Consider the following 288,358-nt stretch of genomic DNA (forward strand, 5'->3'; position numbering starts at 1 on the left):
AATTAATAACAGATCATAATTAATTAATCTCTTAATTTTTTTAATCGCATGACAGCACTAGTTATAACATGGTAGAAAGCTAAAAAAAAAAAAATAAATAAAAAAAAAAATATATATATATATATATATATATATATATATATATATATATATATATATATATATATATATATATTGCATAATACCCATAATACTTTAAGGATCTGCCACCTGCTTGTCTCCATGGAGATGTTATTGCCTTCCCTGTAAAGTTTCACACGATGGCTTACATTCATTCAATTAAGGATGTATTTGTTCCTCAAAAAACACCTAGAAAACATGTATACTTACTGTGAGTGAGCTGGTCCACTTCTCCACAGATCTAACCTAGCTTCAGTGAGGCAAATCAGTTGATGCTATACTGCTGAAGATGATTGGCAAAGCAATAACATAACTGATACTGCTATTATTTTTTATTTACTTTTTTTTTTTTTTTTTTTTTTAACAGTGTATGGCTGAACTTAATCCATTTTGGTAAACTTTGGGACAACACATCAGAATTGGGACCACACTCGGACTCAGTTATTTACAGTCAGAGGAATACTTTTACTCCTACTTGAATAATATATTTGACAATGTAACAGTACTCTTACTTGAGTAAACATTTTGGTTACTCTTCCCACTGTGAGTCAGTCTAGAAGTGACAAAAGTTTTATGTTGACAATTTGAAATGATTTGAACGACTTGCACCATTCCAGATATATTGCAATTTAACTCATTTTCTAACCTTCATTATTTAATGCTTTAATTACTTCAAATTATAAATCAGATGTTACATTTGATAGTTAGTCCAGACATGTCAAACTCAGGCCGGGGGAAAAATTTGGCCCATGATATAATTATATTTGGCCCGCGATCATATCAAATATGTATTAGAGCTGCCCACCGGCTACAGATAGACTGCAGAGACATTATTTATTTTAAATTGTGTTATTATTTTATATTACATTTGTTCTAGATTCAATGTTTAAGCAAAACTATTATTAAACATTTATTTTAATAAGAAAAGGTTTAACATTACATATCTCGAAAGAAGCGAAAAGATGCAGATGTTGTTGAAATTTTTCAGTAAATATTTAGTTTGGCCCACGACTTAGTCCCAGTTTTAATTTTGGCCCTCTGTGAGTTTGACACCCCTGAGTTAGTCTTCACATTACACTTACTTAAGGAGTAGGTTTCCCAAATACTTTTTTTACTCTAACTTTACTAATTTCTTAGACCACTACTGTGCACTCCTACTTGAGTAATATTATTTTATAGTAACGTTAATTTTTTGGCTACTCACTCATCTCTAACCATACCTAAACCAGAACTGGAACAAGTCCAAACCAGATCTACATCATTACTAAACCAGGACCAAACCAGGACTAAACCATTCTATCAGGACCTGCTTCTCCACCTCTGAGTACTATACTGTGATGCATGGATACCCCAGTGCTCCCAGACTGCATCAGTAACCTGACACCAGCCTCCACAAGTAGCTCCTGCATCCGCCAAGGACATTTCACCGTGTGTACAAACACGTAGTACTACGCCACAACACTCAAAATGGCCGGACAGCACTCTCGCACAGATATTCTAGCGGGTTCGAGGAGCTCTTGATTCACTGTACGGGAGTGTCCAGTTGCAGCCACATTGCAGGCCGCCTGTCTGACTGCTCTGGGCCGGGGGAGGGGGGAGGGACTATTTTGTGTGGACACTTGCCCCTGTGTGCATCTGTTAGCTTGGACCATCTGACAGTATAAAACAGCTGTGGTCTTTAGCAAACACTTACAGACACACACATTGGGTTAATATGCTTCTTGGGGTTAATACACTGACTTACATTAAAGCGATAATATGTATCTTTTTTCCTTTTTTCATTATGGATGTTGTTTTGATGTTTTAATATATTGCATTGAGTCATTACTGTGAGAGGACTTGCATTTCTGTAAACTAAGGTGACCAGACATCCCTATTTACCCATGACAGTCCCAGTTCTGAGCCCTGTGTCCCCTGTCCCAGCAGATTTATCCAAAACCATTGATTTGTCTCAGTTTTATATAAGAAATGTCCAAGGTGTCCCTATTTTGGACCAATTTCATATCTGTATGACAGTAAAAAGAGGCATGCATTGACATTTGTTGAGGTAAAATATAGAAAAGCTGCTTAAAAATGACCAAAACACAAACGTTAGTCGTGAATGGGCAGAGTGCAGAACAATTCTCCTTAATTACGCACTTGTTTCACAACTTTATTATTACCAACCACCCCAGAACGAGAGTGTCCCAGTTTTTGGTTTCGAAATTCTTAGCACCCTACTGTAAACCTGGCTTGTAGTTGGCCTGCTTGTTGCCATGGAAATGTCGTTCCTTTGGCTATAATGTTCTACCCTTATTCATCAGCCGGTTTCACTTTGTGGAAACCATCTGACCTCACAGCATTAGAATTTGTTTGCTCAACAGTAGGTGGGTATTTTTTTATTTAACCAATTGCTGCTATTTGGTCGTGACATATGTAATGCGCCAAATCCCGTAGGAAAAAGGGCAATATTGTCTTTCCCCTTGATACATTTCACAAAATATTATCTTTGTTCTGGCTTTAAATCCTCGATCTTGGGAATCATTGCCAACACAAAATATATGGCTTTGTCTACATCCATCTCGACCGCTTTGTTTACTGTTGTGCTGTACCACAAAAAGGACCCAGACAGATGCTTGAGTTTGACAACAGGGAGTCACAGCTCTTCGCTGATTGGCCAGTGCGCGGTCTACAACTTCCAGGGTTCTTGCACACCTCTAGTGTATTCCGATTCCTGACCAACTCATTTTATGAAATTGAGCAGAGGCACAAGGAAGCACCAGCCTGGCTAATAATGTTCCAGAGTACGGCATAAATCTATCCCCATGGGGAGTGCTCCAAAGTATGGTTCTTTGTATATCCATGTAATCACGCACCACTTCCATGAATGTGATATTAAAGCAGACGCCTTATGCAAAGCTTTTGTAGAACTTTTAACCATGTTACTGTTTTCCCTCACAATTTATTCACCTGAAGCTGTATTTGGAGCGATCCGTGCATGTTTGAGCTTTCTTTAACTGGTTATTTTCAAGACGCCATTGCTCTGCCATTGCACCCACTGCTCTGCCCTTCATTCTGATTCATAATTAACAGGAACTCAAACCTTAACCTATTTTAATCTGGACTGTAAATCATGTTGTTGATCTAATAATTACTTCACATCACACGGACCTGATTTTTGTCCCATAATATGAGTATGTATACAGTCCACACAATGCAATAAGTATCTCCTCAAACCCACACTCTAAACACAAACTTCTAATGTTGAGCGGCCAAACACGTGCGATTGAGAGACTTCCATCTGTGGACTGCTGTTGACTGCAGCCTGCTGCATGTTGGCACAGATAAATACACTGATGAGCCATAACAGAACGACCACTGACAGGTGAAGAGCGTGATGCAGAGTTTGTCATAGCACCTGTCAGCAAATGAGGAATAAGAAAATCATTATTGTGTCCTTGAAGTGTGAGCAGGAAAAATGGACAAGAAACACAAAGTCACAGTATTTACACCAAAAATGGGCATGGATCTTTTGCACGTTCCCTGGGGGTGTGATGCTAACTGTAGGCTCTGCTTTGTCTGAGGCTTTGATAGACAATTTAAGCTTTATTTGAACACAATCTGACTAAAGAACTCACTTAGTTGGAGCTTCAGTACAACAGGTGAACTGATTTGTGCCAAGTCCGTCTCAAATAACACCACAGTCAACCACACAGTTTTTCAGTTAGTCACTCTCGCCTTTTTGCTCTGTTCATTCTGAAAACGTCTTGTTAAAATCCATTTTATTTTATTTTTTTCTTTAGTTTTCAGACAATTAACAAATTTGGTTGTGTTTGCTAATTGTCACTATGGTTACTGCTGAACAATCCAGCATAGACATACATGTGGAGTATATGCAAAGTATCTGGAAAGCTTATAGCTGCTAGAAAAAATAAGACAAGTAGTAGTAGTAGTAGTAGTAGTAGTAGTAGTAGTAGTAGTAGTAGTAGTAGGGGTGGTGGTGGTATTGGGAGTAGTAAAAGTGGTAGTAGTAGTATAAGAAGAAGCAGTAACAGTAATTGCAGTAGTAGTAGTAGTACAAGCAGCAGCAGCAATAGTAGAAGTTGTTGCAGTATTGTTATTAAAGTAGTATTAGTCAGAGGTTGGACCAAGTCATTGTCTCAAGTAAGTCTCAAGTCTTTAACCTCAAGTCAGGTCCGAGTCAAGTCCCAAGTCAAACACAGACAAGTCCAAGTCGAGTCTCAAGTCACTGACCCATAAGTCCAAGTCAAGTCCAAGTCGTCTGCTTTGAGCTTCAAGTCATTTCATTTCACGTCTTTAAACCAAAGTACCAAATATGGATAGATTTTTGCAATTTATAAGAATTTTAAGCTAAACTGTTCTTATAAAATCATAGAATATTTGTATATGGGTATGTCTTGACAAGATCATAGTGTGACCATAATGAATCAGAATAGAAAGAATTCAGATTTAAAAGTGCTTCTCGAGTCTTCTCAAGTCACAGGTCTCAAGTCCGAATCAATATTTTGTAGTCAATAGTCAATATTTTTAGGATTTAAGTCTTGACTTGATAAAATGGACTAAGACTTGGGACTTGACTTGAACTTGAACGTCAGTGACTTGGGACATGACTCGGACTTGAGGCCTGTGACTTGAGAAGATATGAGAAGCACTTTTAAATCTGAATTCTTTCTATTCTGACCATAACGACTCATACTAAGATCTTGTCAGGACATTTAAAAAGGAAAAAATATCTAAATCAATTTCTACAACTCATATACACATATTCTATGATTTTTTTCAGTACAATTTATTTAAAAATTAAAATAAATTGCAAAAATCTAAGCTATACTTTGGTTTAAAGACTTGAAATAACTTGAAGCTCAAAGCAAATGACTTGGACTTGACTGGACTTATGGGCCAGTGACTCAAGACTCGACTTGGACTTGCCTGTATTTGACTTGGGACTTGACTCTAACTTACTTGAGACTTGCAAAACAAAGACTTGGTCCCACCTCTGAGCATTAGTGGTAGTAGTACTGAAAGTAGTAGCAGTAGTAGTTGTAACTGGAACTTTGAGTAATATTGTTCATGCATACTTTTACTTTAGTATACATTTGGCAGCTACTTACTTGTACTTGAGTATCATTCTAGCCATGCAACTTTACTTTAATTACAACATGAATTCTCAGTACTTTTTATACCACAATATTGTACCACAAATTGTGAAGGGGTCGTTTGGCCAAGGGGACATGACGACTAGACTGACGACTGTACAAGCAGGACTCTAGCAGACCACAGGCAGCTACTGAACAACTGCGCCCTACATGTGTGAAGAAATTTATTCACAACAAACACTTCTGTCAAATACTTCAAATACTTTGTTTATTACCTTTAAGTAACAGATTGTGAATGTTAAAATAGCCTTTTTCTGGGCGGTAACAAATTCAAATTTAAGAAAGTTCTCCAGTTTTGTTCATGCTTTTGTAGTTGCAGTAGTAGTTATAGAAGTAGAAGTACTAGTAGTCATTGTAATTTTTCTTGTGGAAGTATTTTCAACCCCAAACTTTCTCATAGCAGTAGTAGCAGTAATAGTAGTAGTAATAGTAATAGTAATAGTAATAGTAATAGTAATAGTAATAGTTGTAGTAGTAATAGTTGTTTTATAAGTAATTGTGACCTTGGCAAAACCCCATCTAATAGCAGTAGCAGTAGTAATAATAGTAGTAGTAGTATTCATTGTAGTAGTAGATCTCCTTGCACTAGAAGTAATTTGTTACAGAAATAGTAGCGACCTTGACAGAACTCTTTCTCATAGTAGTGGTAGTAGCATAATAATAGTACTAGTAGTAGCAGTAGTAGTAGTAGTAATAGTAATAACAGTAGTAGCAGTAACAGTTGTAGTAACAGTAGTAATAGTAATAGTAGTAGTAGTTGTAGTAGTAGTAGTAGTAGTAATACTAGTAACAGTAACAGTTGTAATAGTAGTAGTAGTAGTAGTAGTAGTAGTAATAGTAATAACAGTAGTAGCAGTAACAGTTGTAGTAACAGTAGTAATAGTAATAGTAGTAGTAGTTGTAGTAGTAGTAGTAGTAATACTAGTAACAGTAACAGTTGTAATAGTAGTAGTAAGTAGTAGTAGTAGTAGTAGTAGTAGTAGTAGTAACAGTAGTAGTAGTAGTAGTAGTAGTAGTAGTAGTAGTAACAGTAGTAGTAGTAGTAGTAGTAGTAGTAGTAGTAGTAGTAACAGTAGTAGTAGTAGTAGTAGTAGTAGTAACAGTAGTAGTAACAGTAGTAGTAGTAGTAGTAGTAGTAGTAGTAGTAGTAGTAGTAACAGTGGTAGTAGTACTAGTAACAGTATCAGTTGTAGTAATAGTAGTAGTAGTAGTAGTAGTAGTAACAGTATCAGTTGTAGTAATAGTAGTAGTAGTTGTCGTAGTAGTAGTAGTAGTAGTAGTAGTAGTAGTAATAGTAGCAGTTGTAGTAGTAGTAATAATAGTAGTAGTAGTAGTAGTAGTAGTAGTAGTAGTAGTAGTAGTAGTAGTAGTAGTAGTAGTAATAGTAGCAGTTGTAGTAATTGTCATAGTAGTAATAGTAATAGAAATAGTTGTGACGTTGGTAGAATTGAATAGCAGTAGCAGGTGTAGTACTAATTGTAGCGTTAGATGTGCACTAATACTACAGAGTTGTTTTGGAAGTAGCAGCGACCTTGACAGAATTCTTTCTAGGAGTAGTAGTAGTAGTAGTAGTAATAGGCCTTGCAGTATTAGGAATAGTAATAGGCCTAGTAGTACTGCAGATGTGCTAGTAGTAGTAGGCAGAATTCTTTCTCATAATAGAAGTATCCTGGTCGATTTTAGTAAAGCAGGACGTTTTCTCCTGCCACTTTATCTTCAGAAACACATTCCAGGAACCATAGAAATAATACAAATGCCACAGACACTGAGGCCTCGCTGAGAAATACCAAGCAGAATTTTTGAGGCAAAGGTCAGAGGTCACCAAAGGCTAGATAAACTGTGGCGTGTGCTTACTGTACTTCCCCTGCCAGATATTCACACATGCATTCATCATTTTAACAGAGCCAAGTGGTCAAATATCAGAATATGTAGGTCTATATCAGAATTTACAATATTATTTTACAATTTACAATCTTAATATTTATCAGTTTTATAGAAATTGAACCATATCTAGTAGCAGTAGCAGTAGTAGTAGCAATAGTAGTAGTATTAATTTTAATAAATGTGCAAGAACTAAAACTGCAACCTTGACAAAAGGCTATCTTGCAGTAGAAGTACCAGTTGTTCTAATAATAGTAGTAGGCCTAGTAGTAACTTTAGAAGTGCTAGTATTAGTAGTAGTTTTATAAAGGAATAAAATTATGTAATGGAAATAATTTTGGACAAATAATTTTCAAATGAATGTGTGTGAAACTAATTCAATGCATGTAACAGACAAAGAAATGTATTTGTATACATTTTTATTTATTCATTTTTATGTCTATTTTAATTAAACTTTCATTTTTTTTGTGTTGCACTTGCAGTATCTTAAATTAGCTGAACCATACGAGAAAACGTTTTATTTACATCCAGCTTTTCCACACTAGAAGTAGCTGGTAGGCAAAAAGTCAGTCAGGCCACTCGTTTGTGTTGACAGTTGTGTTGCGTATGTCTGTCATGAGATAACTCCTCTTATTTTGAAGTAGGTTTTGCATTTAATTGTTTTGACATGACTTCATCATCTTACTCTAAGTCACTGAATGTTGAGGATCAAAAACATTACTTTGAAAAGTTAAAACTTGCCAATAACTGTTGACAATGTTGATGCTGACTTGTTGATACAGACTACCAAAATGGCTGACGTGACATTATTGTGTTTTCTTGTATTTACTTTTCCACTGACAATATTAGGATGACCAGATGTCCCTATTTACCCAGGACAGTCCCAGTTTTGAACCCCGTCTCAACTGTCCCAGAGGATTTATCCAAAACCACTGATTTGTCCCAGTTTTATATGAGAAATGTCTCTGGTGTTCCTATTTTTAACCAATCTGACAGCTGCCAACAGTAAAGCGAGGCATACATTCTCATGTGTTTAGGTAAAATCTAGAAAAGCTGCTTTAAAATGGTCAAAAGACAAAGAAAATGTGACTATACTCACTCATGGGGTCAGCTCTATGTTCCCTCAGCCATAATTATGTTACTGTATTTTCCGCATTATTAGGTGCTCTGGATCATAAGCCGCACTGTCATTGAGTGGTCTATTTTTGACCATTCAACGATTTTCTTTTTTCACAAATAAACTGCACCAGACTTTAAACAAAACATAATAGTTAGATGGGTCAGTGGGACTTTGTTTGGCACGTTCACGGTGACTCTGGGCTTTGTTCAGTTATGGCGTGTAGGGAGGGTGCTGTCTGGGACCGCTGGATTGTTAGCGTGTTTGCAGTGATTCAGTTGTTCAGTTGTGGCTAGAAGTGGCACATTGTGCTTGCTCTTTTGGGTCCGTTCCTCCGTTCCGTTCCTCGTCCGCGTGGAGTGATGAGTGTGGCTGCGGGTGTTTTTCGCTCTGCAGTCGCTGTCTGCTCCGTGCGTGTTTGTGTGCACTGAGGGTGGTGCGGCTTTGTAGTTTACTGAAGTCGTGCTGCGACACCCGAGTGGATTCATGCATAGGGCGCTCTGGATTGCGGAGTGCGCAGACGATTTTTGATGGGGTTGGAGGGTTAAGAGCGCGCCCAATAGCCTGGAAAATACGGTATATAAGAAATGTCCCTGGTGTAGCTATTTTTATCCACTTTGACACCTGCCAACAGTAAAGAGAGGCATACAATGTCATTTGTTTTGATAAAATATAGAAAAGCTGCTTTAAAATGACCAAAAGACAAAGAAAATGTGACTATACTGACTCATGGGGTCATATGTTACCTTATTTATATAATCATCTTATATTATAATCTTAATATAAGATTTTTCTCAAAATTTAACTCTAAGTCAAGTCATTTTTATTTTTATATTGCATTTAAATTGATGATTCAGAGTCATTTCAACCTAGGATCCTTTGCACCATGACCTCTACATTTCATCTGTGGTCAACTGCTGCTGGAGAATAGTTTGGGTGTAATTGACGACCAATAAATAAATTCTGATGCAAATTGATGATAAAGGATTGTGTGGGAACATAGGGCCTAACTTTGGAAGGAAGAAATAAAAAACTTAGAAAGGATGGAACATGGGGCTGAGGGAACATAGGCCAAGTGCATTTTCCTTAATTACACACTCGTTTCACAATTTTATTATTTCCAATCACCACAAACTAGAGGACTCCCAGTTTTTGATTTTGAAATTCTGGTCACACTATTCCGGTATCTTAAATTAGCTGAACCATTCACTGTTCCGCTGACAGCACACAAACAATATATCCATACTATCAGCCTCTCCATAGCTCGCACTCTCCCATATGTTTACATGTTGAATCTGGCTAGCACGTCTGTTAGCTCGGGTGGCATGGCGCGCTGCAAGCTAACACCCCGTACACAGTGCTAGCGGGTCAATTTGCACCTCAGCACCGTGACTGACGTGTGGCAGCGAAGGAACACCCCGGCCTCCTACTGTGACGCAAGTTACACCGTGTACAAGTACTGCACCAGATCACCTGTGTCACCATGGAGATCGATACAATGGAGATGTGTTGTCTACGCTGGATTAAGTAAAATATATTTCCAGTGAGTAAAAGATATGGTTCAGCTTCCAGTAATATGCAACTTTTTCCAACTGAATTGTTAATCGCTATGGCAACAGTTTCTCATCATTCTGAATTCTGCGAAGTGGCATGGCAGTGGTCCAGTGGGTTAAGGGTTTAGCCATAAATCACAGGGTAACAGGTTCCGACCCCGCTTGAGCATGTTGTGCATATATATCGAACGGCGAGGTGACAGGGAGGTCATCTGTGTAAAAACCTGCAGGTGTCGGCAATTTGAAGCCTAAATGATTATAGTGACAGGGAACATAGGATTTTAAGTATATAAAGTATTTACAATAATTAATGCCTAAAAAGTACTATAATTAATGCCAAAAAAGTACTGCAATTTGAAGCCTAAATGATTATAGTGACAGAGAGCATAGGATTTTAAGTATATAAAGTATTTACAATAATTAATGCCTAAAAAGTACTATAATTAAGGCCAAAAAAGTACTGCAATTTGAAGCCTAATTGATTATAATGATGTAGAACATAAGATTTTACAGTATACAAAGTGTTTACAGTAATGAATGCCTAAAAAGTACTACAATTAATGCCTAAAAAATACTACAATTTGAAGCCTAAATGATTATAGTGACACAGAACATAGGATTTTACAGTATACAAATTATTTACAGTAATTAATGCCTGTAAAAAGTACTACAAAAACATACTAGGTTATGTTTACTTTTTGTATTGCATTTCAATTAACTGTTCACTGAAACTGCTATTACTACTACTAGTACTACTACTGAACTAAAGATACTACTACTACTACTACTACTTCTACTAAACTAATGATGCTACTACTACTGCTGAACTAATGATACTACTACTACTACTACTTCTGAACTAATGATAATACTACATCTACTGAACTAATGATACTACTTTTACTGAACTAATGATTGATACTACCACTACTATTACTACTACTACTGCTTCTACTACTTCTGCTCATACTGAACTAATGATACTACTACTTCTTCTAAACTTATAATACTACTACTTCTACTGAACTAATGATAATACCGCATTGATTTTATGTCTATTTCTTGACACAACTTTCTCTCCAAGTACCACCATCATACAGTGTTTTGCCCAAGGATACAACAATAGGCAATTAATAGAATACCAGAATTACTACTACTACTATTACTACTAATGCTAATACTACTACTAGTAGTACTATTACTACTTTTACCTCCCAAGCACGTGATGACTACTCCACCTTCAAGTATGACCCTAGTACATCTACACTTTCTCCAATTTCTAATGCTACTACTCCTGTTCCTACTACTAGTTTACTACTACTACTACTATTACTACTGCTTGTACTATTACTACTTTATAAGTATGATGACTTCTTCACATCCAACTATCACCCTAGCATATTAACAATTTCTCCATGCATTTCTACCTCTACTTGTACTACTACTTCTATTATCTGCTAGTATGACCACCCACACAGCACCTCTATATTTTTCTGACCCACCCTTTGCATTTCACAACCCATTCAGAAATCACTAATAGGCAAATTCTGTAATATCGCACATTCCTTTGTCAGTTTGGGCATGCCGGAGAAATATGTAGCCTTTAGCCACGTCAAATTTTGGATGACATAGCAGGTTAGCTGTGCCGAGGTTAACTCGCGGAAATATGATTGAAACACTAAATGCAACGTAAGCCCTATGGTATTTGTGCCTCCCTTTGAAATGATATTGACAGGTCCCATTTAAACATGACTGAATGACTACAAACTGCAGCACTAAACCTCTATGCCAGGGTTTTTTTGTGAGCTTTTTTTTATTAGCAGATGTTAGAAAACGTGTAGAGGCATCGTCATGGCTATAGGCTATTGAAGACTATCACTATCCTTTCCACAGTATCCTCACTGAACTGTGTACCTGCAAAGATAAATCCCTCAAACTGTAAAACACACACCTTCAGAGGGTCCTTTGATGGGTGGGTACTGTAATTTATTTGTGCAATCCTTTTAAACCAGATGCCCTTTCATGATAACCTTGTCATTGTGCGCATAAGGTTTCCTCCATTACCGTATTTCTACCGCTTTTCTGACCCCCAAGACCCAACGTAAGACCCTAAACTTAACCCTAACAGTGGCGAGGTCATCCTATAATTGCAAGGTTGGGGGGGTTGCATCACAGCTCCAACCTTTCTCCAGCCATTCTTGAGCAAGACACTTCACCGCTGTTTTTGCTGGTCGGCAAGCCTGGTCAAAAAGTGTAGAAATTAGAATTAAAGGGTCCCTAGTACGCTATTTTCTGATGTATAACTTGAAAACTACCACTGCATGACATCACAAGGTGGTAAAGAGTATTTTGAGCTTCGGAGATGTACACAGACTAATAATGCAAGATTACTCAAACATGTATAAATGAAACAAAACACAACTCCAGGTATGTTTTTGATGAGGTAAAAACATTAAAACAAGACTTAAAGCTCACAAGAGTCAATTCTGCTTAATATAAGAACTTTAATGAATTAATAAAATAATAAATAAGTACATAAATTAACAGATTATAGCTCTATATATTTTATTTTTTGATATATACTGGTGGCATCATCTTCATATTTGCAAGTGTAAACTATTACATTTTCTACACTGTAAAAATGTCTATGAAAATTACAGGGAATAAGTGTGAAAGGTCAACAGTAATAAACCATAACATGTAAAATAGTTTATTAGTTGAAACATTAAATTACCTTAAAAAAAAAAACTGACCAAAACTATTTTTTTTACATTTGTAATATGTGGAAATTGTGGTGAAAAACTGAAATGCTAACAGTAATAGACCGACAACAGGCAAAATAGTATATTACTGTAGTATAAACATAAAATTATCTTAACTCAAGAAACTGCTGACAACTTTATTTTTTTTACTACCCCCCGTTTTTTAAAATGTGGAATTTGTGGTGGATAATTGTGAGAAGTTGCCATAGTAACAGACTTCCTGACAGTCCTGATTTAGACAGTCCTGTTTTTTGTTAATATTTTAAATACACTGGACTAAAAACGTGAAAAACAGAATTAAATGGTTTGCAGTTTTCCAAAATTATTCCTCACCTTTTTTTTTACACATTCTGACCATTGTAATTCTTCACAGTGATGAGTTTATAAGCACTTTTAACAACTTTCAGAGACCAAAGAGGAGTTTTGATGTGATGAAAAAGCTAACAACATGCTAATGCACACTTCCTGATTAATGGAGAATGGCTGACAGCATGTAGAAAACTCATTTTCAGTCGTTTATTTATTTTGAGCTTGATTGTTCAATTCCTTTTCACACATGACAATTTCCTGTACACTTACAATAATGAAAACAAAACAAAACAAAAAAATTCAAATGTTTTTACTCCCAGTCCCAGTGCGCGGTTTGTTACGTAATTGTTTTCACATAATTACAACACTTTTGTACTTAGCATTTGTACAAGTACTAATAAATCAAATATATTTACTAATAATATTGATTTTAAAGTATATCTAATGGGACAAGGTACAGGGGCTTATAATATTTTAATTGCATAAATAAATATTGATTGCTTTCTTCATAACTATGGTCTGGTGAGGTCCTATTAGTGAAGACTATTATAGATACAAACTGGCCACATTATCAAGGAGCAAATGACACTAAATAAGTCCTCACTCAGAAATCCATGTCATTAGCAGTGCTTCACCTTTAAGTGTTATTGAAAGTGTGGACAGACGCTCGGACCCAATCAATACAACCTCAAACCCATTCGATCCACTAATCAATGCTCCCAACTTGACAGTATCCTCCCCTGACCTCCGGGGGCACTGCAGGTCAGTCCCATCTCCACTCAATCAATAGAGCACAATGACTAAACCAAAGGGGAAAGGCAAAGGGCTGTGTTAAGTGATGGATTAGGGGCTTTGATGGTAGAGGTAGCTTTTGTTTACTAGATGACGGATTTTGTCCAGTATTCAACGCAGCAAACAGTGAGAACAAGCTCCCATGGACTGTGATTAGTCAGATTCATTAGGCAGGCTATTGAGGTGGTCACGTGTTAAAATGAGGGCTTTTGTGTACAAACAATAGTGGAAAACCTGGATTTGATAATTGCTAAGAAACATTTATTTATAATGGAATATTGTTGGCTATGACCGAGTGGTACAATGTTAAAGGGGCAGAATTTTAGACATAGGACCTCATTTCCTAGTGAGCCAGAGTGTTGGAGACGTGTGGAGATACTTTTTTAAATATCCCATCCAGTTCTTGTATTTGCATAGGTCGCTGGGGCTAGGCTAGTGCATGTCAATGGTCATAGTTATGTATGTGATAGTCATGTAAATGTCTGTGTTGACAAAATAATTTCAGAAATAAAACCAACCTTGCATTTGAAGGATTTATGTCTGATCAGCAGCGAGTTGTACGTCTTGATAGAAAGTTTGGCAGAGGCGGACTGATATATGAGAAAATAGTCCCTCACCATGTGACAATGCAGTAGATTTACTCCGGGTGCTTTGTGGAGTGGGTAAGACAAACAAATACAAACATTGCATTTTTTATTGCACATTTCATTCTTAAGTTCATCTCGCAGAAATGACAACACTCATTGACAGACATGTTCACTCTCTGCTTTTGTTTGCTGTTGTGCCGGCAATTACTTGGACACCACCGAGCGTTCCGGCGCATTACATATGTCATGACCAAATAGCAGCAATTGGTTAAATTTTTAAAAAGTACTCGTCTACCATAGAGCGAACGAATCCTAATGCTGCGAGGTCAGACAGTTTACACCAAGTGAAAACCTCAGGCTACAACTCACTGCTGCTCAGACATAAATCCTTCAAGGCTGTTTTACTTCTAAAATTATTCTATCAACACAGACATTTACATCGACAATCTGGCATAATAATAGATTTGCTTCGGGTGCTTTGTGGAGTGAGTAAGACTGTGTCCCTTTAAAGAGATGAGTACTATGCATAGTCGATTTTTTAGATTTTTAAATTTCTACCATATTATAGTGTTCTTTCCTCATCAAAAACATGGTTGGCGAGGTTTTATATGTCATCCATGCATGTTTTGAGTAATCTAGTGATCCCCCTGGGCCCTATTCGCAGTGCAGTTCTATCCAAAGCTCAACCAACAGAGGGGGGGGGACTCAGAGCATCAAAAACTAAAGCAAATATAGCATTTTCAAAACAATAAAAGGTAACATGGTGATCTAAAAACATTAAGTGATAAAATTTGACCCATTCTTCGACGCTGCTGAACTAAACTGTCACGGGTTGGGAACCGGGCAGGCTTTGTCGGGACTACTTTTGCTGTACGACTTTACCTATTGTGCATATTTTGGGTTGAAAACTGGAGTAACTGGAAGAAACCCAACTCACCCAGAAAAACTTGTAGTAATAATAGTAATTGTAAAAGAAGTAATGCTATTCTAACACTTTTTTTATGGGGAAATTGATCCCCTGTACTTGATCCATTCCATAAAACTTCTCCAGATCTTGAACTAGGATCTGAGGAGTACCTTGCTGGAGGAGAAGCCAATATTAAACATATTTTAGGTTGATTAAATTGGTAATGTTTTTTTTCCCCTGTATAGATTAGATATTTCAAAAGTATAAATACCTTGGGGTCATTCTGGGTCTTTGGTTGTCCAGGTATGCAGGTGAGGAGGGATGCTGCTTTGGCAATGGGCCTGTAAGACAGCTGCCTTCGAGGGAAATCTTTTCTTGTACAAACATGTGGCTAGTGTATAGGCGGAGATTTTTTGTCATTAATTTTTTTGTTTAATTTATTTTTTGTGCACTACCAGGACCCGGGGGAGGGGCTTGGGACACCTCTAAAATGCCAGCAGCTGTCGATAAGTCACACCATTACACAAAGACAGCAGCCCTTTAAATTAATCCCTTTTAAATGAGCCAGTGTGTGCATCAATATGGCGTTTAGGCAGAATAATTTATTGAAAGCTAAATGAGAAGTGATATTAAAAGGTCAAGCCATGTTATTTTGAATGGAGTATAGCAAAATAGTGAAATTATCATTAAGCAAATGCATAAAAAATTTGCTTATAGCCATCATTACCCCACAATTTGGGGGAAGTACCTTGCTCGAGGACTCAACAACATTTTACTGCTTGTAATGGGGATCCGACCTCCAACAATTGTGTTTATGAGCGAACGTTTCTGCTTGGAGATGATATTTCTTTCTCTGGAATGTTCAGCAATCTGGCATTTAACTTGTCAATAACAAATGTTTTATTGCTAAAACATAAATCTTGTAAGCATGTATTCCTAAAGCAAGCACCGTCTTCTCTCCACAGATCTATCTTTTAACTTGCCCTGGTGGGGTCCCCTGCTTGTTTTCATAGAAGTAAATCATTTTCATGTGTCAAAATCAGGTAATGCAATAACATCTATAGGGAGACAAGCAGGTAGCAAGCCCTCCAGATGTAAAGTTCCCTAGTGGCCCTTTAAACGTATATAGTATCAGTGAAGTATTCCCAAAGCTTACGTGTAAAGAAGCCCTTATTCCCCACATGCAGCGTGTGAGCGGCCACGGAGCTCCTATTTGATGGGGAAATTGGATGTGGACTTGAGAGGGACAGTAATGCGGTTAAAGGCGTCATGAAAAGCCCGAGCTAACAGGATTTGTGCAGAGAGGAGCTGCACCGTGAGGCATGTCATTAAGATCAGTCTGTCCTGGGCTGTCCTGGGCTGTCTGCATGTGTCTGCCTCCACAGGGCTTCTTAGGGCTGTAGGGTCTGTGTGGGCTTAAGCATGGACCGCATGTGTCGAGTCAAGGTAAAGAGAAACTAAACTCAAATCTAAGAGTTTTTAACCAACTGAATTTGAGTGTATGAGCTAACCACTCTGTTCTTTTTAGTAACAGATGACAGTGGCTTAATGGTTTTGTTAGTGAAATTCAGTTACTGTGCTGTACTGAGAGCTCTCACTGCCAGCTAAGTACTTGTTATCTTAACCTGCATCATCTGAAGTATAATACTCCCTACAAAGGAAGCACAGCCAGACTGGACTGTACTAGTCTGGAATGGACAGCACTAATGTCTTGAGTATTCCTGTCTCCAGGTGCTAGGTCCTGTACTGATGGTAAATAAACTTCTAATGCATTAAAACTCCAGCCTCATGCCCCTTCTCTTCAACTCTTGGGCTACTACACTTTATTCTACAACAGGGTTGAGCAAATATAGCCTCATTCATCAGCCAGTTTCACTTCGTGGAAACCGTCTGACCTTGTAGCATTAGAATCCATTTGCTCAACCGTACGTGGGTACTTTTTTTATTTAATCAGTCGCTGCTATTTGGCTGTGATGTATGTAATGCACCGCTAATGGGACTAACTGGTATAATGACCTATATTGACCACTTTGCCCTAACAAAGACCATCTTGCTGGTTGAAACGGGTTGGCGTTCCTTCATGAAATAAAGGACTTTTAATACATTCAGTCAGAGTGCCTCAGGTTTGTACCTTGCTCACTTTTACATTTTCCAGTAAGGGTAACTTTCTGTTTAAAGTGGTATATTAAGCTTTTCCCAAATCCCGTAGAAAGAAGGGCAATAACGTCTTTCCCCTTGACAAAATTCACCAAACATTCTTTGTTCCGGCTTTAAATCCTCAATCTCGGGAATTTTTGCCAACACAGAATGTATGGCTCTTTGCTGATTGGCTGGTGCCCGAACTCGCACTTCCGGGGTTCTTGCAAACCCACCACATCTTTTGCAATTGTGTCATTGTATTGATATATTGTGATCCAGTCAGCTTCAAACAATAGTGCATTTGAACTGTGTTGTGCTGCTGATGCTGTGCGCAGAGTGTACTGAACCAGTGTGAACGGAGAAACTCTCTCTCTGGTTGCAGAAGGTGCACTACATACACTTACAATATAACAATGTACAGTATACAGCGTACAGTATAGAGACTCATAGTGTAGGGTGTAAGAGTGTACAGTGGTAAGAGTTGTATGTCTTGTACAAGGCCAGCTCCTGGGCCGTGCTATGTAAGGAATGGTGAAGGCCTCGCAGCTCCGTCTCCACTGAGTCGCGCTCATTGTGTGGCAGCCCGGGTGAACAAAGACATTTCCACTGGAGGAACTCAGGGTTCCTGTCGATAAGCAGGAGAGTTTGTGCTGTGTACAGTGCACTGCACCAGGCTGCACTTTCCACACAACAAGTGCTGCTGTATAAATAGTCCCTCTGACAAACATCAAAGGGAGGGAGCAAATTCCAGACCATGATCAAGATTCTCAGCTCAATGTGCCTGTGTGTTTACAAGTGTAGGACTGGAGGGGAAGACCTGGGAGCCCAATCAAGACTTTATATACCATTTATTTATTTACATTTAGTTAACAAGCAAAGACCCAGATTTGGAGAGAGTCCTGGCTCCACAGAAGATGAGATTATGCAAACTCCAGAAAGGCCATACGGGAATCAAACCCAGGACTTTCTTGGTGAGAGGCTGAAGAGCTCACTGCTACACCATCACGTCACCTATATATCTGACCTTCCTCACAATCAATCACAACTTCCTGCCTTTGCCTCTTAAGCCACTGAAACATTATATGCAGTAATTTCAACCACAAGGTCACCCCGTTCCACCCTGTCTTCATCACAGCAGCAGAACCATCAGCCACCTCAGCCTCTCCATCTAGTCTTCTTCATCAACATCAGTGTTTAAGGGCCTGCATGGGGAAACATATTGTCCCAAACCAATCTACTGTTTCCTCCCTCTCTAACACCACGTTTGTCACTCTAAGCTCCAACATTTTTTTCCTTCGTGGTTCTATGTCCAAACCCGTGCAAAATGTGAAGGCTCTTGCAAAAGAAAACATTCTTTTGATGTTTCACAATTTGAAGTCACACATCACTTGTGTCTCACCTCTTCCACTGAATCCCACACCTCTGTACACCATCGCCCCTGTTTGTGGCTCTGCACATTCCTGTAACATTTCCACGTCATGGTGGAACAATTGTGGCTGAACCTCCTCCACACTGCCCTCACACCAGATCATACAGGTCCTTCAGCAAACTTCACTCACAAAATAGTCCATGCTCTGAAAAAGTTGAAAATGCTTGTATTTAGAATAGTATAATCACTTGAGGTTTTTGTTTTGTTTAGTTTTTTTGTGAGCTTGTCTGATTTTTTATTTATTTATTTTTTTACACTTGTGTCAACTCATTTCTTATCATATATCACCTGTATAATTCCATGGAAATAGAAAGAGATGAAACCAGACATCAGAACATTTTTCACTGACATAGGTATGATTCATCCCATGCTGTGGAAGATTACAACCAAAGGAACAACATCTCCATGGAAACAAGGCCAAATAAGAATCAGGTTTGTGGAGATGCAAGCCCGCTCACAGTGTTTTTCCAAGTTTTTCTGTGTAATAAAAACAACCAAAATGAATAAACATGCTTTTTCTTCTATTTTTCTCTAGAAACATCTCTCTGTGGAGAAAGAAATATGCGCTTTTAAAGTCTCCAAAAATGTACTCCTTGCATTGACAATTTTGAAACAATGAAACTAAACTAAACTAATCAGAAAAGTGTTTGAACTATTCACTAAATCTTGACTCATAAAAACTACTGAAAACAAGATCGATTTCTATGAATCCAAGCCATAACATGACAGATCTTCAGTTTTGACTTAGATAAAGTGCTCCTTGTTGTGGCAATGAGGTGAAATCTAATTTAGGCTGAAATGAGTCCTTTCCTTTTTAGTCACATGATTTTGGCATTTTTCTCTAAAATACATTTCAAACGGAACACTGAAAAGAATCTGATAATTCCCAAGTACAGTTGAAAGTATTGAAAATCAGATACTAATCGATTCTAAAACTTGTATTGAAACTAGATACTGACTTGAGCAAGTGTCGATACTAAAAAACGTTTCACAGGACAAAAATGAACCTTTCCTGAATAGCTTTAGAATGATCTTGAGTTGTATCAAAACACCTGGACCACTGAGAGGTTACACAGATATAAAACCACATGGGAATATAAAAGCTGAAAATAACAATTCTATTGTCTAAAGAAAGAGCTTATCTTTTTATCGTCATTGTGGTATCTGAATTGGTATAGAGTGGCGTGTCTAGTCCTGGTCTAGCAGCGAAATTGAGCTAGAAATTTTAGTGCCGTGACAACACAACATAGTCTAAATAATTACAGAATTTGTGGGAAAATGATGTCATGATTTCAATTCTTTTCAGTGTCATTGTCCTTGCATGTGGTTCCCTGCCTTTCCTGTGTATTTTTGTTATTATTAGCCACTAATCACCAGAAACGTGTGGTCCATCTGAGCATTTCATTCATTATCTGGCCCACTTTCCCACGCCAGGATCTGGGAATTTCCAAACTCCTCAGACAGTTTTAAAAGTACATTAACTTCACAGGAAAGACATGGAGGCTGACTGAAAATTAGATCTGATGTTTCTAATGCGATTTGGTAAAAAGGCTGAGGAGACACTTCTGCTACTTTGATATGCTGAATTGAAAAATGCATTTGTTTTTGTTGTTTTGAACTTCCTGATGTTATTCATGTGTCCTGGCCAAGGAAAGCTCAGCAGGACCATTGCAGCTGACACTTAATATGTGCTTTCTATGCAGCACTGTTGGACTTCAGCATTGCAAACATAGTGGCAGAGTGGTTAGCCTTTATAGTAACTGGTATTATCTTCCCAGCATCCAAATCATTCACATTCAAGGCTAAATTAAAGGATTTTCTTCATGTTATTTCATTATCTGGAATGTTCAGTAATATTCAAACATTCACATTAATTTCAGTTACCCTATAGATTTTTTTTGTGAATAAATAAATAAATATCACCATGGAGTATGGGTATAATGATATCCAAATCTCACAATATTGTCACGGTATGAACCTCACTCTACGATATTTATTGCGATATTGTGGCAAAGCTCACGATATGGTGGGGAAGCTAACAATTTGTGATGTAACAATATCCAAATCTCTCAGTATGATATTTTCACGATATACATCTCACGGTACGATATTTATTGCGATATTTTGTGGAGGCTAACATAACTGTTAATATGCTATTTTTTCTTCTTAAAATGCCTTGACAAAACTTAACTCAAAGAACTAAGACTAAAAAGTGTTTAGAACTGTTATTTCTTCTTGTAGTCTGCACTGAAATGGAGCAAAGGATCATGGTCTATGTAGTTCCCTCTGTCTTTTTTTTAGCTATTGCTGCACCATAACTTTTAATTTAAGCAAAGAGACTTGTAATTCGATATATTGTGATGGTCCATGATATTATTGTGAGAACTTTGACAATACGATATCACGATATTTCGGTTATTGTTACATCCCTACCATGGAGACAACCATATACCAGAAAAAGTTACGTACTGCATCTTTAAAGACCCCCTATAATGCCATTTTTATACTCTATTGTTTCCTCATCACAAACAGACCTGGAGTTGTGTCTTGTTAATTAATCCGCCAATTGCAGCTTTGACAAATACTACCCTTTTCTCTTAACCAATCACTTCTCAAGATATTCATATAAATGCAATCTCTCTCCTTATTCCGTACTACATCTACAGCCCTGCGCTCACTGATCCTCACCGCAGCAGCAAAACTATCACCCCACCTCAGCCTCTCACTCCTCCTCCTCACCACCACCACACTTTTCAGGGCCAATGTGTATTCTCCTCTGCTATCTACTATCTACAGTCAATGGATCTCAATGTGATATTTCCTCGAACAGAATCCACAAGAGCAGACAGTGTCGGGCCCGTGTAACAGCGGTGTGAAGAGGAATGAACAGGAGCCGCCTGTGACACCGAAGCCAGCGCTGTCACCTGATAAGAGCTGGAGAGGAGGAGGAGGAGGAGGAGGAGGAGAGAGGGGAGGGGAGGGAGAGAAGGGAGGAAGGGAGGAGGGAAAGGAGGAGGAGGGGAGGAAGGAGAGACGAAAGAAAGTAGGAGGAGGAGACAGAAGATGGAGAGAGGAGGAAAAGAGGAGGAAAAGGAGGAGGATAACGAGAGGGGGAGGGAAAGAGAGGGGGAGGAGGAGAAGGGAGGAGACATTAGATGGAGAGAGGGAAGGAAGGGAGGAGGAGGGCGAGGACAAGGAGAGGGGAGAGAAGAGAGAGGAAAGGGAGGGAGAGGTGGTCTGGCTTGCCCCAAAAACATGGCAATATAAAGAAGTTTCAAGAAACTCAATTCTATTTTTAATTTAACTTGATTTATTTTTTATGTTTTTATTTTATTATTTTATTATTTATTTATTTATTTATTTTTTGACATATTTAAAGGTGCACTGTGTAATTTCATGGAGAGTCTGCTACCTGTTTGACAGCATAAAGATCTGTGAAGAGGTGAGCCGCAGAATAAATAAAAAATGTAAATAAATGTAAGATAGATCAGTTTAATGCCACACTGTGTAATTTTATAGATAGTCCTTCTTGTTTGGCTTCTATTGAGCACTGTCACCTCATGATTTCAGATTGTGTTTAAGCCAGATGCCTTTCCTGTTGCAACTTCTTACATGTAAAATAGCCTAAACCATGGCAGGACGCTATAATATGGTGTCTTGCCCATGGACACAACAACAACAAATGCTTGGATGAGCTTCAAACCACTTAGCTCCCCATTAGTGAGTGAACTTTTAACCGGCTCCACCACAATCACGCCTTAATGACCTGTTTTTAGTACTTTGATTATTAAGTCCTTTTATAGAAACATACAATTGAATATTGACAGTGTGTAGCTAAGTGTGTCTTCTTCTTCTCCTTCACAGCCTCTTCTGACCCGCGAGCATTGATTTTCTACCAACACACAGTCAATGCTGAGACGTTCTACAGCAGAGGGGGTCAGGGGGTGTATACTGAACCAGGAACCAGAAAAAGACAAGACCGAGCAGAACCAGAGCTAAATTTAAACCCATGGCCCTGGACTACACTGGTGTGATCAATGAGGAATGCTGGAAGAACTGTGTAATGTAAAATATGTACGCAATTCTCTTATCACTACAATAATGCATGCTTTTGTTTTCATGGTTAATGCGAAAAACACAATATCAAGACTTTAAAGGGCCCATATTCCAACATTTTTTGATTTGCTAGTATCTTATGATGTTGTTTCTTCATCACAAACATATTTGGAGTTGTGTTTTGTTGCGGGCTGGGTGTTTTTAAATTCCATATACTTTCACTCATTTGGATGATTTCAGACCTGGATTGCCCATTTTTACTGAACTAAAGGTAAACATCGCTGTTAACTTGAAAACTAACGCTTCATAACATCACAAAGTATCGAGCATTTTGAGTCTTGGAGATGCAGACTAATAAACCAGGATAAACACAACTCCAGATATGTTTTTGATGAGGTAACAACATTATAACATGGCTTAAAGATCACATTTTGTGTAATATAGGACCTTTAAATGTAAACTAATAAAGGTGTGAAGATATATTGTTGATTCTAGCAATGTCAAAGACAATATATTATGCAAAACTCACTTTTATAACCTTTAAACCCATGTGATAATGCCGTTCCCACGTTATTAGTTTCCACAAAGTTGTATTTTCATTGATTCATGCATGTTTGATTTATCTGGTATTGTCCTGTGTTCGATTCTTGAGCGTTAACAAAATTGCTGTTTTCACCTACCCCCTCTCTCTGCCCACTGCTTTGTACTTTTACTATTATTAAAATATTTCAGGCTCCAGGTCATAAATGTAGGATTCATAAGTGTCTTGAGGCCATGCAGCATATTCTCTGCTCTGATTTCAGTGTGTGCTTACAGTGACCCCAACTGGTCAACTCGAGCTCCTACATCAAATTTAGTATTGCATTTTGGAATTACTGCTATTACTATAATGGTTTTGTGCTTTGTAGCTCTGTTATATTGTTATCCCTTTTATGTGTTGTATGTTATGTCATTTTGAGAACTTGTTTTTAAACACTATGGCAACAATTCATATCTGATTCCAAAATCCATAGATTCTATAAACCACACCACTTACACTGCATTAATGTTGTTACTATTGGTAATAATTCAAACAACAGTGAACTATGGCTACAACTTTATTAGACGGCAGCTCAGTTAAGGTAAAAGCAAAACCACAACATATATTGGATACAGTTAAAATTTATTTCTGCAAGTTTACAAAAGTATTTTAAAGGTCCTATATTATACAAAATTGACTCTTGTGAGCTTTAAGACATGTTATAACATTGTTATCTCATCGAAAACATACATGGAGTTGTGTTTTGTTTTATTCACACACATTGAGTAATCCTGGTTTATTAAAAATATATATAAATAGTCACATTTTTATATAGCACTTTTCCACCTTCAAGGCACTCAAAGCGCTTTACAACAAGGAACCACTCACCCATTCACACACCAGTATACGCAGACACTAGGGGTGGGGTGGGTTGAGTGTCTCTGACCACTCAACCGATGATGTTTTATGTCGAGAGCGGGCTTCAAACCGCCAACCTTTGGATCAGTAGATCAGTAGACAAATGCTCTTACCAACTGAGCTCCTACCGCCTCGTCTGTCTGTATCACCAAAGCTCAAAATGCTCTGTTCCACCTTGTGATGCCATGTAGTTGTAGTTTTCAAGTAAACAGATACCTTTTGCTTAGCCTGGTTCGTCAGCCGGTGTCACTTTGTAGAAACTATCTGATCTCACAGCATTAGAATTTGTTCGTTCGACAGTAGGCACGTGTTTTTTTTTTTAATTTAACCAATTGCTGCTATTTGGTCATGACGTATGTAATGCACTGCTATTGGGGCGAACTGATATATTAAGCTTTTCCCAAATCCCATAGGAAGAAGGACAATAGCATCTTTCCCCTGATTTAAAGATCGGCTTTAAATCCTCGATCTTGGGAATCGTTGCCAACACAGAATGTATGGCTCTTCGCTGATTGGCCGGTGCCCAAACTCGCACTTCCAGGGTTTTTGCGCACTGTCTAGTTTATTCTGATTCCAGACCTAGTTGCTGGAGAGAAGTGAAATGAGCAGAAGCACTAGGTAGAGCCAACCTTACTACCATTTGCCTTTTGTTTAGAGGAAATTGGAAATTCCAGGACTTAAATTATCCAAATGATTCTAGTGAAGGTGTATGAAGTTGTAAAAAACAGTGGAGCACTTTCTTTATTGCCACACAACATCAAGAGGTGGGATAGTGTGTTTTCTGTTTGAGAGAAGAACTCTCCCTAAATAAGCAGGGTTTGTGTGTTAACATGTGTGAATGAAACAAAACTCAACTCTATGTATGAGTCCTTTAAAGAATCAAATTGCACTATCTATAAGTATATATTATAAGTTTTTTGAGGAACCCTTGCTCCTCGTCCCACCACAGCCCCATAACTCACCAGCTTGCTCAATCATTACCTAAACACCACCAACTGCCTGCCCTACTTAATGTATCTTTGGACATTCCTGGCTTTTATTCCCGCGTACAAAGCCCGCTATTGGGAACGCATCTATAAATCAACAAGTGGGACAAAATAACTGACCCTAACGTACCACCATGACCCCAGTGTCCAGCAGGCACTAGCTTTTGTGGAGCTGACCATTCAAATGAAGCATGCGGAGAGGTTAAAGATTACCCGTAACGGCAAGAGAAGTTTAAAGAAGAATTGGGTGTAAAAACTGTGGAGAATCTTTTGTTTTTTTAATGGGAATATTTAGAAGGTAATTGGGATGTATTGGGGGTAGAGTTAGTGTGGTTAGATGGTTATATGGTGAACGAAGAGACAAATATCGAAGTCTGGAAGCTGGTAAAAGTTCAGAGTTGAAATATATATTTAAAAAAAATAATAATAAAAATACTTCAGATCCTTACGTCACAATTTTTAATTTAAGTTTTAATTGGGCTTAGAATACTTAAAACTTTAGATTTCAGGATTTTAGTTCCACAGAAAGCACTTGGATCAGGTGCTAGTCTGGCACCCTCTGCTGACAACAATGGGGAGTGAAGCATTTTTAAATGACAAATTAGCAGCATGGCTATTACCAACATGATATTTTATGGATAAGTTTAATTTCAGTATTTTTTTATGCAATACAGTAACCTATAGCAACCATTCAACAAGGCCCTAAGCTTGTCCTATTAATAAAAGTACACAATAACACTTTTATTTTGTTAAAGGAGCATTGTGGAAGGTCCGTTAAATGCTTTTCTCCATGGAGATGTTATTGCTTTGTCTGGAATGTTTCATAATATGGTATTAAACCTTTCTATCTTTAGACAAGTTACAGGTCAGATCTGTGAAGAGGCAACCCCGCTCACAGTCAGAAAGCCTGTTTTTCTAGGTATTTTTGAACTATAAACACACGTCTAATTAAATAAATGTAAGGTAAAGCTGTTTAATGTCATACTGTGTAACATTCCAAGCAGAGCAATGCCATATCCATAGAAACATGGATCTGCAAACAAAAAGTTACATATTGCACTATTAAATGATCACTTCTTCACAAACTGCCATGTAAAAAACAAGTATTTACCATTAGAAAAACATGAAAACCATATGGTAGGTTTCAGAATGATAAAAAGTTGGACCGTTGCCATAGCGATTAACAACAACGCACATAATATTACATCTTTTAAATGGGAAAAAGTCACCTAAATGTTGCATAAAAACAGTAAGCTGAACCCCATTGCCTTGTGTGCGCTATATCTAAGTGATTTTAGCCCTTCTTTGGACATTCCTCTCGCATTATAAAGAAGCAGCAGGTGTGTGGTGGAGGACGGGGGGGAGGGGCCACGGTCAGAATAGGAGGAGGGGGAGGATGGGGTGAGTGGGGGTGAACGGGGTGTCTGGTGACAGGGTTGTCTCTCGCGCTCTTTCCTCTGTCCCGCGGCATTAGTTAATCATGTGGTCAGGATCTCATTAGAGGTCACAGCCCACTGCACCAGTCTCCACTAACTGCCTGCATTTGGGACTGAGAGATGGATTGGTGATATTATAGTACTGAAATTTCACATACGCTTAAAATGTTGACCCTATTTTATTTATATTATGTCTAATTTTTCTATTAAATTGTTAGACTTAGGGGTCATTCCACGCTAAATCTCCAAATGCCTCTGCCCGACCATCTTAGATTCCAGTACGAAAAGTCCCAAATTTTAGCTCCCAACTCTTATAGTTTTGTCATTTAAAAATATTTTGTAGAATTGTAGAGTAGAATTTTCGAGCTAATTCAAGCCCCCAGAAATCTGAGATAAATCAACAGCACATGTGTAAAAGTCCATATTCTACAAGTACATTTGCCAAATTTTAACCTTTGAACATTTGAAGGACCGACTTTAAATAGTTTCTTAGATACAGCAATTTGAAAGTGGCTCCTCGGAAAACTCTGCTCAAAACAGGTCAGGGGGGAGTAGACAATTTTTTTTTTTTTAATGACAAAACTATAAGGAATTGGGAGCTAAAATTTGACACTTTTGCTATTGGAAAGTGTGTGAACTTCCTAGAATTTTTTTCAGTCAAATCTGAAATGGTCGAGCAGGGGCATTTGGAGATTTGACGTGGAATGACCCTTAGACAAACTTTATTGACCCACAAGAGAAATTATTTGGGCACAGTAGCTCACACATCACAATAAATATAATAAAAAAGAGTAACACATATAAATGGTAATAATAAATTCTAAATAAATAGCAAAAAAGACAGCAAGAAACAGGTGTCAAATAAGACATAATTATATAAATGCATATGTACAAGTCAAAATAAAATAATACACTTGTAGGAAGTATTTGTTACACAAGATGAGTTATTGTACAGTTGTAGGGAGTATTATAGTCTGAATGTAGTCCTGTATCTCTCACTGTTTGCGCAGAGCTGTAGGAGCCTGTTGGGGAATGAACTCCTCTGTCCCTCTATAGTCTGGTGCAGTGGGTGAGTTGTTGTACATTTGTAGGGAGTATTATCTGTCCCTCTATAGTCTGGTGCAATGGATGAGCTGTTGCACAGTTGTAGGGAGTATTATCTGTCCCTCTGTAGTCTGGTGCAGTGGGTGAGCAGGAGTGTCCATGATGGAGATGTATCTGTATATCTTGAATACACTGAATTAAAACGAAATGTTTTTTAATCAATTTAAAGACAAATTAAATAGAAATAGGTTATTATGTGTTTTATCATGAGCCTTTACAATATATCAAACTATAAACTTTACTGTCGGTAAATTCCATTGCTTTGGTGGAGCTCTAAAAAGGATGAAGGAAATACAAAGACCATAATTCTTTGCAACATTGTAGCACAGACAAAGGAAATGTTTGAAAATTACAATTATTTTTGCTGTTGAGGATAGAAGTAAAATTACAATTAATACAATGAGCCCTCCCACAATATCACAGTATTGTACTAGACCAAGGGTGGGCTAACTTTTTGACTCGTGGGCCACAAAAGGTTCTAAAAATTTGATGGAAGGGCTGGACCAGAAGAAAGATGGATGGAGTTTTTTTGTAATCCACCTTATAAGAGAAAAAAATAACATGGGATATGTAGGAAACATATCCCATGTCATTGAAATATCCCATAATTGAAAATCATTACAAAGCATGACAACAAAATATCTGTCTTTCAAGTCCCACAGTATTTACAATTTATTAGAATGACTTTTAAAACACTAAAAATTATTATTATCATTATTATTCAAGTTTGGCAGGCCGGATTAAAAAGATGGGACGCCGGGCCGTAGTTTGCCCACCCCTGTATTAATTAGAACATATCATTTATTTGATTCCATAAAAGTACATATACATTTTTACAGTAGTTTTTAAAACGCTTTGAATTCCATTTAATATCTGTTTAATGTGCTAAAATCATGGTAAGAGTGAATGTCTGGAATAAAAATGCTTTTTAGTTTTAAAAAAGTAAGAATTCCCATAGAATGCAACATGCTGTAACGACATATATTAGCCACTAGGAGGCACTAGCACTCTATATTATGGCGATACTGTTTATTCACAGAAAGTCAGCGAATGGTGCAAGTAAAAGAAAGTTTAAAAAAGATAAATAAAAAAGAGAGAGAGAGAAGCATCGAATATGAAAATTTAAAAAAATAAAATAAGGTAATAATAATAAAATAAATAAAAATACGTAATGGTCCACAGTGAAAGGCTTCAGCATCAGTCTCAAATCACCAAGACCTCTACTCCATCACGGAAATAAGTTCAAGATCGACCAACTTGATACTGTAAATAAAAATGAAATCAAAATGTCCTACCAAATCCGAAGCAGAGGGGAGCTTTTAACCTGTCGAGCCGCCGTAAATCTCGCGTCTCTCCCACTCCGCTCCAAACCCAGGGCCATGTGAAGGACCGCCATGTGAAACCCGAGGAGGCCAATAAAGGGCTTTTAACCCCGCGCACTCTTCTCATGACTCTGAGATCTGTCTGATGAAGAAATCCAACCCAAATGATCCACAGTAGAGTAATTAAATGTCAGACACTAAGTGGTTCTCAAGATGTGGTGCAGGGACCTCCGATGGTACACGGGTTTAAGTGACACTATATTTTTAGTTGACAGTTTATCTATTATTCATTATTTTTAAAGCTACACTAGGCTATTTACATTTTCTGCTGCTCTTCTTCATGGAAACTGTTCTGCTTTGCCGGGAATGTTCCACACTTTGGCATTAACTCTCGTCTCTCCACAGTTCTGACATGTAACTTGACCTCGTGGTGTCACTTGTGTAATTGTTTCCATGGAGATAGATAGCCTACTGTGTGGTTTAATGCAATACTATAGAACATTTTAGTACGTCATAAGTATTTCTAGCAGGTGGTGGACCCTCAGCCAAAATTAAAGTTACTAACTAGAGCATCTTTCAATGTCCCATAAACCTTTTGTTGAAAATCTGCTGGATTCCATTAAGATGCCATGATACCAATAAGCATGTCAACACCAGCAGGTAGAGTTACAGGTCAGGACTGTGGAGAAGCAAGCTCGCTAGCAGAAACAATGCATATTTTACGAATAAATGCCAGATGGATAAATTTGAGGCTACTGTGGAACATTTCAGGCATTGCATAACATTTTTGAACCACTAGAAAAGTTACACAATGCACCTTTAAATTAAACATGTTCAGTGCCGTCGCACCATACACTCACATTACGTAGAGTGTGTAGGGAACCACATGCTTGCAGGGGCACCACCAAAAGATCAGACTCATGAGTCTTCACAAAACTATCCATCCAAAGTGCATGGAGAGAAGTGAGAAATCTCTCTTTCTCTTTCTCCTCCCTTACTTTCTCTCTTTATCACTTTCTCTCTCACTCAGTGTCCAGACCTCCCTGCACGCCAGCAGGTAGTCTTCACGGAGAAATTTTCACCTTCAAATTATTATTTAAAATTCCTTGATTGAGTAAATTCTATTGTGCAATTATTTGTAGGCAATTTATGTAGATTATTTACAAAAGAAATGTGCACATTATTACTTACAAGGGTATACTGTGTACTTTTTCTGTGTTCACAATGTTCAGTTCAATTTTCCATCTGCAGTTATTGCACAAATCTTTGTTTATAATAATGGTAGTGGTATTTTTTATTTATTAATCTTTTTTTAATAATGTGTTATTTTAACTTTCATGTTTGATGTATTTGTTTTGAAAATAAAGCAAATCACACTGATAAATTCTGAATTCTTGGTTAATCCGGGCAGAGTGGGGTGGGGTGGCAAGGTGTGGCACCACAAAGTATTTGTCCTCAGGGCACCCAAATGGCTGCAACGGCCCTGAACATGATTTAGACACGATATTGATTTTATCTGGTTCTGCCATTTAAAAACAATTACTCACAGACATACCAAAAATACTTCTTAATTTGAACTCTCTCTAGCCCTGCCAATCCATTTGATCAGACTGGAGTATTTTTCTGCAGGTACAGTGTGAGATGGCGCATTAGATATATTTTTTTCTAAAGGTTTTTAATTGGTTTTGGAGAAGAGCTGTATTACTCCCACATCACACCGTGTTCCCGAGCAAAACAGCGCAGAGACGGAGCTCGCTCACTCGCAATAAATAACCTCTCCAGTGCGCCACAGGAAGCAGCGCGCGCCCAGCAAAACGTCCCAGACACGTGCACGCTCCCGGGACACGTGCACGCTCACATTTACCGTTCACAGTAAAGTAATAGAGTGTTTGAAAGTGTGTTTGAGAGGCTCTGCGGTCAGAGGAAGGGCTACTATGATGGGGATGGTAAAATGTTTTGGTTCAAGATTGCTGGCGTGTGCAAAAATGAGAGAGCATAATATCGTACTGATGGTGAAGGATGATTCCTGCAAAAAAAAAAAAAAAAAAAAAAAAAAAAAATTACTACAAAGGATTTACTTAAGTACTTTTTTCTTTTACAATCAATGCTCAAGATTACTATTAGAATTTTAAATACTACTGCTACTACTACTATTACACTGATACTTTCTCTTCTTTCTCTCTTTTATACTACTACTGGTACTACTGTTTTAACAACTACTACTACTACTTCTGCTGCTACTACTGCTGCTGCTGCTGCTGCCGCTGCTGCTACTACTACTACTACTATTAGTACTACTAGTACTACATTGTCGCTATACTTCTGATGTAACTTTGCAGTCCTATATTTTCTCCTGCTACTACCACTTTAAACTACTACTGGTACTACTGTTATAACAGCTACTACTACTATTACTTCTGCTGCTACTGCTGCTACTACTACTACAACTACTACTACTAAAACATCTACTACTATCCTGTTACTATACTTCTGCCATAACTTTGTAGTCCTATATATTTTCTCCTGGTACTACCACTTCATACTACTACTGATACTACTGTTTTAACAACAACTACTACTACTACTTTTGCTGCTGCTACTGCTGCTGCTATTACTGCTACTATTACTACTACTACTACTACTACTACTACTACTACTACTACTACTACTACTACTACTATTACTACTACTACTACTACCATTTGAGCAAAAAAAAAGCTGTTCAGATTGTAGCCTGTTTTAATCATTGTGTAATTTTTAAGCATGAAAGCTGTAATAAAACAAATGTTTTATGTACAGTTCCGTTTTGATTACTCAAAATATTTGTTGGTAATACCTGTAAAATAATACTCTTCTAGGGCCTGTACTGGTGGTGACGAGGAGGAGACAGAGAAGCTGAGGAGACTGATGGTTCTGCTGCTGATATGGAGCTGGAACAAGATGGAAAAGTCAAAATAGTGAAGAAGGAGAGGAGAGAGAGTGCATTTATGTATTGACTTGAGATGTGATTGGGCATTGAGGAGCAAAGGGGGTCAGGTGTGATTGTCTGACAACAGTTTGGTGCTGCAGAGTGTTCATTCTTAAAGGTCTTATATCACCCAAAATCAACTCTTGTGAGCTTTTAGTCTTGTTATAATGTTGTGACCTCATCAAAAACAGACCTGGAGTTGTGTTTTGTTTCGTTCACACATTTCAGTAATCATTTTGTAAGGTTCAAACATTTGTGAAGCCATAGTTGATGCTTTGAGCACCTTGTTTCACCTTTAAAATGCCTCAAAGTGATCCAAGCATTCCAAGTGCAGTTAAAAACTCTTAACTAAGTATTCACATAATTGGTACATACAAAACATCCAAAAAGTTTGGCTCCACCTGTACCTGCACTCGCCTTAAATAAGGAGCCATAGATACAAAATAATATAAAAAAAATAAACATTACTTAAGTAAAGTTACGATTAACATTACAAATAATTTATTGAAAAAAATATAAATATATCAAATTATTTTTACGCAAATAATCAACAAATAATCATGTTAACTATAAATAATTACCAAAACACCAAAAAGTAAACAAACAAAATAAGAATAATTATCTCAGTAATAAAAACATTTTCGAAACTGGGTTTAGGCTCCAACACATTTATTATTAGTCTGTCTACATCTCCAAAGGTCAAAATGCTCTGTTCCACCTTGTGATGTCATGTAGTGGTAGTTCTCAAGCTAACAGTTACCTTTTACCTTAAATTCAGTAGAGATTGGCAAGTCCAGGTCTGATATGGTCCAAGTGATTCTAGCGAAGGTGTATGGAGTTTAAAAACACAGTGGAGCACTTCCTGCATTAACTCATGACATCACAAGGTGGAACAGAGGGCACAGGATTTGTGAGTTTAACATGTGTGAACGAAACAAAACACAACTCCAGATTTCTGACAAGGAAACAACATTATAACATAGATCAGAAAATAACATAATATGGGCCCTTTAAAGCTTCACTGCGACAAACAAAATCAGTGGGGCAGGTTTTTCTCTCCATAGACCTGACTTGTAACGTTGTATAATATGGATTTAACTTTTCTATGTTATGGAAACAAGCAGGGGGCGTGGCAGCTATCAGAAACATTACACTGAGGCACTTTAAATGACAAAAATGCAAGAAAATGCCGACAATTAAAAAAAAAATAAAAATACTGCTTCTATGACAATATTTGGTTGTCACAGAAGTAATACACAATAATATTTTCCACAGCAGTATGTTTAGTTTTATCATCTCAAATGTTGTAATATTCCAATAACAATGATGTACCAAAACACTGCGCTGTGTTTACGTCATCACAACAGTATTCCCACAGCCATCGCCATGGTTTTGCCCCAAGTGTAACCCTGGGCGACCACAAAATCAGCAAGCTCTCCAACTTCTGCTTCCACTCTCACTTCTACAAACGTGCCCCATCCGAGAGCCTGTGGGGTCAGCCTGCACTTGACCCGGGACAAGCGCGCGGTCAAGGTCAAACACTTCCTCCAAAATCGGACCATCATTTGATTTCTGCGGTTGGATTGAAATGTGATGTAAGACGTTATATCTGATGAGAGTAATTGGATTTCTTCTGGATTTTTTTTTAGACCTGTGCAGATTTTCACAAGAAAAAATATGGGAAAAAAGGTACTAATAAAAAAGATAAAAAAAATAAAATAAAAAAAAAACTAAATAAAAAAAGACCAAAATGATGCTATTTTCTGATTTGTTATAATGTTGTTTACCTGGAGTTGTGTTTTCTTGCATTCTCACATTTAACACACAAATCCTGCATATTTAGGTTGGCTTCTTTCAAAGAGAAAACACTCTGTTCCACTTTGTGATGTCATGTGGTAAAACAGAAAGTGCTCCACTGTGTTTTTAAACTCCATCCACTTTCACTAGAACCATTTGGATCATTTTAGCCCTGGAATTGCCAATCATTACTGAATAAAAGGTAAAAGGTAATAGCTGTTATGATGAAAACTTGGAGATGTAGACTGTTTAATAATCCAGGATTACTCAAACATGCGTGAGTGAAACAAAACACAACTTCAGGTCTGTTTTTGAGGTGGTAACAACATTATAACTAGGTAAAAAAGCTCACATGAGTCAGTTTTGCATAATATAGAATATTAAAAGAGCTGAAAGAGTAAAATTCATTATACTATGTCTTAAATAATACAACAAAATTCCCTTTATGTTACTTGGTGTTTTTCATAATCAGATTTCTCACATATACCAGAAATCAGATCTCATTATTGGGTTATCTGATCACTCAAGTTGTCTGATTTTTACTGATAATGCAAATGTACCCAACACCGAACGCCCCTTTATTTATTCAGAATATAATGCACCTTTATTATTGCTGATTCTGAGTGTGACTTCATTGATGGTATCTTGGAGGGCATCAGGGCTATAGGTCATTGGTCTTCCTCTTATTGACAGGTCCATCTACCCCTGGGCACAGTGGACTTCTCTTTTCTTTGTGCCAGATGTTTCCGGAGCAAAACACTTTGTCCAAAACATTTTCAGAAAAATACCCACAGATTATGAAATTAGGCATTTATTTCTCAAAACAACTTTTCAACACTGAACTCTTCAACTTTACATCACTTGAAAATATCAAAACAACAGGGATGCACAGACTAATTGTGTTGTAATTATTCATAATATCACAAATTAATAGCTATTTGGTGCTTGCTTTTTTAATTAAATTAATATGTAAAATTATATGAAGGAGATTCTGGTTTGGGGAATTTGTCCGACAAACTGCACAATTGTTGCCTTAGTGTGTAAAGTCTTTGAGCAGATTATTTCATGGTAATTATTTTTGGTCATATCTCTTGCCCAAGGACACGACAACAGAACTGGTCTAAACTGGGATGGAACTACCAACCTCCTTGTTATGAGACACTCTGCCACCTGTTTCAGTATAATTTACTATTTTAAGTTTTGTAATGAAGGAAAAAACAAGCAAACAAACAAAAAAACATCCAACTAGTTTAGGCTTTTTAGTCGTCTTTAAAGATCCGTTGTGTAACCTTTTAGTGAGGGCTTTCCACCTGCTTGTCTTCATGGAGAGGTTATTGCTTTGTCTGGAATGTTCCACAATATGGAATAAAACATTGCCTACTTATTTCCATAGCAACAAGTAAGTGATGAAACAAAACCAAGTTACAGGTCAGATCTCTGAAGAGGTGCCACTGCTCATAGTAACAATGGATGTTTTTTTTAATATATATATATTTCTAGCACATCTGTAATTTAAAGAGCACTGTGTAATTTTTCGGGTGGTGGTCTGTAACCTTCTTGTTTCTATGGATACGTCATTGCTCTATACTTAGAATGTTCCGCATCAAACAGCTCTACCTCACATGTATTCGATTACAGGTGGTTTTATAGCTCAAAATACCTAGAAAAACAGGCTGTGAGAGGTCGTCTCTCCACAGATCAGTTTGGTCTCCATGAAGAGAGAAAGGTTTAATGCCACACTGTGAAACATTCCAGACAAAGCAATAACATCTCCTTGCAGATAAGCATCTGACGGAAGCCCTACCAGAAAAGTTACACAATGTACCTTTAAAGGTCCCGTATTATGCTGTGTTTATGCTGTTATGATGCTGTTTTCTCATCAAAAACATATCTGTAGTTGTGTTTTGTTTCATTCACACATGTTTAACACACAAACCCTGCATATTTACACTCTGTTCCACCTTGTGATATCACGTGGTAGGCCTAAGACAGGAAGTGCTCCACTGTATTCTCTCCAACTCAATACACCTTTACTAGAATCATTTGGATGATTTCAGACCAGAATTGCCAATCTAAAAAGTAGCTGTTAACTTGAAAACTAGCACTACATGCAGAGGCGGTGCTACCATTAGGCAAAAGTAGGTGGCTGCTTAGGGCCCCCAAACCTGGAGGGGCCCCCAACCAATTGCCCTCAGTGCCACTAATGGCCAAGGCCTCAGAGCAATTTGATTTTCTCTCAATATGACATTAATGAGAGTAGTTTACTTTTAAACAATAATCATAAGAAAAATAATAATAATCATATGTAATGGATGTAAACAAAATAGGAATTGTGCTAGCAAAAAAATAAAACTACTTTAAGTTCTGGTTATCTAGTAAGTGACCCAACTAATAAGACAAGTTTCCAATCCACCATAATTCAAATTAATGTGGTGAGAGAGATGTTCATGTCTCAAGAACAATGGGGAAAAACAGAGAATAAATATATTAAAAAACAAAACAAAGCAGAAAAACGGTGCATTATAGTGAGAGCCCCAAACTGAAGTTCACTTAGGGCCCCCAAATTGCTAACTCTGCCACTGACTACTTGACATCACAAGGTGGAACACAGCGTTTTGAGCTTTGGAGATGTAGACAGACTAATAATAAAGGATTACCCAAACATGTCTGAATGAAAAAAAACACAACTCCAGGTATGTTTTGATGAGTAACAACATTATATCATGTTTTAGAGTCAATTTCGGGTAATATATGACGACAACATGAACATTTCCTTGGAGACAAACAGCTAGCAGACTCCCCACTAGAAAGAAAAAGTTACACAGCACACCTTTAATTCAATAAAAAATATGCCCACCCTTCTTTTGGAGAGGAACCACCAGCCATGTTCAGTACTTCCCCACACAAAAGCCAAGACCCTGAACTCAAACTCCCGGCTGTAATCACTGATTATGCACCGTCACTACAAGTATACGGGTTAAGAGCTCATTTTGCGCCAAATTGCTCCTCCGCTCCCCTGTCACTGAAAGGAAAAGCCAGAGGAGCGTTTTTGTAACCCGTGGTGCTCGGCTCTCGGCTCTGTGCCAATGTAAAGACTGTGGCCCATTAGCGCGTAATGTCAAACGCGTGATGGTGATGGGCTGTTGCTGAACGTAATCACCTCAATTGGGTTTGGAGAGGTGAGAAATGAGCGCACAGTCATTTGGGGGTGATTATCTTGGCAGGTGTGGCTCTGGGTCGCACTCTGGAAAGGCTTATTTTATTCAGTGGGACAGTGTAAAATGTGTTTTTAAGATCGGAGCACTGGGGTCATGGAAGGTAAAATGGGGAACCGGACAGAGGAAAAACAGTGGACAGAGAACAGGTAATACAACTCTGTGAGACCTCCTCCAAAATGTGCACAGGCAAAAGTTCTGTTTGCTAAAATACATGTTCTGAAATCCTGTTCCTATTCTCTCCATTAAAGGCTCTGTTATTTTTCCAAATCATAATTACATAACTTTCTGGAAGTGGCACACCAGTTACATGGAAATAGAAAGGTAAAAATTATAGATAAAAAGAACAATATTGCCATGGAAGAGGCTGTCCTCCAAATAAGACTCATCTTTGTGTTTTTTTTGGGGGTTTTTTTCAGTGCAACAACAGCAACCAAAATGAAAAAAAAAAATAAAAGACATGCTTTTATTTTGGTCTATTACTTTATTTTATATATACTATATATATATATATATATATATATATATATATATATATATTATATATATATATATATATATATGTATGTATATATATATATATATATATATATATATATATATATATATATATATATATATATATATATATATATATATATATATATATATTTTTTTTTTTTTTTTTTTTTTTTTTGGCTAAAATGTTACAGACGTAAGTAAAATAAGTACAATCATAAATAAAATGTTGGCAATCATCTTAAGGGGACAATCCGGAATTTTGGACATAGGACGTCATTTCCTAGTGAGCCAGAGTGTTGGAGACGTGTGGAGACACAAATGCAAGGTTGGTTTTACTTTTGAGCAGGAATAAGTTGTAGCCTGATTCATCAGCTGGTTTTACTTTGTGGAATCAGTCTGACCTTGCAGCATTAGGATTTGTTCGCTCGATGGTAGGTGGGTACTTTTTTTATTTAACCAGTCGCCTCTATTTGGTTGTGACATATGTAATGCGACGAAACGCTCAGTGGTGTCCAAGTAATTGCCGGCACAACAGCAAACAAAGCAAAGAGTGAACGATCATTGTCATTTCTGTGAGATGAACTTGCAAATTAAAGGTTCAGTAAAAAATGAGAAGTTCGTATTTGACAAAGTCCAAAGGAGGATAGGGTATGCATTCTGCTAACGCAACTTGGGTTGGTTCAGCTCTTCGAAAGCCAGTGCGCGGTCTACAACTTCCAGTGTTCTTGCAAACCGACTAGTATATCCCAATTCCTGACCTAGTCTCTGGAGAGAAATGAGATTGAGCGGAGGCACTAGGTGGCGCCAGCCTGGCTAAGTGTACTTCCTGATAGAAAGCTTGGCAGTGGCGGACTGATATCACCTTGCTCCTGTCTTACCGGCAAAGTAAAATTCCACTGTTACTGAGAAAATAGTCACTCAACATGCGACAATTCATGCGATGCAAGGTTAATTTAATTTCAAACATTATTCTATCAACATAGACATTTACATCGACAGTCTGGCATGGTAATAGATTTGCTTCGGGTGTTTTGTGGAGTGGGTATGTTTTTAGGGGCAGGCTAACTATGACCATTGACATGCACTAGCCTAGCACCAGTGACCTCTGCAAATACAAGGACTGGATGGAATATTTAAAAAAGTGTCTCCACATGCCTCCAACACTCTGGCTCACTAGAAAATTAGGTCCAAAATTCTGGACTGTCCCTTTAAAGGGCCCATATTATGCTATTTTCTGATCTATGTTAAATAGGAAATGAGGTCCTATGTCCAAACTTCTGGACTGTCCCTTTAAAGAGGTACATCATCTCTCAAAATGACTAATGTGTCCTGAATTGAAGGCAGGGTTTGTGTAGCATGTCTATTTCAAATTTCATAAACATGACCTAATTATGATGGTGGTTAAAGTGTTTTTGTTGTGATCTGTTGTTTTGTTTCTCAAGATGATTCAATCAGAAAGCAGAAATGTATGTTTCCTCAAAGTACTTGACTAAAAATTAAATGTAGTTTCTCTGTACCTCTGCATCATTCATAAAAAAGAATACGCTTTGTACTCCTTTTAACAGTAAATATATCCAGCGTGTGCTTTGTTTTGCTCTAGTTGATGTGTGTTTTGTGTGTACACAGGAGCAGCTGGATGGACCTGTTATAGAGCAGTTCTGTCCATGTACCAGAGTGCACCATTACACAGTGTGGATACAACCAAACCATGGCACTTACATGTGTCACCACACAGTCCACATTAACACAGCGGGTGGAACATGCTAAATGTGGGTATAAGCAAACGGCAACACTCAGCAATTTCTGTTTTGTATACTCACAAAATTAAACAAGATGACATGTGTTTTCAGACGGAATTATTTGTTGATTATAACAATTATTTGAACAGTAATGGTAACTTGTCACGTTTTTATACAGTGCTTTTCCATCTTCAAGGCACTCGAAGCACTTTACAACAAGGAACCAGTCATACCTTCATACACCAGAGTACACAGACACTGGGGGCGAGGTGGGTTAAGTGTTTTGCCCAAGGACACAATGACAGCATTTATCTGTGGGAGCTGGAATCGCACCGCCAACCTGTGCATCAGTGGATTTGACCGCTCAACCACTGATGTTTATTAGGAATGTAACGATATCCAAGTCTCTTGGTACGATATTATCAAGATATGCATGTCACAATACGATATTTATTGCTATATTTTGAAGAGGCTGATATAATTGTAAATGGGAGACTTTCTTGCTTTTAAAATACCTTGACAAGATTTTGGTGTGAATTATCTCCATCATAATCCCAATAATTCAAATAAAAACATATATCTTCATTTGTCGGCACTGAAATGAATCATGTGATATGTAGTTCCCTATGTTTATAAGCTGTTGCTACTACAAAACAAAACATTTAAGCTAAGGAACTTGTAATTTCATATATTGTGACAGTCCACAATATTATTGTGAGACTTTTGACGATATGATATCACTATATTTTGGTTATTGTTACATCCCTAATGTTTATGTTAAGACCACCAACCATCAACCCAGTGGATAAATGCTCTACCAACTGAGCTACTGCCGAACATTAAGAACAATAAAGGTGTACTATGCAACTTTTTCTGTAACTTTGCGTAGGATTCACCACCTGCTTGTCTCCATGGTGATGATATTGCTTTGTCTGGAAAGTTCAAACTTTTTGCAATAAACTTTATTTATTGACAGGTCTTTTTAATGCCTTTTTACTGTATTCTTATTGTGGGTGGGGACACCTCTCCACAGATCTGACATGTACCTTGTCATGTCACTTTCACATCTTCATGGAGATAGAAAAGTTTAATGCTAAACTGTGGAACATTCTAGAAAAAGCAATAACATCTGCAAGAAGACTAGTCTGCAATATATTTTGATATTGTATTTGAACCCTTTTAATTGGTTTAAGATCTACATTTATTTATTAGTCATAGAAAAAGTAATTACTAGAAAGCAATGTTAAAAAAAAAAAAAAAAGTTACTGACAACATTTTAAAAGTCAGTGTGTTTATCTTAACATTTTCTCAAGTACAAATCATTTTCTGGAGATGCAACAGACTAATATTACGCTACATTTGACTTTTCTCATAATTTCTTGACATTTCACTGATTATAACAAATGTTGCAGATATTAAATGTAACTTTTGTTTGCTGCCATAATTGAAGGATTTATTAGCGTACGCTGCTATGAAAGGTTAGCAGACTAAAATACAGTTGCCTTCGCCATCCGCCCCCCACATTACACCATGTTCCCGGTTAATTAAGCCTTCAATTCTTCTTAAATTGATCGAATTAGGCTATATTTTAGGAAAGATAGGGCTATTTGTTGATATTAACTGCCCGGGTGCCCTGTAGTGGTCAAGTAATTGTTCCAATTCAAAAGCCCTATTTGAGCTGTGGATATGAAACAAGAAGGCAGCATTTTGGTTTCCTCTCTGGGGTCTTGTAATTTCCGCTTTTCTACTCAGTACACATTCAATAACGCACAAAAAGACATGTACAAGTTTGTTAGGAAATATGAAATCAAATGAAAAATGAAAATTACAGTTAGGAATGGGTCTTTCGTTTTGCTGTGTGTTTAAAAATTCTGTTCAAATTGGGAATCGTTGCATTGAGCACAAAGCCGTAGATTTCTGCTGATCTAAAAGGTAGTGGTTCGATCCCTGCAACTGGTAGTGCTCACTGCTGTAATGTTCATGAGCAAGACAATTTACCCCTTCACTTTGCAAGGACAGAAAATATAAACAGAGATACAATAGCTACAACAGCTACAACAATATAGGTTCAGAATACTTTTCAGTGAACAGCAATAGTAGTTTTCAAGTAAATATCTTCCTTGGTTAATTAGGCAAACTTACAATTTCATAATCCAAATCTCAATTGGATTAAAAAAATACTGATGTTTTTTTTTCCCGTAGTTTTTTTTTTTTTTTTTTTTGTGTGTGATGTGAAGACGTGAACATTTTAATCTTAAAGGGATAGTTTGGAATTTTGGACACAGAGCCTCATTTCCTAGTGAGCCAGAGTGTTGGAGACGTGTGGAGACACTTTATTAAACATTCCATCCAGTCCTTGTATTTGCAGAGGTCGCTGGTGCTAGGCTAGTGCATGTCAATGGCCATAGTTATCCTGCCACTAAAAATGGTCTTACCCACTCCACAAAACACCCGAGGCAAAACAATTATAACAACAGACTGTCGATGTAAATGTCTGTGTTCATAGAATAATTTTAAAAGTAAAACCAACCTTGAATTCAAAGGATTTATGTCTGAACAGCAGCGAGTTGTACGTTCTGATACAAAACTTGGCAGCTGCGGACTGATATATGAGAAAATAGTCTCTCAACATGCGCCGATTCATGCGATGCAAGGTTACTTTTATTTCAAACATTATTCTATTGACAGACATTTACATCGACAGTTTGGTGTTATAATTGTTTTGCCTCAGGTGTTTTGTGGAGTGGGTAAGACTGTTTTTAGTGGCAGGATAACTATGGCCATTGACATGCACTAGTCTAGCACCAGTGACCTCTGCAAATACAAGGACTGGATGGAATATTTTAAAAAAGTGTCTCCACACGTCTCCAACACTCTGGCTCACTAGGAAATGAGGTCCTATGTCCAAAATTCCAAATGGTCCCTTTAAAGGGCCCATATTATGCTATTTTCTGATCTACATTATGATGCTTTTTCATCAAAAACAATCTTGGAATTGTGTTTTGTTTCATTCACACATGTCTAATACAAAACCCTGCATATTTAGACTGAGTTCTTCTCTCAAACAGAAAACACTTGTGATGCCATGTGGTAATACAGAAAGTGCTGATTTTTAAAAATGTTTTATTTCAACTCCATACATCTTAACTAGAATAATTTTGAACTTCAGCCCTCAATATGCCAATCTCTGCTGAACTAAAGATAAAAAGTAGCTGATAAATCTAAGACATCAGAAGGTGGAACAGAGCATTTTCAGCAAAACAATTCAAAACAGACAAAAAATTAATGGTAACTCAAACATACAGTGTGTGAATGAAGCAAAACATAACTCCAAGTATGATTTTGTGAAGGTAACAGCATTCTAACATGTCTTAAACTCACAACCAGATTTGTATAATATAAAATCTTTTAAATGTAGGAACTTTGAGAAAGACTGTTTTGATGACATGGAGCAGCAGCTTTACGCCGAGTTCCTCCTTTTATTTGTCATGGTCAGAAAATTCACATCACCTCACCTTCTTTATATTTGCTTGTGAATGAAATATTTTGAGATGTTGTTTTGTATGTTATCTTTTTTTCTTGTTCTGGAATTGCCGAGTGAACAGTTTCTCCTTCCCACAGCAGCCTTCACTCCAAGGTCATCATCAAACGCTGATCTAAAGACACCTGGATTCATATCTCTCTAATGAGAACAAGATTATAGTGACAGCACAAACCTGGCAACATGTTATCACTAGGGATTATAAATTACATAATAAATCATTGAATTTACGATTCTTTAATTTGTGTGTGTGTGTGTGTGTTTTGCCTTGAATGTTCCACAGTATGATACTAAACTTACACTAAACATTTGATGCCACCAGGGCGTTACAGGTCAAATCTGTGGAGAGGCGACCTTTCTCACTGTAAGAATGCATGTTTTAAGATATTTCTCAGCAATAGAAACACACACCTTACATTGAAACATTCCAGGCAGAGCAAGGACATCTCATTGGAGGCAGAATCACACCAGAAAAGTTACATAATGCACCTTTGAACGTTCTGTCCAGTTGCAATACAATTACAACATTTAATTTTCAGCTCTTGAGGAATATTTTTATTGCTCCATAAAATTAAAATGGATCATAGTAGGCCTATAAAACAAGAGATGCTGCTCATATGATTTCATTATATGCAGGTTATAAGCTAATAAAGATAATCAGTAATTCAAAAGGACGCCTGCCTAATTAAAAAAAGTCCCTCCAAAGAAGTAGCCTGGCTAGTTTGTTGAGATTACGCGCTGTAACGCTGCCAAACTGTAAACAGTGAAATGTCCATGGCCTAAATTAGACCCTGATCGATTAGTTCTGGACATGGAGGTGTGGTTTGGAGGCTGACGTCTTTGGACATGTCTCTTTTTATCAAGTGTACTTAAATACCACAAAACCGGAACTAGGCTACATCAAAATACATCATTTATCAGCATTTCACTGAGCGCAAATGCAGGCCTGAAGTCAGATCATCTCCTATTTTTATTTATTTATTGATTATTTTTGACCATATTCCGCCACAATGCACCATGAATATCTAATTGTTACACGATCAATCTACCCAAGAGAAAGAAGACTACATAATAACTAGTGGGTGGGATTTTCTGTGCTTAACATAATGCAATATTTCTAATTTTACTTGTACACACTCACAAACTACTCATAAACTTATCTTTCAAATAGGCTAATGAACTCACTTTTCTCGTAAAACTCACAAACAAACAAACCAAAATCCCCAAATACTTCAAATATATTACTTCGTATTTCAAATTATAATATATTACCGATGTCCTATCAAGCCATTTGCTGACAGAATCTGCAATTAAAATGAATTGCACCCAGCTCCTTTTGGCACCGAGAAAATTATGTGTAGAGATAAGAATTTGTACAGAGAGCACATACTGTATTTCCCACTCCCTCTTGAAAATCCCCTTGCGCAACCCATTGCACTTTTTTAATGTCTTATTTTGAAAGGTCGTGCCAGATTCACGCTGGCGCACTCACTCCGCCTTGTCGTGATCTCAGTAAACGCAGCTGCCCGTGCGCTTCGGGACTCACAGCGACACTCCGCCGCTCTGCAGTCCCCGTGCCCGTGAACTTGTCCTCCTGCTCGGCCTTCCCTGTCCCAGGTTTGCCCACGGGACCACCACTTACGTAACCGCCCCCCCTCTCCAAAGCCCCTGCGTAAACTTTACCAACTGGACTTTTACGCGCGAGTGGAGGTGAGTAAATACAGTTTTATTCAACTTCTTCTGGTCCGTGTTTGACGTGTGTGTGACTGAAGTCTTGCTTGGTAGATTATCAGTTTGTTGCAGCAGGTTGTTTAACATAAAAGCTGCAGCCAGTTGCGATGACATAAGGCCTGGTGTTTTTAATACGCCATGTTTATTTATGTTTGTGCTTCTTTCAAGTATGGCATCTCACCTAACGCTAACAGGAAATTAGAATATTAAACCCGATCATAACTTTGCTTTGGTGAATGCAGGAGTAGTTACGCGTTATTAAATTACACAAGCCTCTCCAAATGACCATACTTAGTACATTTAGATTTAATTATGAGTTAGTTTATGTTAGACTGCTTGTCATTAGTGCTGAGATTGTAAACCAACGTGGGCTACTTCAAAAATCACACATCACTATGTAAACATGTGGCTTCCATTTGGCCATCTGGACTGCCAATAAGACTTTGATTTCCATTTAATGTAATATTTAGAGTTTTGAAAATCACGCAATAATCGATACTAAAAATAGCATTGAAACTTGTCATTTTATATTTACAAGTATCGATATTAAAAAAAAATAATAATCACATTCATTTTACAGAAGTGAACCTTTCCAGAATAGATTCATACAATGATTTTGAGCACCTGCCTGGAAGTACTAGTATTTAATGTTGATAATCACATTATATTGTCCAAATAAAGAGTGCTTTTTATTATCATGGTATGAAAGGAATAGTCAAGAATTATTTTGCATGTTCTTTTTGTTTTTAAATTAGATTTTACTGTTTTTAGAAGACTGGGTGTTAATTGAGCTGGACTTTTTGTTTTATTCTTACCCTATGACTTTTTTATAGTGCTGTATTTACTTGTTGGTACCACATTTCTAAACAAAACTTAATACAGGAGTTGGCATGGTCCATCTTACAGTCTTGCATGAGCTTTTAATCTTAGCCCATAAATGACTAATAAAATACTTGATATTCAGTCTTCGCATTCTTCACAGCAATAGTAATTTTCAGTTTCATTTCTTCTTGTGAGTTCTGGGAGTCTGCAGTGCTCCCTTTTTGGCTACCTGTAGTGCTCAAACTTTTGATAAATGCCATGCCATTTCCAAGTATCATCCTTCACTTATTACACGCAGCATTAAAGGTGCATTGGGTAACTTTTCTGGCGGAAGGACCAACAGCTGTTTGTCTCCTTGGTGAATTTGTTATTGATTTGTCTGAATGTTCTGCAGTCTGGGATTCAGCTTTTCTATCTCCACGGAGACAAGCACATGAGAAAAGATAGAGTCCAGGATATAGGTCCACATTCAAGTAAGATACAGACTTTTCTTTTTACATTTTCAGTGTAAAAATAAATTTAATACCATACTGTGAAACATACCTGGCAACCTTCACCCAGGCAAAGTGATAACATGCAGGGTGTAACAATAAACTATTTGGACCAGATGTTATTTGGTCAAGCTACTGAAATGTTCAACGAGCCTACGTTCTTTGAAGCTGCAAATTGTATCTAGAGCACATTTGGTTACATAACAAACAAGAATGCTATGCAGATGAAAATTGTTTAGCCAACTTTTTATATATCAATGTGAACAGAATTAACCATTTTTTTCTATACTCATAAAGTATTTCAGTATTGAGTCAAAGTAAATCAAATTATTACAGTAAAATAAAGATAATTACAGTTTTAAAATACAATAGTCTGCTTCAGCCTGTTAATAATGAACAATAAAAACTAGTAGTATTTGTCGTTGGATAGTAAGTTGAGTGAAATAATCATTGATATTTTGCAGACCACTTTATTTCTCTGATCCAACCATATCAGAAATAAATAAATAGCACAATACTTAGTTAGTATCTAGGCCTATTAAGTATCTATGAGTAATGGATTTAAGTGTACTACAGAGCAAATAGTACAAAACAAATGGACATCAATTTAAATGTCAAAAGAGAACCAATTTCTAATTTTCAGGAAAAATATTCTGTTTTTAGAAGCGTTCAGTCATCATATTTCAACCTTTATTTGGTTAAAAATGTGTGTAAAAAGTCTCAGTGTACAATACAGATAATTGCTTGAAAAATATTTGCTGAGTAGTCGACTAATAAAACAGTCAATAGTTGCAGCCCTGTACGTATTGTTTATCAGTATAATAGGGATGGACTGAAATGGATTTTTTCATGGCTGATGTAGATTAAACCAATGGTTGAAAAGTTCTGCTGATATCTGTGGACCAATATATGGTGCAGATTTTGGTTATATTCCACAAATTATGTTTTTTAAATGTGCCACAAACTCACCCACAGCCCTTTTTTTTTTTTAAACCACAGACTTATAAAAGAACTGTGTAATCACGTTTTATGCAGTGATCTCTTGGTACTCAAGTTTGCAAATAAAGTTCGTTGTGTATTCTTTAGGCAGCGGCTCGGCCAAAATAAAATATCCATCTGTTTTGGAGATTTAATGTGATTTAATCTCAATAGCTGATGCGATTAAGTAAGTAAGTGCAAATATTGGACCTATATATTGCTTAAACTGTAATAATAATAAGATTAAGATAAGAAAATTACCACAGTTTTAACACATTTTCTGATTAATTTCCATAATATTGTTTGAAAATTGTAGAAAAAGAGATTAAGATATTCACTTTTGTCAGTATCACAAGAGAACCATTTGTCCAGATGTCTCTATGAAAACAGCAGTAGTAGTTGTAGTAGTAGTCGTAGTAGTAGTAGTGGTCTCATATCCTGTGCTGGAGCAGACGGAGGATGCTGATGTGAGGAGGAGGTTTCCACTCCCGTCCTTGAGGTTTTGAGTTCTCCAACATGTGGCTGATATCCAGAGACTCCAGGCGCGCCAGCCTTTATTTGGCTCTGACCTTGTAAATGGAACGGGGAGGAAGGATGTTTACGCACTGCTATGTTCTAATCAAATGCATGTGAATGACTCTGGGTACACTTTCAACTTATTCATACTACTACCAGAAGTACTGCATTGTTGAGTTGTTTGCAATGTCTGATTTTAAGTTCAAATTGTTTTCATTTAGTCATTTACCTAATTAACCAAATGATAACTGATTAACATTTTAGCCAAATTGAGGTGTGGAATATGCAGAACGGAGATTTTTGAGATTTTTTTACTTAAAGGTGCAATGTGTAACTTTTCGGCTGAGGGTCCATCACCTTCATGTTGCTGTGGAAATACCATTGCTCTGCTTCATATGTAGGACATTAAACAGATCTACCTTACATTTATTCAATTATAAGTGGTTTAATAGCCCAAAAATACCTATAAAAACAGGTATTCTGACTGTGAGCGGGGTTGCCTTTCCACAGATCTGACCTGTAATAGAAGTAGAAAGGTTTGATGTCATACTGTCAAACATTTCAGACAATAACAAGCAATATGATCTCCAGAAAAGTTACTCATTCATTCTGCTGCAAGGGGAATTGGATAGATCACATGTTATGGTTGCAATATCAAATTATTAGTTCAGATTTATTCAATTTGTCATACATTTATCCACATTTTAGCCAAATTGAGGTGAGAAATGTGCAGAGAATCGCTGGTGTTTTGTTTTTGTGTTAACAGTGCTGCCTTTCTGACAAAACCTGCTTTCCCAACACGTGTATAAGAGTCTGTGTAATAGTTCAGATAACAGTTATTATTAGGTTAACTAAAACTATGAACAAATTGATTTTATCTGGGATGTGTTAGAATATTTTGTACTTTATGCACAAACCTACAAATCCGTCTCCATAGTGCTTCTAGTTCCTTTTTAACTCACCAGTCTGATTAGCTTTGATATATTGTCCAGTGATTGTGTAATGATTTATCCAAACAATCTAAAACTTTTGTGCAATAAGGTAGTTTTGATGATATTCTATTAAAGATTCACTATGTAACGTGCTTGTCTCCATGAAAATGTTGCTCTGCCTGGAATTTCCCACAGTATGACACTGAACTTAACTATGTTACAATTATTGAACAGGCGTGTTTTTATAGCTTAAAAACACATGTAGACTCGCTACTACACAGATCTGACCTGTAACTTGGTTGATGGCAAAGCAATCACATCGCCATGGAGACAAGCAGATGATGTACTCTCCACCAGAAAAGTTACGTAATGTACCTTTAAAGATTCAGTATTACACACAATTGACTCTTGTGAGATTTTAGTCATTTTGAAATGTTGTTACCTCCTCCTAAAACAGACCTGGAGTTGTGTTTGAATAATCCTCTACTATTAGTTAATCTATATCTCCAAATCCCAAAATGCTCTGTTCCACCTTGTGATGTCATGAAGCGGAAGTTCAAGTTAGGTTAAAAGGTTTTAACTTATGCTCAGTAGAGATTCAAAATTCCAATTCTGAAATCATCCAAATGATTCTAGTGAAGGTGTAAGGAGTTTAAACACACAATGGAGCACTTCCTGTATGACCTCATGACATCACAAGGTGGAACAGAGCATTTTGAGAAGAACTCAGCCTAAGGGCCTGTTTACACAAGAACGCTTGTGGCAAAACGGCAAAATCTTTTATCAAAAGTGCCTTTCATTTAGATGGTGACTGCGTTTTTCGGGCTTAAAAACGCAAAAATCTGAAACCACCCTCCAGAGTGGAAATTTTAATACGCTCTGCCGTAGTGTTTCCATCGTCACTGCCCAAGACGCAAAACTCTGGTCAGATCTGCTCACATCACGTACATGTTTACATCACCACCTTGCTGCCTGACATGCATACCAAATCGAAATCTACACTTTTTTGCGTTACTGTATGCATGCAGATTTCCTCCCAAAAATGCTTGTCTAAATGCGGAATAAAAAGTGAAGACGCAACTCCACTTTTGCGTCTTCTGTTCAGACCGTCATCATATAAATGTAGCCTCAATATGCAGAGTTTGCGTGTTAAACATGTGAATGAAACAACACACAACTCCAAGTCGGCTATGTTTTTGATGAGGAAAAAACATTATAACATAGATCAGAAAATAGTGTAATATGGGTCCATTTTTGTAACTTGGAACTTCTCACAGCAAGTGGCCGAGTACATATAAGCCTGACAATAAAAGACAAAAGACACATCTGGTCCTGTACCTGTATCTTTGGTCTACAGATATCTCATTTACTCTCGTTTTAGTGCAGGCTAGGTCACAGAACTCCAAAGAATACACGCTGTAATTTAACAAGATGCTGCGCTTTGATGGCGTCATTTTAATGCTATTTGTTCAGGTCGAGGGCTAATGAAAAACAGTACAGTGTGCAGGTTCAGTGAGGTGTGCAAAGCTTTTAAAACTTCTGAGTTGGCTTTTTATGTTACAAAAAGTCAGTAATGGACCAAGGGAAATAGATGACTTTGTTAACCTTGTTATTTAAAATGCATGAAGAGTTATGTATACTTACTGTATATCTAATGACTTTGTGCTCTATAGGTCCATACTAAATTGTGCTTCTCTGTCTATCTTTTGGTACTTATTATTATTACTTATTGTGTAGCCAAATCTGAACACCCCACAATACTAAAATGTAAAACTCAACTTCAATACTAAGGAATAGACTTGATACTCTGATACACTGATTCTGATGCTACGATGATAATAAATAACACTCTTTGTCATTTTCAACATTGGTAGTACTTTCCTTTGCATTACCAAGTGGCCATATATCTGTGTAATCCCTCATTTGTCCAGGTAGGTTCAACAGTGGTCCATGGGCATATACGTTTTTTGTTCTGATGCAGCACAAGATCATTCTAAAGCTAATCGGGAAAGATTCCAACGTGTGAAGTTAAAGGGACAGTCTGGAATTTTGGACAGAGGACCTCATTTCCTAGTATGGAGACACTTTTTAAAATATTCCGTCCAGTCCTTGTATTTGCAGAGGTCGCTGGTGCTAGACTAGTGCATGTCAATGGCCATAGTTAACCTGCCACTAAAAACAGTCTTACCAACTCCACAAAGCACCCAAAGCAAATCTATTATTACATGAGACTGTTGATGTAAATGTCTGTGTTGATAGAATAATGTTTGAACTAACCTTGCATTGCATGAATCCTCGAATGTTGAGGAACTATTTTCTCATATATCAGTCCGCCACTGCCAAGCTTTCTATCAGGAAGTACAACTCGCTGCTGCTGCTCAGACATAAATCCTTCAAATGCAACGTTGGTTTTACTTCTAAAATTATTCTATCGATACAGACATTCACATCGACAGTCTGGAGTTATAATAGAGTTGCTTCAGGTGCTTTGTGGAGTTGGTAAGACTGTTTTTAGTGGAAGGCTAACTATGGCCATTGACATGCACTAGCCTAGCACCAGTGACCTCTGCAAATACAAGGACTGGATGGAAAATTTAAAAAAGTGTCTCCACATGTCTCCAACACTCTGGCTCAGGAAATGAGGCCCTATGTCCAACATTGCGGACTGTCCCTTTAACAGTTATCTATTTACTTTTTGTTCAGCAAAGATGGGTAATTAGAGGGCTGAAATCTTCCAAATGATTCTAGTGAAAGTGTATGGACTTTGAAAACACAGTGGAGGACTTCTTGTATTACCACATGACATGAGTGTTTTCTATTTGAGATAAGAACCCAGCCTAAAACATGTGTGAATGAAACAAAACACAGCTCTGGGTATGTTTATGATAAGGAAACAACATTAAAACATAGATCAGGCCTTTAAAAATGGTTGCTAAGCTATAAAAGATTTATTACGTCCCATTCAACAAGATTCCCCTTTCGAACATTATGTATTAGAAATGCCTGTTGTAAATCTCTGTTTACAAGTCTGGTTTTGCAATCTGAGTAGCTGGGGTCCACGTGTTACAGTCCTCCTCACATCAGCTCTTCATCCGTCGCTGGAGAAGGACGGAGGACAGAGGAGAGGCCTGGTGAACTAATTAAAACTCTCCTTACTCTTTGATTCTTTCTCTTTTCATTAGGCAGCGTCAGGTAAGATGGATGCCCTCCCAGCGGCTGCTCTCTCCCAAGTTCAGAGCCAGGAATCAATTTGTCAAACCACAAACTATTACACAGTCCACAAAGTCTGAGAGTTAGGTTTGCAGCGGGAGGGCCTCTGCTCAACTATTTGGACTGAAACTTACCCAAACTGCGCTCAGCTGTACTACATACTACACTCTGTACCACTTAGAATAGCTGCACTTTTAATAGCCGTACAAAACATTACAAAATACTTTTATTTATTATTAACAAATCTTTTCTTAGAATTGATTCAGGCCTAGTAGCTACTTTATCATGAGGGTAATATTTAAATAGTTACTAAGCCAGTCTACCATAACAACTTTTACTTCTACTTCTTTTAACACTTCTACTTTTCCTACGACTACTACCAAAACTACAGCTACTACATGTTTACTTCTATCTTACTTCTTAAATCCCCTGTACTATTAATTTGTATGTAATGTTCACATCCTGCTGCTGGTATTTGTACTACTAGTATTACTACTGCCCCTACTGCTATTTTTAATACTTCTGCTCTAAAAAGACTAATACACGTTTGCTACTGCTACTATTCCTACTACCTACTACTACCTATTATTATTAATGGTGCTATTACTACTACTATTACTACTACTACTTTGTGAGACTGTCCTCAAAGGAGTATTTTCTTGTGGTTATATAAAAACGTGTTTTTACTTTCAGCCTCTGAGTTCAGCCATAAAATGTTGAATGAATGACTGATGAGGTACACGGTGTAATATTAAAGGTGCATTGTGTAACTTTTCCAGTCCGTCAAATGCTTTTATCCGTGGAGATGTTATTGCCTGGTATTGTCTGGAATGTATCTTCATTAAGGGTGTGCAAAAATATCAAAATATCGATATATCTTATCGCTTCATGTGCTGATACAGTATCGATGTCATGGGCTATTGTATCGATATATATCGCCAAGAGTTTTTTTTGGTGTATTTTACTAAAATATTTTGTCACAGAACCACAGTTTTGTTGCTTGTTCAGAGGAAGGAAACTCGTTTATGCGACGCATTTGACATTTTCACTGTTTTAATGAGTAAAATGGGCGTGTTTCATATGAACTTTACACAAGAAATTATTTAACAAAGACTTTTAGTATCACAGCCATGATTTAGTCTTTGTTTTTTATTGAACTGTATCAAATCAATTTGAAATATATCATATCGAATCGTACCGAACTGAAAGCTCACTGTATCGAGATATGTACCGTATCGTGGCCCGTGTATGGAGGTATGTATCGTATCGGCAACTTCTGAATGATACCCAGCCTTAATCTTCAAGGAGACCAAGCCAGACCAAGTTACAGGTCAGATCTATGGAGAGGTGACCCCGCTCACAGTCAGAATGTCTGTTTTTCTAGGTGTTTTTGAGCCATAAAACCACTTGTAATTGAATAAATGTAAGGTAGAGCTGTCATACTGTGGAACATTCCAGGCAAAGCAATAACATCTCCATAGAAACAAGCAAAAAGTGATATAGTGCACCTTTTAAAATACATGAAAAATATAACTCATTCATTCATTTTAAATGGTTTGCAGTGGCCTAAAGTTATCCGTTACTTCTATTGTTATTTTTGCCATCGAGGTAATGCCAACAACAACTAGGATGCTAACTGTGCACTATTTTTCAGACAGTAAAACATACAGACAATAAACATCAGACTTATTTTGACATCAAGAGCAAAGTACAATATATATCTTACCGATAAGACAAATTTTGCTCAAATACATGGGAAAAAATGTAGTACAGGGACATTAACTCATAATTTTGCCTTTTTATGTTTGCCCGGAGACCAGTGATAAAACATAATTACATGTGTTTTGTTAATATATGAGCCTGTTCAACTGCTGCAATATATTTTCTACCGCTTAAGTGTCCACTGTTTTGATATCTCTCCAGAATTTCCTGTAGAATTATGATTTTAGTCTGCAGAGAGCTGTAATTGTATGGCCTGATATTATTTTGCACATGCTGAGTGTTTTCCCTGTTGACTTAGCATTAATTTCATTGACAGTAAGTGGTCACTGGATCACTATGGGGCCATATACTTTACAGTGTCTTAAAGTTAATGAGGCCATTTCTTTTTTTCCTTTCGAGCTTGAGGTTGGCTTAAAAATGTCTCCCGCTGTGCTGTGTTTTGCATATTACTTTGAAGTTTAGATCTGATGCCCCTCCAGATGCAGTTTTTCTTTTTTAATAAACGTATTTTTAACAAGCTCTTTAATTCGATGTATTCCAATAAAACCACATTTTAATATTTTAACCTATTTGATTTTTAAAAATATAGTTATACATACAGATCTGTTATATTCATGAGTCTTTTGTCTCCACTGAGGTTATGTTTACACTGAAACCAATCAGCATATCACCGTATCGGAAACGATCTGCGTCCAGACACGTTGTTTCTGCGTCCGCAAGTCTTCCCTTTCCACACAGCTTTGAGCATATTTGTTTACCTTTTATAGAAATGGAACTTAAAACTGCATAGTTAATTTGCATAAACTTAGTGCTCCAAAAAAAGCTTGCTCCTTGTGCGCTGATGCGGTTCAGCTTCTATCGGACTTAAGGCCAATTTACGGTCCAACGTCAAATCGTCTGCGTCACGATGCAGAGAGTCTGTGTTGGCGTGTACCCCCTATGCAGAGCCTCTGTGTCGACCGATGTGCACCTCTGAAATTTTCTAACTATGTGTCGAAATGACGCAGACAGCAGGAGAAGCGACGCAGACAATAAGGGCTGTGATTGGTCCTCCCTACGACAGCGACAAGGCGACAGCGGCAGTGCATATTGAGTCAACGCAGAACTATACGTCACCCTTTATAAAGGACACAACTCAGTGGACAGTGTGACAAAAAGGATTAGTGTGGACAAACACTGCATCCACAACAAAAAAGACTCCGAATATGTACTAGTGTGGATTGGGCCTGAGATATTATTGCTTTGTGTCAAATGTTCATATAGCATTAAACTTATCTCTTATGTATTTATTCAATTTCAGGTCTTTCTGATAGTAGAAATACAGTGAAAAATACCATGAATAGAGTCACTTCTCCACTGATCTGACCTGTAACTTGGCCTGGTGGTGCTCTTTACTTCTCCAAAGATAGTAAAAGATGCACTCTGTAACTTCTAACAAACCAAGTTTGTTTTCAGTACTGAAGAGTAATCAAGGCACAACAGTACTATTTCCATGGAGACAAACAGATAATACACAGTGCACCTTTAAGTAATTTAATGACATACTACAGAACATTCTGAACGAAATAATAACATCTGCATTAAGACGAGCAACTGATGGACCCTCTACCAGAAATTTATGTTGTGCAGCTTTAATAGTTCATTTACAGTCTCCACATGTTTTTGTTTTGAGTATGTGCATTTATCTTAAAAAAAAGTAGTAGTAGTAGCAGCAGCAACATCAGTAGTAGTATTAGTATTAGCAGCAGTCCTATGAATATTTGTCCTGACATATGGCTCCACTCACAATACTCCTGGGCAAATGACTCCAAATGACAGAAATTTGCCCATGTTATTATTAAATGAAGGCTCAATTTTCCCAATAGCTTTCCCAGCTCGGGGAATTATTCTCAAGTCACAGTTTTATTTGATCTAATAAAACCATTTGTTCGTTTTGGCATTTTTTCACAATTTGCATCAAAATGAATGATCTCCAACTGTACTTGTGGCAGAGTTTAATTACTTACTGCCTTGGTTTCTGAATACTCCTTCGGATTACTGGGGCTTTGCTGGCTGCCAGGTTTCTTGCAGTTCTAATTTTCAATAGAGAAATTATAAGGGTACAGGCTGTGTTGGGTTAGAGAAAGAAAATTGACTTCAGAGCTTTTAACCATGTTTTAGTTGTTTCCCCTCAGCATTTGCTCACCCAAAAGTTGTATTTGGAGTAATTTGTGCATGTTTGAGTGATATTTAATTGCTTATTTTCAACATGCCATATTGCAGATCAACCTCAGTTTTACACCCACTGCTCCGTACTTTCTTTGTTCTCCAATTTTATTCTCTTAATCTGTGATAAGCGAAGGACTTGGCAGAGTTGTGTGGTCATATTGGTACAAATGAAAAAAAAAATTTGCTGCTTGCTAGTGTGATCTCCATTTTTGTAGCCTGATTCATCTGACCTCACAGCATTAGAATTTGTTCACTTGACAGTAGGCGGATACTTTTTTATTTAACCAATCGCTGCTATTTGGGGCTAACGGGGCTAACTGGTTTATTAAGCTTTTCCCAAGTTCCACAGGAAGAAGGGCAATAACGTCTTTCCCTTTGATAAAATTCACAGAACATTCTCTTTGTGCCGGCTTTAAATCCTCGATTTCGGAAATCGTTGCCAACACAGAATGTATTCCTCTTCGCCGATTGGTTGGTGCCTGAACTCGCACTTCCGGGGTTCTTGCAAACCGTCTAGTGTATTCCGATTCCTGACCTTATCGCTGGAGAGGAATTAAATTGAGTGGAGGCACTAGGTGGCGCCAGCCTTGCTACAATTTTTGTGGAAATCAGTGGACTTGTTTCCTTTTTTTCACTCGTTTTAGATGTGTATTAAGATTTAAAATGTCCAAATTCTAACATAATTATCCACGGGCGTCATAAATTATCACTATATAGCAGACACAAGCATTATAGGTCTTCTTTAATATTAAATGTGCACTTTGTAACATTTCTGGCACCTGCTTATCTCCATGGAAATGTCACTGCCTTATCTACAGTTATCTTAGATCAGGTCAAGTTATCATTGTTATGTAATTTTGTCCAGTATCAATACTGAAGGTGCCCTATAAATGTACCTTTTCTGGTGCTGGGTTCAGTCACCTTCTTGCCTCCATGGAGAAGTTATCGCTTTGTCTAGAATGTTTCACAGTATGGCATTAAACTTATCTCTATGAAGACAAGCAAATGACACCACTAAGCCAAGTTACAGGTCAGCACTGTGGAAAAGCAACCTCGCTCACGGTAAGGAGAAATGTTGTACTGTGGAACATTAATAATTGCGTCATTTCTCACTTTGAAAGCATGAATTAGCATAAGAACCGTATCGTAATTAAACACAATTTTATGAGTCATTGGTATGAGTAATAACTGGAACAGATTTTCTATTCATCATTACCAATATTTAATAAAAGAGAGATTATGCAAAATCAATTTTAAAACTTTCTATCATGTTATAATCACCAACAACAAACATGCCTGAAGAGGTTTTAGATGTCATCCATGCATGTTTTTGTAATTTAGAGATAGCGCTGATAGAGGTCTGCGAGGGACAGAATTTTCGGTCCTGCTCCCGCCTGCATCTGCAATATATTTTGTCCTGCTCCCACCTGCAAATCCTGCATTTTCTTAAGATCTATCAAACACAGAGGAGCGGAAAGAAATTGTCCAAAATGTGTGCGAGATTAGGCCACGTCTGCAAATTTAGGCTGCTTAACATGTTTTTATTAATGCCAAATAAAACATTGGCACAAATGATGTATGACAGGCATACATTAACCATTTGCTTATTTTACTTTACTTTCATATTCAGTTTGCGGGACTGCAGTTTATCATCCCACCCGCCCGCTACCACACTGTGCAGTCCCGCTCTTGCCCGCGCCCGCAATGAGCTTTCAAAAATTGTCCCGCGCCGCACTGTTTTGCGTCGGGTCCTGTAAGGCTCTAATCTCTGAGCCCTATTCGAACCCTTTTTCCGGTTAGCTGTGTACAGTAGTTTCATTGATTGTGTTCTGATGGTGCTCTGAAGGGGGGGTGACTTAGCATTTAGAGCAAATGGAGAAGAGACTCAGAGCAACTTATGAAACATGTTATGAAACATTGTTTTTGGCATTTTCAAAACAGTAAAAGATAACACGGTGATCCAAATATGTGTCATCAGTTAACAGAAGTAAAACTGTAAACAACCTGTCTTTAAGTTTGGCACATGCATTTACAGCATTCTTCAAGCATAAGTCTATCCACAGGTTGGGGCTGGTTTAAGTACCAGTAAATCAAAGTAACACAATAAACAGGTTATGTAGCGAAGCATTACTGTGAAAGGAGTTAATTTATGCAATAGTCTTGACAAAGATATAAAAGAATCAAGTACAATAATGGCATTTTAAAAATGCAGTGCAAGGTGTATGTATGAAAAAGGAAACTAAGTTGTTGTGCATAATAGTGAAGATTTCTGTTTGCGGTTAATGTGATTGAATGTGACTGAACTGAAATGTACTGATTTAAAATGTTTTAAAGTGACTCTCAGTGTTGATGTATTGTCTGGAAAAGGGGGAATAACATAAGATTTCTCTTCTTTCTGCTCCTTATCATTAATTTCTTGTATGTTTGATGTTGTGATGCTGTTAGGGCCTGATCTTGGCCCCGATCTCAGCACTAGCGCAAGTGTGGGACATGGAGCTCTAAACAAAAGGTGTGCCATGCCTGAATATCAGGTGAAGTGGAGCAGACTGAGGGTGTGGTGTGGCACATTCAGTAAATTGCCAGAATCATAAAAATAAATATTAAACGAGTTCATTGAAAAACAACATGTAACATGCTCAAGAAATATATTAGGATGATAATTGCTTAACATTCATAACATGTTCGTGGTCTGTGCGGGAGCCGTCCGGATGCCCTCCCACAGCGGAGCACAGCCCCTCACGCACTCCCTGTATCGGCTCAGCTCTGCTCTATAGTTTGGTTTGATCTGGATCTGTACAAAAGCTGCTCATTCACATGAGGCCATTTACAGCTCTGTCCTAAAGTGTGTTTTCTTACCCTGTCTGTGTCCTAATGGATTTCCTCACATTCTCGCAGCCGGACTCTGACAGGCATCAGTGCGCGCATTCACTGACTTGGGGCTGGGGCTGTGACAGTGGAACAGATGCACATATCATATCTGTGCGCAAAGCGGTGACATCAGAAACATTTATATGACAATAAACGTAATCCATAAAGTGCGAGACATCCACCTGTGTGGGATTAAATACAGTGGACACCCGTGAGACAAGAATGTGAGTGGTCAGTGGCAGCAGCAGTGGACACTCTGACTTCAGGTGAGTCCGTGGGAGCAGACTGCAGGACAGGCGGGAGTGGGTGTGAGAAAGTAGCGGGTCTGCTGTGGGATTGGAGTACATGAGATAGACACTGGTCTGCTGCGTAATGGGAGGAAAACAAACAGAGAAAACTATAGGTTGATGTGTGCATGCACAGGCTTACAGCGGTGCGCGTGCATGAGAGGGGCACATGTGCTCGCAGAGTTTTCGGAACACAAACCCAGTCAGTTCTGTCGTGGACCATACAAAATTCTATATTCCTGGCGCCTCTACTGGTGCATACTTGCATCGTGGGGCTCCAGAGCTGTTTTATTGTCACATATATAACTTTTCCCTACACTCTGCTGTAGTGCCTGTAATGAGGCAAAGATTGCAGACTTTACCCACACGGGCAGTACTTTTAAATGCCACAGCGGTCACAGATTGGTCCAGATGCCGTCACCACATATGTACTTGTACCGTTCCACTCCAGCCTCCAGCAGCGAAGTACAGCTCGTCCTGAGCACACCCCCTCCTTAATACTTGCGCTTAGTGCTAAGATTGGGAGCAAGATCAGGCCCTTAATGTCTTTTTATACTTTATGAATGAAATAAATAAATAATAAACAAATAAACAATAAATAAATAAATACCACTTATGATCTTCTGTTTTCTGTTTCAGATGGAGCGTCTTGCAAGCTGCCCATAGACCACTCCTGCCCACTGCCCCAAAAGCCCCCTCTTCCTCCACTCCCTTTGACTGCCCCCTGAACAGGACTGTGGCTCCAAGCAACATAATCTGCTTCTCTGTGAGGCTTTTATAATGTGAGCCTTGTTACCTGGACCTGCGGGGGTGGAATACTGCTGTTTTTTCTATTTCGTATTGTGGGTAATTACCAACACAGTAAATGCCCAGTTTTAATTTGACTGTGTTGAAATCAGGGAGATAGAGTAAAGTCTAAATGTGCTCAAGTTGGAGTTCTTTTTGTTTTTCTAATGATCAAGTAAGAGCTAAAAAGTATAGCAAGTAAAAACTATACTTTCTTATAATACTAATTGTATTTTTTGTGGCAAGTTTAGATTTGCAATTCATGTTTTAATAATAGAAGTATTTTGTTCAAAGTTCTCATTTTAAACTCATCTAGAAGAATTTACAAAAAAATTTAATCTGAACTGGAAATTTAATGCAAGAATTTTACACAGACTTATAATAATATTTGTGGAAATTGGAAAAAATTATGGAATTACAAAAACTGCAGCTTTTGCCGTTTGCTATTAGGCAACAAGGAATCAATACATAAGCAAATTCAGATAGAGTTGTCAGAATTGTACTTCAAATTGCACTTCAAACTCAAATAGTATGTTACAGAAAATCTATTTTTAGAAGCAAAGTTTGTTTAGAAAATGTTTGCACTTTTTCTGACCCATAATGTCGTAGTCTTAGCTGGTTATTAAGATATTTGTAATGGCCACCTCCTCTCAGGACAAGGAGAAACCCCTGTTACAGCTCCAGGAGGTGGACTCTAGCAGGGCAGTGAATCGAGTCCTCTCCCCCCTCATGGGCTCCTCGTCCCCGGCCCTGTCCATCGAAGCCGCTCCCCCCATCTGCATCCCCTCCCCCTACACCGAACTGGCCCCCGACTACACCTCCTTACCCTTCTACAGTCCCACCATCTTCAGCTACAACAGCACGGGTCTGTCGGAGTGCTCCACGGTGCACCAGAGCCTGAGCCCCTCCCTGTTCTGGTCTGGGCACGGACACGTGGGGTCCCCCTTGCCCCTGCACCGCTCCCAGGCTCGCCCCACCCACACCCAGACCACTCCGAGTCCCTGGGTGGAGATACAGCCCAGGGACAGCGTCTTAATGACAAGGTATAGTTTTTGTATAGTCTTTCTTTGAATCTAATCTGATAATCAAAAATATGTGTTAGTTAAAGATCCTATATTATGCAAAATTTACTATTTTGATCTTTAAGCCATGTTATAATGTTGTTACCTCCTCAAAAAACATACCTGGAGTTGTGTATTGTTTCATTTACATGTTTGATTAACTCCAAATCTCTAAATGCTCTGCAGTAGTTTTCAATTTAGTGGCAAACTTTTATGTTTTATTCAGAAGACATTGGCAATTCCAGGGTAGAGGTGAACAGAGTTTAGAAACACAGTGGAGCTCTTCATCACATCATAAAGTGGAACAAAGGGGAAGAGAAGATCTATGAAGTATGCAGGATTTATGTGTTCAACATTTGTGACTAAGGGCCTGTTTACGAGAGAGCGCTTGTGGGTAAAAATTACAAAATATTTTTTCAGAAGTGCCTTTTGTTTAGATGGTGATGACTTTTTGTTGCTTAAAAACGCAAAAATCTGAAACCAGTTGAATATGCTCCGCCGTAGCGTTTCGTCTGCGCTGCCCAAGATGCCAAACTCTGGTCAGTTCTGCTCACGTTGTGTACGTGTTTACGTCACATACATACAGTATACAGAAACAAACATAATTTTCATGCATCGGACCTTGAAGCTGCTCTGGCATCTCGAATAATCTTACAGGAGGCATCCCTACAAATGTACATGTATTAGTGAACAGAGAAGGGTCTGCAATTGCCTCTGTCAAATTCTGGATGCACCAGTTTGTCGCAGGCGAGGCAGATGCCTATGGACGAGACCTGGAAGAACTTTGTAGAAGGAGTAGCTGATGAAAATGAGTGGCGTGAAAACTTCTGTATGTCCACACACTTTTGCATCACCGTATGCACATAGATTTCCTCTCGAAAACGCTTGTCTAAACGTGGAATAAAAAGTGAAGACGTGACACCACATTTGCGTCTTCTGTTCAAACCGTCATCATATAAACGTAGCCTAAACCAAAATAAAACTCCAGGTATGTTTGTGATGAGGAAACCACGTTATAACATAGGCCCTAAAATAGTGTAATATAAAGGATTTTTAGAGTAACAGTTGTATTTGGAAGACAAAGTACAATGGATTTTACTTTTTACTGTTATTCTTCCAATCTCATTTTCTCTTTCATTTTTGTCTTTGGTACATTAGTTTTCCCTTTTTGAATAATATTCCTTGTCAAAACCTGCACAGCTGTGAACCATCAGAAAGAAATCAGATTACTCACAGATGTGTTTCAATAAACTCCAGAGATCAGATCATAATCAGATTTTGGGTGTGTTTGTAAACATAGCTTTGGCTGATCTAAATGAATCTGAGCTACTAACAAAAAAAAAGAAAAAAAGAATAATATTTGGTGAATCGGATTTTTTTTTTTCTTCATAATGGCATATGGGAGCTATTATTTTGTCCCCATAGAAAAGATATTCATGATTTTTACTGAATTTGATCATTTATCAAAGGATAGATAAACGGATCTTTCCAAAAATTGCAAAAATGACAGCTGTTGAGGGGTGTTCCCATGTGCAGTGGTCAGTATCTGTCAAAAGGGGTTCAAGGATGGAATAATGATGTAGAAACAGGTAAAGAAACATGAGTAGAAAACCAAACAGCGATGAGTAAAAAAAGAATCATATCTCAATTTCCCATTTAATTCAGTTTCATGATTCATCCAGTATCTATTTATCTGCCATAAGGGAGAAAGTAAAGCCATCTGCTGCTTCTGAGAGTTCACACTTCACTGTGATTGGTTAAGTCCAACTGTCACTCACTCAGAGCTTGACCAATGGGAAAAGTGGGCAGAGAAAATATCTGTGTAGGAGCCATGGATCTATAATAATAACTGGATAAGGCACTCCCCCTCTTTCCTGCCTTTCCGAGACCGACTAGTGGCTGATTCTTTGGTACTGCAGCTCCCCGGAGCTTGGGCCCAGAAAGAATTCTCCCATAGAAGCACAATGCATTTTTTGGGAATTCAAACTGTCCCCATATTCGGCCGACAACTTTCACAAACATCCAATTTGTAGGGATTCTGTTCTATTTTCACAACATAAGTTTTTAAAATGTTTAAATCTTCAAACCGACTAAATGTTACCTTTGTAAAACTTAGATTAGCCCCGCTTTGAGCCACTCCAGCAGCTCTCACTCTGATTGGTCCAAACGCTCCACGAGACGCACTAAACAGAAAAGCACTGAGTCACAATATGACGATCTAATCAAAAAACTGGATCAAATTACAATTGATCATATTTGTCCATGACTAAGAACCAATAGAGAACCTGCTAAGGAAATTGCTGATCCGTACGCAATGATGTTGGGGATGCTTATTGTGTTTGAGCCTGTTGTATGTATATAATATGAAAAGGGGTTGCACATTTTTTCAGTTTTCAAAGTTGCAATTGCTATTAGAAAGAAAAAAGAAAATGACACAGTGAGAAAATACTGACATATGATAAACTAATACAAGAATCCCATGCATTTCAGAACATGTTTGTAGAGGAATTTCAACCTAGAGAGACTCAGACAGACACAAAGAGAAAGTATTAGCAGTTTTATTGAAGGAGTTAGCTTTGGCAGAATAAGGAGGTGGCAGATTAGATGATGTTTAGGAGATATGTTCCCCCTGAGACCTGGAGGTGGTAGAGGTGAAGCTGAGGACATTGAATGGGAAGGTGAGAGGATGAGGAGACTGAGGTGGTGCTGAGAAGTGGCACAAACCAAAAGCGATCGTGCACCTGCATTTTGTGATTGTAATTCTTGATGTCGTAACTTTTCAGTTCGTATACTAATGGATAAAATACACATTAAAAAACACATTTTATTTACAACTGGGCTCATTCGAGAGTTTACGATTATATATTTTATCCTCAACTACAGCCAAATATGCATAGATTTCCCAAATGTGCACAGATTCCTATCCTATGCTGAAAGCTTTCTTACTGCATAGACATCATTGCAGCCTTTGGAATGTGATAATTTGGCCAACTCAAACTGCGATTTCATTTTGAGTGCAATGTATTACTCAATCCTATTAAACAAATGGCCATACTTCTATGATAAGTGCATATTATATTGTGTTTTAATATTGTTGTTTATCTCTAAAGCAAAAGAAGACGTTCCCAGGAGAGTGATGAGGGCGTGGTCTCTTCTGGCGTAAAATCAGACCTGCACTACTGCGCTGTGTGCCACGACTACGCTTCAGGATACCACTACGGAGTCTGGTCCTGTGAGGGCTGCAAAGCTTTCTTCAAGAGGAGCATTCAAGGTTAAATCCAAATCCAGTTTATTTATATTGTACATTGTACAAACAAGCAGTTTCCAAGGCGTTGCACAGAGATCATAAAATGAAGACAAATTGCTAAATTTGGTCATAGCAGTCCTAAAACAATAAAACCGGTGAAATCAAATAAAAGCAAAACCACAAAAATCATAAAATAGCAGTAAATAAGCAAAATAAATAAAAGACATAGAGGACCACACAGCTCACGCGGTGTTAAAAGCCTGAGAAAAGTGGGTCTTAAGAGAGAACATTCAAGGTTAGACACATAGACCAAAAAATAACCATAAATCATAACCTTAACCTTTAACTCTTCTGTCCTCCTGAAGTTACAACTTCAGTATCCCTTCCGTCTAGACATCAAAAACATGTTTGAAGTATAATATATCCAGGGATGAGTAATAGATTTAGTAATTACTTAACTATCTTCACCACAAATATTTAAAGGGCTGCACCATTTTTTCCAAGTAGTAATACAGAGTAGTACAGATAAGTAAATAGATAAAAATTAGGTATTAGGGTCAAAATGAGACCTCTGGGTGTTATTTTGGTCTTTCTATCCTCCATGAACCAGGAAGTTAGACCGGTGCACTGTTAGCATGCTAGTTCAGTTCCTTAGAAAGTTGAGAAAAGAGCTTATAAAAGTCATTGCGGTGAATGATTAGGACACAAGGAATGTCTTTTCCTAGTACTTCATTTGTTTTTGAGACAGTAAAAATCAGGTGTTGTGCCTTTAATGTAGCCAGGCTGGCACCACCTAGTGCCTCCACTCAGTTTCATTGTCTCCAGTGACTTGGTCAGGAATCAGAATACACTAGACGGTTTGCAAGAACCCTGGAAGTTGTAGACCCCTCACTGGCCAGTCAGTGGAGAGCTGTGATGCCGTGATGTCAAACTCAAGCGCCTGTCTGGGTCCCTTTTGTTCTTACAGTACAACAGTAAACAAAGCTGTCCAGATGGATGTAGACAAAGACATACATTCTGTGTTGGCAACGATTCCCGAGATCAAGGATTTAAAGCCGGAACAAAGAGAATGTTTGGTGAATTTTATCAAGGGGAAAGACGTTAGGTCAGGCGATTTCCACGAAGTGAAACCGGCTGATGAATCAGGCTATCTTTTAATGCATTTCAAGGAAAAATGCAAAAAAAGTGGTAAATACAATAAATAACCACCCCATCTCCTCCTCCTCTACAGCATACCCTTTACCCTCCTCAGCCTCTCCATCTCCTCTTCTCTCACCACTTTTTTCTCTTAAAAATCCATGCTGTTACTCCTGTTTGAATTATACGTTAGATATTTGATTTCATAACTAACTTTTCACATCCCTGTCTTTTGTCACAGGCCATAATGACTACATCTGTCCAGCCACCAATCAGTGCACTATCGACAAGAACCGCCGTAAGAGCTGCCAGGCCTGTCGTCTGCGCAAGTGCTACGAAGTCGGCATGACTAAGTGTGGTATTTAAAGACTTATTTCCTTACATTGTTGCTCATGTGGTAGCACTTTCTTGTCATTGCTTATTGCTGAATGCTGGGATGCAATGTGGTAATTTCAGTTCGTTTTTGTTACATCATAGACAAAACTATTTTTTATATATATTAAATTGTCGGTATAGTTACAATACAGTTGCCAGTTTTTGTTTTTGGTCCACTTTTCCCCCCAGTTTTTTGGATCACTATGCACAGTAATCACATTCATAATACTACTTACTTCTACTATTTCTTTTGTTTTTAAATAAGATGTCAATATCACAACAACTGGAGTTACAAGCCCTTTTCAAACAGCATACCCGGGTGCTGTTCCCAACTCTTCTCCTCCTCTGTGCAGTAGATGCATGTCAATAAAACTGTACTTCTGCATTTTGTATTTGAAGCCAAAAGGAGCGAGTATGTACCTCATGGGGCATCAGTGTGGTACCTTAAAGGGCCTATATTACACTATTTTCTGATCTATGTTGTAATGTTGTTTCCTCATCAAAAACATACCTGGAGTTGTTTTGTTTCATTCACACATGTTCAACAAACTTCATGACATCACAAGGTGCAACAAAGCATTTTGATCTTTGGAGATATAGACAGACAAATAATAAAGTGCTATGCAAAAGTGTGAAACAAAACACAACTCCAAGTATGTTTTTGAGGAGGTAACAACATTCTAATATGGCTCAAAGCTCACACAAGTCAATTAGTGTGACAATGAGATTAATGAGACAAAAGCAAGTGGACACAGAGCCCTCCTCTGACACCAGACGCTCTTGCTCTGGACAAACCACCGACTGACCCGCACTCAACACTAGAAGTATCACCTCCTTGTGGGAAAAGTAGGCCCGACTGTGTACAGACAACCAGGCACTCCACATCCGAGCAGGCTGGAGTCTGTCTGTATGTGCATGTTTGTGCAAGATTTGAGTCAGAAAATTTTTCTTTTGAAGTCAGAAAACCCTCAATTAAAAAGTGTGTAATTTTATAAAACTCAAAACATAGCTTATAGTTCCCAGTATTTTTTTTTTGCTATTTTCACAGGTAGTTTTTAATCACAAATCAATACAACAGAAAGATTTTCAATGATTTTTAAAGTAGTTTATCATGTTCATATTGACTTAGTTCTTCTTTTCCTCTTCCACAGGTATGCGTAAAGAGCGCGGCTCCCTTCGCTCTCCCCAGGTGTCGCGGCGTTTGACCCGCTTGTCCTCTCAGGGCCGGAGTACAGGATCCAAGCTATTACCTGTGCCCTCTGTAGTACCACACACAGAGCCACGCCCCCCTGCCCTCACCCCGGAGCAGCTGATTGGTCGGATCATGGAGGCGGAGCCACCAGAGATCTACCTCATGAAGGACATGAAGAGACCCCTGACCGAAGCCAACGTCATGATGTCACTCACCAACCTGGCAGACAAGGAGCTGGTTCATATGATCACATGGGCCAAGAAGATCCCAGGTACAAGGTCTTGGTTACGGCCAGTTTATCTGAATTTACTTTTTACTACAGTTGGTTTCTTTGTAGAAGAAACTTTGTAACTCTTTTGGGGAGTCATTGTGTAAGAGAAGATTGTCTTGCTTGCACACGTCTCTTATCAAATGGTTTAAGATACAGCTCCAGGGTCCAGAGAGCTGAAGAGAAACGAGGGATGGTCGTGCATGGTTTTGGTGAAAATTTCCTTCTTAAAGTTCCAATACCGGGGCAACAGTGAAGTGGGTGCTTCTCACAGTTTCATAGGTCAAAATAGGGACTCTACAATGTCATATCAGGCAGTGCAATGACAAATCTGTACAACCTTGGAGGTAACAGACCCCCAACCAAAAAGTTACATAATGCACCTTTAAGCTTGAATACAGACTACTCTATTTGGGAAGTAAGTACAAATTAAGGCTGTGCAATATGACAAAAAATGAATCAGACTTAATCAGTCTTTTAAACTATGCAGTTTAACTTAAAAATAGCCAAATTTCTTCCTCTTAAACTTACTTAAACTCTTCTTCAAACCACATCCTTAAACTGACAGAGGATTGGCAGGAATTTTCTCAATAAAAAAAAAACCTAGCTGATCATTAACGATTATACGTGACTGACTCTTGATCAAAATGTGATTAATTGTCCTGCCCTAGTACAAATTAACTGGCAATATATCCTCATTGTAAGACTTAACGAAACAAGAGTATCTAATTTAAGTACAAACTATAATCAAAACAAACAAATGTGTATCTTATAGATGTTGTAACAAGTTGCAAAGTGTCTTAGCCTAAACATTACATCAGATGCCCTTCTTGTTGCACTACTATCCATTTAGACTTGGAACAACACTCCTCTACACCCTCTACAGCTGCAGCTTTTTACTCTTACTTATATTTTTGATTACATTTTGGGGGCGCTCGCCACACCATACATAAGAGTAGCCAGTTCTGAATCAGTGTTATTATTGTAGATATTGTAAATAGATTTTGCAATTTGTGTTTAAATGTTATTACTCAAAGTTCCCACCCTACATAAGAGTTTTTGATTCCATTTAGATCAGCATATAATATACATCACACTGAACAACTATTTTTTTATGTTCCTATAATAAAAAAAAGAAATTGGCCACAGATCATTTAACTTCAAAGCTCCAAATGAATGGACCCTCCTCAATCCAATCAATTGCATCGATCCACCATTTTAAGGCGTCAGTCTTCAGATACTTACAAACATCCTGCTCCTGTTTTCGATAAAAATACATTTTTGTTGTATGTACTTTCTGTTGTACATAGAGTTGCTTTTTGTTTCACTAATTTACAAATATAGGTGTGGTGATGGTGAAATCAGAGAGGTGTATATCTTAGGATCATGTATTGTATAGTATGTATGCTGTTTGTGTGTTGTATGAATGTTGTCTTTGTACTGTGTTTGTCTTTTGGTCTGTTTTGTGTTTAGGACCCCCTCACAAACGAGATGTTACATCGCAAGGGCCTTCCCTTATAAATAAATATAAATAAAATTAAATAATACTGCTTGGATGACTGACTGGTACTGAAATTTCAAACTTGATTTCGATACTAAGGAATACAATCAGTACTCACTACTGATTCCAATACCACAATGATAATTAAGACTTTTTCTTTAGCTAATAGAATGTAACTTTCAACATTAAATCATAGTATTTTCTTTTATATTTCCATGTGGTCTTATATCTGTCTAATCTCTCAATCATCCAGGTAGTTCCATAGTGGTCCATGGGCGTATAGTCGTCTATGTGCTCTTATATTAAAGTTGTGAAAAGGACTTATAAACTCATTGCAGTTGAATGATTTCGTATGACATGTTTTTATGCTTTTCTCATTATTACTTGGTTTGGTGGGATAGTACCTGTGGTTACTGTAATATTTATAGTCAAGTGACAGTTGGTGGAAAAAATGTTGAGAAGAAAAGTACAAAAATACAGAATTTGTGGTAAGTTCTAAAAAGGAATATCTAGTGTGTACCTAGTAGCTGACACCCCGAATTTGGGCCCCCAAAAATTCTGAGGGGGTCCCCAGGGGTTCTTAGAAAAGAGGGTCAAACTAGATTGTGTGAATTTTAATGAAAGAATGGTATTTTACTTGCTTCTGTCAAGTATTTCATCTCTCATTATTTTTCTATAGCATCTATATTAACAAGGAATTGTTAAGAAGTTGTTGTTTCTTGTTCATGTCAGGGTTGCCAATATGATTAAAGGAAAGGTTCATTTTTGTCCTGTAAACGTGACTTTTTAGTATCAATACCTGCTCAAATCTAGCAGGGATATAACAATAACCAAAATATCGTGATATCGTATTGTCAAAAGTCTCACAATAATATCGTGGGCTGTCACAATATATCGAATTACAAGTTCCTTTGCATAAATGCATTGCTTTACAGTAGCAACATCTTATAAACATAGGGAACTACATATCCCATGATTCATTTCAACACACACAACATGAAGATATATGTTTTTTACTTGAATTCTTGGGATTATGACAGAAATAATTCACACCAAAATCTTGTCAAGGTATTTTAAAAGCAAAAAAGTGTCCTACCTACAATTATATCAGCCTCTCCAAAATATCGCATTAAATATGTGAGATGCATATCGGGATAATATCGTGCTAAGAGATTTGGATATCGTTACATCCATAGTATTTAGTTTCGATAAGTATTTGATTTTCGATACTTTTAACAACCCTAGTACTGACACCAATCAACTATGTAGAATCCAAACATGTTTACATTGATTTTCAGAACCCAAAGCTGATTCTATTTAAAAGTGTTGTGGTGAATTCTCATCCTAATATATCTGATATTAATAATCTGCATTGACTGTATTACCACTGTACCAGACATTTTGGCTCTGAATACATCTTTTTCCATATCCTGCGTCATAAATAAACCTTTTAATCATTTAGCTCGACCTGGTAGAAAATAGGGGAAATGAGCTTTGCAGAGTCAACGGGGTTCACAAATTTGCTACAGTCTCTTACGGTACATTGTGCTCTAATGGATAGTGATGAATGTTCGTAAATGAAGCTTTAGATGAATGAAAAGCATGTAGGGTAACATTATTATTGTTCTGTTATTTTCATGAAGCCATTTTAGTTCCTGAAGCCAAGCACACAATAAGCTCTGACATAGCAGTATTTTGTGCGCAACAGTGTTTGTGTGCTCTAAGGAAAATACAGAGGCCAGGATTTTTTTTTTTCTCAATGTTCAATTAGCCTCACCGTATTGTACGAATCCTACTAGATTAAAAAGATGTGTATTTTGAATAGTGCTGTGAATGCTTTCTTAAACCAGTGATTCCTAACCAGGTGTACGGGGACCCCTGGGGGTTTGTGAGTGCCTAGTGGAGGGTTCTTGGAATGGTTTCAGATTTTAAAAGGTGAAATTGAAAATAGTGAAATGGTAAATGGATCACATTTTATTTAGCACTTTTCCACCTTCAAGGCACTGAAAGCGCTTTACAACAAGGAACCTCTCACCCATTCACACACACATTCATACACCGGAGTACGCAGACACTGGGGGTGAGGTGAGTTAAGTGCCTTGCCCAAGGACACAACGACAGCATTTATCTGTGGGAGCTAGAATCACACCAGCCAACCTAAGGGTCAGTGGATTTGATCGCTCAACAAATGATGTTTATGTCGAGAGAAGAATTTGAACCATCAGCCTTCAGATCAGTGGACAAACGCTCTACCAACTGAGCTACTGTCGCCCCAAAAAATTGTGCTTTGGATGTGTTATGGTTTTGGATATACCATAAAGACATATAAGAAAATATCATTTTAAAATATATAATTACACTTTATTTGTGATTGCCATATTAAGATATTATTGTTGGGTTTCAGATGACATTGCAGAATTCTGTAGGCCAATAATATCTGATGCCGGTGGGGCAGTTAAAATGAATATTGTTCAAATGTGTATGTCGTCAGGTTCAACATTTGTGAATTTACCTTTTGGATATTTAATAAAAGAAAGTAAAAGGACAATGCTATTAATAGTGATACTCTGGCTCTTGCCCCCACCTGGGAGTATGACACATTCAAGAGGTTTCCTGTTTGATTGACATTGATGTGTTGTGTCTGGGCTCAGGCTTCGTGGAGCTGAGCCTGGTGGACCAGGTGCACCTGCTGGAGTGCTGCTGGCTCGAGGTGCTGATGCTGGGCCTGATGTGGAGGTCTGTGGACCACCCTGGGAAACTCATCTTCTCCCCCGACCTCAGCCTCAGCAGGTAAACACTTTGCTTAGACAGAGAACTGGTTTGGATTGTCAGTGAAAATTGTTTTTTATTATAAATCTAACCAATTAAAAGGTTAGGGCTGCAACATCTAATTGGATTAATTGTGACTAATTGATTATTACAATTTTGACATTTTAATCAAACCCACGCCATTTACTTGGAAAAAGGTTTTTATCACAAGACAGTGTCAAATCATAATGTTACAAGAGAAGTTTTGTCATTTGGATGCAAAATATTTGTGTATATTCTTTTAAAGAGGTTGGTATTTTATCTTAAATTGGTTTAATTTTTATCATTGACTTCATGTTATTAGCTGATATGTCTTGAAAGTAAACACTAGTCCTAATGGTGTATTTGCCTGTTGCCCCACAGAGAGGAGGGCAGCTGTGTGCAGGGCTTTGTGGAGATCTTTGACATGCTGCTTGCCGCCACGTCCCGAGTGAGAGAGCTCAAACTGCAGAGGGAGGAGTACGTCTGCCTCAAAGCCATGATCCTGCTCAACTCCAGTGAGTCTACAATCAGAGCAAAAGAAACAGTATTCTAACAGCAACTTAGCACTGCAATATCCCCCTGAATATATACACTAAATGTAAGCCTTAATATTATTCCATCCCACTATATTTATTAAGATCGGGGTCAAATTAGGCCAATTGCAGCAATATCTCACAATCAACACAAGCTTTGCCAGACAATTAAATCTACTATTTTGATTTTGACATTGTTTTCACATTGTTGACCTGAGTTATATGACCCAGAATGGTACAAAATCTCCAAAATGGGTTAGTTAGACGGTGAGGACACATGAAGGAACATTAACCTAGTGAGAGTACTTCTGCCTGTACTCCTCACGGTTAATGCGTCCAATGTGCAGCCTCCCGAACCAATGATAGAGAAAGAGGGCAAGAGGAACCGAGGAAAAGGGAGGAGGGAGGGAGGGAGAGAGCGAGAGAGAGGGGCGAGGACTATACACAGTGTTCCCATTAGGCTTTCTTTGGTAACTTATTTGGCCTGGTGCTACTCACATGGAGAAGATGCGCCAAGACACCAATTTAAGCTCTCATGTCTTTCACACATATAAAGAAGTACTCGCAGGGGGTAGGACACAGTAATGAGACTGTAATGAGGTATATTTACTGTTTAGGTTTAGAGGTGGATACTACTCAGTTACTCTAGTGTATTTACTTGGGTAACTTTTGAATAATGTTGTATTTCTCAGAGTAGCTTTCAGACACCAAACTTTTACTCCTACTTGAGTGTAACTGTACTATTATTTGAGTAAAAGCTGTATTTACTCTTCTCAAACACTACAGGTGAATTTGCCGGATTTTGGCAGTGATTTGCTTCTCCCCAAGTTCAAGGAGGCGCGATACAACTTTTTGTCCTTGTGTGCGATTTTGACGCCGCTCCACTCCTCGTGTGCGGTGTCAGTGTGACTCTGAGTGTGGCTTTGTCATATCGTAACCACCAAACCACGGTAACAGCTAATAAAACAAAGTGTCATGGGCACAGGAGTGACAGACACAGAGACGCAAACTACAAACTCCAGATTAAGAGAAAATAATGAGAAGACTTTATCACCCACTTCTCGTAAAGTGCAGCATCTCATCCATATTATCATTAGAAAATGTCCTCCACAAATAATGACATCCAGTCCACAAAACCGCACTATTAATCCAGTTTGAGGCCTTCTTTGAAAGTAAAAAGGTGAGAGTAGCTCTTCATGAGTCTGTTTGCGTTCACACTGTGCACGATCAAGGTGAAGGTGCAGATTAGTGAAAGTGACTCAACTTCCTGTGTACTTTATCGCCAGTCTTTTATGCTTTAAAAATCATGTATCTGAAGTACTGCACCACATTTCACAAATAATAACTACAGTTTTGACTTGTATCTACTAAAAGTGCAGTGCTCTGATGTTTTGAACACTTAAGAGTCTCAAAGCGAGAGGTTTTACTGTAAACAGGAAACAGCTGACATGATTGCGCTCACAACTTTATAGCCTGTGATACGCAACCATATCCCACTGCAGCCTTTGTGATCTGAGATTTTAAGTCTCATAAGATTCTTCTTGTGTCTATTGTGTGCATTTTTTATCATTTTTAAGACAGAAAATTCCTGTAGTGTGTGGCAACCTCAAGTCTACAAGTGATAAAAGCTTTATGTTGACAATATGAAATGATTTGAACATTTGAGTTTCTTTCACTGCTTCTTTAGATATGATTCCTTATTTTTATGGTCCATTCTTTGAAAATACCAGATTTATTATTATTATTATTTGGATTTGGAAGTAGAACTAAACACTAAATCCACTTTTTTCATTACTTACTGTAAAAGTGCATTGTGTAAACTTATATTTAGTCAATTACAGGTGGTTTTACAGCTCCAAAATACGTAGAAAAATAGGCATTCTGACTGAGCAGGGTCGTCTCTCCACAGATCTGACCTGTAACTTAGTCTTGTTTGGTCTGGTCATGAAGATAGAAAGGTTTGATACCACTGTACATACTGTACAACATTCCAGATAAAGGACCCTCAATCAGAAAATGCACATTAACTGTGTATATGATGTTTTAAATAGCACTGTCCACTGTTCCTAGTCATTTTTTGGCAACTTCAGCGCAAATTATGTAGGTGAATTTGCAACTTTCTGATCAAAAATGCCTAATTACTCTCAGATCCCAACCCTCTTCACGCTCTTCTTTAGTCCTTCAGGTACTGCAGCTGTATTTGAAATGTGTCCAGGGGGTGTATGTTAAGGTGTTTAGTCACATTTTAACTTTGTACTCATTAAGTAAAAAATATGATGTAGACAGGAAGCTATTCTTACTCAGCAGTAGCTTCCTCAAATGTTTTCTTTACTATTCTATTCTTGGCAATTCTGTCACAGTCTACATGACCTTTATAATAGTTTCAGAACTATTTTTTGCTTATCTCACTGTGTCATTTGCATTCATACATCAAGAAGGAAGGATTGTCTTGGCAAGGTGGGTTGGTCAAGAGTATTGCAAATCAGATACGAATCGATAAAACTAGGATCGAAACTAGATACTCATTTGAGCAGGAAGAACGTACCCTGATTTTATGCTGAAAATCACATTATGTTGTCTAAATAGAATGTGAGTTTTTTTTTTATTATCATTGTGGCATCAGAATCGGTATTGAGTATCAAGTATCGAAATCAAGTGTGAAATTTTAGTATTGGGACAACAGTAGCCCAAGAGTCCTGCACAGGTCCATTTTTGGAGACCTACACCCACCTGCACCTGCACAGTACAGCACCGCACCCGCCCGTTAACCTGTGATTTATCAAAGTTAAACACGCACCCGCCCGGACTTGTTAACATTCCACCAGTTACCCGCTCGTGTCCGTGATAAATTACACACAAATTAAAAGCATTCTGACTGAAGCATCCATCAGAATATGAACTGAAAAGTTACGACTTCAAGAATTACAATCACGAAATGAAATGAAACAGTTTAGCTTTCTTCAGTACAAATACGAATTCACAGACATGATTCGACTGTCAAAAAAACGTCATTACTTCGCCGACATAATTTATTGAGCAGAAGAAACATTGATCGAGATGCTGGACTTTTGCACTGCACACGCCACAGACTGAACCAGAACTGAACTAGAACTAAACCAGGACTAAACCAAGACTAAGCCAGGACTAAGCAGGACTAAAACAGGACTAAATCAGAACTAAACCATGACTAAACCGGGACTAAACTAGGACTAAATCAGGACTAAATCAGGACTAAACCAGGACTAAACCAGGACTAAACCAGGACTAAACCATGACTAAACCAGGACTAAGCCAGGACTAAGCAGGACTAAAACAGGACTAAATCAGAACTAAACCATGACTAAACCGGGACTAAACTAGGACTAAATCAGGACTAAATCAGGACTAAACCAGGACTAAACCAGGACTAAACCAGGACTGAAGTAGGACTAAAGCAGGACTAAATCAGGACTAAACCAGGACTGAACTATGACTAAATGAGGACTAAACCAGGACTGAACTAGGACTAAAACAGGAGTAAATCAGGACTAAATCAGGACTAAACCAGGTCTAAACCAGGACAGAACTAGGATTAAAGCAGGACTAAACCAGGACAGAACTATAACTAAAACAGGACTAAATCAGGACTAAACCAGGACTAAATCAGGACTGAACTAGGACTAAAGCAGGACTAAACCAGGACAGAACTAGGATTAAAGCAGGACTAAACCAGGACTAAACCAGGACAGAACTATAACTAAAACAGGACTAAATCAGGACTAAACCAGGACTAAATCAGGACTGAACTAGGACTAAAGCAGGACTAAACCAGGACTGAACTAGGACTAAAACAGGACTAAATCAGGACTAAACCAGGACTAAACCAGGTCTAAACCAGGACTAAACCAGAACTGACTGGCTTGATGCGCCGTCACCCGATCGTTCTTTGCGGACTCCCTGCTCCACGGGCTCAGGGTTTTCCTTCTCTTAAGTCCAAGATTAGTCCTGGTTTAGACCTGGTTTAGACTTGGTTTAGTCCTGTTGTGGTCCTGGTTTAGTCCTGATTTAGTCCTGACCAGCCTGTGTGTAATCACTACCCGCCCGTATACCCGCCCGTAAAATTCCAGAATGTTAAAACCCGCCCGTTTCAGAAACTCCCAGCGAGTACCCAACCTGGTGCAGGACTCTGGCCCAAGGACACATTTCCAGTAGCAAGGATTGAACCACCAACCTTGCCTTAATGGTTGAACATCATGGTTGTCCCAATGCCAGGAGCTTTCCTCACCACTAACACACACATAAAATTATTTGTTCTCCGTTAATACCAGATGCGTGCTTACTTTGAGCATACAAGACCAAATGAAACCTTTAAAAACACGAAAATGTGCTGGGAGACAGTTTCTCACTAATAGGTTCTGACACTGGTTTTCTGTGGAGATGAAATTGGTAGCAAAGAGCTGAATGTTCTGCTTGTATTTGTTTTTCCACTAAATTTGACATGTGCTTGAAATACTAATAGAGCTGTACAGGCTGGCCAAAGCTGCACTTGTTTTGAACTGTAAAAAGTGGGACTCATGATTTGTGTGAACCTGGTTTAATTATTGATTCTTTATTTTTTTTCGTTCTGCACTGCACTTTTATTAACCTTGACTATAAATGACTAAAGATGTAACAATAACCAAAATTTTGTGATATCGCTTTGTCAGAACTCTCATAATAATATTGTGGTCCGTCATAATATATCGAATTGCAAGTTTTTTCTCATAAACGTATTAAAAAGAGAGGGAACTGCATAGGCCATGATTATTTACATAGTTTAATACATAATAAAATAACTGTTATTTCTTTATATATGGCAGCAATGATTAACACTGAAGATTGGTCAAGGTATTTAAAAAGGAAAAAATTACATGTACAATTCTGTTAATCTCTCTAAAATATCATAATAATTATGGTACTGTGAGATTTGGATATCATTACATCCCTATAAATGCCACTGTATTGACAGCAAAAAAATGATGAGAAAATTTTAAGATAGGGTTGAATCATTTGAAATTATAAATAATTTTGACAAGTATTACTATTGCGAATGAATTTGCGACTTTGAGAATAGATGTCTAAATTATAATTTCTTTCTCTCTGTCTTCTCATTTCTCTCTCCCTCTTTTTATCTCTCCATCTATCTGCCTAAATATGGAACCATTTAACTTTAACATTTTAAACAGATTAGTGGCATTAATATTTGACAAGACTGAATAGAAGTCTAATTAACAGTCTAGTCTCTTTCTTTCTCTCTTTCTCTCTGTCTAAATATGGAACTACTTAACGTTTTAAACACACCTACTAACATTAACATTTGACAAGACTGAAATATGAACTCTTTCTCTTTTTTCTCTCTTTCTATTTATCCATATATCTATCTCTATCTATCTCTCTATCATCTCTCCACAAGATGACCGTTTGTAGATGTTTTAAATACAAAGTTAGCAGAGCTCTTTCTCTCTCTCCCTCACTATCTATCTATCTATCTATTCCTAACCATCTCTCTCTGTTTTTCTCTCTCCGTCTGTGCATCTCTCTCTCCTCTTCTCCCTTCCTCTTGCTCTATATCTACCCATCTCTCTCTCTCTCTCTCTTTGCCTAAATATGGGATTACTTAACGTTTTAAATACAACTAGTAGCATTAACATTTGACAAGACTGAAAAAAAAAACACTCTCTTCCTATCTCTTTCTCTCTCTCTTTCTGTATCTGTCTATCTGCCTCAATATGGAACTATCCGACATTTTAAACACATCTAGTCGCATCAACACTAGACTAAAAAATTACCGTAACTTCCAGATCCATGTCTGTCCGTCCACAGTTTGTAAGTTTTAACTACAGCCTTAGAAGATCTCTTTCTTTTTTTCTCTCTGTTTATCTGCCTATATATGGAACTATCTTTAACATTTTAAACATACCTAGTATTAACATTTGACAGGACTGAAAAATTAACTGCCAAAAATCTGATCTTTCTTCCTCTCTATTGCTTTCTTTCTATCTATCTGTTTTTATCTATCTATTTATGTATCTATCCATCTCAAGTCCAATTTGTAGATGTTTTATTTAACTACACTTCACTACAGATCTCTCTTTTTATCACTATCTACTTTTTTTTCAGATCTTTCTTCCTCTCTCTTGCTTTATTTCGATCTCTCTCTCTCTCTCTCTGTGTCTCTCTCTCTCTCTCTCTCTATCTATCAATCTGTTTATTCATCACTCTCCATCTCTCTACAAGTCCACACTTTGTAGATGTTTTAACTACAGTTTTAGGAGATCTCTCTCTTTCTCTCTATCTCTCCATCACGGACCCTGTTAACCTGCCTCTCCCTGTGCGTCCTGTGTGTGTGCAGACATGTGCCTGAGCTCGTCGGACGGCGGCGAGGAGGTGCAGTCTCGCTCTAAACTCCTGTGTCTGCTGGACGCGGTCACAGACGCTCTGGTGTGGGCCATCGCGAAGACCGGCCTGAGCTTCAGACAGCAGTACACGCGCCTGGCCCACCTGCTCATGCTGCTGTCCCACATACGGCACGCCAGGTAAACACGGGTCTTTTATCGTACTTTAAACGTCCGTGGTGTAACTATTTTGGTGGAGGGTCCGTCACCTGCTTGTTTCTATTACACAGTATGACATTAAGCAGCTCTATCTTATTTTATTCAATTACAGTTGGTTTTATTGCTCAAAAAATTCTGACTGTGAGCTGGGTCGCCTCTCCACAGATCTGGCCTGTAACTTGGTGTGGTTTGGTCTCCATGAACATCGAAAGGTTTAATACCATGCTGGCCACGTTTACATGATGTTTTTTAATTCCTATTTAATTATTCCAGATTCATTAATTCTGCATTAAATTATTCTCCTATGAGTTTACATGGAAATAATAATTCCGAATTAAGGTTTACATGAAAAACACGTTAAATTGTCTTTATTTAATTCTGCTCAGCATCTGGGGGGTGGGGAAGGGTTCAGATTGGACAGACACACGAACGTATTTATGTCCAGTGAAAGAAAACACACAATCAGCTGGCTACCGGCCAATCTCTACTGACCTAAAAGTAAAAAGCAGCTGTTAACTACTAATAAAGGATTAGTCAAACATGTGTGAATGAAACAAAACACAACTCCAGGTATGTTTTTGCTGACGTAAAAACGTTCTAACATGGCTAAATGCTCTCAAGAGTCAGTGTTGTGTAACCTTTTAGCAATAAAAACAGCTGTAATTGAATAAATGTGAGATCAATATGTTTAAAGCAATATCATATGTTTAAGTGAACAATCCAGGCAAAACAATAACATCTCTTTAGAAAATAAATGTTGCATCGTGCACCTTTTAAAACACTATTTGAAAACCATGCGTGAAATAATATTAAGCTCATAATGAATTAATTTGAAACACTGTAAACTGGTAATTAGTGCTCTGAGTGCTTATAATTGCAGCCAGATTAGTGTTGTAGTGCCTTCCAACCACAACAGACACACATGTTGTAGCAGGAGGAGATACTGTGCCTTTTAACGTGGTTTGAACCCGGCATCTTCTGGTTGATGGTTGAGAAACTAAACCAGCTGCACCACTGGACACCTCACTATTGCTATTGCTGTTACTGCACATTGTAAACAACTCCAGGAGCATTAACATTTCATTAGTCTTCTAGCATAACCACACTCATTTGTCAAGGGTTTTGGGAAAATATAAAAATGTCAGTAAGACGCCTGGGTCTGTGTTTTTTGGCTGTAAAAATCTTTCAGACACCTACAGACGCAGCAGAGTCTGGAGAGTTCAAAAACAAAATTTGCCAAAACATTACTAATACAATTGTGCTATGAGGCTGACCATTTGAGAAAAGGCTGAAATAGGAGCTGATAAACTAATAAAAGAATTCAAGATTGCCGAGGTCTAGCCACAGGTGCAACAATTATTTTCTATAAAAGCACAAGCTATTTTGATATTCTGTGCAGAGGACATTTTGTGTTTAAAAAAACTGCAACCTTTGTGATTACATTTTGATTCAAATGCAGCCCTAGTTATACATTTACAATTTTAAGTATCACCTCTTAATATATTGTCAATTATATAATATTTTTTCCTTGCAGAGCCTGTACAAACAACAATTGCTTTCATCACCATAGTAACAGACCTAAGACGTCTTATAAACATTTAATTTAGAATATATTGTCCAGTTCCTGATTTAGAAGGAATTGGCTGGTCAGGACAATTTTTTACTCGGTGAATGAGGTTTTTACTTAGAAATTACTTTATTTGATGATTATTTATTTATTTATGTTTTGCTCTAAAGTGGTTTGAACAGAAATATTCACAAAAGGGAAAACGCTAGTAAAATGAAATAATGAAAGGTCCACTTCAAAAATTAAATAAATGTAGATGAATTAAAATTTGCAACCTGTAGTGTAACTTTTCTAGTGGAGCGTTCATCAAATGCTTTATTTCTTTGTCTTGAATGTTTCACATTATTGTATTTAACCTTTTCTATCTGCATGAAGACCAAACCAGATCAAGTTGCAGGTCAGATCTGTGGAGAGGCGACTCCGCTCTCAGTCAGAATGCTTGTTTTTGTGGGTATTTTTGAGCCGTAAAACCACCTGTAATTGAATAAATGAAACGTAGTGCTGTTTAATCATTTCAGTTCAGTTCATCTTTATTCCTGACTTATGGTCCAATTTTAAAACAGTCAAGGACAGTGACATTACGAAAGAACAAACATTTATCGTATTGCACTGAATTTCATATTTGTGAGTGACATTATTATTTCGTGGTCCAATTATTTCAGCCTGCAAATAAAACTGTGCATTAAAATTCTTAGTGCAGCTTGCAAAGTGTTCACTCGTGCAGTAACAGTAACATCTCCATCGCACTCGTCCATTGTGGTCTCCTCAAAAACATTTGCAAAGCATCACTGTAAGCCTCCTGCAGTCTTTGCAAACTGGCTTTTTTGTATTAATCCAGAGGTGGGCTGTTTACAACGGTGTACAATATGATTTAAATAACAACTTAACATCATTTTAATGTCTATAATATGGGACATTTTAAGCAGAGCAGTGATACAGTATATCTGTAGAAACAAGCAGATTACGGACCCCAACCAAAAAGTTACATAATGCACCTTTAAAATAAGTACTTAGACTTATTTAGACAAACTTTATTGATCCACAAGGGAAATTATTTGCACACAGTAGCTCACACATGTAACATGGATGTAACAATAACCAAAATATCGTGATATCGTATCAATAATAATATGTGGGGCATCAAAATATTTCGAATTACGAGTTCCTTTGCTTAAATGCGATTTTTTTATAGTAGTAATAGCTTATAAACATCGGGAACTACATATCCCATGATTCATTTCAGTACAGACAACATGAAGTAATATGTTTTTGCTTGAATTCTTGAGATTATGACAGAAATAATTCACACCAAAAGCTTGTCAGGGTATTTTAAAAGCAAGAAAGCATCTACAATTATATCAGCCTCTCCAAAATATTGCAATAAATATTGTAACCGTGAGATGCATATCGTGATAAAATTGTTCAGAGAGATTTGGATATCATTACATCTCTAATAAATGGTAATAATATGACCTGCTGTATCTTGATTTATTTCTCTTTTATGTATTTCCAATCTTCAGCAACAAAGGCATGGACCACCTCCACTGCATGAAGATGAAGAACATGGTGCCTCTGTACGACCTGCTCCTGGAGATGCTGGACGCCCACATCATGCACAGTTCTCGCCTGCCCCGTCACCCCGCACAGCTGGACCCCCGGGACCCCACGGTGACTCAGGAGACACCACTCAGCCCCCTCAGCGGTCCGTCTAACACATGGACTCCCAGTGGGGACTACAGTCAGCCATCAGAAATTTTCAAAGCGCCTCAGTGATTTCAGAAAAGTGAATATTCTGGGAGGGAATTTCAACGACTGTGAGCTTAGTGGTCAAACGTAGTGTTTTTATGTCGTAACTTCAGACAAACCAAACCTGTGTCGTTGCCTTAGCACCACAAGGCCTAAGCAGTAGTTGTACTTATTATTCATTTCATATTGTTGTAACTATTTCTTCTTTCACTTCAGAAAAATATACTTTATAAACAAACATGGCAGCTCAGAGAAACCCAGCAACTGTTAAATGCCTTTTTACAGCTAGTTTCATTTGCTATGCCTTGCTCAAGGGCACAACACACTAAAATCTCTCAATTTAAACATTTAAATTAGCTCATCAAATTGGCTCTAAATTCGTAAAATACATACATACATTGAACAAAAACTGACTCTTTAATGAACAAAAATTAAAAATCCAATGCAAAGAAGGTTAGAGTTGTGCACCAGCAGCTAATTACCAGCTGAATTTAGTAGTACCATTTCATTTTTTGTAACCAATTCGATTTTTTAACAAAAAAACTAAGCTTTTGTACATTACCTTGACCAGTAGAGGGTGCTAATGATCACCACCTGCCAAAGTGTCCTCTTCAGCCTTTTGTGTATATGTTCTGATGACAAAGTTGCACTCATAATTTGCTTGAACAAAAATATTTTTGTATGAAAGTATTCGCTATCTTGCTGTGCAGTTTTGACAATCAGGATGGCTTGCTCTCAACTTTGTAGATATACAGTACCTGTAACACATCACATCTGAATCTCACGCACCATAACACTTTTATAGCCTTCTCAGTTCTCTGTTAGGCCTGCAGTGCTGTGCAAAAGTCAGATTAATTCAATATGTTGCACTTACTTAGATTTAGTTTATTACATTTTTCTGGCAAAGGGAGAAATGAACTGAAGAGAAGTGAAGAAGCAGCCTGGATGAGCTGTGAAACGTATTCGACCAAATAAACTTTTGTCCAGATGACAAATTGAATTTCTCTTTTTCCTGGATGACTGAGGGATTTTACACATTACATTTTTTTATATTTTTCCCCATTATTCCCTACCATTCGTCAGATATGGACAAGGATACTCATTTATTTAGACTTAAAACATACTTTGTTTTACCAGTTTGCACTAAATGGCATCTTAAAGAGGGGATATTATGTATATATTTACTTTTTGGAGCTTTCTACCATGTTATATCTTTTTTTCCTCATCAAAAATGTGCCTGAAGTGGTTTCATCCATGCATTTTCAAATTATTTTGCTATCTCCCCTGGGCCTTATTCGAACTCAACTACAAAATTCTCCAAAGCTCAGCCCAAAAGCGCAGCAATTTTCCATAAATTAAAAAACAAGCATGATCTAAAATGCATGACAACTGAACAAACATGATCCGATGTGCAGTACTTTCAATAGTAAAATGCACAGATTGTAATGTGACGGCACTGTGAAGGGGGAGTGACTCAGCATGAGGAGCAAAGGAAGGCGAGACATGTTCAAAACAATAAAAATCAACTTGGTGACCTAAATATGTTACGCATTAGCAGTTAATACCCCCAGAGCAGTGTAATATTTCCCTTATTTTCAGTTTATATCTTTGATTTTGGTCTCTATTTTGTTGTGTTAATGTTTTTTCTCACAGACACTTGTTTTCCAAAGCCCATAAGCTGCTTTTGCACAGTACTGTACGCCACCCACTTATCCAGCTATTTGTACCGATCTCTGTAAATACTGTAACTGTACTGGTTTTATAACATGTGCCATCTGATTTCAATGGAAGAAATGCCTTACATCACGTCATCACAGTGCCTCAAAATACAGTTATATGAACCATGCGACTTTCTTGTTTTCTTTTTCTTATGTTTGTCAAATAATCACAAAAACACACCATCTCAAATTCAGCGTTTACTAGCAAAACATTGAGTGCAAACATCCATTATAAATACAAATTATATTAAACACATTCTTTAAACATCTACAGTGTTGTGGAAATGTAATCCAGATATAAAAAGGGACATAATATTAATTTTAAATACATTTAAATTAACCAGTGTTCCAAGTATAAAAAAAAAAAACATACTCTTTGTCAACGCATACAAAATATATGCACAATTGTGGAACGGTTTACAAAACTTTGACGACGTAGAAAATTTAAAACTAAAATTTTATCTTTTGTTTGTTTTACTCGATTACAAACGTGGAAATGCACAAAACATGTTAAACTGTATTTTATCTTAAGCCAACAGTTAAAGATGCACTCTGTAACTTTTCAGACAGAAGATCCACCATCTGCTTGTCTCCATGGAGATGTAGCATAAGTGGAATGTTCCAAAGTATGGCATTAAACTTAATCTAGCCCCATAGACACAAAATGACACCACCAGACCAGTGCGTTTTTTCAAGGTATTTTTGAGAATTAAAATACCTGTGATTGTAAATGCAAGAAAAAATCCAACTTTGAAACATTCCAGGCAGATGACAACTAATGACATCAAAAAGTTACACAATGAACCTTTAGCAGCTGTTGCCAACCCTGCACTCTCAGTCCAATTTGAACAAACTATTTCTCTTGCCTCACGTTTCAAGGTATTTTACATTTACATGATGATTTGTTTCTGAGTAAAGTCCAGAGTTATGTGGGTGGGGGCCCGTTGGTGTAGTGGAGCATGGGGTAGAAGGAGCGGGCGAAGTTGTTAGTCCCCGTGCAGCTCTGCTCCGGGGGGGTCATGGGGATCAGGCAGGGCATCAGGAGCAACAGGAGCAGGAGCAGCTGCAGGGGGAAGGCCGCACGGAGGAGCCGGTAGAAGAAGGACCGCGGGGCTGACTCTCTCCTCTCTCTGGGAAAAACAAAACGAAAAGTGAGTTTTCTATCAAATATTTGGAAAGATTACAGTTTTGGGAAGAAAAGTATATTGAGTTCACCTTGAATTGGGAGATTTTTTCTTGGATGCTCTTTGGTCTTGTTCGTCAGGTTCATTTTCCTGCAATAAAATAAATAAAGGTTACATTATTTCAACTGGACATAAAGTTTCAGCGTTTGGCACTCCTCAAAGTAGCTTGTGTAAGGCAAGGCGAGTTTATTTGTAGAGCACAATTTGTACACAAAGTAATTCAAAGTGCTTTACAGAATAACAAACACTTTAAAATCACAATAAAAACAAATCAAAACATAAATAATCATCCATCCATTTTCTTCCGCTTATCCAGGGCCGGGTCGCAGCAGTAAGCAGGGACTCCCAGACTTCCTCTCCCCAGACAATAAATAATAATAATAAATAAATAATCATCATAAAATTAAAATGAGAGAGAGGCATTAAATTAGAGAGAAGAGTGCAGGATGAAAAATAAAACCTTTCAGTCATGTGCACAGCTAAACAGAACTGTTTTGAGCCTGGATTTAAGCAGCATCAAAGTAGAGGCCTGTCTCACATCCTCAGGAAGATTGTTCCAGGTTTTAGCTGCATGAATCTGAAACACTGATTCCCCGTGTTTAGTCCTGACTCTGGGCATCAGAAGGAGGCCGGTCCCTGAGCTCCTCAGAGTGCGAGATGGTTCATATGGCACTAACATTTCACAAATGTACTTTGGTGCTCAGCCATGGAGAGACATGTACACAAGAAGAAGCTTTAAAGTCTATTCTCTGAGTCACAGGGGGCAGTGCAGAGACCTGAGCACAGGACGCATGTGCTCGTACTTCCTAGTTGGAGTCAGGACCCAAGCTACAGCGTTCTGGATGTACTGCAGCGGTGTAGAAGTAGTAGGAGTGTAATGTCTCCAAATCTCATGATGAGCCTACGATATTTATTGTGATATTTTGTGGAGGCTAACAAAACTGTTCATATACTACTTTTTTCTTTTAAAATGCCTTGACAAAACTTAATCTAAAGAACTAAGACTTAAAAGTGCTTAGAACTGTTATTTCTTCATATAGTTTGCACTGAAATGGGGCAAAGGATCATGGTCTATGTAGTTCTCTCTGTCTTTTTTTTTTAGCTATTGCTGCACCATAACTCTTAGTTTAAGCTAAGAGACTTGAAATCAATATATTGTGATGGTCCACGATATTATTGTGATAACTTTGATGATACGATATCATGATATTTCGGTTATAGTTACATCCCTAAGTAGTAGTTTAATATTAATCTGTATGCGTAGTGTATGTATATAACTTCTTTCTTTCTTATAAATTCTTGGAGACATAATTTATATTATATTTATATGTAACCATATAAAAAAATAAATAAATAAGTACTTCAAAAACTATATTCCACAGTCTTAAATTTGACACAAAACGTCAGCTGAAATGCGAATCAGTGAGGTAGTGAATGCTTGTCTCGCACTGTCTACATGTACTGACTTTAATATGCAGTAGAGAAGTTACAGTGACCTCAATAACTTCTTTTAGTGATGGGAAGTTTTTATGTTTTTTGAGCAAAAGCCTACAATTTTAAGATAATCCTCCCTCCTCCTGCATTAAAACAAAAATCCAAAGATGTATCTGTGTAAAGTAAACAATGTATTTGCTTTACCAGTCTGCTCTGTATTGCGCTCAGGTCTTGGCTCAGCTCCCTCAGCAGGATTTTCATCTTGCTCCCCGTCACGTGCAGCTTCTCCTGGGCTTCGTCGTGGTCGTCCGGCTGCAGCTGGCTCCACAGGGCCTGGAGAGAGGCATGCTGGGACTGTCTGCGCACCAGCTCCTCACGCACGTCCTAAACAAAACAAACAGAATGTAACTGTGAAGAGACGTGAGACAGGGTAGAGATGAGAGGAGAGGGGTGGAGGTGGTGACTTACTGTGAGCATGTTGAGGTGTAGTTTGAGAGCTTTGACCGATGTTTCTGGGTGGTGTATGTCCACTGCGTACCGTCGGCTCTCCGCATGGGCCAGCCACAGCAGCAAGGAGTGGAGAGTTTCATGGAACTCCTGTAATTTTAAGTGAAATCATAAATGCTATGGTTAATAGACCTTTCTTTTTTTACAATGGCCGGAAGTGCCGCGATGTAGGGTAGACGTAACTCCCATTTAATGCTTTTCTATGGCAAAACATCTATGGAAATGTCTTGTGTTTTTTCCACCAGCTTCATAAATCTGCCCCATCAGCAAATCTTCATCCAACAAGGTCGGCAAAGGACATATTCTGTCCATGGAGTATTGATCCAGAACTATCAAGGTAAGAAAGATGAAAATGTGAAGGCGAACAATGACTAGCATTAGTGAACTACTCCTGAGCAAAATTAACGTTATGGTCATGAATAAAATGTAAGTAGTAAGCCATTTGTTAATAAGTAACTTGTTAACTCAGACCGATTCTACAATTAAAATTAAAAATCGATTTCGATGTAGATTTTAGCATAGACAGAGAGGTTTGTGCAGTTTGAATGCTACACATGTTCACAGATCACATTTCTCGCATTTAAACTGCACAAAACTCTCTGTCTAATATCAACATCATGAAATCAATTTTTAATTTTAATTGTAGAATCAGTCTGAGTTCACAAGTTACTTATGTTTTATTCTTGACCATAATGTTACTTTTGCTCAGGAGTAGTTCTCTCAGTAGTCGTTGTTCGCCTTTACGTTTTCGTCTTTCTTACCTTGATAGTTGGATAAATTCTTCATGGACAGAATATGCCGAATATTTGTCGATCTTGTTGGATGAGGATTTGGTGATGGGGCAGATTTATGAAGCTGGTGGAAAATACGTGAGACATTTCCACAGATATTTTGCCATAGAAAAGCATTAAAGTAAGTGACATTTACCATAGATCGTGAAAAAGGTCTATTATTATTAGGCCTTATTATTATTCTGTTTTGATAAGCCTCTCAAAGCTCTACAGTGGTGAGCAACTGTTGTAGCCACAGCTGCCCTGAGGTGGACTGACCAATCTGCACCATCTGCCCCTTCATCCCCCACCAATCACTCACACACACCACATTGATACATGGGCAATATCGGTGATATGTATCTGAGGCTGTAAATTTGGAGTTACAGTGTTCATCACCAACCAAAAGCACGACACGTCAGTCCTACCAGAAGGAATACTATTGTTGTGTCTCTGGGCAAGACTCTCACATTTACCACTCTAGCGGTAACAAATGTCATTAATTGTAACAGAATTTAATCCAATTTAAGTCTAAAAGTAAATCCAATGTAAAAACTAACCTCTAAATGTCTAAAAATCTAAACGTAAACACATGAAAAAAAAAAAATCTCACAAAATCATTTTTCTCTTGTGTGCACGTTCTTGTGGCAATTTTGTCTCCCGAGATCTTGTACCAGCCTTATAACACATATTACCATTTTTTGTTCATAAAAATATACTTTAGATTTCAATTCTTAGCAACACTCAAATATGGCTGATTCTGAAGAAAAATGAAACCCAATGATATGATCACCCAGTTTTTGAGACAACCCTAATCAAATAAGTAGTGCTCATTTTCTCCTTGGATCAAATGAAGCAGAAATCTTAAGAGGACATTTATGCGCCATCATGCAGGATGTGAGGCTGCATTAATACTGGATCCAGACTATTTTGCAAATGAGTTTGGGTCTCACCTGGCAGCGCACTAGTGTTTTCCTGAGAGAGGTGTCCCAGTGCTGGAGGTCAGTGCAGGCTTTGCTCCACTTCTGGTTGACCAAAGCCACTCTCTGTTGAACATCCGGATCTCCGTGTATGTTTAGATTCAACGACAGCATGGTGGACTTGTTTTGGGCGAACATCTTCTGCATCTCCTAAAGAAAAGAAAAGAATAAGATATTAGCTCAAAATCTTAAGTGGAGTCCAACAAAAGCAGAATTCTTTTGAATAAATCATGCTTTTCTGACTAAATTAAATTATTGCAAAAGACTCTACCACAAGTCCATTTTGTTTTAAGAGAATAAAGAAAACAACAACAACAACAAAAGTGATGATATTAAAGATGTAACTTTTCTGGTGAAGGATCCACCACTAGAGGTCTGCGCGGGACAGAATTTTCAGACCTGTTCCCGCCCACGCCCGCAAAGAATTGCAATTTTTCAGTCCCACTCCCAACCGCATCTGCAATATTTTGTCCCACTTCCGCCCCCAAATCCTGCAAGATAGGGACATTTGCTTTCTTAAGCTCTATCAAATACGGAGAAGCTGAAAGGAATTGTCTAAAAGCTATTTTAAAGAATTAATAAAAAGTCTCATTACAATAGTGCTGTAAATTTTTGTAAGTAATATAATACTACAGTACTGATACCAGAGGTGGGACCAAGTTTTTGTTTTGTAAGTCTCAAGTAAGTCTCAAGTCTTTGACCGCAAGTCCGAGTCAAGTCCCAAGTCAAATACAAGCAAGTCCAAGTCAAGTCTAGAGTCACTGGCCCATAAGTCCAAGTCAAGTCCAAGTCATCTGCTTTGAGCTTCAAGTCATTTCAAGTCTTTTAACCAAAGTACCAAATACAGCTAAGATTTTTGCAATTTATATGAATTAAAAAGTCATAGTATAGTTATATATGAGTATTTATATGGGTATATAAGAGTTGTAGAATTCATTTAGTTAATTTTTTCTATTTAAATGTTTTGACAAAATCTTAGTGCCAATCAGAATAGAAATAATTCAGATTTAAAAGTGCTTCTCAAGTCACAGGCCTCAAGTCCGAGACAAGTCCCAAGTCACTTACCTTAAAGTCCAAGTCAAGTCTCAAGTCCTAAAAACAGTGCCTCAAGTCTGAGTTTAGCCCAAGTTCCCACCTCTGGCTGATACTAACTAAACAATTAAATATGCAGGTTTGAAATAAATAAACAACAATAATCTGATATTTGCAATCAAAACTCACTAAAAAGAGCATGTATTTCAGCATTTGTACTCCCACCAGAGTTTCTTATGTAGTGTATGTACCTTCAGCTGTTTGGCCTGGCTGCTCATGTCCTCCACGGTGCTGGGAGGGTCACGCAGTAGAACATGTTCAAGCTGTGGAGCCACTGTGTCCAACCAGGAGCTGATCTGATCCAGACCCCGGGACAGCTGCTCCTCCTCTGGGTCGGCCCGGAGGTCAGACTGGGACTGGGCCTGCAGCAGCTCCCACCGTTCAATCACTCCTGGAGCAAAGAGAGAGCGAGATCGTCATTATAGTATAGGCTGAAAGAAAAACTTAAAGATGCACTGTGTCTGGAATGTTTCACAGATAGGTATTAAATCTTTCTACCTTCATGGACTAAACCAGATATTTCAGTATAGAAGTAACCTTGCTCACAGTCAGAATGCCATTTTTCTACATATTTTTGAGCTGTAAAACCACCTGTAATTTAATAAATGTTAATGTAGAGCTGTTTAATATCATACTGTGGAACATTCCAGTCAGAGCAATGACATATTCATAGATAGAAGCAAGTAACCCCAAACAAAAGTTACACAATGCACCTTTAAAGATTAACTTTCCTGGTGGAGTGTCCGTTACAAGCATGTTTCCAGGTAGATGCTATTGCGTTACCGGGAATATAACTCGGAATGGTATTAAATTAATCTATGTCAGTGGAGACAAGCAGGTGACTTCATCAGGTCAAGTAACTGTTCCAACCAGAGGCAAGGTGACCCTGCTACCAATTAGGAAGCGTGTTTTTCAAAGTGTTTTTTTTAGCATGAAAACATCTGTAATTGAATGAATGCAAGCTTGAAACTGTGGAATTTCTCCATTATAACAAGGTGGCAGTCCTCTCACCTGAAAAGTACTCCATAGTAGGGCCGGGTATCATTAAGACGTTGCCGATATGATACATGATTCGATACATAGGCCACAGTATGATATATATCCTGATACAGTGAGCTTTCTGATTCGATACGATATATTTCAAAAAGATTTGATGCGGTTCAAAATAATTTCTAAATGATGGCTGGGATACTGAAAGTCTTTGTTAAACCACTTCTTGTACAAAGTTCATATGAAACTCACCCATTTTATTCATTAAAACAGTGAAAATGTCAAAAGTGTTGCATAAATAAGTTTCCTTCCTCTGAACAAGCGACAAAACTGTAGCTCTGTAACAAAACAATTTAGTAAAATATACCAAAAAATACTTGGTGATGCTTGGTAATAATTGGTGATATATTGTTACAGCAGCCCACAATATCAATACTGTATCAGCACATTAAACGATACAATATATCAATATTTCAAGATTTTTGCACACCCCTAGTGCATAGTGCTGCACAATCGATAAATTTGAGGTTATAGGTTGCAGTAGTTGTAGTAGGTAGGTATTTAGTTCAAACTATAAAATGACACTATTCTCATTTGGACTGTTCAAAAATAAACAAATATAAAAGTTAAATCATCCTCAAAATTTTGCCGTCACAGAAAAACAAAAAAGGTCCTATATTTCGCAAAATTTACTCTTTTAAGCCATGTTAGATTGCAATTACCTCAACAAAAACATACCTGGAGTTGTGTTTTGTTTCATATTAACACACACATAACACATATTTGAGTAATCCTGCAGTATCAGCCAGTCTACATCTCCAAAGCTCAAAATGTCCTTGTGATGTTTGTAGTGGTAGTTTGCAAGTTAACAACAATTATTCTCATTGATTTATCTATTGTATGTTTTATTTCAATGTTAAGCACTTTGGTAAGCTTTGGCTGTTTTAAATGTGGTATATAAATAAATTTGATTTGAACAACTACTTTATTCATTTAGTTCAGCAGAGACTGACAATTCCAGTGCTGAAATCATCCAAAAGAAAAACTTCCTGTATTACCATATGACATCACAAGGTGGAACAAGGTGTTTTCTGTCTCAGCCTCAGCAGGATTTGTGTGTTAAACATGTGTTAATGAAACAAAAGAAACCCACAACATTACAACATAGATCAGAAAATGGCCTAATATGGGGCCTTTAAAGATGCATTTATTAATTTCAAACTTTTTTGTCAAGGCACAGGAAATATTAACTATGGTTTTTAGAGTAAATCCAACTTCCAATAAGACTTCCAAGTAAACATACATGCCAAATTCTTCATGATTCACTACTGGAGAACTATACATGCTTAATTATCTCTTCCTCTCACCTGATTGTCTGCCTGAAACGTTAAGTCCAACCAGCCCAAACTCCTCGGGCGTGTCCTCGTCATCCAAGATCAATGAGACCCTCTTAAAGTTCTCAATGCTCCCGCTGCATTGGGACATCAGGTGCAACTGTGAGGAAATGAAAAGTCAATAAAAAGGTAACAAAGTGGACAAAACATTTTTAGGAGGGGTCAGTTAGTCTTACATAGTTGCCTTGCTGCAAAGGTGTGCTGGAGAGAGCGGGCGGAGCTTCACCGTGATCGTTGGATTCAAGATCGAGAAACTCTGAATCGTCCTGCGTTCGCCATCTTGGAGAATCGCAAACTGAGCGACTGGACACTAGAGCAAATACAAAAACAAATTATTTCCAGTACTCAAGGTAAATGTAGTTTTATGGAAGATACAGACATACAAGATAAAAATAGTGGGTGAAATAAAATGGCTTTTTAAGGATATCAAGTGGATGCACTCTATTAAAAGGCATTTTATGTTTTGTATGTCTGTAGATACACAATAGTTTATAAAAAGCTCTGAATAAGAAGCTTCATAATATTAACAATGGAACTTTCAGTGAAGTTCAAGTCACTCAAGCATCAAAGTGTTTTCAAGCTAATTTGGAAATTACATTCATACAGTAGTGCTTAAAAAATCTTGTTTTGATGAATTATTCATGATGGAACTTTTGTCTTTTTTATACAATCTGAATCTTTTCAATGAATTATACTTTTAAGAAACTGCTTAGTGACAAACTTTAACCTCTAATCTCATATATTAAAAAATAAATACAGCAGAAGAGTTTTGCTATAATTTAAAATAGCCTCAAATGAAGTCCCTGGTTCTCACCCAAAACGCAAAATGCTGAAGGTGTAAAGAAAGTATTGTAATATGCTCAACATCATCATATAGCCAACCTAAGCGCTGAACCAAATTTTGTATTAAATTTTTTATAATTTCTTTCATATTTGGTGTGGGATTTGTGCATTTCTGAACCCTCTCTAAGCAGCTGTTGCCTCTGTTAAATTGGCTGTACCCAAGTTTTTTGTTTTTTTTAATCAATTACAGTTCACAAGTTATCAAACATTGTTACGTTAGTTTTCTTTTCCCCCAAACCAATAGACTAGTCATTTTATTTCTGTATACATCTCTAGTTTCGTATTTGTAAGTATCTTTTCTTTTATGCAAAAATAAAATAAACAATTGAGTAGCCAAAGAAAGAAGGGTGTCATTACAAGTTCTCTTTTAGATTTCAGTGTTAATGAAGACGCTCCATGGTTTCCAGCTTTCCTTGTGTTTGTCGTGTTCCAGTCGCAAAAGTGAGTCTATCCAATCTTTCAGTGTAGGTGATTTATCTGTCATTGATTTTCTGTCATTGATTTTTGCTTGGTTCCAACAGTATACTCCACCTGTATTTTTTTGTACAATGCCGTCTAACCTTTTCCCCAAAACCATACACCGGTAATCAAAATTTGACGATATATTGTAAAAGAAGCTCTTAGGGTCAAAAGAGGCCGCTGTGTGCTGTCTGCATCTAATTATTTAAAGAGCTTACTGTTCGAGAATCAGGAAGTGCACACTAGCATGCTTGTAGCTGACAGCAAAACACCACTCTGGCTCATCGGGGTGAATAATTAGGATACTTCCAACTCATAAATAATAACTTTTGACTGCTGCAAACTGTTTACAATGAACCAGATCTGTTTTTCACATTTTTAAGACAGTAAAAATACGGCAAATCACCTTTAAGTCCAAAGCAATGGTATTCTAAAAGCAAAGTGTTTCAAAGACGTAGAGATGGGTCAAGTATGGGAGGTGGAACAATGGGGAAACGAACAAACCTGAAAACTAAATTTCCACGAACTCAAATCTACACTTAAAAAATATTTAAATTACCTGCGCTAAAATACGCCCCTTCATCGTCCAGGTCATCGTCCTCCTCATCCTCATGTGAAGAAGACCCTCCCACGTCTCCGGTGTGGTCCCACTCCAGGGGCAGAGAGTCTACGCTCACAGGAGTCTCTCGGCCCGAGCGTGACAGAGGCGTGGCCAGCAGGTGAGTGGGTGTGACCAAAGGGCTGCTCAGGCTCCGCCCCAACCACGGCCGGCCAATCAGAGCCAAACTGGACTCCAAGGAGAAGCTGGTGATGGGGGATTCGGGTTCCGCTGGGGTCTAAGGCAGAGGAGGACAATGAGTTAGCTGATAAAAAGTCAATTGTAGCATGTATATAGAGCAGAGGTCTGCAACCTTTTTCCTCTGGTGAGCTATTTTACAAAATAAAAATGCCAGAGAGCTACTAGTTTTAGTGGTCACAAGAAATTTAGTAAATAAAAGAGCCACAACGAACCTTAGAGAAGGTACAGCTATATGTCTATAAAACATTTATTAGTGTACAGAATTAGGCAACAAAATTATACATTTACAATGGTAATAGGCCTTTAATTAATAAAATTTTTCTTATTGAGCACAATACGTATAACTGAGAAATCCTTTGGTGAGTTACTTGGAAGGGGATGAAGAGCTACAAGTGGCTCCTGAGTTACAGGTTGGAGACCCCTGATAGAGAGAATTTTAAATATTGTTCAGCTTCAAAATGGCTGTACGCATTTTTTCATGTAATAAAGTAAAATTTTGTTTTGCTCTAGTAAAGATATATTGTAAAAATGGCTTTAAGTGAGGCTGCTGTGTGGCATCTCCATCATCTTTAATTATTATTTATTATTAATCATTCGCCTGTGAGCATGCTAGTAGTTGTTTGCGGTGGCATGAAGGTAAAACTCTGCTCTTACATCTAAAAGTTGTGAAAAGTGCTTATAAACTAATCGCCGTGAATAATTAGGATACTAAGAATGAGTTAAGGAAGTTAGGAGAAACTGGAGCCTTGCAAACTGTTTAAAATGAACTGTTCCTGTCTTTCACATTTTTTATTTTATTTTATTTTATGATCTCATTATCTTTTTTTTTATGGATGTTTTTATTGCTGAGAACATCTTGACAAAGATGCATTCTTAGGCTTGTTTTTGGACATGGATATTACTGTAATAGATGCCAAATAATGATAATGATAAACAAATACTTCTTAGGCATGATCTTTAAAGGTCAATTGTGCAACTTTTCTGGTGGAGGGCCAGTCAGATGCTTTTTCCCGTGATGCTATTGTTTCACAGTATGGTATTAAGCCTTTCTATCTTCATGAACTAAGCTACAGGTTAGATCTGTGGAGAGGCAAGCCTGCACACAGTCAGAATGCCTGTTTTTCTATGGATTTTTGAGCTATAAACCCACCTGTAATTTAATGAATGTAAGGTAGAGCTGTTTGATGTCACACTGTGGAACATTCCACACAGAGCAATGACATCTCCATAGAAATAAGCAGGTGATGGACCCCCAGCCAAAAAACTTGACTTGAAACTGACTAAAGAAACCATGACTGCCAATCTGTGCCTTTACATTACCCACCAACTGCACATAAATACATAAATTCAGTAGCACGGTGGGTAAAGTGTCTTGCCTAAGGACACAATGATAACATGTCTGTGTCTCTCTCTCACCGGGGGTTGGCTGAGTCTGTGATGGAAGCGCACCAGTCTTCCAAACACTTCCTGACAGTATGAGTGCAGCTCCTCCAGCTCGTCCTCGATGATCTCCGCGTCCCCTGGGGCACTGCGCTGGATCAGGCCCTCCCCAAACACGATCAGTCCGTCAATACGCTCCGTGTTCAGCCGGATCTCCTTCTGGAAGCTCTAAAGGGAAAAAAAGAGCAAAGATTGTAGGGATGGGCTGAGCTAAATGAGCTGTAAAAGAAAGGGTAATTACAGCAAGATGTTATGTGTGCAGATAGGCGAAATACTCCAGACTGATATGGGATACTTTAATAGAGAGTTTTTTGAGATTTTAAAAATTAAGTTAGGCAATAAATTCATTCTAGTGAGTTTTGATGAGGATGATGTGTCTTCTGGCTCAAAATGTTAAAACAGCGTGGCAGGAATCTACAAGGGACTGTAGTTATTGTTCATGGATTTCAGAGTAATGAAAAATTAGCACAGTTGTCATAGCAATTATCAAATTAAAACTAAATATTGTATTATCTGAAAGGTCAAAAATGATCAAATTGTTGCCCCTAAATGGAAGCTGAAACCCATGAACAAAATTAAGCACATTTTTATTTTACATAATTTTAAAAAATAGTTTTCAATGGTTTATAATATTTTTTAGATATTTTCTGATAAAACCTTTTCAATTTCACAAATAAATAAAAAAAATGTTATGATGTTAATTGTACAGATTCAGATAGATTTGTACAATTGAAGTCATAACTCTGAGTTGGTTTTCACTTTTCACAGGGCCCGTGCATAAATAAGCGTGTGTGTGTGTGTGTGTGTGTGTGTGTGTGTGTGTGTGTGTGTGTGCGTGCGTGCGTGTGTTGTCTTACATTGAGCTGTCGTATCTTGTGATGCACGTCGCTCTCAGAGAAATGCTCCACGTTGGTGAGCTGCAGGTCCAGTTCAGTGAGCCACACCAGCATGCTCTCTCTGGTGCTCTCGAACTCCTCCCTCTGACTGGTGAAATACTATGGAGCACACAGTTTCACATTAGCATAACATATTTTAAATGTTTTGCTTATTGATTCAGTAGTTCTATGTGTACTTTAACTATTAGAGAATAAACTAATATTTTTTTAATAGGTTTAAAGAAAGCAGCATCTTTAAAGTGAATTTTATGTCTAATCATTTACAAGTTGATATATTTAGGTGTAAAATTGGACTCTTCCTCTATTTAAGGTGTAATATTAAAAGTTCAAGAGTTAGTTTTAGATTTTCAGTGTTTTACTTTTTAAATGTGAAACCTGGCCAGTCAGAACAACACGCTTTGAGAAAACTTTACAAAGATGAGTGGATCTGTAGCCATATCCTGACTCCCTGATTTTAGAGGATGTGATTGACAGGTGGATAAACCAATCAGAAAGACGCAGGGTCTGTTTGCGTCAAAAGCAAACCTCAATCAATCTTTATTTATAGAGTGAAGAAGACTAAAGTGCTTCACATTAAAATCAACACATGGTGGTTTAAAAACAACATAAAGGACTGAGAAACAGCTTGGATTTTTGCAGAATCAACGAAATCAAAGCAGCAAACTATAATTTATCTCAGGTAAAAGAAGTTATATATTTTGTTCTGAATGATATGACAATTTTGGAGGGAGGGGATATGTCTCCACATTTGAGAGACATGTGATACAAATAAGCAGCTGTGGTTGGATCATCTTAAGTTACGATGTCCGGGTCCAGTCCCTTCAGGATTCGAACAGAATATAAACAGGACTGGCAGGTCAGGGAAGTGAATCTGAACATTTTAAAGTTCATTTAAAAAGATGCTGACAGGCATACTAACAGTGAGAGAGCCACTGTGTGATCAGCAGCTTAACTGAGTACACAACGGGGTCATTTCCTATAACTGTAGTGACATTTATTATTATTCATCGTTTTACCTTGAGTCTGCGTAGGATGGCAGCCACTCTCCGGTGCAGTGCGTCCCAGCGCCTGTTCCCCTGCTGGACCATGGCTTTGAGCTGGCTGGCCCGGTCCGTGCGGTTCTCCCGGGCCAGGCGCCGGTACTGGTTGTTGACTATCTCCAGCTGGGTTAACCGCTCATTGACCTGTCTCTGGAAACTCTGCAAAAGGACAAGATAACATAAGGATTTTGGTTGGAATAAAGGTTAATTTATACTCATAATGCCTTCCTTAAAAATAATAATTAATATCTTAAAGGTAGATTTGTGTTCTAGTTTTGGAGAATCTCTAATCCCCATTTCTGCAAATTCTTGGACCATTGGAACCATCCTTATCATTCCTAACTTTCATAACCCATTAAGTTTATTTAAAGGTGTAATGTGTAACTTTTCTGATGGATGGTTTGCCACTTTCTTGTTTCCAAGTTTATAGCTTTTCCTGAAATGTAATCCATCTCCAGGCTAAATTACAGGTCACATCTGAGGAGAGGGAAACCTGCACACAATAAGAATCAATCTATGTTATTAAAATTTTAATGCTAGATTGATAAGTTTAATGCCGTACTGTGGAACATTCCAGGCAAAGCAATATCATATCTATAGAGACAAGCAGCTCACAGACCTCTCACTAGTTTAAAATTCAGAATTATTCCCCTGATTTGGGAAAGTTTGGTTTAAATATTTTCAGGTTCACAGTAAAAAACAAATAAATCACAAAAATAAAAAACCATGGAGCATAAAAATACTTTCTGTTCATCAGAGGCTCGTATATTTTGAGGGTGTGAGTATTTGTGTGATTGGAAACAGGCTGAAATCACACTGTCCACTCCATATGTTTCAAACGGACCTCGAACTTCTTGAGCTCCTCCTTGGCCTCGGTGTACAGGACGTCTCCGGTGTTGGGGTTGGCAGCGGTCCTCTCAGCCATCTTCAGCCAGTCTTCAAAACGCGAGTAGTCATCAAGAAATTTACACCACAGTCTCCAAGTCTCCTCAATTCTACACACACAACATAAGTTTACATTGTAATTTTTTTATTTACTCCAAAAAAAACATCATAAAAAAAGAAAGAATACTGATATCATAAAACCTGAAACACTATTCATTGCACACACCGAGTCTGAACAAATGGAATATGATTCGAAAGGGCACTCTGCTAATTACAACAAACAAAGAGGCTCTCAAATCTAAAATAAAAAGAAAAGATTTTGAATAGAACTCTGGCCCAAATGTCAAACATTTCCATAGAGATTAATTGGCAAAAACAGTATAAACAAAAGACAAAAGAGCAATGGAAAAGCTGCTGGGTCACTGTTAAATACTTAAATCAAATTACATAGTGTTTCAGAATACTTTTGAATGTTTTTAGCATCTTAAAACCTGCACTGGTTTAACATTAGGCTTAATTTAAATTCTGTGAGGTGTAAAGTCACAACACTGATCTCTTTTTGGAATAGTTTGAAAAGCTAAGAATACTATTATGAACAAAATAAGAATACAGTTATGAACTATAAACTGCTATAATGTAGACTCTTTATTCAAATGTAAGATTTATCAAAAAAGATAATCACTGCTCAAACACAAATGGATTGTTGCCAGAAGGCATAATTTTGAGCACTTTTAACCTTTCCAAAGATATATTTATACAGCTATGGCAACAGTGATGTTTTTTCATTACTTTGAAACCTACAAATTAATCCAGATAAATTATTGCATTTTTTAAAGAAGCTAAATTCTTAAACTTTTAGTAACACTTTATTTTAGGGTACACTTATTAACATCTAACTACCTGCTAATCAGCATAGTTGTAGATGGTTAATGTGTCATTAATTAGTATTTATTCAGCCCTTATTAATGTTTAATTCCCCGTAAGCTTATTCTGCTATTAGTTAGATATTTACAAACACTTTCCTATTAATACACTCATTATTACTGCTTATTAGTATGATTCTAGGCCATTTTTGTCCATGAATTATGATTCCAATAAGTTTTTTAAGGACTAGTAGCACAGTAAATGTAGTTTTGACTTATTTGCACTTAATACATTTTGCTTACTCTTGTGTAATGAAACACTCTCTATTAAGTGTTAATAGAGTCCAACTAGCCATGGATTAAGTCATTAAGCTCTAAATATGTTCCCCATTCTAAAGTGATGTTTTGATCGTAGTTAATAAATTATGACTTTGACACAAATTAAAATGAAATATGGTCCCTTTTCTAAAGCGGTCTCTACTTCACACTTAATTCATGTATTGTGACATGCATATTAATAGTTCATGTATGAATAGTTGTACAAAACAATTCATGGACAAAAATGGCCTAGTATCATACTAATAAGCAGTAATAATGAGTGTATTAATAGCAGAATAAGCTTATGGGGAATTAGACATTAATAAGGGCTGAATAAATACTAATTAATAATAAATTAACAATCTACAACTATGCTAAGTAGCAGGTAGTTAGATGTTAATAAGTGAACCCTAAAATAAAGTGTTATCAAACTTTGTACTCTTCTTGGCCTAGCATAGAGAATCATGATGTTTCTTTTTCTGTTTCTGCTCTATTGTATCCAACAAACAAAGGCCTTTATTTGTGGTTGACATGTGTCCTGTACCTGAGCCTGCGGTCCAAGGCCATGGCACAGATGGTCCTCCAGCGCTGGTCCAGGCTGCGGCTGGTCTCCTGCAGAGAGTCAGTGTCTGCCCCTGTCCCGTGTGAGGCATCCTGGTCCTGGAGCAGAACATCACAGAGGGAGAGCACGGACACCACCCCCTCTGTGTGCTGCTCTATGTCCCTCTGCAGCTCCTGTACACGCGCATACACAGACATCAGACCGTGAACATACACAGAATACACAGGGACTATACAGATACAGGCAGCACATGAGCAGGGGGCGTACAGACACACAACCACTCCCAAATTTAAACAATTGTGCATTAATTATTAACATGGCCTCACAGAAACTAGAGTGTAATTAGGGGAGAGTGAAGAACAAATGCTCTTAGGTAAAACAGTACACTATAGTAATTTGCGCTGAAACAAAAAGAAAACAAATGCTGATGTGAAAATATTTGGATAGTCATAGTTGGGTAAGTAGGTAATAAATAATTTTCATGTTAATTCAGAAATTGTAGCTTATATATAGTGGATCAGCTTTGTTCAAACCCTATGCAGGCTAGGGTGAGAGTGAATTCTGACAACATTAGCTTTTTTTTTTTCAGAATAGTGATGTATCACAGTTAAGACACTTTAAGATAGTTAAAATTGGTAAAATTTTCAAAGTTAAAAAGTTTATGTTAGGGTTAGTTTGTATAATGAACAGAGCGGTTTCAATGTGGTTGAAGAGGCCTGTGACCATGAGGTGATACAATAAGATAGATGAGAGAAGATCATTGTGTTCATGAATAGTTTAGAAGTATGGAGCGTTAGATCTTTATGTATAAAACGAAAACAACTGAGACTTGTTTTAATCTTCTTCGCTAAATATTTTGTGTGACCGATAAATTTGAGATTTTTGTCCAGACTGAGGCTAAGGTATTTAACTTCACTGACTATTTCAATTTTCACATTGTGTCAGCTCAAAGTCACAGTTTTTTGTTTTTATACGCACTGAAAAACAAAGAGAAACTGTTTTGTGACACTCTAAGCCATTTTGAGACCTGCTGTAAGGCATGAGTCAGATGTTCACCAGCCTGAGCAGCTTATCGATAAGATGTGTGTGTGTGTATGTATGACTCATGTTTTGTTTTATTGATTTTATATATGTATTCCAATGGAACTATTTTACTGTCTAATTTATTAGTTTTTATTTTTATTGTATTAAATAGTAGCTTTTCTATTTCTGTGTGTGCAGCACTTTGGAAACAGACTTTGTTTATGAAATGTTCTATAGAAATAAAGGGGACTGGATTCATTATTTTCTGTATATTTAGCTCCTAGCAGATTTCCCAGTAAGATCTCCAAGTGTTGTCACAGACCTGGTGCTCGGCCAGCCTCTTGTGGATCTCCTTTTGGTGGAGCACGCTGTAGGTGATGGGTCGGGACAGTTCGGCCTCGATGCGACACAGCCACGAGCGCAGGTTACTCATGTTCTTATCCAGCTGCTGCACCGCCGCCAGGGTCTCCTTCAGCTTCTTCACCCTGCACACATAACCACAGAGTCAGAGAAAATACACACTTTATCCATTTTCAGGTAACATCGCAGAAATCTACAGGCTTTTATTAGAATGCTCATTTTTGTTGTAATATAGCAGCCAAATCACAAATTGAACTGAGCAGGTACAACATTTATGAATTTACATTTTGAGAATAATATGTTATCAGTTGATACTATGCAGTGATAACAAGCTGGGGGGTTCTACATGTATTTTTATGGCTGAATGTTCAGCACTTATCAAGGTGACACAATGTACACGTCAAACACTACCAAAGAAAAATCTAAAAGTCAAGAAAAAAAATACAAAATGGATTTCAACAACACATTTTCAGGATCCTGTGATCAACACGAACATTCATGGTCTTGATATTCAATAAAAAAGTGAGACTGACTAATGCTAGTTGGCTTGTGACTGTAATTTAAAGAGTTTAACAGCACAAATCAGCTTTCCTGTTGTAGTTCAGTCAGTTTTATGGTCAGATTTGGGTAAAACAAAGCTCATATTAAAGTCAAACAGAGATTTAGACAGAGTAATGGCTACATTAGCATTAAATACCCACAGAATGTTAATAATATCAGCTTAAAGTATCAATAGCAACAAAACATCAACAGAACCCAGGCAAACTTCATTGAAACTCACTGCAGTTACAAAGAGTTTGGGTTTTTACAATATGAACAAGATCGCAATCTACACAACAATACTGATGTTAAACTTGTGCATAATTAGTTTAGTTTAACCTGGTTTGAAATCCATAATTTATACTGTAAGATCGATATCAATGGATGTAGCAAAATATTAAAAAATAGTTTCAAAGTGAATTAACAACAAAGTAATCAAATATTGAAATAAATAATATATATATAAAAAAATAAAAATATGCTCTTGCTTGTTCTGAATAAATAAAATAAATAAATAAATAAACAACAGGATAAGAAAAAACCTGCTGAGAAAAACAATTAAGACGAACAGCATAGTCAAACAAAGAAAACAGTAATAGGACCCAGGTATCTCAAACTTCACCGGTCTCCATGGAAACCACCCCCCTCCGCCCAGAAGACCCGCAGAGGTCCACACAGACTGGAGCCATAGCAACGGTGGGGACAATATAAGATCTCCGGTGCAGCTAAAAGCCTGAAGTGTGCCCCTTTCAGGAGTCCTACTTCATTTCCCCATTTGATCTTTACTCTGCTTTAAAGGAGCGTTTGAAAGGGCAGGCTCTCAGTGTAAATAATGTACAGAAAAACACAGATGTTGTTGTATAAAAGTGGTTGGTGGTGGAGCTAAAGACGGCCAGTATAGAAGTGGTTTGTGTGTTTGTTAAAGGAGAGCTAGCTTTTCTTGTCAAGGGTCTGCCACCTGCTTGTCTCCATGGAAATGCTATTGTTACGCCTGGAATGTTCCACAGTATGACATTAAACTCATCTACTCCAGGGAGATAAGTGGGTGCAACTGAGCCAACTTTAGTAGTCAGATCTGTGGAAGTGTTGGTTGATTTTTAGTTTTTTTAGTTTTTTTTTTCTTTGCATTAACTCCTGCTTTATTCATGACACTCTGCTTTAAACAAAATACACTGGACTTTGAGCAGGAGAAGAAAGAGGAAGGCCAGACCTCTTCTGAATTTGAATCCTTTCTGAAGCCTTTAAATCAGTCCTGTGACAGTCCTGCGCACTAATGCTGATTCTTCTCTTTGTCTCAAACTCGAGATGTTCTGAACCAGCTCAAAATGAGAGACACCATGTTTGAGACGAGGTGGCTCCTCATGTGTCCTGAAGATATCCCTGAGAGCTTTCTGTTCCTTATCAAGTCTGTTTTGAAATGAATGTTCAGCTCATTTGACTTTGTCTCCCAGTGACTTAAAGATCCTTTGCCTGGCTCAGGAGTTTTCAGACTCTTTGAGCAGACAGAGGAGTGTCCGTGCCTGCTCGGTAGCCAGGCTGGCACCACCTAGTGTCTCCGCTCAATTTCATTTCTCTCCAGCGACTAGGTCAGGAATCAGAAAACCCCGGAAGTGTGAGTTCAGGCACCAGCAGTGAAGAACCATAAATTCTGTGTTGGCACGATTCCTGAGATCGAGGATTTAAAGCCGGAACAAAGAGAATGTTCAGGGAATTTTATCAAAGGGAAAGACGTTATTGTCCTTCTTTCCTACGGGGTTAGCCCTGTTACATATGTCACGACCAAATAGCAGCAATAGGTTAAATTAAAAAAGTACCTGCCTACAGTCAAGTGAATGAATTCTAATGCTGCGAGGTCAGACGGTTTCCACGAAGTGAATCAGGCTACCTGCTCGAGCCCAGAGATGTAGTATTGGCCGTTCTACTAAAAGTCTTCCAAAGTCAAAACAAAGTGCATAATAATAATTATGGAAATTCATTTTTCACCCTTTATGTTTGTCTTTTATTTTAGTAAATTGTTTGGCAAAAAAGATTACTGTGGCTTTAAGTGGCCACTGAGGACTGAGGCCACAGATTTGTTACCAGAATATTTGAAATCTACTTGTTGTTTGTATTAGTGTATATATTCAATGACATACTATAGCTTTAATGCTGGATGCACAGTCTTTCTGCTCTTATCCTAGCTTGGGACAGCAAAACTACCATCTACTTTTAGCCTATAAACTTGAAACTATTGGCCTCTGTCAGATTAACTGCACCACAGTGAAAGCCTTTTAAATTACAGATTGCTAAAGTAATAGAATGACCTCACCAAGCTTCCCCCAGTCTACTAATACAACTTCATTGTCTTGTATCACTTTATTTATTACCGTGTAACAGTATACAGTGAGTAAATCAGCTTTGAAGCACTCCTCCGCATTACAAATACGATCTCTACAGTCAAACAAATTATATCTCCCCCTGTACCCTGGCCCTGCTCCTGACAGCACCGACAATGGGACAGGGGTTTCACACTGAGGGCCCACAAAGGCACAAAAGACTTCAGGGGTCCGGGCCAAGGTAACAGGAGAGAAAGGGATCAGGCTATGTACAGTGCAGAGTTGTGATAGAGGTGGTGGAGGGTGAGAGTTAACAGTGCAATGGACCACAGGAGGGCACAGGCTAAAGACTGAAATACAACTGACATTTCTTTAACACCGTAATTTTGTGGCTTTTGTTCCACGTGTGCTTTTTCTCACAGGACAAATGGTCACTATATAAGCATGGAATTAAGTTAACATTTATATGCTTAGACTTATCTTTACATACAACTATTAAATTAAGATCAATGTTGAATACAACTTTTAACTGTAACTTTCAAAGGTGGCACCTCACCTACATGATTAAATGGAAATATGAAGTTAGAATCACAGCATATATTCTCCATGGAGACAGATGCTTTTTTTTTTTTTTGCCATATTGTGGACGATTTGAGCCAAAGGAACAACATTTCCATGGAAACAAGCAGGTGGAGGCTGTCCGACAGGCCAAATATAAGGTTTGCAGAGTCTAAAGTCTTTTCTAGAGTCTTTTTTTTGTCTAAAAGGTACATACTGAGACTTGCAGCTTGTGCTTATGTGCACCAAAGCCTAAAAACATTTTATATTGAAAGCTGAATAGCCATTTTACATCTATTAAGTAATCTAAAGCAAATAATGTCAGAAAGAAATATAAAAAGAAATCCTACACCAATGTGCAAATCATTAAATGTGGTAGTGATCATGACTTATGGTGATAATTTGTGTATCATTCGCTCATTGTTTTTTCAAAATAAAACAAAAAATAAGAAAAAAAACAACAGTTTTCTTCATTATTTGTCTCCAAAATGAAAAAAAGATTTTGTATTTAAATGAATAATGGAAAAAATGGATAACGGTCGTTTCCCGTTTCCGTGACTTAAGCTGCAATGCTGGACTTCTGCGTCACATACGGACTGAACCAGGACTGGTCTCAGTCCCAACCTGGTTCTGGTTCTGGTCTTGTTCTTCTTTCAGTCTTGGTCTCAGTCCCGGTCTAATCCTGGTCTGGTCCCAGTTTCAGTCCTAATCACGTGACAGTCTGTACGAACATACTGTCCTGGTTTAGTCCTGGTTTAGTCTTGGTTTAAGACCTGTTTTAGTCCTGCTTGTTTTAGTCCTAGTTCAGTCCTGGTTCAGTCCGTATGTGACTCAAACTGCTGTGACGAAAAAATGAAAAAACAAATCGTTTTGTCATTTTGGTTTTGGAGACAAATAATGAAGAAAATAGTTGTTTTCTTCATTTTATTATTTTTGATTTTATTTTGAAAAACGAACGAACGAATGATACACGGATTGGTGATCATATTTTGATTGTATTTTGTGTGTTGCTTTTGAATGTATGATTAAAAGTGTATACCTTCCTATATACATTTATTTTCTTTCTCTTTCTTTTCTAATTTTCAACTAAGTGATTTGTATTCATTGTGTCCTGTTTTAAATGTATAATCAAACCTTAAACATTTTCTAGTAGACTAATGAAACCTTCTCCAAACATCCCCATTATCCCATATTACGTAACAGAATTGTGGGGTTGCATTTTCGTGAGGGCTCTCTCTGTGGGCTGACCCCGCTTTGACGAGCCCTGTTGTAATGCACACTGACAAATCCCCCTTGTCCTGAACCCTCCTGTCCCCTCCCCATCTCACCCCACTGCCCATCACGTCACCACAGAGAGAGCAAAGAGGAGGAGGAGGAGGAGGGACACTGTGACCATGACGACATATGGTCCTGTCTGAGTCCTCGATATCTGGCGGGGGGGTGGGACTTTCGTAGGACGTCCCATATGTCTAATAGGGGTCTGGGGGCTTAACCTACACTACTGTATATTAAAGCATGTGTGTTTGAACAGCTGTGGGCTAGAGCGAGGTAACAGCAGGAAGATAGGCCTACTTCTGTTTTAATTATCAGGGCTCGTTTGAAGATTTGTGGGTCGTTAATTTATTTAATGTGTTTTGGCTGAGAAAGGGCCCACTGTGCAGGCTTAATACAGCGCTGAAGATATACTGTAGAGACCTCTTTTAGTGTGTGGAAACAATTCAGCTGTGCTATAAAGAATTGTGTCGTGAGCTAAACGCAATAGGTTTTTCAATAAAGAAATTTGCATTAGTTATTCAAGCAACAAATTATGGATGATAAAGAAACTGGCAGCCATTCAAGTCCATGTTTTGCCAGATTAAAACACTATTCCCTTAAAACATTGTAAATAAAGATTAAGGTTAATATCACATAAGGATTTTTGACGAGTTTAGATATTAGATCTTCTGATATGTGTACAAAATTGCAATTGTCTTTTCATCAACAAAGACCTTAGTTGATGCTTTATTTTCGCTTTGTTGATTTTTGAGTGGTTGTGTCCATGAGCAAGACACTTCATGCTTTGAAAAGGGCTTTGTAAGTGAAACAATTTCCCCACTATTGAGCAGGCTTGCAGCTGGTTGGTTCGGTTAGTACGACCCTTGATTTTCAGCGTGCCGGGGAGCGCAGGTGCGTCGTGAAAAATGGTCCTATTTGAGTCAACAGATTCACACTTGGATTTAATTGAATAATTTGGCATTTACAGTGCTCTGAGTCGAAAATAATATGCAAAAAATAAAAAAATTAAATAAAAATTTAAGAACGCAGACACAAAATTTGCTACATTACTGATCAAATTCTAGTTAAAGTGCCTATGACAGGTTTGACTACTCATTGATCTAAAATACAGCTAAGATTGTTATATTTAAATTCATATTTTACTTACTATACTTACTGGTTGGAAATTATAACATCAAACTAAGGAATTCTATAAATGTTATCTAGCAAAAGTACACTGTGCCAAAACTCCTCTATTGTACAAAGAAGTTATTATTTGACAAATAAAAATATAAGAAAACACCTTTATTTGTTGAATTAATGTTTAAGGTGTAAATTGTGACTTTTGGAGAGAATTATGTCTAGTGTGATGTTCTCAATATGTTTTAGAACTCTCTACATCCTGTAATTTTTAACAAATTTTTCAACTTTTCCTAACAAATTGCCTTTTGATTGGTGTAAAACTAGAATTTATATTATATAGGTGGTGTACTGGTATATTTTCAATCAAATCAAAAACATGATCGATGATGTGTGAACAGTATTTTCTAGGTATAGTCTCACCTGTCCTGGATGTGGTGGAAGAGGCCTTGCCAGCGCTGGTTGGCCTCCTGCAGAGAGCCGTGCACTTGGCTGTGCTTGGCTTCATCGCTGGCCCACAGCAGCTGCTCCCCCAGCTGCTTCAGGTGCCTCTTGTTCTCGCTGAACAAATTAATTTCCTCCATGCAGTCCTGTGGGTGGACAGAGACGGTCAGAGAGATCATTGTGCTTCAGATGCACTGGAGAGTGAGCTCTTTCATGGGAATTGAGTGTACAGAAACATTTTTATTTAACGGACCTATACTATGCTATTCTATGATCTATGTTAAAATGTTGCTTCCTCAGTTCTTTTCTCAGACTGAAAACATGCTTTACTGTATTTTTAAACTCCATACACTGTAATCATTTTGATAATTTCAGCCCTGCATTTGCCAATCTTTACTGAACTTAAGGTAAAAGGTAACTGTTAACTTGTAAAATTTTATTGCATGACTTCACAAGGTGGAACAGAGCATTTTGAGCTTTGGAGATGTAGACAGATTGATCATACAGGATTAGTGATACACATGTGAATGAAACAAAACACAACTCCACGTACGTATTTGACAAGGTAAAAACATTATAACATGGCTTAAAACTCACAATTGTATGTAACGTAGGACCTTTAAATCTAATCTAATTTGGCTATAAATTCAGTGTTTGCATAAGTTCACCAATACTGTTTGTTATAAAATTTAGTATGGAGAAATTAATAGTCAGTACGAGCACATTGGTGGGAAATAATATGATGTTCTTTCCTCAACCTTATTAAAATGCAAAAAGGTTTTCATAATTCTAAATGACAGAAATGTTGTGTGCAGATGTTATATAGGTACAGTATGTTCTCACTTATAAAACAGTATATGCATTTTAACACAGTACAAAATGATGTAGACAAACTCATGTATTTACTTATTTTTTTTAAACAATTGCCATGTTTATGATGGAGTTTGTTTGTTTTAATTTCCTTTAAGATGATTGACATTGACACAATTACATCTTTTGAATCAACTGAACACAAGCTTTATTATTTGTTTACTGACATTTGTGTTCTAATACTTGTAACTCTGAGGCCACCTGTTAGATCCTTTTAACAACATTCACCTTTTTAACTGTATCTGTTATCCTCTGTTGTCCGTGTAACAAAAGCCTACCATTAAACATAACAGCTTTCACATCCCAACTCAACAGACCAAAACAGCAATTCAGGGCCGCTCCGACCAACCAATTATTATCTCATTCACAACACGAGCCTGCTCCAAGATGAGACAGGGAGGCCACAAAAGGCTCCCAGTCCCTCTAAAGACAACTGTGTGTGGACAAAGAGTGGGCTGCTATTTAACCCAGGGATACCATCTGTTAAACCTGAATGCCTTTAAGGAAGAGGGTAAAAAAAATATTGGCTAGTATTTCTTTATGACTATTCTATTACTATTAACTTTGCTGATATATTTAATTTACGAAGCAACTTGTACAGCATGTTTAAGGTGCACAATGTAATTTTTCTGGTGGAGAGTTGTCAAAAATATCAAAAATCATATATGAATCTATACTTAAAGCAGAATTGAAACTGGATACTTATTCGAACAAGTATCAATACCAAAAAACTCCCATTCACACGGCAAAAATGAACTTTTCCTGAATAATTTTAGACTAGTATATGCCTGGATGACTGAGGGATTACACAGATATAAAGGCATTAAATGTATCTATTTCCAAGACAAGCAAGAGTTTTTCAAGATTTTTTATGCATGAAGGATTACATCAACAAACAACATCTCCATTAGGGGCATGCAAAAATATTGAAATATCAATATATCGTGGAAATAACAAAATTGGAGCGCTACACTGGATAAAAAAAATTACACATACAGGTGCTCATCAAACCGGAGGGCTGGATTCTCATAAAATAGAAAAATGATGGCAGAGACACTATGATTTGCGGTGAATTTATTAAAAGTCACGCCAACGCGTTTCGACTACTTGGTCTTCATCAGGCCCAATTAGCCCCGATGAAGACCTCTGCCATCATTTTTCTATTTATCAATATATCGTATTGTTTAATGTGATGATACAGTATTAATATCATGGACTTCTGTATCGATATATCGCCAAAAGTATTTTTTGGTGTATTTTACAAAATTATTTTGTAACACTGCTATAGTTTTGTTGCTTGTTTAGAGGAAGGAAACTTATTTATGTGACACATTTGACATTTTCACTGTTTTGATGATTAAAATTGGCGTTTTTCATATGAACTTTGCACAAGAAGTGGTTTAACAAAGACTTTTAGTATCACAATCATGATTTTGCCTTTATTTTTTATTGAACTGTATTGAATAATTTTGAAATATATTGTATCAAATCAAAAGAGCACTGTATTGAGATATGTACCGTATAGTGGCCTGTGTATCAAGATAGGTATTGTTTTGTGGCCTATGTATCGAGATATGTATCATTTTGTGGCCTATGTATTAAGGTATGTATTGTATCTGCAACTTCTTAATGATACCCAGCCCTAATCTCCATAGACACAGAAAGATTACACAGTGAACCTTTAAAAATAAGAAGAAAAACATTATATTACCAGTACATTTTAAAATGGAAACTATAATCTTCTTATGTAAGTGCTTCAACAAATAAACTAAGGGAACATTATTACGTAATATGAAATTGCATTATATTTTTATGGAATAATGCAGTGTACCTTCTTGAGTTTTTCAACCATTTCCTCAAAGCTCAGGTCGGCGCTGTGGCACACTTTGTTCTCCATCTGCGTCAGCCAATCACAGAACTCCTTATTCTTGTCATTGAAGATGGTCCAGGCGTTCAGGCGGTCTGCAATTTCCTGTTTACGTAAGGATACCTGAGAAAGTAAACATACATGCAATAATTCAGTAACATTCAGCATCATTAGGGAATAAGTCACTATGGGTTTAAAAAAATCACTTTGAATTTAAATAAATTTTCTATTTTCAGAGGGGTTTTTTTTCAATGACAGTGGAAAGGAGTTGAAATTTTGTCTCATGCACCCGATACTGTATACACATCTAGTGACAAATTAACAATTATATTTTAGTTAGGGCTGTATAATATACCGCAAACAAAACAGAAGAGCAATTTGAGTTTGTACAATTATCAATTCGCAAAGGCTGCAATGATTGAAACAACAGAATGTCCACTGCCAAAGAATAAAATAGTGGTTTTAAAGAAAATCCTGTTGAATCTGTAGCTTCAACCTCTATAAACATGTCATGAAATACATGGAATTATTAAATATTACTTAATCAGTTAATTTTTCAGTCTCCTGTCATATGTTTACTTTAATCAGAATCCTACTTTTTTCCCTAATTTCGAAGTTTTAAATAACAAACACAAAACAAAAACAAATCATAACCCTCCCACACCCCACCTCAACTCCTACTTTTCAAACATACATCTCAAATATAAAAACAATTGCAATACTTGTCAAAAAAAACAACAACAACAACAAAAAAATATACATACAATTAGATAAAATAACCCAAAACATGCTACACAGGTCTCCAGGAAGAACAGCTGATACCTAATGGAGGTCAATTAAATACAATCAATCAATTAAAATACTGTCCCACTTTAACTATAAGCCTTTATTGTGTGACTTTTTTTCCCTAAATTGTGCATCCTCAATTTTAGAAAAAAAAAAGTCTAATATTTCAATTGTAAAGAGACAAGCGAATAATATCCTGTTTAACATTTACGTTTATGGTAATAGATTTATTACTATGTAGAATGACTGTGAAATGAACTATCACATCATAAATCAGACAAAATGAATTCCCCAGAGATTTTATGTAGTAAAATTAACAAGGTCCATTTTCCTAACGACAACTTAACGCCATGACAACGCCCCATTACACAGGCTGGGAGGGGGCGACCGGCCGATGATCTTTTGGAGGTTAAACTGCTTAGTACCAGCCTTAGGGACTACTCAGCTATAAATTACTTCTGATTGGCATTTAGTTGTATTTCATTAAGCCTTTTATTGTTTTTATGTACTAACGATGTTTTGGGGGCTTTTTTACTTAGTGGACTATTGAGGCTGCTTTGTACGCCGCTGTCACCCTATGAAGACTTTGTGATTCCCTTTAACAATAGAGGCTGTCCCATGCGCCCTAGGACCATCTGCTCGCCGGACCCATTCCAGCACCTACCCCCTCTCCTGCAACCTGTTAGCTATGCAGACTAGACACAAGCACAGAATATAGAAAATCAACAAATCTAGTACACAATAATCAAACTAAACCAGCAATTTCTTATTTTGGCAAGGCTAAAATGTTGTTAGAATTGAATGAAACAAAAAAAAAAAAATCAAAATGGATTGCCAGACAGCAGATTTGGGCCAAAACAGGGGCAGGTGGAGGCAGCTGTATTCAAGTGCGGGTCCAATTAGCGGCAGTACAAATTGTTGTTGGACCCATAATAATACAGCAATGAGGTAACCGATAGAAAAATGTCCCAGAATGCAGTAGCCGTTTATGCTAAAGAACAACAGCGTATTTGTGTAAAGGCCAGAGACTTAAGTGTAGGAATGCGTGTTTACAAAGAGCCCCTCTAATGTAATAATGCTATTACACCATTGATGTTTGTACAGGGAGTTAGTAAGGCTATGAAAGATCTGATTATGCAAAAAGATTGTGATTGATTTGAACGAAAATGTAAAAAAAAATACACACAGTACTCTTTTAGAATACAAAACAGAATAGCTACAAAACGGGACTAAACTTAAACCAATGTACACACATGTGGGACCATGACTATTAAACTATGGTCTATATAATCTGAACTGAATCCACAACTATTACACTAAAAATGTACTGTATATTAATTGTACTGTATTGTATTAATCAAGAAGATACAAATTGTTCTCTTCATAAACATGCTTGTGGCTTTAGTACACGCTCATACCACTAGCCTCTGACTAAAGTGACTTTGGTACAATGCAATCAGTTTATAATAATACAATATAATCTATAAATAAATAAATATGTTATGATACTAGATTGCTGTCAGATGGGTGTATAAGCATGCAGTACTTTATCAATTATGCTGTATTTTTGTAAGAAATAAACACAAAAAATATCTATTGTTGAACCTAATCATTTAGATCAGCGCCATTGCTTACATACACATCAAAATCTGATTATAATCTAATTTCTGGAATTTCAATATTATTTAAATGACATGTAAACTACAAAATCTGAAATGAAAGGAAAGAAATCAGAAAGAAATTTGATGATTTTGCTTTCTACACGTCATTTAAATCATCGTATAACTCCAAAAATGTGATCACAGCCACTGAGAAAATCTATTAACCCGTTATATTTATCCAAGCACACCACAAAATCAGGTTAATAGCAGTAGCATTCTCTTCTTTCCTCAAATTAAAATACACAACAAATCTGAAGAATGATTATTTCCTTTCCAAAACTTGTGTCTTTCACTTGGCCAGTTGTGCTTGGTCTTTGTGCGTCTGCCCACCACTGGTTTCCCTCCATCTGCCCCCACCCCTTCGCCCCCACCCCGCCTGCACTGCTGCACCTGCCCCATCCAACTTCCAACTACAACTCCTCTCTAAACTGAGCAATGTTATTTATTGATTTATTTACTTCTGTCAGCTTTACCTTGGCGCACAGCTCTTCCCATTGGCTGTGCAGTTGCTCTAGCTGCTGTTCCAACAGTGCAGAGTCCCCGAGCGGCAGATAGTGGGACAAGTCCGTCTTCATGGTGCCCACGTCTTGGAGTCCTCCTGTCTTCAGAAGATGCAAGGAGAACTCTGTCTCCTGCATAGTACATTCAAACGCAGTGATAGGACGAGTCAGAAAGCCATACAGAACTACCAACACTTGATACTGCTACTGCGCTACTTTGGTCCACTCCGCTGTCCTGATTAAAGAGCTCTGGATGGGACAGGGCAGGGGGAGGGTATACGGGTAAAAGGGGGAGGGGAGTGAAAGCATGGGGGTATTAAATAAGGGAAAGGGGGGCGAGCTGCTGCTGGGATGGGGGTATAGATAGGAGGGAAAGGCTTCACGTAGAGTTGGAGCGTGGAAACTTTGTCATGTGTTGCAACAAATAGGAAGTATCCTCCTTGTGCACAGTGGAGTATTGTAAAATACTTACTATTTGAATAATGAGTTTTATTCCAGCTGATTATGTATTAAAATATTTAAGGGCTAAATGCAGTCACACTAGTAGATTACATGAAATCATTAATTAAATCAATCCAAATGTACAATTATCAACTATTTATGCTTTCAATACTACTACGTCTACTACTACTACTAATATTACAACCAATATCAATATTACTACTACTACTACTACTACTACTACTACTGCTACTGCTACTGCTACTGCTACTACTGCTACTGCTACTGCTACTACTACTACTAATACTACTACTACTACTCCTGCTGCTGCTACTACTACGACTACTACTACTACGACTACTACTACTACTACTACCACTATTACTACTACCACTACTACTACCGTTGCTGCTGCTGCTGCTGCTACTACTGCTACTACTACTACTACTACTACTACTGCTGCTATTACTACTACTACTACTACTGCTGCTATTACTACTACTACTACTACTACTGCTGCTGCTGCTGCTGCTGCTATTGCTACTGCTACTGCTACTACTACTACTACTACTACTACTACTACAAGTACTACAACTTCAACTAATCTGTTACAAATTACAGCCAATGTTAACTAGTTTGCAATCAAAGTTTGGACAAAGTATTGTATTACAGTACTAATGATTATGTATTAAAATCTTAAAGGGCTACAGTTATACTAGTACAAATAATAGTTACTCCTGCAATAGCAGCTTTCAGTACTGCCACCACAAATTCCACTCCCACCACTTTTACTACTGCTTTCAGAAAAATCAGAAGTCAGAAATCGTGAAGTTCCTTTTTATTTGTCAAATTAGTGAATGCTCATTTGGAAAGGATGAATTTTCTCACTAAAATTGTCACTATTGTAGAATACATTATATTATAAAATGCAGTAATTATTATCCTGTGATTAATATTACAGTTAGTTGACAGAAGTACCTGGATTATCTGCTCTGTGTCCTTGGTTTTGGCTGATGCTGCTTTCTTCAGCTTAAGTCCACACTGGTCCAGTTCAGATCTCACCTCTGTGATCTTCTCCTGACACAGCCTCCACATCTGCCCGGACACAACAAAAATACACAGGCTTACGTAAGACTTAACATCAGTTTCACAGACTGTTTGCAATCCGGTATGTCTACATTTTAATTTAGACATGGTGAAAGTAAACTTCTTGGAGTTAAATAGCTTCCATAGATGCTCCATTAGTTTCAGAAAAACAGACACAGTTAAGGGCATTAAGAGGAATAGAGTTGTCTAGTGTGGTCAAGTGTTTCTGAAGTGTCTTACGTCACCTCTGGCATATTGAGTTACTAGTGTTTTTACGGTCTGGTCTATGCATAAACAAACATTTGCTGAGATATTTCTTTATGCTGCCTGGGAATGTAAAATTACTGGAAAATATTGTTGGACATGTTGGTAGCTTCTAATTATTCATTAATCAGATTTTAAAGTGCATGTAATCACAGCCCCTGAGAAAATCTATTATTCCATTAGGTAGAGGGCACTTCCAGTTCCATCGACTCTGGCTCCAAATGACTTTACATTGAAAAGTTGTCATCTCTCTCTAACTGCTTCAGTGAGCCTCGTCATTTTTTATTTCACTATTTTCAGTAAAGAAATTCCTACTCCTAATATGGACCTCGGGTCCAAATTCGCCTCTATAACTGCGAGCATCGTGAGCTTCATCTGACTGGAGCTGAATGCTTTGAGTGATGTCACACTCCCTTAGTCCACTTCTTGTCTTCTTGTCTAGTCTATGTCTTAAATATGTAGGATCAAGTACAATGATGGCATTTAAAAAAACACATAAAATCCACTGCAATGTGTATGTATGAAAAAGGAAACTAAGTTGTAATGCATAATAGTGAAGATTTCTGTTTGCGATCGATTCATAATTGTGACTGAAATGAAATATTGAATGAAATGTTTTAAAGTAACTATCAGTGTTGAGGTTTTGTCTGGAAAAGGAAAAAGGGGACAGATAACATAAGATTACTCTTCTTTCTGTTCCTTTTCTTTCATTTCTTGTATGCTTGATGTTGTGACACTGTTAATGTCTTTTTATATTTTATGAATAAAATAAACAACTAAAATAAAAAATGAATGTAGATCTTGATCTTATACTTTGCACATTGTAAACTGAAGTATTGATCTGACAAGTTGCCTCAGCAGAATTAAACAATGGGTCGAATACAGGGGACACATTTTTCCTAAGGAGCAATAAAGTGTTCCTTAACCTTACCATAATCCACTGTTTTGCAACAACACTTATTTTTTGTTAAAAGATGCTGTGTCACCAGCTACTAAAACAATATCAAATGGCTCCAACTGTTGTACGGTTCAGGGCTCTCCAAAAAGACCATTTATTACATTTTGTGAATTGGTTAAACTCAAATTGGATTGGCACACCAGGCAGTCCCTCAAGGCTCGATAGTACCAGTGTTTGGCAGCACACTGATTAAAAATCAAGACCTTAGCTTTACAAAGCTTAGTAACAGAAATATTTATTGTTACAACATGAATTTACTCTTAAAGGGTCCATATCACGCTGTTTTCTGATCTATGTTGTAATGTTTCCTCATCAAAACAAACCTGGAGTTGTGTTTTGTTTCATTCACACATGAATTCAATTCCCATGCTCCATAATAATCACTCATAATCTTGCTATTTAAATATATCTGATATTTTAAACAGCTCTCTATATCATGCTTTGTAACATGAAATGAACTGCTTGAGAGTTTGTTGTGTTGATTAGAGGCCTGTGTGGCAGCTCTGTGTTGGATTAGTGTATCGGGGGGTGTGATCTCTGACATGTTGCTCAGAGGGATTTCCCCTCTCTGGCCGTGTCCTGTTGAGCTTAACGGGTTAACACAACTTTGCCTGACCCCTGGAGCACCCAAACACACATGTCAGAAAGCACACAGCTACAGAGTATGCTCATTTCTCTTGTACAATTATTTACAGAAATTTAGTGCATACAGTTTAGATTAATTTCACTGAAACATAGCATAATTAGACTAAAGATGTAACTAAAACTGTCTATTTTCTTGTTAACGGTCCTATATTACGCAAAACTGACCCTTGTGAGCTTTAAGCCATGTTAGAAAAAGGCTGTGTTTTATTTTACTCTTAATTTATGTTATTACTTTTATGTAATTTAAGTATTTCTGATACTTTAAAGGTCCTGTATTATGCAAAACGGACTCTTGTGAGTTTTAAGTCATGATATAATGTTTTTTGGAGTTGTTTTTTTGTTTCATTCGTCATTATTTCGTCTGTTCAGTGATAGTTTTCAAGTTAACAGCAACCTTTTTTTTTTTTTTAAGTAGTGATTTGGCAGTTCCAGAGCTGAAATTATCCATATGATTCTAGTGAAGGTGTTTGAGAGAAGGATTTGTGTGTTGAACATGAGTGAATGAAATAAAACACAATTCCAGGCAAGTTTTGGTTGAGGAAACAACATGATAACATAAATCAGAAAATAACATAATATGAGCCCCTTAATCCTAACTATTGTGTAATTTAGACAAATAAAAATACATTATAACAGCTTTATTTTGTTAAATGAATGCTTAAACTAGCAGAAAAAGTGTTCTTTGCACGTAAATTCTCTGTATAATTTGGAAGGAATTTTGTGTGTCAATGAAATAGGTAGAAGGACTCGGTTTTAAGACTAACTGCATCTTCTTGTATTTCTGTACTTTTCGTCTCATCTCTCAAACTGTCACTTGACTGAAAAGCTATGATAAGTATTTAAGTATTGACCACAGGTACTATCCCACCAAACCAAATCATAATTAGAAAAACATGAAAACCTGTCATATGCACTCAAGTGAATCAAATGCTTTCTACAGTATAAAAATAAAACTGAAGCTCTCGGTTCAGTGTGTGTGATAGTGGTGATAAAGTCATACAAACTTTACAAACACACAAAGTTCCACCTTTTAGAAGTGAGACTAAAACCAGATTAAGACTAAAATAGGACTGAAGAATATGTGAAAAATATCTAAGTGACATTTTTGTGACAAGCATTGCGATTTTATGAAATTTTCTTCAAAGTTCACATTTTAAACCAAGAAGAATTGACAAACTAATACAAGAATCACATTTGTACAGATCTAAACTTTAGGGTTAGCAATTTTTATGCAGAATAAAACTGAATATTTAGTTGTTTGAGGACGAAATTATGATACTTCAAAAATTGCTAGACGAAAATGTGTACAGTATAAGCATCAATAAGCAAGACCAAAATTGGACTTTAAATTCAAACAAAAAATTTGTCTTGAGCAGATGACCAGATAGACTACCTCATGATTTGAGTGTAAAATAGAATTTCAAAGCAGGAGACCAGGCATGAATTGAGAAGTACTAAAATATGCATTTACTAAATTAAAACGATTCCAAACAGACAGATTCCAGAGCTCTGCATACCACCAATAGGCCCAGTGCCACCACAGTTGGAAAAATGGCTGGGATAATGGACAGTTTCTCAGTTGGAGTTTGATCCTCTTGGCAGATGAGCTTTAGCGGGGCACCAGACTGCGTGCATGCTGGATCAGGCTCTGTATATGGGTCATGTCAAAGCTGCTGACGCCCCCACCCTTCAGTTGTGTTGATATGAAAACCAACGCATGCTCTTTTGTTGGTTTGTTGTGTGGATTTTTTTAGAGCCAGAATAATAAAGATGTGCCTATGTACTTTGCAAATGAAAATCAGGGTCAGAAAGAGCAGCTCACTATATTAAGTTCTTGTTGAAAGTTCTTGATAAATTCTATCTCTCAAGTGATGAATGAAATAAAGATGACATTTTTGCCACTGCCACTAAATACGATTAACAAAACTATTACTAAACAATGTTGATCAACACATTTAAAGTCCAAACTCTTTATTCCTCAGCACTAATAATCTGCAACCCACACAAAAGGCCTGGTTAATATGAAATATGGTGTTTTCAATAGAATTTCCTAACTGAAAATAAACCACTGTACCAAATTTGTATTATTTAGTTTATATAATATTTTATACTAATCAATTACAAAAAAACAATATTAACTTTAGACACTTTGCTATAGTCCAAGCTAAATTAAAAGTAATTATCTGAAAGCTCTGAGCTGCTATCATGTGACTGGCTAATACACACTTTACTTTTAACCAACATCTGAAGCATTATAACTACAAAAATAAAGTAGCCCATGTGTGTATTTGTGTATGTTACCTGGACAGTATTCTTAATCTCTGCTTTGTGCCTTTCCAGCTGTGATGTTGCGCGTTCCCATTCCTTCTCTAAAGCCTCTACTTCTGTTTGCAGCTTCATTTGACTCTCAGCATCTGTCATACTTTTACACAAACTTCTCCCACTGTCCACAGTCCTGGTGTAGATGGCAGAGTGAGGCTGGAGTGCCTTTTCTACAGCCTGGAAAATACAAGACAAAATTGCACAATTAAATGCGTTTTCTTTGAATGGAAATCTGTTTATTTCAATTCGTCCATGATCAGCTTTAGTTTTTTATGTTTATGATATTAAGATTAAGATATTTTTTACTTGTTTTAATAAGGGTGAGTTATATTGTAGTGATTATATTGCCTAACCCCACAAAAGTGACCAAAATTAAGTTGTTTTTTTAATTACTATAACTATAACTTCAAGTGGAAAATTTGGGCAATGTAGAAATGTGGATCTAAAAGCTAAAACAAATGAAATATATTGTTTATATATCTAAAATAAGAACTACTGACATGTGAGCAACCATCCACCAGTGAAAGAGATCTGTGACAGCTATGGAAAACAGAGCAAAGCCTAATATCGGGATTAAAGACTTATCTTTGGCTTTAGAAATAATACTTACAGTAAAAGCATGAAAATCAAAAATAATCAACACACACTAACCTCATAATCCTGCATCTCGATTCGTGACACAGATATGTCTTGTCCTGTAGGGGGCAGTAGAGAATCGATTTCTCTTATAACATCGTAAAGATGTTTCAGGCCGCTCTGGTACGCGGAGTATTGGCTCAGCTGGTGTTTGACCGAAGATTGGCGCTGGTTAATCAGATTCAGCATATCAGTCCATTTCTGCCTTATGTAAGAAACCTTGGCAAAGCTTTCCGACCTGAAAAGAAATTTAAAAAATACTTTTGTTCAAGTGTTAAATAAAAATCAAAATCAGACTGCTTGCAAAGTTTAATTTCTAAAGATTCAAAGAGACGTCATTGTGAAGGATACCACCAACTTATTGAACTAAACTAAAACAATGAACTAAACTAAAACAATGACCATATTCAAATAAAAAAACTCTTGAGTTAAAAGGCCTTAGATTTCATAAAACTGACTCTTATGAGCTTTAAGTCACGTGAGAATGTTACTTCCTCAAAAACATACCAGCAGTAGTGTTCTGTTTCATTCACACATATTTGAGTAATCCTCAACCAAGGATTACGCAAGTGTGATTTAAATCTCTCTCTAGACCAAAACCTGTGGCTGTGAGAAGTCATCAAAAAACAGGAAATGAAGGTGTCATTTGCCCCAGTGCTACGGGCAAACCGTAAGTAGTATCCCAAAAAAACAGTTAATTTTGTGAACCTATGTCCAATATCGCAATTTGCTGTTCATCATATTACTGTTCTGAAATTCTATTTTATTTTTTTTTTAAATTTGCCTACACCAAACTTTGCTTGTCTTCACTCCCATACGGGTCCACTTCTAGGCAGCACTGTTGAGTCAGGTCACTTTGGGCATTATTATTGTTGCGATGCCTGTTTTATCAAATTTTTCACAGGACCAATTCCATACCTGGTTTCGGAACTTTTCATTGGCGTTTAGGACCTCAAAATCACAACGGTTTGCACGGAAAAATAATAATAGGGAAGAGGAAATGGGCAAAGAACAATAGCCCTCCCTAGTTTGTTACTGGCTCAATAATCAGACAGGAGTAGTGCAGACAAGAATTTTTTTTGTTGTTTCAGTTACTCCAAAAATCCTACCTCTGTGTTTCTGTTCCATTTTTCATTATTTTTACAGCGTCACACATGAGTCCATGCAGTAACTGATGCCCTACCACGATGTCACCTTGAAGCTTCTACCAACAAGAAATGACAGGAAAATAATAAAAACATGGAAATAGCAGGTTTAACAAAAATGCAGATTAAATATTTTGTTGTATTGAAAGAATCTACATCCTCTTCAGCTCCAAAGGTTTATATTACCTGGTGGACAGTTGCCATGTTTTTAAGATTGTTGTAATTCTGTGGATTTCTCAGCGTTGATTCTTGCTCCAGTTTATCGTGAATTTCTGTTAGGGCCTTGTATTTTTCATCAAACCCCAGAGAATAATGGTGTTGGGAGCTCAGCCACCTGTATCATAAAAAAACAAACAACACGCAATTAAAGATTAACTTTATTCAGATGAAATTAAAGAGACAATTTTAATCCTGGTTCAGTAGTTTTCTTAGACTCTCAATCCACAAGGGAAATTATTCTGACACAGTAGCTCACACATGACAATATTATAATAAAAAAGAGCAAAAATATAATAATAAATTATATAAATATAAATAAGCAAAAATAATGAGACCGTTAAATAAGACATAATTATATAAATGTACATGCAAAAATAAAACATAATATATCGAAATACAGTAATACAAATATATCTCTCAGCTATATACAAGAGGTTGTAAGGAAAAACGATGCAAAAATGAAATAGTGATTAACATGACATAGGATATTGCCTTTGATGCCAGTTTAGTGTAAATTATGTTGCGTTTAGTCTGAGTTTAGTTTTGGTTTATACAGGGAACAATATTCAAATTTATCTGTAATATGCAACAAAACAAAACATCACCAATCAGTATAATGCAAAAGTACTATAACATATTGTGACTGTAATATATTGTGATACTGTGATATTTTGTCCAGTTTTATTTCTGGTTTTTAGATGGTTAAAGGTAGCCAGGCTGGTGCCACCTAGTGCCTCTGCTCAGTTTCATTTCTCTCCAGCGACTAGGTCAGGAATAAAAATACAATCGAGGTTTGTAAGAACTCAAGCGCCTGCCTGGATCCTTTTGTGGAACAGCACAACAGTAAACAAAGCGATCGAGATGGATGTAGACGAAGCCATACATTCTGTGTTGGCAACAATTCTTGAGATCGAGGATTTAAAGCCAGAACAAAGACATTGTTTGGTGAATTTTATCAAGAGGAAAGACGTTATTTCCCTTCTTCCTACGGGATTTGGTGCATTACATACGTCACAACCAAATAGCAGCAATTGGATAAATAAAAAAAGTACCCCCCTACTGTCGAGCAAATGAATCCTAAAGCTGCTGATTTCTGATGTTGTTTCCTCATCACAAACATAAATGGAGTTGTGTTTTGTTCCATTCACACATGTTCAACACACAAACCCTGCATATTTAGGATGAGCTCTTCTGTCAAAGGGAAAACACTCAGTTCCACCTTGTGATGTCAAGTGGTTATACAGGAAGTGCTCCACTGTGTTTTTAAATTTCACTAGAATCATTTGGGTGATTTTAGCCTAGAATGTCCAATCTCTGCTGAATAAAAAGAAACTTGAAATCTACTGTTTCATGACATCACAAGATATAGATATAGACAGATTAATAATAAAGGATTACTCCAACAAATGAAGCAAACACAACTCCAGGTATGTTTTTGAGAAGGCAACAACATTCTAACTTAATAACTTAAAGCTCACAAGAGTTAATTCAGCATAATATAGGACCTTTAAGTATTTATTAGTATAATATATTTTGAGATTTAAACTTTAACATTGTCTTACTTGCACAGCTCTAGGCCACGTGTTTGACTGTCCACATATCTCCCCTGGAGCTGGTGCAGCCTCTGTGCCTCCTGGTTGCTAAGGTTCACGTGGGCACTCATCTCAGTGACGTCAAACATGGACGAAAACAGTTTGGAGAGTTCCTGGAAAACCTGCTGCACATGTTCAAACCAAAAAATATATCATAACAGATTTTTAAGCCATTAAAGTGTCTGGAGTTTGAATTAAACTTGTAAACTTCTATATAAATGGATACCAACCTCTGCAGCATTAACATCCTTTACTTTGTTAACTTGGTCTTCTTTTTCCTTCATATGGTTTTCAAGTCTTTCCAAATGATTAAGGAAAACATTCAGTTGGTCTATATCATCCTTAAGTGAAAATATAAATTAGTATAAATACATATAAAGTACAGAAATAATACATAATGTAAAATAAATAATACCTGGGTATTCTTCTTATACACCTGCAAGGCTTGGCTCAAAATCCAAACATCATGTGACAGCTGACTGGTTTGTGATTGGACAATGTTAGAAGCAATTGGGCCCAGTTTTTCAATCAAAAGCTTGGATGCTGCAAGAACACGCTCCAAGGTGCTTTCCACGCTCTCAGCTTTTTCTTGCAATTTCTGGTGATGGTAAACAAATACACTGCCGGTCAAAAGCTTGAGAACACCCAAATTTTTCCAGTTATTTATTGCAATTAAAGTCATGCAAGTCCAATGAAGAGCTTGAAATGGTACAAATGTAAGTACTGAACATCCAGAGGTAAAAAAAAAAAAGATAAAATATAACAAAACACAAGTCCAAGCTCTGCCAAAACTACCTCAGGAAAAAAAGAACAAGATGGTAAAGCTTGAAAACATGGAGTGTCCAGCACAGTCTCCAGACTTAAGCCCTATCGAGTTTTTTTTTGGATGAACTGGACAGAAGAGTGAAAGCCAAGCAACCTACAAATGCCACACATTTACGGGAACTTCTGCGACAGACTTGGGAAGAACGTTTTGAACAATATTTGATTCCTTTTGTAAAAAGAATGAGCCACGAATGTGTTGAGCTGTTATATCTGCCAAAGGTGGACACTCTCATGAATCAAAGGTTTAGAATAAGTTTTGGTCAACAAAAACTAGAAAAAGCGTGAAGTTCTAAAACTTTAATGTAATGTATATAAGAAAAATATAAAACATATATTAAAAAAGGCATTGTGGCTTAGTGGTTAGAGCTTCAGTACATATGCAGGAAACCCGTCCATTTTAGCAATATGAGCTTGTGTCCTCTTTCTCCCATTCCCTGTTACACCTTATCTATGACTCATATACTAACAAAGTATAGCGTTCATTGGGCAGAGAAAGTAAAAAAAAAAAAATGGAGCTCTTTCTTTGCTGCATCAATCTCCTAAACAACATGTAATGAAATCTGTGTCCTGTTAAGTACAGGTGATCAGAGAAATGAAAGGATATTTGTGGCCATGAGTGCAGCATCCTGTTCTACTCCACAAAAAGACAACCAAAGTATTTCATTATATCCTGAACCTAACGCATACTCTCTAAAAGCTGGCCATGACTAAGTTCAGGAACAGCAGTTAAAATTCTGATCTGAACATTAAATTGAAGAAATATGTTATATGTAAATTAGAGATGTAACAATAACTGAAATATCGTGATATCGTATCGTCAGAACTCTCACAATAATATCATGGTCCATCACAATATATCGCATTGCAAGATTTTTTCATTTAAAAGTATTAAAAAAGAGGGAACTGCATAGGCCATGATCCGTTACTTACTTTACTACATAATAAAAGTAACTGTTATTAAGCACTTTTATATTTCATTTCTTTGGAATATGGCAGTAATTATTCACACTGAAGACTGCTCAAGGTATTTAAAAAGGAAAAAATAGCATATGTACAATTCTGTTAACCTCTCCAAAATATTGTGATAATTATTGTACCATTAGAGGCATATCGTGATAATATCATACTGTGAGATTTGGATATCGTTACATCCCTAATGTAAATAAATTAATGATTAAATTAGTCAAATAAAGCTACCAAGCAAACCTACCTTGAAACACAATATTCCTGAAAATGTTACCAACTGTAAAGCAACAAAAATCATAACAGTAGCTTTAATCAACAGCTTTAAAGGAGCTTTACAAAAAACACTTGACCCCAATACAGTATAATGAAAAAACATCTCTTAGGGTCAAAGTAAGACTGCTGTTGGATCTAAATCTAAAGCTTTTTTCCCCTCCTCACTCTAAGAAGTTAATTTATATCACAGTGAATGCTTAGGATGCAAGGAACATGTTAAGAAATTGAGGAATAAGTTTGGACCACTGCAAAACGAAATTAATAAAATCACCTGTACTTGTGTTGACTGAGGTCGGGCCTGAGTGTCTTGATGGAGGTGTAGCTCTTCCCACTGACTCCAGGCTTGCTGCAGTTGATGCGAGCAGTTTTTGGACTGGTTGGAGAACTCTTGCCATATTGAAAGGCTCTTTTGTGTTTTCTCAGTCTCGTTTTTCAAATTCTGCAGGACTCCTTTCCACCTGTTATACACAAGCAACACCAGTTAATTCAGTATAGGAAAGCAAACAGCTCTTATATTATTAGAAATAGAACTGAAAATATAGATATACATAGACAGACATATAAGTCACATTCATTTATAAGGGCAAAAAGTACTCAAACTGTGGTACATGTGCTCTCTCCGCAAATCTAGTTTGTAGTGTGTAGGCCTGTCATGATAATTATGATACCGACTTACCATGGAACAATATACTGTATTTTGGGGCTCAATATTTATCGTGGGTACTTTTTCTTTGCAAAAATAGGGAGATTTCTGTCATTTTTATGTAATAACGTAAGATTTGAGTAGAATAAATAACTGCCATGGCTAATTATTAGTTCATTCTGACATTTATTGGATGTAGCTCAGGCTTTTTAATTATACTGTCTATTTAAAAATGCATTTATTGGGATTGTCCTCCTTTATGACAGTGGCATGAAGTGTTTTCAGTATTATTGTTTATCACAATATTTCACTGTAACAATATATCGTGCTTTGAAATTTGTTATCGTGACAGGCCAAGGAGTATGTACTGAATTTAATCCACATTTATGCAATTTTTTGGGTTGGTCCTTATAGAAATACTTAAATCATGTCATCCTATATATTTTCCCAATTCATTTTAGAGGCATTGTTTAGATCTGGTGACACTTCAAAAGCCAAATATATAAGTGGTGTTTGGTGGGGAAAAAACACTTTTTAGAAATGATAATTTTTATGTGATGATTACTGACCTCCGATGTTCTCTTTCCATTTCTTCCTTTAAAACATCAGCTGCTACTAGATCACTCTTCACAAGATCCTGGCAAGATTTTTCCAGCTCATTCCATAGGTCTTCGTACTTATTTGTTGTCAATTGGAATTCCTAAAAGCAAAGAATAGTAAAAAAAAAAAAAAAAAAATTGAAATTTCACAAGTACACTTTTGGCGTTTGATTTTAACGCTGACTGAGTACTTGAAAAAGCCCCACACAGCTTTACTCAACCTGTCAATGTTAAGTGTCAAGTGCCAAATATCAGCTTTTTGTCACACTGGGCTTAAAAGCTTTATACCCTCTGCTGGAAATATTGGAGTGGGTGGTGGTGACAAGGGGATCTTTAGAGGGACTTTCTTTAGTTTTTGCTGTACCTGGAGGAGAAGAAGCTTCTTTTCTGTCCCTTGTAAGGAGAAGACTGGAGCGTGGAGCTGTTGTAGGGAGCAGTGTAGTCTCACGGTGTAAAGGGAAATTTCATTCAAGCGTTTTCTGAAATAACTCCACTTGTCTACGGTTTGCTGTATGGAGGGATGTAAAGTTTCCATCTGCAAAACAGAAAACTGTATTTAGTGAATTCACAATATTTGAGTAAGGCTGGGTGATAGGGCAAAAATATTAATCCAATTTCTTATTTTCATCTTAAAATTGTGTATTCTTTGATTATAGTGGCCATGCTGGTTTGTAAAAGCCTGATCAGATCTCAGAAGCTAAGCAGGACTGGGCCTGGTTAGTACTTGGATGGGAGACCACTGGGAAAATCAGGTGCCACAGTGGGGCGCCAGTCACAATAACTGTCGTTGTGTCCTTAGGCAAGGCACTTCACCCACATTGCCTTGTATTAAATTGGTGTGTGTGTGAGTGATGGTGGTGGTCGGAGGGACCGATGGCGCTGATTGGCATGGCAGCCACACTTCTGTCAGTGTGCCCCAGGGCAGCTGTGGCTACAATGGTAGCTTACCATCACCGGGCAAGGAGTGAGTGAACAATACTGAATAATGCTCTGTAAAGCGTCTTTGTGACATGTCTGTGAAAAGTGCTATATAAATAAAAACTTACTTAATAAGGTTCATGAATATAGACTATATAGACACTATATAGTAGAATTTAAAATGTGATTTGTAAACATTTTTTATCATGATTTGATCAAAATGTGTCCTATTCTCATCCTGTATTCAAATAAATAACATTGGAGTATGACTTCTTGATTTGCTTGATTACTAATACAAGTTTGACAAAAGTGCATTGTCTTGTTGGATGTTTCTAATTCTGTATAATCTAAACAGAAAATAGTGGGATATGAGTTAAAATCATATGTAAAATTTGAATAAAACAGTGCTAGAATAATTTATTAAAAATAATTGTACTGATGGATACAATGAGCAATGGGTCTTATATACAAAATATATTATAGTAATTTGTATCTATTTTTCACAAAATCTTAAAATAAAAATGAATAGATGCTTAGTAAAAATTAAAAAAATAAAAATAAAAAAAATACCTGTTGAATAATGTCTTCACAGTTGCACCTCAGCACCTCTACTTGCTCCAAAAACACCGCATCTCCAGTATTATCTTTCATTTCATTTTCTACATTCAAACATGTGTCTTTCAGTTTCTCCACATCTGCTGTAATGTCCTTCACATTTTCCACATGACCCTGAAACAAATTTCAGATTTTAGAACAAAAGAAAAAAACTGTACAAACAACCACCTGTGACTCATTACTTCACCTCCCACTCCAGCGGTATCCTCCGAGCCAAAACCTCACCGCAAAGTTGCCTTAAATGATCTAGTTTCGTCTTCTTTTGGTTAATAAAATTTTGAAGATGCTGCAACTTCCTTTGTTTTTGAGCCTGAATTTGATGCATGTGCTCTGCCCCATTAATCTAAAAAAAAGCAAGCCAAAAAGAAAAGAAATACAAATCACAAGTGGAAAATAGTACGTCAAACACTATACAAAGAGCTGTGGTGGGCATACAAAGAAATAAGTGCATATCAATTGGTGCTTAATGATAGCTAAAATTTAGAACCTACTATTTACATGTAATTTTTCAAGTACTTATAAATAATATGAAAATGGGCTTAAAGGTCAGTACCCATTTTCCCATGTATTTCAGCAAAATTCATCTTGCACCAGTACAGATATACTGTATAAAAAGCTCTTAAAGTCCACTGTGTATCCTCTCCCTCTAATTATAAAGCATTTCATTGTCTGATAATCAGGAAATGTGTGGTTAGCATGCTAGTTGTTGTTATAACTACCAGCAAACCCCCCTCTGGTCAATGAAAGTTATCAAAAGCGCTTATAAACTCATCAAGGTGAATAATTAGGAAGCTTAGAATGCACGAGGTAAGTGAGGAAAAACTCTGAACTGCTGCAAACCATTTAAAAGTTCAGTTTTTCTTTTTTGTTTTTTTTACATTTTTTAAACCAGTAAAAATCAATCAGGCACAGCACCTTTAACTGCACTGTACAATTTCAAGATGAGTCACAGACCTGGATCTCTAGCTCCCCCTTTAGCTCGACCCAGTGAAGTCTGAGGGCACCTAGTTTCTCTGCCAGCATTGTCCTTTCAGAGCGGAGAGTTATGGCTTCATCTCCCAGAAGAGGAGGCCCCGACTGGCACAGAACGTCCAGGAGCAGCTGCCCTTGTTCCAGTCCGCTCTTTAACCCCTGAAAGATAAGGAAGGAGCAACAAAGAGGCTAATCAGTTATATACTACAGTGTTAAATTAAGCTGCATATATCCACTGTTGGAAATGTTTGATATATATTGCTCATCAGAGGTGGGTAATACTCAGTTACATTTACTTGAGTAACTTTTTGAAAAAAAACAAAACAAAATTATACTTTTCAGACTAGTCTTCTGACACCATAGTATACTTCTACTTTACTTGGGTTACTTCTACTTTACTTGAGTATATTTCTGGAAGTTTTGGTCTGTCTGACCTCATTGACTTTAAATAAATCTGAAATCACATTTTAAATACATTTTATGACCAAACCGTTAATCAATAAGTAGTTATTCCAAATGTTTTTTTTTGTTTTTTTTACTAGAGTAATTATTTGAGTCACCATTTTTTACATTATGTAGCTGAAATTTTTTTTATTAGGTGTTTATGTCAAGTTATGGATAAACTTAATAATAGTTATTTCATTGCAACTTAAAACAAAAATATACCTGGCTTTAATTAATGTTAAGATATTGTTTTGAAAATGATTGAATACATTTTATGCGCAAGTTTTATGTGCAACCCTTAAATTTTATCATTTGGTGATTTTACAAGATTAAAAACATGCAATATACCAGTAGGTAACTTCAAAAACAGTCCTATTCATCTGCAGTGCGTATGAATTTTTGTGAGTCTATAAATCTCTCCCTTGTAACAGATACTGTATTAAACTCAAACCAGATAACATTGTTGATGGCAGTGACCTTGAGTTTGTGCAGACAGTTCTTTTCTTTCGCCTCATTAAAATGTGTTTGTTTCTTCTCAAGCCAGTCCTCAAGGGCAGACAGCATGTCATCAGGTGGCCATCTTTTCAGCAGATGCTAATGCACAAGAAATGAACAGTAATTAGAGTAATAAATTGAGAAGGCATTATTTATAGCATTGTTTTAAGTGGTAATAAAAATCAACAATTTGTTTTTAAAATGAGACTTCTGGTGTGATCTGTCTATGTCTATAAAAAGTTGAAGAACCATGAGAAAGACAGCATTATAAAAGTTAATATGACCATCCATAAAAATGTATTTTCAGGCAGAAAAGCGAGTAATACTAGGATACATATACAGTGTGTGTGTTTGTGTAAAAATATGATATAGTGTGGTGTATATGAGACCTGTTGCAGTTGCTCTTGGGTCTTGCAGAGGGCAGAGGTGAGCTGGCTCCACTGGGTCTCCAGGTTGGTGAGTTGCTCTCTCTGTCTGGGGCTGGGGCAGGACCTTCTGCAGACAGACGCTTTCAGGGCAGACATGGAGCCAACCTCAATAGAGAGGTCCTGAGAGAAAATCATAATTTTTTGTTATTAAGTCAGAGTTAGTCAAGTTCCTATCTTACAGTTAAATCTGATATTGTATTACATGGCAAACACATTTGACATTTCTACCAAACTCACTTTTAATAAGAATAATAATTATTTTGTCTTATAGAGCTTGTCTATTCCCTTAATGTCGCTTTACAGTTGGTGCATTATTCATTCACTCCATACTTGGTGGTGGTCAGCTCGTACTGTAGCCAAAGCTGTCATTGGGTAGACTGATGGAATCAAGTCTGTCAATCTGCACCATGCCCCCCCCCAACAACCAACACTCACTCTCACACTGTTTATCACACTAGGGTGAAGTGTCTTGCCTAAGAACAAAATTACAACTCACTACTGCCCTACAGTGGCACCAAGCCTCTCCTATCCATGCACTAACCAAGCCCAAACCTACGTAACTTATCTTGTATCAAACAAGATCAAGCATCGACAAGGTAACATGGGTATTTTTTGTTATGTGCTGATGTTTTATAGCAAGAGGCGCTTACCAACATCGTGATCAAACTGTTGTGAACACACTCTAGTTTGAGGTCAGAGGTCGCAGCGAGGTCTGTAAATGTCTGGACTTGTTCCTTGGCACCATGCAGCCACTTGTTAAGTGATGCCACGTCTGTCTGGAAACTGTAGAATAAAACACAGCTATTCTGTCATGAAGAATATCAAATCTACACTAGAAACCAGTATGACTTCAAAATGATTAATAATTTGGTCTATTGAGTAAATTCAGGAAAGATTATGTAACATTATTAAACACATGACAACCCAAATATATTAAACCTTTGGCAATTCCCTTAATAACAAGACTAGAATCATTACCGGTTATCCAAGACTTTTCAACAGTACATTGTAATTCATCAAAAATAAGTGTTGCCAGATCTGACTGTAAATCAGTTGTCAGGGATTTCTTTGGTTTTATGAAGACATTCCAAGGCCTGTCCCACCTGGCCCAGTGCTCCTGCATGTCTCTGCAGCGATTGATGGCTCCTTCAGTTCGTCTGTAGACGTCTCTCCACTGCAGCTCCAGAGCGCCCCCTTTCTGTCGGACCGAGGCAATCTGCAAGTTTTCACCTTGATCTAGGAACAGGCCCAGTGTGGCTCTGCTCTTATCCAGCTTGGACAACATTTCCTGAAAAGATATAAAAGGGGCAACAATATATTAACCAAAGTCAAAGGAATGATTTAATATGTCAAAAAGTTTATTATTAGACAGAATATGATAAAGAAGTGGAAACTACTACTACGACAATTGGTAATAGTTTTATTTGAGTGAGTCATTTATGAAAAGTCCCTTCAACCATGTTATTATTATATTTTAATTGTAATAAAGACATGAGTTCAGTTATTAATTTTGCAATAATAAAATAGACATTAATCTCTTGAATAAGTATTATAATTTAACATAATTAACCATTGGCGTACAATTACTCCCATGAACTCATACAGTTGGCTCATCCTTCAGTCACCATGCCAGCCATTATGAAAATGATGAGTCAAATTCTAGACATGGTTGTATTTTGCTATTGATCTTATTTCATCCTGCTCTCTTTTGGCTTTAAATGCTACAAATTTGCTCTTTTATTGCAGTGGCACTACTGGTTAAGCGGGAATCCCATTCATTTCAATGGAGAATTAAGAAATAGAACATAGAAAGTAGGCTGATATGTGTAAAATTTTTAATGTTCACGTGCAGCAATGCGTCAACAAGTCAACAATGCAATTCTATGAGAGGTTTTAAAGCAGCTTTGTAGACAGTATATAAATTATCAGCAACTCCATTGCAAAAAATACAACCACAGAATTTACCATGCACCAAGATGTTTAGTCAGTACCATTTAAAACCAAAAGGCCATATTTGCATACATTTGAATTCACGTACCTGGCACTGTTGCATCCACTGTTGTATCATCTCCTCTGCATCGCTCCCATTCAGCTCCTCTCTGCTCAGAAAGTCCTCACTCTCATCCAGAAGCCTTCCCAGCTGACCACAATTATCCTCCCACTGTGTCCACTCCTGCGGCACAACAAAAAAACAGTCTTTTGATACCCGCACTGACCAAAACTAAACCAGAAATATTTACATGTAAGATTCCAATGGCCTTCAGCTATGGCACAATGTTACAAACCTGCAGATTCCACTGAAAAGTTACAAGTTGGTCCAAAGCCTGTTGCTGCAGAGCTCTGGCCCTGACTTGCAGCTGTGCCCACTCATCCTCATGACACTTCAGGGCTTCTTGTTGGAAAAGATGTTGTGTGAAAGTCAACTGGGACACAAGGACCTCCTGGAGCTTCTAAATCAACATAACACACAATATAGAGCAATATAAAAAAATGAGAGGATATATGAATGGTTTTTGAAATTAACTGAAAGGAAAATTCATAAAATTAATTGTTATTATCTTGGTGTTGTGTTGCTCTGACATTTCTCTTTTTAAATTTCTAACAAAAACAATGATTTGTCTTCTATTAAGTGTCATTAAGTGCATTAAGTGTAATTAAGGGCAGTAATTTGCATATTATGTAAATGTTACAGTTTTAATTAATTCATCTTTTTTTTTTTCCAGATTTGCACCTGGCAGAAGATTTTGGCTTCATTTATTTAAAAGAAAAAGAGTCAAAAGCGCTATACAGACAGACTTTAACTTGCTTACTTATCTCAAGAAGATTGTAATATTTGAATATAATTTTACATAATTGTCCAGTTCACAATCATTTTATTCATACTCAATCAATCATTACTCATTTAATATTCAAACTGTGTCAAAAAGTAATTAAATAAATAAATAAAAACTATGATAAATATGAAACCAATACAGAAACTTTTGCCATCATCTTCTCAATTTAGAACAAAACCTGACTGGATAAACAAAAATTTTAAACACATTTTAATTCTAGGCAGTGAAAAAAAGTCTAAATATGAAATTAATAAAGATGAAAAACTTAATTGATACTGCAATAATATTACATTGTCCATATGATCTAAAATGTCAGTTATTTGTAATGACATTAGAAGAATAATAACTACACAGTCCTGTTTTAAAGTCATAGCAGATACCTTGAGTCTCTGGAGGGCGGCTTGAAGTTCAGTTTGGCTGTGAATGGTGAGCTTTTGCCCCTCCGTGGTGCCCTCCTCACCCACTTCCACCAGAGCTCTCATCCCCTGCAGCATCGACTGGGAAGCCTGCCTCAGCTCGGCTCCTGCCCCCGGAGACCGCCTCAGATGTCCGACCAGCACACACTGCCCACAGAAAGAGACAGTCAAGAACACAAGTCTTTTTTTGTTGTTTTTTGTGAAGATATCTCATGTATTTTTACTTTTTGATTAAACTTCTAGCGTGTAATGTATAACCTGTAAAGATAAAAAGTGATGTGTCTCCTTATAGATGCTGAGATGGCATAGGTAAACTAGATAATTTCAAACATTTCACTTGAACAATGTCCAATTCAGTGTATACTTTATATTATGACAGCTGCAATTTTTCACAATAACTATGGGGCTGAGGTATAGCTAGAGAGAACTTCAACACGCTGTAATTTAACCTAGATTAGTGAAGTTTATTAAATATTTTTAGTTTATAGTAAATAGACCAGGAAGGACAAGGCCTTCTCTGTGGTCGGCCCCATGCTCTGGAAAATAATTTTTAGCTTTATGCATTTTAACAGATTTTATTTATTGTTTTTATTCATGATTTACAGTTTTTTTATTGTATTAATTTGTCTGTGCAGCACTTTGGAAACTGTCATGTTTATAAAATGTGTGAAAATAAAATAAATGATAAAAAAAAAAAATGTGTGACTGAATTGGATTGTATTCAAATTGTAGTCACTCACAGCATCATTCTAGTATGACAATTTCCAGTTTTACTTATTTCATATTTTTGACCTTTAAAAACTGCTATGGAAAATTGAAGAATATAGAAATATATTTAGTTAGTTAAACAACAAAGACTATATTAAATCAAATCTAATAATACAACCTGCTTAAAATAAAAGTGTATGTTATGTCAATAGATTACAATTTTTTACCAGCAAATTTGGAGTTTCCTTTGAATTCTTGAAGATGCTATTCTGTTTTAGATCAAGGTAATCCGTAAAGGCAACATGGTTCGACAACACCTGTAAATAAATGTAATAATTAGTACTCTGATAACGCAATTTAGATATAAAAAAGTATTGAAAATCATACTGTCACCTGCTGTTGTTGAGTGAGGCCTGTTTGTGTCTGCATCTGCTCACTGACCATTCTCACACATTGTTGGACGGAGGTGACGCACTGAGAAACCTCTTGTTTATCCACTCTTTCAATTTGATTCAACAATTCATACAAAGTCACAAGTTCTCCTCTTAAACACTGCATCAAAATCAAGAAAGGTCCCATGAATGAAAATAGGGAACGTAAGATTTTATTAGCTTAAAATGGAAGACATACCTCATTCTGTAGCAGCTTTAGCTCAGGATCATTTTTATCTTGAATTGAGTTTGACATAAGTTTACTAAGAGTGTCTAAAGAAAGTAAAACCTGTTTCAAAGCCTTAAATAATTCTCCATGCTCACAAGGACCACTCGAATTCACCTGGAAATACAACAAAAATGTGTGAATAATATTAAAAATGAATTACGCTATGTCAATTTATGATCTTGTACGCACTATTGGTCTGAGCATGAGCACAGCCTGTTGAGTTGATTGAAGGCAGGAAACACTTGACACATTTTCTCCTTCTGAAATCTTAATAAGCAAATAAAATTAACTTTTTAGGTTTCAGTGTTGAAAAAAAAACCAAAAACATTTGCAGTATATTTGTTTTTTTAATTAATGTGATGCTGTTGTTACCTGAAAATCCTGTTTATCAAGGCTGGACAGCATCTGGGAGATCTCGTCAGTCAGCTGAGTCCATGATGATTGTTCTATGCCATTTTCTTCCCGAAGGTTTGACCTACAAACCCCACATGGTCAAGTGAATTTGTGTACTGCAAGAAAACTGATACATGAACTTAAACCTAAAGAAATTTAGATTTTAGTATTACCGGCTCATGTCCTTTGGAGAACTGGCTTCTTTGCATCTTTCATTCAAGGGTATTTCTCTGGCAGCAGTTTGTTTCAGCTGAATGGATGTGTCCTGGGTAACACAAATAACATTATATTTATTCAAAAAGTTTTTGCATTTCCTCCTCATAAAGAATCTCAATTTTGAAATGAAAGAAAGTCAATCCATTTTGTAGTGAAGACATTTTAAAATACATATTTCACACTACTGGTCAAAAGTTTTAGAACACCACACTTTTTACAGTTTTTTACTATAACAAATAAGCGATTAAAGTTGAAAAATAAATCATGGAATCAACATATAGACCAAAATGTATTCTAAACTTTTGACTCATCAAAGTGTCCACCTTTGGCAGATATAACAGCTGAACATCACTCTTCTGTCCCGTTCATCTGTAAACCAAATCAATAGGGTTTAAGTCTGGAGACTGTGTTGGACACTCCATGTTTTTAAACTTACTTATCTTGTTCTTTTTTCCTGAGGTAGTTTTGACAGAGCTTGGACTTGTGTTTTGTTATCTTTTACCTTTTTTTTTACCTCTGGCTGTTCAGTACTTACATTTGTACCATTTCAGCTATTCATTGGACTTGCACGACTTTAATTGCAAAAAATAACTAGAAAAATTAGGGTGTTCTAAAACTTTTGACCGGTAGTCTATATATGCAAATGATAAGAACATTAGCATTATTTTATTGTACTTGCAGCAGCTAATGGCATCCCTGATAATAAATGAACAAATTAACAATTATGTGTGTCTGTTTTATTATGTGTTGATAAACAGTGAAATTAAATAATGCATTTACGGCACACAATCTTTCTGGCCACCACTGTTTATCAACTAATACATTCTTTCATATACCCACAAAATGGTTGAAGCTTCTTGCTCAAGGACACAACCACAGTAGTGTTTTTACTGACCAGCTCTTTAGTGGGACTTGTAGACGAAGATGGACGGCCGTCTTCCTCCTCCTCAAAGACAGCGGCGGCAGCAAAAGGAGTTATGGGTCTCACGGGGACCAGTCTGGTGTCTTCGAGCCCAGATCTGGCCTGAGTCGAAGCGAAGACACGGACTTCCTGTTTCGGAGACCCAGATGTTTCCATGACAACAGATGTTTGATTTCCAACCCTAGGAAGGTCTGCAGATATTGGCGGCTCACACGTTGCATTTTCAAAGTTTAAATCACTCTCCATGTGTTCAGAAGCACTGGTGTCAAGCCAAGGCCTGACGGATAACAGCCAAGACTCGGTGGTGTCCAAACTTGTGTCTTGTTCAAATGGCAAACCATCCACCACCTAAAAATTTTAATAAAATACACATAAAATATAGTTGTTTTAATGGTTTTGATAAGAGTTGGCTCCAGTTAGTCTGTAATTACATGCAGATAAATTCATGAGTTCCAGATCCTATTGAGGACTTTACTTATTTATTTATTTTTTTTTACAATTCAATAGATATAACATTTAGTTTTATATTGTTAATCACTAAAGAAACAGACCTAATTACTCAAGACAATCACTAATATAAACAGCTTATGGCAAATGTTATACTTTTAAGACAGAATTGTAAAAGAAAGTTTAAAAAAGGCCTCAACATTACCTCAAAATTTGCTAGTTGTTTCTCTTCATCCATTGCCGGTCGGTCTGTAGCTCTGATCTCATCTGGATCCTAAAAAAGAGATTGTGTAAATACTCAAATGCACATTCACATTAAACATGTAATATAAAAAACATGCAGAAAGTGAACTGTGATTGAATAGACTGAATAGAGCAGTGTCCTGCGGTGTAACAGATTTCTAGCAGCTGCCTCTGACAGAGTGAGGGCACAGAGGAAAAGCTTACAACATGCTGTAGCATCTGTGGAGATCTGGTACAACATGCAAAGATCATAGGAAATTGTTTTGTAATTGGATGTTGTTCTATCCAGTAACATGCATGATTAATGATGATTATTTTTACCTCTGTCAAGCTGTTTGTTAGTGTGTCAGAGGAGGACAGCCCGTCATCCTCGTCCTCCTCTGAACAAGCTCCCCACTTTTAGTCAATAACAATGAAATAGAAACTGATCAAATACGGCAGCAGGAAATAAAACATCTCTCACATGTTGCTGTTGAAAATATAGTATAATGCAATTTCTATTTTTCCATTTCATATTTGTTAATGTTTAAAAGCAACATAACAATACCAATGTCTGTAATTAACATACTACTACTACATACTATATACACTACTGGTCAAAAGTTTTAAAACACCCTAATTTTTCCAATTATTTATTGCAATTGCAAGTCCAGGTTCTGCCAAAACTACCTCAGGAAAACATAACAAGATGGTAAGCTTGAAAACATGGAGTGTCCAGCACAGTCTCCAGACTTAAGCCCCATCGAGATGGTTTTGAGATGAACTGGACAGAAGAGTGAAGCGACCTACAAGTGCCACACATTTATGGGAACTTCAGCAACAGACTTGGGAAGAACTTTCTGAAGAATATTTCTATTGTAGAAAGAATGCCATGAGTGTGTTCAGTTGTCAAATCTGCCAATGGTAGCTACTTTGATAAGTCAAAAGTTTAAAATATGTTTTAGTCATTGATTCTATGATTTATTTTTCAGCTCAAATTGCTTATTTATTCTATGCTTTCATTTTAGAGTGCAATGACACAATAAACAGTAAACAACTGGAAAAAGTGTGGTGTTATAAAACTTTTGACCGGTAGCGTACATACTATGATTGTGCAACAAATCATACATTTTTCTAGAAGGTTTTAATGCATGTTTCACAATATATTTATTTTGGAGTTCTGGACACAGAGACATTTAATTTCCCAGACAATACACAATAATATTTGACCTGCTTCCTGTCTGCGGAAGTCTTGGGCTTTGGGATGATTTCCTTTTTTCTTTTGTTGTTCTAACAAAAACATAATAACTCAATCAATCGTGGTACTATTTTCTCTTAGAAGTGCTTCTTACACTATTACTTTCTTTAACACATGGTTTACAGGGCCCCAACTCATGAAATCTTAAAACCTAAACAGAGGTCTCATTACAGTAATCAGATATTACACTTTACCTCCAGTGCGTTGGCCTGTTTCTGCGACAGTAGCTCCAGCTCTTGTATTTGCTGTAACAGTGAAGAGGCTTTGGACCAGACCAGCAGTTTGTCCTTGGAGTGCCAGGGCAGGTCCAGCTCCTCTTTAACCCTCTGCATGTCTAGCAACACCTGCTTAGCTGACTGTGCACTGGACACAATGGCCTGGGAATACAATAAAAGCTATGAAACAACAAGGTCACATGGGATACTTCAGTTATATGTTATTAATCAGTGTTTAGTGCTGAAAGGCCTGCTGTGTTTAAATCAGCAATGGGCAGATAATCAGATTTTTGTGATGTGGTAATAGCAAAATAATGGTCACTAACATCTGTGTCTCCATCAACATCATTAGCTGTTCTACTTTTCAATAAGTAAATAAATGAATATACTATTATCTTACCTGTCTGTTGTGAAGATGCTCAATGGAGGTACATTCATTTTCCTCCAAGGATAAGATTGCTTCCATCTTGAACACGTTTCTCTCGATGGTCTTCAATTCCGCCTCCAAATTCTCCACCACCTGAAAGTCCGATATACTGTAACTATTACATAACATACTATTACTTTAATTTGAAGGGACAGTCTGGAATTTTGGACACAGGGCCTCATTTCCTACTGAGCCAGAGTGTTGGACACGTGTGGAGACACTTTTTTAAATAATCCATCCAGTCCTTGTATTTGCAGAGGTCACTGGTGCTAGGCTAGTGCATGTCAATGGCCATAGTTATCCTGCCACTAAAAGCAGTCTTACCCACTCCACAAAACACCCGAAGCAAATCTATTATAACGCCAGACTGTTGATGTGAATGTCTGTGTCAATAGAATCATTTTATAAGTAAAACCAACCTTGCATTTGAAGGATTTATGTCTGAGCAGCAGCAGCGAGTTGTACTTCCTGATAGAAAGCACGGCACCGGCGGACTGATATATGAGAAAATAGTCCCTCAACATGCAACGATTCATGCGATACAAGTTTAGTTTTATTTCAAACATTATTCTATAGACACAGACATTTACATCGACAGTCTGGTGCAATAATAGATTTGCTTTGGGTGTTTTGTGGAGTGGGCAACACTGTTTTTAGTGGCAGGCTAACTATGGCCATTGACGTGCACTCGCCTAGCATCAAGGATCTCTGCAAATACAGGGATTGGATGGAATATATTAAAAAGTGTCTCCACACGTCTCAAACACTCTGGCTCACTAGGAAATGAGGTCTTACGTCCAAAATTCCAGACTGTCCCTTCAAATAAAGAAAACCATCAGTGCACAAATGTTGTCTGTGACTGAAGCTGGTTGGAGAGAGGCAGCCATGTCTCTTTCAATCAGCCCCAGGGCAGCTGTAGTTACAGTAGCTTTCCATCACCGAATGTGGATAATTAACGTAAAAGTGAGTGAGTGAAAAAACTAAATATAACACCAATAATTTACCAGTGCCAACCAACTGAGTTATGGGATTTACACATATAAAACAGTGCAGTAGACAAACATAAAGTGAGCATAAAACAAGTTCTTATAAAACCAGTGAAGTATTTACTGTGGCAGCCTGTAGCAGTGCCCCTAGTGGCTGTAGGATGGGTTGCTGCATGCTGAGCACATGTCTGTCTGTGTCCTCCAGTCTCAGCTCCTGAAAAGTGATGTCGCACACAGCACTGACGTCACACAGGACCGGCCTGAACTCCTGAAGAAGAACTCTGATCCTCTCTGAGTCCTCCAACAGCAGCTAGAAAACATGAAAATCAGTGTTTTGTTAAATGTTCAGTGAATGCTACGAACAGGAAACCTTCCCAATGGAGAAGAATGAATTTCTATACTAATTTCATAATTTTCTTTCAAATATTGTAATTTTTTTTATAACAGGAGAGGTGGGGAGCTTTGGCCAGTCAAATTCCTAATACATACAAGTAGCTGAAAAAAGTAAGATGAAGCCACTAACCTGCAGTGAACTCGCATGGTTTTGGAGACTTTTGGCTGTTGTGAAAGAACACGAAGCACAGAGCCAGGACTCTGCCTCTTCCAACCAGCAGGTGGCTCTGTACAAGATGTTTTCAAACTCCCGCATACAGGCCGGAATCTGAAAAAGGAGATGAAATGTAGATACGCTGCAACAGTTGCTAGGACCCAAACTGTTTATGAAAACTTCCATATTATACTTTATGAACTAGGGAATGATGTTGACAAAACAAATTAACAGCACAGTAATTAGCAACATGATACCAACAGATAAATGCTTCACAGAAAAGGGAACTCAAATACAGAAAAGATCAATAAAAAGTTTACTTAACACAATATTGGAGCATTAAAGTGCCTATGACAGGTTAAACTACCCATTTTACTGAAACACAGTTAAGATCAGTATTTTAAAGATTTTGCTAAAAAACAAAACAAAACAAAAAACACACACTCACACTTTTTCCCCAGTTTTTAATTTTCTAGGTTTAAAATTTTACTTCCTGATTGGAAACTGTGGAATTCTACACTCTTATCTAGCAATCATATTGTATACTGGGCCAAATGAAAATATAAGAAAGTCTTTATTTTGTTTAAATTATGTTTAAACCATCAAAATAGTGTGTTAAATTGTGATGACTGTGATACCAACAATATGTTTAGAAGTCTCTACTTCCACCATCCATCCATCCATTTTCTTCCGCTTATCTGGGGATCGCTTGTATCCATTATCTTGTCCTTTTGGTCATTACCCAAAGCCCATGACCACGGGTGAGGGCAGGAACTTAGATTGACCAGTAAATCGTACTACTCTCCACAAAATTTCTTCACAAATTACCTTTTTTATTTACAACTCCTATTATCCCACCAAATTAAGTACAAATTAGAGAATCATAAAATACTGTTACATGTGCTTTTCAGGTAACGTGTGTGAACAGTAATGCTGACCTTGCTGACGAAGGCTGTGTGCTGCTCCACCATCTGGGCCGTGTCCTGGTAGCACTGCAGAGGCTCGGTCAGCTGGTCCATGAGGTCGTGGGCCTGGTCAGGGAGGTCCTCAGCCAGATCCTGGACCTCACTCTCCAGCAGCATCAGACGGCCGTGCCACAGGTCCAGCTCATCCCACACATGCTGCAAAAGGAAAGATACCAAAGACTGTAGATTTAAGAGAGAGATCTTTAGGCTGCTGTTTAATCTGCATTAGACATGTCCAAAGAGTTAAAAGTTAAGATATTATAAAAGTGGCCAAGACTTTTGCAATACATCGAATCAAGAATAATAAAACACACACAGTCCAATTACCGGTAAATGATCCAAAGCGTAAAAAAATTGCCTTTAAATAAATTTAAATGCCTGCTGCAGTCCAGATCACCCATATAGCTGAACCCACTGTTTCAAATTAAGATTTTTTTAAACATTAGAAATTGTTTTAGCCTCACACAGTACTGACTAACAATGAGAACACCAAATTGCAACATAAAATTTTGTAAACATTTTTCAGTTCTGTTATTTTGTGTTTTTTAATGTATTTTGTTTATTCATTGCTATCTTGGTTTTACAGTCGCTTATATTTTATTTAACTGTTTTAGGACTAGTAGCCTAATATGTTTTTTTAATGTGCTACATACATAGTGGAAATTTGTTTTTGCTCTGCCTGCTTTACTAAACATTGCACAAAAGAAGACATAATATTACATTTTTACAGAATTATATACTGTACAAAAAAAATGCCCCACACCTTCAGAGCATTTTGAGCCTCGGTGACACTTGTACTCCTGTACTTCAGTAGCTCTCTCACTCTCTCCAGTCCTGACCTCAGCTCTTCCACACGACTGGACAATCTCTCGACATGTGCACTCCTCTCCGTCACCTAACAAAAACAAATCAGTCACATTTTAGTCATATGACATTACAGATTCTGGTAGAAGATAATACAAAGTCTTATTTCTCACCTTGTCCTCTGCTCTTTGTAGGGAAAGTTGAACGTCTTGCAAAAGTCTGTATAAGTCGAAAGGAATCTCACTGTAGCAATTGTCCAGTCTGTCCAAGATGTGTTGTAATCTGGTGTTTTGTGAGGACAGTTGCTCCATGTACTCCTTTCAGCAAAAATGTAAGAAAAAAAAACAATTCAAGTCACTTTGTCCGAATGTATATTAAATACTGGTGATACTTTAAGTACACTTTTAAACGGCTCATAAAGAGAAATGTAACAATAACCAAAATGTTGTGATATCGTATCGTCAGAAGTCTCAGAATAATATCGTGAACTGTCACAATATATCAAACCACAAGTTCCTTTGCTTAAATGCATGGTTTTATAGTAGCAACAGCTTATAAACATAGGGAACTACATATCCCATGATTCATTTCAGCGCTGAAAACCTGAAGAAATATGGTTTTTACTTGAATTCTTGGAATTATGACAGAAATAATTCACACCAAAATCTTGTCAAGGTATTTTAAAAGAAAAAAAGTGTCCTATCTATAATTAAATCAGCCTCTCCAAAATATTGCAATAAATATCGTACCGTGAAATGCATATGGTGTTAATATCGTACCTAGAGATTTGGCTATCGTTACATCCCTACTCATAAATATGAACAAAGACTTAATTCATAATGTACAAATAGTTTATCAAGAATCATGCTTACTAACTACCTAATTAATGTCGTAAACCCTTAATTAAGTACTAAGCCTGTTCGGTTTGGTTTCATTCACATGTTTGAGTAACCCTTTATTATTAGTCTGTCTAAGTCTCGAAAACTCAAACTGCTCTGTTCCACCTTCTGATGTCATGAAGCCGTAACTTTTACCTTTGGTCAGTAGGGATTAGACATTCAAGGACTGAAATTATCCCAATGATTCTAGCTTAAAAGAGTAGTGAAGGTGAATTTTAAAAAATGCGCATGGAGCAAATGGAGCACATGTATTACCATAAGACATCACAAGGTGGAACAGAGTGTTTTCAGTTTGACAGATTAATTCAGTCTAAATATGCAGGGTTTGTGTGTTAAATATGTCTGAATGAAACAAAACACAACTCCAGGTGTGTTTGTGTTGAGGAAACAACATAACATAGATAAAAAAATAGTGCAATATGGGCCTTTTGATGTATAGTATAGTATAGTATAATAAAATATTTCTTGTTTCGTCATTAGTGATTGTTTCTTTAATTTATTTACAGATACAATTACTATAAATACAAAGTAGGCTTGTAGTAAACTGCCTTCCGTAGACATATGAAAATAATGTAATATATATGCATACATACATACAACATAAACCAAACATACTTTATAACATTCCATAAACAAGACTTTTTCTATCTTATCTTTAAAACATAAATATGGACCTGACTTTGAAACGAAACCTTACCTGTTGTTGACTTTGACTAGAGGAGCTCTCCAGTGTAGAAGACAGGCATAAAACGTGATTCTCCAATTCTGTTAATTCTTGAATAACTTGCTGTTTCTCCTTCTCCTTTAGCTGCTCTGTTTCTACCACCTTCCGATTCCTCTCTATCAAACTAAAGACAACGCACATTTACACATATCTTTAAAATAAATCATGCAACATATGTATGCATTATCTTACCTCCTGACACTGTCTTTAATGTCTAGCAGTGTTTTGCCGAGGGGCCCAGGACTGACGAGAGCCTGGGAGTGGGAAGGGCTCAGGGCGTGCTCCAGGCGCTGCTCCAGGGATGCTAGGGCCCGCCGCTCCATCTCCAGCCCGGCCTGGTGCAGCTCGGCCTGGGCCAAGAGCGTCAGAGAGCCCCCCTCAGAGACACCATCAGGAGAGCAGAGAGGGAGGTCAGTCTGAAGAGAGGCCACGTGGGTGCTGCACTGCTCAACCTAAACAAAGTCAAATGATGTTATGATGTTATTACCTCCGCCAAGGAGGTTATGTTTTTGCCGGTGTTTGTCTGTTTGTTTGTTTGTTTGTTTGTCTGTTAGCAACATAACTCAAAAAGTTATGGACTGATTTTGATGAAATTTTCAGGATTTGTTGGAAATGTGAAAAGGAAGAACTGATTTCATTTTGGGGGTGATCCGGAAGAAATCCTGGATTCTGGATCACTTTGAAATTTTAGTTAACATTGTGGTAAATGGGGCCAAAAATTTTGTTTCTCAATATCTCGGTTAATTATTGACCAAACCCCATGAAATTTGACTCAGGGATGGACAATGGGATCCTCTTTCATATTCCAAAGGCTGATCCGGATCTGATCCAGAAGACTGATTTTATTGAATTTATATAAAAAATGGGGGTAGTCCTTGGCGGAGGTCTGCGCTCTCTGAGTGCTTTTCTAGTTTTGATCTTGTTTATCTATTAAAGGTCCTATATTGTGTTATTTTCTAATCTATGTTATAATGTTGTTTCCTCATCAACATACAAACATATTTAGACCGTTTTCTTCTCTCAAATGGATAAAGGAAGTTCTCTGCTGTGTTTTAAACTCCGTACGCCTTCATTTTAACCATAGAATTGCCAGTCTCTTCTGAACTAATGGTAAATGGTAGCTGTTAACTTGAAAACTACAGCTTCATGACATCACAAGGTGGAACAGAGCATTTTAAGAGTTGGGGATGTAGACATACTAATAATCCAAGATGTGTGAATGAAACAAAACCCAACTCCAGGTATGTTTTTGAGGATTTAACAGCATTCTAGCATGGCTTAAAGCTCAGAGGAGTCAGTTTTGCACAATAATGGACCTTTAAAATATTAAAGTACTCACTAAAGTACAACTAGATATAATCAAAACAATTATAGACTGTAAATTTAGGATTTTATAATTACTACTGCAAACTATAAAACGCCATTGAAGTTATTTTTTCAAAAAACTTAAAATGAAACTTACACTAGCGGTTATATTCTTCCATTCGTCTGCCTTCAGTTCAGTGTGTGCCTGCAGGAGGCCAACCCTACGCCGTAATGTTGTCCACTTGTTCCAGAGGGCGCTCACTTCACCAGCCCTCCCTGTCCCACAGCCGTGCATCGGACATCCAGCTCCCAACTCCTTTATCTGCACAGCAAGCCCCTGAAGATCCTCCAGTAACAGCTACGAACACAGGACATCAACATTCAAGTCAACATGAATAAAAAGATGTGTTGTACTGTACTTGTCAATAAACAGTACAAATGAGAGGCATACCTTGGTCCTTTTTAGTTGGGCAAGACATGTTTCATAAGAGGAAATATGCTCTGTTGCGCACTTTGACAAATTGTCTTCAAGTCCACAGATAATCTCCTGTACCTGTCCATGTTTATCCATGTGCTGTTGGTGCATTTCTGAACACCTACATAAAGAGAGAGTTCATCATTTCATATTTGTTGTATGTCGAGAACAACTGTGACTTTCATATTTTTTTGGGCTGTTTGATAGCAAAAATTAAGGGTGATATGGCCAAAAAGATCCCTATGTTAATCAATCTCTAATTCTTTTTCAAAAACTACATAAAAATGACCTTCAGTGCTGATTTCATGGACAAGACAGATTTAATCAGTGCTATTTAACACAGAAAAGTTGAATTAATTCCTCGAAAGCCTGAACTCTGCTCCAAACCCCACACTTTTACTGACAGAGGATTGGCTAAAACACCCCTTGCATATCATGGCTGAATCTCAGTCTTGATTCAAATTTGATTAATAGCCCAGCCATATTAAGAATATTACTATACTACATACAATATTTCATATCAGTACATACAGACATACAGTAGCAGTCTCTGTATTTTATTATTCTTACAAATAATTCATCCAAGTGTTAAAATCCAGTACCTCTGCAACGCCTCCAGTTGTAGTTGTGCCTGGGCCTCCAGCACCGCCCGCTTCACCACTAACTGACCGAGTATCTCACTGTGCACTGCCTCCATCTTTATACGGGACAGGCATGGCTGCTGGGGTATGACTTTGGTCAGATGGTCCACATGAGCTTTAAACCCATTCTGAAGAGCATCTAGAGCCTGCTGGGTCTGCCTCTGTTCCTCTGTGCAGTCCATAAACCCTCCGGACGATGAGAGAAACGTGGTCTCAGCGTTATGGAGGAAGACTGCAGCCCCCTGTGCAGCCCACTGGTAATCTTTCAGGGATTCACGCGCCTGGGCTAGACTCTCCTGTGGAATAAACAATGTTAGATAAGAAAGTTAAAGATGCTATTTCAGGCATTAGTCAGTATTTTTCTATGTTAGTATTTTTCAAGTTAAATAGGACTTGATTTGAATGATAATATCTAGAAAATACAATTAGACCTTATCAGCATTGTTGTCAACCCAGTGACGCAATTAATAAAGGAGAGTACCACCTCATGACATCAGCAAATGGGATTTTCAGTTCTTGGGTAGAAGTAGGACTATGCCAGATTATTTAAGCATGTCAGCATGAAGCAAGGCAATTCTGTTTTAATGAGGGAACAGCTTTTAATATGGTTAATATTTTAGTTCATGTAGTAAACTTTCAAGCCATAGTAGTATAAAATAGTAGCAGTAGTAGTAGTATTAGTAATACTAGATGAGCAACATCCACTAAACTCAGAGTTTCAGCTGCTTCCCTCTGGTCAGAGACTTTTAGTTCCAAGATCTAGAACAAATCATTTTAAAAGGAGCTTTGTTCTGCTATTATACTTATAAATTAATTGTAATCTAATTATCTATCAATTTTAGTATGGTTGTCTTGGAAAAATCATGTGTTTTTATATATATATTTAATATTTATTGTGTTTTTAGTCAAACGTGATGGATGAATTTAACTAATTGTTTATGGAACAAACCTACTCTGCACTGGAGCACTGTAACTGTTTCTTTTGTAATTGTGTTTTTATGTGTTTATTGCACATAATGTGGATGAATGAAATGTAAAATGTGGGACCTGCCTCTCAAATCTGTAAAACAAATATACCTGTGTTTATGAATAACCTAACCTAACTTAACCTATCCTAAATTCATTAATAATAATTTGTAGTGATTTAACTTATTTATGAGTTAAAATATAAATTCGAGGTGACAGTGGTGCAGTGTGTCATGCATTCACCCACAAACCAAATGGTTCAACTTCTAACTCACCATTTGCACCAGACACTCCTTCATTGCTGCATCCCTCGCTGCATAGAGCTCCTTATGATGCCTCAGGTTCTTCTTCTCTTTTCTTGCGAGATCTTCCCACACCCTCATCGTGGACTCCATATTCCTCCAGCGCACCCAGTACTCCTGAAGCCTCACATCTATGACCTTCTCGTCTGGATCCACTGGTTTCGCCTCCTCTAGTTCTTGTTTCATCTTTTGCATCAGCTCCATTGTCGCTACTAATTCTTTTTCATAGCACAGTCCTAGCTTAAGTTGGTTCTCCAGATTTTTGATATCTTCTATGATGGTATTCTCCCATGTGACTAAGATTTCCACTGTATTCTGAATCATCTGCCGTTCTGCATTCAACTCCGAGGGGTATAACTCTTGAGCTATGGCTTCTAATTGATCAGCAACTTCTTGGCATTGCGTCTTCAATAAAGGCAGTTCAACCAGCAGATGTTGGCTTAGTTTAAAATTTTCACCCAAATTTGTCGCATTATCTTTGGCGTTCAGTATTTGTTCATTTAATTTGCCCTTTGACTGCTCCATTTGCCTCCTCAGTTGCACATATTTGTCTTGCTCAATGGCACAAAGGCTCAAAACACTGCACCTGTCGAGAAGTTGTCCAATAGTATTAAATATTGAAGTACGCTTCGCTTCCTTGCAATGTTGCATCGCCTGTACTTGGCACTGATGTTGGGTTAGCTTGTATTTCAAAGTTCTAATTTCGGAAATAGATTCTAAAGTTAGCGGGAATCTTTGCTGGTTCAGGGCAATGCAAATGTTCTGTAAGCTTGTTTCGATTTTGGACAAATCATTGTCATGTATAGTCCATAGGCTCATAAGCTCCTCCAATTCTGAAATAACTGCTTTTTCTTGAGTTAAAACACCACAAATCTTCGTTCGGATTCCTGCCAGTCTATTCACCAGATAGCAGCCCTCTCCAGGACTCAACCCAACCAAAATCTTCTTACAACTTTCCTCCAATGCATCAACTTCTTTACATTTACCCTCAATTTGTATCACATTTTTTATATGAATCTTGCATTGCTTTTCCAGATTTTCTAAATCAACTTGATGGATATTTTCAACCTGGCTGAAAGAGTCTGTTTCATTATGAATTTCAGCGAGCCATGTATCTATATCTGCCAGCTGATTGAACAATGCTTCCCTTTCTTTTAAGTTGTCTTTCATAGTTCCAATGCATTTACACATGCTGCTAAAAATAGTCTGATACAGCTCTACTAATGATTCACAGACTCGGTCATTTCCTTCCCTAGTTATTGCTTTTATTTCTTGAAATTGAATTTTTTGAATCTGGGCTTGCCTACATAAAATATTAGTTTCAAATTTTTCCATCTCTGCAATCTGAATATGTGCCTCTTCAGGAAATAAAGCCAATTTTTCACCTGTAATAACATGGCATTCCACTTGTTTGGCCCATACAATAAATTCCTGGAGTTGCATGTTAACATTATTGGACAAAATCCCTACACAATTCCCAGTGACAAGTATGTGTTTCATTTTGGTTTCATTGAGGACCATTCCCAAGTTTTCAAGATCCCTCTTCAAAACATCTGTGTCTCTCTGTCCAATATACTGAGCGATATCGTCAAATCGTAAGCTCAAATGTTCATATTGTTGCATGTATTTTTTCAAGTCTGCGGTCCACGTAAGCAAGTACCAAGTATTTTTTAAGTTGGGTAATCTCACAAATGAGTCCAATGAAATGAACAATTCTTCAAGTTTGTTTTTAAGATCTTTGGTTTCTTGTCTGAAGGCAGAAAGTTGAGAGGCAAAGTTTGAAGCATGAGATAGTGCTGTTTTAATATTTAGCTCCAGTAGTGTCCATTCTCTCTGCATGTCAGCTATTTGGGCTCCAAGAACTCCAAATCTTTCACTGAAGCTTAAGTGAACGGCCACTTGCCGGCTTAACTTGGCCAAACCTTCAATGAGGCACTTTTTATAGTCCAGAGTCTTAAATAGGGCGTTGAGTTGTTCTGCTAGAAGTTCACTGCTTCCCAAAGTATCCCTAATAAAAAAATATCATAGATATAATTTTCACATAATTTAAAGAGCCCATATTAGGCTATTTTCTGATCTATGTTACAATGGTGTTTCCTCATCACAAACATACCTGGAGTTGTGTTTTGTTTCATTCACTCATGTTTAATACACAAACCCTGCAAACAGGATTTAGACTGAGTTCTTCTCTCAAACAGAAAACACTCTGTTCCACCTTGTGATGTCATGTGGAATTACAAGAAGTACTCCGCTGTGTTTCTAATCTCTATACACCTTCACTAGAATCATTTGGATCATTTCAAGCACAGGAATTGTCAATCTCTACTGAATTAAAAGTAAAAGGTCTGGTCCCGGTCTCAGCCCTGGTCTCAGTCCCGGTCTGGTCCCGGTCTGAGGCCTGATCACCCAACAGTGTACGCGGGCGCACCTCCGGGCCCGTCCCAACACTCAGTACTGGTTCAGTCCTGGTTAAGTCCTGTTTTTGTCTTGGTTAAGTGTCTTGCCCAAGAACACCACGACAGTCACAACCAATCATGGTTATGTGAGAGCTGGATTTGAACTGGCAACCTTCAGGTCAATGGACTTACCAACATTTCAATAAAAACCAAGGGAAAAAAAAAAAACATTCTAAACTTGAGAAGAGTGCGTGCAGAGACGACACAGACAGCAATTATTATTTTTTTTTTTTAAACCAGTAGACCCGAACTATCATAAAGACTTACAGTGGTAAACTACCACGTCATGACATCACAAGATGGAACAGAGCATTTTGAGCTTTGGAGATGAAGACTCATAATAAAGGGTTACTCAGACATGTGTGAATAAACCAAAACACAACTCCAGTTATGTTTTTTATGACAACATTATAACATGGCTTACAGCTCACGAGTCGACAAAAAAATAAATCAAAATACACTTACAAGTTCATTTTCTCTTTCTGGGTTGTCACAACTTCCAGGAGCGCCTTGGTCATCTTTAGTTGTCGGAGATATTGTTTGACCTGATCTAATTGTGCAGCTTTCACTTGCACTGTGGCAGAAGCATCCACTAGGGCGGCGCTACACAGCCTTTCAAGACCGTTAGGGACATCAGATTCCCCGGTATGTTTTATTGCATCTACTTTCTCCTGGACACAGCATTTGAGCTTCTGCAAGAAAAAAAAATGAAAAACAAAACAATGCAATACAATGAAACACACTTTTAATAATACAATTTCTATATTATTATTAATATATGTGTGAAATGAAACAGTAATGAATAAATGCCAGCTGAAAGTAATATAAGTACAATACCTCTGCCTCCCGTAGTTGTGTACTCATGGCTGTCAGGTTGGACTGTGCAGAGTGATAGTGACAAACAAAAACTCTTTGAACAGTTTGCATCAATTGGATTTCAGCTTCACCGGACAAGGAATTCAGGAACCACTTTAGATCAAGCCGTGGTTCCCTCTGTAAACAAAATCAATGATGAAAGAGTATAAGTATAGATGAAATGTGATATTTCAATACTTACTTACAATTGCACAACAGTTAATTAAGAATAACATTTTCCTTTACTTTCTCCCTTTTATCGTTCTTTTTTGTTTAAAGGTGAACTGTGTAACTGTTTGGATGGGATGGTCCTCCACCTGCTTGTGTCTATGAATATATTATTGTTTGCCTGGAATGTTCCACAGTTTGGCATTAAACTGATCTATTTCTAGACAAGCAGTTAAGGCAAAAAGGCAAAGCTTAAGGACAGATTTGAGGTCACATGTTGCATCTTTAATAATTACTACAGCAATCTATTTATCCAGACGTTTTAAATGGATAAAATACAGTCACTATAGAACTGACTTTTTACAGTACATTGGCCTATTTGGAGATAATTAGCCTATTCAGGAAATCACTTGGATGCTAGTGCTTCCTGTGGAAATGGTGATGCATCATGGGAATACACAAACATCACACCCAGGCCTTATCTGTTAACTGTAGTGACACTTCCTTTAAGAAGAAAGTCCCAGTTTTTCCTTATTGGGTAGCACACCACATTGCTTAGCTCTAATACAGCCTTGTTTTATTTCCTGCCTTAGTCTTGTATAGATTTTATTTTAATAGTTAATTTATTTTTAGATTTTTTTTTTTTACCAAACTGTATATTCCAATAGTCCAATGAGGTTAATTTGGTCTTCCGATAATTTATGTTATAGGTTCTTTTTTAGACCAAGAGTTTGTTTTCATACTTGACAGTTTTGACTGCTCACTAGTATTCCTCAGAATGGTCATGTGATGTTGCGGTGACGTGCCTGGTCAACTGATTTAACAGGTTTTGGCGCTGTCTTCCTACCAGTGGAGGTAGGATGACAGTGCCATCTGCAGTCCGATTTCCTCAGGACAGTATCCCAGGTGTGTGAGAGTAAAAAAGCCCCCTCGTCCCGGTTTAGTCCTCTGGGCACATTTCCGTATTTCGATTGCCTCTTTAATCCAGAGACGGTGTTTGTTTTCTTCTGTCCCAATGATGTTTGCTCCGTCCCAGTCCATAATGTAGTTCTCTCTTTTACAGTGGTCAGAAATGGCCGATTTGAGTTGTTACTGTTCAGCTTTGTGTTTTGTTGCTCGTGTGCACGCCTTTGCTGTTTTCTTCTCGCATTCTGTTCTATGTTCCTTTTTCGTGTACTGAATGCCCTCCTTGTTTCCGCAATGTATGTTTTATTGCAGGACATGCAGGGTAATTCGTATATGACATTACATTTATGCTCCGGTTCTACTTTGTCTTTAGGGTGGACGAGTAAATACGGAAATGCACCCACGGCCTATAAACCAAGACAAGGGGGCTTTTTTACTCCCACACACCTGGGATACTGTCCTGAGGAAGTTGGACTGCAGATGGTGCTGTCGTCCTGCCTCCACCGGTAGGAAAACAGTGCCAAAACCTGTTTAAATCAGCTGACTGGACACGTCATAGCACCATCACATGTAGTGAGCAGTCGAAACTGTCAGAAATGAAAAACAAACTCTTGGTCTGAAAAAAGAACCTAATAACATAACATATCACAAACCCAAATTTTTGACTTTAATATGTAGATAATGCATTTTCTGTTGATATAATCTAGCAACCACAAGGCTACACAAGTCTGAATAATAAAGTAAGTTAAGGGCATCTGATGTACGACTTATCAATATCAATATGAACATAAATGAACATGGAAACTCAAACAACAAAAGAAGATGTGAAAGCTGATACTCACATTTATTATGCAACTGCTTTCCACCAAACTCTGGACACCTTCTAAAACATCCCTCATGGTGAACTTGTGCTTGGACGATTCACCTGCCACCACTTCACCTGTCGCCTCTTCACCTGTCATGCAGCAATCCCCCTGTCCGTTCATCTTCTCCGGTTCCATTTCTAAGGCCATCTGAAAGACACAGGACGTTGGCTGGTTTTAGATTTCAACCCTATCGTCTCCCTTGTGTGTCCATAGATAATAACAAGGCTTCCTGTGCTGTCCCAGCCCAGAGTGAGGTAAGTATGAGTGTCGGAGCAGTTGGAGCAGGAATGTGCATGAAGGGACGAAGCCAGGGGGAAAGGGGAAACCACTGCCTCTGAGCTCCTGTTTAAAGATATAGCTCATCTGTTTAGACGGGCCAGTCCTCTTAACTTGACAGGAATACGCTAAGGGCGGCACATTTGCATATACTGTAAGTGTGAGGAGGGTTACTGTAAATGTTGGCGCCCAGAGCTGACAACAAAGAAGATGACGGATAGGGAAATCTTCAGCTTACTTTGAAACTGAAGCAAGCTACAAACACAAAAGTAGAATGTCTAGCAATAAGAGTAATCATTCTTTTAAAAACTGGTGAGCAAAATTACTCAAATCTGTTTAGAAATTTGGCTCAAGCAACAATATCATTTCAAGACCTTTAGAATTCAAACTGATTTGATTGAAGATTTGCGTGCCCATTTTATGCTATTTTCTGATCTCTGTTGTTGTAATGTTGTTTCCTTATCACAAACATACCAGGAGTTGTGTTTCATTCACACATGCTTAACATTCCAACAAGTCCTGCATATTTGGGCTGAGTTCTTCTGGCAAACAAAAAACACTTGGTTCCACCTTGTGACATCATATGATAATATAGGAAGTGCTCCACTGTGTATTTTTAAGATCCATACACATTCACTAGAATCATATTGATCATTTCAGCCCTGGAATTGCCAATCTGTAATTAAACTAAAGGTAAAAGCTCGCTGTTAACTTGAAAACTACTGCTTCACAAGGTGGAAAAGAACATTGAAGATGTAGACAGACTAATAATAAAGGATTGTTCAAACACATGTGAAGGAAACAAAACAACTCCTTGGCATGCTTCTGATGACGTAACATTAGTCAATTTTGTGTAATACAGACCCTTAATTATAATATAATATGTGCATAAGCCATAAGCCATGTTTTTAACCCTTTTATCATTGTTTACTTTTTCTTCAGTAAGAATAAACTAACTTGTTTCCTATAAAGCCATTTCTTCCTATGAATTTTAGCACAAGTAAACAGCAGCAGAGAGCAGAGAGCACATGGACGAAGCGTGTCAAACTGCTAATGACAGGCTGTCCAGTCGGCATAGCTTCAATTCTTGGCGTGTTTTCCACCGGCACTGTCTGTGAAGATACTATCAAATACAAATATAGTTCACGTAGTAATTGGTTTGACAGTGTAAACGTTTCAATGAAATACCAATGCATGTAAAAAAATGTAAACAGCTAACAAGAGACATGTTACTGTAATTGAGTATAATTTCAAACATGTACTTATAATATAATATAATTGTATAACTGTATAATTGTATCCATGTAATTGTAATTAACTGCATTTAAAGTATAATACAGTAGTACAAATCCCAAATATCCAAACCCACATACAGAACTAACGGAAGATTGGTCAGAGCTCGGAGAAAAATAAAATGTTAAAAATAACTTAATTCTGGTTTAGATTGTTAAATTCATTTTGTTGCAAAACTGACTAGTATTTGGCAGCAGTACTTGTAAATTTAAAGTAAATTTTAGTCACATAACTGTACTTTTACTTAATCTCAATTTTTTTGTACTCTTCTCATCACTGCTAATAAATTGATATGATTATGTAGGCTTTCTTGACAATAGAGACTGACCGATACAGGTTCTTTCATGGCTGTTGCTGTTGCCGATAGCTTAGAATCCAAAGAAAATGATGGCCGATAAGCTCAGTCGATATTTTTAGGCTGATATGTAGGGCTGATTTTGATTATTTTCCACAAATTCTCTCATTTACATTTACTACAAACTCACCCACAGCACTTTTTTTTTAACCACAAACCCATAAGAAAGCAGTGTAGTCACGTTGTGCGCAGTTGTCTCTTCATACTAAAGTATTAATATAAAACTTTAGGCAGCGGGTCGAGCAAACCTGAATATTGGCCTGTGTTGGAGATTCAAGGCTGATAGCATAGTGGATACCGTAAAAAATGCAAATATCGTCCCAATTTTGGCCAACCAATATATCATATAATCGGTGTATCTCTACTTGACAATACTATATATGTGTGAGAATAGTACTGTACATGCTTCAACTGAAATAGTACAAGTATGAAAACCAAAAGGAGTGATGAGTGCTCTATAAAGAAGTTATAAATCACAAGTTACAAATGCCAGACTTTTACAATGAAAACACATCAAAGTGACTGCTCTGCCAGGGTTGATTTGGCACTGAAATGAAAGTTGTAAAATGCCAAAAGACAAGTTAGGGCGATCACACACTGATAGGGCGAGGAGAGACAGTCACTGGAAATGTCAAACAAAACTATGTATAAAAAAAGTATCTTGTCTTGCCTTCAGCGTAAAAAGGGTGTGCTGTAGTAAAGAAATATTAAGATGTTTCTTATAAATTAATAACAGTATTTTACTCAGGGTCGCAAGATTAAGCACAAGCAAATAGAAATTTTAATGGAAGCAATTAGCAATTTTGAAGTGACATTATTTACTCCACAATTCTTCAGGATATGTTTAAAATTTTAACTTTGAATAGAACCATATTTTTGAAACAAATCAGATACATATTTTTCCAAATTGCTATTGTTTTTTGCCTGTTTCTCTTCTCTATTATTTTTTCTTGCAAACAAACGCAATTTTGAGGGCCTAAACATTGATGAGAAGTTCCCAAACTGGACATGGGAATGACTGGTTCTGGTGAAAAATGTGATAAAACGGGCATCTTGATAATGCCCAATGTGACCTGACTCAACAGTGCCACCTAGAAGTGGACCCCTATGGGAGTGAAGACAAAGTTTGGCGTAGGCAAACAGAATTCAGAACAGTCATAGTGAACAATAAGACAAGCCAAATGTTGAATTGGCGCATACCCCTATGATGAACAGAAAGTCGGCCTTATTAGATCAAAAATTTGCCACCGTTTTGACTAGGTGTTTGTAAAACGCTACTAGTCCCTGGTTTTTGGTCCAAATGAGCTCAGATTTGGCATGTCACATCTAGAGACAGGCTCATAAAATTATCCGTTTTCTGGGATACTCCTCACGGTTTGTCCATAGTACGCCAGCAAAAAACAGCTTCATTTTCTGTTTTTTGATGACTTCTCACGGCCATAGGCTTTGGTCTAGAGAGATTACATTCAAATCACAATTGTGTGTTTCTGGCCTGAATGTAATGGACTATGACGTCTAATTCAACTGAACACTGTAGCGCCCCCTACCACAGACATGAATTGTCAACATTATCGGATTTGTATGAAATTTGGGGATTACAGTCTATGACTACAATCAAAAAAAATATTATGGACATTAGGAATTTTTCTCCGTTAGCCAGCAGGGGCACAAAGACTCCCCACAAAAAATATAAAAAAAAAAAATCTTACACACATATGCTTAATCCGATCGTGCTGAAATTTGAATCACAAATTATAATACAATATGAAACTGTCAACATTATATTACAATACACATACTCATTTACTAAACAAGATATTAAAAGAGTCACATTCACAAGACAGGAATGAACCTTTCCTGAATAGCGTTAGAATGATCTTGAGCTGTATCTGAACTGAACTGTATCTGAACAAGTATAAGAGCACATAGACTAGACGAGACAACCTGGACGACTGAGGGATTACACAGATAAAAGGCCATGTTTTAATATATAAAAAAACTGTGACTTAATGTTGAAAATTCACATTGTATTGTTTAAATAAATTGTGTTTTTTACTATAATTGTGGTATCAGAATTAGTATTGAGCATCGAGTCTATTCCTAGTCTTAAAATCGAGTTTGAATTTTAGTATTGTGACAACACTAACTTGTACCTAATTTTTTTCCATGTATTTCAGCATAATATGTTAGTGTAGGTACCTGGTTTGTGTCCTCAGATGACCCAGGAAGCTCCAGTCTGCACACTTCTTTCAGCAGTCTGCCAATGCTATCAAAGTACAGTCTTTCATCTTCGTTTACATGCTCTATACCCACTGTATCTACTGGTATTGTATTCTTTGTAAGGCCTTTGATATCCACTGTACGCAAAACAGTTCCCACTTCAGCATCTTCAGTATTACAAAAATCTGTATTATCTTGTTTGAAAATGTTGTCAATTTCTTCAATACTAGCATTGAATCCAGAATTCAATTTTCCATGTATTTCTCTTTCCTGGACAATGGTGTGGTTTTGTAGGACATCTGCAGGACAAGTGACCAGATTCTGTGTTTGTGGTTTCCGCTTTGGGTCATTTCCAGGAGCAGCTGAAATTGCGTTTTCTTCTGAGCTCAATAGTTCTTTGATTTCAATTTTCTTCTCATTTTGAAGAGGATGCGATTGTTGGGAGTGTGAGGCAGCGTGGTCTTCTTTGTCGACTGAAATGAATTCTTCCAAGCCTGGAGACCGCTGCGAAAAACATGAAAACAGGACTATTAGTAGCCATGATAGTGCTGTGATTGACTGATGTTGGATGGGTCAAGCAATAATATAGCTCTGATAGCTCTGATACTTAAGAATACCTCATAATTATTATCACATAAAAAAAAGTACTACCAGGTCGAAAATCACTAAACTAAGTGTATGCCAGTGTATGCTAACTTTACAGTAACTTCACTTTAAATGTTTGTTTTGCCTGGAATGTTCCACAGTATTACAATAGAGGATTATCACGCTTCCGGGTTTTGTGGGCGGGATTTGTCGATTTTGTGCACTTCCACTTCCCGCGCAACAACAACAATGGCTCAAACGACAGCTAGATGTCACTGCTCTGTTCCTCTCTGTTTTTCAAATAAACAACGAAAATCATATTTAAGCTTTCCCTTTTGCACTTTGGAGCGGGCTGTGATTGAAAGTTGGTCAATGAGACTATGTACGGAAAAGGATATTGTCAGTAAATTTATAAGAGATGTAGTACATGTAAACAACTTCGGTTCATCCATGAGTTCAATCACCAGAGTGACAATCCACCAGAAGTAGGCATGCACAAATGTCACTGAATGCGTAAGTACTACATATCAGCGTGATAATAGCCTATGATCTAGCTCAGATCTGTGGAGAGGCAAATTGCTCACAGTAATTTAAGTGACAAAAGATAGATAAGTTTAAAGGTCCTATATTACGCAAAATTGACTCTTGTGAGCTTTAAGCCATGTTATCATGTTGTTCCCTCATCAAAAACATACCTGGAGATGTATTTTATTTCATTCATAAATGTTTGAGTAATCCTTTATTATTAGTTTGTCTGCATCTCTAAAGCTCAATATGCTCTTTTCCTCATTGTGATGTCATGAAGCAAAAGTTAAATGCTTACCCTTTGCTTAGTGAAGATTGGCAATTCCAGGGTAAAAATTATACAAATGACACACAGTGGAGCACTTCCTGTATTATCACAAGGTGGAACAGAGTGCTTTCTGTTTGAGAGAAAAACTCAGCCTGAATATGCAGGGTTTGTGTGTTAAACATGTGTGAATGAAACAAAACACAACTCAATTTATGTTTTTGATGAGGAAATAACACTTTAACATAACAGCGTAATATGAGCTTTGTAATGTCATACTGTGGAACATTCCAGGCAATGCATTAACATCTCCATCTTCCACAAGAAAAGTTACTTAGTGCACCTTTAAAACAGTAGCAGAAGACACCACCAGAAAAAACCTCTTGTAGCACCAATAGCATTGCTTGAGATCTAATCATGGAGTAAATAGTCCTAAAAAGGTCCATGATGTTCGATAGCATTCATGATGTAAAGTCAGATTTTTTTTGGATAACTTTTTGCATGTAAGTGCTAAAATTGTCTGGCACTGTTCCTGGTTTTAAAAAGTCAAGTATAAACCTTTAAAAAGATTAGCCAGAGCCTTCCACTAAAAGCACACAACTCTTTATTATGCTAACTATGTGGCACAAAGAAGCAAAGGTAAAGCCCTAGTATTATTAAAGGACAGGGGATGTACTGTACTTGTGACATTTAGAAAAAGGAAAACTCCAAAATTTAGAAAACCATGCTGCGAATAAAATTATAAATGTTTTAAAATTGCACAAAGGTCTTGATATTACCGCTAAGTGCTGGCTCAAATGGGTTGTTAAATGTGAGTGATTTATTTTAATTTTTTTTTGTGTTTTTTGGTAACATATGTTTGGATTAGTTTTCATTACAAAAGTTTCAAACTGAGCTCATTTGAGAGTAGCGTTCTAAAATTATTTATCTAGTTAGTTACACATTACATTATTTTTAATTATTAAAGGGTCCAAATAACATTATTTTCTGATCTATGTTAAATGTTGTTTCCTTATCGAAAACAAATCCATAATTTAGAATGACCAATCTCTACTTAAAGGGACAGTTCAGAATTTTGGATATAGGGCCTCATTTCCTAGTGAACCAGAGTGTTGGAGACATGTGGAGACACTTTTTAAAATATTTTATCCAGTCCTTGTATTTGCAGAGGTCACTGGTGCAAGAATAGTGCATGTCAATGGCCATAGTTATCCTGCCACTAAAAACAGTCTTACCCACTCCACAATGCACCCGAAGCAAATCTTTTATTACACCAGTCTGTTGATGTGAATGTTTGTGTCAACAGAATAATTTTTGAAGTAAAACCAACCTTGTATTTGAAGGATTTATGTCTGAGCAGCAGCAGTGAGTTGTACTTCTTGATAGAAAGCTTGACAGCGGCGGACTGATACATGAGAAAATAGTCCCTTAACATGTTGACTATTCATGCGATGTAAGGTTAGTTTTATTTCAAACATTATTCTATCAACACAAACATTTACATTGATAGTCTGGTGTAATAATAGATTTGCTTTGGGTGTTTTGTGGAGTGGGTAAGACTGTTTTTAGTGGCAGAATAACTATGACCTCTGCAAATACAAGGACTGGATGGAATATTTAAAAAGTGTCTCCACATGTCTCCAACACTCTAGCTAACTAGGAAATTATGTCCTATGTTCAAAATTCCAAACTGTCCCTTTAACTAAAGGCAAAAGGTACATCACAAGGTGGAACAGAGCAGTTTGAGCTTTGGAGATGTAGTCATGTCAATAATGCAGAATTAATGATTGATGTGACTGTTTTTGATCAGGTAACAGCATTATTACATGGCTTAAAACTCACAACATTCAATTTTGTGTAATATAGGACCTTTAAGCGATCTCTAGTATGTTTAAATTCATTTCGCATTTTATATCAGATTCTTTTCCTGCTATTTGTTCCTATTATACAAATTTGAAACAAACACAGAGAGTTAAAATGTACAAAACCACACAACACAATAAGAAATCATATGCTATTTTCTTTAATGCATGTACCTGGTTGGAAGTTGGTGGTTCATTTTGCTCTGTTTGGCTGCTTTCCTGCATGTGTCCTGTGCCATTTGTCACTCCTTTTTCTTTCACCAAGTTTCCTGCTCCAACGGACTTAAGAATCGTTTTAAAACTGCAAAAATACAGCGATATGAGTCTTAATATGAAAAGACTATATATTAATGGTATTTTCCTGCACAAAACATTACATTAAAAACAGAACAAATATGAAAACAAGCACATGTTATACAATATTTACAACTATCTACTATCTACAAATATATATGTGCAATGTGCCTATTTAAACATTTAATTAAACAAGTAATACAGTAGTTTTAATTTCACACAGTTCTTTACCTGTCTTCATTTGAAATTGGGTGCTCTTCCCTGTGTTGATCACTCTGCTGTTTCTGCTCCTGACCAGTCCTGTCTTTGATGCTGTCGTCTAGCGCCCTCTTGAGGTGTAGGAGGTTATGGATTTCTTGAGAAAGGCTGTTATTTGGGTCCATGAGTGCAACGTGCTGACAAAGGACTTTCTCGATAGCTGCAAGTTGCTGTAGCATGACCTAGAAAAAAAATCCAGTGGTTACTAAAATATACAAACACATGTTACAAAACTTAAATATGGAAAAGGTTAAATATTTAGATGTTTAATTCATAGTCAAACTTGCACAACAGCACTCATATTAATAGAAATGTCTAGTTTCAAAATTTGTGACAAGCCAAAATGTTTTGTTTTACCTATTTTCAGTGGTGGACACAGAATAAATTCATATATAAATTTATTAGGAAAAGCATCTGACATAAACAAAATTTTTAAGTACAAAACAGATCAATATGTCATGTATACCTTTGAAAGTTAGTCTGAAGTATATGCATTTCAGCTTTAACTACTAGAAAACTTTAACATGACTCTGTATTGACATCAGAGGTGGGACCAAGTCGTTGTTTTGCACGTCTCAAGAAAGTCTCAAGTCTTTGACCTCAAGTCCGAGTCAAGTTCCAAGTCAAATACAGGCAAGTCCAAGTCAAGTCTCGAGTCACTGGCCCATAAGTCCAAGTCAAGTCCAAGTCATCTGCTTTGAGCTTCAAGTCATTTCATGTCTTTAAACCGAAGTACCAAATATAGTGTAGATTTTTGCTATTTATATGATTTTTAAACAAAATTGTACTTAAAAAGTCATGGTATATTTATATATGAGTATTTATATAAGAGTAGTAGAAATGCAAATTTTTCCTTTTTAAAGGTCTTGATAAGATCTTAGTGTGAATCATTACATTCAGAATAGAAAGAATTCAGATTTAAAAGTGCTAAATAACAGTTATTTTGTCATGAAGGATCATGTTCTAGTTCCTTCTGTTTTACTGTATTGTTCTGTATATTGCTGTAGTACATTTTTCATCACAGTACTTCAGTTAGTACTTCCAAAGTAACAAACAGAAGTGGGACAGACATGTTCCAGTTTGTTCCTGTAAAATGAAGTGCCACATTTATCAACTGAAAAGAGAGAAGTATTTTGAAAAAACATATTTTTTAGAAAAAGCATCATGTCTTCTCAAGTCTCAGGGCTCAAATCTAAGTCAAGTCCCAAGTCATTGACCTTCAAGTCCAAGTTGAGTCTAAAGTCTTAGTCCATTTTATAAAGTCAAGTTTCAAGTCTTAAAAATAGTGATTCAAGTCGGACTCGAGTCCAAGTCACAACTTGCAAGTCCCCACCTCTGATTGACATGCATAATAAAATATACGGCAGTATTTATAAGTATCACCTCTCGTTCAGAGTCTGCTGTAATTATGGACATCTTTCCCTGCAGAGATGTCAGTTTGTGGCAGCAGTCCTGGAGCAGTCGGACAAGGCCCTCATCATCACACATTTCTTCCCCGGCAATGGACACATCCTATGGACAAACCAGACACAAATGAGCCCTGAGTCAGCAAACTAAACTAAAACAAAATGTAGAAGAACAGTGGACAACTTTACATCCAGCCGGGCCTTGAGCCGTGACAGGCAGCGCTCCAGTTCAAACCAGGATGAGTCATGAAGAATGTAGTCCTCCCTCATGTTGTTGTTCAGTTTCGGGGCAACCTGTAAACCACTGTTGAACCTAATGGAAAAGACAACATGAAAGCACGTTATTTAACGCTTGAGTACATGATTTTCAATCTGCGGAAGAAACAAGCAGGTATTTAAATCAATTTAAACAGGGGGTGGAGGTAAATAAATGTTTGCTTCTCCCCACTCCTTTTCAGAATTATTCATTTTTGTAGACATATACAGATATCTGTGATTAGTAACATAAAATAATTGCCTTTACATATTGTTGATTACTTCTGGAATATAAGGCAATTTATGATTTGTCAAATATCCGAATAAACGTATTATTATTATTATGTTAACTCATAGCTAGCTCTCACAAATTCTTTGGCACATTGCTTATATTCACATGTAAACATTTTTGACCATTAGAATAGATTTAGGACTGTTTTTTTTCTTCTTCTTCTTCACATAGAAAGGAGAAGCAAGGAGGACCATCCTTGCACATCCAATCAGCTCTTATCCCTAATAGTCATATTGTGATAGTTGCATGGTCTTTAGTACAAGTTTAATTCAGAAAGTTCTGCTTTTACAACAGATTTTCCTTTACCATCCCTCATCCATCATGCTTTATCATCTTAAAAATGTTTATCAAAGCCATTCCTCTCCTCCTTTTTTCTTCCTTTTTATCATTAAGTGTGGTTTATACAAATGAAAAGCAGCTTTTCCAAAAATGGGAAGTACTTTGTAGTGATAGATGAGCACAAACTGTGTTGTAACTAAAGTATTGTGTGTGTTGTACTGTACTGTAGACTTAGATTTAGACAAACTTCTTTGAACCACAAGCGAAATTACTTAGACACAGTAGCTCACACATCACATTATAATATAATAAAGAAAAAAGAGGTTAATAATAATAATACATGATATGATGATTGACAGGACATAGGGTTATCTCTTATATAAGGATGAATTGTTGTACAGTTGTAGGGAGTATTATCTGTTACATAAAGGTGATTTGTTGTGCAGTTGCATAGAGTACAGTATGAATGCAGTCCTGCATCTCTCATTGTTACTTATTAAATAAGTCATCATTAGATTTTGAATACAAATGACATTGCTGAACTGACCGGAGATTATCGTCGGTTTCCTGGACTCCATCTTTCATGTCAACTACACTTCCTCTGACACATGTCATCCTGTCTCCTGCTGAGCTTTCCTGGAAGGCAATTAAACCAGAGACACACCTGACATGGACACACACGGATATCACAAAACTCACATCATTGTACAAAACATGGACACTCCTCTTCGGACAAGTTCAGACACACAACAGAAGATTAGTGCAACCACGCCTGTACCAAACACCAAACAAGCTTAAACTGTATTATGTCATAGCAACAAAAATCAATGCAAAATAAAATACTGTGTGTTTAGATAAGCTGTTTTTCAATTTACAATACAGCCTGTGAATATGTTGTCTTTTAATCTTTGTGAAATGTGTCAAGAAAGGCATTGATGGATAAAATCTTTTAATCATATTATTAATGTTACACTGGTAGAACTTAAGACCATAAAGCAGAAGATTAAGTGACCAACTAACAATAAAAAAAGAATAACTAGAAAAGTACTTTTGTCAAGAAACTTTACTGCCATTAGTGTAGTACAAGTGCTACAACTTCCCATCAATTCAAAACATGCACAATAGGTAAAATCCTCCGGCTAAGATAGTTCCGAATAAGCTTAGTTGCTACTAATATGTTTACAAAAATACATCTATGTATTTAAAGTAAAGAAATAAATAAGTAGAATAATTATTTTTGCCTTAACAGTAACAATAATTTATTATTTAAAGGGCCCATATGCTATATTTTGATGTGTGTTATAATGTTGTTTCCTCTTCAGAAATATACCTAGATTTGTGTTTTGTTTCATTCACACATTTTTTCCCTCAAACGTAAAACACTCTTTTCCACCTTGTGATGTCATGTCGTAATGCAGGAAGTGTTCCACTGTGTTTTTAAACTCCATACATCTTTACTAGAACAATTTGGATAATTTCAGACCTGGAATTGCCAATCTCTACTGACCTAAAGGTAAAAAGTAGCTGCTAACTTGAAAACTATCCCTTAATGACATCACAAGGTGCAACAAAGCATTTGAAACTTTGAAGATAGATTTTGTAGACAGACTAAAAATAAAAGGCAACCCCAAGTTACGTTTTTGAGGAGGTAACAATATTAAAACATGGTTTGCAGCTCACAACAATCAATTTTGTGCAATATAGGACTTTTAAAAAATGTCTAAAAACAACCTGGAAAATACTGTATCACAAAATCAAACTTTTATGCCAATTTTAATACCATAAACATTCAAACAACAACTATACTGGAAGTAATACTTAACCACAGTCTACAAGAACTACAGAACTACACCAGAGTCGAATAAGATTTGAATAAATTGAGACTTCTTACTGCACTTGGGCCTCTCTGGACTCCACCGACTTCAGTTACTTGAGCTTGTGGTTGGTTCACTGCTTTGACACAGGACTGGGAGTGTAGTGATTCATGCAGCTCCCTGGGTCCACCTCGTGTGCTGCTTTCACGCTTGTAATATTGCTCTAGCAGTTTCTCGCTCTCTTCAATCAGCACTGACTTCTGAAATGTGGAGTTTCTTAAGAACAACACGAGCTGAGAGAGATCCTTCACCCTGCAGGCCACAAAACACAACACAAAGCCGGTTCATTTGCTTAGTCAAATGGGACTCACCAAAATCCATGCTACTGGGATGATAAATGTAAATGGTGGATACAATTTTACAATAATTTTTATAACAAATGACCATTGTCTAAAACTAGGTTACACCCTCAGAGACCTAGAGGTGCTGGGATAGGCTATGAAACCACCCACACAATAAAAAGCAATGAATGAATGAAGACACCAGATTAAGTTTCTGTTCACACAATTATTTTTTTTATGTTTTTAATGGGTAAGAATACTTTTAGGTTGCATTCAGATTTGACCTGGTTTGCATCAAGTTTCGTCAGAAGGGTCCTATATTACACAAAATTGACTAATGTGAGCTTTAAGCCGTGTTATAATGTTACCTCAAAAACACAACTGGAGATTTGTTTTGTTTCATTCACACTCAGGCTAAATATGCAGGGTTTGTATGTTAAATATGTGTGAATGCAAACAAAACACAACTCCAGATATGTTTGTGATGAGGAAACAACATTATAACAGATGAGAAAATAGCCTAATATTTGACTAATGTTGACTAATATTCTAGCACTTGTAATTTCTTATTGTAGTTATAGTTATGTGAGTGCAAGTGTGAAGGGAGAAGTGTACGGTCATAATAAAGTGTTACAAATTGTGTCTTGTTTTGTAGCCGTTAGGGCACAGTTAGTCACCATTCTTGACCCCAAACAACTCAAGCTTACAAAAGCAAATATACACTCATAATACTTTCAATAGATGGCTAGTAAACTGTTAACAAAATATACTTCATTCATTCAGTGTCTGCTATTTTATTCCTTTCATTTAGACTTAGACAAACTTTGTTGATCCACAAGGGAAATTACTTTGACACAGTAGCTCAGACATCACAGTATATTATAATAACAAAGAGAGAAAATATAAATGGTAATAATACATCCTAAATAAGCAGGAAAAAAATGCAAGAGACTGGTGTCAAATAAGGCATAGTTATATAAATATATAGGTACAAGTAAAAATAAATAAATGAAATTGGATTGGATCACATAAAAAAAAGTATTGTACCTGTGTTGAACCACTTCCTCCTGCAGAACCCTGGGATCCTGGGTAAGCTCATCAGTGTTCAGCCATTGTTTGAAATGATCCACTTGTGTTTGGAGCCTGAAATACATGTATGTTACTACAATAAGAGTCCACACCGGTAGAAGGACGCATGCACACCTCAAACAAGTTAAACTGGCTCTGCTGTGTCAGTGCGGCTCCTCTCAACTGCATGGGAAAAAGGACGAGCACTACGTAGACCATCATGCTTTGCTTTGTGGACAAGAAGAAGGACAGCATATTGTTCTGCCATCGCACATGTTTGTCACACTATGCAACTTTTCAGGTGGAAGGGTCTGTCACCTGCTTGTGTCCATGGAGATGTTATTTCTTTGCATGGATGGTCCACAGGAGAGCATTAACTTGTCTATCAAGAAAGTAATCATTCATAGGTGTTTGTGGCTCAAAAATAATGACTCTTACTGTGGGTGGAGTCCTCTCTCCACAAACCTGACCTGTAACTTGTCCAGGTTACATTATCTGCTTTTCTCCATGGAAATAGATAAGTTTAATGCCACAGTGTGAAACATTACAAGCAAAGTAATGGCATCTCTGTGGTCAAAAGCAAGGTATGATAAGTATTAAGTATTAAAGGGACAGTCTGGAATTTTGAACATAGGACCTCATTTTCAAGTTAGCCAGAGTGTTGGAGACGTGTGAGACACTTTTCCTAGATATTCCTTAGATATTCCAGTCCTTGTATTTGCAGAGGTCGCTGGTGCTAGGCTAGCGCATGTCAATGGGCATAGTTACCCTGTCACTAAAAACAGTCTTACCCACTCCACAAAGCACCTGAGGCCAGACTGTCGATGTAAATGTTTGTGTTGATAGAATAATGTTTGAAATAAAACTAATCTTGCATCACATGAATCGTCGCATGTTAAGGGACTATTTTCTCATATATCAGTCCGACGCTGCCAAACTTTCTATCACGAAGTACAACTCGCTGCTGCTGCTCAGAGATAAATCCTTAGTGTTGGTTGGTTTTACTTCTAAAACTATTCTATTAACACAAACATTCACATTGACAGTCTGGCGTAATAACAGATTTGCTTCGGGTGTTTTGTGGAGTGGGTAAGACTGTTTTTTGTGGCAGGATAACTATGGCCATTGACATGCGCTAGCCTAGCACCAGCGACCTCTGCAAATAAAAGGATGGATGGAATATTTTAAAAAGTGTCTCCACACGTCTCCAACACTCTGTCTAACTAGGAAATGAGGTCCTATGTCCAAAATTCCAGACTGTCCTTTAAGTAGTAAGTAGTAACTTAATATATGCCTGAATCATTCCATTATTTGTTCATTATGATTTAGATTTGTGCTTTATTAAGAAATATGGTGAGGATAGGATGACAATTTTACGGTTCATTTCATTCATTTATGTATTTATTTTGGCCAAGTAAGCATTTTACATTCTTTTATAATGGAACATAGAGAGAGAAAATGTGCCCAATTGGCTCTCCCCCTCTTTTGCATTCTTATGACATTTTACATTAGACCATGTGAACTCAGGGAGTGAGGGCTTACAAGGTGTTATTAGATAAAAGAGAATTTCAACAATGATGGATCTCCCGATAAAATCCAACACTATTTTTCAGTGACAGCATACAGTAATTGGGTGTGACCTCTTACCTGTCATAGAGCTGTATGTGCCTGTGGGTTTGCTCCTCCACCTCACAGAAGAGCTGGTGCACCTGTGCCAGAGTCTCCTGTAGTTTATCTCCATTCTCAAACACACTCTCCAAACCATCGGGACGTCCCACTGAAAGCAGGACCCGCAGGTCTTCATGGAGAGTCAGGACCTGCTCATCCTGAACCTGCAGCTGCAAATACAGGTCCTGCAGACAATGGCAAAAACACACAACCTTTTTAATTTGCCCTTACTTCTGTAGGTTCTCGAATGATGCAGTGTAGAGCTTAAAGATACGTACATGTATGCATTTTGTGATCATTTATTTAGCCCATAATGGTGATTAACTGATGAACTAATTAATCATAATCACAAAAGTAGTAGTAGTAATAGTAAATAGCAACAAATTAATTACAAAAGTGAGACATAATTTAGGACCTCTTGGTGACCATAGCAATGTTGTTGTTGTGTATTTACTTATTTGCATTAGATTAATAGAGATGTGATTTATACAGTTGTTTGCAACCAGTTTTAAACATCTTGTCCAATTAGTTTTTTGTCTTTTATGCTTAATACTTTATTTCATTTTATAGGGCAATGCATATTATTGAAATCTGTAATTTCAGCGTAAATAGTATAGTTACAGGTTATCGTAAACAAGCTAATTTCCATCTATCGTCCCTAGGTAGATAACACACAGACCATTTTAAAAGTTAAGAATAGAGACAATACAGAACAGTGTATGTGGAATGAAATGCACATTACCTGAAGTTGTGAGAGAACTGTTGGTGGATCAGGACCGCTGAGGTTGAGCAGGGCCTCCTGAACAGTGTGTAAGGAGCACAGACTCTCAGATATTCTGTCACACACATTGGTTTTAGCAGCCTCTGTCTGTCTGAAGACCTCCTCAACTTCAGAAACAAGCTCCTGTAATTCATCCATCTTTGTCCTCATCTGAGCCTGCCCAACCTGTGTCACACACAAATAAAACAACACATGTCACTGAGATATATATGGGATAGTTAATTTCACACATAACTGCAAATGTTTTGAAAACTATTTGTTATTGCTTATGTTTCTGTATTGTACAGGAACATTTAAGTTTGAGAGATGACTGAAATATGAACAGATAAACTAACATGTTTGTTGTTGATTTTATGGGATGGGTCAAGTTTTTTTCTACTTATTTTTTTTTTTTTAAGTGTTCTTTGCCAAGGACATTCTAATTAAAAAAAATAAATAAATGTAAATAAATGTATAGGCTGCAACTTAATAATTGCTATTTGATTTCAACTGCTCTACATTGTGCAGCGCTGTTTTTGTTTATACTCCTTCAATCAAAGCACCATGTAATAGATACTGGACTACAGGCTTCTGCCACTCTTCATCAATAGGTAAAAATTAACTATGACAGCTACGAATATATTCTGAACTTAAATAAATAAAAATAGAAAAGGTTTACCTGCAGTTCCAGTGGGGGCTCTGCTGTCTGAAGCAGGGTCTGAATCTGTGTTGTTATTCGACTGAAACACTTGATACTCTCCTCCTGCTTTCTAACTTCAGTCTACACACAGGGGAGAGAGGGGAGGTGACCATAGCTCAAAGCCAACTTTATATTTCCCATGTGATGTCCAAAGTCACATTTTACAGTGTTATAATACACTACAACATTCTAGTACCTGTAAGACTTGTATGTCCTCCTCAGTCTGGAAAAATGGGGAGTGTGCAAAAGTGGCAAATTTTGTGCTGGTCCAGTGTTCAACCTCCTGCCCCAGTTTGAGAGCACCATCCCACAGACTCAGGGCAAACTGCAGGTTTTCAAAGTATGACTCCACTCTCTCAGAAATCTGCAACAAGTTTACAGTGTCCATGCAGATGTATTACAACCACGAGAACAACTATGTGAACTAAAATGTAGTTTTCAAGTTTTCTATTAGTTTGTAGTATTTATCTGCAGGATTAGGTTATAATAATTTAAAAAAAGAGTTAGTTTCATGTAAAGTATCCTGATTAATTTCTATTTTTAACTTGGTATTCAACTTACATCTATCCAATGGTCCATCAGACTCTGAGCCTCTGACTCAAAGGGGATGTTGCTGGGACATTGTGGGATTTGTTGTAAATGACCATGAAGTTGTTTTGAGACATTTCTCAGCTCTCCAACCTTGTCCCCAAGATTATTCACCTCAGATTTAGTTTCAGTAACCTGTGGTAATATATACAAAAGTGATTCAGAAAAATATATTCAACTATGAAGCTGTCAAAATGTTTCTTCTTTCTCCTAAAAAATTAATAAACTGCAGCCATAGTGTTATACCTTAGTGTGTAGTCTGTGCAGGTTTTCTCTTCCCATGTATGAGGCCTGCTCCTTCACTGTGCTCTCAGCTCTCTGTAAAGTTTCACCAATGTCTGTGCTGGTCTTCTGAAACCTCTTCAGCAGCTCAACCAAGTGACTACACTGTTCCAGTCTAAACAAAAAGCAGAACATTGAATCGTAAAGAACACTGAGAAATTTTGATCTCCTGCAAACATGGGGCTGGTGTTTTATTTACCGTTCTGAAATTGCTTTAGTGGTCACTTGCCAAAGATGCTCTACGTCATGGTTTACACTGATGTCACAACTTTCTGATTGTGAGCTATTTTTAATGTGCTCATACTCAGAGTGGAGACTAGACAAACTATTCTCCAATCTCATCAAGGCCCGAGATCTGTAGACATGCCATGAAGAATAGTTAAACAAGCTTCAATAAAATGCATAAATACATCGAGACTGATTGCCAGCGTACATCAATACAGCACATCAAGTTGTAATGAATGATGTTTATGTTTTGTTAGATAGTATATCAGAACAGAATCACTGAACTTGGTTAAAAACAAATCACTTGAGGGCTGCAACTAGTCAGTTGTCAATTTAGGAATCATATCAGGAATTTCAAGAAAATCACACAAGAAGTTTTCGCAAATCTTTCGCCTGTATAAACTATGGCCCAGGAACCAAATGCAGCCCTCAGATCTATTTTGTTGGCCCTCAAGCCTCCTGCAAATGATAATTTTATGGCAAATTTCAGTAATTCTGCCACTATAACCTCAATAAATTCACAATACGTTATGACAAACACCTAAAATTATTTCTACAAATGCAGCAATACCAACACTACTGCTATCGAATATTGGTACTGATACTGAAAAATTTGCTGTATTGGGTATTGATCCCATGATATTGGTTCAGTCAGTATCCTAACTGGGCCTTTAATTGGATATAGACTATTAGACTAGATTATTAACATGCTGATTTTCGCCTAGAACGTCTTTAATATTTGAACTTTTATTCATACAAAGCCGTTCAGATCTCTTGTGTAATAAGTTAACTGTGATTTGAGGAAATACACACTACACTGGTATTGGTTAAAATTGGGTATCGGCAGATACTTAAAGTCAAAGTATTGATATCGGAACTGAAAAAGATGGATCAGTTAATCCCTTACATGCAAACCATGTAATATATATTTCAGTCTGTGGCCCTTGAAATGTGAAAGGTGAAAAGTCTGGACACCCCCGGTTTAGATTTTGGGTTTGTAATATTATTGAGCCAAATTAAAATAAATGTATTCTTCGTGTACTGCTAATATCTGGAGATGTTGGTAGATAGTTATCAGCCTACCGTTGGTGTAGAGCGGGCAGAGTGACCTCCTGCAGACTCAGTTCCTCTGCTTCTGTTTGCAACTCCATCAGTTTCCCCATAAAGGCCATTTGTCTTTGGTTCCTGTTATCTCCAGGTTTAACTTCACTGCTCCTTTTTCTTATCTTCTTGTCTTTGGTCTCAACAGCATTTTCATTCTCCATTGTTTTGAAATGTTTAATCCTTTCTGAAACATTTGTCTTCAAGTCTAACTGAAATACATTCACTTTAGTAGATGTTGCCTGTGCATCTTCTTGAATTTGCGATCCTTCCTGTGTAACTTCCATATTTGTTGCATGTGTATCGACTTTATTGTCCAAAATCTTGCTGGGTTCAGTCCGAGTCATAGAGGAGATGTTACTAAAAGACTTTGAGACCATCTTCTTGGAGCTTTCTGAGACCAGTTTAGTTTTATCATCTGCAGACTCCATCTTGTCAATGGTGTCAGTGAAACATTTGGCACTGGAACATAAACAGAAGTACTTTGTTGTTTTTTTGTGTTGCTGATATTCAGATAACTACAGATTCAGAAAACTAAAAGAGAAAAACATACACTTAGATCCCCCAAGTAACATGCAGCAAAGTTGATTATAGTAATTTATGGTGGCAAACATGTTAATTGTTGTGTTTTTGAGTAAATTTAGTTTAAAGAGCCCATATTACGCTACTTTAGGATCTATGTTATAATGTCGTTTCCTCATCGCAAACATACCTGGAGTTATAATGCACTTGTTGAACACACAAACCGTACATATTTAAGATGAGTTCTTCTCCCAAAAATAAAACACTCTGTTCCACCCTGTGATGTCATGTGGTAATATAGTAACACTGTGTTTTTAACTCCATACTCCTACACTTGAATCATTTGGATCATTTTAGCTCTAGAATTGCCAGTCTTTACTGAAAAGCAGCTATTAATTTGCCATCACAAGGTGGAACAGAGTATTTTAAACTTTGTAGATGTACACAGACTAATGATAAATGGTTACTCAAACATGTGAATGAAAAATAACACAGCTCTGGGTATGTTTTTGAGGAGGTAACAACATTCCAACATGATGAAAAGTAAATTTTGTATAATAATATAAGGTCTTTACAAAAAATAAATAACAAATATCATTCAATAATTCTGTTTTACAAGCAACAGTAACAACCACTAAAGTAATAATCATTGGGAATCTAACAAACCACTAATGTAATATAAAAGTCGGTTTTAAATGTAATAAATTCCCACAAACGTTATAACTTTTGCCTGCCACAAATTTAAAAACAAAATTCCCACAAACTTAATACTTATTACATTTTTGGAACAGTAAAAATTTGAGCTCACCACAAACTCAATTACTCTCCACAAATGTAGCATAAAGCATTTCTTTTTAACAGGGACAATGCTCATTAATAAACATTTCTGTAAAATAAATACTCTCTTATAATGCAACATTGCAAAAACTAAAATCTAGCCAAATAAAGATTACTTGAATTAAAAAAGTTTAATCATAATTTGAGTAAAATGATCTACCAAAAGAACAAGACTTTTTGTACTTAAAACATGAAAATAGATCTTGCTTTACTTAGATAAGAAAAATACAACTCTCTGCACTTAAAATAAAGAAACTAAATCAAATGTTACTTGAATTAAGAAGCACTTATTCCACTGGTAGATAATTTTACTTGCCAAGTTGAATCTACTCCAATAAACGAAAATGTTATTAATTTAAGTTAATTTTAACTTACCTAGACATTGATTTTTGCAGTGTGACATTATATAAAACACAGAATGTTTGTCATACTGTATATGCAACACAAAGTAATTAAAGTTTTGCTGACTCATTTTAAATGCTTGCCACTGTAAATACAGGTTATTGAATTATTAAACTGAAGATACAGTGTTTTTCTGTTTTGTTCAGTCCCCACGGTGCAACAAATATATCCTTTATTTATTAAATCTTTCAGCAGGTTGGAACTTGAGAATAAAGTTTCATAATGCATGTGGTTTGGCCCAGAGTTCAAACTATTCTTGTAAAGCACTGAGAAACTATTCAACTAACTATTAATAAAACAATGGTATTACGTATCACATCAAACACTAAAAATGCATCACTAATCATCTGTTAGATCAGGGTTTCCTAAACTTTTTTTTTTTCCGGGGACCCATATTTTAAAAGTCACAAACCTTCGTGAACCAAGTCAAAAGACATTATTTGTAAATCACAAAATAAAGGTGGATTTGACCATTACTGAACATTAATGAGAATATTTTATTGTTGACTGAGTGATTGTATCTCTCTGAACAATTAGTATTACTCAAGTTTTAAACAATGAAAAACAGTAATTGAACCAGCAATAAAAGGAACCATAAGTCGCCTATTTGGACATTAAATGTAGCCTATTTCTTTTTCCATTCAGCATTCAATTGAACCAGCAATACTGGAACAAAACAGTCAATAAAATAATTAAAAAATTTAATTAGAAATTATACAAAACATGTCTTAACATTTCAACAATTCTAATGAGATAGGTGGGCCTGTCTGCGTTTTTGTAGTGCGTTCCAGTCTGGGGTGCAGGAGGAGAGCACAACAGCAGATTAGGCGTAACATTGAGTGTGTTTCTGTGCTTTGTCTTCATTTTTGTGAGCACAGAAAATCTCATGTGTCAGAACTGTAGATTGCAGACCTACATGCAGATTGTGACAAGGCGACCTAAAAAAAATCTCTTGTGTGAGGTCTTTGGGAAAGAATGTGTTAAGGTAAGGGTTAGATCAGCATTTCAGATCATCTCCATGTGTGTTGAAAATATGTGTGTTGTATGTGCACACAGTATACAGATTACTAAGAAAACGTATTTATTCTATGTGTCATTTGTCAGTTGCTCATACTATCACTGGTTTTAAAACAATTACATTTTGGTGCACTACTTCATTCAATACGTAAAATTTAAAGGGAAAGTTACCGTCTAGTCTGTACCCAGTATACAATACTTTGTCTTAAAGGCTTGATACCAGAGAGGGTAACTATAATCCAGGTGTGCCTGTATCATATTTAGTTAAACCACTTTTCTTTTGTGAAACGGCTTGACTCATATGGTTTAGATGCTATAAATACATTAATAGACAGGCCATATATTACATTTAAAACCCATAATACAAAATAATATATATGTCTAATATATATGAATAGGATTACCTTTGTACTTCTTGCTGACTTGTGAGCTGATGTTTTGACTGCAGGTTAGTTGTGGTGCCAGTCCCATCTTGGTTTCCCCTGCTCCTCACAGAGTACATCTCCTGGTAAAAGACAAGGCAGCAGTGCGGTAAGTAAAAAGACACAACGTGAGCACATCCAATTACTGCAGATTAAGGGCCTATAGCTGCTGCCACGGCGTGCGAGTGGCATGAAAGCCAATCAAACTGCAGGTATTGTTTAGTAACTTTGATAATAAGGATACATGCAGGAGGCTGGAATTTAAGTGTGCTTCAATTTGGTTGAATTTTAAACTGAACAATTGAAATAACTTCATTTTTAAACCATATTTCACTTGTAGCTTATCTCCAATAGTGAAAAATTTTATCTACTACTTTTCTTGCATCAGTAACTGTAATAGTAAACAGTAAAGAAGACACATTAGGCTAGAACAGGGTGTCCCAGTTCGCAGTTTTGAGTCCTGTGTCCCTTGTCCCAGTAGATTTAACCAAAACTATTGATTTGTTCCAGTTTCACATGTCCCTTGTGTCTTTATTTTTGACCAATTTGAAACCTGCCAACAGTAAAGAGGGGCATAAACTGACAATAGTTTAGCTGAAATACAGAAAATTGTGCATCAAAATTACCAGAACACAAAGAATGAAGATTATCTCGGATTACCGGTATATATACTGACTCACTTTAGGTTTATGCCTACTATATTGTTACAATCTATGAAATCAGTGGATATTTAGAATTGCAGTATTGATTGATTGATTTTAAAAAAGTATGCTGATTTCTGATGAAAACTGTAGATAGCTGCAGTTCAAGGTGGCAAGCAGCAGATTATTTGTTTATATTTTATAGTTTTGCTGTTGAATGTGTATCATCATAAAAGAAGGGAAATAGACTACTAAAACATAAATCAGCAACTTTAGAAACAACTGTGATTGAATCGGAAGGGGAAACAAAGAATAAACTTAAGAAAAGTTTTGTTTAATAGTGAAGGGAACATAAAATACAGTGAAATAACAATACCTCCTTCTGTGGTTCTTCTTCATGCTTTGTGGTCAATCTTTTACAGGGTTCTAGAGACACTTGCATCTTCCTTTCTCTGATCTTTCTCCACAACATGTCTATATAAACTGACATGTCCATACGCACGTCCTGAAAGTGGGACAGTACTTTTGATTAGGTACGGGGTAAGGAGATGATACTAATCAAACACAACAGCAGATATGAGTCTTACCTCCCATTGCTTTTTCACTGAATCGGAGAGTATCTTTAAATCCTCAAGTTGGGGTTCAGAACAGAATGCTCCAAAAGTGTCCACAGCAGACAGAAAGTCCTCCAGGAAATCAGGCTGCAGAGCTTTTAATGCCCTCTGCATAGAATCAACCAAAAAGGTCACAAGGCAGTCACTGTGAGATTCATTTATTATGTAGTCGTAGTACATAGTTGTAGATTTCACAAGCTGTACAAAGCTGTGGTAACTGACATTGTGAAATCTCTAACTTAGCCCAAAGACATTACATCATGTTATGTTTATGTTTTGATAGTACCTCTTTCCTCTTGGCCTCAGCCTCTGTAATGTCTCTGTTGCTGAATAGCTTGATAGCCTGCTGAATCCGAGCCTGGACTCGTACTCTGGTCTTCTCCACTCGACTTTTAGCTTTTTGAGATTCTGTTGGACCTTCATGGAAACTTTCAACTTGGGGTCGTGAAGATTTTTTATAGTGTATATCATTTTTGCAGTCATCAGTAGACAGGTTAGGCTCCTGAAATAAAAAAAATATTATGTAATTTCTTGTCATTTATGTATTACAAGCATATACAATAACTTGTGAACTGAGTTTTGAATAATTACTGTATACATTTCACATGTCATAATGAATAACCAGTAGCATACAGTAAAAAATTGTATCTGAATTTCAAACCTGTGTGTTGGCAACAGGAGTGACTGATTCAATTGAGAATTGTAGAAATTGCGCCACAAATGTCATAATAGACTTCTCATCAGGGTCAGGGACATCAACATCTGAAAAACAGTTATGTAATTAAACTGTAAAGAGGGAAACATACTACACTGTAACATCAAATCTGATTCCACCTTACCATGTGGTTCCAGGAGGCGGGGTATGTGCAGCTCCCTTTCTGACAGCTCAAAAGCCCTCTCCAGGTTCTCTAGGTTGGTTCTGGTCTGGACTTGGGTCAAATCCAACAGCTTTGGTCTGAGAGAGCAGAGGACGGCCAAGAATGCCTCCCCACTCCTCCAGCTCGATGTAAAGTCTGTGATGGTGACAGAGCAACCAGCCCTAGAAAATGTAGAAAATAATACATGTATTATCACTGCAAGTAGAAGGCAGTTAAAAATTCTGACAAGCTATATTAAGATGAGACAATTTCTATTCTATTTAAAGCTGTGAATTGTAATATATTTCTAGAGGTTGATCATAATTAGATAATATAATTGTACAAGCTCACCTATGGCACTGGTTTTGAGCCCATGTGAGCAGGGCTTGTTTAGCTGAGAGTCCAAAGCTCTTGTGTAGTGAAGGCTGAGTACTTAAACAGGATTCAGCTCTGTCCAAAGAGTCCAGGGTGGAAGGAGGAAATATGCTGGACAGATTGATAGCCATCTCCTCTATCTAAAAAGAAATGTAATAGTAAGCAACTTGTTTTGGACTATGGGTTTGGAAGCATAGATGTTGGATAATGACCATCTCTCATTATCTATAATTACAAAGGAATTAATGTAATCATATTAGCAAAAATGCAAATGTAAAAAAAGACAGATGTAATTTTTTTTTATATTATATTTACTATTTAAGAGAAGTACTTACATGAAAATGGAGAATAATGGTCCATATTAGGCCAAGGATAATTGCAGGTTTTCCATCAATAATATCTGGGACATTTATATTTACTAATTTTACCTGTTAAAAAACACAAGAAAACGTCTGAGGTCTGAGGACACTTTCAGACATGATTTTAAAACATACAGAACATACAGATTTGTTCTTGAGAAAGTCCAGCACGGTCTCAATGTCTGCTCTCTGCTTGAAGACTCCATCTATTCTTTGCCTTGTCTGTAAATAGATTTTGTTAGTCTTTAATCCCTCATTCATTACTATTTGAATTTGGATTTGGTAAGCAATAGAAAAGTAAATTACCATGGGCTGGCCTGTAATCACCTCTAGAAGGTCGAGCAGAATGGAGCCATCTCTGAGGTCAACAAACAGGTCTGACACATGTGAGGGCGGACTCCTCTTTTAGACGACATATAATACAAAAATCACATGAGGTTTATTATAGGTTTACAGCAGTCCCAAACAAAGCGGCTGATTACATAAAATTAATTATAAATCTGTATTCAAAAAGTTACATAAGTGAAGAACCAAAAGCTAGAGGCACAATCTACATTCTTTGAAAGGTCCTAGATGACACAAAAAAGGGTCTTGTGAACTTTAAGACATGTTGAATGTCGTTACCTCCACAAATGCATACCTGGAGTTGTATTTTGTTTCGTTCACACATGTTTTAGTAATCCTGTGTAATTTTGGACTGTCTACATCTCAAAAGTTCAGAATTCTCTGTTCCAGCTTGTGATGCCTTGAAGCGTCAGTTTTCAATTTTACAGTTACCTTTCATTGTTTCAGGAGAAATGGACAATTCAAGGACTGAAATTACCTAAAATTATTCTATTCTTGACATTGTTTTCTGTTTGAGAGAAGAACTCAGCCTAAATTTGCAGGGTTTGTGAGTTAAACATGATGAATGAAACAAAAACAACTCCAGGTATTTTTGTGATGAGGAAACAACACAATAACAGATCAGAAAATCGCGTAATACGGGCCCTTTAAAGTATTTGCAACAAGACCTAAAAATACTATTGCTACTACAAATATCTTCTCTATTCACCTAGTACAACCCCTGTCACAGCTCCTTCTGGCCTGTCAAATGCTGAGGACAAATTCTCCAACAAGGACAACAAAATTAGTAAAAAGTTACACTACTACATCACTATTCCTACTACAGAAACCACCGCCTTTTCTTTTACTACTCACTCTGCAACTTTTCATTGATTGTTGATTGTCTAAGTTTGAGTTTTTTTTATGTTTATTAGCTGTATAACTGATGTAATTGGTTATGACGCTGTGTTGGTAGCTCAAATTACACACAGTCTTGCTCTACTTGGGCTCTATTTTTACCCCTAACCCTGGCAGGACATGGGTCTGATGCCTCCTCGGACCAGTGCGACCAGATCCACTGTCCCCTCTGTGACTCAGCATGTGACAGTCTGCAGCAGATCACTTACAGAGGGAACACTACGTCAACAGGAACTTCTTAACTGCTTTTTATGCTACGAAGATGTATTTGCATTATATATATATGACGAGCGGTTGACCTACTTTTGATAGCGCGCATGAGGAGGGGGGTGGTTTGAAATTGTTCTGAATGAAGCCAAGTTGTACAATTGAAGAAATGTGATTCTACTTAACCTTGTTTATATCAGCAATTTGAATTAACCATACCTTCGCAAGCTGAGCGTTCATCCAGTTGGTAAATGTTCTTTTCTGAATTTGTTCTTGCTCCACTGTAAAAAAAAAAAAAAAAAAGACATCTTAAATAACTTTTGAATTACTTTGAATGTAAAAGTGAAAGTTACATTTAATTATTGTCCCAGGAGATATGGAATGCATGGTGCTATTTGTTACTAAAAACATTTACTGGTTCAAATCTATTCATCAAAACTTGTGACGTGACACTTGTTTGTATGATATATTGTCAAAGACACAGGTGTAAAACTCTGATAACTTAACGGTTATAAAGTGTAATATCCTTCTTTTTTATTGCCTTGCTTCCTACATCCTACATGGAGGACTGCCAGTCAAAATAAGACGTGCAGCAAGGCAGGAGAACCCCAGACAGTGACATATTTAGACACAGGACAAAAAAGAAAACCTAGATCGCTATTCATTACTCAAATAAGACATATATAAACAATGAAGTAGCTTTGGAAAAACAGGGACACACTCCACAGGATCTGTTGGTAAAATAAAAGCTATACCAGATATAGTACTAAGATAGACCTTGCTGAAAAGGAGCACATGTTTTGCTTTATAATTAAACTATGGCTGCTTTTATTATCTCAAGCTTTCACTCCTTTTTTAGCCAAACCTATATTGTCCTATGATCCTTTCAGTGCTCCATGATATTTAGTGAATTAACACATTTTTGTTGTCTGTAGTTAAATTCACACCATTTAGCACAAGGGCTTGTCCTGGAATAAAACTGCATTGTAATATAGAAAACGTTACTATTTATGATACATCAGTTTAAAGAAATGCAAGCTCACAATGTTGATGATATAGTTAAATTAATTGTCTTACCATGTAGCAGCATGTGCATGTCATCAATGTCCAGTGATATTCCCTCATCCTCCTCCTCTACTCCACCTGAAGCCATCATCAGTCCCAACAAACTGAGCTCATCTTAACAAGACATGAAAAGAAAAAGACAAGTGTTGCTGATGATTCCACCAACAATTTAATTTAAGTGTGATTAGTCATCCTAAGATATGCCCATCCACACCCCTTTCTTCACCATAATTTTGACAGAAACAAGTTCACACATGCAAAACTTTCCACAAGAGCTGCAAAAGAAATTGTTACCATGGTGTATGAAAACGCTCACTCAGCCACAGTCCAAAAACACAACAAGTACTCTAGAGATTCAAACTAGATAAACTGGTTACTCACAACTTTCACATTCCTGGAGGTTTGTTGACCACTAAAGCATGCTTTATGAAGGGAATCCAAGGCAGTGTGCTGTGCCCACAACCCACAGTCAGTGGGCAAAACAGTGAATGGACCCACACCAGAACAGTACTTGAGGCAGAACTAAACCCGGAGGTGAACAGACATGAAGCAGGTGGAGTCAAGGGGTGGAGTTAAGATTCAAAACACTCCCTCACTTAAAGGAGCGCTATGTAACTTTTCTGGAGGAGAGTTTGCAACCTTGTTTTTCCAATGATGCTTTTTCTTTGCTTGAGATGTTCCTGAGAATGACATTATTTTGTAGTTATTCAGTTACAGTATTTATTGCGCAAAAATACCTTTGAACTGTGAGCGTAAATGCAGGCCTCTCCACAGATCCTTGACTCTGGCTGGTAGTGTCACCTACTTGTTACAGTGTTGACATATTTCATGCCTCACTATCAAACATTATAGCCAAAATTATCACATCTCCATGGAAACAGCCAGGCAGAAAAGTTACATAATGCACCTTTAATGGAACCTCAATTTCTGCAACTTAACCATGATCCATGAACTTAACTTAGGGTGACCAGAATTTCAAAATCAAAAACTGGGTCACCCCGTTTGTGGTGGTTGGCAATAAAAAAAGAGTATGCAATTAAGAAAAACTGTTCTGCACTCAGCCCATTCACGACTAACATGTGAGTCAGTAATCACATTTTCTGTCTTTACTGTTGGCAGGTATTAAATTGGTTAAAAATAGGGACACCGGGGACATTTCTTGTATAAAACTGGAACAAATCAATGGTTTTCGGATAAATCTGCAGGGACAGGGGACATAGGGCTCAAAACTGGGACTGTCCCGGGTAAATAGGGACGTCTGGTCACTCTAACTTAACTCTAAAATCTTGCTTAATGATGATAAAATATACTAATTAGGATGCCTAATTATTTACAGCAAACGTTAAAATAGAAACAAGTGCTTACTAAGTTCACCATTAAAAAAACAAAGTTACGTTTCAAAATCATTCACCAATGAACTTCAGTCTTATCTATTTCAACAGACAAAATACTAATTAGCTAAAAATACAAAATGTTACCAATAATCCTTTAACATCCATGTCCAGTTTACCCACGTTGTCTCCTCAAGATGGAGCTAAGAACCAGCCACAGGTGTTTATGTAACAGTCTGGTTCCATGTGGGGGCGCTGTGCACAAATCCGGCACTACAAATCTACGGAAACTACATCCGAAGAAGCAGCCCGTCCCACGACTTTGAGGTTAGCAGCAGCCGCAGCGATTTGACCTTTCCTCTACAGCAAATCCTCACAAAGTAACTATCTGATCTTTTATTATTTAAGCATCTTACGTTCCTTAGATCCAAATAAGACTGGTGCTCTTTGCTGATTGGTTTAATTGGCTGTGCATTTTGTATTTTCTGTGTGCCCCTGCTAAAATCACGTTAGCCTAGTTAGCATCACAAATGGTAGTTTCTTCTGTCATTCAAAAGGCAGTCTGTAATTTTAGATTAACTCGTTACACCTCACAGTGTTAATTATATAAGTTTTATAATGTATTTCGGAGAGATATTCCGTGGATCGTTTATTTGACAAAATAGATAAATGCTAAATGACTAATAGCGGTGCACCAGCCTGCTTCAGTCTAAATTGGAATTATGTAATATTAAATAATAATTATAATGTCGAAAGGTTTTTCAAATTTATAATGTCTGTGTTACTAGTGAAGGACCATATATTGTAATAACTTAACCATAAAATAAAATAAATTAAAAGTCTAAATTGTGAAGATCAGATTTTCATTTGAGTTGATCAGTAAATATTTATGTCTGTATTGCAGATGGCTGGACGCTGGTTAGGAACTTTGTGGGGAAGGGTTTCCCCCTACTACACAAAGGCTTACCAGGAGGTGTGGGTTGGTGTAGGCATCATGGCATATTTTTACTACAAAATATCCTATGGAGGTAAGTGAAAGTGAAATAGATCTAATAAGAACACAGAAACACATACATGCACACGCTGACTGTACATAACTGACGTACTGTATTCTTTGTTTTCTTTTATAGGAAAGAAAGCTGTGAAGGACAGTAGTAAGTGCCCTTGTGTTGTCTATATTTTTGCTCTGTTATGTTTTTAGATCTTATGCAGTAATACACATGATGGCTGTCCTGTCTTTATAATATTCATATTTTTATCACGTAACTGTGAATGGATGAATCCATTGTGCACCACTGGAGCACTTGTGTTATCTCAGTATGAAGACATATCTGTAATTTGTATAATTTCTCTCTTACAGAACCTGGCCATTAAGCTGTCTGCTGTGTGGACCTACCTCCAATCCCATATTATGATACCCCTGTCATAAACCAGAGACCAGATTTGTGTTAATTTTGTTAATATGGAACCAATAAAGTTGATATTTAAAATGGGTATTGTTCGGGGTGTATTTACTACTTTAAATGTATGCCCATTAGTAGTCAATAGTTGGTTATGGTAAGTAATTGAGTTATCAGTGTATGAGTTTTTCAGATTTGTTCAAACTACAACGGCACAGGTTGTAAAGTGGACCTATTTATAAGGAAAACTAGTTTACATTTTCCAGGTTTACATTTTAACCAGCTGGATTAAATAATTACCCGACTATATTTAGCTTTTGGTGGGTGTGTGGGCTCAGAATATTACTCCACAACCTCTAACACACTTAATAATATAAGATACAACATTGAATCTAACTTCACCAAGCCAACAAACACACACAAATACACAAAACTATATTAAAAGAACCTACAATTAAGTACATCTAGTTGAGTCCAAATAAGGGTTGCACCTGCTTCAGTTTCATCAAATCGTCATAATTTTGATAGACATTTTGGCAGGATTTACAAATTCTAATCTGAGCCTTAGAAGTCGGATCTCTCAAGTGTGTTTCAAAGTAATTGCCTTGACTGTGTCATTCACGTGTACCGCGAGGGTGGGGGGGCAGATGACAGACCGGGTTTGTGTGTTCCCTCCCACTCTCCTACCGCCGCTGCTCGCTGGTGCGCACCGACTCGCTCTGCGTTCGCTCGCTCCCTCTCCGCGCGTTCAAACATGGCGAAACTCTTTGCCATTATACCGCCGCCACCACCCCCCTCATCCACACCGCTCTCTTGTTCATCTCTTCTACCACCCTCACCATCCACGTTGTGCCGCCCGGATGCGTGATGACCCGGGAGGATGGAGAAGTTGTCCGCGAGCCTGTCGGAGATCACTTGGAACCCCTTGGCGCTGCCTCTGGACGCGGTGGTCAGCAAGTTCCGCCTGCCCACTCTGGTCCGCCTGGCACACGGTAAGCCACTCAGACCGTTAGTCAGGTGCTTGTGCAGACAAGAGCAAGCAAGTTTTAGCACACATTAAATTCCCTGACTGCTACATGCCATCTTATTGCGAAGTTATTAGCCTTTAAATTGCACCTATCACTTAGTAGGCTATTTCTATCTACTTTTACTTTTAAAGCTATACTTATGTTCTTACAGTTTTAAGTGTCAAGTAGCGTATGAATCATAATATATGACTTCCGTGCAAAATATTTAAAGCCCATTTTGATTCATGGCATACCAGGGTCTTAATATAGCAATTTTATGTTACACTTATCAACAGTATATTAAGAACACACGCTTGGATTATTTGAAACAAATGCTCTAGGATTCCAGGTGCTCAAGTAATCATTAAAACATAATGCATATAATTTATTCTGAAATCCACATCTATGGTTTCCGTCTAGTTCTAAAATATTGACATAATTTTACAGAATCCGTGGATTTGAGTTAAAAGTTCATTTTTCCTGGAGTCTTTCATTTTAATAATCATGGTTGCGTTATTTTTCTTCATGTTCATCAAACCAAGTCACATTTGGTGCAGTTGTGCGCGATTCCCGTCAGTCACAGCCAAAAGTGTCCGGTGCACCACAAAGTGTCTGTTGTGCTACTCGAGTGCTGCTCCGTTCCTTTTCATATGCAAATGTAGTAATCTGTCGGTGAATGTGGGGAATACTAAAAAGGAGCGAGGGAAAAACTCAGTTCACCAACTTTGGCATTGTGCACAAATGCGCGCCCCCGTGCCATGTCCACCAAATTACGCACCAAGTTTTTTCTCTGTTTGCGCGTGGGCTTTCGAGGCAGAGGTGTTGATTAACTCCACTGCTCAAATCTGTGACGTTTGCGAAGGCCGACCAGGAGCAGGTTAGCTATTGACAAAAAGCTCTATGGACATTAACTACTTCAAACCGCAGCGTTTTATCCGGTGATACTTGGTCCTTTGACGTGCGTGCGTGAGGCCGAGTGCAAAGGGCCTGTTAATAGAAAGAGGAGAGAAATTCCATGACTAAATAGTATCAAATTATTTTCCACGAAACCATAAAAAGGCTAACAGTGTAATACACTGAGCAACAAAAGGCACATTGTGGTCGACTTAACCTCTCTCGCTTAAACAAATTATACTTTTTTCCTTTTTTTTTACACAATACTTGATTAAATTAAACTTATAAAAGTATTTTTGAATATATGTTTTATAACAACTATTTAATGGAGTTATGTATTTAAACAATCATTGTCACTATCTGCAAATCTGTGAGAGACTGTCAAAAGTACTACTGAAAAAAGGTTTCACGCACAATTTGCTTTTGTATGGTTTTTCTCAAATTCTGTCAGAAATTAAATATACAGTCAATAGGGGTCCCTATTTGGATGAGTATTTATCTTGTAGACCTACTTTAAAAGATTATTCAACAACAATACTCCTTGAGCTCTCCTCTCCAGGATACTGTTTACAGATGCAATTGAACTCCAGGTGGACAAACTGTAAATGCCTTCCAATAAAACAGTGAATTATATGGGACCTACATTTATTTCCCCATCACTTCTACACTAAAGTTAAATTGGCTTGCCTTGAACTGTGTGTGGATGTGAGTTGGTTTGCCATTGATGTAGCATTGTGCTCTCAGCATAAATCAATGTGGTGGCCTGGCTCAGCTCTGTGCATGGGGGCAGTGTAATAGTGGGTTGCCAGATCCTACAAAAGTCCAGATGACTACAGGGCTGGTCAAATGTCACACTAATTACAGACACTGAACTGTGAATCTGTGTTAATGTTTCTTAAAGGTACATTGTGTAACATTTGTGGTGAAGGGTCCATTAATTGCTTTTCTCCATGTAGATGTTATTGCTTTGAGTGTGAAGTTTCACAGTATGGTATTAAACCTTTCAATCTTCATGGAGACCAAACCAGGCCAAGTTACAGGTCAGATCTATGGAGAAGCAACCCCACTTACACTCACTCCTGTTTTCTAGGTATTTTTTATAAAACCACCTGTAACTGAATAAATGTAAGGTAAAGCTGTTTAATGTCATACTGTGTAACATTCAAGGCAGAGTAAGGACATTTCCATAGAAACATCTTTAACATTGTTAATCTAAAATACCCAAAATGTAATGTGACACACTCCACTAATTATTGCTAACACTATAACTTGCATTTTCCATGGAATTATAAAAAAGGCATGCATAGCTAAAAGCGTATTTATGACGTTTTAATTACTGATGGAAACAAAACACATCTGTCAGTCCAAATTATGTCATGATAATATGATTAATTAACCTACCAAATAAAAGCCAAATGTGAAGAATGTAGTTATGTACTTACTAGAAAACATGGTTATTATTTTCTTGGTAATGTGTGGGATAACAAAATTAATTTAATAGCCCTTGTTATCCCAGTTACTATGATATTTCCATCTTGGTTTCATATGGGCCATTTTACACATTATTGTGTTCTGATTTGGGTGTATGATCCCACTGTAGAACTGATAAAAGTGCACTTCATAACTTTTTGGATGAGGTTCAGTCACCTGCTTGTTTCTATGGATATATCATTGCTCTGTCTGGAATGTTCCACGGTATGACATTAAACACCTCTACCTTACATTTATTTATTTACAGGTGGTTTTAATGCTCAAAAACATGTCCTTTGTCTGTCAGCGGGGTCGCCTTTCCACAGATCTGTCTTCTAACTTGTACTGATTTGGTCTCCATGAAGATAGAAAAGTTTAATATCGTACTGTCAAACATTGTAAACAAAACAAAGCACTTCCATGGAGAAAAGCAACTGACAGACCCTCCACCAGAAACGTTACACAATGCACTTTTAAAACGGTCTTATATGTTTTTGTAATTTTTCCGTTGTTAATAGAAGTACCACCAGTTGAACTCACTGCACAGCTTGGAAAACCCTGTGTTATAATAATAATTTTGTTGTTGACAGGTGAGTGTGTGGAGGGTTTGGCGGAGGAGGATCTGGTTCTTCTTCACTCCTGTCGACAGTGGACCACAGTGACCGCCCACAGCCTGGAGGAGGGACATTATGTCATCGGACCCAAGATTGACATACCCCTCCAGTACCAGGGTGAGCAACCACTCACATGCTCTACTCTGATTTTGGGATTATTTGGGGGATTATAGTTCCTATGAAAAATTGCCCTCTATGACTTAGAGACTTTCGTCCATTGGAAAACATAGGCTAATCTTTGTTACTGTGTGTTGGAATAAGTTAGCCTACACATGACCTTTTCATGCAGATACAAAGTACATCTAGTTCATTTAAAACACAACATTTTTAGCCAGATGAAATGTAGAAGTAGACAATTTGTCTTAATCCATGAGTGAAATTACTTGGATATTATAGCTCAACATTAGCTGGAGGCAAATAGTTATGAAATAAACAAACTTGAGCAAAGATTCAAAGCAACACTTCTAGTCTCTATTATTAAAGGTCTGCTTTTATAGGAAGATTTGCCACCTTCTTGTCTCAATAGAGATGTTTTTATTGGCAGTGAAGACAATTAACAGGTCAAATCTGTGAAGAGGTGACCCAGCGCACATAAAAATGCTTGTCTGTATTTTTGTAATAATAACAAAGTAGATAAAGCAATACCACCAAATGAATTAGATGTGTATTATAAAGGTGTTTTTTATGTTGCGTACAATTTGTTTGTCCTTTTCTTCTCTCTCAGCCCACATCCATTCAAATCCACTTACACACACACACTTTCTCTCACTCTCTGTGTCTCTCTTTCATTCATTCATCCTCCTCTCCTGTATTACTGCTGACCTTCTGTGGCTCAGCTCATTGACTGCCCCTCTCTTCTTCCTGAATGAGTCTGTCTGTGTGTGTGTGTGTGTGTGTGTGTGTGTGTGTGTGTGTGTGTGTGTGTGTGTGTGTGTGTGTGTGTGTGTGTGTGTGTGTGCGTGTGTGTGTGTGTGTGTGTGTGTGTGTGTGTGTGTTTGTGTGTGTGGATGACCTCACCGGGGCTCAACCCATTGTTCCGAGTGTCCAGGCCGTGTCCTATTATTATGACTGTGAGTGTAACTGGATCTTAATGCGGCTCTTCCTCCTCTGATGGAGCACTGGTGATGTCACTGCCAGGCTCCAAACACAAACACTGGGCCCACGTCACCACGGTCCTTTTAGGTGTTTGTGAGAGGAAGTGTTTAATAACCACGATGGAGTGATGAGGAGGAGGAAGAGAAGGGAAGGTCACGAATGCAAAGTTATAATAGTGTGATGTAATTTCTATTAAAGGGCCCATGTCACACTATTTTTTCATCTGTGTTATGCTGTTTCCTCATCAAAAACACAGAGTTGTGTTTCATATATTTAATGCACAAATCCTACATATTTAGAGTTATGCTCTCAAACAGGAAACAGTCTGTTCCACCTTGTGATGTCATGTGGCTTTGCTTTGTTTTGAAACCCCATACACCTTCACTATCATTTGGAAGATTTCAGTCCTGGAATTGACAATATCTACTGAACAAAAAGTAGATGTTAACATGAAAAGTACTGTTTCATGACATCACAAGGTGCAGTAGAGCATTTGGAGCTTTGGAGATGTAGACAGACTAATAATAATGAATTACTCAAACATGTGTGAATGAAACAAAACACAACTCCAGGTATGTTTTTGAAAAGGTAACAACATTATAACATTGTCTAAAGCTAAAAAAAAAAAAAAAGTAAAAGTAAATTGTATGTATTAAAGATAATTTTGATTAGGCCTGAGTGTTATTACAAAAAATGAGTCTGACTGAAAACTAATAAAAATGTCTTTCATTGGTAATTTCCTAACACATAAACAATGTATAATTGCCATAAAAAAGTCTAATTTTTTCCACCAGAAGTCTGTTCAAAACCATATGCTTTTACTGATGGATGATTGGCTGTAGACCTCTCTATTAAAATACCAAAGGTGATCACTGATAATTCATTTTGACTGAATCATGATTATTTTGTTCAGTTTACATTTAAAATACTGTAGAAAATGTCATCATAACACTATCTGGTGCAATGAAATCTTACTTTAAAGGTCCTATATTACACAAAATTGACTCTTGTCAAGTCATGTTATAATGTTGTTACCCCATCAAAAACAGACCTGGAGTTGTGCTTTATTTCATTCATGTTTGAGTAATTCTGCATTATTAGTCTGTCTACATCTCCAAAGCTCAAAATGCTCTGTTTCACCTTGTGAGGTCATGCAGTTCTCAAGTTAACTGCTACCTTTTTACATTTTTTATCCCTGGCAATTCTAGGGATGAAATTATCCAAATGATTTTAGTGCAGGTGCATGGAGTTTAAAAACACAGGTGGGCATATCCTGTATTATCACATGAAATCACAAGGTTGTTTTTGTTTGAGAAACTCAGAATGCAGCCTAAATATGCAGGATTTGTCTGTTAAACATGTGTAAATACAAAAAAACACAACTACAGATATGTTTGTGATGAGGATACAACATTATAACATAGATCACAAAATATATAGTCCCCTCTCAATATTAAAAGTGCACTATGTAACCTTTGTAATGCGGCGTCTCACTTGTCTCCATGGTAGAAGCAATATCTGTAATGTTCCACTTCATGGCAAAAATGTACACATTATTCAAGTACAGGGGTTGTTATTATTATATACCTTGAAAAACATGCTCGTTACTGTTGACTTATCACCATGGAGACAAGTCTAAAATGTACGTAATGCACCTTTAAAGCGTAATCATGTTCTTTTGTGTTGAATGAGAGTGCAGATGAGCTCATGTCTGTGATGACTTCATACAGGAAGTCTAAATAAACTTATGTGGAGACACAGTAACCGGCTGTAGGTTTTCCCTTAGGACTGACCACAGGATGCTTCTCTCTCTCTCTCTTTCTCTGTGTCTGTCTCTCTCTCTCTCTCTCTCTCTCTCTCTCTATCTATCTATCTATCTCTCTATCTATTTATCTATCTATCTCATTGCTGTATCAATAATGGCATGAGTTCAAAAGACGAGAAAAGAAGGAGATTTGTAAGTTTATTAAGACAGTGGTGGAAGAAGTACTCAATTGTATTACCGGTACTTAAGTAAGAGCACAGATACCGGAGCAAACAAATACAAGTATTAATGTACTTGTTTAAAAATATACTTGTAGAGTAAAAAGTAAAAGTTTTTTTACTTTTCTGCTGAATAAACTTCTGCTGAAGTTTATTCAGCAGAAACAATTAAATTTTTCTGTTTTTATCAGTTTTTATTTATATATTTTGGTTTGCTAATTACCCATGTGTTGAAGATAAACCCTCAGCCTTTTCTGCAGATCTCAGACAATAATAAATACTTTTACTTTGTAGTCCAGTTGAAAAATAGTGCAGTAGAAAGGAGTAGAAAGTACAGATACCTGCTCTTAAATTTAGTAAAATAAAAGTAAAAAGGATGCACTTTAAAATCTACTGAAAATGTATACTTAAATACAGTACATTACTACTTTTACTTCATTACATTCAACTACTGCCAAGAGCATAATAGTAGTAATAGTAAGTAATACGTATTAAGTACGTAATAAGTATTACAACTATTGCCTACAGTGAGCTGAGTAGCCCCTGAACTGTCAACCTCAGCCTTTCAATGGACACATTAATGCCACAAATATCTGAATAACACATGATGGCACATTGGTTTATTCATATTTTGCCGATTTAAATCAAACTGTGATCTCATTCCTGTGATGAACTCACCATAGACACTCCCACTGGTCAACCTCATCTATGCTCTGAGTGAGTAACAGGTGTATTTAAAGGGACCATATTACACTATTTTGTGATCTATTTTATAATGTTACCTCAAAAACACACCTGGAGTTGTTTTATTCACACTTTTGACACACAAACCCTGCATATTAGGGCTGAGTTCTTCTCTCAAACAGAAAACACTCTGTTCCACCCTGTGGTACAGCATTATAACATGTTTTAAAGCTCCTAAGAGTCCATTATGTGTAACATTGGATCTTTAATTGCAATGAAGAGTACACTTTCAGAAGAGGCAGATGATTTTAGTTACCTCTTCACAGCAATATATACAAGCTATGTTTATATAAATCAAACACAATTAGGTTCTTGCTACAAGAAAATCACCCACTCAATATAAAAATATAAATATATAGTTGGCATAATTGGTGATAAACTCAGCTTGAATATAAAAGTGCCTAGAAGCATGTGTTTTTTATGTGTCTCATGCTTTTGTGTATACCTCTGCTCTACCTCCTCCATCTTCCATTTTGTGAAAGCAGCAGGTCCACTCGGTATTGTCCGATAGGTGCAAGCTTCATTCAAAGAGGTGGTGGGGGTTGTGGACACAGTATAAAGACATGGGGAGAACTGAATGAGTGACTGTGGAGTTTGGTATTCAGCTTCTCCTCTCAGACTGAAACCCTCTCCTCTGGTCACTGTGACTTTTGGAGGTAAACAAAATACCAGGGAATAACAAGAACTGAATGCACTGTCCGCAAATTGCACTCCATGGATATGTTGTTTGGGACTGAAAGGGCATCTGGCATAAAAATATGAGTAATATGACATGGAAATTTCAAATAAACAAGGGAGAACAGTAGTAGGTTGGCAATTGATTTGAGAATCTTTGAAATGGTAGCTGAGTTGGTAGAGGGTTCGAATCTCGCTCTTGACGTAAAGAGCGGTCAGATCCAATGCCTCACGGGTGCGATTCCAGCTCCCACAGATGAATGCTGTTGTTGTGTCCTTGGACAAGACACTTAACCCTCTTCACCTCTAGAGTCTGCATACATTATAGTATGAATGTGCCTGTGAATGGGTGAGTGGTTTCTTGATGTGGAAAAGTTAAAGGACTGTTCAAATTACCCCCAATAGTGCAGAAATATCACTCTATAACATTGTTTGAAAGATTTCAACTTTAGTTTATTCCAGTTTTATTATTAATTATATATTTTTTGCAACTTTTTTCACATTATTATAAATAATATAACCAATATTCAAAATATTTTTAAAACAACATACAAAATTATATTGATGATTTGATAATTTGATTTAACATAAAACATGGTTGGCTATTGCAAAGAAGTCCACTCACAATAAATATTACACGATGACTTAGAAATTAATTTCATTTGTGGACTTCAGTTTAGAACGATGCCATAGCACAGTGACTAACATTTCAATGAGTCATTACTTTAATGCTTTAATACTTTAATACTATACTTTGTACCAGAGTAATTTTTCCTTTACAGTGCTTTTTAGCTTTGGTTATAAAAAAAGTGAAGGGCAAACAAGTAATTCAAGCAAATCATTGTAGGCGGCTATTTTTGTGGAATAGTAGATCCATTAGACTGGATTTCAGTTACCAAAATATGTTATAAGTTTTCTTTTTTTTAAACTTTCTGTATAGGTTTTCAAGGACCAGAGCCCATTAAAAAATATTTAGTTTTAAATTGTTAATTGCTAGGGCAACATTCCAAAAGTTTCATTACTCTGAATCTCATGGAAAGCATTATAATACTGTTCAAACTTCCTTATCTGGCCTATATTTCAGTCAAGCGCCCAAACCAAAACAGCTATGGTCAATATTCTCTTGCTGCTGTAAGTCTGCCGGTCAAGTGAAACATTTACGGATGGGGTGAAGCGGCGAGCGTTGTGTGTGTGTGAGGGTCTCCATGGATACGTGTCTCTGCTCTGCCTGAGAATGGGCTCCTTTATGGGTTACCATGGCGACCCCGCTGGTTGCTGATTGGCCGGGAGCTGGTGCCAGGTCAGAGGTTACGGAGGTGTCTTTGTGTCCGCCCCGTTCCGATGGCTTTGCACTAGAATTAACCTCTTAACTGGAGTGTGTGGTTTCGCTCTTCTGTTGTTTATGAATTTATTTCTCTGCATTTCTCACGTTAATTCTGCACTTTGTCATGGGTCATCAAAGTCTTGTTTTTGTTATAGTCCCAAGCCTGGGTAAATAGAGAAAGTGGTATGAGGAAAAGAAACAGGCGTGGTTTAATAATTACAGTAAATGTATATATACTAATGCATATAGGACTGAAAACCTGGTCTGGCTAAGATCACAATGGTGGTTGACTATATTTAGATTTAGATTCAACTTTATTGTTATTACACTTGTATAAGTACAAGGTAACGAAATGTGGTTTAGCATCTAATCGGAAGTGCAAGGAGCAGTAAATTCGATATATACAATATGTGGCTATATGTTGGGAGTAAGACCCGTTTAAGTTCTTTTCCAGGTTTACTGTGAGCGGGCTTACATCTCCACAAACCTGACACTAACTTGGTGTGGAGAGGGGGCCTCCTCCTGCTTGTTTCCAGGGAAATGTTGTTCATTTCAATATAATTTTCCACAATATGGCATAAAGCTCATTTATCTTCATAGAGAATGCTCGAAAGTATGGTTTTAGCTTTATATTATCTATGATGACCTGCATGATTCCTGACGTGCCACCTGTAGAAAGGTACATACTGTTCCTTTAACTTGCCTTCAAGATCATTAAAAAAATCCCCAGAATATATAATAATTACATTTACAATTTAAAATCAAACAAAACAAAACATAAAACACATTCTAACCACTTTTTACGTTTTCATTTGTCAGTACTGAGACCTCCTGTATGTAAATGTACATATTGTTTGTCCAGGGAAGTTCAAGCTGCTGGACGAGGACCGTGATGTGAGGGACCCAGTGCAGTACTTCTCCAGTGTGGAGGAGGTGGCCGGAGCCTTCCCCGACCGAGTCTTTGTCATGGAGCCCATCACATTCAGCGTCAAGGTAACACTCCCTTTAGAAGGCATTATACTAGGACAAAGTTTGCACTTAACGGGAGAGGGAGAGCTCACCAAACCAGAACATGGGTAATAGGCACACGTTACACTTTCTTTACTTTACTTTATAGTTTATTTATTTAATGAGACAGGGACAGTGCACAAAATACATTAACCTTAACAGGAGAGATGCATTGTACCAAGTTGTAGCACCACCGCTGTAGGTCCTGGGTAGGTTAATCGATTGTATTTAATTGATCTTAGCTATCAGCTATCAGCTATTCTTCCTGGAGACCTATGTAGTATGTTTTTTGGGGAGTTTACTTTAACATATTTTTCATGAAAGCTATACACTTAATTTTTAAATGTGAGGGTCCACCACATGCTTGTTTCCAATATATTACTCTGCCTGGAATGTCCCACAGCATGGCATTAAACATATCTCCTGAAGTTACATGGAGACAAGCAGGTGACACCATTAGGCCAAGTTTTAGATCAGCTCAGTGACGTGTCCCCTCACAATAAAAATGTGTGATAAAATGTATTTGTTTTAGCAATAAAAACAGCTTAAACTGAATAAATACAGACAGATGGGGTCATGCCATACTATGAAACATCCCAAACAAATTATAACATCTCCATTGAGAAAGTATGTGGAAGAAAAAGTACAGATTTGAGTTCTAAAATTTGAGTGATCTAAGGCAGAATCTATATAAAGATAGTTTAAAAAAAAACAAAAAAAAACATTTAGTTGGTAACATTGGTACTTAATGTATGTATGTAATGTATAACCCTACTAGCCAAATCAAAACTCTTTCATGGATGTAGGCTACTTGAATATCCAGCCCCTCCAAAATAGTATCCAACATCTCTAGTTTTGGACACACTTACATTCACTCATAATTTTTACAGTTTTATAAGACAAATTAATTGCGTATGTTTCAGGTTGTGTCTGGGGAGTTCAGTGATGACAGTGAGCAGTACAGTTTCAGTCTGCAGGCCGGAGACGAGCTGTCACTCATGGGGAAGGCGGAGCTTCTGTGTGCCACGCCCTCCAAGGACAAGACAGGCCTGAGCGCATTGCTGAGACGCCTGGGAAAAACTCCAAGGAGTGAGTACAGCCAAGGTCACCCCAACCCTGCTGTTTAGTGGGAGCACTGGGCTAATAACATGGGCTATTTCGTTTCCACAAAATAAACATCCCCCAATTATTTTACATCTGGCCGTCATTAAAGGTGCACTGTGTAACTTTTGAGATGGAGGGTATGTTACCTGCTTGTCTCCGTCGTGATATTATTGTGAATGTACCACAGTGCGGCATTGCACTCAATTCTAGTTGCTTTTATTGCACAAAAATACATTGAAAGCTCCCCTCCACACAGAACTGACCTGTAACTAGGCCTGGTGGAATATCCTGCATGTCTCCATGGTGGCAGATAAGTTTAATGCCATACTCTGGAACATTCTAAACAAAGCAATAACAATAACTCTGCAGCATTTGGTATAGTCTAATATATAACATACATTTCTGTAATTGAATGTAGAGCTGCTGCAGCTTGAATTAATCACAGAAAACAAGTATTCAGTGAAAGTTACACATATGGTAAGAGCTAAGAGAACAAAGTACAAATTAGTGTGATTAATAATAATTAAGCTTACAGAAAGTCAAGTAAATATAGTGTGGCTACTGTTGGGACACTTAGCCCCCATTACGCATTTCAGTCACAAAAATGTGAGATGTTGCAACATACGGGTAGCATAAATAAATATCAAACAATACTAATAGTAGTATTACTAATACTGTGGCCATACCGGTTTGTCAAAGCCTAATCCCATCAGATCTCAGATGCTAAACAAGTGTTAGTTGTTAGTACTTGGATGGGAGACCTGGGAAAATCAGGTGCCACAGTGGGTCGTTATGTCCTTAGGCAAGGCACTTCACCCACATTGCCTAGTATGAAAGTGATGTGTGCATGAGTGATGGTGGTGGTCAGATGGCGCTGATTAGCATGGCAGCCACGCTTTAGTCAGTGTGCCCCCGGGCAGCTGTGGCTACAGTAGTAGCTTACCACAAGTGGGTATGGAGTGACTGAAAAATGTCTGTGAAAAGGTCTATATAAATAAAGAACTTACTTACTTACCTAATTATGTGGACATGCATGGACATAAATTAAATAATATGTTGTGTCCGACATACAATCAGTACCGAGTCAATATGCGAACAGAATTATGGGTGTTTTTTAAACATGATGCAAAGTTTTCCTTCATAAGAAGCCAAGTGTTTTGTAACAATAAAGTGAAAGTAATCTCATTTCTTTCCTCGCAGGTAAAACTCCGTGCCTGGTTTGCATGAATCACCGCACCAACCAGAGTGTGAGCCTGCCTTTCGCCTGCCGGGGGCGCTTTTGCACACGCTCCCCTCTGGAACAAGGCATGCTGGGAGGAGAACACACAGTGCGGAGCATCATAGAACGTGTCCGCCTCCCCGTCAACGTCTCCGTCCCGACTCGCCCGCCGCGGAACCCATACGACCGTCACGCAGTGAGAGAGGGCCACCGCTACAAGCTACTCAACATCGTTAGCAAAACTGTGGTACTGTGCTTGGTCCTCCGCAGACAGGAAGTATCCCCGTCCCACTTCCTGTTACTGCGGTGTATGCCTAGATTTAACGTAGCGGAGGCGTCTGTCCACACGGCGGCGCTGGAGAGCCTACTTTTACGGCACGCGTTTGACCCAGACGCGTACTCTCGGGCTGTCAGGGAGACCCGCCCGGAGCTGGAGTGCATGACGGAGGAGTGCACCAGCCCGCGCCGCTCCAGGGTGTGCGTGGGACAGGACTCGCTCGCCCCCGCTCTACAACGCCTCTCCATGTGCGGCTACGTGGGCGGGGTCACCGACGGCCTATCACAGCGCTGCAGGGACTCTGTGGGGGAGGGACCTGGTGAGGAAAGGGAATACATGACTCCCGAGTGGACGGACACAGATATGCGGACCAATGAGGAGATTCCGTACGAAGAACTCTGGACCAATCAGAACACAGAGAGTTTGGGGAAGGAGCCTAATATTATTTCGATTCACTCGTCCTCCTCTATGGACGGGTCACTGGGTACAGTAGTGACCAGAGTGTCCACCCCGCCACCTGTACCGCCCAAATCAGATGCGGTGAGTGGGGCTGTCTCCTCCTATGGCTCTGTCCGGGGCAGTATCCGGCCTCTCAAAGTCAAGACACTGATCTGAATTATTCATACATTACAGCTTTTAACCTCCCTGACCACATACACACTCACGCACTCTCACACACACAGACACACACACACTTCCTGGAAAGGCCGTACTCTGGCTAATGCTTATGTGACGTGAATACATCCTGGTTAAAAGTAGCACTAGTGACATAGAAGGAAGGCTATTTCGGTTGTCGCTATATATAGTGAGATCCTCAAGACATTATTACTTAATGAAAAGTAAAAGTTAAATATAATTAAGTGCACAATAATTCTTTGTATTGGTGTGAAATGTTTTATAAAGAATATGAAACTATAGTAACTCGACAAAACTATTTCAAACCAAAATGAACAAATGAAATGCTTTGAAAGTTGTAACCTTTCTGAAGAAATACACCACGATCAATGATGTTACTTGCCTGAGAATGTTCCACAGTATGACATTAAACTTCTCTATCTTGCATTTTTTCAATTACAGTTCATTTCTATTTATCAAAAATCCTTAAAATGCATGCGTTCTTACTGTAAGTGGAGTAATCTTCCCACAGATCTGACCTGTAATTTGCTCTGGTAGTCTGTTCGTCGCTGTGGAAATGGAAATAGACCTAGATAAGTTTAATGACCTACTGTGGATCATTCCAGGCGAAGCAATAACATCTCCAAAGAGAAAAGCAAGTGCTGTAGACTCTTCCAGAAAAGTTACACAGAGTTTCAATTAGTTTCAAATCACATTATATTTCTGTATTTGGTAGAATATGAGTTTTTTTCTATGAGAAGAGCAAGGCAGACTTACCAAACCATAGATCAGTTTGGACATCTGAGTACAGTCATTTGTTCTCCCTCATCAAATGTGCTGTGGGCGTTGATGTGTGTGATCCAGTGCAGGATAATTACACCCTGCCACCTCTTTTCTTATTCCCTTACATTTAGCTGTCTGCTGGAACGGTCACCAAGTTCAAAACAAAGATACAAACAAAGATACAAACAAACGCTACTTAACTGTACAATGTAAATGTATATAATGTATATAATGTCTTTTGCCTGTAGGTTAGAGAGGAATGCCGTTACCTGATAGCTCCTCCCGTCCCCCCTCGCTGTTCTAAAGGAGGGTCCATCTCCAGTCCTGCCCCGAGCCCGCCGGTGCCCCCACGCTTTCCCAAAACCTCCACATCTCCAAGGCCCAACCTGTCCTTTTACTCCTCCGGATTACAAGAAAGGTATCATAAGAAAATACAGCTGTTACGTAGTAGGACTTCGTAGAGGCTTGTTTCAACTGTTTTGTAAAGAAGTGAAAGTAGTATTAGTAAGTATTGCAAAATTGACTTTTTGGAGCTTTCTAACACGTTATGTAGCTTTTGTTCCCTTAATAAAAACATGCCTGAAGTGATTTTATAAGTCCATGCATGTTTGAGTAATCTTGCAATCTCTCCCGGGTACATATTGTTCATAAATATACAAAGGCAATATACTATAACTTCACAAACCTGATGCGATGTGCAGTAGTGTCACAGGAGGGTGAAAGCACAAGAGAGGGGGGACTCCAAGCGTCAAAAACGAAACTGAAACTAATTAAAGCTTTTAATACGTCTTTTCAGCAAATATAGCATTTTTATTCAGCAGTTCATGTATAAATGTTTGTGTTCCAGCTGCCCCTCCCCTGATACCTCCCTGTACTGTTATCCCTGCCCTTGGGGAGACTGTCCTGCTCCGAACCCCACCAGTCCTGAACCATCGCCCGCCCCACCTGCAGACAGCACAGCCAATCCGCAGCCAGCACAGGCCACTTGGGCGGAGCCATGGGTGGAGTCGTTCTCTGGGCCCCGCCTCAGGCCGCCTCCACCTCAGAGTCGCTTCGCCCCCTTCGGTGCACTGAACCCCTTTAACCGCCAGTCGCCCTGCCCCTCCCCAGAGCCCAGCCCGCCCTCAGAGTCAACCAGGGGGGCAGAGGGAGGCGGAACTTGGAGCCCGCCTCAGGACCTGTCTGCGCTCTCATTGGAGGAAGTGTCCGCCTGTCTGCGCTTTATCGGCCTATCAGAGGCGGCCGTGGCGGTGTTTCAGAGAGAGAGGATCGACGGGCGCCTCCTGGTGCAGCTGACAGAGGACATCCTGTCACATGACTTCCACCTGAGCCGCCTGCACGTCACCAAGATCATACAGTTCATCCAGGGCTGGAGACCCAAGATCTGAGCCCAGATGGACTGGGCCTTCAAACCTGTATACTACTGCACAGTACTACCACTCTGTACTACCACACTGTACATCTGCACCGTACTACTGCACTGTCTAATGGTCAAGCTCCCATAATGTGCTGAGATTTGGTTCGAATTAGTTCAGCAAGTATGGCAAATATTGGTGCAAATAATAAAAATATGTGGGGTGTAACAGACAGAATCAGAATCAGAACAATGTAAAAGAGAACTCAAGACTACTGAAGAATGAAAAAGCACAATATGGGAATTTGGGAAATATGTCACATAGGTACAATTATAAAAAAGTCTGTTCTATAGTATGCAGCTTTGAAAGCAGAACCCCTCAGAAACACTGAGCCTCATGTGCCTGTTGGCCCCTGAGCCATAATGTGCCTTCACTGTGAAGCAGCGCTGAGCCCAGTGTCTGGACCTCCGCCCCCTGGTGGCCTAAGTGCAAAGTGATCAAATATGATATTTCATTTTCAGAACAAAATACAGTCTGATGGTTCCTCAAACCAAGACTAGTTTACAAAGCAGTTTTCTCCACAATTCAAATGACCCAAACCTGAATGTAAAAGAGAGTGCAGACTGCAAAGACTTTGAATTTACCACTAAGTTGACAATGTGAAGAAATTGTATTTATGAGGGTCTCATCCTTATGTATGATCCAATTGTAAGTGTTATTTGACAGGTACATGAACAAGAACAGTAGGCTAAGCTAATTAAGCTAATTATTTAATAAAACTTAGTCAGAAAAAAAATAGTTAAATGCTCATTGGGTGGTTCTGAAATTAAATTAATGTCTATATATTTGTTGTGTAAAAAGATAGAATATAAGATGCTTTTTTGTTTTTCAAATTATACCTCAGATTTAGTTTAGTATTACTTTAGGCCATAACTACAAATTAAGTGATAAACATGTTTTTCCCAACATGTATCACTATTTTCAGTTGTAAGCTATGCTGCTACGAACATATAACCAGAAAGAATGATCAAATAAAACACAAGATTTTAAGAAATATTGTAAGTTCTTTATTAGAGATGTTGTGTTGCTTTAAAATATCATTTTTAAGTTTTCTAAGCACAATATTGAAACATGCCCTGCACTTTGTAGACCCAGGAGAGATGGTACAGATAGAGAACTGTAGTGTTACTAATGATGCATGTGATAAAATACTGCTGTCCAATAAAGAGGCATACTTTTGCAGAACATCACAGACTTGTAAAAGCATTCTTTCTTCACTTTCAATATAACTGATTTCAAACAGGCCAGAAAAACATGAATATTTGTGGAATCCATGGCCCTATTATGAAATACCGTCTAACAGCTCAACGTTAACTGATGCTATGTATTATTATTAATATTATTATAGCCCTGTATTTTTACATAAATATGACATAGATAAATTCCCTGAACATGACTAATGCTAAAAGTATATACAATATACCGTATCAAGATGGCAAGTCAGTAAAGAAAACCAATTAATTAATTAATAATGGCTTCATAGTTATTGAAAAATACAATGGCAACTTAAAATTTTTATCATTTTGGCCATAAAATTAAAACATGCATTCATCTGATGCATTTAAATCATGGCATGTTAATGTAAACTCTAAATCAAGTTATAAAAACAGAAAGATAGTTATGGTTGCTCAAATGAACAATGCTATCTTTGTAGAGTTGTGAAAGAAATGTTATTCACTTCCTTGACTGAGGTATATTTTTCTAAAATATTGCACAATTACAAAATTTTAAAACATTTTCAGGCTCTCCAGTAACATAAAAGACAGACCGTCCTCACTAACTTGTCCAAGTTTCGTTTTGATGATCCTTATTTAGAATTAGTGGTGGAATTTCTTGCTGGGGTCCTTGGCGTGGTCCAGGAGCAGCTGACAGGGTGTGAACTGGTTTCCATAAACATCCTCAAATCTCCTCATGATACTCACAAGGTTTTCCGCTCCGAATGAATCCACATACCTGAACGGACCTATGAAGACAAATAAGAAAGATATATTTAAAATCAAGCTAATTGCTTTGAGAAAAACAATACCCTGTTTGGATTTTGTAACACTACACCTTTGATAAAGCCTGAACAAAGACTTAATTCATACTGAACAAATGAGTCATGCTGAGTAACTATTTAATTTCAAAGTAGGCAGATGTCCCAGTGTTTAAAAGCACAACTTACCACCCAAACAAGGAGGGAAGCCCAGGCCGAATACTGCTCCAATGTCGCCCTCTACTGGGCTAGTCAGGATGCCCTCCTGAAGGCACAGCACTGCTTCATTGACAAATCGAGACACCAGCCTGTATTGGATATCAGAATCTGAGGATCTGCAGATACAAAGAAGACAAGAAAAGATGAGATAATGCAAGGAAAGAAATTAAAACCAGAAGGTATAAGAGTAAATCTGTAACATTTTATAATAACTATAACTAATAATTAGAATGATTCAGGCTTAGGTAACTTAATTACTTAATTAACTATCCCAAGCCTGAATCATTCCTAATAAATTTATAATATTGTAAAAACCAGGATTTCTAGCAAACTTACACTGTGGATGGAGCGGACAATTTGAATTTTTGTAGAATTTTCTCAGCATCTGAATTCACAGTCTTGCCCTTTTTGCCCTTTCCATAGACAAAACAACCTTTGCCGGATTTACGACCTGGAATTGACAGATAGCACTTGAGTTTAAGATCAGTTTGAGTTTTGAGTTTTTTGGGTTTTTTTTTTTTTCATATTTTAGGCAATAGTAAATAGTAGTAACATGCCTTTAAAACCTTTCTCCACCATTGTCTTGAGTACTTCTACATTTCCACCTCCGAATCGAGAACCAAATGCTTTACCAAGATCCTACATACAGAATACAAACATATTTCAAATAAATAACAAGGCGTTTTAGCATTATTTTTTACAAAAATGACTATAGACTGAGCGTTACCTCTGCTACATGGGCTGCTACATCAATTCCTACTTCATCAGCCAGAGTTGCAGCTCCCACAGGGAAACCAAAACCTGTGGTCAGTGTGTCCAGCTTTTTCGGTCCAGTTCCTTCCTTTTAAACCATTTCAAAAAATAGCAATTATCATAACCAAAAGTGACAAATAATATGAGAAAATACGGTAGTGGTGGTATACCTGGAGAACTCTAACAGCTTCTGCCAGCATGGGAGCCAAACAGCGGGTCGTGTAAAAGCCTGGACCATCCTAGAAGTGTGATTTAAGGTAAAATTGAAGAAATGTATTGTAAGAACATAGAAATAAAAATAAAATAAAAAGTACTTACTCCAACCACAATAATAATCTTCCCTTGTTTGAGCCCAACACTGACAGCAGAAGCGAGTGTGTCTTTAGAAGTTTTATCTGTGGTGATGATTTCAAGTAACTGCATTTTGTCCACTGGAGAGAAGTAGTGCATGCCGACCACCTGCAAGCAAAGCAATAAATTTAAGTCTTTTTGTTTTATACTGTGTTAGAATATAGAAGTAATCCACTGACCGCCATACCTTCTCTGGGCGTTTGCTGGCAGCGGCGATGTCCTTGATGGGTAAAGCAGAAGTGTTTGAGGCAAAAACACAGTGAGGAGGGATCACCTGCGGGAAAAATTATATTATATTTTTATCACCGTGGACTAAGCCATATTTAATTGGGCTTACATTGTGTGCATGGTATTTAGAATGTGTAATTGTTTTTGCTTGAATATTTTTGTAAATTAAACATTTGCCTATAACTATTAAGAACTGTTATATTGAGATGTGACATGCCCCCAGGAAAAGTATGAGTATGTTTTCCCAATAATGAAATTTAAATCTCCAGTTCTATGCTTACAAAAATGTTTTTATTATCAATTTAAATTTTTTTTCAACACAAAGCAACTGTAGTTTTTAATATTGGCATGTGGTCTTACAATATTCTGATACTGATGAAAATGTTTGACACCTCTTTGATACACTAAGCTGCATATGCCAGTAGGGATCTGAAATAAATTATCTTTTATTTATTTAGGTTTTATTTTCTAATTGTATTTTTACCATTGCATTGCACTTTGAACAACTATCTACCACAAATTGCACTGATGTCAAATGGTGTCCAGGAGCTACTATCCCTGTATTGTTTTCGTAGTATCTTTATAAGTACTATACAAAATACTATATTTATTAGGGATGTAACAATAACCAAAATATCGTGATATTGTATCGTCAGAAGTCTTCGTGGGCTGTCACAATATATCGAATTACAAAATCCTTTCCTTAAATGTATTGTTTTATAGTAGCAATAGCTAATAAACATTGGGAACTACATATCCCATGATTCATTTCAGTGCAGACAACATGAAGAGGTATGTTTTTACTTGAATTCTTGCGATTATGACAGAAATAATTCACATCAAAATCTTGTCAGGGTATTTTAAAAGCAATAAAGTGTCCTCTCTACAATTATATCACAATAAATATCGTGAGATGCATATCGTGATAATATCGTACCGAGAGATCTGGATATCGTTACATCCCTAATATTTATCATAACCTGACTGCAAAATCAGTACTTCTGCAAACACATGATTACACAATCCTATATTCCAGCTTTCATCAGACACTGTAACTTTCCAGAGCACGCCTCACCTCTTCTATTTCCCTGATGACTTTGTGCTTGATGTTGATGTCCTCAAACACAGCCTCGATCACCATGTCCACCGTCTGGAAGCCCGAGTAGTCCAGCTGAGCCGAGAGGTTAGACAGAGTGGCATCGCGCTCGAACGACGTCAGAGCTCTCTTCTTCACCTTTGTGTTGAGACTGCACAGGTAGCAAGGGGGAAATTCAATGTGCTTATGCAGCTTGTTACAAATGCGTTGATTATATATGGAAAATAACATACTAATTTTGTTCTAATCATCGTATACCTGCTCAAAATATTTCACTTAAAAACAATTAACTTATAATTTTTTTATTACTTTGAATTGAGAATATTGATTAGAGTGGATTATTATTACTGAATAGGTATTTTTATTAATTAATGTGGAATATTAAAACATTTACATACACGCAAATTCATAAAATTTTAATCAAGATTGAGATTCAATTGTTATAAATGGCAATTATTAAAAGTCCCTCTTGTTTATGTTCAGGAATTAATACTTTAATTCATTATTAAAATACATATTATATAGTTAATATGAAAAAAATTAAATGTAATAAAAAATCATCATCTACCAATATGAAAGAAACTTAGATTTAATTTTTTTTTGGTCATATTACCCAATCCACAATCCAATTCCTAATACAAGCCATTTTTACTTGTGCATAATCTTTGTTTTTCTATATTGAATGTTATATTGTCATGTAATACTATAAATATAAATGATTCATAACACAGGTTTAAAGCATAAAATATAATATTACCCTTTGTAGACCTGCTCCTCTCCTCTACTGACGCCTTCTACTGTGGTGTCCTTCAGGATGGTGTTTAGACCTTTGTCAATGGACACCTGTGCAATACCTGCCCCCATCAGCCCTGCACCCAGGATGGCCAGTTTTCTAAAATACAAGAAATTAGAATCAAAACTTAGAAATGTACAATCATAAAATCATCACAACTGAACACTCACTTCACTTCCTTCTCTGGACTCCCAAATTTGTTCTTCTTACAAGTCACCTGACCGTGATACAGGCCAATCAGAGCCCGGGATTCTGGAGTCATCGCCAGCTGTCCAAAGTTCTGTGCATTGTGGGAAATATTACAAATAATTCCTTAACTATTTAACAGACAATTCATAGACATTGATGCTTACTTCAGATTCAGTTTTATAGCCTGTCTCTCTGCCCTTCTCCATACCTGCTTGAACACACTGTAGGCAAAAGAACTTAATATTATATCTTTGACTTTTGAACTTTAACTCTTGTATCTTCAAAAGAGAAAATGTATATACTTTCAGACAGGTTGCACTTACTTCAATGATCTTGACAGGAGCGGGGTACAGGCCTTTCGTCTGTTTCTGCACCTTCTCCCTGACTGTTTTGTAGATCTTGTTTTGCACTGGACCGAGCCCCATGACCATGTCCTGCAATTCTAATAAAGTAATAACATCTTAATATTAATGTATATACCTCAAAAAATCTGTACCGTATAATTATTTTTTATCATACTTTGTACAAGGCCTTTCTGTTTTGAGAGGGGAACTTTCTTGTTGACGATTCCTTTGGCCAGATCTACAGCCACTTCCTCAAGATATTCGATCGTTCTTTCTTCAGCAGGTTTCACCCCAGGGCCTGTGAAAAATGCATACAAAGATAAAACTCCTTTGCTCACATTATAACTCACTATCTCAGTCTATCATAAAACAAATGTATTGTTTATTATTAAGTATGTATCTGTATCCAAATTCAGAGGGGATCACAGAGGGGAGGTTCACTGAGATTTGAAAAATAATCACGACGTAAGAATAAACATATAACATGTTGTCAAAAATAAATAAATAAAAAGTGTTTAATAAAAAGCAATATTTTTGATTATGTGGCTCCATTTTAACACATTTATCCATCCATCCATCCATTTTCGTCCGCTTATCCGGGGCCGGGTCGCGGGGGGAGCAGCCTAAGCAGGGACTCCCAGACTTCCTTCACCCCAGACACGTCCTCCAGCTCCTCCGGGGGGACCCCGAGGCGTTCCCAGGCCAGCCGAGAGACATAGTCCCTCCAGCGTGTCCTGGGTCTTCCCCGGGGCCTCCTCCCGGCGGGACATGCCCGGAACACCTCCCGAGGGAGGCGCCCAGGAGGCATCCGGAACAGATGCCCGAGCCACCTCAACTGGCTCCTCTCGACGTGGAGGAGCAGCGGCTCTACTCCGAGCTCCTCCCGTGTGACTGAGCTCCTCACCCTATCTCTAAGGGAGCGCCCAGCCACCCTGCGGAGGAAACTCATTTCGAGCACTTGTATCCGCAAGGCAAGGTTTATTTGTATAGCACAATTCGTACACAAAGTAATTCAAAGTGCTTTACAGAATAAGAAATACATTAAAATCATAATAAAAACAAATCAAAACATAAATAATCATGAAGATTAAAATTAAAAAAGAGAGACATAAATTGGAGAGAAGAGTGCGGAATGAAAACCTTTCAGTTATATGCACAGTTAAACAGAAATGTTTTGAGTCTGGATTTATCCGCGATCTCGTCCTTTCGGTCACTACCCAGAGCTCATGACCATAGGTGAGAGTAGGAACGAAGACTGACCGGTAAATCGAGAGCTTCGCCTTTCGACTCAGCTCCCTCTTCACCACAACGGTCAGATACAGCAACCGCATCACTGCCGAAGCTGCACCAATCCGCCTGTCAATCTCCAGTTCCGTCCTTCCCTCACTCGTGAACAAGACCCCGAGATACTTGAACTCCTCCACTTGAGGCAAAGACTCCCCACCCACCCGGAGAGGGCAAGCCACCTTTTTCCGGTCGAGAACCATGGCCTCGGACTTGGAAGAGCTGATCTTCATCCCAGCCGCTTCACACTCGGCTGCAAACCGCCCCAGTGCACACTGCAGGTCCTGGCTCGATGAAGCCAACAGGACAACATCGTCCGCAAACAGCAGAGATGAAATCCTGTGGTCCCCAAACCGGACCCCCTCCGGCCCCTGACTGCGCCTAGAAATTCTGTCCATAAATACAATGAACAGAACCGGTGACAAAGGGCAGCCCTGGCGGAGTCCAACATGCACCGGGAACAGGTCTGACTTACTGCCGGCAATGCGAACACAGCTCCTGCTCCGGTCATACAGGGACCGGACAGCCCTTAGCAAAGGGCCCCGGACCCCATACTCCCAGAGCACCCCCCACAGGACACCACGAGGGACACGGTCGAATGCCTTCTCCAGATCCACAAAACACATGTGGACTGGTTGGGCAAACTCCCATGAACCCTCGAGCACCCTATGGAGAGTGTAGAGCTGGTCCAGTGTTCCACGGCCAGGACGAAAACCACACTGCTCCTCCTGAATCCGAGGTTCGACTATCGGCCGGATTCTCCTCTCCAGTACCCTGGCATAGACCTTACCGGGAAGGCTGAGAAGTGTGATCCCCCTATAGTTGGAACACACCCTCCGGTCCCCCTTCTTATACAGAGGGACCACCACCCCGGTTTGCCAGTCCAGAGGTACTGTCCCCGACCGCCACGCGATGTTGAAGAGGCGTGTCAGCCAAGACAGCCCCACAACATCCAGAGACTTCAGGTACTCAGGACGGATCTCATCCAAACCCGGAGCCTTGCCACCAAGGAGCTTGCCAACCACCTCAGTGACTTCGGCCAGGGTGATGGATGAGTCCGCCTCCGAGTCCCCAGCCTCGGCCTCCTCCTCGGAGGACGTGACGTGACGGTGGGATTGAGGAGATCCTCAAAGTATTCCTTCCACCGCCGGACAACGTCCCCAGTCGAGGTCAGCAGCTCTCCCCCCGCACTGTAAACAGTGTTGGTGAAGAACTGCTTTCCCCTCCTGAGGCGCCGGACGGTTTGCCAGAATCTCTTTGAGGCCGTCCGATAGTCCTTCTCCATGGCCTCCCCGAACTCCTCCCAGCTCCGAGTTTTTGCCTCCGCGACCACACGGGCTGCAGCACGCTTGGCCCGCCGGTACCCGTCAGCTGCCTCAGGAGTCCCCCGAGCCAGCAAGGCCCGATAGGACTCCTTCTTCAGCTTGACAGCATCCCTTACTTCCGGTGTCCACCACCGGGTTCTGGGGTTGCCGCCGCGACAGGCACCACAGACCTTACGCCCACAGCTCCGAGCAGCCGCATTGACAATAGAGGCCGAGAATGAAGCCCACTCGGACTCCATATCTCCGGCCTCCCCCGGAATCCGGGAGAAGTCCTCCCGGAGGTGCGAGTTGAAGGTCCCTCTGACAGAGGGCTCCGCCAGACGTTCCCAACAGACCCTCACTACACGCTTGGGCCTGCCAGGTCTTTCCGGCTTCCTCCTCCGCCAGCGAACCCAACTCACAACCAGGTGGTGATCAGTTGACAGCTCAGCCCCTCTCTTCACCCGAGAGTCCAAGACACGCGGCTGGAGATCAGATGACACGACGACAAAGTCGATCATCGACCTCCGTCCTAGGGTGTCCTGGTGCCACGTGCACTTATGGGCACCCTTGTGCTCGAACATGGTGTTCGTTATGGACAAACTGTGACTAGCACAGAAGTCCAATAACAAAACACCACTCGGGTTCAGATCGGGGAGGCCGTTCCTCCCAATCACCCCTCTCCAAGTGTCACTGTCGTTGCCCACGTGGGCGTTGAAGTCCCCCAGGAGAACAACGGAGTCCCCGGTCGGTGCACTGTCTAGTACCCCTCCCAAGGACTCCAAGAAGGCCGGGTACTCTGCACTGCTGTTCGGCCCGTAGGCCGACACCACAGTGAGAGACCTGTCCCCGACCCGAAGGCGCAGGGACGCGACCCTCTCGTTCACCGGGGTGAACTCCAACACACAGCGACTGAGCTGTGGGGCAATGAGCAGGCCCACACCAGCCCGCCGCCGCTACCCGCGGCCAACGCCAGAGAAATGGAGAGTCCAGCCCCTCTCAAGGAGTTGGGTTCCAGAGCCCAAACTGTGCGTGGAGGTGAGGCCGACTATATCTAGTCGGTAACGCTCAACCTCCCGCACAAGCTCAGGCTCCTTCCCCCCCAGCGAGGTGACATTCCATGTCCCCAGAGCTAGTCTCCATGTCCGGAGATCTGGTCGCCGAGGCCCCCGCCGTCGACTGCTGCCCAGATCTCTCTGCACCGGCCCCATATGGATCCTCCTGCGGGTGGTGGGCCCACGTGAGGACGGCCCCACGTCGCTCCTTCGGGCTGAGCCCGGCCGAGCCCCGTGGGGGGAGGCTCGGCCACCAGGCGCTCGCTGGCGAGCACCCACCCCAGGCCTGGCTCCAGGGTGAGGCCCCGGTGACGCCAATCCGGGCGACGTAACTGGCCTTGTTGGTGTACTCATCATAGGGGCTTCTGAACCGTTCTTCGTCTGACCCGTCCCCCCGGACCTGTTTGCCTTGGGTGACCCTACCAGGGGCACGGAGCCCCCGACAACATAGCTCCCGGGATCATTCGGGCACTCAAACCCCTCCACCACGATAAGGTGACGGTTCAAGGAGGACACATTTAAATACATTTTATCCTGATTTGATAAATTGCAGAAGTCTGAGATAATACAATAGTCATTTTATATCAATAAGTCTAAATGGTTATAGTTCTGACTGCATTTCTGTGTTGTAAATCAATGTTGCCATTATATATTATTACCAACCTAAAGGGTCAACCAGCTGGTGCACTAGGCCCATCTTCTTTGCTTTGTCTGCTCTGATGTTTCTGCCTGTCAACATCATGTCAAATGCTCCAGGAAGCCCCACCTAGACATGTAACAGAAAGTTTAGACCTATACCATAAGTGACCTGTCACGAAACAGTATATATATAAGTTTTAATGACCATTTTAGGCAGTCTTTGAGTTCCACCAGCTCCAGGCAGCAGTCCCAGCATGACTTCTGGTGTGCCCAGGATGGTTTTATGGCTCTTGGTGGCCACTCTGTACTGGCAAGCTAAAGCAAACTGCAAAGACACATAAAAAGATAAAATATTCTGACCAATTTATTCAGTTTTTCCCCCTTTTTTCTGTTCTTACTTCTAGGCCTCCACCCAGGCAGGATCCGTTGATAGCAGCCACAATGGGGATGGGTGATTTCTCAATCTTATCAAACATCTTCTGGCCCTCCTGTGACAGCTGCGTCACCTCCTGGCTGCTCTTACACGCCGAAATCATGCTGCAGAGACAAGGAATACACATGATTTTAACTTTCAAACAAAGAAATGCCAAAAGTATACTAAAATAAAAGCCATTCAGGAATTAGCAAGATTTAGATTGAACATAACATGTACAATCCAAGGGTGAGCACTAGGGGTGTGTACTGGCCAAATCCGAGTATCCATAGGCTTCAGAATGTTGAGAAATTAGAATAGTTTCCATAGCATAAACAGTTTAATTGTGTCTTTTGAATGGGAAAGTCCTCAAAATGTTGCCTATACCAAGAAGCTGAAACCCATGAATATGATACTTGTATTATACTGTATTTACGGTATATTGCAATGATGTTATCTCTACACTAACACACATAGACAGGAATAAACTGAAGACATTTTTTCAGTTTGTACCTTGCTAACAAAATAGGGATGTAACAATAACCGAAATATCGTGATATCATATCGTCAAAGTTCTCACAATAATATCGTGGACCATCACAATATATTAAATTACAAGTCTTTTTGCTTAAATTAAGAGTTATGGTGCAGCAATAGCTAAAAAAAAAAAACTGAGGGAACTACATAGACCATGATCCTTTGCTCCATTTCAGTTTAGACTACAAGAAGAAATAAAACTTTTTTGGATTAAGCCTTGTCAAGGCATTTTAAGAGGAAAAAGTCAGATATTAACAGTTTTGTTTGTATCTACACAATATCACAATAAATATGAGAAATGAGATGTATATCGTGAAAATATTGTACCAAAAGATTTGGATATTGTTCCATCCCTACTCATGGTCCTCCCCACCATATCGTGAGCTTTCCCACGATATCGCAATAAATATCGTACTGTGAGGTTCATACTGTGATGATATCGTATCGTGAGACTTGGATATCATTACACCTCCAAAACCAAACCACTTTGCCATCATGCAGCCTGGAGGATAATTTATTCAAAAGCTTTTCACATACTATTACGAACCCAAACTGATAACAATATTGAGTACGCCCTACTTGATGTCTGCCCCGGCTATGAAGCAGCCTGGTTTGCTGGAGATGAGGACTGCACTTTTCACCGCTCCGTTGGACCAGATCTCTCCCATCACCTCTGTCAGCTCCGACTGCAGCTGCTCTGACAGGGTGTTCACCTCCACAAAACACAAATACTGATTAATCCGGGGAAAGGTGGACCCACAGCGTGACAGCCAGTCAACAGGCAGTGTCACCAATGGGAATGTTCTTGACACGTGCATGTATGTCTCCTACCTTGGACGTGGGATCATTGAGTCGTATAACTGCCACATCATCCTTGAGCTCGTAGCTGACATGTGTTCGAGCTGGATACAGACAGGAAGACAGGGACAAATCAGGAATGAACAATATAAAGGCATGTGGACAACAAAATTACATTATGTTAGTGGCATGTGTTGTTTGGAGGTTTTGACACACATAACAAAGGTGATAGGAATGGGAAGTGGAATGGAAAGAAAGAAAAGACCACGTTGATTGATATTGGAGGAATAAAAATAAATGATTGATTGAGTGAACGGATGGGCTATTTGCATTTTAAATCGAGATCAAGATTCAGTCTAGGGTTGTAAAAGGTATTGAAAATCAGATACTAATTGATCCTAAAATTATTATCGAAAGTAGATACGCATTTAAACAAGTATTGATACTGAAAATAAAATAAAATCATATAAAAAATTGTGACCTTGAATTTCATCTTGAATTTTATCAGCTCAACTGTGTAAGACCACATGGTAGAATGAACAAATACTATTGTTTTGAATTGAAAATTACAATTTTGTTTTAAAAAAAGCTTTGTAAATAATAATTTGGGTATCAAAATCTGTATCGAGTATCGTGCTAAATTTTTGTATTGTGACAATACTAATTCAATCATGTATCATCTTCAGTGATACAGTTGGGGGATTTAAATCAAACTTTGGCAGAAGAAAAGTGACTATTTTTGTGTTAAAATAGATTATTATGAGAACAAAATGCTGTATCAAACCAGTTCTAGTTCAATTAGGGTTCCATGTATATGTATTTCTATAACATATTAACATAAAAAGAAAATGGGGACTAAATTGTGTTAAATACAGTATTTTTTTAAACAGTTTCATTACGTTACCTGCCAAGGTTGAGGACACGGAAAGGCTTCTACTGGCATGACCTGAGAGACAGAGCAGACAGGTGAACTATGGCCCATATAAAACTGTACCTGATAAACACACAACAATCTTGGTCCAATGGTTAGTAATAAAAAGTAATTACACAAATATAACATTTATTACTGGACTGACTTAAAGAGATCAAATAATGAGTACATACAAAAGCATAACGTTTTGGGTCAATATAGAAATTATTAAATTAGATATATTAACTCAATTATGACCAAACTTAAACCTGCACTGTGTGTCACATTTTATTGTGATTTGGAGGTAACAACTGCAGTTTGACAGGTCATAGGGTCAAATGGTTCAAGGATTCACTCATTCAGACTCACAATCAATGAGGCTCAATATATAATGGTTCAGCCCCCCAAAAAGTAAAATTCACTGCATTTTATTAGAAAAATTAAAAAATTAAACAATACATAACATCTCTGCCAAACATGTCTACGCATTTAAATTACAATCCCCTGAATCAGCACTATGGAAAATATCTGGGTGAAAGTTCAGCATCCCAGTTGTATGAATGAAACACAGTGAAATTGGCAACGTGTATGACAAATTACCCGAATAAATGAAAGAATCACACAATATAATAACATTTTCCATACCTGCAAATATAGGACACTTGCTGGGTGCAAATTTAGATAAAATACCGGCTGCACGAGCAAATGCCATGGTGTTGTCTTGAAACTCAAAACGATCAACCTAAATTTTTGTTCGGGCCGATGGGGGCGCAAGAGTGTCGAATGTCAAACAAGTTCAAGGACCTGGGAGCACCTCTAGTTTTGCCGTTACATGAAATCACAAACATATTTATATTTTGTGTTTTTTACTGTAAATAAATGATCGCTTATCACATAAACACACGAAATTAAGGTGAATTTGTATGTTTTATCTTTTATATGAAAAACGGTACTTTAAAGTCTGAAGTTTTTTGTTTAGGCATATGTAGGTCAGCTAAAACTTCTGTGGGTCATTGAAAGCGTTAGCGGTTTTTGTAGTCCACAGCGCAGTACCGAGTGTGGCTGAGGTCTGACAGGGAAGCGGTGTAGGTGCAATCATCACACAAATAACAGGTAAGGCAGATTCTACATGTATCCACCAAAGCATTGATTATATTATCGCTCTGGGAAAGCCTTGCATGTCTGGTAGATCTAAAACATTGTAAGTTCAACATCTTGTTAGCCAATTTGCTAATGTTGCTAGCATAGAATCAGCGAAATTAGCCTCATTGGAGAAAATGCAAGTGCTTTACAAAGAGAATGTGATCAGAATGCATGTATAAGGTTAAGACAGTCCTCTCTGTCTTTGTACACGTCTGACCCGCTTTTAGATCCAATGTTGTCATTGGGATATGAATGTAGGTGAAGGGTCAGACTCAGAACAGAACAGGGGGTTGGGCTGTGACCGTGACTGACAGGACACACTGTATAATAAAATCATATTTGAATCAGAAATATCATACATTATTGTTCCTGTGACATTTAAGTCTCAGTTTAACTCTTGAGCATACGCTTTGCTTGCTCAATATTTGCATAAACTGTCTTCATGCATCTAGTTTATTGCTGCCTTTGATATCTTGTTGTTATCTTGTTATTTTATTTCCAGGTAACCATGGCCATGTTGCTGAACTCCGTGCGAAGCTACCCAATCAGCCCTGCAAGAGCTGTGCAGTTTGGTAAGAAATACATTTAGATTCTTTTGTAACACATCATTATTATTATTATTACTGTATTTTTTTTTCTAAATAATTGGTGTAATTCTTCCAGCTGCTCGCTCTCTGAGTACAACATCCCAGCAACATGCTCAGGGTAAGTTCTAACAGCTGTTGCCAATATACAAATATACAAATATTTACTTAATTTACCATCTTTACATATGGTATTTACAACCTTGTATTTGGGATTTGTAGCGCAAACAAAAAGTAAAAAGACACTTGCCCGGCCAGGAGTGAAGAACATTGTGTTGGTGGAAGGAGTCCGCACACCTTTCCTCATGTCTGGAACTGCGTATGTAATACAGTCATTCATTCATAAAATTGTTGACATTGCATGTTAGCTCTGTGTGTGATCTTTCTTGCTTGTGGGGACTGAAGGTGGAAATGAACAATTTTGCTATAATCTAGGCCTAGCACACACATATGACTTCTTTGTGTAGTTCAATGTTTTTATGTGCATTGTACCTGATAAATAAACAAATAAACTAAACTGTGTTTATAGATACGCCGACCTTATGCCTCATGACCTGGCCAGAGCAGCTCTACAGTAAGTCCTTGTTGTACTATTTGTGTAGAATGTTATGTTTATTTTTTGTCATCATGTGATCTTGTTCCGTTGTGTATCTGCTTACACTAGTAAATTCTATTTGTGAACTATTAACCGTATATATTGCATTGTATATATCATTTTATTGAAGATGAAGCTTGTATTTTTATTCCCTAGGGGGCTTTTGAACAAAACAAGTATACCTAAAGACGCTGTAGACTACATCATTTATGGAACAGTCATTCAAGAAGTAAAAACTAGCAATGTAGCAAGAGAGGTAAGCCAACAATTTAATTTAGGTTTTTTCAAAATAGCTGATTTTTCATTACTTTTTTCTATTTTTTTTAAACCTTAGGCTGCCCTTGGAGCAGGTTTCTCTGACAAGATCCCAGCTCACACTGTCACTATGGCCTGCATCTCCTCCAACCAGGCTATGACTTCAGGTTTGTCATTGATCTGCTCTTTTGACCTTGTGCTATTGTTAGGCTCCCTATAGCCCCCACTGACTAGTCTTGCCCTCCCCTCCTCCCCTGTCTCTAGCTGTGGGCCTGATTGCTGCTGGCCAGTGTGATGCGGTCGTAGCAGGAGGGGTGGAGTTCATGTCTGACGTTCCCATCCGTCACAGTCGTAAGATGAGGAAGACTATGCTTTCTCTCAACAAGGCCAAGACGCTCGGCCAGAGACTGAGTTTGATTGGAAGCATCAGGCTGGCGCACCTTTCCCCAGAGGTAATATATGTGCATTCAAGTTTTACATTTATATCAAATCATACTAAAGAGCACCGTCAAGTGAAAGATCATCTCTTCACTGTTCCACAAGAGGATTTGCTAAAGCATTGTAATACATTATTCTTGATGCGTAAAGAAAAAGATAAAGAAGAGATGAAAGAAGAGAGTTTAACCAAATTTGAAGAGTACCAAAATGGCATAAATTGGGATACTATTAGAGAGGTGGTGCAAAATTATATAATGCACATCAAAAATAAATAAAAAGACCCAAAACATTGTAATCTTCCAAAGAAGGATATAATAAAAGTAAATGTCATATTGTTTTTAGTGTGATACTAAAACCTTAACCAAGATATTTGTATTCTAGTGCATTTCTGATGGGATGCAAAAATAGGATTGTCGTTATTGTCAAATAAAAAAAATATTAAAATGTAAATTTTTGTTAATATCTCCCATCTGTTGGCTCTTGGGACTGTTTATGGTCATAACTGATAACCATAACTGTATTTTCTTGTCTAATACACTTCCCTTTCCCCTTGTTGTCCTCAGCTGCCTGCAGTGGCGGAGTTCTCCACAGCAGAGACTATGGGCCACAGCGCTGATCGTCTGGCTGCTGCTTTTGGAGTGTCCCGTTTGGAGCAGGATGAGTTTGCCCTGCGCTCTCACACTCTGGCCAAAAAGGCTCAAGATGAAGGACTGCTGCGAGATGTGGTCTCTTTCAAAGTGCCAGGTAGTATTTGGTATTAAATTCTAATCTACATAGATCTTTGTGTTACATTTTGCTCAGTGTAATCCAGAATAGTGACCTTGTATAGCTTACTACAAATGAGCCCAATAACGTACTTTTTTCATTCATTCATAAAAAGGGTTAGGTTACAAGTTTAGTTTGTTCGTTTTGATAAATTCCTTGAAAGTATTGCAATGTGGATAGTTGAAAACAGACATTTTCTAAGCATTGAAGCCTCAAAGGGCAATACAGAATTAGTCAAACATGTATGAATCATGCAAAATACTAGCCTGATTCATCAGCCAGTTTCACTTTGTAGAAACCATCTGACCTTGCAGTGTTAGAATTTGTTCGCTCGACAGTAGGCAGGTACTTTTTTCATTTAACCAATTCCTGCTATTTGGTCATGATGTATGTAATTCGCCGCTAACGGGGCAGACTGATATATTAAGCTTTTCCCAAATCCCCTAGGAAGAAGGGCAAAAACGTCTTTCCCCTTGATAAAATTCACCAAACATTTTCTTTGTTCCGACTTTAAATCCTCGATCTCGGGAATTGTTGACAACACAGAATGTATGGCTCTTCGTTGATTGGCTGGTGCCCAAACTTGCACTTCCGGGGATTTTGTGAACCGTCTTGTTTATTCTGATTCCTGACCTAGTCGCTGGAGAGAATGAAACTGAGGGGAGGCACTAGGTGGCACCAGCCTGGCTAACAAAATATAGCTCTTGAGTAAAAAAGTGACTATTTGCCATTAAAGAACCCACCTCTATCATTTGAAAGACCTGTATTTAATATTTTCCCATTTCTTTATTATCTATAGGTCGTGATATTGTTTCCAAGGACAACGGTATCCGCCCATCCTCCATGGAGCAGATGGCTAAACTGAAACCAGCCTTTGTGAAGCCTCATGGCACAGTCACTGCTGCCAATTCTTCCTTCTTGGTACATCTGCAAACAGACCCTATACCAGTCCTATTGTTGAAAGTTTTATAAATTTCTAATAACTTCTGTGTGTTCTTAGACTGATGGAGCCTCTGCTGTTCTCATCATGTCCGAAGAGAAGGCTTTGGCCATGGGTTACAAGCCCAAGGCCTATCTCAGGTATGTCTCTATCGTTCAGTTTGATAATTACAAAAAATACTGTTAGAAAAATATAAGACTTATCATTATATTTCTCTTATGGCAGAGATTTTGTGTATGTTTCACAAGACCCCAAAGATCAGCTGCTTTTAGGGTAAGCTTTTTGTTAATAAGTGGTATAGGGGAAAAAGACTTTACTTAGAAAACCTGAAATGTATTTTTTATTGTTTTTTAGACCAACATATGCCACACCTAAAGTTTTGGAAAGAGCAGGTTTAACTATGAATGACATCGATGTTTTTGAGTTCCATGAGGCCTTTGCTGTGAGTATACCCCAGTTTTATACACGTACCTTTTGTGTTATATCTTGCTATCAGTACTATTGATCTTTTTGTTATAATTTTTGTTAAATGTATGCATTATCAGAGTGTCTGCTAGTGGGCTGTGTAGTTGGTATCTGTAGTGACATTTTCTGTTCCTTTGCTTTCAGGGTCAGATCATGGCAAATCTAAAAGCAATGGACTCAGACTGGTTTGCACAGACCTATATGGGCAGGAAAGCAAAGGTGAAGCAACTCGAAACATGCTTGTAACTTTAAACTTTAGACTTTTATTGTCCCAGAGTGGAAAGTCTTTTTCGCAAAGACATTATTTGTACAATAACATTTATACATATTTTGTTTGTTTTTAGGTTGGGACTCCTCCTATGGAGAAGTTCAACCTGTGGGGCGGCTCTCTGTCTCTGGGCCATCCGTTTGGTGCCACTGGCTGCAGACTGGTCACAACAGTCGCACACCGGCTGCAGAAAGAGGGAGGCCAGTTTGGTCTCGTAGCAGCGTGCGCAGCTGGAGGACAGGTATACAAGTTCTTTGATTAGTGGGGGAAAAAACAAACAAATAATGTGTATGGAACTATTTGAATCTATTATAAATGAGCTATAAAACCTTTTTGTGTTATTTTTCAGGGCCATGGGATGGTAATTGAAGCCTACCCGCAGTGAAGCACTTAGTGAATAATGTCTGTATTTGACGTTGGACAAACATGCTAACATTCGTACATCCATGTGTACATAACGCACCGTTTTGCCTTGGAAAATAACTGGGACAGAAACCACACGTATGAGGAAACTAATGTAAATGAGACTTTGCTCCGAGGCTGTTTAAATTGTAGCTGATTGTTTTTAAGGATGTTGCCTTTTGTGGACGATTGACACGTGTCAGGTCTGATGTAACATAGCCAAGTTTAAGCACTCTGGAGCTGTGGTGATGCTAATGTTTATACGCTGTAAAATGTTTTTCTTACAAACTCAAATTAAATAATGTGATAATGAAATTTGTGTATGTATTTCTTTTACATAAATGGTTTAAACTGTTAAAACATAGTGAACAATAAGCTCTACAATTTTTAATCAGTTAGTGAAAATGAAAAGAAATATAAATCTCAAATTTTGTATGTTTATGTTGTCATGTTGTTTTTTTAAGTAACACTTGAACTATGGTGTTAAGCAAGGGTGTAGGTTTGGCCTGAGCTTTGGTGGGGACCATATAAAAAAAAAATACATATAAAAATACCTCATAAATACATAAAAATACATCTCAGAACATCTAATAAACAAAACATGAACTAAAACTTGGTAAATTCATACTACTGAGTTTGGAAAAATATTGGAATAAATTTAAATTTTTGTTTATTAAAGTAAAATGGCAAATATTGGTAGGGACTATTTTGTCTTCTCCAAATATTGGTTGTAACATGTCCCCTCTGTCCCTATGCAAATCTACGCCCTTTGTGTTAAGTCTAAACAAGTCATTACATTGTATTTGGTTGGGTAGATCCATATTATAATGTCAAAGTATTGACTTGAACAGCTAAGAGCAATGGTTTGAAATTAAAGCTGAACATCTAAAAGGGTTATCAAAGTTAACAAATGGGCCTGATTGAATCCTTTTCCTTTATTAGGCTGATTAAATATTTTAGTGTGATTTTAAAATGTTCATATTTGGTGTTGCACTTTTACCCTCAACCTTACACTGCTGTCTGCTGATGGAAAAAAAAGAACTCCTTGATGCCTAACTTCAAGAACAGATGATGGGCCATGTTTAATTCAGAGGAGACCCACGGTTAAAACAAAAAAAACATCAATGTATGGAGAGCTGTGTGTGGCTGGAAGACGATCATAAAAACAGCACTACTGGGTGGATCAGGGGGGAGCCGAGCCATCTCTTAACTGTCTTTTTGGGAAAATTTGCATTGCCAAATATTTTTCTCATTTGCATCCGGGGCCTGTATGCAGATGTGTCAGCGGTAGTCTGGCTTTATAGATTCCATTGCGTTTAATTGAGGGTGAAAACCTCTGTCTGACGGTGACGCGACAACTGAAGTTAATTGAGTGCGTAAAGATGGCTTCCTGGTGATTTTAAAAAAGAGGAATGATCATGGAAAAGTGCAGCTACGGGTTGAATGACTGGCAGGCGACTTAAAGCGCCAATCCTTTGCGTAATTTGAGTGTTCCCGCAGTCAGAAGACAAACTTTTACAGCAGTTAGTAATTGAGAGGAGGAGATGAGTAAATTTATATCAACACATTCCCTTTTTCCTCGTCTTTGGTTTGCAGGATCCCCTCAGCGCGCACCGGGGATTCGCACGCTTCGGGTTAGGGGCTTGTTAACATAACTTCAGTCAGACGCGCGCGTTTAAAGTGTATTTAAAGATTTAATTCTCCCAGTTTAGGGGGAAAAGATCCTTGAATGTGATTACAGCAGCCTAGCCTGTCACACGCACGTTCGGCTACAGGCGCAGGGAATAAAAACTAATGTCGCGGTGCCAAGGCAAAACGGCGCTCAAATGTAAATAGCGAGGAGAGACAGAGAGGGGTTTGTGTTTTTAAAGGTTCAGAAAAAACAGTAGAAAAAAAAAAAATATACCGGAGTCAACCCTGCGAGACGCCGGAGACACGCAGACACACGCGGCAGCCGAACATCGCGGGCGCGCCTCTCCACCGCCTCTGCGCGCCTTTGATCACGCCGGGGCTTTTATGGAGAATGACTGCCGAATGCACCCGCTGCTGTCAGTACAAATCTACCTCGGCGAACGGGAGAGGAGCGCGTGGAGAGAGAGGGAAGAGAGGGGTGGGTGAGGCTGGGTGGGGGTTTGTGCAGAGCGGCTTTCATCTCGTTCTGCGCGCCGCGTCCTGGGTGCCACCTGCTCAAAGACGCACTTGACTCCTGTTCCACCTGCGCCGCGCCACGCTCCACTGTGCAGCTGTACGTGTGTGTTTGCAGAGTTTACTGTACGCACGGCGGGTTTGGGCCTCTATGCGTCTGGTGGTAATTATCAAGTGAGTTTTGGTAGCTTTTTCAGACGACATCACATCGATTAGACCTGATTTCTGTTCTGATCATATTTATCTGGGTATAGTGGGGCTAGTTAATGCCACAGTCTCTGATGGGGAGCAGGTGTCTGTATCAATCTCCTGGAGCTTTGGCAAAAAAATTCAAAAAACAATCCTGAAATGTTGTATCTACTTGACAAAGCACATTATCGAACAACACAGACTCAATACAACATAGTAAAAAGCAAAACAGTTCCCTCAAAGAATTACCAAATGTGCAGAGAATCTATAAAAGTATAAAAAGGCCTTTACACACTGGACAGTCTGAACTCACATGTATTTTACAACTTGGAAGACAGATTGAAATAAATAATATCATACAGAGTCTTTCCCTTTACAACTAAGAACAACTATGACTGCTATAACTTAGTATGTCAAAATACAGATGTTTTGGTAAATTCCATTGTCAAAATTTTAACTGGACCAGTCCCCATAGTAAAACTGCAGTACCACTTACATAACATAACATCTGCACATGAATTAAGCCTTAACAAAGCATGAAGTTACCAATAAATCATAATAAATAAAGGGCTTAGTAACTTAATTAAGAGGTTAAAGCTGGGAGTTGGAGTTATATACATATTAATAAAGTCGTTACCAAGCCCAAATCATTCTTAATAAACTGTTAATTTTTTTATTTTTTATTTTTGTAAAGGCATGAGAAAATTATGTAGGGATGCACCGATACAATACTGGTATCAGACATCTACACCAATATTGAAGAAATTGATGGATCAAATATCGGCTTCCAAGATATTTTCAGCCGATATACCATTTAACATGATTTTTTCAAAGCTTTTCTGTACTTAGATAATTTTTTACCTTACACAGTTTATGTTTAAAGGGAATATTTTATTATATTTTCAGTCTCAGTGCTGGTATCTGTTGATATCGGGTATCGGCAGAAACTTAAAACCAAAGTATTGACATCGGTATCGAAACAGAAAAAAAATGCGGTGCATCTTTATTATTATTCACTGTGTTGTGTGCCAAAGAAAATACCAGGTTCAACATCTGTGGGTTTTCTTTTTGGACTTTTCTTTTAAAAATATGTATCTTTGCCTTCCAATTTGAAATTTTAACATAATCAAATTCCAGTACACAACCAGCTTTTCTCACAACCATCTCCGCATACAGTCAACACACACCATACGGGACAAACTGAGCTGTTCCAAACGTTGCTTTGGTATGGGGCCTTGGTGAGGACAGAGGATGCACCTTTTTGCACATTCCAGACACTGTACACAGGTGGATGTGTGGAGCAAGCGGATTATGAGTTACGGTAATTGGCTGTCCAGAGAAGCCGCTTGGATATTGGGCCATATACCTACCTGTGCGCGCGTGTGTCCGGAGTCCATCATGCCCTCATAACGGTCAGTTAGGCTTGGCGGACGGCTGCCTCTCCTGTTGGGATTGTAAATGTTATTGATCTGACATCCATAACGAAGGCCTGGACACTGCTCCCTCCCTCGCTCTCTCCCCTCACACACTCGCCCCTGTCTCCTCATTAGCTGCAGTACAAACACACACACACACACAAACACACACTCCTATTGCAACATATGTGGACTGCCTGGTGATGGGGCAGGAGCGGATAGTGTTGAAGTATAAGGGAAGTATAAGGAGTAATTTGGTTAATATTGGTATTTCACTTCTTATATAAGGTAAACAGTATATGTGACATGACTTTGAGATAGGAGATTATGATTATACAGTACCACATCAAACTTGAGGCAATATCTCTCACAATAATTACTACCAGTTAAAAGTTTGGACACATCTTCTCACTCAGTTTCTTTTTCTTTAGGTTTACTACTTTCTACATTACAGACACACAGAATATATCAAATATATGAACCAAGATGCATGGAATGTAGCCAGAGACTGCATAAAGAATATACAGTATAAATCATTTATATTTCAGATTCATTTGCTTTGTTGACATCACTGCAAACCGTTGACCTTCCCTGAGTGAGATTCATGATGAAGTCACTTGACATGATTTTCACTCCACAGATGTGTCTTGTCTTGGGTTCTTTAGAGGAATGCTCAAGTAATTTCCCTTGTGAATCAATAAAGTTTTTCAAAGTCTAAAGCCAAGAGAGCGCAAAGAAATGACAAAAGCAGAGGAATCTAAAATATGTTATTTCACACTTGTTGTCAACATAAGATTGTGTGTTCATTCATACTTTTGATCCCTTCATTGAGAACTGCCATGTACATAGTTTTGGAAATAATGAAGAAGCATTAAAATGAAATAAAAATGTTGTGTCCAAAGTTTTTGAATGGTACTGTATAGACTTCAATAAACAGAATGATTCTCTGTTAATTTTATTTGCATTATTCGGTGAACACTTTCTAAATTTTTGTAATAACTGCACTCTAGAAGGTAGAATTATGACTAGGGATGTAACGATATCCAAATTTCTTGTTATGATATTATCACGATATGCATCTCACGGTGTAATATTTATTGCGATATTTTGGAGAGGCTGATATAATTGTAGATGGGACACTTTTTTGCTTTTACAATACCTTGACAAGATTTTGGTGTGAATTATTTCCATCATAATCTCAAGAATTCAAGTAAAAAACATATATCTTCATGTTGTCTGCACTGAAATGAATCATGGGATGTGTAGTTTCCAATGTTTATAAGCTGTTGCTACTATAAAACAAGGGATTTAAGCAAAGGAACTTCTTCTAATTTGATAAATTGTAACAGCCCACAATATTATTGTGAGACTTTTGACGATACAATATCACGATATTTCAGTTATTGTTACATCCCTAATTATGACTATTATCTATGATTCTTGATACAAATTATCTAGTGCGTGTGTAACATACTAACTGGTACGTGGGCAATAAAATGCTTTATAATTCGATGCAGACACTTCCTGGTTCGCAGACGATAAGTTGGTTTATAATTAGATGAAGATCACACAGCAGTGTCATTTTGACCTCAGTAGAAGATGTTTGCAGTATATCTGTACTGGGGCAAAACACATTTTACTCAACATCAACAAAAACTGTGATGGATATGGGGCACCTCATTAAGACTTAAGGCGTGCATGCTAACGCTAACACAGCGCTAGTGCACATAACCCTGCACATGCTGTGGACAGAGTGTGTTGTAGAGTGTGTACTGTGTGGCACTGTGAGTTTGGCAGCAGTGTGTACAACCTCTGCATGTGTGTGTGCGTATGTGTGTGTGTCAGAGTCTGTCAGCCCCTGCGTCTCGTGTCAGGGCGAGAGGCGAGACATTAACAGCTTCTGTCATTCTGCTGACAAAATGGTGGCAGAAGATTTCCCATGGTGCCCTGATGACTGCTGGCGTTTGTCAACAAGCCCTGTCACCGCGGCGATGAGGGGAAGGTAGGATGGAGGAGAGGAGGTAGGAGGGAAGGGGTGAGGAGAGAGGAGAGAGGGGGGAGAGATGGTGACAGGCCCCGGACTTTTCCCATGAGCACCGGGGAGAGGCGTGTGTGTGGAAGGGATTGTGTTCTTAGGCTCTGTGCAAACTGAGGACTACAAGTGTTATACCACTACTGTGAGGACTATTAGCTTCATTTGCAGGATGTATTTGTGCAATTGTCCAGTTTTGATAATAATAATTTATGTTAAACTGATAAAAAAATGCTCATGCTTTTGTCTTGTAAGGACATTTAAATACAAGTGTAAAATACAGCCATAATTCAAGCTGCACTAAATATTCTGAGGGAGGGTCAGCCACCTGTTTGTGAACATGGAGATGTCATTAAACTTATTTATCACCATGGAGACAAGCAGGTGACAGCAGCAGGCCAAATTACAGGTCAGATCTGTGGAGAGGGAACCAAGCTAATAGCAAGTTAATATTTTTGACAATAGGAGTGCAGGTTTTTGGCAGGATACATGCTGTACACTAGCATTCAAGGACCAAAATCACTCCCACACTGTAAAATAAACTCCTCAGTCTCTATTAATCATATAATACAGTATGTTTGGGTGGTTGGTGGTCCAATCCTAGCTCTTACTTTTACATATTCCTATTGTGTCCATGAGCAAGACACTATCTAGCGTGCCTATGTAGGACTGACTGTCAAGGGCATAGGTTTGGTCTCAGCTTTGATGGGGAAAGGTGGTTACATTAATCAGTTTGCAAAATGTACAGTTTGTGTCCATTGCCCTTCTAAGATGATTCTTTAGTGGATAACAGCGATGTAGAAGTTTGTAGCAGATTTCCCTTTGCTTGTTGGTAATGAGATATTTGTGAGGAAATGGCCAGACATTTTTCCTTGGAATATTGTCAGTAGAGTCCAGCTGCTCACAGTGCACGAGTAGGGCTCTGTTTGGAAGGTGCACTTGTGGCAATAGTCGCTCTTTTTCCACAGTGACTCATTATAAGACAAGTTTAATTGAAGATGAAGCCAAGTCAGTTCCTTTTGAAAAGTTTTTCAAAGTTTGGTGTGCAGTGTCTTCACTCACATCTTCGGGTGCTGGTGCTGTCCTGCTGCTTCCTCAGTTCAGGCTCCTGGCACCACGAATGACATCACTCTGTTGCAGCCAAAGACATCGCGGCATCTCAAAACGTCTAATAAACAAAGTGCGTTGGTGGTGGTCAGAATGGACAGTTGGCACAGATTAGCAGTCAAATTAGTCCCTGGGCAGTCATGACTGAAATAATTATGTAATGTAAAAAGATATATGAAGCCATTTGTATGTGTTCAATATGTGTTATTATTTTATTAGTTGTGTGTTTGACTTGTGGGAAAATGTGTCTAAGATTATGAATGACCATGCAGTAACTTTTGAGATGATTTGAATATATATCCCTTTTGCATGGACTTCCCCTTCAGCAGTTGATCCCATGGCCCACTATTATACCCGCTGTCCCGCCAACGATAGTCAACCAGGGCTGTGTGTGCACACGCTTTAAAGGGGGAGGAGTGATCGAGGGGGGAGACAGGGACGGGAGGAGGAGGGACGTGTGTTGTCTCTCCGCAGCTTTCATACATAGACCTGCGAAAAAACCAAATGAGCTGTCACTGCAATTCCCAGGATGCCTTGCTGTTTAGCATAGCAGCAGCAGCAGTAGCACTGGTGTGTGTATATGTGTGTGGGCTGCTAACCTGATCAGCTAACTCTCTATCTCTCTCTCTATCCACACATACACACACGCTCAGATAATTAAGCGGCTCCGAAGCTCCCCCTGACGCCAGGCTCCAGCTCATCTGCATTTTGGCCTCCGGCACGCAGTTAGCAGCACTGCCGGATGGATGGGGGAGAGAGAGGGCAAGAGTGGAGAGGAGGGAGAGAGCGAGGGAGCAGGAGAGAGGCTAAGAGAGGAGAGGAGAGAGAGAGCGAGGGAGCAGGGGAGAGGGTAAGGAGCCAATTAGCCAGCTGGATGGATGAGTGAATGACAGGGCTCTTGACACACTGGTGCCCGGGCTTAGCTGGCGCACACTCCTCCATGCCTCCGTCCCGCTGGGGTCTGAGCGGTGAGTCTCCCCCCGCCGAACGAGGCTGACGCTGGGCCCGTGTCTCTTGTTCTCACCTGCATCCCTCCACCCCACAGGGAGGCAGTGTCCGACAGGCTTGTCCAATGAGAGCCCCCGCTGAGACACCAGAGCCCGCCTCCCAGGAGCAGCAAAACAAGAAGGTCAAAGTTGGATTTGTGTTTAGAGATGAGGCGTTTTGTTAGGGACTGTTACTGCAAAGCATCCATACACTAAACACCAGCCTCTTGCTATGTTTGCAACTTCACCATTTATATTTTTACTGACTGTTATTATAATATATTGTGATGTGTGAGCTACAGTATCCAAATAATTTCCCTTGTGGATCAATAAAGTTTGTCTAAATGTAAGTCTAAACAAATCAATTAACAAAATAAGAAAAATCACTGTATTATGTAGAAGAATATGACATGATTGTGGTCAGTTTCTCTAGTTTCTCTCCAAATGTTTGAGTTGGGTAGTTAATAAAACTGTCCCCAATGAACGAATGCGAGTGTATAGTAAAAGTGTACATTTTTGTCAACTGGCCACCATGACGGATGTACCACGCCTTAAGTCCATATTTCTAGTTAAACAATATTTACAGTTAGATGTTTTTCAGGCTTTGGATTAGGATCATGACCTGGATTCGCTGGAAGGCTTTTACATATTGTGTTTTCTTGATGTCAATAGGTGAAAAGGACTAGCAGGCTTGTGCCACCTAGTGCCTCCACTCAATTTAATTTCTCTCCAGCGACTAGGTCAGGAATCGGAATACACTGGACGGTTCGAAAAAAAAACCCAGAAGTGCGAGTTCGGGCACCAGTCAATCAGCGAAGAGCCATACATTCTGTGTTGGCAACGATTGAGGATTTAAAGTCAGAACAAAGAGAATGTTAGATGAATTTTATCAAGGGGAAAGACGTTATTGCCCTTCTTCCCACGGGATTTGGGAAAAGCTTAATACACCCTTAAAGTACCCGCCTACCGTCAAGCAAACGAATTCTAATGCTGCGAGGTCAGACGTTTTTTACGAAGTGAAACCAGCTGATGAATCAGGCTAGAAAAGGACTATCCAGAGGACCCAAACATAAGTATAACATGCTAACTCCACAGAGAGACCACAACTGGCCAGTGAATGGAATCTGGGATCTTCTTTGACAGGAAAGCTAACCCAAATCCAAGATCTCCTGTAAAGTTTGTGTAAAATAGCTTTCTCGCACCATATCAAATACATGTTTACATCAAATTACTTTACCAATGTTATTGTACCTGGTGAATTAGTAATTGACAATGACGAAAAAATTAATCACAAATCCTAAAGATCTTATTAGTACTCATTAAGTTGTTTACAGTGGCTATTTCACACTCTATTTTAGGTTTGGTTAGACTCAAACATGATTGACAAAAACCCCCACATTGCTCCAAATGGCTCTCGGTGAGGAGCGGACAGCTGAGTGGAGATGGGTGGGCAGGAGGCAGCGCTGACACTTTGCTGAGCAAACACAATAATCAATCAACAAGGGACTTTTGGGGAGTTCAGGAGCCCAAAGTTTGGTGATGCACGGGGCAACTTCAGAACACAAGTTTGTGAGGAGAAAAGTAAGGTGCTTGTGGACTAGTACTAGCTAGTTTGCATGCTTTACTACAAACTTGGATCTTGTCTTGGAATCATTAACACTTATTTCTACTAATAGAGAATTACAAAAGTCAGATCAGATCACGGATGTTCGAATAAAGTCAACAACAATTATAGGGTCCTGTGCGTACCTACCTATTCTGCTAGAAATGACTGTGGCTAATGTGAAGAACTGAATGAAGAACTTGGGTCATCCACTGCTTTGGACAAGTCACCTCAAACCGTAATAGTGAAGGAACACCTTGCACTTTGTAGATGCTAGTGTCGTAGTACTCGAGACCGGTCTTGGTCTAGAGACCAGCCTCGAGACCAAGTTTTTTGTCTTGAACTTGACCACGTGTGGACTCGGGCTTGTCTTGGTCTTGAAAGTGCTTGGACGGGGTCTTGTCTCGGGCTTGAGGTCTGACATTCATCGAATGCAATGATATTTCATTACAGCTACTGCTGTTGGCAATAAACTTCTTACCGCGACATGTGGTTGAAGTTTGCCAAATAAAATTGCACAAATGCATCCGTATTTGTCACAACGTGTGTTTGGTAAATGGGCAGATACTGGTAAATATCACTGCAAAACCAGTAAGATAATGTAACTCCAAATAGGAACTTGACAAACAGGTTTAAAATGTCTACCCACTTTATTTACTTTCTTCACGGTTTTCTGTAAAGTGCAAGTGGAAGTTTTTTTAAAGAAGGTGTTCTCAAACTCCCAATAAAGGAGCACAGAGTGTTTCAGCACAGTTTGCTTGTCTTATTTTATGCCTAAATGAACAGTAATCTGATCAAATGGAGATCGATTTCTAAAAACATCGCTATATATGTGCCAAAATAACTGTAAAATACAAATAAATGTTGAAAATTACAAAAATGGTCTCAATGGGCCGTAGTCTTAGTCTTGTCTTGGTCTCAACCTTGAAAACTCTTGGTCTTGTCTCGGTCTTGACCCTGAGAGGTCTCGGTCTTGTCCTGGTCTCGGGACCCTGTGGTCTCAGAGTGGTCTTGGTCTCGATTAGTGCGGTCTTGACTACAACACTAGTAGATGCAACTTTTTTTTAAAGATTTATTGACCCTGTAGATAGGAGGCTGCACAATATCAGGGGGAAGAGCGGGGAGAGACATTCAGCAAACTCATCTGAGCCTAAAACTGATCTCAAAACAGTGAGACAGCGACACAGAGCCTAGAACAGTGTTGCATCTAAACCCCTATGCCACTGTGCACACAATTTGACATAACAATGGTATCAGCTATTCCAAAATTGTACTTGTTGTACTTTTCATTTCATGGTGTCTCCACTTCTCAAGCAGAGTCACTGCCTATAGCTCAGACAGATTCGAATCATAGCTACAAGGCCCTATAAGGACTATTATGGGATGTGGTGTGAGGTTGAGGGTTAGCTTGACAGCCCAGTGGTTAGGGAGGGGCCACATGGGCTCCAGCGCCCTCAGCACCAAGTCCCAGGTCCAGGCCTCTGCTGCTTGAACCATTAGGTGGATGTCATTCTCCACTATTCTCACTGTACGCTTCACTTTCTGATGTCAAAATGCAACATAAATACTACATTGTGAGTATAGTGGGTGTGTTGCGTGCATTTGACTCATCCTTCAACACCACTGGAGCAATCTGTGAATGGCTAGACTTGAGCCAAATAGAGGATTAGACTATTGTGCATGTTTTAAATTGAAATTGAAAGCCATTCCAATAATACATGTAAACTCCAAATGGATAAGGACTCAAACTTCAGACCTTCTTGTCAAGGAACTACCTACCACTCAAAAAGTACAAAAACTCCTTGTCCAAATATGTGGTAAGATGGCATTGCTTAAATTGTTGCATGTACAGTCATGGGGGCAGACAGTGGCTCAGTTGTGAGGGAAGTGGATCCCAGAAGAGCTTGTTGTTATGTTCTTGGGCCAGACACTTCATCCATCTTGTCTATGTATTCACATAACCTAACAAATACTACTTTGTTATCTAAAAAAGAGTGAATTTGAATAATTAACATGTGAAATTTCCATGTTCTAAGAGAATTTTGTTCACGTTATAATTTGATGATAACAACCAAAAGTATGGTTCGCACATGTTGAACCTTATGATATTTCTAAAGGACCACTTTCTGAAGCTATCGTGTATATCAAAATATTGTAATTTGTGCCAGATTTAGTTTCGTGTGGAGGCCCAATAATGACAGTGATATCAACCATAAAACATGTCAAACAAATTACACCATATACAGTTCTAACCTGTTCTCCAGACAAATTCATCCTAGACCTGACCCAAAATTTTTGTGACCACAACACCAACACCAGAACCACAACACCAGGACCACAACACAGGGACCACAAAACCACAACACTGGGACCACAAAACCACAACACCGGGACCACAACACCAGGACCACAACACAAGGACCACAAAACCACAACACCGGGACCACAAAACCACAACACCGGGACCACAACACTAGGACCACAACACCAGGACCACAAAACCACAACACCGGGACCACAAAACCACAACACCGGGACCACAACACTAGGACCACAACACCAGGACCACAAAACCACAACACCGGGACCACAAAACCACAAACACCAGGACCACAAAACCACAACACCGGGACCACAAAACCACAACACCAGGACCACAACACCAGGACCACAAAACCACAACACCGGGACCACAACACCAGGACCACAAAACCACAACACCAGGACCACAACACCAGAACCACAACACAGGGACCACAAAACCACAACACCAGGACCACAACACCGGGACCACAACACCAGGACCACAACACCAGGACCACAACACCAGGACCACAACACAGGGACCACCACAAAACCACAACACCAGGACCACAACACAGGGACCACAACACCAGGACCACAACACAGGGACCACAACACCAGGACCACAACACCAGGACCACAACACCAGGACCACAACACCAGAACCACAACACAGGGACCACAACACCAGGACCACAACACCAGAACCACAACACCGGGACCACAAAACCACAACACTGGGACCACAAAACCACAACACTGGGACCACAACACGAGGACCACAACACCAGAACCACCGCACCAGGACCATGACATTAAAAATTTCTAGCTGAATAACTAGATTAGGATTTCTACTTTTATATAACCAAACATATTTAAGGTTCGATATTACACAAAATGGACTCTGTGAGCTTTAAACCATGGTATAATGCTGTTACCTCATCAAAAACAAAGCTGTGGAGCTGTGTTTTGTTTCATTGACACATTCATTCAATCAGTCTGCATCTCAAGTTCAAAACGCTCTGTTCCACCTTGTGATGTCATGAAATGAGTTTTCGAGTTTAACCTTTAGTACTTTGTTGATTGGCAATTCCTGAGTTGAAATATAAAAGATGTATAATGGCCCATATTAGACTTTCTGATCTATGTTGCAATCTTGTTTCCTCTTCAAAAACAGACCTTGAGTTGTGTTTTGTTTCATTCACACATGTTTAAAACACAAAAGTTCTTCTCTCAAACAGAAAACACTCCACCTTGTGATGCCATGTGATAAAACAGGAAGTGCTCCACTGTGTTTTTAAACTCCATACACCTTCGCTGGAATCATTTGTATGATTTCAGCTCTGGAACTGCCCATCTAGAAAATTACAAGTAAAAAGTAGCTGTTATTAGTTGTTAATAAAGGTAAAAAGTAGCTGTTATTAGTATTATAACACAGCTTAAAGCTCACAAGAGTCAGTTTTGTGTAGTGTAGGACCTTTAAAAGAGAGGAAAAGTAAAATACCCTGAGAACAGATAGAGACCAAGAGAAGATGTGAAGAGAGTTTGTGGGTCGGTGGGGGAGAGACGAGGATCCGACTGCGCGTAGAGCTGATATGTCCAATCGCACGGAGGAGGTACATCCTTGTTCTTCATCATCACCCCTCGCTCACCGCTGCCCTCACCTTAATTAGTCTCAGAGCTGCTTGATCGCCCGGCCCCCAACTTTCTCTCTATCTCTCTTCTCCTCCCTCCTCCTCCCTCCTTGCCCTTCTTCATCTTTTGTGTCTCTACGGTAACAAAAACCACCGCAAATACCACAAAAATCCCACAATATATCAACAAAGGAGTTTTTAATGTTTGGTAAATACCACTCACACATGTGTAGACTCAGTAGACAGACAGACTGGCAGAAGATTTGGGCGCTCCAGGCTTCGGTAGGCTATAAATACGGTGGAGCGCAAAGTGGAGGAAAGTCTGTTAAAAAGTTAAGTGGGGAAAAAAGCAGCGAGCGCCAGATTGACAGCGCCACGTCTCAGCTCTCTGGAGGCTAAATTAGGAGCTGACAGACACACGAGGATTCTAACCCGGTATAGGTGTGTGTGAGTGTGAGGGGTGTGTACGTGTGTGTGTCTGTCTCCCATGGGGTCCCCCGTGCACTAGGAGAAACTGAAGGGCCCGTGCCATGTTTTTTTTTTTGTATGCTGGCTTCTACTCGTCCTCCCGGATCTGCCCGAATGCTGATGACCGCTGGGACATCACTGGGGCGCTAGCTGGGGAAGCAGTGCGAGCTGTACAGTCACAGATTCGGCCATTTTGAAATTTGAATTCAGGAAAGGGACATTTAGTATTTTGTTAAGAATTTTTAATTTTTTTTTTGTAAATGTTTTAAAATGTGTAATCCATTGTAAGATCTATTGTAGTGTGAGAATGCTGATGACTGCTGGGACATCATCTCCAATTCGGCCATTTTTAAATTTGACTCCAGGAAAGGGACATTTTTTTGTATTATGGTAAAAGTAAAACCATTTTCCAATTTAGGGGTTGTTGATTTAACTCTTTAACTCTTGACTTAGAACTTCAAATGAACTGTTTTATAATGAATTGTATGTACAGTGAGTGTGTTGTATGTATAGTGAGCCTGCTGGTTTTATGTACTTTTGTGTGATTGCTGCTGTACTTTTCCTTATCCTGTAGATGATTTCACATCAACCCGCCAAGGGACTGAAAATGGAAATTAGCAGCACTGGCTATAATCTTTACATATTTACATTTTAAATCTTCATGAATATGTGCTGTCACTTCACAGATAAATAAATAAGAAATAAATAAAATACACTGTAAACCCTATATCGTAGTGTATGGATGAATATTTTCAGTATAGGCCCACTTATTGCACTGTTGCCATAGTGATTAGCAATTTAAATGTCATATCTCTTAAATGGGAAAGTCCTCAAAATGTTGCATGTAACAGGAAGCCAAAACCAGTGAATTAGTTTGCTTTAAGAGTCCAGATTTCTTATCCTAAACGTTATCGTCCATTATCCCATTATATTTATCGAAGTGCACCAATATAACTTTGCCGGTCCATCAGTGAAACACTAAAGTTTATTTGGATTGTTTGAAATTCCTGTAATGTAGCATGTTTTCCGATGCTTTCTTAACAATATCTAAGCCTGTTTGGATTTTAATTTAATTTAAGCTTTACTCTGGATGCCCTCCCTCACACTTCCATCCCAGTTGATCCTGATTTGGCATCAGCTCAAAGAAGAGGCCTAACCTGGCGAGGCAGCAGTTTGTAGTGACTTTAGCGCAGGTTGGCACTTGTTCCATTCCTGCTATTGTCTTTGTGTCATTGAGCAAGACACTTTGAGACACACACCTTGCTTTGAATGTGTTTGGTGTGATTTCAATATTTAATTATTTCACTGGGAGTTATGACTGTTCTGCCAAATTGGACATTTACAAGAGTCCAAAAAACTATTTACAATTTTTTTTTGTATTGTACTACAAATTACATCGCATCAGGACTATAAGGTATTAAGAGACATTAGATCAGAATTTGAGCTTAAACAATATATTAATAAAAATACTTTGCATGGTTAGGACAAAAATAAAAATTCAAAAGTTTGTGGGTGAAGATGTTTCTTGTTGGTTTTGTTGGTTGAAATACTGGTGTATATTGTATAGAGGTCTGTTAAACAAGTATTATATTCTATGGTATATTGTGAAAATGATACTAAGATAATTGATAATAAGTTAAAGAGACAATATAGTACAACTCAGTCACTCTGTACATTCTCACAAAATCCTTCACACGAAATGCACAGTGTCCCCTCACACCTGCAGGGGGTGCTGTTGACATGATGGTTACTCCTCTCCTGACCTTATGCTCTCCAGCTCTCTGCTCCCTGGTGCTACCACTAGATGGCGTTCAGGCTCTTCTCCACAGGCCAAACCAATGCACCGCTGTCACACTCAATACTAACTTTGTAATGGGTCAAATCAATGGAGCTGCAGATATGCTGATTTGGGGTAAGATGGGTTTCATAATAAGACTGTCTTCAAAAGTTCAAGTCATAAATGTGTTGATAAAAATAGGCCAAAATAACATAATAAATAGTTTACAATTTATACTTAAAAATATGGATAGAACATAATAGGCTGATTACACTGAGTCTGAAATAAGTGCTTGGCCTAATTGTAATTGTTGTTGTAATTATCAATGTGATGTTTATTTTTTTTATTTTGTCTATAGGGACTGAATACATAATTTCTGATATAAACTTTCTACTTTCACTTGTGTAATTATTTTGTTTTCAAAAGTAAAGAATGCACCACTATGTACAGTAATAGAAATAAAATAAAATAAATGTATCTTTGCCTTTTTTTTTTTAACCTTAATTAATTAACAATTTAAAAAATAAATAAATAAAATAAATCAAAATAGTTTTAATAGACTATAAATTAGTGCTCAAAGTAGCACTATTCACAGAACTGCACAGTATTTGCAGAATAACAATATTTGTTATCTGTACTAGTTTCCTGGTGGATTAAACGTTCACATGTACTCAGACAGAAGTACTCATAAATGTAGTATTCAGTATAAAAACAGTAATTAGACTTCAGTATTCTGTTGTACTACTAAAACAATATTCCGTCAGTGAAGTTTTAGTCACTTTTTAAAATTTCAGAATTAGTAGTAGCACTTAAGTAGTAAGTTGCAATTCTGACTACTGAAGTGGTCACAGTGCGGTATTCGGTACAGGATAATGCCAAACCCTAAATTGCAGTATTCCACCAAAAGCAGTAGAAGTATTTTCAGGCAGTCGTAGTATTAAAACTGCAATATTCCAGCAGTACTTGCACAGGCACAGTCATATTCTACCAACAGTAGAACTCCAGCCCCAGTATATAGTGAGTGAGTGCAGTAGATTTGTGGTTATTGTAGCGTAAACGACTTGGCCTGGGGGCTCTCTTAACCCTCTCCTCTGAGTGTCTGAGTGAGTGTCTGACTCCGTCCGTCTCAGATGTCCCTTTGAACAAACCTAATGCTTGTGGACAGGACCACAGCTCATGCATGAGGCTGCATTAGCTCAAAATGCATGCAATAAAACACACACTCACACAAATGTATACAAACTGACAGGTCATATGGGCAGGTAACAGGCCCATATGCTGCAGCTAAAACTTTATACTGAGAACTTATTTGACATTGAAACTTGCAAATGGAATATGATTTCTTTTTTTAAGAAAAGTTTGGACTTTAATAATTTTCATGCTTTACAGGTAAATAATATTGTTGTAAATTAATATAACATTTTTTTGTTAGTTATTCTACCTATATATGTGTAGACATTCAACTTGCAATAGAATATTTACACTATTAAAAAAAAAAAAAAACTATAGGAAAACTTTAAAGTAACTATACTTTTACAGCCTTAATAGGGCATAAACAAAGACGTAATTCATGATGAACAAATAGTTTTAGCAGTTCTCAAACTATAATAAAAAATACTTTTCATGCCTGTTCAAAAATGTAGTGGAGTACAAAGTACAGATACCTGCTCTCAAATGCAATGAAGTAAAAGTAAAAAGTATCCACTTTAAAATTTACTTAAGTAAAGAACAGATACTGTAAATTTATACTTAAGTACAGTACTTAATGATTTTAACTTTTTTATGTTCCATCACTGACTATAACCTGTATTATTCTCAAACTATTAGTCCATTGTGAATTAAGTCCTTCTCATTTACTAAGATGTAGTTATTATAAAGTGTTGCTGGAAAGTTGTATATCTGAAGAAATGTTGACGTATTTATTACATAAGTAAAGCAATATTTGTCAAGCTGCAAAGTATACTTATGTGGGTACTTTATGAACTTATACAAGTACTTTTACCTATTAAGCTATACTTTACTTTTAACTAACTTTACTTTGAAGTATAACAATGACGGTTTGTATATTGAGTTTGACTGGATTTACCGTGTAGATACTCAATGAAAACTCTGGATGCAACAGATACCAGTTTGTTTAACCTGACTATTGCATCTTTGAAATAGCATTGTCCTATTGTTGCTTCACTTTGCCAATGAGACAAAATAATCAGCAAACTTTTACAAAACTCCTCCAGTATGTTTTGTTTAGCCTCTGAGTGGTCCGGGTCCCTCACTGTGTTGCAACATCCTAATATACTCTCCACACTTCTTGTTATCAGATGAAGCTTGTCTTGTCCAGGTGTCTGGCTTGGAGTCGTACAAAGTTCCCCTCAGTCACATTTTCACATGTTGACGTATTAGTCCTCATTAGCAGACGCAGCAGGTGGGAGAGGACCCCGGTGAAGTCTCAGAGAGGAGAGTGGGATGAGTTTGTGTGAACGCAGAGGGGAGAGGATCCACAGACACACACACAGAGACACACAGACACGCATAGAGACACACAGACACATAGACACACACAGACACACAGACAGACTGAGACAATGTGCTCTTGTGCTGCTTCTGCTGCTACTGCCTGCTCCTCCCCGGCCCCGTAATACTCCTATTAGCAGCTTCACTTAAAATGGCATTTCATCAGGCAGCTGACAAGTGAATTAGCCCGGCTCTTTCCTGCCTATTTCCCTGCCTGCCTGCACACTGCTCGCTGCTCTCTCTCTCCCTCTCTCCCTGTGTGCGCGCCTGCCTGGCTCGCCCGCTTCCCCCCGGCTCAGTGACAGTAGCCTTAGGCCTGAGATAAAGAGGCGGCGCGCGGCACTGGAGCTCTCACACACACTCGGCACAACTGAAGTGACACCCTGTCAAAACAATAGTTTACTACAACGCCAACTTATGTGTTCTGTCAGACGCGGGCTCAACCTCAACTTTGGGACATATAGATTGCTCTTTCATATCGATCCAGCCCCAGTTTTTTTCTTTTTTTTTAAGGGGAGGTGCGTTTCATTTTGGGTAGGTGCACCGCTTGGATCCCAGCCCACTCGTACAGAAGTGTGTGGATAAAAACTCGGAGGACAGTTTAGATAGTGTTCGACAAGCAGGCGCGTGTAGTGCTCCAGGGATGTGCGCACTAAGCTCCTCAGCTCACAGCTTCTCTGCACCGCCATAACATAATAGGCATTTTGCTCACCTTATACTAAGCCTATGTACCGACACTTGTATTATTTTACTCCGAGTACAACAGCTATTGCCAGGTTTCAAACAACATTACAACATTTTATTGGTAGTTTACAGATTCAGAGACAATTTTCCCTATTAATTACATTGTACTTAGTGACACTATATATAAAACGTAAACCTGATCATATTTATAACTGACTAGATCCAAGAACTTACTGTATTACAACAAAAATCTGCATTCCAACTATATAAATTCAGCAGACCCCTATCTGTATTAAATAATATAGGTCTATAGAATGTTATGATGCCACCTGAAACACAGCAATAGGCCAATATTATTTAATACAGATGGGTGGCATCTAAAATTTATGTTGCTATAATGCTGTTTTTGTGATTATATCAAGAGTTCATGTTAAAAATTAACAAGTTGAACATTTGGGCATTTACCTTTTAGATATTTCATGGCAAAGTACAATATAATCCAGTCTAGAGATAACATTGTACTTTGCCATAAAATATCCAGAAGGGAAATGCACAAATATTGAATCTGATCATTTCTATTAGTGACTAGAGCCAATAACTCACTGCATTACAACAAAAATCTTCATTTGAACAATATTAATTTTTATCTCCACCCCCCATCTGTATTAAATATTATTGGCTACTAATGGTTCTGGGACATTAGATGGAGCATATATCCAAAAATTAAAGGTCTTCTCTTCTCTGATACTGGGATAACCTGTAAGCAGTGTATAACTTTTGGAACCCATGTCCATATCTTGAGCTATAGATCCACAATTAAAGTCCCTATGACAGGTTAGACTATTAATTTTACTAAACCACAGTTAAGATCCTCATTTTAAGATTTTGGCAAAAACATTCACACTTGTTTACCTAATTTGGCTATTTTTTAGTCTTAGAATTTGACTAAATTATTACCTGACAAATACAAATATAAGAAAAAGCTGTTATTTTTGTTGAAATCATGTTTCAAGTATCAGATTTGGTAAATTGTCTCTTTTTCCATATCTTTGAACTCTCTTCTTCCTTTAATTTTCAAAATATTTTTCAACTTTTCTTCACAAATTGCTTCTTGATTGGTGTAAAACTTTAACACCACCAAATTAAATCAAAATTTGAGAATTACAGAAATCTGTCACATGCACTTTAAAATGGCTGGTTTCTGATTCTTGAATGTAACAGCAAGTTTTCCCGATTGATGACGAATGTATTTTTAGTTTGAATTTCTGAAAATCACAAATATTAAACCTGATTATTTCTTTTAGTGACTGGCCCCATCACAATATTACCGCAAAAGTCTGCATTTTAACAATATTAAATTTTAGCTGTTCTCATCCGTATTAAATATTACGGGTCTATAGAATGTCGGGATATCATCTGAAACCTTCAATAAATGCATTCAATCATTTTTTTTCCACTTAATTTTTCCATGTTGATCTAAAACAAATATCTGAATGAAGTAAATCAACTCAAAATAACAAGTTCAGTCAACTTCAAATGTAAAAACTGACACTGCACATTCATTTAAAGTCAACATTTGATTTTTGAGTGTATAATAAACACACTAGGGGGAGCTCTACAATGGGGTGCTGATGGTAGATGACTGTTCCTCCAGAGACCAGAGGCTCGTTAGACCATAGTTCAAAACAAAAATGTGAACCAAGGCAATTGTTTTACTTTTTTTTAAATTATTAACAAATATTTAACAAGTTTGACTAATGTTTTTTGTAATTCAGACTCAACTCAAACATTTTTGGCAGTCATCTTAATTTGATTAGTTATAATTCTGATTGTGTGGTGCCAAAATTAAGCATACTAAAAAAAACATTCAATATTAAAAGATCCTATATTATGTAAAAATTGACTCTTGTGAGCTTTGAGCCATGTTATAATCTTGTTATCTCCTCAAAAACATACTTGGAGTTGTGTTTTGTTTAGCTGAGGAAGCAACAATACAACATAGATCAGAAAATAGCATAATATGGGCTCTTTAATTAAATTTAGACACAGACTTTGATATGACCACATGCCATTATACAAAACATTTCCACTGGTCTTCTCAGTTTGCTTCTAATTTTGCTTGTGTGGTACCAAAATGAATTGTACCACTAAATATTATAACTAAACTGATACATAAATCCCACAACTTCACATAAGACTAAACCTATTTTTGTTGCATTGTGTTATTTGTGCGCCTGGTCAGATGGTGGAACTCTGGACAAAGGAAGCCCCCCTCACACAAGAGAGGACGGCCGGACGCGCAGACAGCAGCAGACAGAGCCACGGACACACACATCCATATATAATGTATTCCTGTGTGTTACCTGGGCAGCAGTGGTAACAGGCTCTGAGCCCTTTAATGGGATTTAGCCCGAGGCAGTTTTATTAAGATGTCGGCTTTCCCTTCTGCCTGTGCAGCTGACACCATTCCCCACTGATACCCCCACGTACCCCCCCCCTCCACCCCTCCACCCTTCCACCGAACCCCCCTCCACCCCCCCGGACTTCACCCCGCACTGGCCCTCCTCATCCAGGCCTCCTCGCTGCCCCCGGTGCCCCTCAGAATCTAGGTTTGATTTATAATGAGTAAGTTGTAGTAATGCGAGTGGCAGCAGTAGTAGTAAATACAGTATGTAGTATGTAGTACGTAGTATGTAGTAGAGGTAGTAGTTAGCGTGACTTTCCCCTCCTGGATAATAACCCTGCGTGTGATTCAAATAGGTTGGTGCCAATAGATATTTTTGCATAACATTTATAGGCCCTGGTACTCTGCATGTTAAAAGGGTTTACATTATGCATTATTGTCTCCATGGGGAAATTTGTCCTCTGCATTTGACCCATGTTTCAATGCCACAAGAGCAACATGTCAGGTGACACATCCGCTGGACCCATCTCTAGAACTTGGGCTAAGTTTGGTCCAGACGAACTTAGCTGGAAAATTTTAGCTATTATGTTTTGGGTTGGTGTTGGAATGAACCTAAAATAGTGTCTGATTTGTGAGAAACAATAATATAGGAATTGGACTTGAAGCAGTAATGTTGTTCTTCATACTGTATAAAACCATGTCACCATAAGCTTCCAAGTTCCAGTCCCCAGTTTCTTCTATATGTTGAAAGATGTTAAAAGATGGTGTGAAAGTCAAGTTAGAAGTTAAATGTGCACTGTGTAACATTTCAGGTGGAGAATCTGCCACCTGCATGTCTCCATGGAAATGTTATTGCTTTGTCTAGAATGTTCCATAATATTAGTCAGGCTGGTGCCACCTAGTGCCTCCGCTCAATTTCATTTCTCTCCAGCGACTAGGTCAGGAATTGGAATACACTAGAAGGTTCGCAAAAAAACCCAGAAGTGCGAGTTCGGACACCTGTCAATCAGCGAAGAGCCATGCATTCTGTGTTGGCAACAATTCCCAAGATTGAGGATTTAAAGCCGGAACGAAGAGAATGTTTGTTGAATTTTATCAATGGGGAGGACGTTATTGCCCTTTTTCCTACGGGGTTTGGGAAAAGCTTACATATGTCACGACCAAATAGCAGCGATTGGTTAAATAAAAAAAAAGTACCCATCTACCTTCGAGCAAACAAATTGTAATGCTGCGAGGTCAGACGGGTTCCACAAAGTGAAACCGGATGATGAATCAGGCTACCATAATATATATATCATGAGGGAAAAGCAACAGACACTACATTACAATTCACATCTATGGAGACTCACACCTATGCACAGAAGAAATTATTGTATTTTTGAGCAATAGAAACGTCCATAATGAATAAACGCTAGATGGATCTGTTTAATGTCATACCATGGAACATTCTTGGCAAAGCAATAACATCTCCATGGAGACAAATATGTAGCAGATCCTCCACCAGAAAGGTTGCGCAGTGCACCTTTAATATGTGAAAACTAATATGTGTGTGGCAATCAGGAGCAATATTGTTTTTGGTTGATACTGTATATATGTGATAACAGTAACGCTAGTAGTAGTTGTATCTCGAAGTACTTTTTCCTCATTCACCAGCAGTACTACAAACCCACTTGTTTTCCCCGATTTTTGTCTTCCATGTACCTATTTCCTTGTGGTTTCACGCTGCTGACAACATTTGATCTGCTATTACACTTCCACTAGAAACACTTTGCCCCGATCCTTCCCCTCCTAACACCGCCCGTAGCATCGAGGACCCCCCAGTAAAGAGCCAGTAGCGGTGACTTTTCCCTTTTCCCTGGGTTTGGACCTGTAGGCACTTCCCCTGACTACTACTACTGCGACGACTACTCCCCCCCAGGTACTCGCTTCCTGTGCCCCATGCAGTATACCTCAGAGCGCCTACCCCCAGGTCCCTCCCCACAGGCACAGGGGCAATTCAAGAACACTTGCGGTGACGACAGGGGCTGCTTTGAACAAGACTGTAATGCAAGCACTATCTTAAATGCATATTTTTTGCTTAGGAGGCTCAAAGTAGTTTCCTATTATAGTAAAGACGTGTGAAGTATGAACTGCTGTCCATTTAGGAGCACTATTGATGATGGAAACATAAAATTGATGAATTAGAATATGATAAAAGTGTTTGTTAATAATAATTTAAAAAATCAAAACATTATAGTATAAATAATGTCTGGTTATTCATTTTCATATATGTACATAAACTAATATTTTACAACTTGAATTACAAATTTTGAACTTCTGAATGCCCAGTCTTGTCCAGTCTTGGAAGCTAAGCAGGTTTGGTCCTGGTTTGTACTTGAATGGCGACCGTTGGGAATACCAGGTGCCACAGTGGGGCAGCAGAGACTATAGTGTATTCTGTTGTTGTGTCCATGAGCAAGACACTTCAACCACCTTGCCTGCAGTGTGCATGAATGAGTGTGTTTGTGACTAATGACAGTATAAATAACTAAATAAAAAGATAAGTAGTTTTGGATGTTGCGATTTTTTTTCCATGTTCTATTTTCTTGGTCATAAAGAAATGAAAACAAACATTTAACGAATCAAAGTCATGAAAAGTTATTTAAAATGGGTAAATAACCAGTGCTGGTTTATGCTTGTTGTTTCCTTATCACTGGTGGTGTGTGCTGTCATTGTTTGTATCTTTAATTTTCCTTACCATTTTTGGTATTCTTATGTATTATTGCAATAAAGTTATGTTACCAAACTAAAACAGTGACTCTTTGTCCACCCTTGTAAGTAGTTCCTATAGTTTAATGTAAAATGTCTAAAAAATTTGAAAGAAAGCTCTTTGTGTTAGATTAGAAGAGGGGGTGGGATTAAATAAGTTTTCTTCTTCCCACTCCTTTTTGGGCCAATTTTTGTTGTTGTTGTTGTTGTTGTTGTAATTTCTGCTATGATTTCATTAATGTTATATGTTCTATTGTAAAAGAATATAAATTTCTTGCTTGCCCAAAATAAATGCATAAATCAACCTATAATCAACAGTCAAATTTGTATATATACTAACAAATTGTCGTACACTTCTAGAAAAATTCCAAAACGAAACCTCCACATCTTAGGCCCAGCTAGGCCATCGCCCTAACAATACTATTACCCATTTTAATGTGTTCTAACCTTTAGGCCATTATCATCACTTCACCTCCTGCTCAAAGCGACTTCTGCATCCTACTAAAGTGTTTGTGCGCAGTGCATTGTGGGATTGTGTGTGCCTGCTGTTTATCTCCGTATGGCTTGAGTGCTTTTGCTGTTTCCCTGGCAGGCAGTTCTGATTGGCTGGCCCTGGGGAAAGCCAATATCATGTTTAGCCCCAAACCAACATGCATCCCTCATTCACCATAGACTTGTGTGCTCTTGTGTGTTTCTATGTGTGTGCGTGTGTGTGTATAAAGTGTGCGATGGTGAGGTCTTGTGCGTTCAGGCGTTGTGGTTCTTCTGCTAAAGTGGAGTCTGTCTTCCCTGTGAAGGTTGATGAGGTATGACATCACAGCACTTTGTTTAATCTTTAAAATATGAGGCAGGAGTGCGCACTTTCCCTTAATGAGGACACACTATATAAATGGAAAAAGTCGAGCGCAAGTGTTCATGAGTCTTTACATAGAAGACGGTAGACGGGTTTTTAAAACGTATACGGACAAATATGGTATGTCAGTGTGTAAGAATATACATAAAGGGTCCTATAGAATTAGACTGTTGTATGTACTAGGAAGTGTGATGTTTTACACCACTCCAACTCGTCATATATTGCTATTGCGTATCATCAAAAGTCTCACAATAATATTGTGAAATGTCACAATATATTGAATTACAAAATCCTTTACTTAAATGCATGGTTTTATAGTAGTAAGAGCTTATGAACATCGGAATCTACATATCCCATGATTCATTTCAGTGCAGAAGCCATGAAAAAATATGTTTTTTATTTGAGTTCTTGGGATTATGATGGAAATAATTTACACCAAAATCTGGTCAAACTATTTTAAAAGCAAAAAAATTCTATCTTCAATTATATTATCCTCTCCAAAATATCATAATATTGTACTGAGAAAGTTGAACATCATTACATACCTATTCATTATGGTAAAATAAGAGTGCCTACATTTCAACTGTAAGTGGTAAATGCTTTTTGTGTTTTAAAACAACTTGCATCACAGTAACATCACAACTTAAAGGTGCACTATGTAATTTTTTTTAGAAGAGAGTATGCCAATTTTCCTCCATTGGGGACAGGATTGTTTATTGTTTTGCCTGGATTGTTCCACAGTATAGCATTAAATATAGAGCTGGGTATCATTAAGAAGCTGCATGATACATAGGCCACGATACGATACATATCTCGATACTGCATTTTTTGCATTGTATTTGCATGCATTTTTTATTTGATATGATATATTTCAAAATGTTTCATGGTTAAAAAAAAGGCAAAATGATGGCATTGATACTGAAAGTCTTTGTTAAACCACTTCTCGTGCAAAGTTAATATGAAACATGCCTATTTTAATCCTCAAAACAGTGAAATTGTCAAATGTGTTGCATAAAAGAGTTTCTTTCCTCTAAACACACAACAAAACTGTAGCTCTGTAACAAAATAATTTTGTAAAATACAACAAAAAAATACTTTTGGCGATATATCGATACAGCAGCCCATGATAGCAGTACTGTGTTATCACATTCAGTGATATGATATATTAATATTTCGATATTTTTGCACACCACTAATTAAATATATACTTCATATTTCCATGGAGACAAACAAGTGATGCTACCTGGCCAAGTTCCAAGTTAGATTTGAGGAAAGGTAGGTTCACTCACAGTAAGCATGTTTTTCAAGGTATTTTGAGTATTAAAACATGTAATGGGAAAGAACGCATTATAGATACATTAAATGCCTTATTGAGTAACATTCAAGGAAAAGCAATATCAAGCAATGATCAAGCTGTACCTTCTCCAGAAAAGTTGCATAACGCACCTTTAAATATTGTTACTACAGATTCACCAGTCACTCGCTCACCACATTCACACAAGCAAGGTCGGTGAAATGTCTTGCCAAAGGACACAATCTCAACATGCACTCCCTGGAACTGGAATCGAACCACTTCTCTTCTGAGTCACATGATTCTTAGTTCTGTATAGCAACAGGCCCCCTAGAATCAACCCCCTAGAATGTGTCTTGCCCATGGACACAATATCAGCAATGATAACCTTGTCAAATCACCAGCCTTTGGAAATGTACATGAACCACGCACAACCAAAATGTTTTTCCTAACCTCCACTCTGACCTTAAACCATCAAAACCTGGCCAAGCAGTTAGTGTATGAGTACAACAATTTAGTTTTATTATTGTTATTTATTTTTGGTGAGACCACAGGCAGTCCCATAAAGTTGGAAAAAGTGAGTTCAGAAGTGATTCACGGTTATTTTTGCGCTGCCACATGTGGTAAATATTAATGGTATTTGTTTTAAAAGTTTGACTGGTGGGCGGACACACGCAGGTTCAGCTGTGCATGCGTTCATATTTACCTTGTGATTCTTGTCCATAATAAAATAAACAACGTGCGGGGGGGCGTCTGAGGCAGGATGAAGGCTCTGTTCACCTTGTAGAGCAAATGAATTCACGCAGAGTCCTGGCTTTATCATCAGGTCAGGAGCAGTGCCTGTCTCACTGCTCAACACACAAAATATACAATTATAGGTTGCACAAAATGGCACAAAGTCTGACATTTTGGACTTGAAATTTTTAAACCAATGTCATGGGAATTTGAAGGCCCTGTATTGTGCTAAACCAGTTTTCACGGGAATAAAGGTCCTCCGTGCTTTTAAGGTCAGTACATCTGACATGGTTGTATATTGTATTATAGGTTAATGTGACAAAAAAACTATTTTAAAAAGCTGATAAAATAATATATGACCTTAAAGGCTTGGTCCTGTTCTAGTTGAGGTTTAGGTCTGGATTTAGTCCCAGTTTAGAACCTATTTAGATGGATGCTAGTGTTGCAATGGTGAACATACTCTAAATGAGTTAAGCACAAACTGAATCAGTCAAAATGAGACAGGATTCGGACAGGAGAGCAATAATATTCTGTGGTACTGTATAGAGATGCAACAATAACCGAAATATTGTGATATCGTGTTGTCAGAGTTCTCACAATAATATCGTGGACCATCACAATATATCAAATTACAAGTCTCTTTGCTTAAATTAAGAGTTGTGGTGCAGCAATAGATAAGAGGGAACTACACAGACCAGAGGTGGGCAAACTTTCTGGCTCGCGGGCCACATAGGGTCCTAAAGTTTGATTGAAGGGCTGGACAGAAGACAGGACATAACGTGTTCAGAGCTCAGATTCATTACGTTCTTATTCACATTTATCTAGGACTTCAGACAAGCGCTACACGTTTCTGAAAGACTCAAACCACAAAACTGTTGAGACCTGTTCCTCTGCACACCACGAGTGAATGTGTATCGTGAGTTCACAGTTTTCGAATATGACTGGTAACAGCTTACTAAAAAAGCTCACGCCACAACCACAGATACACACCTGTGGGTGATAAAACCTGTCTCCGAAATGTTGTACACACCAACAATTACAACTTGAAGTCCTAAGGTTTCTTTGATAGATCTTAACCAACTCAAACTGGAAGCAGTGCAGTCTTATATCTTAAGCACCAACTACTTCACTCATGGTCCGAATAACTCCTCTAAGAAAACTTTCCCATAAAGCATTGCGGCCAACATAATACGCCGAAACTCAATGTATATATAGTGCGCCATCTACTGGGAAACGCTGGAAATGCATGACAAATAAAACATCAACAAGGTTTATTATTGTAATTTATTCCAGTTCGGCGGGCCGGATTAAAAGGTTTAAAGGGCCGCATACGGCCCCCGGGCCGTAGTTTGCCCACCCCTGACATAGACCATGATCCTTTGCTCCATTTCAGTGTAGACTACAAAAAGAAATAACAGTTGTAAGCACCTTTAAGTCTTAGTTCTTTGGATTAAGTCTTGTCATGGCATTTTAAGAGGAAAAAGTAGTATATTAGCCTCCACAAAATATCACAATAAATATCGAGCCATAAGATGTATATTGTGAAAATATCGTACAGAGAAATTTGGATATTGTTACATCCTTAATCATGGGCTTCCCCACCATATCATGAGCTTTCCCGTGATATGGCAATAAATATCACATTGTGAGACTTGGATATCGTTACACCCCTAGTACTGTATCGATATTATAATTCAATTTCCTGAATAAGACAAACTTAAAAAGGGCTATTGTTGCCTATGCTTGGCAAAGTTCCTCCCATTCAATGAACTTTAGGACTGGCCCAAACAGTGAGTATCTGTCATAACACAGTGAGTGGGGTTCAGTAGCAGAACCTGTGAGTGAGAGTTTAGTCGGGTGCAGAGTACACATCTAAAATGCAGAAAAGCAGGAAAAGTGATACCATTTTTGATCATTAAAATAGTGCACAAAAGAATGTGGTTGGCAGAGCTGAGCAGTCCAAATGCCCTGCTCCTAATCCTCATGGGAAGCTGGTGCACGCTGGCTTCCCCGATGTGAGTGCCATGTTGTCAGACGTGGCAGGACCTGGCTAACGCGGCTGTGTGTGAGATTAACTAGCGTTAGCCATCATTAGCCTCCGTGCACCAACGCAGCAGCAGACTGCAATTAACCCGCTAATCCGGCTAATCCGGCTAATCCACTAATGGAGCTAATCTGATAGAGTGGAGAGAGCTCTTTCAATGGGCTTTCAGGGATCGCATACAAACTACATTTTACACTTGGAAATAAATTGTAACCGTTAAATCTGAACTGTATTTTTAATTCTTTTGAAAAAGTTTACATTTTACAAGTTGAATCACTGTCAGATTTGAAATTCCAGTTTTTGGTAGCATTTGTATGTTTCGTTAAAGTAGCTGTACACAATTTTTGTCCATGTAGTTGAGCAAAATTGGTTTTGCTTAGGTCAAAATAAGACTGCTGTTTGCTAATTATAAACCATTTTATTGTCTGAGAACCAGGAATTTCCCTGTTAGCATGCTAGTTGCTGTTAGCTTTACTGCAACGACAAAAGGTGTGAAAAGCGCTTATAAACTCATCAGTGCTAGGAATGACTTATGAAAGTGGAAAATACATTTAGATCGCTGCAAACAATTTTAAATTTATTTGTTCAGTTTTTCCACATTTTGAAGTCATGAAAAATCTTGTACAATGACAAATTATTGCTAAAGATCACTAGGATTCACATAATGAGTCACTACTTACAATTACGTGATAGGTGTTTGAAATACAAACAAATTACAAATGATTTAAAGGTGCACTGTGTCACTTTTCTGGTGGAGGGTACGTGAAACGCTTTTCTTCATGGAGATGTTATTGCTTTGTCTGGAATATTTCACAGTATGGTATTAATCCTTTCTATGTTCACAGATATTAAACTAGACCAAGCTACAAGTCAGATCTGTGGAGAGGCGACCCCGCTCACTGTCAGAATACATGTTTTTCTTTGCATATTTGAGCTATAAAACCACTTGCAATTGAATAAATACAAGGTAGAGCTGTTTAATGTCATACTGTGGAAAATTTCAAAGCAATGACATATCCCGAGCAACAAGCAGGTGACGGAAGCCCAACCAAAAAGTAACACAGTGTAACTTTAACTGAATCACTGAGTTAACAATACACTTACAAGATCATAATTTGAGCTATTTTGCCCAGTTCTTACCCTGGCGGTGATGTCAACTGATTTCTCAAACGCATTTCTGTGACTGGAGCACAGACTCAGAGACAATGCTTGAGTGCGCCGTGTCCAGCAGCAGAAGCAGAGAGTCAGAGACAGTCTCGCCCACAGCCATTAGTCAGCCCGGGGCCCCTGTCAGTGACCACACAGAGACACAGAGACAGGGGCCATAACGACAGGCAGAAAGGGCCCTCTCCAAAGCCCTCAAATCAGTCGTCTCAATGCCATCCGCGTCACTCCATAAGACACAGCTCCTCTAGTGGAAATATTAATAATAGCACTCAAGCTGTGTCTGGTGTCTGTTATGCTGTTTGGAATTGTTCTTAGGCAAGAGAAAACCTTAATTTCCTGCTTTGAAAATTCTCTCTCTTTTTTACATTTCATTTTAAAGGTCCTATATTATGCGAAATTGACTCTTGTGAACTTTAGGCCATGTAAGAATTATGTTAGAATCATCACAAATATACCTGGAATTGTGCTTTGTTTCATTCACATGTTTGAGAAACCCTTTATTATTAGTCTGTCTGTATCTACAACCCTCAAAACGCTTTGCTCCACCTTATGATGTCATAAAGGGGTAGTTTTCAAGTTTTACCTTTTTTGTTTCGTAGAGATTGGAAATTCCATGGCTGAAACTTTCCAAATGATTCTAGTGAAGTTGTATCAGAGTTTCCAATTTTTCACTGACAAAATTTCAAAGCTTTTCCATGACTTTTTTATGACCTAGTGAATTTTCCATTACTTTATGGTACCTATATGTGTAGAATTGATCATACTTTTAGGGCTAAATATGAAACATTAACCCTTTCCTCTCACCTTATTGCTTGGTATTATAGTTTTTTAGCATTCAAAATATTGTCAGTGCATTTATTGTCATCTCTTTTAAATGAAAGGCGCATACATTCGGAAATAATACCATACTATACTATGCCAACTTTAGTTACAAAGCACTTTAAAAACTTTACAGCTACCCAAAGTGCTGTACACAAACATAGGACAAGGACAATCGCAGTACAACACAATACAACTACTAAAAAACGTAGAAACCAATAAGATACTCAACAACAATAAACGTACATGTCACTTGTTAAAAGCCAGTGAAGAAAGGCAGCGTTTTTAAGGAGTGATTTAAAAACAATCATAATACCCCAATGATAACTTAACAGAACGCTGTACTTGCGTGAAACTTCTAAATACTAAAATTCCATGAGTTTTCCAAAACATTCATTGAATTTACAAAATTCCATGACTTTTCCAGGCTTGGAGAATGACCTTTTCAATTTCCATGACTTTACCGGGATTTCCATGACCGTGGGAATGCTGGTGTATGGAGTTTAAGAACAGAGTGGAGCACTTCCTGTATTACCACATGATATCACAAGGTGGAGCACAGTGTTGTTGTTTGAATTAAGAACAAAATACGCTGGATTTGTGTTTTAAACATGTGTGAATGAAATAAAACACAACACCGGGTATGATTTTGACAAGGAAACATTATAACATAGATCAGAAAATATCATGATATGGGCCCTTTAAGCCTTTTTTGATTTCACAGTACCACAGTAACATTATAAAACAGTAAATTTAAGCACAATACAAAGCTAACGTAGACTTGGATAACTTTGTAAACAGTGACAATCAGTATTTATGGTCCATCTTATCCAGAAGATGTGTTCAGGTGTAGTCTTACAAGAACGAAAAATATGAATCATCTTTTAAAGGAGTGACATCTTTTTCCAGTGCATTATAATTAATTCTCTGTGGACCTCTCCTGAATCACAAGCTCCACAAATGATGAGAAACCCACTTCTGAAAACCAAAAAGCTTAAGGGGTAAGAAGATACAGCTCATGTTTCCTTATTACTTTGTTCTAAGTGAAAAATTTGTTTTACGATTCAACTCTTTTACCTAATTTCTCTGATTGTAGCAAACTTCTTGTAACAACTAGCTGGGAGACATTTTGTAATTCGCGTTGGAAGGAAGTTGGAGGTCGCCCATGTGTTTCCAGCCATCAAACACTGACCTTGGCTGCTAATGATGCTAACCATGCTAACGACAGCCGTATCTTTTCGCGTGTGTGTGAGCGTATACGGGCGGATGTGCACGTCGCCAGTATAGCAGTGGCAAAGTAAAGCATAATCAGAGGCGCTAACGCTAATGAGCTAAGCCTTTGAAGAACTAGCCACCCGGCGAGGCCCCCTCCACTCCTGCCAAATCATTAGCTGACCTGAGGAGTGCCTGATTAGAATGCTTTTGATGAAAATTTCAAGGATATTCCCCATGAAAAAAAAAATAAAAAATTTAAAAAACGTAAAAATTTTGTGAAGTGAGATAAATATTGCACTAGACTTTTGGGTTGCTGGATAGAAAACGTAGGAGGTCATTTGCTAAGACTTCAAAGGCCAGCTGGATAAGATTGATTCGGCTGTTTTTATTGCGTTTGAAATGTACAAATATGTTTAAAGGGAGGAGAGAGCAGCACGAATGCTTCCTTTCAGCCTTCAAAAACGCCCATTTCGAACCGCAATCTCTCAGACGCCACGTGCTAACGATATCTAGCACATTCCCGCTTCCGAAAGTCAACAATTTCTTTAACGGGAGACATGAGAAGCAAATGCGCATATTAGCCTTCAGGAGAAAGCGATCGGGACAGGTTGCTACTTCCGAGACGCGTACAGTCACTTCATCTTGTTTAACAGCGTGCGGAGCTAGCTCGGATCAAAGTGAAAGAGATGCCAGGCCGTTGCGCGGAGAGAAGAGAAAGGAATACATGATTTTCTGCAGTGACGGTTTATAAAGTCTAATAGCCTTTAGTATGTTGACCAAAGGAATGCGCAGTACTGTCATGTCACATTGTTCAGTTTGTGGTAACTGTGAGAAAAATGGTGGCTTTTATCCCCACATGTACCTGTTAGCATGAAACAATGGTGCTGGGAAAGAAATGAGAGGTTAAACAGCAATCGTTTATCATGTCACTGCATTTGCTCTTTGCTTTTAAAGTTTTTTCTGATACTAGCAGTGGTGATATAGCACAATATTTAAGTACAATTTTTACGTATCTGTACTTTACTTAAAGGTACAGTATGTAACTTTTCTGGTAGAGGGTTGGTCACCTGCTTGTTTTTATGGAGATCATCATTGCTCTGCTTGGAATGTTCCACATTTTTTCCATTACAGGTGGGTTTATAGCTCAAAAAACCTATTCTGACTGTGAGTGGGGTCACCACTCCACAGATCTGACCTGTAACTTGGACTGGTTTGGTCTCCATGAAGAAAAAAAGGTTTAATGCCATACTGTAAAACACTTCAGACAAAGTAATAACATTTCCATGGAGAAAGCTATTTGATGGACCTTCCACCAGAAAAGTTAAACAATGCACGCTTAAGTACATTTTTACAGTAGATACTTTTTTACTTTCACTTCACTGCATTTGAGAGCATGTATCTGTACTTTTTACTCCACTACATTTTAGATCTGGACTAAAAAGTACTGTTCTTTATGATGTGAGGCTAGCTCAAATGGCTGAGACTTATTTTTATTACATATAATTTGAGTCAGCATCCCAACTTTGAGCAAATCAAATACACAAAAACAGGTAGAAAATTAAAGAATCAACTGAATTCCGTAAAATCAGCTACATTCTTTATCAAAATCACTACATTTGATGCTTTAATTGTTCAAAAATCTCTGCAAAATACTTCTACTTTTTACTCTTAAAGTACATTTTTAAACAGGTACTTCAATCGTTTTACTTAAAGTAGATTTTTACTTTTCCTTGAGTAATCTTTTGCCCCTGTATCTGTACTTTTACTTAAGTAACGAAATTGAGTACTACAGTCATCACTGCATATTAGCCTGCAGCAGCCTGTGAAGTAAACTATAGATTCACAGTTTGACAACCCCTCAACAGTAGGAGAAGTTGGATAAGTGATAGTGACCGATCCATGCATTTTTCTAACGGGGCAAAAAAGTCTTAGGCTGATTCTTCAGCCGGTTTCACTTCGTAGAAACCGTCTGACCTTGCAGCATTAGAATTCGTTTGCTCGATGATAGGTGGGTAGTTTTATTTTTTCCTTTTATTTAACCAGTTGCAGCTATTTAGTTGTGATATATATAATGCGCCGCTAATGGGGGTACCTAGTATATTAAGCTTTTCCCAAATCCCGTTGGAAGAAGGGCAATAACGTCTTTCCCCTTGATAAAATTCAACAAACATTCTCTTTGTTCTGGCTTTAAATCCTGGATCGCGGGAATTGTTGCCAACACAGAATGTACAGCTCTTCGCTGATTAGCTGGTGTCTGGACTCGCACTTCCGGGGTTCTTGCAAACTGTCTAGTGTATTCCGATTCCTGACCTAGTCACTGGAGAGAAATGAAATAGAGAGGAGGCACTAGGTGGTCCCAGCCTGGGTAAAAAAGTCTACCTTAACCGAAGAAAAGATTAATCTTTTATCAAATTTTTATGGAGCTCAAGAATCCTGCTTTCAAGTCTTCTGAAGTTTTGGAAGAAAACATCTCATTCACTTTCAGACTTTTGGAAAGAAATGTAAATAAACAATAATATTCGAGTTCAAAGGCACTCAGTATAAAAACATCTTTAAAAATGCAAAATGTTTTAATAACTTCGCAGTGTACATAGTTTCAGAAACATATTTGAAATTGGATTATAGGTATTGTGGGCATTAGTTACCACCTGACTGGCCATCCAGAAAGCTTTCCAACTTATATTTATTTTTTCATCAAGTCAATCAAAAATCATTGAGAACCTCTCAGATCTTAGTGGCCATATTTACAACTTTTATGTCCAAAACCACTAATAGCATTTGATCATAAAAAGTTATTACCGAATGCTGGACCAACTGTTCTGTAGACTTTTTTAGTTTCACTTTCACAATAGACTCCTCGATCATCTCTCTTTCATGAGTTCATAGTTGGGATTAAAATGTGAACAATGGATCCTGACATCTCTTTCTCCTCAGCTAGAAACCCAAGTGGACTTTTCAAGAACTTCTCTACACTGAAGACTCCGAGATGGGGTAAATTGGGTGTAGATTTGTGTGTCTGTCTGTCTCTGGTCTGGCGTGTGTGTGGATGGATATGTGGGGTTGTGTGTGTGTATGTGTGTGTGTGCATGTGTGTGTGTTTTGAGGCGTAGTATTTTAGGCAGACAAGCGCTGGATCTCTCATAGTGGATTTGGGTAGACCGGAGTGTGAGAGGCAGTTCAAAGAATACAGGCCCACAGGCTAAAGCTAGTTCCCAGACTGTGTGTGTGCGTGAGTGTGTGTGTGAGTGTGTGTGTATGTGCGTGTATGTGCGTGTGTGCAGTGTACAGTCCTGACACATGCTGATTTACTTGTAAACGTGTGCGGTTCTGTCTTGCTTTTAATATAATTTTTTCGTATATTATTAATAATTTTAAGTATCTGTTTATCTGTTTTGTATTTATATTTTGTTTGTATATTTTGATAGTATAATTTTGTATTGTGTTATTCTTTTTTTTGATGATTTTTATTTATATATTTTTTTACTTTATTTTATTTTATTTATTTATTTTTTTTTAATCAGAGTTTGCAAAAGAAACATAATTTGTATGACATGTCCCTAAAACTCTTAGTAATTTAATTCTAATAAAAACATTGTAAACATAGTGATGAAAGTGTCTAAAATAACTGTAGCAAAAGTAGTAGTACTGATTGTACAGTAGCAGTAGTAATGGTAGTAGTAGTAGTAGTAGTACTCTGCAAATTTTGCTGATCTGGCCAAGATATGTTAAAGTTAAAACTTCTATCAGGTTGTTCATCTTGTTTTCAGATTTATTATATACTTAATAGTTCTGAGATGCTTCATTTTAGTCAAGTGGTAGTTTATTTTAAGATACCTTGTCAAGTAATGTATTTTTTATTTTATGTTTTGTATTTGTTTATTTATTTTCATTCATAAAGTATAAAAAGACATCAACATCAACCATACAAGAAATGAATGAAAACGGGCAGAAAGAGTAATCTTAGTCACAGGGTGGATGTTCTACACTATTATGCACTTTTAAAATACTACGCAGTTTGTATGATGCTCTAACATAATTTAGTTGTTGTTTTATATGACAATGACAATAAAGGAATTTAATTTAAGTGAATTATGTTATCTGCCCCCTTTTCCCTTTTCCAGACAATACATCAACACCGATGGTCAAGTAAAATTATCTTGCATGGACAGATAATTTCACTAGTTTTAAAAAAAATTTCTGATATATTTAAGTGATTAAGCTTTTTGCAGTGTAGTAGTAGTAGTGAGTATTGAATAAGAAAAAGAGCTGTAGCAATATAGTAGTAGTGGAGGTGGCAATAGTAGTAGCTGTAGTAGTAGTCGTACTTTGTAATTACGGTATATATATGTAATCGATTTAATTTATAACCGATTAGAAATGAGTAACCAAAAGATACAAAGAACTTGATTGTTTGTGTAGTACTTGCAAATGAAGTTTACTTTTTTGGGACTTAACAAGGAATTTGTAAAAGTACTTTTTATATACTTTCTTATATACTTTTCTTCATATTTTTGCCCCTCGCCTCACACACAAATGATGATTCCACGAGCACTTCAATGCCAAACAGTGACATTCTCTACTACTGGGCCCTGACCCATTTGTATCTTGTGCATGCACGCTAGCATACAAAAAACACCAAATAATTCATTATAAAAATATTTCCCACTAATTGTTGGGGCCTAATTAACGAGCTAACCTTTGGAGAGTGGCAGAGGATGGCGCTGCGTAAAAATTATTCATGTTTTTGAATAAATGAATATGCAAATACTGATGATTTCCTTTGAGAAGGGACAAAAATGGCCTCCTATCTGAGCATACCTCTACTCTTTATTCCAGCGCTATCTCCCTGGTTTTATCTGTCAAAATGCGTTCTTACTTTTAACACTTTTACATTGTGATGGTGGGTGGCCCTGAGCGATGCACTGTACAAAATGAGTATGCGTTTTTAGAGTTGACACATGTGATGATTGGGGGATATGTCCTCTGGCTAATCCAAAATGGCGGAGGTTGTTTTTTTAAGTTTTGATCCCAGAGTGCAGTGGAGAATGACATGTGTTCGGCTGACATACGGGTCAGTGGCGCGGGGAGCTGTGTTTGTGTCTCTAATCAGCAGCGCAGGTTCAAAGTTGTATGCTCAAAACAGCCCCAGGATCAGGAAAACAGGATTTACCTAAGTTTTGGAAGCGTGACAAACTGCGAAGGGTGAAAAAAACTCATGTCATTTGTTCCAGTTTGTGTCTAGTATAGGTCACAGGCCAAGTTATGTGTTGTGGTAGCTTAAAGTATGGTATTTAGAGAGGGTCAGCTACTGCTACTCTTTAAGCGATACTCTGAACCATATACAGACCCTCGAACACTTGCAGTAGTGGCTTGAATGGTAAAGTACATAACCTTTATCTCCAACCAGAGTAAAACATGTACTTGTAATATCTGCTGCTTGATACAGTGAAATTCCACTATGAGGAAGAGGCTCGGGGTCTCTCAAGTTTGGAGTTTTGAACTTTGATGCGTGGCATGGTTTAGTACTGGTTTACTTCTGGGTAAGTCCTGTTTTAGTACTGGTTAAATCCTGTTTTAGTTCTGGTTTAGTCCTGGTTAAATCCTGTTTTAGTCCTGGGTTAGTCCTGGTTTAATCCTGGTTTTATTCCTGGTTTAGACCTGTGTTAGTCCTAGTTTTAGATCTGGTTTAGTCCTGGTTTTAGTTCTGGTTTTAGTCCTGGTTTAGACATGGTTTAGTCCTGGTTTAGCTGGTTTAGACCTGGTTTTAGACCTGGTTTAAGTCCTGGTTTAGTTTTAGTTCTGGTTTAGAGATGCGTATCGGGGGGGGTGCCTGATGTGTGATGACAACGTCCGACGGACTCTGTTTGTGATAATAAGTCTGACAAAATCTAGGAAAAATGAGAAAATGGCCTAGTTTTCTTTATCTATATGAATGTAGCATTCGTTATGTTCACCTAATCAACACTTTTTCATAATTTCCCCACTGACACACAACTCCGAGCGCACTCAAGTGAATTAGAAGAATCTCAATTAGAAGAGATGAGGGCGCCAAATTCAAGATGATTCTCCTTCAGTCTTCAGCTGATGACATTTACGTCAGCGGGTTTTATCACAGTCAGTCGGTGAGCCCAGTGTCAGGAATTACACCAGAAGTTGTTCTTTGCATCTTTCAAACGTCTTCCTGGCATTCTTTAAAACATACCTGAAGTTGTGTTTTGTTTCATTCACACATGTTTGAGTAACATTTAATTATTAGTGTGATAGCTCCAAAGCTCAAAATGCTCTGCTCCAACTTGTGATGTCAAGAAGTGGTAGTTTTCAAGTTAACAGCTATTACCTTTTGTTCAGTAGAGACTGAGAGTTACAGGGCTGAAATTATCCAAATGATTCTAGTGAAGGAGTATGGAGTTTTAAAACACAGTGGAGCACTCCCTGTATTGACGTGACATAAGGTGGAGCGTTGTGTTCTCTGTTTGAGAGCAGAACTCAGCCTAAATATGTAGGATTTGTGTGTTAAGCATGTGTGAATGAAACAAAACACAACTCCAGGTCTGTTTTGTGAGGAGGAAACAACATTATAACACACTGTAGATGAGAAAATAGCGTAGTATGGGCCCTTTAAGTGAACTCTGGCGTCAGTCTTGCAGGAGCAGGCCTCTGTCTGTGGTTCATATTTAATTATCCATTCCCCTCACAGCTGCTCTGACCTCTGTGTGTGCGCCGGACGACAGAGCGTGCATATCACATCCACCGGCCATTGATTCTTTAGGTTTGCTGAAGAGAACAGTAGCTAATTGAGTGGATGAATAATATATTTCTGAATAATAAATGAATATTTTGTTGTGTTGCCTCTCAGGTGGGACGTGAGACTTATTAGCAGGGGTACATTAGCATAAAGCATAGATAAGCTAACGTGTGATCAATAGCATTGATAGGAGCCAGGCCGGTGGACACTGGATATATCGATCACTGCACTCGCACTCCTGGACTACTGTGTTTAGGGACACTCTATTGACTTGAATTCATTTTCAAAACAAGTTACATACTTAGAATACTAGATGTAAAGAAGCGCACAGGTTCATTTCTCTCAATGAAACGCAAAGCCATTTAAAGGTCCTATATTACCGTATTTTTTGAACTATAAGTCGCTCTGGAGAATAAGTCAGAGGACGAACCAAACCATGGAAAAACGTGTGATTTATAATCTGAGAAATACGGTACGTAAAATAGACTCTTGTGAGTTTTAAGCCATGTTAGAATATTGTGTCCTCATTAAAAACATAGCTGGAGTTGTGTTTTTTTTCATTCACACGTTTGAGTAACCCTTTATTATTAGTCTTACTACATCTCCAAAGCTCAAAATGCTCTGTTCCACCTTGTGATGTCATGAAGCAGAAGTTTTCAAGTTAGCAGCTTCTTTTAACTTTAGTTCAGTAGAGATTGGAAATTCCAGGGCTGAAATGATCTAAATCACAAGGTGTTTTCCATTTGGGAGAAGAACTCAGCCTAAATATGCAAGGTTTGTGAGTTAAATGTGTGAATGAAACAAAACTCAACTCCAGACGTGTTTTTGATGACTAAACAACATTACAACAGATCAGAAAATAGTGTAATATAGACCCTTTAAGTCTATATGGAAACAAGATTGGAAAAAGGGAAATTTAACACCCAAAAACCATAGCTGTTGAAGAAAATTTGTGACCTGAAATGTTCATCCTGACATTATCAAAACATGTAGTTCACAAATGTTGGTAACAATAGCATTCCAAGTAATACACATACACTACAAAGAAAGTCTGCATTTGTGGAAATGATTTGAACTCAAAATATATATGAGTAGATTTTATATATATATTTCTGTATTTGTGAGTGATGATTTTTTTTTTAAAAGTCCAACACTGTAGAAGCTTTTAAAAAAAGACTATAAAGCATTATGTTTTGAAAGATGTAGAGCTCTGGAATGAATGAATTATGCACTGTCTCTTATATATACAGTAAGTTGTGAATGAAATTGTAAATGCAAATTTGCTGTTCATACGCTATTTTTCTTTCTTGGAATTCTATCATTGTTTAATAGAATTAGGCAGTATAAGTACTTTTTACTTCAGCCTAAACCCTTTTGGTCATGATCAGTGGGGTTGTAGTCTATGTTTTGTTTTGTTTTGTTTTGTAGTCCTGCAAGATGACCGAATAAAACTACTACCACTACTACTACAATATTATGTATCAAGATATTTCAGACCACACGCACAGTCATGTTTCTGTACTTTGTGGTGAAATTACACTGGCTTACATTTAATTTCCCATGTTGTCGATGAAATAATGAAGTACTTCCTGATTTCATGCATGTAGATTTTAGTCCCCAGATTGTGATAGATCCTCTCCCACACAGTCAGACTCTACAGACAGTACAAAGCCCGGTGACCTGCAGCTACAGCGAGGCCTCTCACAACTCACACCTCCACATGAAAGAGCCCTGCCTTTGGGCACCTCAGTCATACCAACACCGCCGTATGCTCCTCTTCATCCTTTTCTCTTCTCTACTCCTCTCTCTTCCTCTTCTGTCCTTAATCCTCTCTCCTCCTCTCTCCTTATGCCACTTTTGCCCTCTTTTCACTCTGCTCCTTTCTCCACATTCATCCTCTCTTCTTCCTGCTCTATCTCCACCTCTTCTTTCTCCACCTCTCTCCTTACTCCTCTCTCTCGTCACTGCTCTCCGCTCCTCTCTTCTCTCTCCCCCTTTCTCCACATTCATCCTGCTCTCTCTGCCTCTCTTCTTTCTCCTCCTCCTCTTCTTACGCCTCTCATTCTCTTTTCTCTCTTCTCTTCTCTCTTTACTCCTCACTCATCCTCTCTTCTTATTCGTTTCCACCTCTTCTTTCTCCTTGCTCTCCTCACTCCTCCTCTCTCCTTACGCCTCTCGTCCTCTGTTCTGTCTCCCCCTCTCTTCTCTCTCCTCCTTTTTCCTCACTCATCTTCTCTTCTTACTCTTCTCTCTAACTTTCTTCATTCTCCTAACTCCTCTTCTCGCCCTACTCCTCTCTCCTCACTCATTCTCTCTTCTTACTCCTCTCTCCTCCTTCCTCATTTCTCTCTCATCCTCTTCTTTCTCCTCACTCCTCCTCTCATCTTTCTCCTCTCTTCCCTCACTCCTCCTCTCTCTTTATGCCTCTCTCCTCCTCTCTTCTTACTTCTGTCTCCGGCTCTCTTCATTCTCCTTCTCTCCTTACTCCTCTCTCGTCTTCTCTTCTCACTCCTCTTCTCACATTAACACTCTCTCGTCCTCGTTTCTCTCTCTGCCTCTCTTCTCTCCTTACTCCTTTCTCCTCACTAATCCTCTCTTCTTACTCTTCTCTCCACCTCTCTTCTTTCTCCTCCTCCCTCCTTACTCCTCCCTCATTATCTCTTCTCATTCCTCTTCTCTCCTTACTCCTCTCTTCTTATCCTCCCTTCTCACTCCACTCCTTACTGCTGTCCTCATCCTCCTCTCTTTAATTCTCTCCTCTCTCCTCTTCTTAGTCATCTCTCCTCCTCCTTTCTTCTCTGCCTCTATTTACTAATCTCTTCATTGCTCCTCTTTTATCCTTACTCCTCAACCTCTCAACTTTTTTCCTTTCTTCTTCTCTCCTCTCATTCCCGTCCTTATGCTGCTAGTCATCCTTTCGTTCATGACTGCTTACACTCTTCCCACTCCTCTTCTATCCTTACTCCTCTCTCCTCTCTCTATTCTTCTCTCAATCTCTTCTCATCTCCTTTCCTGTCTTCTCACTCTTCTTTGCTCTCCTCTCTCCTCCTCACTCCTCCTCTCTCCTCCTCCATCTCTTCTCTCTCCTCCTCACTCCTCCTCTTCTCCATCGATGCTTTACCCTTTACCCACCACCCGCTCATCAATAACCCATGCACCCACATATATATATATGTACGTGGCGCTCGCCCGGTGGGTGCCAGGCCTGCCCATGCATGCAGCAGTCATTGTTGTGAAGGGGTGGTCCCAGGTGGAGGGTGGGATTAACCTTTCATGGATGTCCTGAGGGCGAAACACTTAAGGGTTAACCAGCTCTCTGCAGCACACTCAAACAGTGGACGTGTGGCCCAGTCGTCCCACATATTCCTCATTTTCACAGCTCGTAATGACGCTGAACAATGACACTGATACAACACCGCAAATATCTATTACTGTGGTTAGAGTCTCACCAAGTAAACCAACGAGGGTATACACTTGGGATCGGACAAGACACAGTTTTCACGAGACGAGACACACCACGAGATTAGGTCCACAAGAACGAGACAAGATGAGATTTTGACATAATTTGTAATAAATACGTAGTGCAATCCATTTCACAATTCTGGTTTCACATTTTTATTTATTTTATTTTATGTAATACTTTTGATTTTTGATAGTACAGCTTCTCAAATTGCATAACTCACCAGCTCTTAACTCTTTTTTTAATCCAAGCCAAAGGTAAATTCAGGGGAAAAAAATATTTTTCTCATGTGTGCACAATCTTGTGGTATGAGATCTTGTCCCATTACTATTATATACCACTGCAAATAGGGGCCCAAGTGTAAGTCAAGATCTGCCATTTCACTTTATCATGGAAATGTATCCAGATAATACAAAATACTAACATATATAAAAATGTGCAGTAAGAATGTTGCTTTTCTGGAACAGATTATCAGTGAAATTTCAGGGTTAAGTGCCTGTACCTGTCCATTAGGGGTGTGCAAAAATCTTGAAATATTGATATATTGTATTGTTTAATTTGATGATACAGTATTGATATTGTGGGCTGCTGTATCGATATATCGCCAAGAGTAATTTTAGATATATTTTACTAAAGTATTTTGTGTAAGGGCTTCAATTGTGTTGATATTTTCACTGTTTAATGAGTAAAATGAATGTTGTTCATATTAACTTTGTGCAAACTTAGTAGATTTAGTAGACTTTTAGTATCACAGCCATGATTTAGCCTTTTTTCACTGAATGGTATCGTATGGATTTGAAATATATCGTATTGAAACGTACAGAATTGAAAGTGCACTGAATCGAAAAATGTATCGTATCGAGGCCTATGTATCGAGGAATGTATCGTATCGGCAATTTCTTAATGATACCCAACCCTATTGTCCATTTGGTTAATGAAAATGTGTCTGCCCATAGACTGTATAAAGAAGTGGACTAAGTGGACTTCAGCTCCAGTCAAATAAAGCTCACCGAGGCTTGCAGTTATGGACTGAATGTGAAGCTGAGCTCCATATTAAGAATAGGAACTGATTTACAGTCAAAATAGCAAAATAAAGACACCAGGATCTTGTAGAGCAGGTTAATATGAACATTTTAAGAGTGAAATGAGTACCCTGGCAGCAGCAGTTACAGAGAAAATGGCAATGTTTTTTCAATACAAAGTGAATTGGAATTAGTCTATGGTTTTGCCCCAGTACAGATATAGTGTAAAAATTAGGTTGTCTATGTGGTGTCTGTATGTAACTATAAAGCATTTTTATCATCTGAGAAAAAGGAAGTGTACTATTTGCATGGTAGCTGTTGCTACCATTAGCATGACTGCTAGGAACAGAAAAATGAGGATTCAGTTTAGACATCTACAAATAGTTATGTAAATTTTTGGCCCACAGTACCTGTAAATATTCAGATATTTTTGTAAAGGTTTTGCTATTTTGTCCTAATATTCTTATTTAAATATTGTATAGACTAAAATTAGTGAGTGCTTTTCCATTTTTACAGCATTCAATTATTTGCTAGTGTTACTACTGTTGTCACTACCAGCCATTGTGGTACTATTTTACAATTTGTGTTGATATTTACAAATAAAGTGAGTGACTTTAATGATTTTACTGCTCCACTTTGAAAAAAATAGGCTAACAATCTGTACCAAAATACAATTAAAATAGTTCTGGTGTCATGTAATGTCAATTTTTCGACAAAGTGAATTTGTTTTCGGTTTTAAAATGGTGACTTATTCGCCATTCAATCATTCAAAAAAGCAATTCTTTGATTTTTAATAACTCTCAAATATCATCTTCTTGTCAAAATTCGTAATTAGCTTAATAGTCAAATAAGGGAACGACACTATTTGTGATGTCTCCGTTTGAGCTGAGAGGCGCTAGCTTGACGTTAGTTTGTCTGGGGTTGACAGTGTGTGGCGGAGGTGCAGGCCTGCGTTTCTGGGGACGGTTTTGGCTGTAACACATCTGTCAGTTATGGGAACCTCCTCTGGCTGCGCTGACGAGCCCAATCCAGGCTCAAAAACAGAGACAGGCGCGTCAGACAGGGAGCCACAACCTCACATCACTCACACACGCCACACAAACAAGTCAAGTGTCTGTCAATCACAGGGTATTTTTAATTTGCTTTAAAAGTGCTGTTTGGCACAAAGCTGACAGCTGCACACATCCTCATAAAAGCACCAATTTGTAGAGCCTAGTGTGTGTTTAATAGAGCTTAGTCTTAGGAGCGTGGATTTCTGTATTTAGCAGTGGATGTTTAGCTTGTCCCATTCTGTTAAATTTGCATTGTCATCTTTTTGAAACAGATAAATTATTCTATTTCTGCATCATTTATCAAGCTTGCATTGCACTATGGCAGATGTTAGAATGACATTACAGTATTAATAATCATTATGCTAATTACATCCAGTGGTAAATCAGAAAATGATCCATGTGTTTTGAACATTCACAAGATATGTTTGATCATTTCAGAGCTAAATTGGCTTCACTAAAGATCAGGTTAATGTAAGGTACTGTACACTTTATTGCTCTTGTGGGGAAACTCTGCATTTAACCCGTCCTTCACTGCTTCTGGTTCAACCTGTCAGGAGAAGAAGGCACCACAGTACTGCACCTGGGGACCCATCTCCAGATCTTGAGCTAGTCTTGGTCTGGAATACCTGGAGGATTTGATCTATAGGTTTTATTCACGCTTACGTCACAAACTAGGAAGATGTTTGAAAAGATGCGATTACAAATTCCCAGGTACTGTTTTCTTCATCTAAATGTCACGGTAGCGTTCCGTTACGTTCAGCTAATCAACAATTACAACAATACTCCGTTTTCACTGACACACAACTCCAAGCGCACTGGGTATATGCAATCAGAGGAAATGAGGGCACCAAATTCAAGATGATTCCAAACAGCACATACATATGCAGTCTTCATTTCACCGCTGATCACATTTACTTCATTGGGTTTAATCACAGTTGGTTTTAATAGATCCATGTTAGGCAAGCCCATGTTGTAATTACACCGAAAGTTGTAATTGCATCTTTCCAAACTTCTTCCTGGTTTGTGATGTAAGCATGAACTAAGTCTACTGTGCATATTAGGATTGATGAAGGAAAAACAACTAAACTCTGCACAGAAATGTCTAGGTAGCCTTGGGAGTCGAACCTGACACTTTCTTAAGGTGAGAGTGTTAAATCACATAGACCAATGTCAGTATTAGTAGTCCTGGTTTGTACAGTATAGACGTTAGACCAGGACAGTCCCAGTTTTGAGCTCTGTGTCCTGTCCAAGCAGATTTATTCAAAATTAGTGACTCCAGTTTATACGAATATAAGAAATGTCCCAGATGTTCCTATTTTTGACCAATCTCATCTCTGCCAACAATAAAGGGGCAATATATTGTTATTTGTTTAGCTAAAATCCAGAAAACTGTGCTTAAAAATGAGCATAAGCCAAATGAGAAAGAAAAATGAACTACAAAAAAAGGAACATAGGACAGAATGCGAGAAGGAAACAGTTAAGGAGTGCACATGAGCAACAAAAAACAAAGCAGAACAGAAGCAACTCAAATCGTCCATTTCTGACCACTGTAAAAGAGAGAACCACACTATGGACTGGGACGGGGCAAACATCACTGGGACAGAGGAAAACAAACATTGTCGCTGGATTAAAGAGGCAACCGAAATACGGACACGTGCCTACGGGACTATAAACCGGGACGAGGGGGCTTTTTTACTCTCACACACCTGGGATACTGTCCTGAGGAAGTCAGACTGCAGGTGGCGCTGTCATCTTGCCTCCACCGGTAGGAAGACAGTGCCAAATTCTGTATAAATCAGCTGAGCAGACACATCACAGCAACATCACGTGACCACTCTGAGGAAGACCGAGAGTGAGCAGTCGAAACAGGTATGAAAATAAATTCTTGGTCTGAAAAAAGAACCTGATGGCATAAATTATCAGAAGACCAAATGAACCTCACTGGAAAAATTAACTATGTTACACCCTGTTTTCACCTATTTAGTTAAATCAATCCACAGTTTTGTGTTCCAGTTTTGAATTTAGAAAATCTGGTCAGGTTTGTAGAAAGCTTTACTCTTAAGTGTACCAGAAGTCCTTGTGCCCTCTGCTGGTACAACTCATGATAAACACAAAGCTGACAGGAGCCCAGTCTAAACACTTTTTAAATCCAGCATCTTTGACCCCACTTGCTGACCCCACCACACGCACCCTTTTGTGTGGTGGGAGGTTCTTCACAAGTGCTTATGGATCATGACTGTATTTAGCTGGAGGTTAGCGGCCAGCGCATGCCTCTATTACCCACAATGCTTTCTTATGTCAGCCTCAAGGATCCCCGGCTAAGCACCCCGAGGCTAGTGTTACGTCCACGCTCCAGCAACTAGCCTGCAAAAACATCCAGATTTTCAAGTTCGCTGACACTCCAAAAACTATCATTGTTTCTTCATTTATTTTCCAATCTGCAAAATAGACTTTTTTGAGGCTAAACAGTCGTACGTGATTGTAGATTTCTTGCTTCATGTTGACGGACTTGTTGAGCTTGCAGTAGGCTATGTAAATGAGCACTCTCTGTATTGACATAATTTAACGGCCAAGTATCTGTTCAAATATGACCTGGAGCGAAGACATTGAACCAGAATGAGGCCGGGCATATATCGAGCTCATAATGACTGCCAATTCAAAGTTGATTTCATAAAAGCCATTAATCTGAAACTCTTTAATGGCTACACATGTTTTCTGAATGCAGCCAGTTGCCAGCGTATTAACCCTTTATCCACTTACTACTACAGGGTTCAGTTTAGGAAAAAAACAACAACATGTATTTTACAGGAAGGATTTTGTTGGATCTTTCATTTCAGCCATGTAAACATGAACCATGGCCTCTTTTTAAAGGTCTTATATTACATAAAATTGACTCTTGTGAGCTTTAAGCCATGTTATAATGTTCTTCCCTCCTCAAAAACATACCTGGAGTTGTGTTTTGTTTCAATCACACATGTCTGAGTAATCCTACACAGCAAAAAGTGTTTTTAACATTTTCTCAAGGTTTAATGGAAATGTTAATTAAGTAATGCTGGACCAAAGTTCCTGTTTAACCCCAAAATCAAGAGTTATATTAACATTTTGAGAGTAAACGAATAACACTTTGTAGAGTTATCCTGATTTAGCTTAACAACACACAAAGATGGTTTCTTTTTACACTTAATTTTAGTTAATTTAAGATGAAATTATGTACAAAACTGGTCTTCTCTCACAGGAGTTTGAAGTGGCGGGTGTGAGGTGTTAAATTAACACTTAGGGAAGTTAAATTAACACTAGGGGAATTTGAATTAACACTAATGGAAGTTGAATTAACACTTAGTGGAAGTTGAATTAACACAAGTGGAAGTTGAATGAACACTAGGGGAACTTGAATTAACTTCAACCATATCAACTCTGGCAAATAACTCCAACTCGATCCCCCATTTAAATTTCAAATAGTTAAAATAACACTTTTTGTGTTAAAAAGAACTCTGACAAATTTTACCCTGAAATTTTAACCCTCCAGTTTTTGCTGTATTGTCTGTCTACATCTCCAAAGCTCAAAATGCCCTTTTCCACCTTATGATGTCGTGAAGTGGTATTCAAGTTAACAGCTACCTTTTGCTTTTGCTCAATAGAGATCGGCCATTCCAAGCCTGAAATTATCCAAATGATTCTAGTGAAGGCGTGTGGAGTTTGGAAACACAGTGTATTACCACATGACATCAGAAGGTGGAACAGAGTGTTTTCAGTTTGAGAGAAGAACTCAGAAAAACTCCAGGTATATTTTTGATGAGGAGACAACTTTATATCATAGATCAGAAAAATTGCGTACAATGGCTTCTTTAATAATAATACAATGCATTTTCTTATCCCTAACTCACAAACTGACTCCACTATTGTTGTTTAGATCAATCAAACCCCATTTCCCACTCCTTCAATATACTCCACTCCACAATATTAGACTTCTGATAATCCAATTTATTTTACCCATGCAGCGTAGCCTTGGGTTTAGTTTTTGTAAAAATCATCTGCGGCGTCATTTAAAGCCATAAACACTGTAGTCACTAAAGTACCTCAGTTTGAGCTAGCATCGCCTTTAGTGCTGTAATTATACATTTACTCTGCGGGTTAGTGCTGGAGTTTGACCACAGGCAGGAGCATTGATTTCCTCTCTCCGCGTACAGTGAACAGGCTTCGGGGGACGTTTGCAATGATCCATGCATCCTCCTTCATCCCCAAATCGAGATACTTATTTATTCAACGTGTTTTATATCTCGGCACAGTCGGCGTACCAGCCACCATCTTGCAACTCTCTGAGAATCTCCAAAAAAACAACAACACAAAAACATATAGCGAGTTGTGTGTATGTGTATGTATGTGTGAGGGTGTGTGCTCCGTGGTCAAAATGGTGAATATCGCGCATTGCGGTGGGTAAGTGTCCATGAGAATATGAAGTTGATTAGTCGGGGTTTTAATGGTGTGGTCGGCATAGCCCCGGGTCATGCAACAGGGCTATTGTGGGAGGGAGAGAGAGGTAGAGGAGCTGTAGCGACGATTGTGTGTGTGTGTGTGCGTGTGTGTGTGCGTGTATGTTAATGTGTCTAATTAAAAGCGGAGGGGATCACGCCTTGGCACTATGAGCTGTAGCAGGAGCAGACTGACGCAGTATAACCCCAGGCCATGGTCTATCTCTCTCTCTGAACCACACAGGAGACAGCCACGCATGCTTATAGTCGGATAATGCGCGGGAGAGCCAGCACCGGCGCCGGAAAAGTTACCATTCATAATATGGAGAGGTGTAAAAGAATGAGGAATGTTATGGCCACCTGCTTCGTGTACCATTCGTTCTTTTGAATTTCAATTAAGAACAAAAAACAATAAAATGGGAAAACAGTTTGTTATTTCATTATTCTGTTTTAGTGTCAAACAAAGAAAACTGATTTCGACCTCTATTTCCAAGATTTAATTTAATGTTTATGTGTCTGTGCCTATTTTAATTTTGATATTTTATTCTCTCTCTGGTTTATTTGCCCCAGAAGTTCTGCTGCAGTGTCAACTATGGATCTATAAAAACTATTTTTGTTATCGTTCTATGCTGAACAAAGGAGAGTTCGCTGCTTCTTGTTTCTCGTCATGGAGTTCAACAATGACTTTCTAAGATGTGAAAGTAAACATGTCATCATAAAAGAAGAGGACATGAATTTTCAGGTAAGTCCTTCTAGCAGCAGAACTTCCAGGGCAAATAAATCAGAGAGAATAAAATATCCAAATTGAAAAAGGCACTGAAACTGTTTTTTGATTGGAGTTATTTGAAATAAACTTCAAATTAAATATTGGAAACAGAGGTCGAAATCTGTTTGTTGGCTGTTATTGGTAGTTTGTTTGTAATTTAAAGGTTCTATATTATGTGAAATTGACTCTTGTGAGGGTTAAGCCATGTTAAAATGTTGTTACCTCCTCAAAAACATACCTGGAGTTGTGTTTTGTTTCTTCTACACGTTTTCATTTTTCATTCTCTTCTCTCTCATTTAATCTCTCTTTTTTATGATGATTATTTATGTTTTGATTTGTTTGTATTGTGATTTTAATGTATTTTTTATTCTGTAAAGCACTTTGAATTACTTTGTGCAATACAAATAAACGGGATCAGCTCTATGTTCCCTTATTTCTAAGATTTTTCTTATGGGGGATGATTCAGAGTAATTTCAACCTAGAATCCTTTGCACAATGACCTCTACATTACAAGTAGGTTGGGTGTAATTAATGACCAAATTGGGAGAAATGGGGATAAAATCTGATGCAAATTGTGGGTAACGGAAATGTGGGAAAATAGGGCCTAATTTTGGGATAAACAAAAAAACTAAAACATAGAAATGAGGCAACATAAAGCTGAGGGAACACAGGCCCCCTCTCAAATAAACTTGCCGTGCCTTGCCTTTTAGTAATCTTTTTTATATTTAGTCTGTCTACATCTACAAAGCTCAAAATGCTCTGTTTCACCTTGTGATGTCATGTAGTGGTAGTGCTAAAGTTAACAGCTTCAGTTCAGTAGAGATTGGCAATTCCAGGGCTGAAATTACCCAAATGATTCTAGTGAAGGCGTATGGAGTTTAAAAACACCGTGGAGCACTTCCTGTATTACAACAAAACATCACAAGGTGGAACTGAGTGTTTTCAATTTGGGAGATGAACTTTGATGAAATCTGTGGGGCTTGTGTGTTAAACATGTGTGAATGAAACAAAACACAACTCCAGGAATGTGTGTGATGATGAAACAACATTAAAACAGATTAGAAAATGGCTTAATAAAGAACCTTTAATAGGAAATGTCAAGCTATTTTCTTGTAGAAGCCTAGATATTTGAGTGGAAAAAATAAATAAATAAATAAAAATGTTATGGTTTTGTTTCCTAAAACTTAATCCAAGTGTTGCATCCAAACAATAATTAAAAAAAAAAAAGAAGTTAAATATCTGCTTCCTGTATTTGATAGGTCAGTTAGTAGTGTGAAATGGGAGTGAAGAGTGGTGAGAGACATTCAGTAGTTTGTCAAAGTGCGGCGTCTATCTCACTACACAGACTTGAATGTGTGCGACAACGAGACCCATGGGGCAGGACATTAGCAACCTGAAGTACCAATACTTAAAGTTCATATTGTTCCTGTTTTTGACAAAGATGCCATCATGTTTTATTCACTCTCACTTTCAGCGGTCATGTTTTGTCTGACCGTTATAAATATTGTTAGCCAACTGCTATTTGCTACAAAACAATCTTCTCCTGCCAGTGTTTTTGTCCTTGAGTCAGTGTGAGTGTGACCGATGACACACCAGGGACTCGCAAAAATCAACAAATGCCAAAGCTGTTTGGGCTGAATAAATCTTTCCGTCAATACGTCCTAATGGTCCTGCCCTGTTTCGGCACAATCTGGGGATGTAACAAATATGTAGATCTGTTCCTGAAATACACTGCTCAAGAAAACTGTGAAGTATTAAGCAGCAAGTTAGTGTCGCTGAATGCCCTTCCTGCTGGTGCGACAGGCCCCGACAGGTGAGGGGAGGAGCATTTAGGTTTGTGCAGAAGACAAAGGTGAAGTGCCGAAATGAACCAAAACAAACATGTTGATGCTGAAAGACGTACTTCTGCCTAGTTTAGGACTATTTTATTTGTGAAAAATGTGCACTTTGTGTATTTGTGGACAGGGAAGAAGTCTGTACTTTTCACTTACACTGTAGCCGCAGGGTCCTAAAAGTCTTAAAAGACTTAAAAAGGTCTTAAATTATGTTGTCAAAGTCTTATTTTTATTTTTTTTTTTACAAAGGTCTTAAATTTCATTAGCCTATTTTCTTGTATCCTCAACTGGGCTGCAGTGCAATGTTAAACGGAGGGAGGAAAAAAAAACAACAACGTGAAATCAAGTAACATGAATGAATGTCTAATTTAAACGTATGCACAAACAATACTTACTTTGTCTTGTTAGAATATTATAGATGATTTTTTTTGGCCATTTTATAAGCAATGCATACGACTATAAATGAGTACCGAATGAGATTTTATAATAAAAATATTTTTTTGTTATTTAAAGCAGTGAGTAAAGGTCATTATTAGAATTGGATGTGGTGTTTTTCGCCCGCATAATGGGTATAATGTTGCCTTGGTATTTTCATTTAAGTGGTCTTAAAAAGGTCTAAAAAAAGTCTTAAAATTGAGGTAGTCAAACCTGGGGATACCCTGTCTCAACTAAATGTAACTAAAGTTTTCGGCTCGTTCTGCTTTTGTGACGTGTCAACCAATCAGATTAAAATAGTTATCAAGACGGTTTGTATTTCCAAATGCTTTCAGTGAGAGCCGTTCCAGATATGTGATTATGTGTAGAACTTAATTCAGAGAATCTTGCATGAGCCAGTTGACTTCCTAACACAACTCTAGGGCGTACAATAAACTGGTCTTTGAATTCTTAAATAAAATATATGTTGAAATATTGATATAATATTTTGGTATACTGGATTTTGCCGAATATAAAAATATTAAAAAATGCCCCAATCAATATAGTTAGTTATTTAAAAATAATTTTCAGATGTTTAAAAAAATTGTCTACTGGAAGTTTTGGGAGGACATATGGCACATATAAATAGCTATTCAGACACAGTAACATCTCGCCAGTGAAAAGAGACATGCATTATAACATGGGAAAAATGTACACTTGATTTTTAGTGACAAGTAAACCTGAAACTTGAACTATAACTAAAATTACAACTTGTTCAAACTAAGTGTACAAAATTGAAATAGTGAAATGTTCTCCAGTCTCCTACTGTCTGCGCTCTGAACGGGATCCCACTTTCTGTAGAACACCTGATTTCCGATGGAGATGTTGTGGGCGTGTGGAGCCAGATCTGCTGTGACAGTCTGAGCAAAAGCGTGTGGGCTGGAGACTTCCACATACAGGGAGGATGGGACAGACGGGTGGGCCAATGGGGTGGTGGTGTGGTGGCGGTGGGGGGGGTGCAGGGTGGGTGCTGGAGGGGGGTGTCAGGGTGCCGCAGTCTGTCGCCCAAGGCTGTGACATTAGCACACTTCTGCTCCTCTTCAAACAGAGCGAATCTAAGTGACGCCTGGTGTGAAGGCTCCCAGGGAGTGCATGGAGATGTGGGTAAGCAGTGGAAATACAGTAGAGTGCGGTGGCTGTGATCTGCTATTGGGGTAATGCACAGTGACACACCACAGACTGGAGCAGGCTGGAGACCACATGACTCAGAGAATGACATTAGGAAGGCTGTTTAGAGAGACTACAAGAGACTGATAAGAAAAAACAACAGGTGGAAGAAAGTTGGGTTTTCAGTTGAGTTTGTGACTTTAAGCGGCCACAGCACTGAAGAAAGTTTTCATTGTAAAGTCAAACTGATTTCAGAAATGTCAAAACTAAGATTGGAGCAACTTTTATGAAAGTAGTATTATCATTTTTAGTTTTTAATCCTTTCATTTAACTGTAATTGCCTAAAAGCTATATGGACATGTGTTGAAAATTGGCATCTTTGCTGTGACACATACATTTTAAAAAAAAGTTATGCATCAGAGTGTGTTCTGGTCATAGATTTTTTTAAACCTCAGAATTTTAAATATTATTTTTGTGCAGATGTAGGTGTTTTCTTTTTTAATTATTATTATTTTATTTATCCAAAATACTGATACTAAGTAAAATGTCTAAAACTAGATTTTGATACTAAGAAAGTCACTCAATATTCGATACTCAATACCAATTCCAATACCACTGTGACAATAAAGACCATTTCTTTAGACAATAGAGTGACAAGATAGTGATCTTTAACATTAAATCATTATGCTTTTTTTTTATATTACCATGTGGTTTTATATCTTTCTAATCCCTCAGTTGTCCAGGTAGGATCCATAGTGGTCCATGTGTGTATGTGTCTATGTGCTCTTATTCTTATTTTCAAACTCTTCATCACTCTAAAGCTACTCAAGAAAGGTTCATTTCTGTCCTGTGACTTCTTTTAGAATCGATACTTGCTCAAATGAGTATCTAGTTTCGATATTAGTTTTAGTATCGATATGTATCTGATTTTCGATACTTTTCGACTCTTTTTCTAGTCCAATGAGGTTCATTTAGTCTTCTGATAATTTATGTTATTAGGACCAAGAGTTTGTTTTCATACCTGACAGGTTTCGACTGCTCACTAGTGGTCTTCCTCAGAGCAGTCACGTGATGTTGCTGTGACGTGTCCGGTCAGCTGATTTATGCAGGTTTTGGCGCTGTCTTCCTACCCAGTAGAAACTATCAGGTATGAAAACAAACTCTTGGTCTGAAAAAAGAGCCAAGTTTTTTCTTTCACAATAAAGTAAACACTAATTTGTGTTCTAATATTGGACAGTAACTTTTTCTAGTAACTATTTCTATTCCTTAAAGGTGTAACCTTTCTGGTGGAATCGGCCACCGATTTGACTCCATGTTGTTTTTGTCCTGGAATGTTCTATAGTATAGCATTTAATTCAACTATCTCCATGGAGACAAGCAGGCCACATCTTGATGTTTTTGCGCTACATTTGAGAAATAAAAACCTTCAACTGAATAAATACAAGATATATTTGTTTAATGTCATACTGTAAAACATTTCAGGCAAAGCAATAACATCACCATGGAGACAAGCAGATGGCGAACCCTCTACTACAAAAGTTACATAGTGCACCTTTAAATACTGTATTAGTTGTTGTTTTGTTCTGGGTACATGTTTTATTTTATTTTTTTGTTCTGCCTCACACTCTACTCTGATTGAATCTAAAAGCATGTTCATTTTATACACCGCTGCTTTGGATTAAACTTTAACGCTAAGTACAAGACAGAGAAACTCTGATACCCCAAGTACAACGTCAACACGCCAAGGATTATTCTGTCACCGGAGAAGTGCCATCGGGGCATGACCTTAGTGGGGCAGGAAGACAAGAAATGAGTGGGGTTGTGAGGATGGGTCAGGTTCAGGACAACTTCAGGTCAAAAGGTTCAGAAAGTAACACACAAGAAGAACAATAATATTGTAATGAAGGAGGTGAAGCACTAATTCAGCAGCCGCCTACCTTTAACTGTCAACTTGAATTTGTTCATATTTTGCAAAATTGTTATGTACCTTTTAGCATTTCCACCTTTCTCCCTAACCCCAGCAGCAAAACCATTAGCCCCCTCAGCCTTTACCTCTTCTTCAGTGTAAAAAGTAAGATTTTTTTTACCACTCATAAAATAATTCAGTTAGTCTCGACATTAAACTTCATATAGTTGTTTAAATGCACCATGTATTTTTTTTATTTATTTATTTTTTCTGATGGCGCCACCTAGTGCCTCCGCTCAATTTCATTTCTCTCCAGTGACTAGGTCAGGAATCAGAATACACTAGATGGTTTGCAAGAACCACGGAAGTTGTAGACCGTGCACTGGCCAATCAGCGAAGAGCTGTGAAGCCATCAAACTCAATCTCCTGTCTTGGTTCCTTTTGTGGTACAGCACAACAGTAAACAAAGCAGTTGAGATGGATGTAGACAATGCCATACATTCTGTGTTGGCAACAATTCCCGAGATTGAGGATTTAAAGCCAGAACAAAGAGAATGTTTGGTGAATTTTATCAAGGGAAAAGATGTTATTGCCCTTCTTCCTACGGGATTTGGCACATTACATACGTCACAACCAAATAGCAGTGATTGATTAAATTAAAAAAGTACCCGCCAAACATCGAGCGAACAAATCCTAATGCTGCGAGGTCATACGATTTCCAAGAAGTGAAACCGGCTGATGAATTAGGCTAGGTCTACCATTTGTTGAAGAAATTCTCATTTTGCCTGGAATGTTCCTCAATATAGCGTTAAGCTTGTCTATTTTGCATTTACTGTATATCAAATGGATACTTTTATTGCTTGCCTCTTCATAGATCGGACCTGTAACTTGACCTGATGGTGGTAGATAAGAGCATCAAAGGCAAAACAATAATAAAGAGACAAGCAAGTGGCCGACTCTACACCAGAAAAGTTGCATAGTGATAAAGTACAGTGACTACAGGCCAAGTGTACTGTGGTAACTGACTATATCCTGCTTAATTCAGGTCATCTATTACCCTCTTCCTTGCATTTGCTGTGTTTGCACAATACCAGCTTGGTTTTAAAAATCCATACAACCACAAATTAGTGCTGAGGTCAACTGTTTTGGATCATGAAAAGGGGCACAGGGAGGCTCAAATGGTAGCAGATTAAGCTCAATTTGAATTTAAAATGTGTCTTTTGTGTTTTTTTGCCACTTGAAAAGAGAGACCTCCAACTTTTAAAGAGGATAAGCAACATACAGCTGCATTCTACACATTTGTCATTTAAAACTACCCAGAACACTCGCTGAAACATTACACTATGTAATGCCATTAGCAGGAAATCATATCTACTACCTCTTAATCTGTGGAGAGGCAGGCCTTCTCAAAATAAAAATGTGTATGTGTTTTTCAAGGTATTGCTGACCAATAAAAAAGTGTTATTAAATGAAATATGTGGAGATTACTCTAATTTCTATTCAATACAATATGGTGAATTATTCCAGAAAAAACACGTTATAATGTTGTTACTTCATCAAAAACATACCTGGAGTTGTGTTTTGTTACATTCACACATATCTGAGTAACCCTCAATCCCTTGAGTCTAAAAATGGCCGCCCATTCAAGTCAATGGGCCGAGCTCAATGGCACATGATTCCAGGTTCGCCTTTTGCCCGGCAAGGTACTTCCAGTGGTTATGGGCCGATTGAGCATGTGCAATAGTGCTCTTTTCTCGGAGCCTGAGCTAACAAGTATAAAGCGTTTTTAAGACAAATGAAGGATTTTGAGATGAGAAAAACTGATGTAAAAACAAGTAGAAATCGCCAAGAAGTTGTAGGTGCTTTGTCAGCAGAACACAAGCAGTTTGTGATTACATTGCGCTCTATGAGAAAAATCGTTTCTCAGCCCAGGGGATTTTTTCTGCTGAGGTACCAGTGAGTGTCCACTACGCCAACTGGAGGCAACTACAAGCAGCAATAACCTATTCAGTTATTTTAATAGATCCATGGTAACCCTATATTTATTTGTTTCCACCTTGTGATGTCATGAAGTGGTAGTTTTCAGTTCACAGGTACTTTTTACCTATTGTTCAATTGAGATAAATAATTCTAGTGTAGGTGTATTATGTTTAAACACACAGTGGACAATATCTGTATTACCACATGACATGACAAGGTGCAACAGAGCATCTTTTTCTGTTTGAGAGAAGAACTCAGCCTAAATATGCAGGATTTGTGTGCTAAACGCAAATGAAACCACAACTGCAGGTATATTTTTGATGACATTATAACATAGATCAGACAACAGCGAAAAATGTGGCCTACAATTGTGTACTACTGCTACCCTATTGGGCCTTCTTTAAGTATGCAAATACAACTACTGGAAACTATACTTCTACTTGCTGGAATCAAAATACTTGTACTGTCCACCAAAGCAAGGATAACATCATTTAATTTCACCAGAATCTACATTTGCTAATCCACTGTCCACACTGTCCCTTGCATGTGGTCTCATTCTGTCGGCCCTGTACCAAACCCTCTTATAAAGCGCCTGGTAATTTCACGGCTGGTCAGACAGTTGCATTTCAGCTTTAGCCTGGAGTGTAGCAGGAACTCCTTAACTGCTCAATGACTTTAGCTGGAGGCAAGGTCCGCCTACACGCGCACACCTATGAAATTACCCCATCCACTTTCCTGTCCGCACACACGCACACACACACACACACACACACACACACACACACGTAGAGATACACAGGCGTTTGTTGCTGTAAGCGCTATGTAGCCGTTCAGTGCCGGAAGCGAAGATCACGGTTTTGTCTGTTTGATAAAGCTCCAGCATCCGTCTCCTTCAAAGACTGGAGCGCGCTGATCTGATGGGCAGATGGATCGGAAGATTAAGCTCGCCGACCCGGGGCGCAGACTGTGGCACGCTGCAAAACAACTTTATTAGGCAAGTTGAAAAGAAATCACGCAAGATCATAGAGGCGTGTTTGAATTACAGTGACATTTTGAAGCTGACAGTAGTTGGCACAGTCATACATACATTATAGTTGAAGTGTCTGGCTCAAGGAAACAACAACAGCATTGTCAATTGTGCTATATGTAAGCTACTGCCACAGCAAATAAAGAATACGAAGAGAAGGAGAAGTTAACCCTTCCAGACCTAAAGGCAATTTTAGTACATTTGTCCTCGCCTGGATTATTTTTCTTAATTTTCCATTTAAAACTTCCTCTTTTACTCCCAAATGAAGTGTTATACATGTTTTTTTTTTTTCCAGTACAACCTTTTATTTATTATTTCACAGTCTGCATGCTGTAGTTGTCATATGGCTGTAATAAAAGCTATAGGACCAGAAATAAAAAAAAACAAAAAAACTAAATTCACACTTTTTCATATAACACACAGAAAACATGTATAAGCAACTTTCTGGACATAAAAAATGCTTAATTTAAGGCCTTAACTACAAAAGTGCAAAATATCAAGTCTGTAAGTAAACTAAAAATATACTTATTGCTCTCAAAAAAAAAAAAGTGCAATCGCCCCATTACTTTACTGGTGCCAGTCATGGAAACAGCTTGTGTCAGGTCCAGGACACAAAGCCACATCACTTCCTGCATTTCCATGGTGTTTATTACATTTAGATTTGTAGATTTTGAGTGAAATAAACCTTCCAAATAAAAATAGCAAAGGATGCACAATTACGCAGACCAAGATGCATAATTTTTCATTTATTTGAGAAACAACTGCACGTAGAGCAGATTTTTCAATTGTTATGAACACAGTCACTCAGAGCATCGACCATCTTGACTCACTACACTCTTTGGCAAAGTTTGGATCAATCAAAATGGATGGAGCGCATGCATTTGGCAGGAAAAAAGTTCCTATTGGACACTCATTTATGCCTTAGATAATGCTGGGAAATGTTCAGAAAATCAAAACTGTCAACTTTCCAAGGAAAAAAAGTAAGTTTCTATCATTTATGGTTGGAAAACAGTTATGCACGGTTATGTAAAACATGTTTGACGGTATCATGTAGTCTGGAAGGGTTAAGAAGGCTCTACTGCAATGGTAAGTATTGAATTTTACAGAGATCTTAAAAGTACACCAACATTTCTTGTAGATGATTCACTTCCTACTTTTATCCAAGAACTGTTTTGTCTAGAATGTTCCATAGTATGGCATTAAACTTATCTATCTCCATGGACACAAACAGCAGGTGCAACTGGGCCAGGCCAAGTTATACGTCAGATCTGTGAAGAGACAAACCTACTCACAGTAAGAATACATGTTTTTTGAGCAATTAAAAAACCTGTAATTGCAATAGTTATCATTAGCTTATTGGATGTCACATTTCTCATATTGTGCTTTTTAAACATTATAATGTAGAAATGCACCAGCTTACTTGTAAAAATTATGCAAAAATGTACTTGCAAGGCTGTATGATTAGCCAGACAATAGCAGACAGTGAAGGCGCCTGTCTCCTCCTCTGCACCTGTCACTTATATTGATGTGGTTTTTGTCTGATGAACTGCCTCTGTCAGCACCTGCCACCGGAAACACCACGCTGGAAACCCCAAACTTATTTTATTAAACCGTACATTATCTAAGTATTCAAATCATGACTATTTTAAACACTAGAACTGAACTCTTCCTGACAAATCATGGGGCAAAAAGAGGACTTGACTTAGTGTTAATTTGACTAGGCCTGTACATTATTTTATCACTAAAATATACTTTTATACTGTACAGACAAAATAAAATAGAAAACTAGAAAACAGGGATTTAATGTGGCATATAGGGTGCATTTGCTTGTATATATACATATTTCCATTGACTAATACAAAATAATGGAAAGAGCCTTTAATAACAAATAATTAGGGGTGTGCAAAAATACAGAAATATCAATATATCATATTGTTTAATGTGATGATACAGTATCGATATCGTGGGCTGCTGTATCGATATATCTCCAAAAGTATTTTTTGGTATATTTTACTAAATTATTTTAGACTTAACTTTATTGATCCACAAGCGAAATTATTTTGACAGAGGCTCATATCACAATATAATATAATAACAAAGAGTAAAAAATACAAATGGTAATAATAAATTCTAAGTAAGCAGCAAAAAAGAGCAAGAGACAGGAGTCAAATAAGTCATAATTATCTAAATGTAAATGTACAAGTCAAAGATAAGTAATAAAATACTTATCTTTCTATTTTGTTACAGAGCTACAGTTTTGTTGTTTGTTTAGAGGAAGGAAACTCGTTTATGTGACACATTTGATATTTTCACTGTTTTGATGATTAAAATGTTTGTGTTTCATATTCACTTTGCACAAGAAGTGGTTTAACAAAGACTTTTAGTATCACAACCATGATATTTTGACGCGTATCGTATCTTGGCCTTTGTATCAAGGTATGTATTGTATTGGGAACTTGTTAAGGATGCCCTGCCCTACTAATAATTATAGATTTTGTCAACCAAAGATGTATGACATTGGGTCAAGCAAAGCTATACTAAAACTAAAATGTATTTTAATTAAAGATTAATAAAAAGGTGCACTTTAGTGTTTCTAAAAGAATAGTTTTGATACAATTTTGATACCCAAATGATCATTTTAAAGGGTCTTTTTAGGCAATATTGTAATTTTTTAACACTAACACACAAAGTACTCATATTGGTTTATTATACCATGTGGTCTTAAACTAGTTCTGATAAAATTTAAGATGAAACTGTTCAGGAAAATTCATCCAGTTTTATCCAGTTGTGTGATTCTTTTCAGGATTGATACCTGCTTAAATCAGATTTTTTATACTTTTGACAACCCTAATGCACTATAACTTTTCACTTCCACCACCTGCTGTCTCCATGCTGTGTGATTGTTGCCATAGTTACCCGAAATGTTACAGAGTATGGCTTTAAACTTAGCTTGCATTTACTCAATTACAGGTGTTTTTATGGCTCAAAAATACCATGACAAAATATACATACATTCAAAAAGCTATTAAATCCCCATGGAAAAAAGCAGATGATGAATCCTCCACCAGAAAAGTTACGCAGTGCACCTTTACATAGTTTGTTAAATAGTTCTATAGTTTGGTCAAAATCTGTAAACCCAAAATTCCCAATACACCCCGAAAACTTTTCCACTTCAAACTCTCTCCCCTTTGATTCTCCCCTTGACCTCCTCTGTCCCGTTCATTAGGAGAGGCTGGATCTTCTGGCCCTCACATCCGCTTTAATGGACACTGCTTTCGGATATTAGACCGGTCAAGTGCGCTACGCCGTGTCTTATTGACTCGCCACAAATTGCCAATTCCCCACCAAAAGCCTGTCCGCCATCTTTCTCTCTTCTTTCTCTTCTTCTCTCCCTTAAAAGTACATATTACCTTAATTCCTGCGCCTAAGCTGTATAGTTCCTGTACTTGACAAGCGGTTGTACATCGGCTGGATATGAGGACTGCCAGTAGCTTTAGCGGAGAGGCAAGGAAGTGGGACTACAGATCTCCCAGGATTACTAGTGGGGGAATGCGTGTGTGCGTGGCGAGCTTAAGATGGACGCTATATTAGACTTGAATGCTAAGAGTCTCTGGAGTTTGCACACCTTCCTCTTCTCAAAAAGGAGCCGGGCTAATGAGAGCGATGGAGATGGGAGAGCGAGAGAGAGGGAGGGATGGGTGGATGGACGGAGGGATGGAGAGATAGAGGAAGAGAGAGTGAGGCTGTCTAACTCATATTATTGACATGCGGGCGGTGTGCATTTGTGCAGTAGTAGGCTGCTGCTGGGTTAGAGGATAATTGCCAAACCGCTGGGACCTGAGCTCTGCACCGGCCTGTCAAAGCAGCCGTGACAAAACCCCCAATCAGGCCTGCAGCACGGCCATGGAGGGAGAGAGGGAGGGAGGGAAAAGAGGAGAGGAGGAGGAGTGGAGGAAGAGGTGAGAGACAGGGAAAAGAGGAAAAAGAGGAGAGGAGTGAGGAAAGAAGTGAGAGAGAGGGAGAAAAGGGCGCTAGAGGGTGAGGGAAAGAGAGGAGTGAAAGGAAAACAGAAGGAAGAAGAGAGATAGGGAGGGAGGAAAAAGAGGAGAGGAGTGAGGAAAGAAGTGAGAAAGAGGGAGAAGAGGGAGAGAGAGGAGTGAAGGAAGGGGTAGAGAGGAAAACAGAAGGAGGAAGAGAGATAGAGGGAGAGAGAAAAACATGAATGGAGAGAGGAGGGAGCAAGAAGAAAAGAGGGGAGAGATTGAGGGTGAGGGATAGCAAGAGACAGAGAGGAAGAGAGAGAGGGAAGCAGGAAAAAGAGGAGGAGGAGTGGAGAAAGAGGTGAGAGACAGGGAGAGGAGGAAAAAGAAGAGAGGAGTGAGGAAAGAGGTGAGAGAGAGGTGTGAGAGATGGAGAAGGGGGAGCCAGAGGGTGAGAGAGAGAGAGAGAGAGGAGAAAATGGAGGGGTAGAGGCAAACAGAATAAAGAAGAAAGAAAGCGAGAGAAAGAAAGAGAGAGAGAGAGAGAGGGGAAGCGATGAATGGAGGGAGGAGGTAGAGAGGGGAGCAAGAGTATAACGGGAGAGATTGAGGGAGAGTGAAACAGAGGGAGAGAGAGAATGAGAGTGGTAAAAGAGAGGATGAGAGGAGGAAGAGGTGAGAGAGTGAGAGGAGGAAAAAGAGGAGAGGAGTGAGGAAAGAGGTGAGAGAGATGTGAGCAAGAGAGAGAGAGAAAAGGGAGCTAGAGGGTGAGGGAAAGAGAGGAGTGAAGGGAGGAGTAGAGGGGAAAAAAGAAGGAAGAGAAGAGATAGAGGGAGAGAGATGAATGGAGGGAGGAGGGAGAGAGGGGAGAAAGGGGAAAACAGGGGAGAGATTGAGGATGAGAGGGAAACAGAGAGGGAGACAGAGAGGGAGGGAGGAGAAAGAGGAGAGGAGGAGAGGAGGAAGAGGTGAGAGACAGGGAGAGGAGGAAAAAGAGAGGAGTGAAGGAAGAGCTAAAAGAAAGAACAAAAAGAGAAGAGGGAGCTAGAGGGTGAGGGAGAGAGAGGAACGAAGGGGGAGTAGAGAGAAAAACAGAAGGAAGAGAAGAGGGATGGAGAGTGGGGGAAGAGCATGAGGAAAACAGGTGAGAGATGAAGAGAGGAAAGAGAGTGAGGAGGAGAGATGGAAAAAGATGCAAAGAGAGAAATGGAAAGATAGATGTGGGTGGACAGAAAGAGAAAGAGACAGAGACAGAGAGAGAGAGAGAGAGGGATAGTGACAGACAGAAAGGGAGAGAAAGAGGAAAGGAGGAAAAAGAGGAGAGAGGAATGAAGAGAGAGGGGGGAAAGAAGTAAGATGAAGGTAGAGAGAGAGAGAGAGCTGAATGGAAGGATAGGGATGAGAAAAGAGAGAGGGGAGAGCAGGAGGGGAATAGAGCGAGGAGAGATATGGAGGGTGAGGGAGAGCAGGAGAGAGTAGGGAAAATAGAGAGAAGAGGTGTGACAGAGTGAGAGAAGAGTGAGAGTAACAGAGAGAGCGAGAGAGAGTAATAGGGAGAAAGAGAGGAAGAGAGAGAGGCTCATTTGGGCGTTTTTTGAAATGATATCATTCACTTTCCCTGCATATTTTAACCATCAGCTCCATCTGTATTCAGTCGGCAGCGTCCGGTCTGCATCGGCTGTGAGCTACAAGTATCTCCACCTCTCTCACCCATGTATTCACCAATTAACATTTTGTTTGTGTTTATTTCTGCGCAACATGCTTAACAGCTCAATCCTACAGCTAGGTACTCCCAATCAAACGAAGAAGGGTCACTCATGATGCAAAACAAGTCAAACGCAAAGGACAAATTACCACAAAAATGATTAAAGTAGCTGTACCCAATTTTTGCTAAAAAATCAGTGCTGAAAGTCAAAATGAGATCAGTTTTATTGTCCTAGTACCAGGAAGAGATATCTCAAACATGTAGTTGTATAATATATGGGATGCGCGGTTGGCATGCTAGTCATTGTTTTGTTTGTATTTGCTTGTGATCGTACTTTTTAGACGAATTAAGGTGGGACTCTTAACTGGTACCTGTGGCCCCTTTGACCATGGTGAATGGAAGTGTCTTGCCCAAGGACTAGGGAGAACTTTGCCATGAATCTGGCGATACGATACGCCTGTCACGATTCAATATATCCCGATATATCCCGATACTCAACAAACAAATGACGATATATTGTGACTTATCGATAATTATGCATAATATTTTGGTCGAGTACACTTTCAAAAGAACAAAATTGAATGAAATACAGTTTATTTCATTTTTAAATCATGAGAACAATAAATTGAACTGTTCAGACACATTTTGAATCAATATAAGAATCGCATGATGAAGTATTGCGATATATCACTGAATCGATATTTTCTTACACCCCTACCAAGGACACAAACACTGACAAGGGACACAGTTTGGATCCGACTGCCAACTTCTAAATCAAACTAATCTGTCTGGGCTAAAATAAATAAAAAATAAATGCACATCTACAAGATTAAAACAATAAATTCTAAACTTATAGAAAATACACAAGTACATTGCCGGGTAGTAAATCTTGTGGTGATTATCCTTGATGGTTTAGGGCCACAGCTCTCTGTATAATATTATGGGATGTGCAGTGTATACAGTAGAGAGCAGGATGAGAATGTCAGCGGTCTCCAGGGATACGGCGGTTTGGCCCTGACATTGGAATTCTTCCTAAAGTGCTGCAGGGAAAACCCACAGACGGACGGACAGGCAGAGGGGGAGCAGTGGACTGGGGAATGCTGTTAAAGAGGTTACGCATTTATTACAACTTATTGGAGAATTATCTGCAACACTGACAGAAAATGTTAGCTGCATTTCTGATTCTAAAAGTCACTAAATGAAAAAAAAAAAAAAAACACACATGCACACACAAAATCTTTCCGTGGGACGTCTTAAAACTTTCTTAACCTGGTAAAAAAAAAACTAAACTTTATTGCAACAAAAAATACTTGAAATCTTGAAATCACCAGTATAATAGTGCATAGAATAAGGTTCTCTTCTTATGATGAAAATCATAATCTGTTTTAAAAAATGTTTTGATTATGATTTGAGCAAAAATCAAATTTGTAACAACACATTTCATAACTGTATACTTTCTCACTAGTGGAGGGCATTGTATACAGTGATGTTGAACACTAAAATATACACTAAAATAATAGTTTTCCAGGATGAACTATCCATGAGTATCAGAATGATGAAAAATTAAGACCATTGCCATAGTAATTAACAATTTAAAAATACAGTGTATTGTATATTTTTTAATGGTGAAAAAGTCCTCAAAATGTTGCCTTAAACCCAACTGAAAAACAATTGTAAATTAGAGGTCCAGCTAATGTTGTCACGATACTAAAACTTCAAACTCAATTTCGATACTAAAGAATAGACTGGATACTCAGTACTGATACCACAATCATAATTCAAAACACTCTTTCTTTAGACAAGAGAAGGTAATTTCAACATTAAATCACAGTACTTTCTTTACCATGTGGCCTTATATTTGTGTAATCCCTGAGTCGTCCAGCTAAGTTCCATAATGATCCATGGGCGAATGTGATCTTATACTTTAGATCATTCCAAAACTATTCAGGGAAGTTTTCTGTCCTTAAAACCTGCTCAAATGAGTATCTAGGTTTAGTATTAGTTAGTAAGTGATTTTCATACCTTTGGCAAGCTCAGCCTACTCATCATCATTGTAATAATAAACAAATTAGTAGTAGTAGTAGTAGTAGTAGTAGTAGTAGTAGTAGTAGTGGTAGTAGTAGTAGTAGTAGTAGTAGTAGTTTATTCAGTCATTTTGCAGCACTCTAAAACAAAACAAAACAAAACAAAACATCGACTACAATCCCATAGATCATGACCTAAAGGGTTTAGGCTGAAGTAAAAAGTACTTATAATGCCTAAAACTATTAAACAATGACAGAATTCCAAGAAAAAAACAAAACAAAACCAAAATCAGCATATGAACAGCAAATTTACATTTATAATTTCACCTCGGACTTACTGTAAATATAAGAGACAAAATATAAATTAAAACAAACAAAATTTAATGCATAATTCATTCCAGAGCTCTATGTCTTTATACCCTTTAGTAAAGGCTTCTTCAGTGTTAGACTTTTTAAAATCATCACTCAGGTTATTCCATAAACTAACCCCTCTATTAGAAATACAATCTCTTTTTTTCTTAGTTCTTATCTTCATTTTTTTAAAGATATCAGTTCCTCTAAGGTTATACTGACTCTCTCTCTCTCTGCTCAAATAACTCCTGTAAACAAGGAGGAAGCAGATGATTATAGGTTTGTACATGACTGCAGCTCTACTCAGGTTGACAAAATCAAAAAACTTAAGTGGTTTTAGTTTAACAAAAAGAGGATTTGTTGGTGCATAGTAATTTGCATGATTAATAATCCTAATACCCTTCTTGAATTGAATTGAAGTGAAGTGTCAAAGTTTAAGACCAGATTCAGAACAATTTTATATCATAAATACATCTTGAAAATTTAGATTTCTTAAACAGTGTTTCTTATAGTTTTACCAACTTTTGACAAGCATATCATGTAAAAGTATTAATTCACAATTTGATATAGTAGTTTAGTATCTACTGTACATATCCGCTCTCCACATGCACACTCAGCTCGCTCGCTAGTTCTTTCTCTACAAAAACTACAAAAATGTCACTGCACTTCTCAACGTGACGGAGACAGCCCTGACACATAAAGCATCTGACATATGAAACAATATGCAAATCCACTTAACACTACACTACTCCCACTGTACTGTATCTCCCTGTAGTAAATGACAAAGTAGTGAATGGTAATGTGAAGGATTTGGTACTGCGTTTTGTGTGTACTTTTCGCAGTACAGAGGTGACCTTCCCCCCCTCGCCCATGGGAGCGGGTTCAGGATCCGCGGTGAATACAGAGCAGTGCACGCTGGGAATAAGCTGTCAGATGAAACGTGTGGAGAGGTACAGAGAGAGAAAGTAGTACCAGTGTGTATCTGTACTCCCTAGTGTGTACTTCTACTGCGTACTGTGTCGCCGAAGTGAGGAGAGGAAGTTCTGGATCGCTCACTTGTCTGTACTACATATACGCTCTATGGGCTCAGTAAGTTGTACTTTATATACAAAATTAATAATATTGACCAATCCATAAAATTTTAAATCACTTTGTCTCATTGTTTTGAAGTATGTGCATTTACGAAACAAATATTTTGAAATTTTGATTAGAATGTTTTAAACAATAATTTGATTTGACCATTTTTATATTACATTAAAGTACCCATATTACACTATTTTCTGATCTGTGTTATAATTTTTTTTACTCATCACAAACATACCTGGAGTTGTGTTTTGTTTCATTCACACATGTTTAACACACAAACCCTGCATATTTAGGCTGTGTTATTGTTTCAAACTGATAACACTCTGTTGCACCTTGTGAGGTCATGTGGTAATACAGGAAGTGCTCCGATGTGCTTTTAAACTCCACACACCTTCACTAGAATCATTTAGATAATTTCAGCCCTGGAGCTGTCAATCTCTGCAAAACTAAAGGTAAAAAGTAACTGTTAACTTGAAAACTACCACTTCATGACATCACAAGGTGGATCGGAGCATTTTTAGCTTTGAAGATGCAGATAGACTAACAAAAAAGGGTTCGTTAAACATGTATGAAAGAAAAATAACACAACTTGAGGCGTGCTTTTGATGAGGTAACAACATTATAGCATGACTCAAAGTACTATAGGACCTTTAATTACATCTAATCTTGTATTTGAAAATTTAGATTTTTGACAACACTTACATTTACCTCATGAAATACAAATTATGTCATACACACTCAAAAATACCAAAAATATTTCCGCATCTGTACTGAATATTGTTAAAATAATAAGTAATACTCTTTGGCAACTGAAACAGAAGTAAGAGAAGTTTTTCAGTGCTAAAAAATCCAAAGTTCGGCAAACTTTACTTTTACCGAACTGGCATGTTTTAGTACTTTTTTACTACAACTTTGATATACTCACACACTATCTACCAAAACCACCATACTATTCAACTACGTGCAGCACATGTACAATTGGCAAGTTTACACATTTAGACAGAACCAATACTTTCCCAAATTGAAATGTCTTCTTTCAGCAGCAGCCTTAACCCCCAAACCCAGGTCCAGTGTCTCATGTGAGTTTTCGGACTGTACTTTCAGAATCCAGAGGAGTTCAAGTTGAAAGCAAAGCCCTCTCTCCCTCTCTCTCTTCCTCTGGCTTGCTCCCTGGAGTTTACCACATCTCCATCTGCACCCTGCACTCCTGAACCCCCATACTTTTTTAGTGTGTGCCAAAGTTCAGTCTGACAGAGGCGTTTCATATACCTGAAAGTCCGGCACATTCAAGTGGACAGAGAGAGGGAGATGGAGGAGTTTGGATAGACTTTGAGTTTTCTGGGATAAAACTTTGCACAATTGTTTGGGACATGTGCACATTTTTGAAAGGGCTAAGCATGTAGTCGGGGTGGCAGAGTATGGCAGTGGAGAGTATTCAAGTTGGAAGAAATTATAATTTAAAGGTGTACTGTGGAACTTTTAGGATAGGAGGTGAGGGTGCTTATCCATGAAATATCCCGGTTTGGTATCAGTCTTATTTAATTATGTATGATTTTCTTAATCTAGAGCTCCTTGAAAAACATGCATCGCTCCTGGCACCTCCCCACAGATCAGGCAGGTAACTTGGCCTGATGGCGTCTCTCCCTGGAGAAAGACAAATTTAATGCCATACAGTGGAACATTCCCAGCATAGCAATAACATCCCCATGGTGACAAGCAGCTGGTGGGCCCAGAAGTGCACCTTTAATAACATTGTATAAGAAAGTTTATATTGATAAGAAAATATTAGAATTGATGAACCTTGTTGGATTAGAGAACACAAGTGGAACTGTAGACGTCTGCAGTGTACTCAGCACTCTATATTATGTATTGCAATAATATCAAACCTTAATATAACCCATAACGTAAGTATATTTGTAGTTTGAAACCTTAACTTTAAACAGTGTCAAATTTGATAACGATTTTTGAGTTTTAGAGATCATATTTAGATATAGACATAAAGTTTTAGTGGATGAAATGACAAATAAAATTTCTATCCATAATTAATTTCTGGCAACCAAACAAGATTATTTCTTCATATTTTAATGTATAATCAAACTGCACTATTTTATGGACCTTCTGGACATTGAGTTAGATTGCATATGTTCTGATGTGAATCTCTTCTTGGAAAACTAAAATGTTATTATGTTATTATTATTTAGTCTCCCTATTCTGAATTTCTAAAACTGAAATGTCACAAAAATTCACAATTTGCAAGTATGGTGTGCGGGATTCCTCTCTGTTCATGTTGTTGCTGTTTAAGAAACTGATGTGTGAACTTCTCCTTGTTTTAATTTAGTCTCCTTTTGAAATGTTGTATATCTGTTAAAGAGGTGGACTTCTGGAATAACTGTACAGAAGAACATATATTGTACCACTCTCTTCCACTTTAAAAAGAAGTTTAAATGTTTATTTTCTGATCTCTGCTATAATGCTTCCCCATCAAAAATATACTTGCCGTTCTGTTTTGTTTAATTCGTGCATGTTTAACACTCAGTCCTGCATATTTAGGCTGGGTTTTCTCTCAAACTGAAAACACTCTGTTCTACCATGTGATATCATGTGGTAATACAGGAAGTGCTCCACTGTGCTTTTAAACTCCACACAACTTCATTAGAGTGATTTGGGTGATTTTAGCCCTGGAACTTCCTATTTCTACTGAAAAAGGTAAAAAAAAAAAAAAAAGAGGTAAAAGATTAACTTGAAAACTATCACTTCATGACATCACCAGGTGGAACAGAGCATTTTGAGCTTTGGAGATCTAATGAAACAAAACACAACTCCAGGTATGTTTCTGGTGAAGTAACAACATTGTAACATGGCATATATGTTTCTTGAATTATGTCAGAATATACCTGGGACCCAAATAAACCAATCAAAAACTAAAATAAAATATTACACTGGATAAAACTATGACAACACACTCCAATCAACAAATGAACCAGGCCCATCGACGGAAATTTGGGGGCCTGGGGCAAGAAACCTCATATATGCTCCCCTCTAATATTATTTAAAAGAAGACTGTCCAATTCTGGTCCCCTAAAAACCTGGACAACAAACCCCTTTGTCCCCCCCTTGCCTACTGCCCTGGACTTAAAGTTATAATAAAACTTCCCCTTAGCTCTTCATAAAAATAAAAAAAAACACATTATTATTTGCAGACCAGAGAAGAGATCTCACATTTAACAATACACATTTAAAACAATAGGCCTGAAACTATTTGCACAGACAAACATTTAAAATTGTGTTTGTCTAAGCAAATTTGTCAGACAGAGTGACAAGTGCCAGGAGGAAAAAGGCGGATTGCACCACAGTATTATGGCGTGTTGCATGTGGTAAGTGTGCAGAAAGGGGGAAGGCTTTCAACGCAACACCCATGGGACCCTGTACAACTGTTACTGTCATCACAACACAAATCACAAAACGGCAAAAAAGTTCGCGCAATCGTTTTTGACATTTTAGACAATTCTGAAGTTCCGTTTTTGTGCGATGGGGCTTTCTGCGTCGTGTTTGTAATATGTGAAGACAAAGGTATGTATTATGTACAATGAAGGGATGAAGCACAGGGGGGAGGAGGGCTGGTTTTAAAGATTCTCACTGTGTAAAAGTTTGGTGTAAAGTTGGTTTGAGACATATTGGCAAACGCAGATCTGTCCGGAAATCAGGGAAACAATACTGACCAATGTGATGAATAAAATACTAGAGCAGGTAAGCCTTCCAGGATCTAACATTTTGTATATAGGGGATGATGAATTGTGAAAAGTTTCCAAATTAAAAATATATATATTTGTATCTATTTTTATTTTATTTTCGATTTTGTTTTATTAATTAAACTTGCCGTACACAAGGTCCTTTCTGACATGTGAAGTTCATAGCTTTTAAATAGCCAAGATACAGAGCAAAATCCGTAAAATCTTTATTGAGCTCTATTTTTTATATGTCTGTAATTTCACAATCAAAACTGATACATATTCTGTTGACACAAATGAACTCACAAATGAACTTTTGCAACTAAACAAAAATGTTAAGTTATAGCCGCAGGTGAAATAACAGACCGTTGACTGGCATTTAATGTTGTCATGTTTTTTTCCCCCTCTTTCTTTAGACAATAGAAAGATTTTCAGCATTAAATTGTAGTACTTTTTAAATATTACCAAGTGGCTTTATAGCTTTTAATTTATATTTTGTCTCTTATATATACAGTAAGTTGCAAGTGAAATTGTAAATATAAACTTGCTGTTAATAGTCTGCTTTTCTTTCTTGAAATATTG

General features: G+C 38.0%; 6 protein-coding genes across 7 annotated transcripts; 4 read left to right on the plus strand and 2 right to left on the minus strand.

The window, feature by feature from the left end:
- Positions 1-44,392: 44,392 nt before the first annotated feature.
- On the plus strand, positions 44,393-83,241 carry esr2a (estrogen receptor 2a). Of its 2 annotated transcripts, XM_020941688.2 has the most exons (10): positions 44,393-44,565; positions 59,260-59,466; positions 60,061-60,449; positions 63,578-63,738; positions 65,093-65,209; positions 66,378-66,689; positions 70,839-70,977; positions 71,359-71,492; positions 77,881-78,064; positions 81,170-83,241. In XM_020941688.2, the coding sequence occupies exons 3-10, from the start codon at positions 60,136-60,138 to the stop codon at positions 81,420-81,422; spliced, it is 1,614 nt and encodes a 537-aa protein (XP_020797347.2). In that variant the 5' UTR covers positions 44,393-44,565; positions 59,260-59,466; positions 60,061-60,135; the 3' UTR covers positions 81,423-83,241. The 2 variants fall into 2 exon arrangements, with proteins under 2 accessions (XP_020797347.2, XP_055005605.1); XM_055149630.1 differs by having other exon boundaries at positions 59,260-60,449.
- A 57-nt stretch (positions 83,242-83,298) lies between these two features.
- Positions 83,299-179,734, minus strand: LOC110175306 (nesprin-2). Its single transcript, XM_055149634.1, has 93 exons — positions 179,610-179,734; positions 179,241-179,342; positions 178,383-178,444; positions 177,021-177,116; positions 176,859-176,936; positions 176,691-176,783; positions 176,332-176,495; positions 175,963-176,162; positions 175,785-175,885; positions 175,410-175,625; positions 175,097-175,231; positions 174,886-175,014; positions 173,851-173,951; positions 170,651-171,130; positions 169,542-169,697; positions 169,307-169,457; positions 169,034-169,195; positions 168,669-168,836; positions 168,452-168,553; positions 167,755-167,958; positions 166,992-167,197; positions 165,324-165,419; positions 164,013-164,247; positions 162,669-162,757; positions 161,485-161,608; positions 161,273-161,401; positions 159,863-160,071; positions 159,512-159,638; positions 156,080-156,604; positions 151,933-152,103; positions 149,999-150,154; positions 149,627-149,853; positions 146,679-148,713; positions 145,399-145,733; positions 144,773-144,917; positions 144,479-144,679; positions 143,209-143,468; positions 142,990-143,140; positions 141,567-141,710; positions 141,353-141,484; positions 140,563-140,745; positions 139,601-139,738; positions 139,202-139,387; positions 138,065-138,184; positions 137,644-137,826; positions 137,422-137,481; positions 136,175-136,243; positions 135,496-135,870; positions 134,558-134,649; positions 134,364-134,466; positions 134,181-134,258; positions 133,962-134,105; positions 133,725-133,883; positions 133,559-133,648; positions 132,588-132,770; positions 131,659-131,823; positions 131,412-131,546; positions 130,477-130,661; positions 130,024-130,156; positions 129,335-129,493; positions 128,928-129,044; positions 127,989-128,165; positions 127,222-127,377; positions 126,990-127,148; positions 125,866-126,036; positions 125,472-125,602; positions 124,531-124,717; positions 122,611-122,793; positions 122,426-122,536; positions 122,166-122,320; positions 120,571-120,718; positions 120,349-120,443; positions 119,255-119,477; positions 118,583-118,780; positions 114,307-114,423; positions 112,861-113,019; positions 109,905-110,063; positions 107,183-107,349; positions 100,915-101,077; positions 99,552-99,742; positions 97,786-97,936; positions 96,918-97,100; positions 95,863-96,000; positions 94,982-95,173; positions 93,326-93,602; positions 91,641-91,774; positions 91,438-91,564; positions 89,272-89,471; positions 87,962-88,138; positions 86,200-86,328; positions 85,936-86,115; positions 84,329-84,387; positions 83,299-84,243 (listed from the first exon to the last, which is right to left on the minus strand). Exons 2-93 carry the CDS (start codon positions 179,317-179,319, stop codon positions 84,039-84,041), a joined length of 16,833 nt encoding a protein of 5,610 aa, XP_055005609.1. The 5' UTR covers positions 179,320-179,342; positions 179,610-179,734; the 3' UTR covers positions 83,299-84,038.
- Positions 179,735-180,804: 1,070 nt separating this feature from the next.
- Positions 180,805-182,051, plus strand: atp5mj (ATP synthase membrane subunit j). Its single transcript, XM_020920724.2, has 4 exons — positions 180,805-180,939; positions 181,464-181,587; positions 181,690-181,713; positions 181,920-182,051. Exons 2-4 carry the CDS (start codon positions 181,464-181,466, stop codon positions 181,931-181,933), a joined length of 162 nt encoding a protein of 53 aa, XP_020776383.1. The 5' UTR covers positions 180,805-180,939; the 3' UTR covers positions 181,934-182,051.
- Positions 182,052-182,797: 746 nt separating this feature from the next.
- Positions 182,798-199,207, plus strand: gareml (GRB2 associated, regulator of MAPK1-like). Its single transcript, XM_055149628.1, has 7 exons — positions 182,798-182,951; positions 185,921-186,061; positions 192,628-192,758; positions 193,697-193,862; positions 195,078-195,913; positions 197,020-197,189; positions 197,619-199,207. The coding sequence occupies exons 1-7, from the start codon at positions 182,840-182,842 to the stop codon at positions 198,157-198,159; spliced, it is 2,097 nt and encodes a 698-aa protein (XP_055005603.1). The 5' UTR covers positions 182,798-182,839; the 3' UTR covers positions 198,160-199,207.
- On the minus strand, positions 199,181-211,826 carry hadhaa (hydroxyacyl-CoA dehydrogenase trifunctional multienzyme complex subunit alpha a). The gene is made up of 21 exons (XM_020941209.2): positions 211,719-211,826; positions 211,068-211,109; positions 210,197-210,267; positions 209,945-210,078; positions 208,815-208,953; positions 208,622-208,741; positions 208,441-208,543; positions 204,310-204,432; positions 204,114-204,232; positions 203,955-204,011; positions 203,772-203,881; positions 203,566-203,700; positions 202,788-202,959; positions 201,672-201,758; positions 201,452-201,592; positions 201,304-201,372; positions 201,108-201,221; positions 200,938-201,019; positions 200,717-200,831; positions 200,351-200,496; positions 199,181-200,149 (listed from the first exon to the last, which is right to left on the minus strand). The coding sequence occupies exons 1-21, from the start codon at positions 211,783-211,785 to the stop codon at positions 200,004-200,006; spliced, it is 2,292 nt and encodes a 763-aa protein (XP_020796868.2). The 5' UTR covers positions 211,786-211,826; the 3' UTR covers positions 199,181-200,003.
- A 256-nt stretch (positions 211,827-212,082) lies between these two features.
- Positions 212,083-217,243, plus strand: hadhb (hydroxyacyl-CoA dehydrogenase trifunctional multienzyme complex subunit beta). The gene is made up of 16 exons (XM_020941775.2): positions 212,083-212,186; positions 212,719-212,788; positions 212,880-212,921; positions 213,023-213,119; positions 213,330-213,374; positions 213,552-213,651; positions 213,730-213,817; positions 213,915-214,102; positions 214,652-214,832; positions 215,653-215,774; positions 215,854-215,933; positions 216,019-216,066; positions 216,148-216,235; positions 216,403-216,477; positions 216,603-216,767; positions 216,876-217,243. The coding sequence occupies exons 2-16, from the start codon at positions 212,725-212,727 to the stop codon at positions 216,909-216,911; spliced, it is 1,419 nt and encodes a 472-aa protein (XP_020797434.1). The 5' UTR covers positions 212,083-212,186; positions 212,719-212,724; the 3' UTR covers positions 216,912-217,243.
- The last annotated feature ends 71,115 nt before the right edge of the window (positions 217,244-288,358 follow it).

Source organism: Boleophthalmus pectinirostris, unplaced genomic scaffold (assembly GCF_026225935.1).
Source record: "Boleophthalmus pectinirostris isolate CB_2022bp ecotype Guang Dong unplaced genomic scaffold, ASM2622593v1 HiC_scaffold_13, whole genome shotgun sequence".
In the NCBI taxonomy this organism is placed as follows: Eukaryota; Metazoa; Chordata; class Actinopteri; order Gobiiformes; family Gobiidae; genus Boleophthalmus; species Boleophthalmus pectinirostris.

What these genes read in the sequence shown, in the direction of transcription:
- esr2a (XM_055149630.1), top strand. Translation starts at nt 60,043, where the DNA reads ATGGCCACCTCCTCTCAGGACAAGGAGAAACCCCTGTTACAGCTCCAG. An exon ending in GACAGCGTCTTAATGACAAG is followed by an intron (nt 60,450 to 63,577) that starts GTATAGTTTTTG and finishes TTATCTCTAAAG; the next exon opens with CAAAAGAAGACGTTCCCAGG. An exon ending in ATGGGCCAAGAAGATCCCAG is followed by an intron (nt 66,690 to 70,838) that starts GTACAAGGTCTT and finishes GTCTGGGCTCAG; the next exon opens with GCTTCGTGGAGCTGAGCCTG.
- hadhb (XM_020941775.2), top strand. Translation starts at nt 212,725, where the DNA reads ATGGCCATGTTGCTGAACTCCGTGCGAAGCTACCCAATCAGCCCTGCA. An exon ending in CAACCAGGCTATGACTTCAG is followed by an intron (nt 213,818 to 213,914) that starts GTTTGTCATTGA and finishes CCCTGTCTCTAG; the next exon opens with CTGTGGGCCTGATTGCTGCT. An exon ending in GGTCTCTTTCAAAGTGCCAG is followed by an intron (nt 214,833 to 215,652) that starts GTAGTATTTGGT and finishes TATTATCTATAG; the next exon opens with GTCGTGATATTGTTTCCAAG.
- gareml (XM_055149628.1), top strand. Translation starts at nt 182,840, where the DNA reads ATGGAGAAGTTGTCCGCGAGCCTGTCGGAGATCACTTGGAACCCCTTG. An exon ending in TCTGGTCCGCCTGGCACACG is followed by an intron (nt 182,952 to 185,920) that starts GTAAGCCACTCA and finishes TGTTGTTGACAG; the next exon opens with GTGAGTGTGTGGAGGGTTTG. An exon ending in CCTGGGAAAAACTCCAAGGA is followed by an intron (nt 193,863 to 195,077) that starts GTGAGTACAGCC and finishes CTTTCCTCGCAG; the next exon opens with GTAAAACTCCGTGCCTGGTT.
- hadhaa (XM_020941209.2), bottom strand. Translation starts at nt 211,785, where the DNA reads ATGGCATTTGCTCGTGCAGCCGGTATTTTATCTAAATTTGCACCCAGC. An exon ending in GCTATAAAACTGAATCTGAA is followed by an intron (nt 203,882 to 203,954) that starts GTAAGCATCAAT and finishes CACAATGCACAG; the next exon opens with AACTTTGGACAGCTGGCGAT. An exon ending in AGATTATTATTGTGGTTGGA is followed by an intron (nt 201,373 to 201,451) that starts GTAAGTACTTTT and finishes TCACACTTCTAG; the next exon opens with GATGGTCCAGGCTTTTACAC.
- LOC110175306 (XM_055149634.1), bottom strand. Translation starts at nt 179,319, where the DNA reads ATGATGGCTTCAGGTGGAGTAGAGGAGGAGGATGAGGGAATATCACTG. An exon ending in AATGGAACAGAAACACAGAG is followed by an intron (nt 119,478 to 120,348) that starts GTAGGATTTTTG and finishes ATTTCTTTTCAG; the next exon opens with GTCGGAAAGCTTTGCCAAGG. An exon ending in AGGGGCGTATTTTAGCGCAG is followed by an intron (nt 91,775 to 93,325) that starts GTAATTTAAATA and finishes TATTTGCTCTAG; the next exon opens with TGTCCAGTCGCTCAGTTTGC.
- atp5mj (XM_020920724.2), top strand. Translation starts at nt 181,464, where the DNA reads ATGGCTGGACGCTGGTTAGGAACTTTGTGGGGAAGGGTTTCCCCCTAC. An exon ending in CTACAAAATATCCTATGGAG is followed by an intron (nt 181,588 to 181,689) that starts GTAAGTGAAAGT and finishes TTTCTTTTATAG; the next exon opens with GAAAGAAAGCTGTGAAGGAC.